We start from the raw sequence: 288,358 nt of genomic DNA on the forward strand, positions 1-288,358 counted from the left end.
GCTAAAAGTTTGGGCCTTAAGATTAACAGTCAGGTGTACATTTTATCTCTCAATAGATATATGCTTTTTAAATTTAGAGAGTGGTTAAGGCCCTATACTTGTTAGGAGTGTAACGATAAGGCAGTATAAGTATTTTCCTCTAGCTCATGATGATGGTCTGACTTTTGATACTCCCTTTCCCTTTGGGTTGAGACTTTTGCTTGGTCTTAATGCTTGCCTGACAGGGACCATAATTGTTTTAAAATAGGATGAAATTTTCAGGAATAGTGTAGCTGCTCTAGTAACTGTTAATCTCATAATCCAGGTCCAGTTTCCATGCAAGCCATAGTATGCTTCTTTAGGGATACTAAATTTGGCAGTTTCAAGGAGACCTGGGGATAAAGAGGATATATTGATTGGTTTAAATGTTGTTATTAGGAAATCAGTTTATTTTCATGTTTATATTTTTGACGATATCGTCCCTCACATATCTTTTATAATCTAGGTATTTCCTTAAGAATAGTATTAATAATATCTAACATTTGAGTTTTTGTTGTATGTCACTCCGTGTGTATGGTGCTGCATTATTTTATTTAGTTATCATGACAACCTTATGAGGTAGAGTTTATAAATAAGGAATCTGGAACTTAGAAGGTAACGAAGAGACTACTAAAGCAGTCTGAGTAAAAAATTTTGAAACATTGAACTAAAGCTGTGTTGTATGGGATGAAGATGAGAGAAGATGGATAAATTCTGAGACAATACAGTGGAAGATTTGGTGCGAGTTGATAACTGACCAGAGAAGAATCATGGCAAAGGATCTAGGGTAATTGGGAATTTTGATTTGGGTAATTGAGTAGATGTATTGACTGAGAAAGGAATACTGGAGAATTATGTTGGGAGGATTGGATAGGAAGGATGAACTCAATTTTGGTAAAGATTTTAAGGTAGTTGAATATTTTCCAAGTGGCGATAACCTATCTAATAAAGAGGGAATATTGACCCTCATGCCATTCCAAAGATAGCGGTGCCCATAGCCAATAAGGAGGGAATATACAAATTGACTGCCACGCCCTCAAAGATGGCAGCGCCCACAGCCAATAAGGAGGGAATATGCTAATTGACTGCCATGCTCTCAAAGATGGCGGTACCCACAGCCACAAGATGGCCGGCAGGGGAGGGCAGTTGTGGGTGATCAGGCCAGCAGGGGAGGGCAGTTAGGGGTGACCAGGCCAGCAGGGGAGGGCAGTTAGGGGCAACCAGGCCGGCAGGGGAGGGCAGTTTGGGGGGGACTAAGCTGGCAGGGGAGGGCAGTTTGGGGGGACCGGGCCGACAGGGGAGAGCAGTTGGGGGGGGGGACTAGGCCGGCAGGGGAGAGCAGTTTGGGGCGACTGGGCCAGCAGGGGAGGGCAGTTGGGCACGACCGGGCTGGCAGGGGAGGGCAGTTAGGGGCAATTGGGCTGGCAGGGGAGCAGTTAGGTGTCAATCAGGCTGGCAGGGGAGTGGTTAGGGGGTGATCAGGCTGGCAGGCAGAAGTGGTTAGGGGCAGTTAGGCAGGCAGGCAGGCGAGCAGTTGGGAGCCAGCAGTCCCGGACTGTGAGAGGGATGTTTGACTGCTGGCAGTTGGACATCCCCCGAGGGGTCCCAGATTGGAGAGCGTGCGGGCTGGGCTGAGGGACACTCCCCCCCCCCCCCCCCCCACTGCACAAATTTCGTGCACTGGGCCTCTAGTTTGGTATATAATTGGATATGTTGATCTAGAGTTTAGGAGATTAAGGGAATTTATGAATATAGTTATTTGAAGATTTAGAAGAGCTCATCACCCTGAGATTTATAAAATGAAAGGGTAGGAGAAAGTTGTGAGGAACATTATTACTTGAGATGGCATGCCCAAGAAGAGTAATTGAAACTAAGGGAAGAGTCTCAAGAATAAAAAGAAGAGTCAACACTGTCACATCACAGTTGAAGGCTGAAGAGTGACCTTAGAAAAAGAAGAGGGATCTACAGAGTGGTGGAGGCAGTATTGGACACAGTAAGTATGTACTAGCAGTCACAGTTAAACTTCAAAGGAGGTTGATTCTACAATTGCTGCTTATAAAGGGGCTTTTAAATTTTGTCTGCTGCCATTGAATAGTTGTTTCATTATAAAAATGACTAGTATATAGACATTATAGGAACCACAGGTATAGACAGGAACTATTTGATTTTATTTGTGGTATGCTCTGGTCTGCATGGCCATGCAATGATTTTGTTTGAATTATAAATGTCACTATTTTGCCAGTTCATAATAGAAAATAGTGAACTTGGTGTATCTACTAAAGGCATGACTTTCCTTTTTCTTTCTTATATAACTTGTTCCATCTTTTGTCACAGTCACTGAAGTAAATACTAAGGAAAATACAGTGTGAATGGCTTTGTCCTTAGCCTCACCTTCCTGGAATCACCTTTAGTGAGGGTTTTTCAATGAAGCCAGGGTTTCAGTGTTATAGCAATATTATCTTAGACCTAGAGGAAATTTAAGGGCCAGTTACAGTGACTAAAGAGACTTCCAAGAAATGTTTGTCCCTGGATGTTGTCCTAGGTCTAGGTAGCCGAATAGGAAGGTACGACAGTTTCACAGCTTTTAGTCTTTCCAAGGCAACTGTTTTGGAATATGTAGTGGAACACTGGCAGTTTCTATTTGCTCTTGAATTTGTCATCATACTTGTATTTATTGCCCCTCCCAAGGTAATGGGAGCCTTTGGCCTAGGAGACTGTTTTCATGGTTCTATATAAAAGTCTATTATTTTAACAGTTTATAGAACTAACTGAAAGGCATTATTCTGGAATAGCAGTTACTCTCCTAATTTGGTAAAATTAGTTCGAGTTTAGAAATAAATTGGGAGATTAACATCTTACGTCATATTACACAGTTCTTACAAACCATTCTGCCTCAACGAAGGACAGCAAAGCGAGTACAGTTGTCACCTATAAATAAAAGATTGGGAATATGTGTACAATGACTATTTCTAACATCTCTTGAAATAATCATTTATAGATCTGTCTTCCATAATTATGTGGAACTCTGCAAATGGACATCGTTGTGGATAGTTATTTGACACTTTGATGGACTGTTATGCCAGGATAGTAGAGTCATCCAACCTGTGATATATGGACTTCCAGCCTTTCTTGGACACTGTCAGAGTCAGGGAGCTCATTCCATTTATGAATATATCAGAAAGTTAAAGAAGACAAACTTTTTTATTTTGGGTGTGAGAGAATTTTAATACCAAATTAAATGGAAGGACAAGAACATACTGTAGACACAAGACAATTTAAAATCATAAACAAAATGTGAGGTAGACTAGTGAAATTCACCAAATTTTGGTTAAGAAAATTTTACAGTAATAAAGTTAACACAGGTGCCTCCTTTTATAAAAAAAAAAAAAAAGCATTTGCATAAATTACAGCCAAAAAAAACCTGAATACAACAATTCTAATTTTACTTTACATTCAGTATTAACCTGTGTGAACTGTCATAGTTCAACAGGTCCATAGGTTAATTATTATGGAGGCCTAGAGAACACATTCATACCACAATGTTTCTAAGGAATGGCAAGGCTTGAAGCTGAACACACCAAGGTATGTATTAACAAATCATGGTGTCCTGTGCTTGTGCAATTTTATCCTTAAAGGAGAAGGACCTAACATTCTCTGAAGAATTATACTGTTAAGGTGATTTTAAAAGATTTAAACCTTAGTAAGAAAGACATTGAAAAGAATAGGCAGATCAATTTGAACTGTCTATCATTGGGGTGATGGTCTTTTGACTTTATTCTGGTATTTCCTTCCACAGGGTTAAATAGTATTTAAGAGATTATAATCACTTGATTTTTCAGAATGCAGCCTTAACTAATACGGAGTACCTGCATTTAAGTAACTACTTTAAAAATGTTCTTCAGACTATAAAGCCATAAAGCCAGAAGAAAACCTGAGAAGCCATCTGCCCCAGCCAGGTACAACTATTTTAGAATTATTTCAAGTATTTTATTTGCCCTATATAGTAATATAATTGGAATATTGCACAAACAGTGGGTTTCTTGATATCATTTGCATTAGGCCCTTTCAACCAAACAGGAACATTTGAAATACATTCATATCTAAATCAACCTACTTCAAAACGTACCTTTGCCAAAAATTCTGTTATACTAAAATTAGGGAGTATTTTTAAAGCATACATAAGGCAGATCAGATCCTCTTTTAAGGACAATTAAAAATGGGGTTTAAAAGAATTGTTCATTCAAAATATATTTAAAGCATCATAAGTAACTATATTAAAACCAAGAGATCTGCAAACCATTTTCAGGTTAGTATATTCCATCTTACTAGCTGTAAACTCCTTGTTATCACAAGCTAATAAAACTGGTCAATTAACACTATTTGTTCTAAGTAAATGCAGGCTTAGTAGACCCCCTTTCAGTAGTTTCAGGCCATAAATAAGATAATTCAAGTAATAATGGCCATGTTAAGTGGGGATAAAGTGGTACATACGGGCTAATGAGAAAAATGTCAAGAGGTTGTGTGATGAGAATTGGAGTAATTTAAGAGTAAACTTCCAAAAGATTTATTTCTAGAACATTTTCTAAAAATCTGTTTTTAATTTTAAAATAATGGTGAGAAATTTATAGAAACTTATGCCTCCTACTATTGATACTGAACAAACACTTCGCTTGCTGATTTTAATGAGTCAAAGACTTTTTAATGGAATCTTCCTTACTCCTTACAAAAGAATCTACTGAAAGACAGTTCTGTCTCTTTCTATGAGCTCATTTCCCTTTTCATCAATTTCTGTGTAGTTGTCAGTATAGGCAGATAAAATGTTCATTAAGTGTATCATTTATTTATTTTTATTATTATTAAGGTATTACATATGTGTCCTTATCCCTAAGTGTATCTTTTAAAGGAAGCTTTGCTTGGGTCTCTGAAAAGAAACAAACTAGTTCCACTCCATACAGAGCCATTGCCTGACATGTAACTTTGCTGGTGTCAACTGCTTAATTACAACCAAGCAGGGTGGGCGTATGATGACTGCCAAAAGTTCCTTAATTGGCTCAACTACTGAATCAGGTTTCTTATTATACAAGATTAATCACTGTTCCATATTCTCATAGACATGGTGTGCTTAGAGACTGGAAACATTTTTAAAGAATGGAAAAAGCAAAGTAATTTAAGCAAGGAGAAGCTGCTATATACACAGTGCCTGCTCTGCATTTACTGATTTGTTTGTTCAGTTTAAATAGTAAACTTTAAACTCCTGTGGAAATTTTGCCAAAAGTTTCAATACATATAAGATTATAAATCTTAAACTAACACTGCACAGAGAAAGACAAAGCTACTTCTTTTTTTAAATACAAATATCTTCTACATTCTATCATTTCAGACCCCTGAGTAATACTGTACCAAAGTACAGATCTGAAGAGAAACTGAGGGTTCAGGCCTCAAACGTTAATCTTCAATTAATTCCACACCAATGGTGTCTCATGTAACACATTCAGGCTAGCTAATGCTGAGTCAGCTTTACCCCTAACAAGGTGTAGTAGAAAACACAATGCAAACTCCATGTTCGTTCTCCAAAGTATATCCTCCTCAGGCTCCGCGGGCAGACCATGTCTTCAGTAATTGCATAACTGCCTAAGGTGGAGTTAACCTGAATGTAAGGTCCTGAAATGGGACTGAAAGAGAGTAATGCCCCCAAAGATTTGGGGCATTCTTTGGAGAACAGACAAATATGTTGCACTTTGCTCCACAGTGATTGTACTTTAAAGGAAAAAAAACCCAAATAATTGTTTCTGCCCCACTCCCCCTAGGCATCCCTTTGCTATTTTTGGTCTCTTCAAAAGTTCATACATGACGTCCAGTAAGAAAATACAGGGGCTTGTCTTCACTGCTGTTAGCAGTTTGAAATTCATCCCGGAGGCGGAACTGCCACTCATCCTCTAGTTCTAAGCGGACAATTGTCTGGCGTAAGGAGCTTCTGTCTTGGCAAATGAGACACAGGGTAGCACCTTTGGAAAAAAAAAGCAGAAGTGCATTTTAGGCTCAGGAATTGATAAGGTACTTTACCACCTCTCTACAATGTATCCCCTAAGTCAGTGGTTCTCAACCTTCTGGCCCTTAAAAAACAGTTCCTCATGTTGTGACCCAACCATAAAATTATTTTTGTTGCTACTTCATAACTGTAATGTTGCTACTGTTATGAATCGTAATGTAAATATCTGATGTGCAGGATGGTCTTAAGAGACCCCTGTGAAAGGGTCGTTCGACCGCCAAAGGGGTCATGACCCACAGGTTGAGAACTGCTGCCCTAAGTGAACACATCTGAGAACCAACATATTAGGAAAGTAACCCATCATTTAAATTTATTGTTTATTTTGAATAAGTAGTATTACAGATTCAAAAGTCTGAAGGAGTGTAAAGTGAAAAACCTCCCAATTACACCCTCCCTTCCCCCTGTGGTAACCAGTGTTAAAACCAATGCTATAATGTTTCTCCTGTGTTACTCTCAAGTAGGATTTCTCAAACTCAGCTCTATAGGACTGGATTATTCTTGGTTGTGGGGCTGCTCGGTTCTTTTGTTTATTTTTTGAAACAGAACATGATTATATTTAATACACAAGTTTGATACAACCAAAGAGTAAAACACCAGAGTAAAATAGTAATAAAAAACATGGTATTTCATTTGCAGTGCATGAGAAATGGTTAACATCTTTAGTCATAAACAAGCTCTTAAAAACCAATATCAGAGACAATATAATGCAAGGAAACTGGAAAAAATAAAATGAAGTAATACAAGTGATGATTAAGCATATACAATGATTTTGCTGAGCAGCGATGAAGAATAATTTCTCTGCAGTATCACAGTGAGCAGAGTAAAGACACTGGCACCTAATATTCTTCAGTTTTGAACAGTGTTGTACAGTTTGAACTCTCAAAAACACTGGGAGGCAGATTAATGAGAAGGATCTATAATTAGGAGAAAAGCTAGTTTTTAATCTACATATAAATTGAGTATTTTTAACAAGAGCAGTTCCAATTAATTGGAATTATTTCAACAAGTTAGTTGAATAAATTCAATAGGAATGATATAAAAGCATGTTTAATGCAGAGAAAATGTGTGGCCAGTTTAAGCGCCTAAAACACTATTTGCCTATCAATGTATCAGCACAACCCAGAAGGGTACACACAAACTCTATTAGCAGATGATAGCGTAGGGAGTACAGTCAGTCGTACTGTGATCTGTATATATGGGGTCTGGTGGGTACCAGAAATACTGAGGGGACATTTCACCTTGCAGTATTCCTGAAACTAATACAAAATAATATTGAATGTAATCTAATTGAAAAGTAAAAATTATATAAAATGGGGGAGGGTAAAATGAAAAGGAAAACAAAGGTACATAAAGTAATAACTACATACTTAACAAATTTCTATGTCGCCTAGAATCTAAAAAAGATTATTTTAAAAATATATTTTGATTTTTTACAGAGAGGAAGGGAGAGGGATAGAGAGTTAGAAACATCAATGAGACAGAAACATTGATCAGCTGCCTCCTGCACACCACCTACTGGGGATGTGCCCGCAACCAAAGTACATGCCCTTGACTAGAATCAAACCTGGGACCCTTCAGTCTGCAGGCCGACGTTCTATCCACTGAGCCAAACTAGTTAGGGCTAAAAAAGATTATTTTTAATGAATACATTTTAAATCTACTCTATGATAATAAGTAAAATCAGAAATATATGGGAGCCCTGGAGGAGGCCTTGCAATGGCACGTCCTGGGTTTCGGTATTAACGTCTCCAGCTTTCCATCTCCTGGATTCAGTCCAACAGCAACAAGGACAACAGTCAACATGCCTGCTTACAGTTCTCTCCATGCCACCCTTTAGGTCACCTTGGATATGAGCTTTCTCACTCTTGTGTTGCTTGACAGGGAGTGTCCATGGGCATGCTCAAGAGGCATTTCTGAGCCTTTCTGAAGACTGGGTGTTTCAGATGGTGGCAGAAGCAATGGCACGCGTCCTGTTCGTCATCACATGCATATCACCAGGGGGGCTGCTCTGTTCTTATAGGATGTCTAGGAACATCCCTGGCTCCTACCTACTATATTGCCAGCAGCAGCAGTGTGACAACCTAAATATCTCCAGATGTTGTCAAATGTCCCCTGCAAGGCAGTCACCCCCCACTACTGCTCCAGATGTGTGGTTTTTTTTTTGGTGTGTGTATAATTACCTAATTTCACCTATACTCAAAAAGTGGTAATATGCTATAGTGTACACAGTATTCTGAACCTTACTTTTTTCACTGACCTCAGAGGTCATCTTGTCAGGATTATTCGTGATGCCTGATTTACAGTTTGTTCTTAGGTAAATCTAACTCTTTGTATAGTGCATACTTGTCATAACTCAGTAACCTGATTTTTATTAAAATTAGGTTATATGAGAAGCATTACTTCTCTCCTTGCATCGATTCCTTCCTAAACTTAATAGTGGTGAAACATTTAATGTCACAAATCTGGCTATTCATCTAGTATTCATCTTAGTATATCAAGACTTGATTCCTCAGTTGAAACCAAGATACTCAATTTACTGGCAAAAAATGACTGTTAAAGTGCTTTTTTTTAAAAAATATATTTTATTGATTTTTTTACAGAGAGGAAGGGAGAGGGATAGTTAGAAACATCGATGAGAGAGAAACATCGATCAGCTGCCTCCTGCACACTCCCTACTGGGGATGTGCCCGCAACCAAGGTACATGCCCTTGACTGGAATCGAACCTGGGACCCTTGAGTCCGCAGGCCGATGCTCTATCCACTGAGCCAAACCAGTTAGGGCTGTTAAAGTGCTTTTTAAAATATATTTTTCACCTTTGTATTTTGTCCAATGGGAACCAATAGCATTCACAAGCAAAATACTAAATTTGATTTACCTTTTAGAAATTTAAATTTCTTAAGAAGATCAGCACCTACAAAAGAGTCACAGAGGTACAAGAGGAGTCCACTGAAAAACACCCCTTCACAGTTGACATTGCTGGAGTGGGGTCTGGAGCTGATGTAGCATATGGCCACCTGGAATGATCAAGCAGAAGGAGCATGGGCATTTCAGAAGCAAAATGTCTGCACTTTACCTGAATGTGTCAGTATCTTCCTCTTTAGCTGTCTGTTTCAGGATAAGGGAAAAGGGTTTTTTTGTTTGTTTGTTTTATTGAAACTTAAATAAGTTGGTTATTTAAGCTTTGCACCTCTTCTATTTAGTGTACCAAGATTTAACATATTTAAAGCTTCTAGTTTATTTCTCATAATCAGAGATGGTTATGAAAGAATTAGTAGTAAGAAACAAAATAAACCCCTCCATCTAAGAGTGTTTATAAAATAAAAAAGCCATCTTCCACAGAAAGGCATACTGAGGAAAGATAAAATGTTTAGATCACCTTATTAGTGAGAGTAAACATTTTTAATCAGCTTTTCATGTAGATAGACTTAAATTTTCAATTGGTTAGAAGCTTCAAACTGCATGAATTAAATTTTTAGGTGTGTATGGCTTCCATGTAACCACAGAAATTACAGGTAAGTGAATGAGATAGTTGGAGGACCTTGAGAAGGATGGAATGACTAAAAATGTGGGCCAGACTGCTTGGGTTCGAGTACTGGTTCCTTGAGTAGTTGTGTGACTCTGAGCAGTCTCCTTCATTTCACCATATTTCATCTTCCTGCTCTGTAGAGATGATAGTAGTACCTGATTCATAGGACTATTTTGTGAATTAATATAAACAGTAAGTATTCAGTGAGTGTTAGCTGCTGTTAGTAGTAGTGGTATTGGGATTTTGTTGTCTGACATCTAAAGCCCTGGATCTTGGGATGGAAGAGTTGGGAAACCTGGGCTGGACACGTAACTTACGTTGATACCATGAAAGTGTGGTATCTGATGTAAGGCTCCTTCGACTTATAAAATTCAACAATTCATGTCCAACCCACAGTGTAGACTTGTGAGAATGTAAAGTATTTACAGTTAAATTTTAAAAATCAGTTTTAAAAAAAAACTGTATTTATTTCAGAGAGGAAGAGAGAGGGAGAGATAGAAACATCAATGATGAGAGAGAATCACTGATTGGCTGCTTCCTGCACACCCCCTACTGAGGGGATTGAGCCTGCAACCCAGGCATATGCCCTTGACCGGAATCAAACCTGCGCCCTTTCAGTCCGCAGGCTGATGCTCTATCCACTGAGCCAAGCCGGCTAGGGCTAAAAATCAGTTTTCAAAATTAAATATAATTGGTTTCAGTCTTTAGAGATTGTCAACACATGCAAAGAAAAAAAGGCAAGAAGAAATGTAGTATACCAAAATGTTATTGTTCCTGTTACAACTGATTTCATTTTCTAATTTATACCTTTTATTTTTTAAATTCTTTACAAGGAAGATATGTTCTTGAATAGAATAAAATAGAATATTTAAAAACAGTACTGATAATACCAACAGAAAGCTTAGTGGTAGAAGCTGTTTAAGTCTTGAAGGCTATTGGCTATCAGTGGTCAGAAGCCTAAAGGTACAACTTGCAAATTTTTTTATAAAGTAAAACTGATGGAGAACTTGAGACAGAGAAGAGAAAGAATGACAGATAAGGAAATCATGGAAAAGAATGAAGTGCAGGAGTGGAAATGACAATGATAAAAGTCTCCATGATACCTTAAATTGCTCAGCAATCATTGAGCTCCTCTTATGTGCCTACAATAGTGGGTAAGACATAGTGGTCCTCTGGCATGGGGAGAAATACCATCACATGATTAAAACATCTGATGAGTGGATTAAAAAACTAGTATATCTACACAATGGAATACTACACTGTTGTAAAAAAGAAAGAATTCTTACCATTTGCAACAGTATGGGTGGACCTGGAGAATATTATGCTGAGTGAAATAAGCCAGTCGGAGAAAGGTAAATATCACATGATGTCACTCATTTGTGGAAAATAATGAACAAAAAACTGATGGACAAAAATAGATCCAGAGAAGCATCGAACAGACCACCCAACCTCAGAGGGAAGGCGGGGGGGCGGGGGTAAGAGATCAACCAAAGGGCTTGTATGCATGCTTATAAGCATAACCAATGGACACAGGCAGTAGGGGGGTGAGGGCATGTGCTGGGGGTGTGAGTGGCTGGGGAGAAGTTAATGGGGAACAAAGGAGACATGTAATATTTTAAACCAGCGGTCGCCAACCAGTGGTCCATGAGGTCTGGAAGGTTGGCAACTGCTGTTTAAGGAAACCTTTGGAGCAGCGGTTGCCAACTGGTGGTCTGTGAGGTCCGAAAGGTTGGCGACTGCTGCTATAAACAATAAAGAATTTTAAAATAAAATATCATCTGATACATGTGATTGGGGGGGAGCAAACAACTGTTTCTGCCCAGCTAAGGTAGTAGGCTTCTCAGCAGAGCTGACCTCAGAGCTAAGCTTTGAGTGTTCATTGGCTTATTGTGGAGAGGTGAAATGTGTATGGGGAGGGACGACTACCATTGCACCTTGTGTAAGCTTTTGCATAAATGAGTCTGTTCCAAGTTCCTTTTTGTCTTTTTCAAATGGGAACTAAAATGGAAAATAAATGGATGGAAGTGGGTAAAGCACAGTACTAGCCCACTCCCCCTTTACCTCTGGTCCAATGTTAAGATAGCAATCAACAGCTAACACAGGACTCTTGAAGTTCCGGATGGCTTTGGGGAAGAGTTTGTATGAGGCGTGCTGAAGGAACTTCTCCAGAAGGAACTGCGCAGGGGCTGCCAGTAATGTGTGTTCACTGTCGGGAGCACAGACATACTGAAGGGGCAGGATGGGTGCTAAGCTCTCTGACACCTGAAACGAGAGCCGAGATTATCATGGAAAATGTGTTTGTCAGTGGATGAAATAGGCAAGGAAACTGCATTGCATCCTAGCAGTCCCCAAATAATAGTACAACAGTGACAAGTGCTAGGCTCAAATGTAATTCTGTCCTTGGGTTCTGAAAATGTTTTTCACTTACTACAGAACAGTACTGTCGTATCTAACAATTTACCCACAGCAAGAACAGGAGACAATGGAAAAGCAGGCTTCTTTGAAAGTTAATGCATTTAGCAAGTACATTGTGAGGACCAATAGGAAGCCTATTATAGTGCTCTGGATGTGGATGGGATTTATCAAAACTGAGAGGAAAAAAAAGCAAAGGTTTCTAAGCTTACTGGGGATCCATGTTATAAATGATCAGATACCAGTATCTCTTAAACAGAAAAGGATAGCCCATGGAATTTGCAACCTTAACAGGTTTTGATCTGTTACTTTCATTTTTTTGTTTTTAATCATTTTTATTTTTCAATTACAGTTGAAATAGATTAGTTTCAGGTATCCACCCCAGTGATTAGACATTATATAACTTATTAAGTGATCATCCCAATACATCTTGTTGCCCATATGACACCATACAGTTATTAGGATATTATTGACTATATTTCCTATGCTGTGCTTTACACTCCCATGACTATTCTGTAACAACCAATTTGTACTTAGTCTGTTCACCTTTTTCACCCAACCCCCAACTCCCTCCCATCTGATGACCATCAAAATATACTCTGCATCTAAATCTGTTTCTGTTCTGCTTCTTGAGTATATTGCTTGTGGATTTCATGGGGTACAGGTGCGCTGGATCTGTGGACTCCTGGGAGGTGCAGGCCAAGGTCAGCTGCCTTTTGTGTTCTGGCTGGTGCCATCCGGTATGAGCTACAAAGCAATCTGCAGATGGCTGCTACTTTTCCTGGGTTTGGAGGTACCCAGGTGGGGCTAAGCTGTGAACCAAGGCCAACTGCTATTGCCAGGCCTGGGGCCACTTCGTGAGAGGTATGGGCCAGACACTGCTTGTTTGAGAGATTTTAGGCAAGTCTGAAGCATGAGCCAAGACAGGCCATTTGTTTGAAAAAGCCACTGGAAATAGCTTGGGTGGGGTGGGGTCTCCAGGAATCACCAGGGCAGGCAGGAAAACACTGAGCCAAGTTGATGGAGACTCAGATATGGCACCTGCCTGTCATCTCTGTGTGTGGGAGGTGGGGGAGGGAGGGGAGGTGTCTCAGAAAAGGAACAATGGCCTCTGCCAGCACTTTTGTCTGGCAGAAAGCTGTAGCCCCACGCCCCGCCGCCCCCCCCCCCCCCCCCCCCCCGCCAGCTCTTACCCTAATGCCAAACAATTTAGTTCCTCCCTGTATATCCCTGTACCATTTTAGCTGCTGTCCCAGCACTGGTGCTCAGAGGAAGTGTGTGCAAGTAAGTCTATGTGTGGGCCCTTTGAGAGGAACTCCAGCAGCTCTTTGTCTTAGCCACAATTCCCACTGGTTTTTACAGCCAGAAGTTATAGGCACTTCTCTTCCTGGCATTGGAACCCTGGGCTGGGGGTCCTGGTGTGGGGCCAGGATCCTTTGCTCCTCACAGGGGACCTCCCCAGCCGAGAGATCCTTTCTGATTTTTGACCAGCCCATTCTGTGTCTGCTCTTACCAGTCTTCATGTGGCTTCTTCCTTAAATCCCTAGTTGTAGGACTTCTATTCAGCTAGATTTCTGGTGGATCTGAATGATGGTTGTTCTATAGTTTAGTTGTAATTTTGATGTGGTTGTGGGAGAAGGTGAGTACCGCATTTTACCTATGCCACCATCTTGACTGGAAGTCTCTGGTCTTTTGTTTTCTTGACAAGCATCTTGATTTACATTTCTCATGTATTACATAAAAAATACAGAATGTTAAGTTTGAAACTGAATCCTTCACAAATCCTTGAAGGAGTTGTGAAGCCTTAAATCTAAAGAGAAGTAATTTTGTTGTATTTTCAAATGTTATGTCTGGCTGTAGATGAGTCCTCAGCAAGGGAAATGAGGACTGCAAGTGCAAATTTGGCATTAAGGACTCCTCACTTTCTAAGCACAAGTGGCAAGTGCTTAATGCCAGTACCTAATAACAAAGATAACAATTAAGAAATTGTTGTCTTAATTCCAATAGTAGAATCAAGCTTGCATACTTACCATGATCTTTGGTTTAATGATAAAGTCCCTTTGCCCTCCAACCTGAATGTGTTTCTTCATGAGACTGAAGTTATTAAAACGACAGATGAGCAGGCCACTGCTGTTTGTTCTCAGGTTAAAGTCAACGTCTTCACAGAAATACCTAAATCATAATCACAATAGGTTTCTTTGGCTACCTGACCCATCTCAACCGTGATCTTTACACACAAAGAAATAAATGTGTGGCAGATGTTAAGAGACAGCCTCAAACAGAATCAACTTTGCTTTCTTGTAGAGCTGGCCCTCTTAACACTTGCCTGTGTGAAGCCCCTGATTTGGGAATTACAGCCGTTAAATGAAGGAGGAGTGAGGAGAGTTTGGTCCCAGACATTTTTTTGGGACTGTAGGCTCCTTGAACCGAACTAGACTGCACATTCTATATACGCTTGCAAGACGCGAGTGCATAGGTGCTCCAAGTTTTTAAATTCTGGCTGCAAATAGGATGAAGCATCTGTCAAATTTAAAACAAAATAGCTACAGAATATTCTAGTAGCTACAGGATTGGGGGTTGACATAAGAGGGACTTTATAGTCCCTGGCTTTTCTTTGTTTGGCCAGATCAGATTTTCCAGGATATGGACATAATTTATTCAGGAGGCAAGGCCAAGGTTAGCCTGCTCATTCTCACTTACTGGCTTTTCTACAGGATCCAGACCTCTGGTCTTACATTTGGAGAAAGTGATTACCTTCTGAGGTCAGAGGAAGAAGGAAGAATTAACCTTCAGTGGGCTTATGGGTCCACACACTGACTGGTGTTGATTCAACAGTTTGTCCCTATTTCAGTTTTTGTTGAATAATGAGATCGCTGAAACATTTTCCAAGCATTTTATATTGTAACACCTGTTAAGGATTTGGGTCAGTTTGAAGGATGGTGAAGGGACACTTTGAGACTTGATTCTCCCCCTTTCTTCTTGTCCATGTAAAGAGATTCTCAGTTTTCAATTAAAGACAGAAACAGGAATAAAAAACAGGCTAGAGCTGGGTAGAGACAATGACTAGGGTTACTTGCACCCAAGAGCCTGACTACCTGTTGAAGTCGTACTGCACATTCTGAGTCAGGTCTATGTTGAGGAGAATGAAATCGTGCACGTGGCACCTGGAGAACGGGACCCTCAGACTCTGGGAAGCCAGCTTGCTGCTCCATTTCTGTATACCCAGGATTGCATAGTGGATGATTTTTGGTGTTGCTTCAATGTGCTGTAAGACACTCTTCAAGGACACATTCTTACTGGAAACTCCTGCTTCCATGGGCTGGCTATGAAATGTAAATGTAGTTTATATAAGTTATCAATAAATATTATTGAAAACAGGGTCATTTATGAAGGGCCAACACTACTCTACAGTATTAATATCTGTAATATAATTAGCTCATTTACTTTCTCTTAGCCTGGAATGGAGGAAGGTGTCAAGCCCAGTTTTCATACTGCCAGACTGCTAATTTTAGGAAACTGCCTCTAGGGGGTGGGGTGCATCACTTTAAGACTGAGAAACAAAGCCAGCCCCTGCCTCAAAGTGAATAATGAGCAGTAAGTTACTAGAGTGAGGTAGCCCGAGGTCAGAAGTATACTTCCTAGTTCTGGTAATTATTGTATAATGGAATATTTGAGAACGTCACTGACTTCAAATCCACAAGGACACAAAATCACAACGTTTGAATTGGAAGGGCCTAGAAATTTGGCTGTGTTTCAACGAGGGTGTTATTGACATCTGGGGCCATTTCTTGTGTTGGACTTTCCCATTTTTATTATCCTTCTGGTTCTCATGGACCCCTCACCACTGCCCCAAGAGGAAAACCTCTGAGACTGCCCCAACCATAATTTTACAGGTGATGAAATTGAGAAAGGTGAAATAATTTTCCCTTTCATCCAGATAACATGGCAAAGCTGGGGCTAAAAAGCAGGTTCCCTGATTTAGAAGCCAATGACTTTTTTTTTTTTTTAATCTTCACTCCAGGATATTTGTCTATTGATTTTTAGAGAGAGGGAAAGACAGAGAGAAATATTAATGAGAGAGAAACACATCGATTGGTTGCCTCCTGCACACGCCCTGACTAGGGCCCAGGCCAAGGAGAAGCCTGCAACCAAGGTACAGGCCCTTGACCAGAATCAAACCCAGGACCCTTTAGTCCTTAGGCCAACACTCTCTCCACTGAGCCAAACCAGCAAGGGCTGGGCTTTCTAAACAAAACATACTCTCAATAGATTTATAGCTAACCAAAGCCATGATGCAGAAATGGTCCGGGAATTTAATGGCATACTGAATGTCTAAATTTTTTTAAAAATGTACTTGTGAGGGTGGTCTTGTGGATGCACGTTCTGCTCTGGAAAGCTATACCTCTTCTATTTACTTCCATGCATAACTGCAGCCAAGGAGAGGATCTTCTCAATAGGACTGCTCGGGAAGTACCACTACCTGGTCTGCTCCTGAACACTGTGAATGTTCCACAGGACACATGAGTCATCCATCACAACGATGAAAGGCCAGACACACTGGCGTTTAATTCCCAGCTCTTCCAGGCGGTTCCTCTCCAGTTCCAGGTTGTGGTATGACAGCTCCTTAATGAGAAACCTGGCAGCACCTGGAAGGCAACACAAGTACAGCTGCACGTCCTTCACTCAGGAAGCCCCACAGATAGCTCACACTCTCCACAGGCATGCCTGTTCACATGGTGACCACTGTGAGCAGGGTCAACTAGATTTTCAGAGCAAACTTTAGTGTAGGTAAAAATCACAGAGGAAGTCTTTAAAATGCAGACTCCTGGAGCCTAACACCAAAGATTCACTTGAGTAGGTCTGATAAGGGGACAGAAACCAGAGATGTCTGATGATACAGATGATTCATGAACTACACTTTGAGGAATATAGCAAGAATCCAGTTTCCCTGATAGGACAAAGGATGCCACATGGAGGAAACTCATTACTAGTCAGTTTCTGAAAGTCATGATAAGAGGCTCTGTCTCAGAAGCAGTCTCTCACATGTTCTGCACTAGGGAGTAGCCAGAGCCTGCGGTTAGTGGGTATGCCACTTACACTAATGTGTTCCCTGCTTTAGATAACTTTAGGAAATTGGTAGCATCTTCTCTGAAGATGATTCTGGAAACTGGCATTTTTTTCCTAGATATTTCTTTTTTTTTTTTTTTGCAAGAGGCTGTGTGGTATAGTGAGTAGTAGAAAAGACTGGAGCCAAGCTGCCTAGGTTTGAATCCTGATTCCACCACTTTCTAACTTTGACAATGAACAAATGAACTCCCCTGTGCCTTGGCTTCTCCACCTGTAAGAAGGCAATGATAGCATCTACTTCGTGAATTGTACAGTGCTTGGGATAGTGCCTAGCATGTACTAAGTACTCAATGAATGTTAGCAATTAAGATGATTGTCAAGCCAGTCAGAGAAAGACAAATATCACATGATCTTACTTATATGTGGAATCTAATGAACAAAATAAGCTGATGAACAAAATAGGTCCAGAGGCATGGATGTATGTAACAAACTGACACATCTCAGAGGGGTGAGGGGGATGAGAAGAGATTAGCCAAAAAACTTACATACATATATGCATAGCCCATGGACACAGACAATAGTGTGGTGAAGTCCTGGGGTGGGCAGGGGCTAGTGGAGGAGTGCAAAGGGGGGGGGGAGTAGGGGATATCTGCAATACTGTCAGCAATAAAAAATATATATTAAAGATGATTATCACCAGGCATTAGCCAAATTTTATGAGTGGCCCACCCTAAAATGAAAACAAAATGTAGATAATGAAATGAAGGGTAGTAAAGCTAGCAAGTCTAACCAGGAAAACTATTTGAATAGATGAAGAGAAATAGGATTTAGGAAAATATACTGTCTAAGAGCATGAATGTAATAGTTTACATTCTCAGCATAATAAGGATCATATATGAAAAACCCACAGTAACATACTCAGTGGTGAAAGACTGAAAGCTTTTTCTCTAAGATCAGGAATAAGACAAGGATGTCCACATTAAGATGATCCTGGAAATCATAGCCAGAGCAATTTGGCAAAAAAGAAGTAAAAGGCATCCAAATTGTAAAGGAAGAAGTAAAAGTATCTCTCTTTGTAGGCAACATTATCTTGTATGTAGAAAACCCTAAAGATTTCACACACAAAAAAAGCTGTTAGAATAAAGTGAGTCAGTGAATACAAAACCACTCAAAAGTCAGTTGGGTTTATATAACAATAATCTAAAAGGGAAATTAAGAAAACAATGTAATAGTACCAAAAGAATATGATTATTAGGAATAAATGTTTAATCAAGGAGGCACAAGACTTGTACACAGAAAAGCACAAAACATTGCAGAAGAAGTTAAGTAAGACTCAAATGGAAAGGCATCACATGTTCATGGGTCAGAAGATGTAATATTGTTAAGATGTCAATATTACCCAAGGCAGTCTACAGATTTAATAGAATCTCAATCAAAATCTCAATTTTTTTTTCAGAAGTAGAAAGTCCATCTTTAAATTCATATGGAATCTCAAGGGATGCTGAGGAGCCAAAACAATCTTGAAGAAGAACAAAGTTGGAGGTCTCTTAGCTGATTTCAAATTTACTACAAAACTACGATAATCAAAGCAATGTAGTAGTGGCATAAAGATAGATATATAGACAAATGGAATAAAAATACTGAGCCCAGCACTATACTCTTGCATATATGCTCAAATGATATGACAAAGGCACCAAGACCATTCATTAGGGAAAGAATAGTCTCTTTAACAAATGGTGTTGGGAATGAAGTTGGACCATTATACTATGTAAAAAAATTAAAATGGATCAAATAACTAATGCAAGAACCAAAACTATAAAACTTTTTGTTGTTGTTAATCTTCATCTGAGGATATTTTTCCATTGATTTTTAGAGAGAGTGAAAGGGAGGAGGGGAGACAGAAGCATTGATGTGAGAGAGACACATCGATTGGTTGCCTCCCACACCCACTTGGACCAGGGCCGGGGATTGAGCCTGCAACCGAGGTACAGCCCTTGACTGGAATTGAACCCGGGACCCTTCAGTCCATGAGTCAATGCTCCATACACTGAGCCAAATCAGCAAAACTATAAAACTCAGAAATGGGGAAAGCTTGATGATGTTGGATTTGGCAATGATTTTTTGGATCTGACACCAAAGCACAGGCAACAAAATAAAAAATATAAGGCCAGACTATGTAAACATCTGAAACTTCTGTGCAAAGGACACAACTGTGAAAAGGCAACCTACAGATTGGGAGAAAATATTTACAAACCATATATCTGATGAGGGGTTAAATATCCAGAATATATAAAGAACAACAAGTCAACAATAACAAAATCAACCTGATTAAAAAATAGGCAAAGCACATGAATAGATTCTCCAAAGAAAATATACAAATGACTAAAACGCACATGAAAAGACACATGACATCACTAATTAGGGAAATGCAAATCTAGTCACAATAAGATCCACCTCACAGCCATTAGGATATGAGGATATGGAAAGACAAACGATTCTGCACTGTTGGTAGGAATGTAAAATTGTACAGTCATTATGGAAAACAGTATGCTACTTCCTCAAAAACTTAAAAGCAGAATTTTATGATTTAGCAATTCCACTTCTGGTTATATCCAAAAGAACTGAAAACAGGTCTTGAAGAGATATGTGTACACCCATGTTCATAACACCATTATTCACAGTAGCCAAAAGGTGGGGAGCAACCAAGTGTCCACTGATTGGTGAATGGGTGGAGAAAGTGTGTAGACATACAGTGGAATATTGTTCAGCCTTAAAAAGGAATTAATGGTACTGAGATTCAGTTTTGCCAGAGGAAGAGTTCTGGAGATTGGTTGCACAACAATGAGGATATACTGAACACTGCTGATCTGTACACTTAAAAATGGCTGAGATGGTAAGTTTTATGTAATGTGTTTCTTATCACAAATAAAATTGAAAAAAGATATTTGCATTAATTTCATTTGCATATATATTGGCTTTTCTCCCCCCAAATTTGCAAAAATGGCAAAGCTAGCACTAAGGAAATTCAGGCAGATCTGGGATGAGGAAACTTTTTTTACCTAAAGGTCAATAAAGCGGGGGAAGGGGTAATTTGAGGATCAGATTCATATAGAAAAATATTTTAGTTTGGGGATATGTGGTTTTGGGGAGGATAAAGGATCAGAAATATGTAAAAATCTTAATTGCTATAAAGTGATAAACATGGAAAATAAAATTGCATCAAAATAATAAACCAGTTTTTAAAAATACTTTAATCCTGTATTAAGGCTAAGGTTTTTTTGTTTTGTTTTTTTTATTTTATATTTTATTGATTTTTTACAGAGAGGAAGGGAGAGAGATAAAGAGTTAGAAACATTGATCAGCTGCCTCCTGCACATCCCCCACTGGGGATGTGCCAGCAGCCCAGGTACATGCCCTTGACCGGAATTGAACCCGGGACCCTTCAGTCCGCAGGCTGACGCTCTATCCACTGAGCCAAACCGGTTTCGGCAAGGCTAAGGTTTAAGAACATGAAAAGGAGTGGAAAGGAGAACAAGAAATGAAGAGACCTAATAAGGAGAGGAGAGAGATGAACAGACAGAGGGAGAGGCAGCAGTGAAGTGGGACAATAAGGGCAAGAGAGACCCTGGAAAGGAGGACCATGAAGATTTAGGGAAACTTCTCGGGTCTCATTTGCTGTTCACTCCAGGTCTGAGCTGGATGTTCTTACTTCCCTCAAAAGTGTCAATTAGCGGCTCTTGATCCTCCGCCCTTCTGAGACTCTGCACTAAGTCAGACACCCACAGAAGCGGGTCAGAAAAATGATTAAGAACTACGATGCGAGAAGTGACCAGACAGTACTGCTCTAAACTACTGATCCAGTTTGAGGTAAATGGAGGCATTCTAGATTTCTCCAGTGCCTCCCTCAACAACCCTGTCACACTCAGCAACCAAGTGCCCTCCCCTTGGAGGAAATCAGCCCATTGCTCTTAAACCCTGTGGGGAAAGGCAGGAAAGACGTCTTCCAGGCACTGTTAAGATGACTGCCACAGTTCCTGGTTGTATAGAACTCCCTAGAACTTGCCACGCACCTTAAAAATGATTAGGGACCCCTTGGGCACCCCTTCAGATGCCTCCAGACTACCCTCTCACTGTCACATTCCTGCTGCTGGTGTGCCCCGCCCAGGAACCTCTACTACTTCAAGCCCTCCCCAGGGTGCTCAATACACCAGTGACTTCTTTAGTTACTATAGTACTCAGAAGTGAAAAGTTCTGCAAAACTGCAGATACAGGAAAAATAATCATTTAAAGAGGAGTAGAAGTCCTTTGGTCAGGAGGGCAGGACACTTTCCAGAGGCAGGGGAACCTTTGAAAGTTTCACGCCCAGGGAATGGAGCTTATCGTTCAGCCCTGCTCCCTATCCCAGGGGGCCCTTACCCACGCCTGCGTTATTGAACGTGCCAGGAAGCACAAGCATGATGTGGTTGGGCCAGTACTTGCGGTACAGCGGCATCTCATATTCTTTGACCACTAGAAGATGCAGGTGGCTGATGCCCTCCATGGCGTGAAAAAGGTTTAGGAGTCCATCCTCATGGCGACCACTGGAAGGAGTGAAAATAGGGCTCTTGACCGCATTCAAATTCTGTTGAAAGAAAAAAACAAAAACAAAAACCAGAGGCCAAAAAGGGAAATTAAAACCCTTAGATTTAAGAAGCTTCGAGAACCTGATATAGTACCTGATAGTCCTTGTGTCCAGATACTATCACCCACCTTGTCTGAAACCAGGGGCAGTCGCATGCTCTCCAGGTGTTTGCCCTGATTGCTGAAGACAAAATGACTCTCTTTGGATTTGGGAATGATGAAATAGAGCTGCACCTCTTCTCCCAGCATGGAGGAAGAGAACGTGAACGCGTGAAGGGTGGAGTCAGACATCTACATTTGCAAAGAAGGAAAGGAATGTAAGCTCACAGTTGACAGACTTCAAGGCCACGTGCTAAGATTGTTATTGAGAATGTACACCTGCCACAGGACCTGGCCATGGACAGGGTTGGAAAGGCAAATACTTCATCTTCGGTAGCTGCCGCTGGTATGAGTGTCAAGCATCTTGCCCCTGCACAGCCTGTCCGTGGGTGGCTTGGCACTGTCTTTGCAACCCCAAATAGGCCCTGGATACTACTCTCACTTGCTACTTTTCCCATCATTTGTACTTAAAGATGCTCTGGCAGAAAACAGATACTATGGGGTACCGGCTCACCTGTGTTCCTCCCTTTCAGTTCTTTCTAAATAAAAGAGTAAACACGGACTCCTCTGTATGCCTAGTGGTCAAAACCATCCCATGCTAGAAATAAGGATATGATTAGGTAGGTGCAAATCAACAAACTTGTTTACTGCTTCAAGGGCCGGCCATATAGATTTGTTAGATAATAGCACCATTTTCATCAACAACCCAAAGGGGGTTTCACTAAATATGTCATAATATCCAGTTTCTTCAGGATCAGTTTTTTCAGTGTCTCAGCTATTTTCTGACACATGTGACCGTTTTGATGAAGTGACTTAAGACACTAAAATTTAGTTTATTTCCCTCTCTTACCAACCCCAGCCACATTCCTAAAAAGCCCCAAGTAATTTTAATCAACTGCTTCATGCACCGTGCTCACAAAGAGTGGCTCCATTTCATAAATGAGCATCCTTAGAGGAGGGCTGAAAAGGGGAACCTTAGTTTTCACCCTTTAAACATGAAGTCACGCTAGGTAGCAGGCAACGGGGAAGGGCTGCACCTGGGAGGCGGAGGTGAAGTCCATGTACTGGTGGCACTGCTCGCAGTGGTGGAAGGTGTTGTAGGCGGCGTACTTGGTCAGCATCATAGACATAGTTTCTCGTTTTCTGGGCTCTTCAGCTCTGGATTCCTTTATTGCTTCTGTGTACATAGGGGCAGAAAACCTTCCCATGATATGCATGAAGCCCCTATGCCTGGGAGAAAGTCCCCGGCTCCCTGAAAGGGTTTTTCCAAGGATTCTAGAATTTACACTCTGAGAAGCAGGTATGAAAAGTAAAAGGTGATGTGTGTGTGTGTGTGTGTGTGTGTGTGTGTGTGTGTGTGTAAGGGCAGAGAAATGCAGAGAGGAGACTTACATAAGCTGCTCTCAAAGATTAAACTGCCTCGGGCCTCCTGCCCGACTTAGGTTCCCCTTGACCTTCAGAGGAGATAAGCCTGGCTCTGCTTGCACTGACCTTGTTCGACCCCTGCTAGCTTCTCCGTGTATACCAGGCTCATCAGCCTGAACTTGGGATCATGCACGCTGATGTCAAAGGGCATTTTACTGAAGCTCTCGATGTCGGGCCAGGGCTCTCCCTCGGACTGGCTCACTCCGCTGCTTTCGCTGTGATCTAGGACAAGAGAAAGAAAGTGTGCACAGCAGGCAGATGGCCCAGCCTCCCTCCCAAGTGTCAGGGACAAAGTTTCATGAAATATAAACTCCAATGAGTAGACAAAGGCATTTCTGGAAAATGAGCTCCCATTCCAAGGTGCAGGGAACCAGAACTGTCCCTTCATACCCATGCTGGGAGGGACGCCTGCCCTGACTGGCCCCCAACATTAGACTCTGCACATTTGGTCCATATCTATGAGATCAACTAGTCTCCCACGTGAGCTCATTAAATTGCTTTAAAAGCTTATTTAATTTTGGATGATCTAAGTTCTTAGAGTGTTAGTTGTGGGGTTTTCAGAGACCGACAGCCTGCGTATGAGACTTCAGGGATGTGCTGAGCAAGGTTCTCAATGTCTGCTTCGTGTCAGAATCGTGGGGAAGCTGTTTGGGCTACACCCCCTCCCATCTCCTTTATCACCAGGCACCTGTGGGGGCTTAAAGCTCTACTCAGGTCCCATATGCAGTCAAGGTTGAATAGCCCAGGGTTTGAGTTCAGCTGCTGCTGCCCCTTACTACTCACACCTGCAGGCGCCAACCTTAACACTCACAGTTCCCTGATTGTTGTAAGAGTTCCAGATGGTGTGTTTAAAGTGTCAGACACTGGTAGGCACGTGGTGGGTATGCAACAGATATTTATTGTTATTAATAAAATTTGTAAGATCAAAGCTTGACAACTTTCAAAAGGAGAAAGGAAGAAACTTTAAAAAAAGTCTGGAGGGGTGGGGGGGAAATGGGGGGATAAGGACGCATATGTAATACCTTAATCAATAAAGAAAAAATTAATTTAAAAAAGTCTAGAGATGAGAAGTACAGCTCTTATCTTTTTAACATGATGCTGCTTATTTTTCTATCCTCGGGCTGAAGTTTGCATTTTATTTAAAAGCTAAAGCTCATTCTAGTTTTTAAAAAAGGGGTCACTGTGCCTCTCTGAGCACTGTCACATCCATCACACTGAAACGAGGGAGAAGGAATAAAGCCAAACCAACAGCACTTCTTGCTACAAAGGCCAGGCTCGAGGGTCATGGGCTGTGCAGACTGTCTCACAGTTCATTGCACAGATTTGGGATCTGAGGAGAAAATTAAGGGTATCGCTGTCTGTGGTGCCAAGGGCCTTGTGGGAAAGTTGGCAGATGGAGGGTTCCTCCAGGTTGGTTTGGTCCCAGTGTTCTGAGGCCAACCGGGAGCTCTGGGTCCCTTCTAAGGTGGGCCTGGTGCAGCTCAGCTGGAGACACAAGGAGATGTGGCTGTGACCATGGACTGTGTGGGTCTGGAATCATGCATATGAGCTGGTAATGATATAGGGCCGAAGTGATTTTAAAATGATTAAATATGGCTGATTTTACCTAGTCTTGCTCTGGACTAAACTAGTCCCTTGGGCTTGTCACAGAACAGGTCGACTATTTAGGAAAAGCAAGTGAGGTGAGATCTCCAAGGCTAATCTGATGGAAGATGCCAGGGCCTTTCCCTCCTTCTCACTTGAGAACTTCTACCTCATTACCTCTACTTGCCTCCAGTGTCTCTCCTCTCTTATCCCCCATCTCTCCCCCCCATTTCCCTCCAGCACGGTCAGTCATTCTGAGATGTGAAGCCAGATTCAAGTCCACCCTATCCTTAGCCACAAGCTAATGCTGGCTGAGCCCTGCTCACACCAGTTTGGGGATGGGCTACAGAGCGGGACTGTCCTACAGGTACCAGCCGGGGGAGCGCTGGGAAGGGGGCACAGCTGAGATGATCTTTCTGAAAACCAGCCCCCACAGCCCTGATAGGCATGAGCCCCTGTGTGTCACTGCAAACGTGAAGGGGTTTGTTCATGGCTCAGGCTTCTGTTGCACATGGAAGTTTTCATTTCATGAGAGTAATTAACCCATATACCTTCCCTCAGAGCCTGCGGTTAACACAGAAGATACACTGACTCACCAGCAAAGCCCTAGGATCCAGAATATAAAACATGCCCAGACCATTAAGCTCAGCACCACAACTGAATTTTAAACCTAAATGATTTCACCACCTGAGCAATTAATCAACCAAACAGAGCTTCATAAAATGCCTTTTTGCCCAGCGTTTGGCTGCATCCTGAGACGGAGAGGCTCAAGGAAGGGGAAGACTCCACTGCTGACCACAAGGGGCTAGAGCACAGCCACCGTTTACTCACACCCACTTGCCGGCCCGTTGCCTTGGCTCTCACAGGATCCCTGCCCGTGGGTCCCAGGAGAAATCCCAGGAGGTAAAGAAAGCTCCTAACGTCCCATCTCTCGCCCCTGCCCGCCCAGGTTCAGAACTCACCTGTGTTGATCTCGCCCTCATCATACACATCCACCTCCAGGAGCCTGATGAGCATGCGGAAGAGGATCCTAAGGAACTGCAAATAGGAGCCTGTCTTCCCCACCTGTGGAAATAGTTTTAAATGGGGAGAGAGGGAAGGAAAAGAGGTTTCACACCTGGGCTCTTCGTGTCTCCTGCTCCGAGAGCCCTGAATGAGGTCCTCATTGTTCTGGATCACACCCCTCTCCTTCTGCCCCCGAGTTTCCCTGGCTTCTTTCCTTCTTGGGGACCCCAACTTAGGACAGGGTCTGGCCCCGGCCCTACCTGGGGGGGCCCGGTCAGCAGCAGTCGTCGGGGGTGGCAGGCCCGGGCGCCGGAGTTGGGGTCGGGCTGGTTGCTGTAGTCGGCGTGGTGCTGCCGAGCCGAGGTCCACTGCCTGTAGTAGAGGGACTGCTCCTCGCTGCCCAGGTCCTTGTGCAGGAGCGGCCGCAGGGAGCTCACCCAGGCCACGTCCGCGTGGGGCAGCAGGGATGCAGAGGACGGCAGCTTGCCTCCCCTCTGGGAGCCCAGGAGGCTGTAGGCCGCTTTGGACAGAATCACTATTGGGGGCAGGGTGGCATGCAAGCCCCTACAACCGTGGACAGGCCCAGTGGGCCACGGGAGAGCCCGGGGACCCGAAGAGGAGGAGGATGACGACGAAGGCTTGGAGGTGGTGCTGCTCGCCATCTGGGGGCCCAGGGAATCACACTCCTGCTTCAGGGTCTCCCCAGCTCCCGCTGTGCCTGCAGAGACCCCTTCCTCCAGCCCTGTGCTGTTGGCTGGGCTCTGGAAGCTGGGGGTCAGGGGCTGCTTCTGGGACTTGTCCGCGGTGCTGGAAGAGCTCACCCCATTCTCCATGATGGAGCCTGAAAGCAGATGGACAGAGCCCACCCTGTGACTGACGCCAGGGTTCCTGGCACCTCCGGGAAGAAGGGCAAGGCCAGGAAACCAGGCTCTGGGCACCAGCTCCAGAAACTATGCTAGAAATCTTCCCCTTGCCCTCCCTCCGCATGCTTCCTCCGCTCCCCTGCCCTGGCTCAGGGTGGGATGGGCCAATGGGAGACACTGGCTGGAAACTGGTTGTTTATTCCCTGGCTCGCCCCAGCAGGGTCTCCAGGGTGGGCAGCCTTTCTCCATGAGGGCTGCGGCCCTGTCATGCTGGCTCCTCTGGCTTCTTCAGGCCCAGCAGGGGTCAGGGCACCCTGGGGTTACCTGTATCACATCTTTGTAAATAGTCCATTATTGAACGTTCCTCAATTACCTCATTTGGATGTGCTATCTGATTCACTCCAGAACACTGACCACTGCAGGCGCCACATTCCAGTTCTGCTCAAGTGGCACCGCCACCTCCTGGGGTCTGAGGACCTCACCCTCCTGGCTGTGGACAACCTCCCCAGCTGTGACCATTTCCATGGACACCCAAACCAGCGTGGGGACGCCTCCATGGGAAGGAAGATGGAAGCATAATCTACTCGTAATGAGGTGCTGCTCTCACCCAGAGGCCCCTGCACATTTGGCCAATTCACTACAAATGTGTTTTCCCTCTAACAGGGCAGTCACTCTTTGGATTGAGGACACACCTAAAGCTCATTACATTTAGGACTGAGGCCCTCTCTGGGCTCAGATCAGTGCTTCCCAGGCATGTAGGTCAAATCCCAACCTTGGGAGATTCTAGATCAGCGGTCCTCAACCTGTGGGTCGTGACCCCTTTGGCGGTCGAACGACCCTTTCACAGGAGGTCGCCTAAGACCATCCTGCATATCAGATATTTACATTACGATTCATAACAGTAGCAACATTACAGTTATGAAGTAGCAACGAAAATAATTTTATGGTTGGGACACAACATGAGGAACTGTATCTAAAGGGCCAGAAGGTTGAGAACCACTGTTCTAGATGAACACCAGGAACTGGAGGTTATTGCAACCAAGTCACTCCACTTGCTCATCTGACTTGTCTTTCCATGTTGTTTGAGAGCATGCCTTTCTGTCATGGCCCTGACCTTCAGAGTCCACATGTCTGCGCACTTTGAGCAGTGAGCCTTCCCGAGGACTCTTGGAGTCCGCCCAGGGCTGAGGGATGTGTGCTCAGTGGTGTGAGCACAGCCTGCATGTCAGGTTGTCCTCAAAGGGAAGGAAATTCTAAATAGCAGAAGGCAAACCATTACCTTTGTGTGAGTTCATCAGAGCAAGGGCAAGACTATGTGAGCCTTGTGGGACGGTTCTGGCAGTCGGGGCAAGGAGGGGATCTGATTAAAGAGCCACAGGAAGGAAGGCAAAGTCTCCTCCACTGATGCTGGCATCCCAAAGCTTCTAGATGGGACAGCCGTCCTCCCTCTGTTACCCTTTCCTCTCCTTGCCCTTATTCTGAACTAGTCTCAGAGAGAAACCTGGGGAGCCTTTAGTGGAGGGGCAGGAGGTACAGCCCTGGTCCCTGGGGAGCAGCTGAGCCCACCCAGTAGAACAGTCCCCCAGCTCTTCAGGCTGATGGTCACCATTGAAAGAGAAAACCCCACCAATAGCAGCCTTTTCAGTTCCCACAGCTACAGGATGAACAGAAAGACCAGCGCTGGTTTCGGACACGCAGTGGTGTGTGTGTTTGCGTGCCTGTCATAGTGACGGATGGAGGAAAGGGAGTGGGGACAGAGGAACAGGACTGGTTACCTCTGGCAGGGGCTTTTCATTTCTCCTCTCTCCTCTCTGTTTTGTTACATGCTCCAAGTTTTCCATGTTAAGTTTTATTACTTTCATAGTCAGAAACAAATGGAAATACTGTCGTATTTGCTATAATACAATTTATCAGAAGAAAACGCACGTGGAGCACTGCCATATAGGCCATATGCTAATGCTGCAAGAGAGGGGCTGGCAGGCTGCATGGTGGACCATCAGTCAGCCAGTGGCCTCAGAGTAGCTTTCAGGATACAAAGAGTTGCCATTAAGTACTTAGAAAAGTCATCCATTCATCCATCCATCCATCCATCCATCCATCCATTCATTCATTTGAACGCTTCGTGCCAGGTACTAAGCCAACTAACGCAAACTTACAGCTTCAGGGTCTGGAAGGAAGAGAGGGCCTCTATGCAAATACCTGATCCATAGTATCCATGAGATCATTAGGGTAGGAGAGACCAGGGGAAATGTGCAGACTAAGGTTGATAAAATTTACTCACTCTATTTAGCCTATTACCAAGTTCGTCATTAAATGTTTACCCATAGAAGTATTTCGTGGCTGTTCAAGAGTCATGCTTTCTAAGTTTCTCTCCCAGGAAACAGGTCGGGAAACTCGGAAAACCTTGAGGGGTGTCAGTAGATGCCTCTGTCTTCCACACAACTTTCCCTTCTCACTCCCCTTCCTGATCCTTCGAAAGAGAAAAGAGAGTACTGACCCGAGGTTCCAGTGATGGCACTGCTGTTGCTCTGGGGCCTCTCCAGATCGATCAGCAGCTCATCCGAGTCATTCTCGCTCACGGTGGCTCTCTCCTGCTCCTTCCCGCTCAGGTCCAGGGCAACAGTGGACCCCCGGATGACCTCTTTTGAGACATAGCAGCATGCCAGACCCACCTCCTGCTCCAGGGCTGTGCGAGTTAAATAGCTTGAATCAATTAAGCGGAGGTCACAGTACTTCAAAGACCTGCACAAAAGTAATGATGTTTTTGGTGAGACCATCTGCATTGTGTGCAGCGTTGGTGTATGTCTGGATAGCTGGATGTCTCCCAGAAGCTAAAGGCATGGGTTTCAGTGCCAGGTAAACCTTGATCTAAACCTCAGCTCTGCCACCTCCTAGCTGTTATGACATCACCCTAGTCACTTCATTTTATCCAACTGTAAAACGGATTAACAGCGCCTGGCTAATATGATTTTTGTAAAGAATGAATGGCAGGACACATATAAGGCATTTAAGGCCATACATTACACAGTAAGCATTCTGTTACTGCAATTATTACTGTTCTTGCCACCAATATGAAGGCCTTATGTCCTTGAAGGGGTTGGGGACAGCAGATTAAGAGACTTCATCCACAAAGAAATCCTGATTTCGGGTAGGTGCCTTTCCTCTCTGCCTCTCTGGCTGCCCCGCTTTCTCACTATGGCTACCTTCCATTCCCAAAATTGCTAGGTGATCTCTGGGAATTCAAAAGAAGGAATCAAAGCTTTATTTCTTATGTCTCTGAAAAAAAATCTATTTTCACTTGCCAAATGAATGAGATGGTTAAGCACCAGCCAAGTTTTAACCTTCAGCTCAGCTGGGCAACTCATAAAAAATGTACCTGGGAAAGGTTTCTCCAAGAGGATCTTTGCCAGTTAATATCACAATACAAGGCAGACCTTCTAAGTCTTGGTATGTCCGAGGGATCCATTCTTCAGGTTCATTTCCTCTCCAGGTCTGTAGAAAGGGGCCCACACGATAAAATTAAAACCCCTTACTTAAATTTCCACCTTTTAAAAAATTCCTAGGTCCAGATTTTTTAATTCACATCTGTGCTTCCAAATGACCTCCAAGTATGTGTACGCTAAAATTTTAATTGCTACTAAAAAGCACACACAGAACACGCTAGAAGAATGTGGCCTTTAGTTTTATCTCAATTTGATGAAACAGGAGATCCAGGTATACAACATGCATTAGCCACACAGGCTAAAGAAATGATGTGAGCCAAAACCGGTTTGGCTCAGTGGATAGAGTGTCGGCCTGCGGACTGAAAGGTCCCAGGTTCGATTCCGGTCAAGGGCATGTACCTGGGTTGCGGGCACATCCCTAATGGGAGATGTGCAGGAGGCAGCTGGTCGATGTTTCTCTCTCATCGATGTTTCTAACTCTCTCTCTCTCTCTATCTCTCTCTCTCCCTTCCTCTCTGTAAAAAATCAATAAAAAAAAAAAAAAAAAGAAATGATGTGAAATATCCCACAAACCTTACAGAAAAAACCTGGTTAAAATACCTGACTCAAGGCTCTTAAACATACATTCTTTATAGAATAAACAGACTCTGGGGCTTATTGAAAAAGAGAGTTTCAGCCCAGCTGGCATGGCTCAGTGGTTGAGCGTCAACCTATGAAAAAGGAGGTCACGGTTTGATTCCTGGTCAGGGGCACATGCCCGGGTTGTGGGCTTGATCCCCAGTGTGGGGCAGGCAGGAGGCAGCCAATCAATGATTCTCTCTCATCATTGATGTTTCTATCTCTCTCTCACTCTCCCTTCCTCTCTGGAACCAATAAAAAGATATTAAAAAGAAAAGAACAGTTTCAGTTGTGAATGACTAAGAAATTAATCTCAACAAAACCCCATGAAACAGAAGTTTTCACCAAGAAAAATCATGCAGTGAGCCACCTCTGATAGTCATTTTCCCTTTCTTCCTTTATCGACTTTGAAAATAACTGACAAGTAATACTTGGCTTTCAGCTCCAAAAAGTCTTTCTCAAGAAGGCTAAAAATAGAACCAAACCCAGGCCAACAAAAAGCCTGTCCCTTCCTTGGAAGAGTAATGCAATTAGCTCATGACCTTACATAGAGTCTATTAAGCATCAGCTTCTCATATACATCAACACATTTGTACATGTACACACATATGTTTATCTATAATAAATGGAATGTAAATCTTGAAAACATGAATATATCAATGAATGAAAAAAATCTCACTAACTTGAAAGATGTTCAAAAGTGAAAAGATCTTACATTTTTAATATTTCCTACAACTTTTGTGATATTATACTATGTTAGCACAGTTTGGGTAATATTACATTTAAAAACTTTTTTTTCTTGAAATACTGTTTATTGTATGTAAATGGCTAATTATTTTGTACCTACAACCTGGTAATAGATTTATTTTGTATATTGGGGGAAAAATATCTTACAGATTCTTCTAATTTAAAGCAGAAAAAATAGAGCATCGTTTACGAAGACAAGGTGGTTTCTACCTTTTATAAAGTATGTAGCATTTAACTATGCTTTATATCAGCTTCCTAGCCCGAGTTATTTTAAGAAATAAACTGACACTTCTGATAATGGTTGGGAACAAGGACTAAGAAGTGAGGTGTTAAGTAATGCATGAAATGTTATTTTAAAATAGATGGGTACTTCCTTTGCTAAACACAACATGGGATAAAAAGAAACCTAAAAAGCAAGAAATAATCTGATAAAAAATTTGTTGATGTCTAGAAATACCAGTCTTTAGAAATAAATGTACTAACAATTATTCAAATGAAATGTATATGCTTTGTAAAACTGGAAGAACTGTAACCTCATTGCCAAATCTTTTATCATATATTTGCATACTAAGGGGAAATCAGTGGATCTACATAACTTCACAAGTTTGAGAAACTTTTCATGTCCTAGAAAAATCAATCTATCAGATTTTTTTTCAAGTATTAGAAGAAAGGTCTCTACAAAAACCCAGTTTTCCATACATTTTCATGTGAAAGGGAACCATGACTTTACCTGATTTATAGCAAATAATTCTTCAGATGGGAAACATTTTATGTACAGCCATCCCACTGGACTCATGATTTCCCTGACACTGGGGTTCTCCCTGAATATATTTTATCTCCCAGAAACCATCAATAGACCATGGTTCCACCAAGAATAATGAGATCAGGTTACAATGATGGGATAACAGATGTTATGTTTTACTACAAAAGATTTTCAAAAGATTAAACAAATCTTGCTTTTACCCTTGACTAGTCAGAGCTAGCCAAACCACTTTAAAATGCCTTTCTGTCACCTTGCTATTCCTGATGAATGGTGGCTGCAGGTCTTAGATACTAGTAGACTGACCCCGCCCAGGCTGATGTCACTGCAGAGGCATTTAAGACAACACAGAAGACTGGGTAAGCACTGAGTTCAAGGAAAATATGGGGTTCAAGGCCAAGGAAACCTAATGAACGCTTCACAGGCAGAATGCTTCTGCAGCAACTGATTGAGATCTAAACCCCGTACCCTTCCAAAGTGCTTGTAATCACTTCTAAGTTAACCACAATCCATGAAGGAAAATTGGAAGGAAGCACAAAAACAAGACCATCTAATGAAAGAGGAGGCGCTGGATTTTACCCGAGGCCAGAGATAAAAAGCACAGCCATGGCATCGCCACAACAGCAAAGGAGATTGGTAACGTAGAAATCAAAGGGTGAAGCAGAGACCACCTGGCAAACGACAGTCTTGCTTAGGATGTGACCATTTCAACAGGATTTCATATTTTCACTTCCACACAAATAGTTTTAACAGGACGAATTAACATGATCCAGTGGTTTTGAAAATATGAAAATCTCTTTTGTGTGGTTGGTGCCTGGCAGCTACTCATACAAATTGAGAGAGAACGGCTTTGAGAACCCCTCCCCCCCCCCCCCGCCCCCTTTTGTGCATGGCGGCTCTCAGAACAGCACCTGCACAGAGCAATCACCCGCTAAAAGCCCTGCCGGTGATTCTGATATACTGTTAGCCAGGGTCAGAGCCTCAGTTCTTGATTGTGGCTTTCAAACTGTGGCCCGGAGGGGCAAATTTCTAGGACCTGCTGATTTACACTGACTTAGTAATTGGCACTTTTGAAGGGTCTGAACAAATGACATAAAACTCTAATAATACCTACACTTGGTCAGTGCCAAATGGAAACCCAGCAAAGACCTTGCAGCCTCACATCCTTTAAAGTCATCTCCTGGCAACAGGTGTGGGGGGCCTCACAGAGCAGTGCTGATGATTTGCCTTTCCAAGATTTTCATCAGCAGCACTATTCACATTGTCTCAGACCTATGTCTCAATGAGTTTCAGGACTCTTCTTTGTTAGTCACCCTAGGAATTCTGCTGGAATGTGGTCCACAACTATAATTTAAATTGGTGAGCATTATATTTGTATATAAACAGAAATGTTGCAATTTCCACTAAATATAGGAGTTCCTATTTTTAGATTTGTTCCTGTCGTTTATCAAGCTAATACAAGATATTGTGTTTGCATTTTGGTTTATTCAATTAGGTTGGCTGATAGAATATAATAAAAAAGTTTATATTTGCAGAATGCTTCGTGAATACTAAATAATGATCCGAAGATTAGAGTCCTTAGAGATCCCACAGTCCAACTCTCATTTGCAGACAGGAAACTGCAGTCCAGGGTGACCATGCAAATCCCCCAAGACGACGTGATTCTTTTCATAAGAGATGTTCCAAAGCAGATTTGTGTAAACTCAGTTTAGTTCCATAGTTAGTGCAGGGTGCAGACACCATGTCAGTGTAAGTCAGACATACAACACCTAGCTCTGTGCCATACCAATACGTATGCAGGTATTTTATTAAATGCTTTTACATGGCTAGGACACTCCAGATTATGAAAAACGTGAGCAGGGCACAAGGTAGGGAGTTAGTTGATTTAGGAATTCTCCCACACTCCCCATGCCTAACAGCAGGTGCTTAGGAAAAGCAGGCATCCCCTGGCCGTGCAGAGGGAGTGGGCTTGCTCATGCACCAAGTCCCTGTGCAGGATGCTCGGAGAGTCTCCCTCCAACCCAAGCCTTGGGGCTGAGCGTCAAAACAAGTTCGAAGAAACGACAAACTGTTGAAGAATCCACATGCAAGAGGGCAGGGAACAGTTCTACATGAGTATTGAAGATAAAACAATACTTTACCGACTCTAGACATGAGCTGACAGGCTAGACAGACAGAAAAGAATTAGTGAATCCATGATACTTATTTAAAGGTGTACCCCACAGAGGCCGGAGAGAACAACTTACCTTTTTATTTCTGAGAAAACAGATGGCCGTGGGCTAGATGCATCTCAGACAAGGTCAATAAACATGGGGTCAAATTGGGTCATCTCATTTTTGCACCTGCAGTTGGAGAGCATGGAAGACCAACTGCATGCACATGCTAAAAAGTGGGGGAGCTTAACAGAAACTTAATAAACTGGTTCCAGTTAGGAAAGTGAACATGTCCTTTAGTTTAGCCTTAACAGTGTCAGGAAGATCAGATTGACACGTGTGCAAAAACCCTGTGAAACTCAGGCTACCTATGTGGAATTTCTAGAAAACAGAAACAAACGGAATTTCGAAGGAGAAATGTCTGCCCAGTGCTCACCTTTAATCGTGCCACAAAGTGAGTTGCAATGCTGACTTCAGAGGCAGGGTTCCCAAGGATGATCTCAAAGCGGTACTGCAGGCCCAGCTTGTCGCGCACTTCCTGCAGCCGCTCCTTGGCCAACATCGCCAGCTGCACAGAGGGCACCCGGATAATGAGCATGTGTCCCCTCCCACTCTTTGTTTTTCCTGGGGAGCTGATGAGGTCATCCATAATGCTGAGTGTCTCTGGTGTGCTGTGGTCTCGGAGGGACGCCATGGTGGTGAGAGCCATCAGAGCTTCTGAGTACTGCTGAATGAGAAGGTAGCAGCGGACGACCATGCTGTGCAGTCTGGGGTACCTTCAACAGAACACAGGGAGCTAGTACTTGGCCCAGGACTTACTGGGACAGTAAGGTCCATGTGGTTGGAATCCAGACCAACCGTGGTGGGAAGGGGTTAGTGATCAGTGGCAGCACTGAGAATGTTGTCAGCTTATTTTCGAACCTTATGATTATATTAAAGGAAACTGAGATATGAAATATCATGTCTGTAGCATATCAGACATAAAAAGAGTAATTATTATCACTAATTCGAGGCTAGCCCCACGGATAGCAGTATATTCATAAAATGTGCCTTGGTGCTGGAGAACACTTGGAGCTGACTGGAGAAACAGCACCCCCTAGTGGCGCAGCCTCCTATCACTTAAGCCGGCTCAGTCAAGGGAACCTGGGAAGGAGCAGGGAACCTGGGAAGGAGCAGTTTCCTGGCTTCACTCAATTGCCCTTTAATTACATCATCACCTCACCCCACCTCCTGCCTAGACTGCCTGGTAAAAAGATCACTTTACTAAAATTGGCAGTTTTTACAAGTTCAGAGCAGGCAGAAAATAAATCTCTCATTTATGTGCTAGACCTCAGAAAGCCAGGTCTGCTGATAAAATGAGTATAAATGGGCAAAGAGGACCCACTTGTAGGCATGAAGAGATGCTGGTCAAGAAAGTAGGCGCTGGCAAAATGAGGGTGAGCCTGTGAACTTTCTTTTTGGGTGCCCGCTGGTGGCACATGTAGCTGGCTAGCAGCTGGGAGGCCAATGAAGGACTTCACCTTTGTCCCACTTTATAATTCTATTTAAAGTAAAACAAGTGGTTCACTGGCCTTCCACAGACAAGTCCAGGGTCAAATACCAACTAGGATGATCAAATGAATTGTGTGTTTTGAAGTACTTTAGAGTTGGAAAGGATCATAGATGCCCTGGGCTGTGACCATTCCACCTTCTCACAGAAGGAGGAGTTAAGGGGCCAAGAGAAATTCAGCTACTTGCCCAAGATCATCCAACTGGACAGAGACACAGCTGGGACTAGATTCCACTCAGGTCTCTGAAAATATCTTCTTATATTGCAAGGATTTAGTAGTTTGGGGAAAAGAGAGGAAATCCTTCAGTTTAATCAATCCTGGGCCAATCCCTTCAAGTAGTCAATACAGTATAGCAATTTTTAGCTTGGGGCAACTGGGTGGAAGAAGTAAGCACAGATGATCCATGTTTGAAGCATCATGTTTTCTGCTGGGCCATGTAGGAAAGCCAAAGTTAGAACAAATGGTAACTTTGACGTGCAAGCATTTCACATTCTGAAAGAAGCATGAACATAGAAGTGAATAGTTTTTTCAATCTGTTAATGTTTGCATTAAACTGCAATTGTAGTTTTGTATTACCAATATTGTAATACTAGAGGCCCGGTGCACGAAATTCATGCACGGGGCGGGAGTAAGGGGTGTGTGTCCCTCAGCCCAGCCTGCACCCGCTCCAATCTGGGACCCCTCTCACAATCCAGGACTACTGGCTCCCAACTGCTCATCTGCCTGCCTGCCTGACTGCCCCTAACTGCTTCTGCCTGCCAGCCTGATTACCCTCTAACCACTACCCTGCCAGCCTGATCGATGCCTAACTGCTCTCCTGCCAGCCCGATTGCCCCTAACTGCCCTCCCCTGCCGGCCTGGTTGCTCACAACTGCCCTCCCCTGCTGGCCATCTTGTGGCAGCCATCTTTGATCACATGGGGGCGGCCATCTTGTGTGTTGGAGTGGTGGTCAATTTGCATATTACCCTTTTATTATATAAGATACATTGATGGGATCATCTACTAAAATACCAGTTATAAAACTCTGAATGATGTTACCAGAAGGAAAGATATATTTCAAGCTGGCAGATGTACTGGGTGGGTGAGCAACACTTGCAGGGGAAGCTTATGGGCTGATTTTGGAAGTCTCAGATCACATTTGCTGTGAAAGGATTAATGTCACAGTGTCAGATAAGTCTTCTCAAACCCAACAGCTGCAAACATATAAAATCCTACTCCAGGCCTGCTCCTTTTCCTGACACGGCATTTTAACTTGCTGGATAGGATGCATCCACCTGTCCTCATTTTCATTTCTCTTTCTTTTTTTCCTAGCACCATTATGAGGCAGGTTGTTACACAGATGGCTTGTGACCAAACTGAAGCAAATGTTAAGAACTAGAGCTACTGAAATTTACAGTGTGCTCGTCAGACAGAGCCACCTACCCCTGTCATTGGATGATCAGGGAGAGTATTGTGGAGGGCAGGGAGGGACCTGTATTAGGTTAGGCAAATTCTAATGCCTCTACCTACTCTTTGAGCCCATGAATCAAGATCATAGAGGCAAAAAAATAGGAAAGCCCTTTACTCTTACAGAGTTTGATCTGGAATTGGGGAATAAAAAGACAGCAGAAGAGTCAGAAGAGTCATGTCCTTAATTCCCAAGGTTGGGGGCTGGAGAAGATGCAGAAGGAACTGAGCTCACTTAAATGATCTGATTGCTCCTTAATTTTCTCCAGTCTACACTCCAAATGTCTTGTAGTAAAGTTTAGTTTTTACCAGGTCATCTAAGGGTACTTCCTATGGTGGACAGAGGAGAAAAAGGGGGAATTGTGGGGGGTATTGTGGGAGAGGCCAGACCTCAGAGGAATGGTCTTTAGTAAGTAGATCCCTCTCTGCCAGAGCAATGAAGCATGCTTGGGAGACGATTCAGGGCATGGAAAGTGGTTCTAAGTCCGACTTCGAGTTGCTAGTTTCCTTTGTGGGTCTCGGATGATCATAGAAAACCCACATGAGTAGAAGGTCATCTAAGGAAAGGCTATTTTTATTCTGCTGCCACTTGTCAACCACACAGCCTGGGCTCCACCAAACTCTCGGTGACATTGACACAGGGCTTCTGGCTATTTTAGACATGCAAGTTCAGCTGAAGAAAAGGTTGAAGACTTTTATTTACCTCTCCAGGAGAGTGTTCACCATTTTTTCAAAAGTCTCATCACATCTCAGAAGTGGGCTTGTGATCCCCCACTGTAGAGACTTACTGTACTCATTCAGGCCAAAATACAGCTTTTCCTCGCAGCTCATGTCCTCCTGGTTCAAAATACAGAGCAAAACCCAGTGAGGACAGGGCACAATGGGTCTTGTGTTTTAGCGGGGGAAACTGTGTAATAGGTTATTTCCTGGAAGGTTAAAAAATGTGAATAAACAAGTGGGACTACACCAAACTAAAAAGCTTTGCACAGCAAAGGAAACCAGCAACAAAATGAAAAGGCAACCTATGAAATGAAAGAAAATATTTGCAAATCATACATCCGGTGTGTGGGTTCTTTACATTCAAAAAATATAAAGAACCCACACAACTCAATACTGACAAAAATACCAATCCAATTAAAAAATGAATAGAATAGACATTTCTTCTAAAGAAAATCTACAGATGACTCTCAAATATAATCATCATGTGATACATTAGATTCTCAGACCTTATTCATCTGATATAGCTAAAAGTTTGTGTCCTTTTACCAACCTCTCCCTGTTCCCCGCTCCCAGCCCCTGACAAGCACTATTTGACTTTTACAGGTTTGACCTTTTAAAAATTTATTTTAGATTCCACATATAGGTGATACAACACACTATTTGTCTTTCTCTAACTTATTTCACTTAGCGCAATGCCCTCAAAGTCCATCCATGTTGTTGCAAATGGCAGTATGTCTCTCTTTTTCATGGCTGAATAATAATCCTATATATACAGATATGTGTATATGTACATACATACATCTGCACAGGGTGGGGGTTGTGGTGATGGATGTTAACTAGACTTACTATGGCGATCATTTCACAAAACAGTATATACAAATATCGAATCATTATGTTGTGCACCTGAAACTAATATAATGTCATATGTTAATTATATCTCTGAAAAATGCTGATGTTTTCTCCTCTGTGGCCCTGCCCAAGCTGTCTGGTCTATCCTTTCTCGGTTTCAAGGCCTATCCCCAGTGCTCTCTCCTCCATGTCTCCTTTCCTGGGGTTCCCCAATGGATGGGATTTCTACCTCCTTTCAACTCCTAAATAATTTGGTTTTTTGAAATTATCTTATTCTACTTTGTTTTAGTTTTATGACAAATAAAAATTATACAAAAAAAGGAGATATATTGGACATAGAACATTATATTAGTTTCAGGTTAACAGCCATCACCACACATAATTACATTTTTTTTTCTTGTGCTAAAAACCTTTAAGATCTATTTTCTTAGCAACTTTCAAATATGCCATACAGTATTGTTAACTACAGTCACCATGCTGTACATTACATCTTGGGACTTGTTTATGTTATAACTGGAGGTGTGTACTTTTTGACTCGTTTCACTCATTCTGCCTACCCCACAACCCCTGCCTCTGGCAACTGCCAATCTGTTTTCTCTATCTATGTGTTATTCTCCTTTGGACAATAGTGACTTTGATATATATATTTTGCCTTCTATAAATCATGAACTCGGTGTATTCTTGGAAAGATCTACCAAGCCCATATTGTGCTCAATAATATTTTTGAGTTGAATTTCTTTGCTTTTCTCTGACATTCCTTCTTTAGGACATTGGCTTTAGGAGAACTAAAGAAGGTTAATTTTTAGGAGCTTCTTCCCTAAATGTATAAAGTTGTAGCTATAAATTAGATTCAATATTTCTACCTTTTCTCCATGTTGATCTCAATTTCATAGGAATGATTTTTTTAAACTTTAGAGTATAATAACTCCCATTCCTCAATTATTTTGAATATAATCTTGGGTATATTATATCTTTAATCAATAAATATTTAACTAGGTATCTCTAAGATAAGACCCTTTTAAAATACAACCACAATACCATTATTAATCCTAAAAATTAACCATAACCCATAGGAGTGACTTTTAAGAAAAATTAATTTGAGCCTGTTTCTCTTATTACTTCATTCAGAAGATACTAGTAAAAGGCTGAGTCTTTCTTCCTATCACGGGTGCGATCTCTCTGGAAGAGGCTGAACCAACAAGGTAAATTAGAATAGTTCTCTCCCCTGCCCAACAATATATTGAAATGTAACACTTAATAGGAGAACTATCTGTTGGATTAAAAAACTGTTTTTCCTTTCATCAGTTCTATTGGCAATCCATTCGGTGTCAGGGCAACTTCTTAGGTGGCCAATAGGCGTGCCCTACATTTTAGAGGCAAAGGAACTGTGGTTGCCTCTTGCCCATAACTTGCCTACCTATTCAATGGACAGAGGTTGGGTGGAGAAGAGACCAATAAAGCAAAAACACAAAGCAACTGTATGTGATAGTGAACACATTGGGACAGTTCTCAGAAGGGAGCGGCTGTTGATGCCAATGTGATTCCGTGGCCTGAGCTTGCTTGGCTGTAATATCCAATATGTCAATATTTCAATACAAAGGATCCATTGATTATGGCTAATCTTTATTTTTAAAAATAAAACTCTTATTTATTTTCATTGATAGTATATTGAGCATACAGCTTATAGGTCTTTGGGATTGACGCCATAAAATATCAAGACCTGGGTAGGTACAATGTTGAGATGGTTCTTCTTAAAACATTAACCTCAATGCATCATCCTCAGTTTCAACCAGAAATCTGTGAGAACTGATGAAAAGGAAAAATCCAATCGATGGGGGAGCATGAGGGTAACTAAACAGTGATACAGATGAGCAAGACAGAAACATGGCAGAGATGCCACCCAACAGGACAATAAAATTTCCAGGTCTCAGTTAAAGGCACAAAGACAACCCATAATATTGATGACAGTGTCAGATTACATATTTTTTGGGGGGACAAACTATATAGGATGGATAATTTTGTATCTGATGATAACCTAAAAAAACCCACCTAATCAAATTTATGTAGGACACTATACTCTATTTTAATGTTATGATAATTATAATTATTAGAAGATAAAGCATTATGTTAGTCAGCTTCTTGAATTCTTGTGCTGTATTTTACAAACCCATGACCATATTTTGTTACAAGATTCGGCCCTGGGGAACTAAGAACATGGCCATGTATTGGCGGAGACTCACCGTGCTGTCCAGCTGTATCCAGTGAACCTCATTGCTGGAGCTGATTCGTGACTGTTGGGTCTGTAGCGTGTATGGGAAGGAGCTAACCTGGAGCACCAAGAGGTTAAAAGCTTCTAGAACTTCTCTGCAATTAATGACTCTATCAGCCAGTCCATGGCTAGGTTCACCATGTGACAAAGAACCCGAAATGACACTGTAAAGATATTGAAAGTCATATTAAAACATCCTAATCAGACTGATTAGATGCAGAAGCTGACATCAAAATGGAGGTAACTTTTTAGCTCCTTTTTTTTCTTCATTTTAATTGGGAGTAGGAGTAGAAGCAACAAACAATTGATTTGGAAGAGTGAAAAGTGTACTCCTTCTTACCCCTTTCACAAAGGTTTCAGGGATTTTTTTTTTTTCCTTTTTTCAGTTTGCTCCTGGTCTATATACCTCAATGTGTAAACTCAGTTATCCAAGTCAAGGCTATCTAAATCCACAGTGGAGATGGATCACTTTAGTTTGAAAGCGCACCTGAATGAGGGAGTTTTTCCACCAAAACATGATGCTTATCACTGTCCAATGGTCTGTATTCCCTATAGTCGCCTCAAAGCTGCAGGGGTCCCCAGGGTGTTAATACCACTCTCCTTCCTCTCTCGGAGTTGCTAGACCAGCGATTTTCAACCAGTGTGCCACAAGAATTTTAAAAACATGCAATACCTGACTATTTAGTCAGGGGCACTGACTTCTTTTCCTTTAGATTGTCAAGTAAAAAAAATGACGACAGCCTACACAACAATAGTCATTCAGTGTGAATGAATCAAAATTATACCTATTCTTTCTGTCAGATCAGCAAAAAAATATTTTTGAGGTGCTGCAGAGTTTTAGTAATCAGTTCATGTGTGCCATGAGATGAAAAAGGTTGAAAATCGGTTTGCTGGACTGTAGAAAGGGCTCCTCTTACCACTCTGCCCCATGGCCAACATTTTTGTATCTCTGAATCATTTCAGTTGTGTACAATTTGGATTACCAGGTTGCCCTGGAAATCTAGGGAATTAAATGCAGAGAGACCCAATAATTCTCAGAACTATTACCCCAGTTTCAAAGACTAGGTATATAAATAAGGTCAACGAGCTATTCCTGCTTATAGAACACTAGAGGTAACAAAATAGGATGTGGGCAAAATTCCTTTCCTTTTTCCTTCCTTCTTCATTCCCTCCCTCCTGCACACTCCCCCGCCCTCTCTCTCCTAGAACTAATAAGATATATAAGATTACTTATACCTATATATGGCTCTAAATTTTATATTGTGGAGTGCCAAATACATTCTGGCTTCTGAAAAAGCACTTTTGCAATTCTGGCATTTTTAGCACAGACCAAAACACTTCCAGATTCTTAATCTCATTGTGTCCTGAAGAACAGAAAATCTATAAACATTTAATGGTATTTAGTGCTTGAGGTCTATTTAACCCCTTTAAATTATTTGCCTTATTAATCCATAGGAGCAAAGATACCCTGTACCAGATCATTACTGAAAGTTGGCCCCACCTTTTACTGTCACATTTACTGTTCTTCCATTAATAAGTCCACCAAAAGAGAGGCTATTTTCTTGTTTAAACTGATAAATTGTGGAAGATCTCAAATCTGCTCTTAGATCATTAAAGTGGCATCTCTACTGCTGTTAGTGGTAAGGGGGAAAAGAGAAAGGCAAAGAAAAAGAGAAATAGTAGGAGAGGAAGGAACAGAAGAGAAGGCAAAAAGAAAACAGGAAAAGAACTGGGAGGAGGAATGGTGGTGAGAAGGAAAGCACATGGCCCTTCTGGGAGCTCATTAACCTCAACCTCCTCGTTGTCACGTTTTCTCTGAAGCAGCCAAGTTCCACAATGCTCTTAAGATGGTATTTTTTAATAGAAATTTGTAAATTCGCCCACAGTACATTTAAAATAAAGTGATAAGAAAAGTTGAAAGAGCAAGGAAAGGGTAGGAATAAGTTGTACATAAGAAGATGCCAAATACTAGGGTCCCTGGGTTTTCAAATCATCACCTTTTAAATAATTTATTACATAACTACTGCTGCTGTAGAAGGAATATTGCATTTGCTCACTCTGAAGCAATCACCTCGTTAGTTCCACATGACAGTTGTCATGAACTAGCACAAACAGTGTGTACGGGTTCTGTCTCACTCTTCTCATGAAAACTTCAAACTTGGCTTGAATCTCATTGTCTAGACGAACAACATACTTCTCTGCTCTCTGATAAGCCGTCCCATTTTCCTCCAGACCCAAGTCTACAAGGACACCTGCCAAGAAGAAAAGAGTTATATATAAATGAGATAAACTTAAGTTCAGTGTCAACTTATATATTGGGTACTAATCACATAGAGAGGTTTGCAGAACAGGTATTTTTTCTTTTTTTTTTCATATTCCCCTCCACAATTTTGAGATGGACATATCAGATCTTCTTTTCTTGAGAATACCACACCCCACACACCAACTCCCACTCCTCCCACAAATGACAGCAGGAAACGATCTAATACATTAAGTAGAAGCAGTTCAATGTAGGAGCCCTCTGTCTAATTAAATTCTATTTAAATATGAGGTGCTGCTGCTAACAGCTACTACAGGTCACTCAAAAAAGTAAAACTTTGGGTTACAGCTCGCGGCCAAATTAATATAATAAGTCTTCCTTACCCCAAATTTAGCAACAAAACATATGTAAGAAAAAAAAAAAAAGAAAATTACATGTGAGGTCTAAAGATATCACAAGTAGATTATGAGCTTTTTAATTTAGTATTTTACTCATTTTTATACAGTGACATTCTGCACAGTATCTAGAGTGTGGGAATCCCACAATAAATGCAAAATTATGTACCAAATTAATAAAATGAACTAAATTACCCACTATTAATATATTCTCAAAATGTTAGAACTTAATGAAACTTCAGTACGGTATCACTATTTCTGTCTACAATAAAATTACTTCTACATGTAAACATCTAAAATAGTTTTAGGCACACGAAACTGTTCTTGATATAATTAATTAAAACACCAAATCCTCCTTTAAAATGAAGAGACAAAGTGGTAACTATATGAGAAGAAGGATGTGTTAACTAATCTTAGTGTGATAAATATATATTAAAAAAATGTATAAAATCATCACAATGTACACCTTAAATTTACACAACGTTATTTGTCAATTATAGCTCAATAAAGCCAGGGGAAAAACACAAACAAAATAAGGGCACACAACCCTCCACCCCCCAGACACTTAGCTGCATGGAGGGCAAGTGAAGCCCTCTGAGATGAGAGCCTGGCGACTCAAGCCCAGGGCCCTACGAGCAGGAGAAGGAATCAGAAGGTTGATTTGGGGGTAGATATGCCACATCTGGGGGTTAGATGTGGTCCTTGAGGACTAGCCCTCATTTCAGGGGCTGAAGGATATCTATTTAGAATCTAGTATCAGTCTCACCTTCTAGCCTCAACTGTGTGAAAAAAATTAAGAATATAATTTAAAAAATAAAACAAAGAGACTTGAATTAATTGTTGACTTAGTCTTATTTAGCTAGCTTTTCTTTTAATATAAAGCCAGCTTAATTAACAACCATGTGCAATTAACATCTAGATGCTATAATATAAATAGTTCTAACTGGTATTTTTTAGAATAAGGACAAATGTGTTACCACATGAAAAATTTGTTCCATAAGAAAAGGTGAACAGAGGTAATTTTGCTTTCAAACATTTTTCATTAGAAGACTTTCCTCAGAGATTGTTTTCAGTTTCCACCCAAGTGTAGTCAAATATTGTATTTCCAAAAGCAAGCAAACATTTAATTTTGCAGGCATTCTGATTTTTTAAAAAGTGAATTGCTTTTAAAACTTATCCAGCATTCAATAGTGACTTAGCATCTAGTCTGTATCAGGTATTGTGCTAGGCCTAGGAATATAGAGGACAGCAGGTCAAAGATCTTAATCTAATGAAGCTTATGGCGGAGAAGATGGATAATCCTGACAGGTGTGAAGTAGTCTTTCATTGTGATTTTGATTTCCATTTCTCCCATTGGCTAATAATACTGAGCATCTTTTCATGTGTTTATTTGCTATCTGTATGTCATTTTTGGATAAATAACTTCAGATTCTTTACCCATTATCTTAATTAGGCTGTATGACTTTTTATTATTGAATTATAATGGGACTTTAGATATTGTACATATAAGTCCCTTATCAGAGATATGATTCAGAAATAATTTCTCCCATTTTGTATATTCTCTTTTCACTTTCTCGATAGTATCCTTTCAAATATTTTTAATTTCAATGGTGTCCAGTTTTTTATTGTTTGTGCTTTGGAGTTATACATAAGAAACCATGGCTTAATCTAAAATCACAAAGATTTATACCAAATTTTCTTCTAAGAATTTTATAGTTTTAGCTCTTACATTAGGTCTTTGACCTATTTTTAGTTACTTTTTGTTTGTGAGGTATGGAGTCAACTTCATTCCTTTGCATATGGCTATCCAGTTGTCCCAGCACTATTTTTTGAAAAGGTTATTCTTTCCCAATTGAATGGTCTTGGCACCATGGTTGAAATTCAGTTGATCATAAGTAGGAGGGTTTATTTCTGGACTTTCTCAGTTTTATCCCATTGATCTATATGTCTATTCTTATGCTGGTACCACACTATTGTGATTACCATAATTTTGTATTAAGTTTTGAAATGGGGAAATGAAAGTCTTACAACTTTGCTCTTCTTTTTCAATACTGTTTTGGGTATTCAGGGTCCCATCAATTTCCATATGAATTTTAGAACCAGCTTGTCAATTTCTGCAAAGTAGCCAGTTGGGCTTTTGATAGAAAATGCATAGAATCTATAGACCAATTTGGGGACTACTGCTATCATAAAATATTAATTAGTCTTCAATTCATGAACATAGGGTATCTTTCCATTTATTTAGATCTTCTTTAGTTTTTTTTCAACAATGTTTTCTGGTTTTCAAAGTGTAGTTAACAGTTCTTTTGTCAGATATATCCTTAAGTATTTTATTCTTGTTCATACTATTATAAATGGAAATGGTTTCTTAATTACATTTTTGTATCTCTTGTATCATTTTTGTGACTTTTCTGTAGATCTAAAATAAACATTTTAAAAGAAGCATGATCATATCAAATATTTGCAACTAAAACGCATACATTGCCGATGGAAGTGTTAATATAACCACCTTAGAAAAAATTTAGAATTATTTAGTAAAATTGAAAATGTACATAATCTCTGCTCCAACAATTCTACTTCCAGAGACACTCTTGTATATGTGTACTAGCACTGGCTGAAATAGTGAAAAACTATAAACAACCCAAATGTTCGTCAGTAGTATAACATCAATATAATATTCTCTAATACACAGTTTACGTTTGAATTTCACTAATTGTCCCACAGCTGTGTTTTATTTTTATTTTTATTTTTTTAGGTCTAGGATCTAATCAATAATTAAGCACTGCACTTGGTTGTCATGTTTCTTTCCCTTTTTTTTTTTTTCTTTACTTGTGGACATTTTAATGAACTTCCCTCCATGTAGCTTCAAGCTATCGGGACACAGGCCCCATCAACACCCCTAATCTTCTCCTCAGCTCTTCTGCTGAAGAACTTGGCCTTCACAATGACAGGCTGCTTTGGGAGCTTTCCTTTCCCCAGAACTTTGTAGTAGCCCGATCGCACCACATCAATGATAGGAGCAGCACCAGTCTTGCTCTTGGCAGCATTTACCCGTGTCTGACCAGGGTCCACAGTTTGTCAGTTGGGCAGAAGCTCTGGTTCCTCTTTAAGTGGTAATGCCTCGTACCAACTTTCCCAAAGACACCTGGGTGATATTTGTCGAAGTTGATCCTGTGATGATGCAAGCCACCAGGATTACCTTAGCCTCCCGGGTGCTTCCTGTGCTTGCTAATGCAGCTGTGGCCCGTGCTCTTGTGCCCTGAAGTTTTTGAATCTTCCTCAGCCTGGATGGCATGTCGGTGGCCGAGAAGCAAGAGCGGTTGTCATATTTCTTTATTCTCCATAATTAAAACAGCCCCCTACTTTTTTTTCTTTTTGGTTTTTCATTGATATTTAAAAAAATGCAGGCTGCTTTTTGTAGAATGCTACAGAATCTGAATTTTTCTGGGCGTGTCCTTGAGATTAGATCGAGGTTAAACATTTTTGGCAATTATACCTCATAAATAACTTTGTGTACTTCCCCATTGCTCATAATGTCAACCTGACCCATAACTGGAGATGGCAAAGTTTGATTATCAGTTATGGTAGTGTCTACTGCCAGATCTCTTCACTGTAAAGATACTGTTTCCTTTTTGTAATTTTTAATATGTGGATGATACTTTAAAACTGTGTGTGAATATTTGTTCCCAAATGACTTTCCCCCCAATGGTTTTAGTATCCATTAATAATACTTGTCAGAATCAATAATTACATTGGTATTGCAAAATAGGAATTCTCTAATTCTATAATTTTCCTACATTTATTAGGTAGTACTATTTTATAAAGAAAGGCTTGCTCTTCCACCCCTCACATCTCCTGCCACTTTTTTTTTAATTACTATAGACTCATGGTTAAAAAAATCCAATAGGTTATAATCTATTGCCATCATTTCTTTTGATATTCAAAATTATCTAATTTGGCCAGTAAAATCCCCTTCAAGCAGGCTCTTATGTCCTTTTGAAATGTCCCTATCAATCTTTGAGTACTTCCTTGCTTTTTGGAACAAGATATTCCAGACTGTTCCTATCTCAGAGCTAGGACAGTTGGGAATGGGATTTATAAGCCAAGACCTAGATGTTAAATGTTCACATTGATACTGAGATGTCACCGTTTTCAAGACCTTTCGGTGGACAGAGCTAGGAAACATTTAATTTTTTCCAAGTTATGAGTTCATACTTACATCTCCAATATAAATCTAAAAGGAATATTCCTTACTCTTTCCCATTCCATATTTGAGGTTCCCTTCTTTCATGTGAAAACCCTAATATTCAACAAGATTAAAATATTTATGCATTTGCTATATCCTATGAAATACACAAAATAGTTTTAAAATTATTAATACCACTCCCAACAACATAATGATTAAAATTCAAGATTTATTTGCAATTCTTTTTGCCCTTAGGATATATCACATTGAGATTGTACAATAAGAAAACTGTATTCAAAAATACTTGAATTAATTCTTTTCAGTGTGTGGTTATCAATTTTATATGGAGTTAGGTTCATTTATTTCTGTTTGCATTGAATATTAAGTTTTTCTCTATCATTTTAATGAAATATTTTTGAATATGTAACTCATTTATAAAGATCAAAAGTCAAACTATATGAAAAGTTATAGTCATCCATCCCTAACTCTTCCACCCCATATAAACTTTTTCATTAGTTTCTGGTTTAGTCTTTATGTTTTGTTTTGTTTTTCAAAGTAGGCACAAAGGTGTGGAATCTGAAAATGGTCAGAAATGCTGAGAGAAATGGCTTATCTGAGAAAGGTCACTTTCTGTCTTCTTGATAATTTGTTTATCAGGATTCTATAGGATTAAATAAAAATTTATATTCTAATAAATTATGAGCAAATCTGTCACATTTTTACAACTTAGTAAGAACTGGAGATCAGCAGTTTCCACCTGGTAGCACCAACAGATACTAAATCTTACTTTTGACATGAATGGAAACTTAGAAGGAACAGCACTCTTCTTTTATGACATTTTGCAACTCACTGAGTTTTAGAGCCCACAGCAATTGGGGATCACTGTGTTCCTGAAGGTGATTATTTTGTACCGGTGGAGCTGACATAAGGTGGTGCCCCAGTCATGAGCATCTTCCTCAGAAATAACCAACTCGAAAGGTCCCTGGAGAGAAACTTGCTTGGACAGCCAAGGACTCCAAGCAGCTTGAGTATAGCCACTTGTGCCCCTTTTTCTTTACTGAGGGCTATAGAAGCCAGATGGACTTCAGGAACACTTGAGCCCTAGCCCTTTCTGGGATTAGAGAAAAACAACATCATGTCCTCTGAGGCCCTTTCTCTCAAAACTTGAAAAGAGGAACGGCAAGGTTTCAACCATCTAGGGGCCTTGAAGGGAATGAAAACAAGAACACACACACCAAGTCCACAATACCTTGTGAGCACCAGTATCAAAGACCTTTTCATAAGGGTCAAAAGTCCGAATGAGTGGCCAGAACCCATCACTAGAAGGAGCTAATAGGTCTCAGAGAAATTCAAAATGTTCAGGTGTTCCAGTACTCACCTCAGTGCTCCAGTACTCATGGAGCACCTTAGTGCTCCATGACCCTGCCTATTTATTTGGAAAGAACAATGCATTCTAACTTGTACATTCCTATCCCTTGACATTTTTTTAAATAAAGAATTTTATTTCTAATTTAATTTCTTGTTTTTCTCATCAAGAAGATATCCTAAAGAAAAAATAAAACTGCTCTCAGTTTTAGCTGTTCATCTTCTCTGTGGATTGAACTAATTTCTCCAAAGGTATGGTATGTAAAAATATCCTAATGTTTAAAAGGATATCAAAATCAAGAAAATATCAAATTTTAGAGCATGCTAACTTTTTAAGTATTATGATAACAATGGCTATTCCTTCACCCTGGCAGTCCCTCTTTAGCAAATAAATACCTGGAAATTGAAATAGCTGGTTAAAATTCCTGCTAATCACTTTTTGTGCCCATTGCCCTTGCGGTCCCTTTGTCTTCTGGTGGCTCAGCTGGCTCCTTCTGTCTTTCCAGTGGGGGAGGGTTCTTCCCCCCCGCCCAGGGGGAGGGTTCTTAGTCTGGTTTGCTGAGACCTGTCTGTGTGGATGTGTACCTGTGCTGTTTGTTTGGGTCAAGGAGGGAAGCAGCTAGACCTGCAGAGAACCGCATTCTGAACACACAGATATCACTTCAGAAGCCTGTGTGACTGGCAGATACACCTGATACATACATATCTAAGGTGGGCAAAGTAGATTTCTAGAACATGGTTTAGACTTAATTTGTTTCTGCCAGAGGACTACCAAATCTTAAATAGTACTTCTACGTTTTCCCTTTAAAATAGATTTTAAATTAAATTAAACAAAACGTTATATAAAATTTAGTTCAATAAATATTAAGTGTCTGCTGTGTCATAAACAAGACAGAGATGTTTCCTGAGTCTTTTACTTCCTAGTTTAAGAGAAAGAGTATCTTAGAAGCTGAAGATACTGCAGGGAAGGAGTGGAGGTCACCTGTGCTGTCAAGAGTTCAGAAAAGGCCCGGCCAGCGTGGCTCAGTGGCTGAGCGTAGACCTATGAACCAGGAGGTCATGTTCGATTCCTGGTCAGGACACATGCCCAGGTTGTGGGCTCGATCCCTAGTGGGGAGTGTGCAGGATTCTCTTTCAATCAATGATTCTCTTTCATCATTCTCTCTCTCTCTCTTTCCCTCTCTGAAATCAATAAAAAAAATATATTTTTAAAAAAGGAGTCCAGAAAAGGATGAAAAGGTCATTGGTAACATTGGTGAGAGTCCTATAAGGGTAGGGGTGGGAAGTGGCGGCCCATTTCTAGGGTGTTGAGGAGCGACTGGGAGGTGAGGAAATGGAGATAACTAACAACAGGCGAGTTAATAAGGTTGGCAGTTAACTAGTGAAGGATGAGCGGGAGAGTTAGGTAGGATTAACAGAAGCTTGTTTTGTCTTCCAGAGAGTGAGGCAGGTTTAAATGGATGGGATGAGCCCCAGGGGAGAAAGAAGGTGGAGGTGGTAATGAGAAGAGAAATAATAGTGTGAGTGCCACGAGGAGAAGTGGCATTTACAAGGTGGGAGAATCAGGCTGAAACCGAGGAAGACGGCTCTTTCACTGGTCAAGAGGGAAGGGGCAAAGATGGATGTATATACAGTTACCTGAAGTTTTCTTCTATTGGGGGTGGGGGAGAAGAGAAGTTGGTGGCTTGATCATTTGCTAAAGGAGAAAGTTTAAGTTGGAAGTTTTGAGTGACAGAGTCTGCAATAGCCACTGTGGAGAATGGGAGAGAGAGCCAACCAAAGAACCAAAAAAGAGTCTATGATGGCACCAATCGGAAAGGTTGATTTTTTCCCCTCCACGGTGTATGCAGAAAAGGAGTCTGTGGTCTGACATTGGGGATATTAGAATTAAGGATTCCAGAATCCAGCAGGGTCTGAATATGACTAGAGAGCAGGTAACTGAGGAGGAGTGCAGGTAAAGGTGTTTGAGGATGAGGAATGTACGGTGCTGAGAAACTAGGATATTGACTAGTTGTCCACCTGGATAGAAAGTACCTCCGGATCTTGGGAAGACTTGAGAGGAAAAGCATGCGGGGTGTTTTGTAGACTGGTTGTGGGTAGCTAAAGAGCAGAATCAGATTCTGGAAATGTGGGGAGAAGGAAAGTTCAGGGTAGGAAAGAAGAAGGGAAAGAGAGAATGAAGGGCACCAATACAGAAACGAGAGCTGAGAAAGCATCCAAGATAAGCTTTGTCATCTTGAAATATTTTGCCTGGAGTTGACCATGAATATTACAGTATTTACATGGTTTCTCAGCAAAATATGCAAGGATACAAACTCTTTTTTTCCAATTGAGAAATTAAAAGACATATAGGAGGATAACCTGCAGAGCTCATTTAAGCTTGCATTTTGTCTACACTCAACAAAAGCAAAATAAATCTATTATCTGAACTAAAAAAAAAAAAAAAAAAAAAAAAAAGAAAGTACCTCCGGCCGAAACCGGTTTGGCTCGGTGGAGAGAGCGTCGGCCTGCAGACTGAAAGGTTCCGGGTTCAATTCCGGTCAAGGGGCATGTACCTTGGTTGCGGGCATATCCCCAGTGGGAGATGTGCAGGAGGCAGCTGGTCGATGTTTCTCTCTCATCGATGTTTCTAACTCTCTATCTCTCTCCCTTCCTCTCTGTAAAAAATCAATAAAATATATTAAAAAAAAAAAAAAAAGAAAGTACCTCCGGATGAAGGCAGGTTGGGAGGCAGAGAAGACTGTGAGCCAGATGCCATCTTCTATACACCAGGCGTGGGCACTGGGCTAACTACTTATTTGGAAACTGACTTTAAGAATGCTAACTTAGGTACCTGTTCAGCAATATTTGTACAAAGGAATCTCAGGTGTTTCCCGATTCCACCTCTGTACAGAGTGATTTCCTAGTACCTTCTCCCTCCCTCTCGCCTCTGTCCCTTCCCAATAAATATTGCCTTTCTTCTGCTTAAACTTTAGGTGACTGACAAGGAGGTATAAGGTTAATGAGACCAGGAAAATGTACTTTAGAATGTGAAAATGCCTTCATCTATTTTTTCACTTCCCCTTCTAACCTCTACTACCACCTTGAAATTTCTTTATATCCATTTGGATAGAATAATGTATCTACCTCTCAGCAGATAAAAATGTCTCTCTGGTTCTTTTATAGTCAGGCATGTGATGAGGTGTCAAATTGGCATCATTCCCCTGAACTGATAAAGCTTCCATGTCTGCATACTGCCCTCGACTCCCATTCACTGGGGCTCCCACCTACACCATTTTAAAAGCAGGATGGAGGAAAGTGTGAACAGTCACTAATACTCCCTGTTTTCATCCCACCCACCTTGAATCGAAAGTGCCTGCATTTTTAATGCATGGATACTTAATTTATAGAATGCAGGGTCTCCTGAATTAGAAGAATTATGTCACAACATCCAATTTTATAAAATGGAACTGCTACTTCTGTACTGATCACTCCAGCAGTTATAAGTCCATTTTGGGCAAACTTACAAATTTTTTTTTTAACACATTTCATTTCTTCTTTAATTCCTTAAATTCTTTCCATAACATTTTCTTTTCCTCCCTGCCTCCCTTCCTGAATTAGAATGTAGTTGAGGTATCAAGTGCTTTGCCTTAGTGCTGGGTCTGCAGCAACGTGATGGTTTCTATTTTCACCTTTTTCTTCCAGCCACACAAGGGCTGCCAAGGACGTGGCCTTTCTGCGTGCCCTGGCTGCCTCTCCCTGCCTTGTGCTTTTCCTGGCAGGTTGGCTGCTGAAATGCTTCCTTTAGGGAAAGGCAAATGGAACCAGAAAGCGGAGCACTTGAACATTGCTTCTCCCCCTGCCTGTCCCTCCTCTTCCTCACTCTCATCTCCATTCAAGCATTAGTTGAGCACTTACTGCTGCCAGGCCCCAGAGAGGCACCACGTTAGCCACTACCCTCTGTGAACTTAGGCAACTGAAGCTCTCCTTGAGTCACATGGCAACACTTGAGGAAACTGAGTCAGGTGATTTCTTGAGAATCCTTTCTATGTTTGTATCTGTGATTTTTTAAAGAGTTGTTTTAGTGAATAAACTCTTGCTAACTATTTACTCTGCTCTAGATAATTTCTCTTTACATCTTAACATCCTTATGGTCCTTCCTGTTCCTCTTATCAATTGTTGTGTATTCCAAGAATATGAAGGTAATAAAATATCAAAGCAAATAAATTTTGGTGTATTATGTATGGTGTGATGTGGAATATTATACATTCATTAAGAATGATACTTACAGCCCGGCCAGTGTGGCATCGACCTATGAACCAGGAGGTCACGGTTCAATTCCTGATCAGGGCACATGCCCGGGTTGTGGGCTCAATCCCCAGTGTGAGGCATAAGCGAGGCAGCCGATCAATGATTCTCTCTCATCATTGATGTTTCTATCTCTCTCTTCCTCTCTGAAATTAATAAAAATATATTTTAAAAAAAGAATGATGCTTACAAAAGCTTTTAATGACATGGGGAAATGTGTGAACTATTATGTCAGCTAAAAAACAGACACATGCAGAGAAGAAAGCCTGGAACACCAGCGACTGAGTCATTTGTGAACACCTAAATTTTAACAAGTGGTTATTCTTGAAAGGTGGGGTTATAAACGTGTAAATGTTCCTACTTGCTTTTTATTTTTCAAAATAAAGAATACTACTACTGCCCTAGCCAGTTTGGCTCAGTGGATAGAGCTTTAAAAAAAGAATACTATTACTACTATGTTTCTCTATAATAAAAATGAATACAGTCATTTAAAAACATATAGAAGTGATTGTTTTGGCAGCAAAAATTTCAGTATGTATGCTAACGTCAAACTTGAATACTTTTTAAAATATGTTTTGCCTTGAATTTTTCAAATCTGTGCATAACATTGATTTTTCTGAATTCCAAGCTTAGGTAACTGTCAAATTCCAGTGCCTTTCTGAGAAAGATAATCTTAAAATACTCACTTTGGAAAAATCTGAAGGCATTGAAAAGGGAAAAGGAAGGACCTATATAATTTCTTCATCTGTCAAAACTGCACAGTTTTATTTAGAGTCTTGCATTTATCAGAGAGGTGAAAGCACAGGTCATCAAGAGGTCATTTCAGGAAAAGGCTCACAGAGAGCACAACTGCTGACCAGGGATGAGCTCACCACTTGAAACAGGTGCGATGAGTTTGCTCAAGCACGATTTGGGATATCAGATCACAGACTCAGGAAGGCCACAGATGCCAATTGGTGCAAGTACAATACCTACAAGAGAAGGCACTCCCTCCATGTTATGGAAGTGGAAAATCCATAAGAAGTAAAGCATCTGGTCAATGCTTATGTAGTGTGACTGAAGTCCATGCATTTCCCTCAATGGAGGGGGGCAGAAAGAAAATGCAGAAATGGCCAGTAGCTGAGGGAGCCTAGAACTCACTCTGGTTTCTGGGAGAGCTATAAGAGAAGGTGTTTGATCTTCTCTGGCTAATCACCTATAAGTCAATCCAACAGGTTTTGTAACAGGGCAGCAGGTCATTTTGTAACTTGACATTCAGAATTTTAGAGGCCTCCAGAAGGCATGGACTTTACATGTGTCAGTTATAGAGGGAAAAATCGACTGTCAGCTCATTTGGCCCATGGAACTAACAAAAGATTTCCTACAGAGCTGTGCTACTCAAAGTGTGGTCCTCAGACCAGCAGCACTGGCATTTCCTGGGAGCTTGTTAAAAAGCGGAATCTGGAGTCCACCCAGACCCACTGAGGGGGAATCTGCATTTTAACAAGATGCCCAGGTGATCTGTAGCTACACTAACGTCTAAGGAGCAACTGTGTGATAGGCCACAAAACATACAACCTACACTTTAAGCTCCTCTAAATTCTTCTGCCTCCTACCTGTTTTCAATATGTTGGGAAAAAAAATATTTTTTACTGTGGCAAAGATGTACCCTCCAGCTAAAATCGGGTGTGTGTGTGTGTGTGTTGCCCCCAGCTAAGGTACTCAGAAGCAACTTGACATTTATAATTTCCTGTTCACACTGAGTTTACAAAGGCAAGAATTTTCTAAATTCTTTACTGCTTCTTATCATTTTAAGCAAATTTTATGGTTAAAAGAGATATTACCACAGATTTCTAGATTTTTGCTCTCTGCCTTTTCATATTATCTGGGAAAATAATTTTCCTCTGTACTTACTCCCTTAAAGTCATTAGGAAAAATTCCAACTATTTTTTCATTGAGGCTTCTCATTATTGACATGGAGGATGGTGTTTTGCTCTCTGGGTTGAAACTGTGCTGGTAGTGTGCTAAATTGCTAAGAATCCACTGAGGGGTATACGGCCTATCCAAGCCATAGAAGGAGTTCAGGAGGCATGGACCCCATCATCCCATGCAAGGCTATCCTTGCCTTGAGAACACTTCTCTTCACAAATGAGTGACCAGTATCTAGTCCATTGATGCCACCATGGACTTCACAGTATCAGGAAAACATGTACTTCAATTTACCCTTGACCAAGGAGGGAAAAGGCCAGAATACTTTGAGGGAAAATTTACAGATAAATTTAAGTAAGAATTACTGTAAAAAAGGATGGAATTGTCCTATAAACATCTGGATTAAGTAAAGAGATAGAGGAAATGTACGGCTGAATCTAGGTAGGGTCCTCTTTGAAAGTTCAGTCTTACCTGATTGTCGAATCCGTTGAAGAGTTTGCTGCACCAGAACCTCTGATCGTGGGACAATGATGATGAAGTCCACTTTGCTGAAGTGGCCGAGGTCCAGGCTCTGGCTGCCACTGTCTGCTATAGCACACACCTGGGATAAGAGCTTTCTGGCAACTGTAAGCTGTGGTTGATAAATTTGGAAGGTTTCATTATCTATATCTAAAATAAAAAAAAGTTATAGGAAGAAGATTAATTCACTTCTGTGATGGCCACTGTGAATCCATAATGGGGACATAGAACACACACACACACACACACACACAGTAAAATAATGCTCTATCACCAAGAGCTCTCACTTTCTACTTTTACTCTCTATTGCATTTAATAGATTTGTCTATTTTCCCTGAAAACTTGGTTGAAAGGATATGTTCAAGAGTGGATGTGGCAATTTTACAAATGTATTATTTTAAAATCAATTGTCTCATAAATCACTAACTCAGCACTCTTCCCCCACCCAGAAATGGGGAGGAAGGGGGGTACAGACCACATTCTCTCAGCTGGAGCCAGGACTTATCTCTGGAAAGGGGAGGAAAGAGTTTCCAGTTTTCTTTAGGAATACCAGCTCAGGTCAGGTGCCTTCGTTCAGCGAAGGAGGCAATGTCCTAACCACAATAATGCCGAGTTCCTCTGAGCTTTTCTGGGTGGCACCGCAGTAAACATTTCTTCTCCAGCAAGCCCATTGCAACATGATTTAAAATACTCTTCCCAGTGACTGCCTAACATAGGTCACGAAGACACCACCTTCACCTTTTTCACACTTAACTTTGCCAGTGCTTGTGACCTGGCAGATCTAGGTGATTGTGGTCAACTCCAGTGCTGACACCTGTACTATCTGAAGAGACTCATGACACAGCCAGCTGGCCACTCAATTGGTGACACATTAGAAAAACATTGCCCAGATACTCTAAGTATGTCAGTAGCTTTTTATTACAAGTTATAACCAAGCAATCAATCTCTCTTACATGTGCATGCATGCATGGACACAATGAGACAGGCTTAGTCAGCTAAATGCCTGAGCAGGCAACATCCAATATTTCTTGAAAAGGCTGCTTTTTATCAGAAACACATGTGGAAGTCTCACTGGCACACACAATGGCCCAATTAACCGGTGCTAATTAATACTCTCTAAAATCAAACTGCAACACGGCCAACATAAAGATGGTAGTCCTTCCTGATACCTCAGCCACCACAGAATCCTGACAGTGAGTGCAGGTTTATACAGGTGGGCGGGTCTCCTACTGGCTGAGAGAACCCACTAAAAAAGCTCATAGCTGCCACTTTTAATAGTAGCCCCAAAAGTTTCTGACCCACAGAGATTACCAATCAAAGTAAGTCTGTCTTCTGATCACTAGGTCATTCCCCCCCCCCCTTCATTTCACAGATTAAATGGGTGGGGACTTCCCTAGGTAATGGGATAACTTTGTAAAATTTAACTTAGCAAATTTGAAGTTTGAAGAAACCTACCAATATCTTTAAGCAATGTTTCTTAAACAGAGAATCAAGGATATGTATGTGGGAATTTGTAAGTTCTCTGAGAATTTATAAATTCTAACTTTGTTAGTAATTCAAAACAGTATAAATACATTTTAGATCATCTCAATGATCACCTGATTATCAAATAATGTCTAGAAGTAAAAAAAAAATTGTATTGCCTGTATTTGCATTGTTCTTATGGCTGAACTGATGCTAAGCCATGCTACTTTCACTGCTGTGGCGATCCTAATATCTACACGATGCAGACCTATCAAGTGGAGGTCAAAAGGCTGTCAGCAGCAGCTTATGTGGATCTGTTTTATATCTATGTTTTCTCCCGTTATTTCCCCCCCCCCCATCCTTTCCTATGATGTCCCTACCACACGGCCAATTGTGGGAAAGAATCTGAACCGGAAGGAATCCAATCTAATGAACTCCTCACCCCCGGTCCCACCATTCCCCTTTGTGTCCAGGGAGTTTGTGATAAGGCAGGTGATGTTTTGCTATCGCTGCTGCATCTGCCGGGAAGGCCTCGTGATCCCTGATTATGTGTCTTACATGTCAGAGAGTAAACGAAGGTGGTGGAGAGCCAGCCCTGCACAGACTGCGGTCTAGACGCTTTCAAGCAGTTCTTTGAAGGCCTCTGCACACCGACAGCTCTCTGGGCACAGCTGGTGGAGCTAAGGAAAGTACACCAAGGACCCAGGCATCTTTCCAGGAAAAAGGAGATAATGCTTAAAATAAAGTGTTTGGCTCTGATTTAAATTCTAGGACATATTTACTAAGAACAAGGTGTTTGATCCAGACCACTCGGAAAGGCATTTTTAACCCAAGCCAGATTTATCATGTAGTTAATGATGAAAAGCCTGGTACAGTCTGTGATGTGAAGACGAGACCTCAAAACCCTCAGGACTTAGTCTCTATAACGTCGGGCCTGAGGGCTGATTCCTGCTTTTGGTCCAAGGTGACATTACCCAGGTTTTGCGCGGGAATCATAGCAGCAGCCTCCTGAGGTGACACATATTCATGGAGGTCACCATTGAAAGGGGTAACAACACTGTCTCCTCTTCTTTGTTGCATTTTTTCTAGCAGCTTGTCGAGGTCATCGCCTATTACAAAATAAAGCGGAGATAAGAAGATTGCAAGGAATGATGTGTTTTCACCAGGTTCCAAGTAAGGCAGTTAAGCTGGGTTCTCATCGAGGTGGTCAGGCAGCCAGCTTTTTACATCCGAGGTTACACTTGGCCAACCCTGCAGCAGCGTCTCCTTAGCCAGAGCCACCCTCCTTTATATCATGCTTATAGTTTGTACGCTTTCACATGCTCTATCTCTCTGGACCTCCATAATACTAAAAGCAGGCAGGATGGGATCATGCTATCTCCACTTGACATTAAAAACCCGAGATCTGGAGAGAGAAATTGTCGCTCAAGGTCAGACAGCAAAGCGGTGGCTGAGCTGAGGCCTCCCATTCTGGTACCCCCGAACCCCCGCCAGGCACAGAATACTGAGGAAAAACCATTCCAAATGGAGGTCGGATGAAGGGAGCTCAGCCGGCAAGCTTAAGTCCTACACTTATCTCCTCGACAGGCTAAGATTTAAATTCAGAAAATCACACAGCCAGGGTTGGTGATGTTGCTGAATCCTACGACCACTCACCTAATGATGTGGTTTTGAAATGCGATGCCAGGAAACTGACCTTTCCTGTGATGAGCTCATAACTTATTTCTTTTAGAAACTCACTTGTGGTGAGCATGCTCTCTGCCAGAGCTCTGGACTGATGCTGACCTGCAGAACAGAGAGAGCGAAGATGATGTGCCAGTGAACAAATGTTCCCTGGGACATGATTTATAATAGCGAAAACTGGCAACAACTAAAGCATATGATGATAGGGACTTGGTTAAAGAAATTTCGGCACATCAAAAGATGGAAAATTACACAGCGTTTGAAATGACAATTCTAAACATAAAATGTTTATAATATGATGTTAGGTGATAAAGAGAAAAAAAATGACATTTCTTATGTTTCTAACTGTGAAAACATACCAGACCTGTGTTTAAAGACTAGGGAGGAAAAACCTTTAAAAATTGTGTTTACATGGTTCTGATGAACATCTGTCTTAAAATATAAACTTATGTTGCTAAGTTGATTTTAAAAATAAAAACAAAAAATCTTAATGTATTACACTTTCTGAAAGAGACATATATCATGGAGAGATGGGGAGGCAGGTTTTGTCAAAGTGAGGGGGCTTGGTCTCTTTGGCAGAAAGAGCTGAGAGCCACTCACTAGAGAAGAAAAGCAAAATTTAGTCCAAATGGCCACTCAGGATGGTACCTGATAGAAAAGCAGCATAAGAAACAAAAACACATTTTGTAATGTACCAACTTTCTGAACCATTTACCGAGAGTCAACATTACAATATTAAATATCCTCTTCAGTGAGGAGGTGAATACATGAGCTAAGTTCCTGGCAAATCTGATTCACTGACTTAGGCCACCTGTGGCATGGCATTATCACATGCTAGAGTGATAACATTTCCAAAACTTTTTAAGAAGAGAAGTTACATGAGACAAGGCTATCTGTTACGCGGGTATGCTTTGAAATAATGCCCCCACAACCAGCTGACAGGGACACCAGCCAAACTAAGGCCTACAAAAATCTGATCTGAGTAAAGGAGAGTTAAAATTAGGAGGAAGAACCCCAGTGGGAGCACTTAATCAGAGATTAATTGCATGAATGCCTGAAATGTCCAATAGCTATTTTTCAAATGGACAGATGATTGAATGAGTGGGTTAAAATAAAAAAATCACAACAAAAAAATTACTCACCTAATACTACCACACAAAATTCATTTCCTCTGATTTTCGATGCACAAATTGCCACCACATAATCTGGTAGCCTTTGGTAGTGTCTCATTTCACTGAGAGTCCTCAATGTCTCTGAAATGCCCTCTGCCAAAGAGTTCGGGGTCACAATCACATGAACCAAGTCTTGAGATACGCTGGCAATTAATCTAGCCAGCCAGGGGAGTTGGCCTGGCGACACAGGTGTACACTGAGCACCCATCTGCAGGGCTCGCTCTCTCAGAGTAAATTCCTGCATAGCTTTCAGCATAATTTGTTCAAATTCTTCCCTGAGAGGTATCTGATCAGGACCTAAATTGAAGAGAATTAGCATTTTTTTTAAAAAAAAAATCACAGCTAGAAAAGACAGACAGACATGAACGTGCAATCCTTTAAGCCCACCATACCCACTCCAACTGTCAAATAAGCTTTTTCCTGTAGTGGCCATAAGAATAGAACCCCTGCCAACCATTTTCCATTGTGAAATTACCATCTCTCTTCTCTGCCTGCCTCAATATTTTTTATACGTTTTATTGATTTCAGGGAGAGAAAGGGTGAGGGAGAGAGAGATAGAAACATCAATGATGAGAGAGAATCATCGACAGGCTGCCTCCTGCACGCCCCCTACTGGGGATCGGAGCCCTCAACCCAGGCAGGTGCCCTGACAAGGAATCGACCCATGACTTCCTGGTTCATGGATGGATGCTCAACCACATTGGATGGGCTACCTCAATATTTTTTTTTAATGCAGGGTTTTGTTCTCCTTTATTCTAATCTTGATATCTTTAAAAGAGGTTGTACTCAGACATAGTATTAATTCTATTGTACACCTTAGGAGATAGTCACTGAAAGTGGTATATTGCCTAACCTATGAAAGTTGGCATTATGTAAATGGTTAATGACTAATGAAGTAAGAAGCTAACCTATTGATATACTATAATCAACCTTAGGTTTCACTACTTTCTCATTGTATTCATAGGTATTATGTAAAAAAACACTTTCATGTATTGCCTCTATACCAAATTTTGAGAATACTGTCCACAGGAAAATAAAGTTTGATTCTTTTCACTCCCAATTTACATTTAGGCGGCCTCACCCTTTCCTCAGATAGAGAATGCTCTCATCACCTAGTTATTCCTCAGTATTCTGGGTTGCTAACTATGGCATGTAGCCTTTTCCACCACCATGGTTGTGGCTAAGCTTCTACGGGTGACCTGTGGCCTCAGGAATTAGGGGGATTCTGTTTCTCTTATTCTCTTTAGAAACTCAACCAGACTTTAGGACAAAATAAACAAGTCAATGTTTGGCATCCAAATGACACAAATGAATTCCTACATTTAGTTTAAATTAAAACCAATGAGACCACGCTCACTTCTGCTATTCAGTCTTTTTTTTTTTCTTTCTTCTTTTTTCTGTGTAGAGGTTTGAAACTCAGGCTCTAGTAAACAGATACAGATTCCTTAGAGCAGTGATGGCGAACCTATGACACGCGTACTCATTTTTTTTGGTTGATTTTTCTTTGTTAAATGGCATTTAAATATATAAAATAAATATCAAAAATATAAGTCTTTGTTTTACTATGGTTGTAAATATCAAAAAATTTCTATATGTGACACGGCACCAGAGTTAAGTTAGGGTTTTTCAGAATGCTGACACGCCGAGCTCAAAAGAGTCTGCCTTAAGAGTCTGTGAGATCAGGCAATGGTCTCAGAACTCAGGGCTAACAGTCCTTGTGAAAAAATACAGGGATAAGGGACTGGATTTCTGTAGGGGAAGGAGGCAATGTGAGTGAGTCAAGGGTTGAAGTGGCCTACCTGTACCTTTCCATCTTCTCTGGGAAAGTAAGAAAATGAAGGTTTAGTAATACGTTTAGGGTAGAAAAATTAAATAAAATATTACACATTTTAAAAATAAACAATTTTAATTGGAGAAAAAAGTTTCTCTAGGATTGGCTGGAGGCCAGAGGAAGGTAGAAGGATGAAATCCTGACAGACAGATTTCTCTCTTCTATACATGGAAAGAGGGCCACAAAACTGCAACGCTGACATTGTGCTTATGTTTCCTTTGTCCTCCACAATCAGTTTCTAGGGGGACGTGGATGCCTTCTTATCACCTAATCTTTATTTACTTTATCAAATTAGCATCATGGTTAGTGGTCACTAGGTACACACTTGGTAGTGAGCTCAAAGTGGAGAGGTTTGCATTGACTGTGAAAGGAGTGAAACCTGGGGAATAACTAGATGATGACAGCATACTCTAGCTGGAGAAAGTGAGAATCTGTCTAAATATAAATTGAGAGTGAAAAGAATTAAACTTTATTTTCCTGTGGACAGTATCCTCAAAATTAGGTATGGAGGCAATACATGAAAGTGTTTTTACATAATACCTATGAATATAATGAAAAAAGAGTGCAGTGTAAAGTTGATTATAGTATACCAGAGAAATGACGGCTTAAACTGTCTCCAATTTCCCTACTGCCGCTCATAGACACCCTGAAGGCTCAGAGGCCTGGTTAATAGGTGTGTCCATAAGACTCACTCCAAACTGTGATTAACATGTTCAATTAGGCAGCATAATTAAATCCAAATATTAAGGCATTCTGGGAAAATAAAATCATTAAACATGTTCATAGCATTCTCCATGGCCTTAAAACTCATTTTTATAGAGTTTTGACTGGATTACTACTAGGAATTGAGAAATGGAAAAATGTATCAAAGTTTCATGAGGTAAGAGACTTCTTAAATTAAAATGCCTTGCTTCCAATCACCTGCTATTATTTCATCCTCAGCCTTTATAGCTAAATTGCAGGAGCCTTTCCTCTACTTTTCACAAATTTAATAATAGAATTTGTTCCTTCAAGTGCTGATCTCCAGTAACTCAGCTTAGCTCAGGCATCAGTTCTGATGGCTTTTCAGATAGAACTACTTTAATAGGAAAAGACAAGGTTCCAACAGACTCAGCCATCCAGAATCTCTGGATTTGCTGATTTCACTATCTACTTCAAACGATTTTCAGATTGTGAAATAACAGAGATTTTTTAAAAAAGTGACTGTAGCGGAAAGGCCTGCTCCTTCGGAAGAATCTTGCTTTTCTTCTTATTACCTCCAAGTAACTGAACCATCAAATTTTTAGATTTGCTTTTAGAAATTTGGATTTACTTTTCAAAATGTCTATCTATAATCTACAGCATATGTGAAAATATTATTGCTCCCTTTTTCAAAACTTCGGAAAGCAAAAATATTTTTCAGTGACTCCAGATGAGTTAGTTGTTGAGAAGAAGCAATGTCCCAACATACACAATTTAGATTAAAAAAAAAAAGAAGAAATTGTTATTCATCTTGCACATTAAAAGATATAGTTAATTGGCTGTAAGTAAAAGCTAGAGAGAACTGATCCTGCAGGGTGAAGAAGAGTTTTATGTAATTGAATGAAAATTTTCCTATTTTTTAAAGGTAGGAGCTTTTAGTTATTTAAGGGAAGACATTTTGGTTTTGACCATTTAGTTCATTTGGTTAACTTCAATTTTTTAACTATTATTAAGACCGAAAAAAAAATGCTATCCTGAATGCCTTGCTTTGTTAAAATAGCATTATTCTATTTGTCCTTGTTTTACTGATTCTGGATATATCTAAAGCTCATTTTAATCTTGGAATACAGTCAAAAGTCTGTACATACAAATTAAAATTATGACATCAAATGGGCTGCAGACATAGGTGGTTTTTATAATTTTATTACCCACTAATAAGCATGATTTACAAATCCTAGGTTTATCATGAAAGTGGCTCATGAGATATCTGAAGCCTTGCAAGTTTCAAAAGCCTGTGTCAAAGCAGATCCCAGGTCAAAGCAGGTCTTTGAGATCTCCGGGCACCAAGAGTTGCAGTCAGGAATGCTAGCTGATACCCCAAAGACCAAATCTGGCCTGCTGAAGCTTTCTTTTTCTTTTAACACCGTTGAGCCCAGTGTTTATTATTCAACACAAAAATATTTTAAAATATGAAATAATTCACAAAAGTGCAGATAAAAATTTTTAGATGTAATTTTACACCTTGAACACCTTCCTAAGTAAATCAGTGCCTTGAAGTCCTAGTGTGAGTATATAATTAGGCTGCATGTTAGATGGCCTACTGCAGTTTGCAAAATAAAGGACATTGCAATGTAAATGATGCTGAATCACTATAGTATTGTCAAAGCACCTGCATACACCCACTGTGGGGCTCAGAGGAATTATCAAATAGAGGAAGTGAAGGGTTCATGACCTATGTATCCCCCTTACCCGAAAGCCTAGAGAGCCTTCTAAGGAGGTCTAGTTACTACCTCAAAGAAGGAAAAAAGCATTATGGGACTACATCAAAGAGGTATAGCTAAAGAATAAAAAAAATGGGTGTAGGAATAGTGGATAAACAAGATAAAAAGACTAAATGGAAAACTGAAAAATAATTTTCAATGGCTACATTTGCATTCCAGATGTTAGCTGCACTTTCAGAAAGGTCATTTGGCCAAGGAGGGGTGGCTCATGCCTCAGCCCTTTGGGGTTCTGTCATTAAATACTTTGGAGACTTCAGATTCATCATGAGACTGAACACTAGGTGGAGCAATTTACCTCTCCTAGGACTCAAGCAAAGCGAAGACCAGGGGATGCTACATCTGAGAGAAATGGGGAAGAAAGAAAAAGGAAATAGGCAAGTGGTGGAAAGGGGGTAAAATGAATAGAAAAGGAATGGAGGAGAGGAAAGGGAAAGTCACAGAGAACTGAAGAAAAAGATTGTTAGAAGTGAAAGAGGGAAATAAGAGATAGGCAGAATGCGAGAAAGTGGAGAATGTCACAAAAAAGAATAAAAATTTTCAACATCAAGTGATTCTTGAAAATAACTTACCCAGCCGCACAAGATACTGTATTGTCAGAAGAATCATGTTTTCCACACTCAGGAGTTGGCTGCCAGTCAACCCTAATTGTTCCATATCTTTGTTTTCCAACTGTGGAATCTTGTAGCAATTCACCAGCAGAGGGCTCACAACAATGTCACCAACATTTCCATAGAAATAGGGTAAAGTGCCATAGCCTGCCCCAACAGAAGCAGGTCAATCAAGTTCAATCACTCTGAGATCCAATCAGATACACTGGCTCAACTAGGATCAAAAATGCTTAACAAAGTCCCGTACTCTCTGAAATGACTACCACACAAATCACTCAAGTATATCAATCCTAGGGAATTCACTCAGATGCTCCTAATCCTATCCTTACATTAAACCAGATGAATAGGAAGCAAAATACTAAAAAAATTATACTATCCCTGTTTCCCACAGAAAGGAGATGTTAATATCTGCCATAAAGGATTGATGAGAATTTGCAAAATATCTCTGTATCTTTTGTAAAATAGCAAGGATAAAATACTTTCCCATAAAATTCCTGATCAAGTTTCTTTTCAGATAAGTCAGAAAAGAAACAAACTATGATAACCTGTGTCACTTATGGAGGCTTTCCTTGAAAAAATTTTAATTCACTGATCAACAACAATATTCCACCATTCGCTGGTCATTGGAGGGTCCTCTCCTTTTGCTATCCTAGCTACTTTTATGTTCTCCTTCTAATGTCAATAAACAGTCTCAAATTATCTTAGAAGTAGATAGGACAAAAACATGTTAAAATATATATCCTGTTTTGGTGGTGTAGTTGGAAGGACAGTCCCTCTGTGACTTTTTCTAAAAGGCAGACACCAAAGGGTCCCCAAGGCTTAATAACACTATGCATGCAACTCAAAAGCTCAGTAAGAACTTACTGATATATGGAATTTAAATAACTGGGATTTCCCCCAGTGGCTAAGGGTCTAGGATCAGTGGATAGGGAAGTGTGATAAAGTACAGGACTTGAAATAAAACCATTCACGCCAGTAGGCTCAAGCCAGCTGGCAAGGAACGGATAGCACTTCACGTAGACATACCCTAAATGCGTGATGGGGATTAACTACCCTATCTGTTAAGTCCCAAAGGTAAAGTAGGCAGTCTCCTTCTGGTCTAGGCTAGCCCCCAAACGAGAAGACTCTTGAGTGGGTGTGAAAGGCACTAAGTTGGTCTTAGAATCTAGGGACCCCTAAATGTCTATGCCTCCACTTATAGACAGCTTGGAAAGACTCAGACTCCTTAAAGATACTGATTCACAGATGCTTTCCCATGATCCAAATCTACAACTCTGGGAGCTCTTGGTTGTCCTGCATGGGATCTATTAGCTGGTTCAGCTTGTTTCTTTTCTCTGTGGTTTGTCTCCCTTTAACTGAAAAGTCCCCTTCCCAGTCTTGTTCATTCTTGCCTACCCTTCAGGACCTAGCTGAAACATTACGTCCGAGAAGTCTTCTCAGACCCTTTCCAGACAGAGTTAAGCTCCCTCTCCTCTGAGCTCTTGCAGTTCTTGGTTGAGAACCTCTACCAGTTCAAGTATCATAGAGTGTTGTAATTGTCATTTACATGACAGACTCCCTCACTACACAGTGTTCCTTGTGGGCCAAAAGACTGCCTTATTCCCAACTTCTAGTCACACGTTTAGTATAGCATGGAGCTGACCAACAAAAGCTGAAAGAATCAATAACTGGATAAATAAATATATTCATGAACACACGGATAAATGCACAAACAACGCAATGGAGAAGCACTTCTAAATTCCAGCTGACACAGACAATTTGAAATTCCTTTGCCTTACCTATCAGAATTACTGGTCTAACGCCGGAGTTACTGAGCAGGTTTTCAGGAACAATTACAGTTTCCCCTGCAGGAATGGGTCGAGGCTGTAAAATTCCAGTTAATGGGGTCTGTGGAACTGGGGCAGATAGAAGGGACTCTGGAAAAAAATAGTTTGACAAGAAGGATTAGACATGAAAGCTAAAGGCAATACAATTAAAATAAATGTGGTATTAATACTTTTAATATGGAAGTTTTAGAAGTCTAAAAGTTTATTGTTGTTTTTTTTTCATTAAAGTAATTCATGCTTATTGTATAAAATCAGAAGTGAGGTCTACGGCCATACCACCCTGAACGCGTCCGATCTCGTCTGATCTCGGAAGCTAAGCAGGTTCGGGCCTGGTTAGTACTTGGATGGGAGAAATGAGAAAAACAAAAGGAAAAAATTTAATAATTATCACATTATCTGGAGATAACTACTATTTAGCATTTTTGGTAGTTTTTCCTTCTAGGTAGTCTTTGGATTCTGTTTTGTATTTTATCTTTGCCCAGCAGAATATCAAGGAATATCTTCTCATTATAAAAAAATTTTAAAAGTATAGAAAAGTGTGAAGATCAACTCATCATTAATCAGTACTTCCTATAGGTAACTGCAGTAACATATTGGCATGATTCCTTGTGTATATAGCTGTATCACTTTGTATTCTTGAAACTTATTTACTTCAACAAACTTAAATTTTAAAAGAACTACATCTATGTCTTAGAATTGTTATATTTACATGTGTCTATGTTTAGTATGGCAAGGTAGATGAGCATTTGAACATCTAACTATAGGCACTGTATGGCCACAGCTTAGGTTAAAGAAGAACCAGTTGGTTTTTCAGGATCCTAGTCACAGACTGAACCATCCCGGCCAGAAATAAGTATGGGTCACATAAGGAACCAGACCACCAAAGGACACATCTAACACCACTGCTGGCAAAGCAAGTTCACTTGTGCTTTAGCATGGTGGGTTGGTAGCATCATGCCCTATGTAGAAAAGAATGGCCTATCAATACAATGGCTAAAACAAAACCAGATGGTCAATTAAGATCTGTTTTTGAAAACACATGTGCTTCTAGTGAAGGCAGATGTGATGGGGACACATATTAGGTACTATCAATGGTTAAGGAAATTTATCTTCAAGGGTGCAGGGAAAGAACAAGAGTAGGAGATACTCTGCTAATTCAATAAAACCTAAAACCCATCATCTGTTGAAATCTTACCAGTTCTTGAAAGAGGGCGAACTGTAGGAACAGGTACAACTGAACCAGGTTGGGGGACAGGTGACCCAGGGTACCATCCCCGGTGTCGTTTCTTGGGTGGCCCAGAAGTGAACATGGTAGCTGAAGGCAAAAAAAAGAAAGATGAGCCCTACCCTTAGCAGTGGAAGAAAGGAAAGAAGCTAGAGAAACATAGAACCTTTAATCTGATTATACTCAGAAAGCATAAGTCACTCTTCTAGAGGTAAAGATAAAATTAGGAAAAGTCACACTAACAATACCACTTAACATGTGTATGCTATTTTACAATGTACAGTTTTCCCCAGATTATTTCATTTCATTCTGTCAACATCCCTGTGAGGTTGTAGGACACATATATTGTTATACTCATTTTGTAGATGGTGAAGGCTCAGATTTGCCCAGGGTCACAATAGAGAGGAATGTCCATGGTTTTTCAAGACACTTCCTTATACATAGGTTTCAGCATTATTTCCTAGGTAAGTGCTTATTCTGTACAATCACCAAGACATTTAATCATTTCTGCTTACACCAATCGTAATATTTTAAAACAGTGTATGAGAAGCTAAGAAAAATTTGAAAGTACACTGTCAGATAATTCATCATTCAAAACTCTGTAGCACTGAATTATTCTTCCATAATTAAGTTGCATTATTTCAAAACTCTATTATACCTTGGTCTCCTGATGCATAGCTAGGTCTTGGTGACAAAGGGTAATTCTCTGGGCGGGCTTGAGTGGAGCTAGATGTACTGCTCTTCCCTCCTTGGCTACTGTTTCCATTGGCAGCATCTGTAGTACACAGGAGTAAACGCTCAGAGTAGAGGCTGGGCAGGAAGGACACTGCTTTCTGTGATGCTGAAGCCACGTGATAAACCTCACACTCTAGGATTGTAAGGAATCCCACTGACAGGATAGCCCAGTTAGATACAGCCAACTACAACCATCAGAGTAATAAATTCAGCAAAGTGAAATATCACCTAAAAATCATCTTCTAGGACCCCAAGAGATCTTTTAGAATCACTTTCAGTGAAATCTTTGGAGATGGTAGATAGGCGAAAACTTTTTTTTTAAACTTTGTATTATGGAAAATTTAAAACATATATGAAAGTAGAGAGAATAGTATAATAAGCTGTGTACCTACACCCAGCTTCAACACTCATCAACACTTTCTATCTCATCCCCTCACTCCACATACACACATACATGCTCTGGATTATTTTGAAGCAAACTCCCTTATATCATTTCATCCATAAATACTTCTACATGTGCTTCTAAAAGAAAAGAACTCTTAGCAAACCACAGTAATATTGTTATTATATTTAAAATGAACAATGATTAATAATTCCTTAATATCAAATATTCCACCAATATACAAATTTCCCCAATTATCTCACAAATGGTTTTTTTACAGTTGGTTTGTTCAAACTGGGATTCAAAAAAGATCCACACATTGAATGTAGTTGTTCTGTCCCTTAAACTTTTAATATATCGGATTCCACTTTTTTCTTTTTTACAATTAATTGCTGAAAATCTTGCAGAATTTCTCATTTTTTGGATTTTGCTTATTGGATATCCATAGTGTCACTTAACATCTTCTCTATTTCTTATAAACAAATCATTAGATATAGAGGCTTGCTCAGATTCGGGTTTGATTTTCTTTTAAGAGAGTCCTATCTCATAAGTACTGCTGTATACTTCCATCAAGGGGCAAAGAATGGCTGGTTTTCTCTTATGATGTTAAGATTGATCAGGAGGTTCAAGAGTTGTTAGGCTAATTCTTGAATTATAAAGTTGTTCATCAGCCTTTCTTCTGATAGTTTTAGCAACCATGAGATTACTGCCAAGATCCATAAGTTTTTAATACTGCAAAAATTTGGATTCAGTTTATTCAGATCTATAATCTAGCCTGGATAAATTGTGATGCCTAACTTGGAAAGTTTTCTTCTCATTCTTCTTCTACCTTGCTAATTGTTTCTTTTCCTGATACACTGGAATTCTTTTAGGATTCTATTCTTAGTTCATAGCTTGCCTTACCCTACATTACTCCTCAGCTGATACTATTTACTCTGGTGATTTTAATTACATATTGGTGGCTCAACTTGATACTATACTATCAGTTCTGATTGACCCCGTGATAAATTAAATGACTGTTGAACAGCTCTTCACTTGAATGCCTCATGGGTATCTCAAACTCAACATATCTAAAATCAAACTTACAATCTCCTCCTGGGGAACCTGCCCCTTTTTCTGTATTCATTGTCTCAAGCAATGGCACCAGCATTAGCCCAGAAAGATGGACGTAAACCAAAACCCCTTTTGCTTCATCCTCACTTCAATCAGTCAAGTCTTGATGATTTTTCTTCCTGAGTAGTTGTCCAATCTGTCTCCTCCTCTCCAACCTATTATTACCCTGGTTAAGGACCTCATCATTTCTCACTTAGATTACTGAAACGACCCCCAACTAATTTTCCTACCTCTTGTTTTCTTGGCTGTCAAAATGCTCTAGCTCAGGTTCAAATATAACCATGTCACTACTCTGTTCCTTAAGTTACAGAGTAAAATCCATGCTTCTTAGTCTGGTCTCCCGTGACCTTTCCCCTACCTACCACTTATTCACCTCCTGCCACTCCCTGAGTTTTACATTTTATGGTTCTAACAAGTCCAAACTGCTGTAAGTTCCTGCACACATTATGCTGCCTCTTCCCTTTCCTTTTCAAGCTTTGCTCTTGTGTTTCTCTGAATTTTAAATGTCTTTCCAGAACTTATTTGTATAGTGACTATCTCCTCGTAGTTCAAAGACCAAGCTCCTCCAATAACCCATTCTTGATTAGTCCCCAAAATGTTGGGTTAAAACCCCATTCTCTGTGCTCCCCTAGCATATTGTTATATTTACTGCAGTACACTGACTATAACTTCTTATGGGTCTATCTTCCTTGCTAGGTTACAAGTACATTAGAGTTCAGGGATTGAGCCTAATTTATCTTTGTATCCCCAGTTCCTCATCATAACAGGTTGAATGAAATCAACCTTCTCTGTCTCCCCTGTGTGCCAAATGCCATTCTTTGACTCTTCTTGTTGGAACGTAGAGAACACAAAGCTTTGTATAATAATACATTATTATAGACAGCCCCACTTCTGTCTTAAATTGGCAAAGAAGCAGCTTTCTGTTTTCTTCTACCAAGTTGTCAATTAAATTTCACACACGTCTTTTATAGACTATATATTTACCAAAGAAATATAAGTGAGGAAAACATCACCTGCAGCAAAAGTCTTCCCTACAACCTGCAAAGATAAAGCCAGTGGCTTCACAACATTCTTATTCCGGGTCAGGTCCTGAGCTCCACTTAAATTGATTGCAGAATTAGCTGGACTGAGAATTGGTGAATCTTTAAAATGAAAGAGGTTGTTCAAATTAGCAGCCATTTGAATATGCAGGAAGGAAGTTAATTAAATAAAAGTGAGGTGAGAGAAAGCAGATTATACAATTTCAATTTTTTCCTTGACCCATTATAGGAAAGTCAATGTTTCTTTTTTCAGGCTTTCTTTTCTTTTCTATGTATTTAACAAACACTCACTAGAAGTTACTATGTGCTGGGAACTAGTATAAGCACTTTAAATATATCAATTCACTTAATTCCTATTAAAACTCAATTAGGGCCCTAGCCAGTTTGGCTCAGTGGATAGAGTGAAGACCTGCAGACTGTAGGGTCCCAGGTTCGATTCTGGCCAAGGGCACATGCCCAGGCTGCGGGCTCGATCCCCAGTGGCGGGTGTGTAGGAGTCAGCTGATCAATGATTCTCTCTCATCATTGATATTTCTATCTCTCCCTACCTCTTCCTTCCTCTCTGAAATCAATAAAGAAATATATTTAAAAAAAATAAAACTCAATTAGGAAGGTACTATTACCTTAAATAGTGATAGTCGTTTAACTTGATCAAAGGCATATGAGTACAAACCCCAAATCCCTGACTCTATTCTAGCACAACAGCTTAATCAAAACACACAAGAAAGTATCAAAGGGGGCTGTTAAAACTCTGAGAGTTTTGGGGAAAAGCACTCTAAAAACCAGGATACTGATGGTGCTACACTAGAAATTATCTTAAAAATTAGTATTCATACCACAAAATGATTCCTCAGACATCTAATCAGTGTTTCTCATAAGAATTCAAAAGATTTAAATGGTCCTTGACTGACTCAGAAGAGTTAATGTGCCTCTCTAAGGGCACGATTCACCACCAGGGAATGGTTTTACAGTCTATTATCCTATATAATAAAAACCTAATATGCTAATTGTCTAGTCGTCCGTTCATCCGTTCAACCAATCAAAGCATAATATGCTAAGGCCACTCAACCACTTGCTATGACGTGCACTGACCACCAGGGGGCAGATGCTCTGACCGGTAGGTTAGCTTGCTGCTGGGGTCTGGCAGATCGGGACTGAGTGAGATGGGCCAGATACGCCCCGGAACCCTCCTGCTGTCCCCCCCTAGCTGGCCAACCTCTCGCATTCCTCCTGAGCTCCGATCATGCACTGGTGGGGTCCCTCGGCCTGGCCTGCACCTTCTCACAATCCGGGACTCCTCAGGGGATGTTGGAGAGCCAGTTCCAGCCCAATCCCACAGGCCAGGCCGAGGGACCCCACTGATGCACGAATTCATGCACCGGGCCTCTAGTATAACATAAAAGAAAATTCAGGAATAGAAACAAACGTGCTAAAATCTCACTTCTCCCACAAACCATTGTCTTTCTTTTAGTATATCGCCTTGCACATTTTATCCACATTATATTTCTTGCATCATATAACAAAAATACACAGAATTAATATTTTTTTACTTAACAGAATTATCTCCTATGTGACTGCATAGTGTCATAATTATCTCTTTTGACATCTTTGTTATGTGAATATGCTATGATTTATTCAATTATTTCTATATTAATATTGCTTCTCTTTTTTAGTTACTATAAAGAATAACTGGAATGAATATCTTGACTTTCCTTTTAGGTTATTTTCTTAGCTAAGCCCCTGAAGTTAGATTACTAGAGTAAAGGATATAAATATTTTTAATATTCTTGTTCTGTATTGCCAAATTGCTTTCCTTTTTTTGAAAATGTATTTTTATTGATTTCAGAGAGGTAGGGAGAGGGAGAGAGAGAAACATCAATGATGAGAGAGAATCATTGATTGGCTGCCACCTGCATGCCCCCTACTGGGGATTGAGCCTGCAACCAGGCATGTGCCCTTGACCGGAATCAAACCCAGGACCCTTCAGTCCGCAGGCTGGCACTCTATCCACTGAGCCAAACCAGCTAGGGCTGCCAAATTGCTTTCTTTTTTAAAATATATTTTAATTGATTTTGAGAAAGAGAAAGAGAGAGAAACATCAATCAGTTGCTTCTTACATGCCCCTACTGGGGATCAAGCCTGCAACCCGGATATGTGCCCTGACCAGGAATCAAACCAGCAACCCCTTGGTGCATGGGACAACACCCAAACAGAGCGACACTGGCCAGGGCACAAAGTGCTTTCTTAAAAGGTTGTACCACTGCTCACCTCCACCAGCCTGGTTGAGAATGTCAGTCTTACCATATCCTTGCCAGCACTGTATATTATCATTTAAAGTGGTAGCTAATGTAATTAGTAAAAATGATTTTTCATTGTTATTACTTACATTTCTTCATTTCCACAAAGTGGATCATTCTTCCTTATACTTGCTAAATAGTGGTGTTTTCTCTTTTGTGGGGTAAGAGAAATCTCACAAGCATATTCGTGGCCCTATCTCACAGGGCTGCAGTCACTGGTTTTCTTCCTCTCCCACCCATGCATGCAAATGTTTATTGAGCCTTTTCAGCAGGCCAGGTACCATGCGAGGCTTTGGGGATAGAACAGGGAGAGAAGGCAGATACAACTACTGCCCAAGGAGTTAACAGTATAAAGGAAGAGGCTACATGTTCTCAATGTCTGGTTGGGAGTGGACAAATCTGCCAGCCAAAGGATTCCCACTGCATTTGGAAAAAGGAGACTGTTTTGCTAAAGGTTTAATTTGAATATTCATGAGGAACTGTGTTTTTTAAAACCTGTAAAAGGAACTTTTGTTATCCTGACATCAAGAAACATTGGCAGCTAAGGAAGACAAATACAAAGAGGAAAGGGACACATATAGTTAAATGATACATATGAATGGAAACTGCTTTCTAAATGGCTGTCACCAGGGACAGAGGAATTCTACTGGGGCAGGGGAAATAAAGATAAAATAAGAAGACTATGAGAGCAAGGCAGGCCTGGGTTGGTCATGGCACATCATGAAGGACAGACAGAGGGAAACATAAGAGGCAAAGAGAAGCCAAGAGGTTGCAGGGAATGAAAAATATTGAGCACTTAGAAATTTCTATTAGGGTTAGCTCTGCCTTCTCCCTTCTTGGAGAACAAAGTCAGCCATAAGGCTCCCCACTGCAGCTGGGCTACTGCAGGAACAACCCCACAATAGAATCACCACAGAAGAAAATATAAAAACTCGAAAGGATCAAAACATTATTATTATACCAATAGAGGCCCGATGCATGAAATTCATGCACAGTTAGGGTACCTAGGCCTGGATGGCAATCAGGGCTGATTGGGGTCTTCCAGCTGTTGGCCGGGGCCTCCCTTTCCTGGCTGCTGGCTGGGGCCTTCCTTCATTTTGTGCCACCTCCTGGTGTTTAGTGCTTGTCATAGCGAGCGATAGAACTCCCAGTCTCCTGGTCAAACTCCCGTAGGGACACTTTGCATATTAGCATTTTATATATATAGATAGCATCCCTGGCCTATGATACAACTTGCTCTCAAAGTGTGAGGACTGCATACAATAAATGTGTATAGTTTCAATGAATTTATTCAGCCTTTTCTCCTTATGAGATCAGAATATGGAAGCATATACAAAACATTTATGCATGGTTTCAAGAATTATTATAAAACAAATACCTATGGAACTAATCACCATCCAAGTCAATAAAACAAAACACTGGCACCAGGCTTCTTCATGCTCTTTCCTCTCTCTTTCTCTACCTCTCCCCAGAAGTAACCACTGGACTATGTATGTATTCCTAAAATAATTTAGTGTTGCCTGCTTTTGAACATAACAGAAATGAAATAATAATGGATGGACTCTTTTGTGAATGGATTTTCTACTCAACATTATGTTTGTAAGATTCCTCCATTGTGCTATATGTGGGTATTGTTTGTTCATTTTCAATGCCAAATGGTATTTTATTATATAAATACTAGAGGCCCGGTGCACAAAATTTGTGCACTCGGTGAGGGGTGTTCCTCAGCCTGGCCTGCGCCCTCTCGCAGTCCGGGAGCCCTTGGGGGATGTCCTTAGGCCCGCTTTCCATGAGGAGCGGGCCTTAGCTGGCAGTTGGACATTCTTAGCGCTGCTGCGAAGGTGGGAGAGGCTCCCACCATTGCTGCTGCGCTCGCCAGCTGTGAGCCCAGCTTCTGGCTGAGTAGTGCTCCCCCTGTGGAAGCACACTGACCACTAGGGGGCAGCTCCTGTGTTTAGCATATGCCCCCTGGTGGTCAGTGTGCATCATAGTGACCGGTCATTCCGCCGTTCAGTCGATTTGCATATTAGCCTTTTATTATGTAGGCTATCAGAACTTATTTAACCATTCCATTGTTAATGAACATTGATTTATACCCAGTCTGAGTTAATTGTGAAGAACAGTGCTATGAACTGTATTGTACATATCGCTTGGTGCACATGTGCAAGGGGGTGGAATAGCTGGATCATAGGATATGCACTGCACATTTTCCACTTTACAATGTACTGAAAATTACTTGCAAAGTGGTGGCATCAACTAAAGATCCTACCAACAGTATATGATAGCTCCTGTTGCTTGAAATTCTTGCCAACATTTACTACTGTTATAGTTAAAATTATTTACCAGTTTGGTATGTGTATAGTGGCATCTCATGGTATTTTTAAAGTAATTTTCCTAATTGCCAAAGTGGTTAATCATCTTTCCATGTATTTATTTATTTATTTTATTTATTTTTTTTTTTAAATATATTTTATTGATTTTTACAGAGAGGAAGGGAGAGAGATAGAGAGTTAGAAACATCGATGATAGAGAAACATCGATCAGCTGCCTCCTGCACATCCCCCACTGGGGATGTGCCCACAACCCAGGTACATGCCCTTGACCGGAATCGAACCCGGGACCTTTCAGTCCGCAGGCTGACGCTCTATCCACTGAGCCAAACCGGTTCCGGCTTTCCATGTATTTATTAGTCAATTGTATTTCCTCATTCATAAGTGCTTGTGCAAGTCTCATTTTTTCTATTAATGTCTTTTTCTTATTGCTTCATAAACAATCTTTATATGTTCTTTGTACTAGTCTTTTTTTTATTTTATGTATTACACATCTAGTTTACGGCTTGATTTTTTTTACTGTCTTTCTGATGCCATCTAATAATTTGAAGGGGGAATTTTAATGTAGTGAAATATTAGTCTTTTTCTTTATGATCAGCACTTTTTTCTCTACTTTTAAGGTGCCCACAGTATCTAGGATATTCTAAAATATCTTCTTAAAAGCTTAACAGTTTTGCCTTTTACATTTAGATCTTTCAGATACCTGGGATTGATCTTTGTGTATAGTGTGAAATAGAGGTCCAGTTCATTCCACCCCTCCCCCCATAGAATATCCAATTTCTGAGCAGCATTCATTGAAGTGAAAGGTCCCACTGATCTGCAAGTTGCCTCTGTTAATTATGAAATACCCATATATTATGTGAATCTGTTTTTGGACTTTCTACTCAGTGCCTTTTCCTTTGCCAACTCCACCCCGTCTTTATTAGGAAAGCTTCATGAGTTTGATATATGATAGAACAAGTCCTTTCATTTGTTACTGTTCTTACTTCTTTAATACATACATAAACATAAACTAAGGGGCTTATGTTACTTTGAGCCTACTGTGGCCCACAGAGAGGAAAATCCCATTTCATGGACAATACTTCTGTCACCACTAACAGGGCCAACTTCCCCATTATGCACAGAAAGCACAGTACCTTGGGTCCATAATACTTTTAGGGGCTCATGAAAATGTTTTAATTAATTTTAAAATAAGAAGAAAACAATGAACTTTTGGTAAAAAAAAGTATTTTAAAATATAATATTAAACATTAATTTTTATACCAACACAGTCATAAAAATATTATTTATACTTTCCTAGGGAGAAAGGGCCCAAAAAGTCATAAAGTGGCCCTGCCTGATAGAATCTTCGTAAAAATTAGCCTATTGGTCTCAGGGGCAGAGCTTAGGTGGCTCACTCCCATCCTGCCCTACAGGCTAGAGCATAAAAACCTGTTTCCTCCTAATGGTAGGTGAACATATCATCTTTATTTGGAAAAACAGTACATAGCAGTAAATTAATAATTCCCCAAATGCTAACTTCAAATTTAAATTAAAAATGGAATTAAAATAAAATTTATTTCCAGGCATTTATCAGGTACTCAGGGATACAAGGATAAATAACATGAACACAGAGCTTCTAGCATAGAGAATATAGATGGTTAGCAATTGTAATTGGCAAGAATGTCACACAAATTTTTGTCCAATCTCTTTCCACACCCCTCACACCTCCTTTTCCTCCCACCCCCCGAGAATTGTCAGTCCACTCCCTTTCTATGCCCCTGCTTCTATTATATTCACCAGTTTATTCTGTTCATCAGATTTTTTTATTCATTTGATTTTTAGATTCACTTGTTGATAGATATATATTTGTTGTCACTTTGTTGTTCATAATTTTTATCTTCACCTTTTTATTCTTCTTCCTCTTCTTAAAGAACACCCTTCAGCGTTTCATATAATCCTGGTTTGGTGGTGATGAACTCCTTCAGCTTTTTCTTATCTGTGAAGCTCTTTATCTGACCTTCAGTTCTAAATAATAGCCCCTTATGGGGCAGGACTTGCTTTAGTGGGGCTTTGGTACTCACTGAGTCTGCCTCTTGAGTGTGTCACTTATGGATGTGAGGAGTTGAAATCTGGTATCTGACCACTGTGTACACTGGCTCCTGGATCTCCAAGGAGGTGCAAAGTCAGCCAATTGAATAAAACAGCGCACCCAGTTGCCAGCCCGTTTCGCGCACCTCTGTACCTCTGCTCTTGGCGCCTCCGCACTTCCTACCCAGTCTCAGTGTGCTTTTGTCTTTCCTTGCAGTTGTAGAACTTCCACTCAGCCAGCTTTCCCGTGGTTCTGGATGATAGCCGTTTTGTCTTTTAGTTGTAGTTTTGGTGTGGTTGTGGGGGGCAGCACGTACAAGTGTATACCTTATGCCGCCATCTTGGTTCTCCTTGGGTAGATATTTAGAAGAGGAATTGCTAGGTTGTGTAGTAGTTAGTTTAACTTTTTGAGAATCTGCCAAACTGTATTTTAATGTGGCTGCCACATTTTACATTCTTACCAGCAATGTACGAGAGTTCCAATTTCTGCACATTTACTAGTACAGACTTTTGGTTATTGTCTGCCTTTTGATTGCGGTCACTTTAGTGGGTGTGCAGTGGTATGTCATTATGGTTTTGATTTGCATTTCCCTAATGACTAATCATGTTGAATACCTTTTCATACCTTTGTACCTATACATTCCTTGAAGAAAATGTCTATTCCAAATCCTTTGCTCATGTTTGATTGAATTGTCACCGTATTACTGAGTTGTAAGAGTTTTTTGTTTTTGTTTTTGTAAATTCTGGATACAAATCCTTTATTAAGCATGTTTTTTGCAAATGCTTTTTCTAAGTCTGTTGCTTGTATTTTTGTTTTCTTTTTTTAAAAAATATTTTTATTGATTTCAGAGAGGAAGGAGAGGGAGAGGGAGAGGGAGAGAAAGAGAAACATCAATGACGAGAGAGAATCATGGACCAGCTGTCTCCTGAATGCCCCCCATTGGGGACCGAGCCAGCAACCTGGGCATGTGCCCTGACCAGAAATCGAACCCTGACCTCCTGGTCAGCCACTGAGCCACGCTGCCGGGCAGGGCGAACATATTGAAATTAACTCCACCTCTTGTCTTTTGAGGGCAGTTACCAGAGAATTTAGTCACCATGTGGCTCAAAGGCTTGTTGGGAAGATTAACCAGATGGCTCCCAGCGGTCAGCAACCTGGGTGAGCTGGCCTGGCCAGCCGAGGAGGAGGATCAGAGTGGCCTGAGGTGGTGGGCTGTGGGCAGCCGGACATGGGCAGGCTGGGGTCTGAGCCTGGTGGGGTGAGGGGTGGAGGGTCAGGGTCAGGGCCAGGAGGCCCAACACAGTCCTTTCTCTGTCTCTAGCCCTCTGAGACCCTCCTGTGCTCTCACCTCGAGGGGTCTTTCTGTTTTCTTAATGCAATCTTTTGAAGTGTAAAAGTCTTGAATTTTGATGAGGTCCCTTTTATCAATTTTCCAGAAATAAATAGACTTACAGTCAATTGATTTTTGACAAATGCAATTCACTGACAAGAAGATAGTCTGGGGGTTAGAGGGCAATGGGGAGATAAGGACACATATGTAATATCTTAATCAATAAAATAAAATAAAAACAAGATAGTCTGTTCAAAGATGCTACTGAGATAATTGCATATCCATATGCAAAAAGATGAACTTAGATGCTCACCTTAGACCATACACAAAAATTAACTCAAAATGGCTCACAGACATTAATGCAAGAGATAAAATAATAAAACTTTTAGAAGAAAACATGGAAAAGAATATTTCAAGATCTTGGGTTAGATTTTTTTTTCTCTATTCTTGAATTCTTGTTCAGATTAAACACAATACATCTGTGTGTGTGTGTGTGTGTGTGTGTGTGTGTGTGTATGCGTGCTATGTGTGTATAATGTAGGCAAATAAATATATAGTCACTTTCAGTCAAAAGGAAAAAATTGTACCAGGCTTGTTGACTAAAGTTTGAATTATCAATGACATAAATATGTTGAAAGAAAGTATGCAAGGATAAGCCACAAGCCAACCAGAACAGAACATCCAGAGCTTGGCAGGTGGAATTTAAGACAAAGCTGTGTAAATAGTAGGTAATCCCCTCTTTAAATAACTATTCAATGGGTGTGTGCTTACATTTCATGCTAAGAAACGTTGACTATAGGCAGCCACTGATTGCAGATTGAGAAAGCAATCTCCTGTAGAAGGATGACTATCAGCTAAGAAGATGCTGCATCCTCTAATGTCTGTAATGATTTCAAAAGGTTAACATGAAATTCTTACAGCCTATTATTTCCAACATATGTAAGAAGAAATTACTGTTGAAAATTGTATAAACATAATTCATTAATGAAGAAAGTTTTAGATGAAAGCCTCCTTTTTAAAGACACTTTCTTCTATTAAATTCTCTAGATTGCACCTAAAATTATTAAAAGCTAATTTCATGGTCAAATTGCCACTTTCCCCACCACAAGGGAACACACGAATATTGGCATAGATCTTGACAGCTTGTGTTCACTCTGAGTCAGTCAGTGACTTGCCTGTGTCTCTCTATGGCTAATTGACAGAACCTTTGCCAAAGCCTGAGTCTTGGGTTCCTCTATTTCGGAGCAACATTTGTTTTCAAAACATATTTCTTGATATAGAGTCATGTGTTGCTTAATGACAGGATGTTCTGAGACATGTGTTATTAGGAGATTTCGTCATTGTGTAAATATCATAGGGTGCACTTACACAACCTAGATGGCATAGCCTGTACCTAAGTCTATGTTGTAGAGCCTATTGCTACTAGGCTACAAACCTGAACAGTATGTTACTGTATTGAACACTCTAGGCAATTATAGCACAATAGTATTTAAACATAACTAAACATAGAAAAGGTACAGTAAAAATATGATATGAAAGATAAAAATGTGTGTATGGGTGCATTGTGGAGGAGGGTGTAGAAGGAGGACTGTGGAGGGAGGTTTTGCTGGCGAGAGATTGGTCATCAGGAGGAGTGAGGGAGGAAGGGAGAGAAGGAAGAGAAGGGGAGATTAAGGAAGAGCAGAGATCAAAAGAGACCCAGAGAAATAATAATAACGAGAGGGAGACGGGGGAGAGAGGGAAGGGACGAGAGTAGTGGGGAAGGGGCAAGTGTATGAGTGTGTGCCTATGAGCACATGTAGGAAGGCAGAAGGCAGGTTGGTAAATAGCATGCTGAGCTTCCGCCTCTATTTAAACCAGTGGTTCTCAACCTTCCTAATGCCGCGACCCTTTAATACAGTTCCTCATGTTGTGGTGACCCCCAATTTCATTGTTACAAATTGGACATAATTAAAGCATAGTGATTAATCACAAACACAATATGTAATTATATATGTGTTTTCCAATGGTCTTAGGCGACCCCTGTAAAAGGGTCGTTCGACCCCCAAAGGGGTCGCGACCCACAGGTTGAGAACCGCTGATTTAAACCATCCAGAGCTACCAGTAAATTCAACATTATACTCAGGGCCAGCTTTTTCTTCTAACATTTCAAACAAACGTTTTGCTTGTAATCCACAACCTTATGGAACCACCATTATACACAGAATCTGTGATTGACTGAAATGTCATGAGGTGTATGATTGCAATGAGAATGCATTATTGCTTTGTTTTGCATTACTATTTATTAAAATTTTAATATATTTTCAGGTACAAATGGTTATTTATATATCCACTCAGCCTGACCTACCTCCTCTCACAATCCGGGACCCCTCGGGGGATGTTGGACTGCCGGTTTCAGCCTGATCCCTGCAGACCAGGTTGAGGGACCCCACCTGTGCATGTATCCATGCACCGGGCCGGTTTCAGGCCAGGCCAAGGGACCCCACTGGTGCACTAGACCTCTAGTATACATATAAAATCTTTGGTTAATCTCTTCTTGCCCTCCCCCTCCCCTCTTCCCTTTGAGATTCATCAGTCTGTTTCATGTTTCCATGCTTGTGCATTGAGCATTTCCCCCCTGGTGGTCAGTGCGCATCATAGAACCAGTTGAACGGTTGCTTAGGCTTTTATATATATAGATTTCTTTCTCTTATGAAATGTAACATGTCTTATTGTTCTTTTATTCTTTATATGAGTGGTTTTTAAAAAAAATATATTATATTGATTTTTTACAGAGAGGAAGGGAGAGAGACAAAGAGTTAGAAACATCGATGAGAGAGAAACATCGATCAGCCGCCTCCTGCACATCTCCCACTGGGGATGCGCCCGCAACCCAGGCACATGTCCTTGACCGGAATTGAACCTGGGACCCTTCAGTCCGCAGGCCAACGCTCTATCCACTGAGCCTAACCGGTTTCGGCTATATGAGTGGTTTTTAAGTCATCAGAGCTATACCCTGCCTTACAGCATTTGACAAGGATCTTAGAACATAATAAACACTTGATAAAATTTTGTAGGAATGAAGTAAATATTCATTTTTAATATTGCAGTTTTAAAATTGCATTTCTCTGGTCTCAAGGTCTAATGGCATAAACTATACCACAAAATCAATAAAATTACTAAAATAATATTATAGGAGAGACATGAAAGTTTATTGTAATGAAGCCAATCTTTCAATGCCAAGAGCTAAACACCAACTTTTTTCTTTCTTGAATACCTAGTGACATGATGTTCTCTTATTTATTCTAAAGAGGAATACTCTCTTTTCTTAGATCACAGCCTCTATCTAAATCTCTTGGACTAATGTAAGTTAGACTTTTTTTCTTTTAAATATTTTCCTGTTGATGCTAAGTTTTTTTTTTTTGTATAAATGTATTTTTATTGATTTTAGAGAGGAAGGGAGAGGGAGAGAGAGATAGAAACATCAACAATGAGAGAGAATCATTGATTGACTGCCTCCTGCATGCCCCCTACTGGGGATCAAGCCTGAAACCTAGGCATGTGCCCTTGACTGGAATCGAACCCGAGACCCTTCAGTCTGCAGGTTGACTCTCTATCCACAGAGCCAAACCAGCTAGGGCGAAAGTTACACTTTTAAAATCCAGAATGAAGTAGACTTAGCTGAATGTAGACACACAGCAAGAAGTGTCCCATATAAATTCAGCCTTATTATCATTGTTAACGTATTTTAATAATCACTTTCATCTTGAAACAAATAGAAATAATTTATCAGCTCATCAGAATTTCACATAGATTTAAAAGAGGAATGCTAAGCAGTGAAATAAATACAGCCTTCTTTTCAACTTGAATGGTTGACTAGACACTGGCAAAACACATATGCTATGAAGTCTGCATATCAGATGAGTAAAATGGTACTTTACAAAATACAAGTGCACTGAAAAAAATTCACAAATCCTTTCAAAACACTTTCCTTCCTAAGATATAACCTAGACTGCTCCTGAATAATTTTTTTCAAATACTATCTGCCCTGATCTTTTTGGTTATAGCCCTCCAGCCCTTGTGTCACCTAGAAATATTAATTCTCACCGAGAGCCTTGTTCTGACCTCAGGGCCTGGGCTAGTGCTGTCCTCTCTATACTGAAAGAATCTTCAGAAGCCTTAGACTAGAACTAATCTGCTCAGTATCAGATTGTCCACTCTGCTGATCCTGCTCTGATACTGTAACATCGTTTCAGGCACTACAATTTTATCTGGTTATTCATATCCAAGCTCCTATCTTGAACCACTAGAAACTAGAACCTGGATTCTTGTTATGATCCTCAGTCCTATCCTGGGACCTTACTTTTTATCCCAGTTGGGACAATACTCCCTATAATGTTTTGTGGGCTGAGAGACATACCCTGGAACTTCAGTCCCCAATACATGCCACCTGACAGCTATGAGGTAGACTTTCTTCATGTCTGGATTTCCACTTATTGCCTCTAGAAATAGGCCCTATGTTTGAGTTAAATTTCCTGTCAACTACCAGTTCCTTTCTCCATCCTGTCCTAGCACTGGCTGGATTTGGGATTCTGTTCACCCAGAGAATGGCCTATCTCAATGCTGATTCTAATTCTAACAGTAACTCAAGTAATTTACCTATATTTTAAAATACGTCTGATCAAACCAGCCGAGAGTAAATTTTAAATGCCTCATTAAATATACATCTACTGTTTGAAATTTTAAAAGAAAATGCCCCATTACCTGTCTGAATGAATCCTGACTTGTATCCATTAGTTGTGCCATTTTCTGGGGTCACAGTTGATGACACTGAAGAGTTTGGTTTAATAGAGTGGCAAGTAGCAGAGGATTGTCGGCTTCTACATTCTGGAAAAGAGTGAGAGTCACATTATGTGTGGAGGCCCAATATTATGTTAAAACAGGTGATGGGGACACAATCCATAAAATCTCTAAAATAAATTGCTGCTTCTTAAATGGCAACCACTTTCCTTATTTGAGGTCCCCCTGCTTTAGTCCTGACTCCAATAGAATGTTCTACATGGTGAACACAATTTGTCTTCCTAGGGCAGTGATGACGAACCTTTTGAGCTCGGCGTGTCAGCATTTTGAAAAACCCTAACTTAACTCTGGTGCCGTGTCACATATAGAAATTTTTTGATATTTGCAACCATAGTAAAACAAAGATTTATATTTTGATATTTATTTTATATATTTAAATGCCATTTAACAAAGAAAAATCAACCAAAAAAATGAGTTCGCGTGCTATAGGTTCGCCATCACTGTCCTAGGGCCAGATGTCATGTTTAGAAAACCAAGAAATGGTCACAAAGAATGATCAGAATTTTTAACCTACAGACTAGTTCCCAGGGGAAAAATTACTATAAAGTTATACTATATATTTTATCATATTACTTAAGGTAGCATGTGAAGAAGCTATTTAGTTTGTCATAGTCCCATTCATTTAATTTTGCCTTTATTTCCCTTGACTTTGGGGTCAAATTAATGAAATGTTCTCTATGACCAAGGCCCATAAGTTTAGTTACCTATGTTTTCATCTATAAAATCTATTGTTTCAGGTCTTATATTTAAGTATTTGAATCATTTTGAATTAATTTTGGTACATGGGGACAAAGTGTAGTTTAGTGCCATTCTTTTGCATATGGTTTTCCAATTTTCCCAGCACCAATTTTGGCTCCTTAGTAAAAAATTATTTGCCCATAAACATGTGGTTTTATTTCTGGGCTCTCGATTCTGTTCCATTGGTCTGTGTGTCTGTTTTTCTGCCAGTACCATGCTGTTTTGATTATATTAGCTCTGTACTATAATTTGAAGTCAGGTAGTATGATATCTCTGGCTTTGTTCTTTTTTCTCAGGATTGTTTTGGCTATTTGGGGGTCTTTTGTGGTTTCATACAAATTTGATGTGTGTTTTTTTCTAATTCTTTAAAAACTGACATTGGGATTTTGATGGGGACTGTATTAAATCTGTATATTGCTTTGGGTAATATGGCTATTTTATGTTGATTCTTCCAAGCCATAAACATGGAATATTTTTACATTTCGTTGTTTTGTTTTTTCAATCTCCTTTAATAATGCTTTGTAGTTTGATCGTTGACCTCCTTTATTAAGTTTATTCCTATGTATTTTATTCTTTTGGTTGCTATTGCAAAAGGAATTGTTTTTTTCATTTTTTTCCCCCTGAAGTTTCGTTAGCATATAGGAAAGCAGTGGAATTTTGTACATTGATGTTTGGATCCTTTAACTTTACTATATTTATTGTTTCTATAGTTTTTTGGTGAAGTCTTTAGGGTTTTTTAGATACAGAATCATGTCATCTGAAAAGAATTATACTTTTACTTTTTCATTACCAATTTGGATGCCTTTTATTTCTTTCTCTGGCCTGATTGCTTTGACTCAGATTTCCAGAACTATCCTATATAATACAAGCATAATATGCAAATCAACCAAGTGGTGGAACGACCGGTCGCTATGACATGCACTGACCACCAGGGGGCAGATGCTCAACGCAGGAGCTTCCCCCTGGTGGTCAGTGCGCTACCAAAGGGGGAGCGCTGCTCAGCCAGAAGCCGGACTCACAGCTGGTGAGCATAGCGGTGGTGGTGGGAACCTCTCCCGCCTCCACTGCAGGCGGGCGGTAAGGAGCAAGGGGTCCCAGACAGCGAGAGCCCTGGACTGTGAGAGGGATGTCTGACTGCTGGCTTAGGCCCGATCGGACATCCCCCAAGAGGTCTCAGACTGAGAGAGGGCACAGGCCCAAATGAGGGCCCCCTCCCCAGTGCATGAATATTGTGCACCAGGCCTCTATAATAAAAGCCTAATATGCAAATTGACTGAATGGTGCAACAACCGGATGTGCACTGACCACCAGGGGGCAGATGCTCAATGCAGGAGATGCCCCCAGCCTGCAGGCCCAGGCCAGCCAAGGCGGGTGGCAGCAGGGGGGGGCCCCCAATCACCCCACCGATTGCCCCACCAGTTCCCCCACAGATAGGCCCTGATTGCCAGTCAGGCCTAGGGACCCTACCCATTCACAAATTTTGTGCATCGGGCCTTTAGTGATGAATAAGAGTGGCGAGAGTGGGCATCTTTGTCTTATTCCTGATGTTTTTAGGAAAAGCTTTCAGTTTTTCCCATTAAGTATGATATTGGCTGAAGGTTTGTCACATATGGTCTTTATTATGTTGAGTACTTTCCTTCTATAGCATCTTCTTGAATGTTTCAATCATAAATGGATGTTGTATCTTATCAAATGTTTTTTCTGCATCTATTGACAAGATCATGTGATTTTTATCTTTTGTTTTGTTTACGTGATGTATTCTGTTGATTGATTTGTGTATGTTGAACCATCCTTGTGCCCCCGGAATGAACCCCACTTGATTGTGATGTATTATTTCTTAAATGTATTATTGTATTCTATTTGCTAGTATTTTGTTTAGGATTTTTGCATTTGTATTCAACAGCAATATATTTTTTTGTTTTTTAAAAAAAATAAATCTTTATTGTTCAGATTACAGTTGTTCCTCTTTTTTCCCCCCATAGCTCCTCTCCACTCGGTTCCCACCCCACCTCATGCCCTTACCCCCCCACTGTCCTCATCCATAGGTGTACGATTTTTGTCCAATCTCTTCCCGCACCCCCACACCCCCATCCCTGAGAATTGTCAGTCCACACCCTTTCTATGCCCCTGATTCTATTCTATTCACCAGTTTATTCTGTTTGTCAGATTTTCTATTCACTTGATTTTTAGATTCACTAGTTGATAGATATGTATTTGTTGTCGCTTTGTTGTTCATAATTTTTATCTTTACCTTTTTCTTCTTCTTCCACTTCTTTTTTTTAATATATTTTATTGATTTTTTTACAGAGAGGAAGGGAGAGGGATAGAGAGTTAGAAACATCGATGAGAGAGAAAGATCGATCAGCTGCCTTCTGCACACCCCCTACTGAGGATGTGCCTGCAACCAAGGTACATGCCCTTGATTGGAATCGAACCTGGGACCCTTCAGTCTTCAGGCTGATGCTCTATCCACTGAGCCGAACCAGTCATGGCTTCTTCCCCGTCTTAAAGAATCCCCTTCAGGATTTCATACAATACTGGTTTGGCGGTGATGTACTCCTTTAGCTTTTTCTTATCTGTGAAACTCTTTATCTGACCTTCAATTCTAAATGATAGCTTTGCTGGGTAGAGTAATCTTGGTTGTAGGTTCTTGCTATTCATCACTTTGAATATTTCTTGCCACTCCCTTCTGGCCTGCATAGTTTCTGTTGAGAAATCAGCTGACAGTTGTATGGGTACTCCTTTGTAGGTAACTGTTTTTCGCTTGCTGCTTTTAATATTCTCTTTGTCTTTTGTCCTTGGAATTTTAATTACAATGTGTCTTGGTGTGGTCCTCTTTGGATTCCTTAAGTTTGGGGTTCTCTGCGCTTCCTGGACTTGTAAGTCTATTTCTTTCACCAGGTAGGGGAAGTTTCCTGTCATTATTTCTTCAAATAGGTTTTCAATATCTTGCTCTCTCTCTTCTTCTGGCACCCCTATAATTTGGATGTTGGTACGCTTGAAGTTGTCCCAGACGCACCTTGCACTATCTTCATATTTTTGTATTCTTTTTTCCTTTTGCTTTTCCAGTTGGGTGTTTTTGCTTCTTTGTATTTCAAATCTTTGACTTGATTCTTGGGATCCTCTAGTCTGCTATTGGATCTCTGTATATTATTCTTTATTTCAGTCAGTGTATGCTTAATTTCTAATTGGTCCTTTTTCATATCCTTGAGGGTCTCACTATATTTCTCGGAGGTTTCTAGAAGATTCTTGAGTAACCTTATAACCATGGTTTTGAACTCTATATTCAGTAGTTTGCTTTCCTCCATTTCTTTCGTTTGTGACCTGTTTCTTTTGTCTCTGCATTTTTTATGCTTCCCTGTGTTGATAGAGTGGCTTTCTGTGCTAGGTGTCCTATAGGACCCAGTGGCTCAGCCTCCCCAATCACCTGAGGTGGACACTCTTGGTGCACCCCTTTGTGGGCTGTGTGCACAGTCTTGTTGTAGTTAAGCCTTGATTGCTGTTGGTATCACTGGGAGGAATTGACCTCCAGGCCAATTGGCTGTGACGACCAGCTGTGTCTTTAATGGGAGAACTGCAGTGCTGGAGACACCCTTATGGGGCAGGACTTGCTTCAGTGGGGCTTTGGTGCTCACTGAGTCTGCCCCCTGAGTGTGTCTCTTATGGATGTGAAGAGTTGTAATCTGGATGGTCTCACTCTAACCACTGGGTACACTAGCTTTGGATCTCCAAGGAGGTGCAAAGTCAGCCACTGCCTGAGGCCACCCAGCAGGAGCTACAGAGAGAGCTGCAGATTCCTCCTCTTTGTTTCGGGTTTGGAGATGCCCAGATGAGGTGCAGCTGTGAAGCAATGCAGGCTGCTGACGAGCCTTAGGCCTTCTTTTGGAAACTCTGGAGTTCTCTGACCTAGCTACAGTTTGACAGGTTTTTAGGCGGAGAAAGGCCAGACCGTTCGTATGTAAAAGCCTCTGCGCACAGCTTGGGTGGGGTTGTAAATTGGGTGGGGCAGGGTCTTAGGAAATCACCAGGGTGGAGCAAACCGCAATGGTTGCCAGTCTGCTCTGCCTTAGAGAAGTCCTGGGGTCTGTGTCCCGTGGCCCTGTGCAGGAACAATGAATGCTGCAAGTACCTCTGCGAGAAAGCCGCCCTCACGTTCCTGTCCCGATGCCAGACAGTCCAGTTTCTCTCCTTATGAGTCTGGGTCCCCAAATTCTTGCCCAGAACTGGAGTTCAGAACAGTCGGGAGCTTGTATCTCCCTCCGGATTGAAAAAGACAACAGCGTACCCAGCTGCCAGCCTCTTTCGCGCGCACCTCTGTACCTCCACACTTCCACACCTCTGCACCTCCTACCATACTCAATGCACTTTTCTCTTTCCTTCTAGTTGTAGAATTTCCACTCAGCCAGCCTTCCTGAGGTTCTGGATGATATTCGTTTTGTCTTTTAGTTGTAGTTTTAATGTGGTTGTGCGCGACAGCAAGTTCAGGTGTTTACCTATGCCTCCATCTTCACAACTTTCCATCAGAGATATTGGTCTGTAGTTTTCTTTTTTTGTGTTATCCTTGCCAGGTTTTGGTATCAGGGTTATATTGGCCTCAAAAAATATGTTAGAAAGTATGCCTCTTTTTAAATTTTTTTGGAAGAGTTTGAGAAAGATAGGTATCAAATCTTTTTTGAATTGTTGCTGGAATTCACTAGTGAAACCACCTGGTCTTGGACTTTTATTTTTTGGGAGATTTTTTATGGTTGCTTCAACATCCTCACTGTTGATTGGTCTATTTAGAATTTCCAATTCTTCATGTTTCAGTCTAGGAAAGTTATATATTTCTAGGGACTTCTCCATTTCTTCCAGGTTATTGAATTTGGTGGCATATAGTCTCACAGTATGCTAGTATGATCCTTTGTATATCTGTGGTAACTTCTCCTCTTTCCTTTCTGATTTATATGAGTCTTTTCTTTTTTTCCTTAGTGAGTCTAGCCAGGGGTTCACTAATTTTATTAATCTTTTCAAAGAACCAGCTCTTTGTTTTATTAATCTTTTGTATAGTCATTTCATTCAATTCTGCTCTAATTTTTATCAATCCTTTCTCCTGCTGATTTTGGGCTGTTTTTGTTCTTTTTCTCTGCTCCTCCTGGCTAAAGGGAGCACCAGCCATATCCAATTTCCTCCGTTCTCCAGGCTGAGCCCCACAGTGAGCTCCTGGCTGCACAGCTACCTGGCACATCTCAGCCTTTCTGCCTTCTTGCCTCCCCTGTTTGTTTCCATTTGCTCACCTTTAGATGCTTCGATATCATTTCCCATTCAACCAACAATATGGGAAATGCTATTTGCAAACAATAGCTCCGACAAGGGGTTAATACCCAAAATATATAAAGAATTCATACAACTCTCCCAAGAAACCAGAATCACCAATCAGAAAGGATATATGCACCCCTATGTTCATAGCAGCACAATTCACCATAGCTAAGATCTGGAAACAGCCTAAATGCCCATCAGTAGATGAATGGATTAGAAAACTGTGGTACATCTACACGATGGAATACTATGCTGCTGTAAAAAAGAAGGAACTCCTACCATTTGCAACAGCATGGATGGAACTGGAGAGCATTATGCTAAGTGAAACAAGCCAGTCAATGAAGGAAAAATACCACATGATCTCACTCATTCATGGATAATAAAGACCATTACAAACTTTTGAACAATAATAGATACAGAGGCAGAGCTGCCTCAAACTGATTGTCAAACTGCAGTGGGAAGGCCAGGGAGGGTTGGGGGGGAGGAGGGTGGGGAATAAGAGATCAACCGAAGGACTTGTATGCATCCATATAAGCATAACTAATGGACATAAGACACTGGGGGGTAAGGGAGGGCAGGGGTTTGTCAAGGGCGGGGGGGAAAAAAGGACACTTATGTAATACCCTTTGTAATACTTTTAGCGAAAAATAATAATAATAAAAAAAAAGAATTCATACAACTCAACACCAAACAAACAATCCAATTAAAAAATGAGCAAATAATCAATTAAATTAAAAAATGGACAGACACCTCTCCCAAGAAGACATACAAATGGCCAATACATATATGAAAAGATGTTCAACTTCACTAGCTATTAGGGAAATGCAAATCAAAACTACAATGAGATACCATCTCACACCTGTTAGAATCGCTATTATTAATAAGGCAGGTAATAACAAGTGTTGGAGAGATAGTGGAGAAAATGGAACCCTCATTTACTGCTGGTGGGAATGTAAACTGGTACAGCCACTATGGAAAACAGTATGGTGGTTTCTCAAAAAATTACGAATAGAGTTCCTATATGACCCAGCAATTCTTCTGGGTATCTACCTGAAAAAACCCAAAAGCATTTATTTGGCAAAGATATATGCACCTGTATGTTCATTGTAGCATTATTCACAGTGGCCAAGACATGGAGACAACCAAAGTATCCTTAGATAGAGGATTGTATAAAGAAGATGTGGTCCATGTATACAATGGAATACTACTAAGTCATAAGAAAAGATGAAATACTGTTATTTGCAATTACATGGATAGACTTCAAGAATATATGCTAAGCAAAATAAATCAGTCAGTTAGAAAAAGCTAAGGACCACATGATTTCACTCAGATGTGGGATATAAAACTGGACCTCATAGACACAGACAACAGTATGGTAGTTACCAGAGGGAAGGGGGGTAGGTGAGTAAAGGGGGCCAAATATATGGTGATGGAAGATGGTTTGACTTTGGCTGGTGTATACACAATGCAATATACAGATCTGTACCATAGAAATGTATACTTGAAACCTATATGATACTATTAACCAATGTCACCCCAATAAATTTAATTAAAAAATAATAAATGGTTGTAAATGACAAAGCTAATTATAGAGGTTCCTTTAGAGCAGCGGTTTTCAACCTGTGGGTCGTGACCCCTTTGGCGGTCGAATGACCCTTTAACAAGGGTCGCCTAAGACCATCCTGCATATCAGATATTTACATTATGATTCATAACAGTAGCAACATTACAGTTATGAAGTAGCAACGAAAATAATTTTATGGTTGGGTCACAACACGAGGAACTGTATTTAAAGGGCCAGAAGGTTGAGAACCACTGCTTTAGAGCGTTTCCAAGTTTATCAGATACAAGCAAGGGTTGGAGGCAGTTTTGTATCACCTTCTATGCCAGTGATGGCGAACCTATGACACGTGTGTCAGAGGTGACACGCGAACTCATTTTTTTGGTTGATTTTTCTTTGTTAAGTGGCATTTAAATATATAAAATAAATATCAAAAATATAAATCTTTGTTTTACTATGGTTGCAAATATCAAAAAATTTCTATATGTGACACGGCACCAGAGTTAAGTTAGGGTTTTTCAAAATGCTGACATGCCGAGCTCAAAAGGTTCGCCATCACTGTTCTATGCTATGATCTTCCTTAAAGAGCTAGTATACTAGTATTTCCCCTAAGAGGATATTTCCACATTATGTGCATATATGCATATTTGTAAACTGATACTATATGTTAGTATATGTGTATATAGACATATAAAATTCCAATTCCAGAAACTGCTATAAATGTGAGACTTCAGAAATCACCCATTTGTATCACAAACTATTTCACAGACATTCTTTCCCAGAAAGATGAGGTGTCACTGACCACTAAATAAGAAGTTAAAAATATTTTATGCAACCAAAAACAAAAGCGTTAAAAGGCAGCTAAAAGGTCAGGAGGCGCCCTGGTCAGTGTGGCTCAGTTGTTGGGAGCATCATCCTGTACACTGAAGATTGCGGGTTTGATTCCTGGTCAGTGGACATACCTAGGTTGCAGATTCTATCCCCATGCAGGGTACAGGAAGGCAACCAATTGGTGTTTCTCTCAAGGCAACCAATTGATGTTTCTCTCTCACAACGATGTTTCTCTCTCTCTCTTCATTTCCCTCTCTCTAAAATCAATAAGCATGTCCTCAGATGAGGACAAAAAAAAAGGGGGGGAGACAATACCTATCCTATTTTTGCTCTTTTATTAGAGTTCATGATATTTAAAACAATTTTTCTACAGGAAAATTATTTAAACTTTATTAGAATAAAGAGTTATTTATAATACACTACACTTATGATTTAGTAGTCACAAGTTAAGCTCACATATGGTTTGGAACATACAGCCATTCCCAAAGGAGTTACGCAATGTCATTTCAAATGCAACCACGAGCAAATATGGTGAAAGACTCAGAGGCAAATCTGCAGTTGTAATTTGGATTTATTATGTTATTTTTCATGGTCAGGTCAAAATATTGCACAGACAACAAATAAAAACATTATAAACAATTATCATATTGTCTATAAAATAGTAATATGAATAACAGAAAAAAATCTCAGCATAAACTGATCAAAAGAATAAGGGTTAGACATCCCATTGCATTAGAATAATTATTAGAACTTGTGTTAAATTCCATCAAACACATGAAGATGTGAAGTTTCAACTGGATTCATTTCTATAAATAAGTTAGTTAAGTTCTTTCTAACTAAAAAGAAATAAAACTTTGTCAACTGAACAGTGCATTTTCCCAGGTATTATGAAGAGAGCGTTATTTATTCTAAAGTATGCATAGTTCTCATTAAAACAGAAAAATATAGGTGCTTGAAAATTACCAAAGAATCTATTAAGTAAAGTAAAAAGAGCGTGTAATCAGGAAACTGACACTTTGAGGTCCTCTTCAAATGACAGAAGAGCTAGAAAGAGTCCATAACCACGCCCCTCCCCCAAGAGCTATACTCCACCCTTCCAAGAGACACATACATAAAGACATGCACGTTCCTAAACTTGAATAGGCTCTACAAAAAATCAAAAGCAAATCTAATAACCTGCCAGAGGGCTTTGGGGTTTTGGATAGCATTCTGAACTTGGGATGTTTATCTATAACACACCTGAATTCTGAATGGGCCACTTGTCATTATGGTAACGTCCTCATTCCCTTCCCTTCCCTTTCCCTCCCAGAAGTTGATGCTACCTTTCCAGCAGATAAGAGGTCCCTTCGACAGAACACCCTGGGAGCTTCTGACTAGGTAGTACTTTAAGTGCTTCTGCTTCTTTGGCTGGGTGGTGAGCTTCAAGTTAATGTGGTTGGAAAATTCCGTGAAATACCGAAATCCTCTTTCTCCACAGCCGATACAGTTTCCAGAAAACCCTGGAAGGAGGGAAACCCAAGTTACTGGTGGCCTTGTATGTTGTTACAATACCTTTATATATAAGAAGCACACCCTTATTAAGCATTTTTAACTCAATAATTTCCCAATTAAAAAAAAATAATTCAAAGGAAAAACCAGGTACAGTATTTTAGCAGTTATTTCATATCAGTGAAAGACTGAAAATAATTTTTCAAATGTTTAATGCTCTAAAAAGACAATGGTTAGGAAAACAGAGTGGACAATAACATGTGATAGACTATATAATTGACATAAAAAAAAGGAAAAGGTCCTAGAGATGTCTATTATTTCTTGGCCACATACTCCCTTTTTAGACAACCTGCTGGTCTGGTTCTCTGCCCTGACCACTGTGTGGAATTGACTAATTAGACTGTGGGCCAATATCTGACTCAATCTTGAGTCAGTATATCTCACCTGAAATTTTGAAATAATTACAAAGAGTCAATCAGATAGTTGTGGACCCTGAATTTATGAGGTTTTGTAAAATTGGAACCCAAGCTGGGACTATGTCAACCACATGTCAGCTAAGGTGTGGGAGAGAACAAACAGAAATGTGAAGAGGAAGCTGGTCTGTAGATAGAAGAGCATGGGCACTGATGTGTAAACTCAGGTCATTGTCAACTTTCCAGTTTCTTTGAGATCTAGCTGTACTTCCTGGCAAGAGTTCCTTGAGATTCCCATTTCCTCTTTACTCAAACTAGCTTATGATTCTTTTAGCTATAACATCCAAACAATTCTCAGTCAGATCAATCAAACAAAATAAAACTTTCAGTGACCTGCTTAGAGCAGGGGACATAGGAAGAAGAAGAAATGGAGAAGGCTCGGAGGATGAGAGGCCAAGATTTGCTTAGTTGGAAATGATTTTTCAGTTCCCCTTAATACACAGAGGAAAAGGTGGACAGGAAGAGAGTGAGCACCTCTGGTTGTGACTGATGAGGAGATAACACATGTACTATAATATAGTGAACAAGGATAAAAATACAAATAAGAAAGGGCATTCCAAACTTCATAAATACAACATCTCTACATACAAATAAGTAATTGGAAATAAATTCACTGATGAAGTGAGACATTTTTTAAAGCCCCCAAAACAATCTACTACATAATTAACAAATATAGATAAGGAGAGAAGAGAAAGGCCATGAGGATTAAAGACAGACTATCTTGCTGTAACCGGTTTGGCTCAGTGCATAGAGCGTCGGCCTGCGGACTGAAAGGTCCCAGGTTCGATTCTGGTCAAGGGCATGTACCTTGGTTGCGGGCACATCCCTAGTGGGAGGTATGCAGGAGGCAGCTGATCAATGTGTCTCTCTCATCGATGTTTCTAACTCTCTATCTCTCTCCCTTCTTCTCTGTAAAAAATCAATAAAATGTAAAAAAAAAAAAATAGCTTCATTAAAAAAAAAGACTATCTTTTAAAAAAAGTCTATATATATATATATATAATATATTTCAGAGACGAAGGGCGAGGGAGAGAGAGATACTAGTAGAAATATTAATGATGAAAGAGAATCATTGATTGGCTATCTCCTGCACACCCACACCGCAACCTGGTTGAGCCCGCAACCTGGGCATGTGCCCTGACCGGGAATCAAACCTTGACCTCCTGGTTCATAGGTCTATGCTCAGCCACTAGGCTAGTAGGAGGGGCAGGGATGTAAAACAGACCGGCCCCACTACATGTGTGTGGTGGTTGAAATCTGGAGGGATATTTCAACTGCAGAGGCCCCCCCACCCCCTGAAGAGCAAGGGGTCTAAGTTCCATGCCTAGCTCCCCAGCCTGAAACACTAGTGTGGAAAGAAGAGCCCACATAACATCTGACTGTGAAAATCAGTGGAGATTTTGTCTGTCCAGCGAGATGGAAGGCTGCTGGAAAGCCAGGTATCCCCCAAAGAGCCTGTAAACAAACTCTTGTTCACAGGCACTTACCCTGGGTTTCAGCAGAGGGACAGTGGCTGAGGGGGAAGGGCTCCAGAAATATATAGGGAGAAACTGAGGTGTGTGGCTTCAGGGTGAGGGCTAGAAAGATGGCTGCCTTTGTTCCTGTGTTGGGCCCTCCTAATGCATGGCCAAATCTGCATCTGCATTAGGCTGGTGAACTCCACTACTCCACCCTGACAGATGCTAAGATGCACCAACTCACTCACTGCCAGAGGCTCATACAGTAGCAGCCAGCCTAGACTTGTGTTGCAGTCTTTCCTTAAAAACACTCAAGGAACTCCAGTCAAACCAGGAGAGAAACTGAGTTGTGTGGCATCAGAGTGAGGGCTAATGGAATGAGTACTATCTTTCCTATGTTGAGCCTTCCCCCTATACAGCCAGATCTGAATCTGCATTAGCCTGGTGAACCTGACCAGCTCTACCCTGACGACTCTCTGAGACCCCACCCCACCACAAAGATCCACAGCCCCAGGCAGATGGCAGATGGCCTTGGTATACCCTGTGGGACTACATCAAACAAAAAAAGTTTTTGCACGGCAAAGAAAATCATCAACAAACTAAAAGGAACGTGATGAATGGGAGAGTGTATTCGCCAATGATACATCTGATAAGGAGTCAATATCCAAAATTTATAAAGAACTCACATCACTCAACACCCAAATAACAAACAATTCTCTTAAAAAATGGACTGAGGATCTGACTAGAATTTCTCCAAAGAAAGCATACAGATGGCCAATAGACATATGAAAAGATGCTCAACATCAATAATTATCCAAGAAATGCAAATTAAAACCACAATGGGGTATCACCTCACACCTGGCAGAAAAGCTACCATCAATGAATCAACAAACAAAGGGAACACTGCAAATTTGTGCAGCCATTATGGAAAACCATATGGAGGATCCTTAAAAAGTTAAAAATGGAACTTCCACAACTAGAGAAAGAACTGGGGAAGCTCAGAGTAAGGAAATAATAAAGATCAGAGCAAAAATAAATGACAGAAACTAAAAACAAAAAAACAATTCCAAATGAAACCAAGAGCTGATTCTTTGAAAACATAAAACAAGATTGATGACACTTGCCCTAGCTGGTTTGGCTCAGTGGATAGAACATTGACTGAAGGGTCCCAGGTTCAATTCTAGTCAAGGGCACATGCCCGGGTTGCAGGCTTGGTCCCCAGTGTGGGGCGTGCAGGAGACAGCCGATCAATGATTCTCTCTTATCATTGATGTTTCTATCTCTCTCTCCCTCTCCCTTCCTCTCTAAAATCAATTAAAAAAATATTTTAAAAAAAGATTGATGAAACTTTAACCAGACTTACCAAGAAACAAAGAGAGAGAACCCAAATAAGTAAAATAAAAAATGAAAGAGAAGAGTAACAACTGACATCACAGAAATATAAAAGTTGTAAGAAAATAGTATGGCCCTAGCCAGTTTGGCTCAGTGGATAGTGGAGTGAAGAGTCCTGGGTTAGATTCCAGTCAAGGGCACATGCCTGGGTTGTGGGCTCAACCCCTGAACCACATCCAGCACAGCCAGTGGTGAACCTGAGGAGGGGTGGTGAAGGATTAAAGAAAACAGACAAGAGAATACAGTTGGGGCCAGGTGGGACACTGTTCTCAGATGGAGAGACAGTGCCACAGCCTGCAAGCTGAGTCTTTATTTTAAAGTCAGATCCCACAAGGCAAAGCAAGGGCGTGGTCAAGATGTTTACAATGTTCTGGAGAGTTTTGAATCTACTTGATTACATGCACCTGAGAACTCTATCAAGCTCTGTTTTGGCAGCACTTGCTGCACCTCCCGCAGCCCACATCACTCAGCCACCTGGGACCACAGGTTCGGACCATAAGGTCAACCTTACAACCATAGCCTTTGGCTATAATTGTGCTGGGAGGGCTTTGCCCTCCAAGCTGGGTCCTGCACGTGGCTTTGCCACGAGAGAACTGTGCCCTCTCATTAGTCCAAAGCTTGAACCTGTCCAAACACTGTAGCCGCTCTCCACAGACCCCCAGTAGGGGGCATGTAGGAGGCAGCGGATCAATGATTCTCTCTCATCATTGATGTTTCTATCTCTCTCACCCTCTCCCTTCTTCTCTGAAATCAATAAAAGAAAGGAAGGAAGGAAGGAAGGAAGGAAGGAAGGAAGGAAGGAAGGAAGGAAGGAAGGAAGGAATAACTTAGTATGAATAACTATATGTCAACAAATAGGACAACCTGGATGAAATAGACAAATTCCTAGAAACATACAGTCTTCTAAAACTCAATCAGGAAGAATCACAAAACCTAAATAGACCAATTAACAACTAATGAAATTGAAGCAGTAATAATAATAATTTAAAAAAACTCACAGCAAACAAAAGTCCTGGACCGGATGACTTCACAGGCAAATTTTACCAAACATTCAAAGAAGAACTAAAACCTATCTTCCTTAAACTATTCCAAAAAAATTCAAGAGGAGGGAATACTCCCAAGCTCATTTTACAAAGCCAAACTTATCCTAATTCCAAAACTAGACAAAGACACTACTAAGAAAGAAAATTATAGGCCAATATCCCTGATGCTGAAATTCTCAAGAAAATATTAACTAATCAGATCCAGCAATACATTAAACAAAATACACACCATGATCAAGTGGAATTTATTACGGGGATGCAAGGCTGGTACAATATTTGCAAATCAATAAATGTGATACATCACATAAACAAAATGAAAGATAAAAATCTCATGATCATATCAATTGATGCAGGAAAAAACATTCAATAAAATCCAAACTAATTTATGATAAAAACTCTCACCAAAGTGGGAATAAATGGACCATATCTCAACATAATAAAAGCCATATGTGAAAAACCTACAGTCAACATCATACTTAATAGGCAAAAACTAAAAGTGTCTCCCTTAAGATCAGGAATAAGAGAGGGATGTCTGCTTTCACCACTCTTACTCAACATAGTATTGGAAGTTCTAGCCACAGTGATCAGAAAAGAAGAAATAAGAGGGATCCAAATTGGAAAGGAGGAAGTAAAACTGTCATTATTCACAGATCACATAATATTATATATAAAAAAACCCTAAAGATTCCACCCTAAAACTACTAGATCTAATAAATGAATTTGGGAAAGTAGCAGAATATATACTCAATATCCAGAAACCTATACACCAATAATGAACTTTCAGAAAGAGAAACTAAGAAAGCAATCCCATTTAATATTTCAATAACATCAACAAAAAAAGGTACCTGCCGGAAGCCAGTCCATCCTTGCTGCTTGACACAGTCGCTGCAGGAAAGAAACATCTGCACAGCATATGTTTCAATGGACCTGGCATATATAGCATACTGTTCTTAATATGTTTGCTCCCTTTAGCGCCATGTGTTTTAACCAAGGTCACCTCTCTGAGAAAGGTTGTTTCCCCAGGTGGGGATCTTTCCCTGAGGTTAGGGAGGGGATACAACCCCTTAATTAAGTGCCAGGCGGGTAGTTAAGCTACATAATCTTTACTCCCTGGAATGGAGATAAGAAACGCCCTAACCTTTGTAATAGAAATTGACAGGATTAAAATCGGCTGGTATAAATACAGATGTAACAAGACAATAAACATCAGATCATCATCAGATCCTCATCAGCTCCTCATCAGCTCCTCATCAGATCCTCGTCAGATCCTAACCAGAACCTAGCCAGAGAACATGGCAAAAGATCCTGGACAGAACCTGGCTACTGAACTTCACTGGAGAACCTAGACAGAACATGGCAAAAGAACCTGGATAGAACCTGGCTAAAGAACCTGGTGACTGAACCTAGCTGGAGAACCTAGCGAGAGAACATGGCACCAGAACTTGGTTGGAGATCCTGACCAGAACTTGGTTGGAGTTCCTAACCAGAACTTCGCTGGAGATCCTGACCAGAACCTCGCTGGAGATCCTGGAGGGAGAACCTCGCTATGCTGATGAACTGAAACCAGTTTCCATGTCATTCATTCTTCGCCGACTCCGTCCACACCTTTGGGGACCCCTGGACCCGCTGGGATTGGACCCCAGCAGGTACCAAGGAATAAATTTAGCCAAGGAGGTAAAAGACCTGTACTCGAAAACCTATAGGACATTGAAGAAAGAAATTGAAGAAGACACAAATAAGTGGAAGCAAATACCATGCTCATAGACTGGAAGAATGATTAATATCATTATAATACCCATACTAAAGCAATCTATAGATTCAGTACAATCCCTATTAAAATACTAATGGCATATTTCACAGATCTAAAAAAAGTATTTAAAAAATTTATATGGAACCAAAAAAGACCTAAATAGCCTCAGCAATCTTGAGATAGAACACAGTTGGATACCAGATATCAAACTATACTACAAGGCCACTGTAATCAAAATAGCCTGGTACTGGCAAAGAATAGGCATATAGATCAATGGAACAGAACAGAGATCTCAGAAATCAATCCATGCCTCTATGGTCAATTAATATTTGACAAAGGAGGCAAGAGTATACAATGAAGTAAATACAGTCTCGTCAATAAATGGTGCTGGGAAAATTGGACAGGTACATGCAAAAAATGAAACTAGATCACCAACTTACACCAGACACAAAATAAAGTCAAAATGTTTAAATGACTTAAATGTAAGTCATGAAACCATAAAAATCCTAGAAGAAGATATAGGCAATAAAATCTCAAAAATCTCAGACATCTCTCATAGCAATATTTTTGCTGATATATCTCCTAGGGCAAGGGAAACAAAGAAAAAAATAAACAAATGAAACCACATCAAACTAAAAAGCTTCTACACAACAAAAGAAACCATCATCAAAATGAAAAGAGAACCCACTGTATGGGAGGACATATTCGCCAATGGTACATCCGATAAGGGTTTAATTTCCAAAATATATAAAGAACATATACAACTCAACACCAGGAAGACAAACAATCCAATTAAAAAATGAACAAAGGACCTTTCAAAGAGGACATACAGATAGCCAATAGAAAAAATGCTCAACATCACTAATCATCAAAGCGATGCTAATTAAAACTACAATGACCTATCACCTCACATCTGCTAGAATGGCTACCATCGGTAAATCAAAAAAACAAGTGCTGGAGAGGATGTAGAGAAAAAGGAACCCTAGTGCACTGTTGGTGGGAATGTATACTGGTGTGCAGCCACTCTGGAAAACAGTATGGAGTTTCCTCAAAAAATTTAAAATAAAACTGCCTTTTGACCCAGTGGTCCCACTTCTGGGAATATATCCTAAGAATATATATCAGAAAAAATATATGCACCCCTATGTTCATAGCAGAGCTATTTACAATAGACAAAATCTGGAAACAGCCCAAGTGCCCATCGATAGATGAGTGGATAAAAAGCTGTGGTACGTTTACACAATGGAATACTATGTGGCTATAAAAAGGGACTCTTGGGTTTTGCTGCAGCATGGATGGACCTGGAGATTATAATGCTAAACGAAATAAGCCAGTCAGAGAAAGATAAATACCATATGATCTCACTTACATGTGTAATCTAATGAACAAAATAGAACCAGAGTTATGGATACATGGTACAGTCTGACAAATGTGTAAGGGAAGGAGGGTGGGTAGACAGGATGAAAGGTGAAGAAAATAGTCAAAGAACATATATCCATAGCCCATGAACACAGACAAAAATGTGGTTAGGGCCAGAGGGAGGAAAGGGCAGGGTCTAGGTGTAGGGAGCAAAGGGGGACTGGGGGACATCTGTAATAACGTCAACAATCAAAGTAAAAAAATAACAAAAAATAAACTACACAATAAAATGGAATTTCCGTATGACCCAGCGATTCCACTTCTGGGTAAATATCTGAAGAAACCCAAAACACTAATTTAAAAAGGTATCTGCACTTCTATGTTTACTGCAGCATCATTTACAATAGCCAAGATATGGAAGCAACCCATCAATAGATGATTGGATAAAAAAGATGTGGTATATATGTCCAATGGAGTATCACTAGGCCATAAAAAAAGACTGGAATCTTACCATTTGTGAAACATGGATGGACCTAGAGCAGTGATGGCGAACCTATGACACGCGTGTCAGAGGTGACACACGAACTCATTTTTTTGGTTGATTTTTCTTTGTTAAATGGCATTTAAATATATAAAATAAATAGCAAAAATATAAGTCTTTGTTTTACTATGGTTGCAAATATCAAAAAATTTCTATATGTGACACAGCACCAGAGTTAAGTTAGGGTTTTTCAAAATGCTGACACACTGAGCTCAAAAGGGTCACCATCACTGACCTAGAGGGTACTGTGCTAAGTGAAATAAGTCAGACAGAGAAAGACAAATACCATATGATTTCACTTATATGTGGAATCTAAAGAACAAAATGAACAAATAAATAAAGCAGAAACAGACTGATAAATACAGAGAACAAACTAACGGTTTGCCAGATTGGGGAGGGAGGGCAGAGGGGTGGTGGTTGTAGGGCTGAGTAAAAGAGGTGAAGGGATTAAGAAGTACAATTTGGTAGTTACTAAATAGTCACATGGATGTAAAGCACAGCATACCAGAAAGCAAAACAATTTTGAGGTAAAGGTATGCATTATTTTATATATATACTAGAGGCCCGGTGCACAAAATCCATACACTGGGAGGGGGGGGGGGGTCCCTCAGCCTGGCCTGTGCCCTCTCGCAGTCCGGGATCCCTCGGGGGATGTCCACCGGTAGTCAGACATCGCTCTTGCAGTCTGGAACCCCTCGCTCCTTAATGCCCTCCTGCAGGGGAGGCGGGAGAGGCTCCTGCCACCGCCACTGTGCTTGCCAGCCGTGAGCCCAGCTTCTGGCTGAACAGCGCTCCTGCGTTGAGCGTCTGCCCCTGGTGGTCAGTGCGCGTCATAGCGACCAGTCGTTCCACCAGTCATTCCACCATTTGGTCGATTTGCATATTAGGGTTTTATTATATAGGATATATTTTTTTCCTAGTTATGTTGGGTGAACTAATGCTAAATATAAAATGAGAATCACATCAACCAAGGGTAGTTATAAATAATGGATGGCATGGAAAAACTACAAGTAAGTTATAAAGTAGATAATCCACAGCTGAATAATTGAGAGGACCTGACATCAGGTATTTTGAGAATGAATAAACAATAACAAATAACTTTTAAGTAGTAGGAAAAATATTTCATACTTGCACTAAACTATATAGGGTGGGGTAAAAGTAAGTTTACATTTGTTCATATGGAAAATAATACAATAAATAATAATACAAGAATAAATTGTTTTGCATACTCACAACTATAAACCTACTTTTGCCAAACTCCATATTCCTCAACTAATTCTGCAATTTTAAAAAAATTCAGTGATAATTTAAAATAAACTTGTATTTTTAACTCCATCTTGGAAGGAATTTTATAGGTGTGAAATACTCACCTAAAAGTGCATTTTTCCCATGATCATCCGGTAGAAATCGTTTGTCTACAGCACACACTAGGATGTGTTCAGGAAGATTGGGAGACTTTGCCCCCACCAGAAGGAACCCTGCTGGGATGTCGATTTGTTCCATACACAGAGATACCAAACGCAAATCCTTTCCTGCTTGACAAAAACCTAAAAATCAGAAAAAAGACAGATATGTTTAGGGACGTTAAAATGCTTTGTAACCCATTTGGAGAGTAAAGTTTACCTTTGGGAATCACTAATAAGAACGTAAAGTCTGTGTACTCCAATGAGAAGACAAATCTATTATATGTGCCCCTCTGAATAGAGGTGAAAAGACACTAGGAGATATTCTGACTGGTGCAGCCAACACTGACAACTTGCATATTTTTTTTCCATAAGTAAAAATATGATAAAGATACAGCAAACTTTGAAAAAATGTAGGTAATTTTTATGTGCACACAATATAATATTTTAACTCTCAATGCAAATTCACTTTTACAAAGGAACAATCAAAGAACAGAGATGCTCTCTGTTTCACGTACAGGAGACTGAAGCTTCGAGTTTGGTGACTCAGAAACGAATAGGCAGGGACTAGAAGTCAGAACTGTTAGGTTATTTTCACGAGTTATGACATGAAATTACAAGATATGACAAGATAACACATTACAGTAATTCATTAGTCCATGATTTATTAAAAATCATTTGCAACTGATGCTGTACTAGGCCTGGGGATACAGATATCTTCCTCTAAGAACTCATGTTATATCCCTAGCCGGTTTGGCTCAGTGGATAAAGCGTTGACCTGCAGACTGAAGGATCCAGGGTTAGATTCCAGTCAAGGGCCCTTATCTCGGTTGCAGGCTCCTCCCCAGCCTGGGACCTAGTTAGGGCATGTGCAGGAGGCAACCAATTGATGTGTTTACCTCACATCAATACTTCTGTCTTTTCCTCTCTCTTCCACTCTCTCTAAAAATTAATGGAAAAATATTTTCACGTGAGGATTAAAAAAAAAAGAACTCATATTACAGCTAATTGGAAGACTGTATAAGGAACTGATAATCACAAAGCAGTATTACAGAGGACCGCTATTTTCGGTCACAGATCACTGATGTGCAAGTCTTCAGGGACATGATCCTCCCTGCACTCTAATCATGTGATTCCCCTGGAGAGTTGTGACATTCTAGATTGATCTGGAGCTGGCACCTGACCCAAGCTGGGCCACTGAAACATCCCACGTTTCTGGCCATACTTGATCAGTGCAGGGATGGGCACTTGACATACACCAGGCCAATCAAAGCATTTTCCTTAAGAATTCTGAACATGAAACCAGAGAGAGCATGGCTTGGTTAGCTATGTGCAACTCTGTTCCTTGCTCTGTGAGAGAAGTCTGTCAGCAAAGATAGGAGGGATGTGGTCGGGGGGGATGTTCTGGCAGAGTTTGGATCCCTGAAGCTCAGCTGTATCTGCCTTTCCCATGGTTTGGTCATGACACCTTTTGCTTTGGAATTCTTCCAATAACCTCTTCATTCTACCTAAGCTAGTCTGAGTTGGGTTGCTGTCACTTGCAACCAAATTAGGCTGAATGAAAGTATGATAAGTGTTATTTGAGAGAGTTATAGGAGGGGGAGAATGGACTCTTTACACACAAACCTGAGGCGACCTCTATCATCACTGCCCAATATAAAGTGGAGAAGAACCATGCTAAATTCTTCTAGCATCAATTAATATTATGATTTAATAAAATGCCAACAAATAATTGGATGCCATCAGTTAGTATATGAGAAATGAAAAGATAACAACATCCAAATTTTATATGAAGCTGTGATGCATAAAGCTACTATATGGTCTGGATCATCAAACCACAAAAGCAGACATAATAAAATTTTAAAAAGTCAACAGAAGAAAGACTAAACTGATAAGGACAATGGGGTTCAACTATCTCAAGTGTGTAGATCCCTTTTAAACATTAAAAAATTTCAAATTTAACTTTTAATGATTGGAAATTGAGAAAAATAATATCAAAGTGTTTTTGTGTGCCCTAGCTGGTTTGGCTCAGTGGATACAGCATCGGCCTGCGGACTGAAGGGTCTCAGGTTCAATTCCGGTCAAGGGCACATGCCTGGGTTTCAGGCTTGATCCCTAGTAAGGGGCGTGCAGGAGGCAGCCAATCAGTGATCTCTCTCATCATTGATGTTTCAATCTTTCTCTCCCTCTCCCTTCTTCTCTGAAATCAATACAAATATATTTTTAAAAGTTTTTGTGAATTCTTTAACAATTTTAAATGAATCTGTCTTTTATCATTCACAATATCATCTATATTTGTTTGAAAAATAGTCATTTTTATATTCTCAGTCATATTAGTTATTCAGTTTACAAACATTTTTGGAGGCTAAGAATACATAAACCCCTTGAAAAAAATTCTGCTGCCCCCACTCCCAATAAGGGACAGGACTCACAGTTTATTTTAAACTCTGGAAATTGGAAATTGATAATAATGACGGTGATATTATCATGATATTGATGGCAGCTAAAATTTATGGAGCACTTAACCTAAGTCAGGTACAGTGCTAATCACTATTTAAATTATGTTATTTAACCCTCTCAACAACTGTAGGTAGGTACCACTATCTCCTTTTCATAGATGAAGAAATTGAAGCTCAAAAAGGTTAGGGAACTTGCCCAAGGTTACATAATGAGTCCAGTAAAGTTTAGTGATATAAGACATGGGACGTTTACTATGTGGAAACAGATAAAAAGCGTACTATTCAACTTAGCTAAAGAAAAACTAAGAACAGTTATAATCCAGAGCTAAAACTATGAGGGGTGAACATAGTCTTTTCCACCAAATTCTAAAATACTAAATCTGGAGGCATTTTAAAGTCCTAAAAGGAACACTAAATTTTTAATCAAAGGCTTTATTAATTTACATATAGACAATAAACCTAGAAACACATTTTCCCTAAGAAGTATCACCTTTATTGTGATTTGCTCCAAAAAGTAATATCTCCCCAAATTCAGTGATGAGAGGATCACAATTGCCTATTTTTTAAAATAAATTTTTATTGATTTCAGAGAGGGGGAGATAGAAACATCAATGATGAGAGTGAGCCATTGATCGGCTGCCTCTTGTATGGACCACACTGAGGATCAAGCCCGAAACCCAGGCATATGCTCTCACCGGGTATTGAACCTTGATCTCCTGGTTCATAGATTGACGCTTAACTACTGATCCACGCTAGCCTGGCATGATTGCCTATTGATGGCAAACAGAATGCTTGGGGAGCTGTTTCTGTCACCCAGGAGTAATACAGCCATCTACAGCCTTGATTCACTCTATATTAGGAAGAGTGGACTAGATAGAACCATAAGCCTGTACCAATTTGTACCAATCTGCAAATTATTACAAGCCTTTTTAGACCATCAGAGCTATATGGAACCTCAAGAGTATCAGTTAGAGCATTCCCCAACAAATGATTTTCAAACCCCCAGGGATTCAAATATCTGGTGTAACAGGTGGTTCTATTTCCCCACTGTTAGAGATGTATTAGATTATTGACCTAATAAAGATCAATATTAAAGCTCAATTAAAATCTCAAACAAAATAAAAGAAACCTTACTACTCCCTATAGGATAATTTTGAATTATCTCTGAACTAATCCCGAAAGAAAGATCTAATGTTTCTTTTAGAGGCTCCTGGAGAAAGCATGGGCAAGAAAGATAAGCTATCATTGAGGTGGGCATACAAATTACAATTTATTTGACAAATGTGCCACTAAATAGTTTCATTTTCTGAGAATAAAAGTAAAATATTGTCTAAAACCAAGACTCTTGCAGCAAATTACTTTAATTTAAAAAAATAGTAAGAGGGCTCCTCTTTATAAACTTCATCTGCATTTCCTTAAGAAAATAGCCAAGGTTTTCACTTCACAGAACCCAATTTGCATTCTCCAATTATCTCCAATTTGAAGGTTACAGAGTAATCTAAATGGGGGGAGGGAAAAGTTTACTGAAACAGCTGTAAATACAAACTAAAGTAATCAAGGCAGTATTTGGAGGCCTAAAATTTGGTTGCTCTTTACCCTTTTAGACACGCAACTGCCTCCCAGCAGGGTAGGAAACTACTCTATTCCAATAATTTACATAAGAAATTAGCAACCAGAATTTACATCTGAATGGTAACCCCCCAGAAGCCCATCAGGTGTGAAGTATCTGCTTATCTAAATTGCCTCTAAAAATAGCTTCAGCTTCCTTAAGCCTTAGGTAAATACAGGATTTCCCATGACAGGAAGGTGGTCCACTGAAGCAAGTCCACCATTACATTGCCCTATTTTACTTACATTTTTATAAGGAACATTTCAGGGCTCCGAGTGAGAAGACTCTTAGAACTACCTTAGATGAGTCAAATTGAAAGAGCCATGGATGAGCTATGAATTATCAAATTATAAACGATACTTTTTGTGTTTAATGACCACGTCACCTCAGGTGAATTAAAGGAGGAAAACAAATAAAGGACGTTAATTAATTATAAGAAACCAAAGTAGCTGATGGAATCTAAGTGTAGCTAGTATTTTGGGGTTGTCTGAGAATATGAATCTTGTGCTTAGGTGAAATAGTTCCTTTTTTGTTAGGAAAAAATGCGCCTCTAAGATAACTATCCTCTTTAAAATAACTATTCTCTTTAAAATAACTATTACTCTTCCCTTATGCTTCACAGAATCACTTGCTATCTGCTAGATCACTGAGTTTATATCTTGGTGAGTCATAAACAGCTTTCCATACCTGGTTATATATAATATCAATGGAGCCAGATACCTCAAAGGCAGTCTAAAAACACACCTAGGGCACAGGAAAAAAAAAAGGGGGGGGGAACCCTTCCCCCCATTTTGGTATAAAATTTGATATTTCACAATGATCCCCTAAAGCTTTTACTCTGGTTCTCTTTAACTCTTACATAGAACAAGGTTCTTGATGTCAATCCAACAATATTTTAAGCACTATTTCCACTTCTAGCTATTACTTGATAAATATGAGTTGACTCATCAATTAAATAAAAGGCATGAAAATGTATATAAAACAGGTAAGTGTTTTATAATGCCAGTCACCTCCCACACCTCTACAGGTTTAAAGGCCTGTAATACATCAATGAATAAATTGATATGTATGCTAATATATTAAGAATCGGCAAAAGAAATCAATCATGTGGAAGCCAATAAATACAGAAGGAATGATGTGCCAGAAGCAGGCCCAACTCCAAGAGCAGTAGTATTCATTTGCTAGAGACCACCTGTGGGGAAGCAGGCTAGATAAGCTACAAGGAAGATTATTCAGGTTTCCAAATCCCCGTAGGTAGTTTATCAGATAAGAGAGAAGGATGGAGGGAGGAGGAAGAAAGGGAGGGGGAGAGGAAGAGATAGAGATAGAGAGAAATCAAGGAGAAAATAAAATTTCCAAACAGTGCAGACTCATTCATCTGGCTTGTCATATTTGAATCTAGTTTATCCAAATTATTTGTACTTCAAGCTTTGTGGAGGGACTGTCCTCAAATTTTACCCCCTCCTTATCTTCTCCTCCCTTCCACCCCCAAGATTTTCATAATTTAGAATCACCCCTGGTCTAAATCAGTATGGATATAAAAGTTATACTTTGGCTAATATGGATAAAGTAGAACCCACATACTAATTAGGCCAGGAAGATCAGAAAACAGCACTGTATATCACAAAATGGAGAAAATAGGGTATAAATTAAATTGTGACATCACCAAAACCATGAAGTCCTGAAAATGTTTTATAGTAGGACTAGGATTTTCTTTTTTAAAGTGTGGTCAAAGAGGTGGTTGACAAAATACATTTTTCTTTTCTATAGATAACAATATACTGGATGAGTGGGAAAGGTAAATATAAATCATCTGTTATCTCTGTTATTGTTTTGTGGGTAGAAAGAAAGAAGTAGGAAAAGAAAACACTAAAAAACTTCCTAAAGTAGTACCATTCTTGCAGGAAGTACCTGGAGTATTAGCAAAACATGACCTGAGTCTACCATTGTCACATACCATCTCAAAAAGTCATCAATTGCTGTGAATCTTAGTCTCTTCATCGATAAGATGGGGTGATAATACTTGCCTTTCTTATAACACCTGCTATGAAGTCACAGGAGATAATGTAAGAGCATAATTATTCTTCATTCCTTTCTGTAATTATTGGTTTCTAGCCTTGAGCACAACATCTAATGATTGGAAACTAGTCAGGCAATATTAGAGGGATTAAAGAAAAAAGAAATTGAAACCTACCATCTGTAGTGCAAGACCCTTCTGGGGCAGGTTTTTGTGAATAGGGAATTGGTGGGCTATTTGAATCAGACATTTCTTCATCATCTTCGTCATCTTCCATTTCATTGACTGTTAGATTGTTAGAAAAATCCAGGCTTCCATTTTGAGTGTAGCGGTGTACCAAGTCTTTATCCAGATCCTCCACGTTGGGTTTTACATCTGGCAAGCAAATAAATCATAGCTAATTAATAAAAAGATGTTGAGGAAAGATAATCAAAAGAAAAATTCATAGTTCTTGAAAGATGTCTGAAGACAGGTAGACAAGCATTTTCTAACAATTAACCAGTTTATTTCAGAGGCCCCCAATTTGGAAGGCCCACTTCTTTTAAAAGGAGTCTAGGAATGTATGTGATTGAGAAACTTACCTGCAGGTGAGAATGGATGTTGGTCAGAGTCCAAGTAGAGCTGGGAAAAAATTGGCCGTGGTACCACACTACTACATCTCAGAGAGGCTTCTATGGAATTGTGGAGAGCTTCCTCAAATCGAGCAGATTTCAGTTGCCCAGCATATGAATTCCCCATGGTCTACACCACCATCCCCCCCCCCCAAAAAAAAGAGGAAAAAAGGAGAAAATTTATATAGTTAGAGGACCATATGTCTGCAGAGTACACATATAGCTGATATAAACTAATTCATATATCTTAACATATGAACTATACGAACTATACATATATTTCTTGTTACGACAATTTGTTTAAAGTATCTGTTAGCAGGTCACATTGCCTTTTGTTTTTACAGTCCAAACACATTTCAAAAGCCACTTTAAAGGATCTTGTATCTGAGAATCAAGCAGTAATAATGCCTTACGTCAAGTTCTCCAACCAGTAAATCAAGATTGACCTGTCAATTGTGAAGCCCAACCTGGTGACAAAGGGCCACACCTCCAACCTTAACACTGGTGGCTACCATAACCCTACACCAACTCTATCAATGGTTCAGAGTAAATCTCTACTTCTTTTTCTACTAAGATCTTATTACCCTAGGGGGAAAGATTCTTCTCTGGGGAAAAAAATGAAAGCTTTAGGATGATATATTTAATTGACAAATTTCTGAAAGCAAGATTTGAGCCTTTTAAACTCAGAGGACTCATCTATGCATTACCAGCATTTATTTGAAAAACACTGTTGTGTCTTTTGCTCCATCTGAATCACAATCTTATTTGAGACTCTTCAGGAGTTTATAATAAGAAGTTCTGAAATAATGGTCTTTAATTCTCATCACTAATACTTGTATAGAACTTGCTAGTTACAAAATTTTCCATGTATATCAATAATAACTACAATTTTTCATGTGCTATTGGTTGCAATTCTCAAAGTAAGGTCTAAGGTCCCTGAGACCCTTTTTGAGGTTCATGAGGTCAAAACTCTTTTCAAACTATTACTAAGAGATTATTTGCCTTTTTCCACTCTCATTCTCTTATATGTGTAAATTTTTAGAGGCTGTATGATGTATGACATTGCAACAAATTGAATGCAGATAGACTACTCTTCTTACTAACTTAAAAAAAAAGAAATAGTTATTTTTCATAAAATTTGTTATTTATGTTGATACATCCTGGGTTTACTATTTTTTAATTAAAATATTTTATAATTTCTTAGTTTTAATTTCTAATAAATATCTACATAAATAAAACTCAGTTTAGAGTATATAAAGGTTCTGAGATGAAAAGTCTGAGAACTGTTGGGCTAGGCAGTGTACTAAGTACTTTATAAAGATTATTTAATTCTCAGTGTTCTGAAGTATGTATGACCTCTTCCCACTTCATAGATTAAAAAACTGAAGCTTGGAGAAGCCAACTGACTTGCCCACTATCACCCAACTGGTAAGGGTGATATCTAGCCACGTGATGATAAATCCTGTACTCCTATAGTACTACATAGGCTCAACTTGGGTAAATCTCATTTCAAGAAAGGCAATTTTGAGACTATCTTAGCCCTGCTTTTCCCAGAAAAGTGAGCGAGAGATATATTAAATTTTATCTGGAATTCCAACTTGGATTGACTTCCTAGAGGAAGTCCCTGGAGGACTGGTTGAGAAGGAAAGTGAGTGTGCATCTGGGCTCAGCAGGAAGAGAGAGCCAAGTTCCAGTGTTGAGGACTCATAGAAGACATACATAATTCCTCAAGAGCATCAGCAATACTCAGATGAAGACAAAGAGAAGTAACCATGAACAGACTTGGTAGAGTGAAAGAAACTGACCGACTTTATTCCAAATGAAAGCATAACTGGGCTTTGTTAAAAATGGTAATAATGTGAAGAATTATAGAACTGACCATAGACTTCTTTAGTGCTTAGTATGAAGTTCTGATTCTTCTCATTGATAATTCAATGCTATTGTTGAACATGTAGTTGTTTTTGTTTTTGCTGTTCTTTATTTTATTATTTTTTATTGAATTTGTTGAGGTAACATTGATTAATAAAATTATATAGGTTTCAGGCGTACAATTCGATAATACGTCAATTGTATATTGTACTGTATGTTTACCACCTCAAGTCAAGCCTCCTTCCATCACCATTTGTCTCCCTATACTCTTCTCTACCCTCCCCCATCGCCCTTTCCCTCTGGTAATCACCATGCTGTTGTTTGTGTGTATGAGTTTTGTTTTCTTCTTAATCCCTTCACCTTTTTCACCCAGTTCCACAAACCCCCTCACCTCTGAAAGCTGTCAGTCTGTTCTCTATGAGTCTGTTTCTATTTTGCTTGTTCTTTTATTTTGTAGTTTTGAAAAGTAGACTCCTTATTTAAAAAGACGGTAAGAACAAGTGAATTTGCAAAGTGAACATGCCCTCCACCCCTTTCTGGTTCTTCAGGATTCCAGGGAAAATAAAATTCATTCCAGTGCTTGGAATGAGAACCTCTCATTAAGAGTTGGAATTTCTACTACAGCCTTCTAGCATAATATTCCAAACCATTTCCCCCAGTTATGGTACACTTGTACTGACTCAACTGTACCCCCTCAACAAGTTTCTCTTTTGACCAAATATAAATATTTTCAAGGTACTGCACTTGGGCTATTAGTAAAGGTTAACTTTTTTTTAAAAAAAAATATGTTTTATTGATTTTCTACAGAGAGGAAGGGAGAGGGATAGAAAGTTAGAAACATCGATGAGAGAGAAACACCGATCAGCTGCCTCCTGCACACTCCCCACTGGGGATGTGCCTGCAACCAAGGTACATGCCCTTAACCGGAATCGAACCCAAGACCCTTGAGTCCGCAGGCCGACATTCTATCCACTGAGCCAAACCGGTTCTGGCGTAAAGGTTAACTTTTAATAACAACTACCTGGAGGAGATAAACAACATTTTTAAGTACTGTTAAAAGGATCATCATAGTTAGTGATAAGAAAGAACAAGAAAAACACTAATTAAAAAATTCATGGTCCCTGGCCGGGTAGCACAGTTTGTTAGAGCATTGTCCTGATACGCCAAGATTGTAGGTTCAATCTGAGGTCAGAGCACATACAAGAATCAACCAATGTATGTGTAAATAAGTGGAACAACAAATCAATGTTCCTTTCTCTCTCTCTCTTTTTCTCTTACTCTCTCTCCCTTTCTCTCAATCAATAAAAAAATCATGTACATGCTACAAGAAAAAGAACTGCATCTAGGATACTACTTTAGGGTTGCCTGGTTTAACAGCTAGTTAGGCTATGAAGCAGGTAGATGGGGATGGATATATTAAGTAATAATTTACTCTTTAAAAGGTTTCAAATTTTTATTCCCAAGCATTGTCTACTGAAAAGTCCAAGAAACAATGGCAATTCAATAACAATAAGCACTTCCTAATATCATTCTCATTGAAAAGAATCAAAGTTCCTGGAAGATATGGCCATTTCCAGATTTGGGGCAGGAAAGACAAAAGATGAACCATGAACATCTTGTTCCTGAAAGCAAAGAAGCTGTCAAGGACTAATGGGTCATATCAGAAGACACAGGAGTCAACATGAAGTGTTCCCATAGGCCCAACATTAGAGAAACTCAACATAAAAGAAAATAAATGCAATGGACTGAAGCATATTTAAAATGTAAAATCTCACAAATTAATGTTAATATTCAAGAGAAAAGGAGAGCACTCCTTTTGGAAAACAAAACAAATAAGAACAAAGCACCTATTTGAACCCTACTACAAGACAAAGGAAAGAGTGAAGCATTCATTCTGCTCTTCCTGTACTTAAAGTAACCAAAGAATCCTGATTATTGAGAAAGAGGGTTTTTTAAAAATGAGGAATTCTTACTATAATAAACATGGAAAGAATGACAGAATTATAAAATTACCAATTTGCAACCCTTAATGCAAAATTCATTTTGACAATGATATCAAGTGATACCATTAGATAAAAAGCTGATGGAGAACTTTATAATGGAGGGATCAGGCTGACACTTCCTGAATCCACTGATCAAACTTAGCACCACTGAAAGTGAGGCAATGAGAGGCTGTGTGCCTCTCCATGGGAGAGAATATGAAACACACACACCATCTAGGAAGTATTCTTGCCGATGGGTGTAATGATTACAGTCCAACCTCTAGAGCTAACTTTCATTTATAGGACCGAGGAACAAGTAAATGAAACCACAAGGATACAAGCAGATTCAGAATGAGGGACAGGTGGACAGAGCAAATGATCTAGTTCAGCCGTGGGCAAACTATGGCCCTCGGGCCGGATCCAGCTTCTTTGAAATGAATAAAACTAAAAAAAAAAAAAAGACCATACCCTTTTATGTAATGATGTTTACTTTGAATTTATATTAGTTCACACAAACACTCCATCCATGCTTTTGTTCCGGCCCTCTGGTTCAGTTTAAGTCAAAAAGTTTGCCCACCCCTGATCTAGTTTCTGCAACAAGCTAAGGTTATCTAGTTTGTAAATGATGAAAATAGGGTTCAAATTTAGACTAAAATACCCATGTTCTCCGCCCCCCGCCCCCTCAAAACATTATTTGAAAGTGAAGATGGTAAAGTCTATGTGTGGTGTGTGTGTGCAGTGGTTTTGGTTTGAAGTGGGTTTTTTAAGGCACAATTTATTGCCTATGTGCCAGACATAATACTAAAAAGATAACTTTGTATAAGTTGTCAGTTTTCTGTTACCTTTTTCTCTACGGATATTGTCGCCCACTTTCCAAACTTTAACAATCACCCACCAAGCCATACAGCATTTATATAAATCCTACTATTGAAGTGGTTAAGCACACAGACTCTGGAGTCAGATGACAATTCAAATTCTGCACCCACCAGCCTGTACCATATTGGGCAATTTGTTTAGTCTCTCATCTGTAAAATGGAGTAATACAACCAATGTCATCGGTTTTTGTGAGACTACATGAGATTTTATACACATAGAAAGTTTTCTGAATGATGCCTTGCACAAAATAAATGTGCAGAAAATGTTAGAAGAGTAAGTTGTTTTTTTTTAAGCATTGTGCTACATTGAGCATAATAAGAAAAGTAAGATACATTCCTTCTCTTGCATGTGTTGGACACTACAGTAGATTCTGGGGCATTGTTCTAGGAACAAATGACCATCAAGAGTTCCAAAAGCTGCTATTTGGTATTATTACACATAATTTATTAGGAAATTTTACAATCATATATACAAAACATTACTGTCCTCTATTGCCAGTAGATTCTTAAGACTGTGTAAGAAAATTATGTGCTATAAGCATCACTGCTTACATGCCCTTTCTCTTAAAAATATTCACTGATGATGCCCTGGCTGGTATACTCAATGGTTTGAGCACTGTCTGTGCACTAAAGGATTGTGGGTTTGATCCCTGGTCAAGGTGCGTGTGTGAGACAACCAAATGATATTTCTCTTCCACATTGACATTTGTCTTTTCCCCTCTTCCTTCATCTCCACAATCAATGAAAAATATATCCTTGGGTGAGGATTTACACACACACACACACATATACATATACACACACATATATATATATATATATATTCACAAATGAGAATGATAATGTGTGACTAGTAGACAAAGAAATCAAACACGGTTCTTAGGAGTTCTTGTAGAATCCATAATCCAAAATTAAACCAACATATATTCACAGTTCTCTTTAGTTCTCTCTTGTACTCTTTTCTCATTTCATTTATTCTTTAAATTGATATTTGTCACTCTTAATAGTTGGATCTAGTATTTGTCTGACTCCCCTACTGGACTATGGGTCCTTGAGGGAAAATATTATGTTAAAAATAGGAACCAAATTTTAAAATTTTTTTGTGTTTTATCCAATTATACATTAGGTGGATTTGAAGAGATATTATCCCTTCCTAAGCATATTCCAAAAATCACAAAGCTAACCAAACATTCAAAACAAAAGTTTTATTTTATTTTTATTCATCCTCCTTGCTAAAAATCTTTAGAAAATGCAAACAGATTAAAATATAAAATTTCCAGTCTCTTTTAATGGTTCTGTACATTTAAATGTGGATGAATCTCTTGACAATTTCTGGAGGCCAAAGTATTCTTGGTATTGAAATAAAAACCCTGACCTAATAACTTAATTATATAATAACCATTTTTACCAATAATAATTTATAGATATGCAATATATCTTAAATTGTTATAGAAATAATTATTGTAATATTCCAACTCATTTAATAATTATTATCAAAAACTGTCATAATTAAAAGATAAAGTACAATGCTATGTTTCCTTTGTAACAGAGTTACATGTTACTATTGGAAATCTTTACTTTCTTCCTCCTTGAAATACCAGAAATTCTTCTGTAAAATAAACACATCTCGTCAAGACTCTGTGGAACTAGTATAATTACCAGAGGCAATCCCTGTGTAAGATCAAAGAAGCAAAACAATAATAGGCAACGTGTGACCTCTACCATGTCACCAGAGACCAATTTTTCAACAGGGAGAAGAGTCAATAATCCAGAACAGAAAACATTAAATAAGGAGAAATGCTTCCAAAGTGTGGTTTACCACATCCATCAAGGCTGTCACATTCAGAGAGTTCCCAGTCTCTATGGTTTCAGACAACAAACTTCTGGGGATTTATCACAACAATCATTAAAATCTGCATAACACACCAGAGGCAAAAGCCAATTTCCCAAATGAAGAGAAGAATTTTAAAAGATACTATAATAATTTTCCACATCTCACTGGGTGCTTTAAAGGTAACATGGAAAGGGCACAGATAACTAAATATTTTTCATATAATATTTATCTAATTTCTCTTATTTACCTATCCCAATTTAATTTTCCTAATAAGTTGTTTGGAAAGTGAGCTATGAACATTAACCAGATAAATATAATTAGCAATAATATACTAAAGACTTCTGCAGGTTTTGTTTTGGTAATACGGGGTCACTAAATCTAGAAACAAGGCTTTGGTCTCCTTTGTGATGAAATTGAATGACTAGTAAGAATTATAAGGGTATGAAGAGAGATAAAGGAATTCCCACTCATAGTAATTATAGTAAAATAGAAATACCTTTAAAATCGACTTTTAAAAGCACCACAACTAAAACTGTGCCTTAGAATCAGCAAAATCTGATTGTTTTCTTTTTTTAAATAGTACTGCCAAACACCTGTCCATCATCTTTCAAAATCAGATGTGAGTTAGGGACTGAACAAGTGTATCTGAATTAGTTAACTTGCTAAAAACAAGACAAAAACACCCATTCTGGTAGTTCAGGGAGTAGTAAAAGAGGGACTTTGCTTAAAAGAAAAAGCATTGGAAATTCAAAGCAAACTGAACATTCTGCTCTTACATGGATTTTGCTACTCCCTCTGCCTTCATCTTTCCACACTGTCATCTGCCCGTCTTTCCATCTTCTTATTAACATTGCTAATTGTATTTGTCAGTTTTGCCGCTATTTCAATGCTACTTAAACAGCTGTGGATTTTCTCTAGGCAATTATCAGTCACTACACTTAGGTTTCTAAATTAGTTGTTGAAAGGCACTTTAACCTTGAGAAAGTAGACATTGAACACACTGCATACTAAGCCTTACATTTAAGTACAGGTTGCTTTAAAATGAGTAATTATCAAAAAGAATAGAAAAAAATCACACATACAAGTAATTCACATATTTTAAATTTATAAATCAGTAAGAAAAGGCTATACAAAGCCTACTGTATACTTCTCATCATTTTCTCTTTTTCTCTTACTAATACATATTGTAATATATGCTCTCTCTATGTATATGTACATGTATATAGTGTATAAAATTGGAACAGTTACCAAATTCCTCTAACAGTCTCCTTACTACCTATCAGTGGACACCCTTCAAAGATATCCACAATCATATAAAGTGGTATATTGAGGTCATGTGCTGTGGAAAGAACGCTCTTACAACATGAAGAATCCCCGCCCCGCCCCCCTTCTTCATTTCCCTTCAAAGAGAAAATTCTTTATTATATTTGCTTTTTAAATTATTCTTAATTCTAGCATTTTCTTCTTAAACTACACAATGAGCAAGAAACACATTCAGGGAGAAACACAAGGTTTAAGGTTATTCACTAACTGATACCCACTTCTATGAAATACACCTAAATTTAAAAGAATCTTCTATAATTCAGAAGCATTAAAATTCAAAGATAACGTTTTAGAATTAACAAGTGTTGGTGTTTTTTTTAAAGGTTTGTAATATCCTGTTTGTGGGCCAGTCAAAAGCTTGTTAGAATGATTTTTAAATTAATGTAGGCTCATTCTTTATCCCTATCTCTCCCCCACTTTCTGCTCCAAGGAAATAAAAGGATGATATTTCAACAGTGTAAAATTCTTCACTGAGAGAAACACATGAAAATGAAAAACATTTTGGAAAGCAAAGTACACTTCAAACCCTAACTATTCTCTCAGACCTATATTGACTCTTATAGAAGTTGCCAACATTTGGTAAGGATTATCCTTCCATTAGACAAAAGCAAGCATTCCTTAGATAAATCAGGAGTTTTGCCGTGAGACTCATAAAACCTTTTCACAACACAGATTTTCAAGAGAATCCTTTAAGGTTTTAGGAGGCTGCTCCTTTTACTAAGTAACAAAATACACCCCATGGTGTCTCACTGACCCCACTCAGCTGTCCTTTGACCTCTTCAATTGTTGAAGCCTAACTCCAGGGCCCACAGAATTTGCCTCCCATATCAAAAAGGCCAATGTTGCTTCCTCCTAGCACCTGGTGTAACAAAACACAACAGTTCTCTCCCTTCTGTCTCCTCAGCTCCATCTCTGACCACTTTCCAGATGTTCCAGGCCCAAATGTTAAGCCAATACTAGGTTTCAATCTGCGTGGTCACCATGAGCGAACAACAGGGACCAGGCCGAAGTGGCAATGACCCTCTTGTTCTTGCTGGCCTCAAAAGGATACGACGGGTCATAAAAGAGGGAAAGATCTTTGGCCTCTCTTGGAAATGCCAGGCTATTGAAGCACATTGTAACTTCCAAAAGGAGAGAGACAGTCTTGGGTTATGCCCTGTCAGATGAGGGTTAGCTAAAACAGTACCCCTAAATGCTCAATTCTAAGTTAACTTTTGATTTTCTTTGACACAGGGAGAAAAAGGGCAATATCGCCTCTTTTTCTTTTCTAAATTACAAGCCTTCTAAAAATAGAAAAAAAAAACCACTTTTATAAAATTTTAAAAACATACATCTCAGGATAGTTTGGTTCCAATTTTAATATGGTTGGGGTTTTTTTTTCTGCAGAGGATAGTAATCTAGATCATTAATAATAATCTCTTATTAGACAATTTGAAAGAACCAGAATCAACAAAGGGGAATAAAAAACTGAATTCTATTATCTTAATTTAGATACTTAGGAAGTATAACACAGAGGCTGTTGTAGGGGAAAAAACTTATTGCTGAATACTTTTTTACTTTTCTTTTTTAGTGGAGAGGATGGGGGAGGAGAGAGGAAAGCAGAGAGGGGAGGAAATGGAAGGAGAGTTCATAGAAATATCTGGTTAATCAGTTTAAGTACCAAATATTGTAGCTTTGTTTAAATTATAACTATAACTTCATAAAATAAATTTGGTCTTGAAAAATTTGGGGGTGTATTATAATTGTACAATACCTTGGTTTATTTATTAACATTTTTGAGTCACGTTCATGATTAAGTTGGGATGTCAACACTTCAGGGAGCCTGTTGCCTAGATTTTACTTGTTTAAAGCTTTTTTGCACCTGCAAAAACATAAAAAACAAAAATATATACATAAAGATGAATTATTTAACAAATACATTATATTCCAGAACATAATAGTGTAAATATTTACAATTCCACAGAAATGACAATGAGAAATGAATTATCAAAAGATTACACAACTCATAACTGGAAAATACAGATATTTCTCCTTCTTAAGACAATACTCCCAAAATAATCATTCATAATTATATATATTCAAAAATAATTTCTGTTGTTCTTAAGATTTCCCCTCACTAACTGTAAAATGAATAAACCTGTCAAGTCTGCATTTTGACAGGTGTTACCATAATGCTAAAAGCCCAAAAACTTTTATTCTATTTTTAGGAATAAAACTAGTGGAAGATAATTTTCTTATTCTAAGTTAAAGTTTCTCTGCTGCTTTTCAAAATTTACCTCCTCAAAGAACTATAAAAAATATAAACATAGCTAATATTGATTAAAATTATTCTCTACTTTTAAAAACAAATGCTTTAATAATTTCCAAGAAAAAAAGGCTGCCAGAAGAAAAAGAGCTACTGTTTTCCTACTCTTCTGAGTGGTGTACTCTTAGAAGAAATTAGACTACTTATCATTTTATAGCTGAGTAAAAATTACAGTGTACATATTATTCTGTTTTCTAGATAGATTATGGTCAATTTAAACTACTGCATGGTCATAGTCATAAAGCATAAAGTGAAATAAAAACTATTTGTCATTGATTTTTATACATAACTTAGAAGTGCTTCTATTTCTTTGTTAGTGTCTAAAGAGAAAACAAAAGATCGTCCTAAGAATGTACTAATTTCAATATGCATATTTATAGCACTAAAATATTGAAAGTGATATTAACTTATGTTTAAAAAACGTTTTCATTTTACTCTCCTTTTATGTCAAATTGAAAGAGAGAAAAGAGAAAACACCACTTTAGATTTTGAAATAAAAATCTTTATCTTACCTCTCTTACTGTCAGAAGAATGTCTTCAGGCAAAAGAACAAATAAAAATGCAAGACCTAGATTTTCAAACTCATGTATTTCCTATCTACCCACACACAAATAGACATCCTTTTGTAAGTCAGGAGTTTTGCTACCTACATCCAAACCCAAGATTACCCCATATGGTCAACAAGGTCAAACTGCATTACTGCCAATGAAACTATATGACTCCACAAGGACCTTAATGATTTTTAAAAAAGGTCAGTAATCCAATTCCAATAGCTTCAGAGTCTAAAATTGCTAATTTTTGGCCACGTGCTGCACACTTCACCTGCTAGTAATGACATTTTAGTATTTTCTTCTAATTACACTCAAAGCTAAGACCTTTGGCCCTGGGCCACAGACCCCTATTCAGGCTGCACACATTCTCTTAAACGACCTGATCCTTTGTTGTCACTCTTACTCTTTCATCTATTATTTACACCCATAGAGAAGGAAGATACTCTACCATTTGTATAGCTTAAAGCTTCTAATCATCTTAATTTCTTTGCCTTCCAACCTATGCTCTTTTTTATAGACGAGTGCCAAAAAGTTTGACAAAATCATTTTTTTTTTCAACCACATTACACCCCTCCCCCCCCCCCCCCCTCCTCCGCAAGCCCTTCTTCCCTTTTTCTACTCTCTGACCAAGCTCCTTCCTGTTCCTTTGCTCACACAGGCAGGATTTACAAACTGGACTTTTGCCAACAAAATTAATTTCTAAATATAGAAAATCTCCACCTTGTTCTGACAGATTAATAACAATTTTTTTTTCTTTCATCAAAGAGCCCATAAAATGAAAGAGAAGGTTGCTTAAAATAACTTAAAATCTGCCTCCAGCCTCCGTAAGGCCTGGGCATAGAATTTTCAGAATCCCTCTGCAAAAAACTGTCAAAGAAGTTTCAGTATAAACAGTAAGGATGCTAGAAAGTGGCTAAAACTTTTCAAACATCTTAATACCTACAGTTGTTCACAAGAAAGAAATAGAGGAAGAAAAGAAAAAATAGAGATATGAAATATAAAGAAAAACTTAATAAATGTTTAAATTTTTACATTTTAAAAGACTACTAATTCTCCCAAACATCAACACCCTCACATAAAACATTCCGTATCCTTGTAATTTCCCAACACTCTTCCCAGACGGTTTTGGTAATGTCCAGACACATTTTGCAAATCCAAAGCACAGAATTGTTTACCATGATGCAGATGTCCCCCTCAGATCACGATAGCCACCAAAAGACTCTGATTTCCAAGTTGCTTATAAAATGGCATATACTCCATCTTTGCTCTCTCTTCCTCTATTGCTCAGCTTACTCTTGATTTCTAACAAACAGTATTTCCTTGTTGTCTGTCCTCTCTGCAGACCCCGAAGCCCCTTGTCTTTTCTTATTTTCACCATTTGCTTCAACCAGCAGTTCACTGGAGACCCATCCATCTTGTAATGCCTAAAGTGACAGATGCTCTCAGGAACCACCACACTGCTGAGTGAACAAAAGATAACATCACCTCTAGGAACTCCAGAGAGAAATACAACTGCAACCTCAAGACAGGGGCTGACTTGACAGACATTGGACCATAAACCTCTTCTAAGCGAAAAAGAAAACAATTGCCACACACCAAAAAAATCTGACACAATCAAAGGCAGAAAAGAGTGATTATTTGCGGATTGCCTTTTCACTCTGCGGCTCACTTTTCCCCCCAATGCTTTTATATTGGGGCAATTCACTTGCTAAGAGGCAAGAGAAGTTCTTTGGGGGAAAAAAGCCTTTCTCAAGTATCTTCTTTTCTTCAACAATATTCAAAGAGAAATTCACATGTGTGTTTCAGTTAATCTAAGGCTTATGATACAGCATTCTTAAGCCTGGCTTGGCTTGTTTGCGTAAAGCAATATTGGCACTCAGAAATGCTGACTCAATTCTATTGCTCTGAAAGGCAAATTCTACTGCTCTGAAAGGCATATGCATGCTTTGCAAATTAAAAATACATTAGAAATTAAAAAGCAACGTGGGACACAATGTCAACAATATGTGTAGCTCATAAAAAAAGCTCACCATTCATTCATTAGACAGCCTCCAACTTGAGTTAAAAAGACAGTTAACAAGAGGATTCTGGGAAGGACTACAGATCTCTTTTCTAACAAAGGAAAGGTCATTTTAACATCTCCCAGCAACAAACTAATGACAGGGACGCTGTAGATGCAGAGGACTCTGCTTGATGCTATCTAGTGTTCTTTTGTTTTTTAAGTATCTTATTTAAAGTCTTTATTCAACATTAGGAAAATGTAAACTCTAACATTTAATTTTAAGTGTAACATTTAGATAAATACATAAATACGGTGAAGGAAAATTTGTGAAGAACAGAAAAGCAAAAACTGATTTGGAAGGCAATTAAGAATATTGTGTGATCAATGTCAATTATGGAGATTAACAACCCGTTTTTCCAAAGGATATCAAGCACCATAGAGGAAAATCTCTTATGCAGCTAAATGTTATCATTTTCAAACAGGGTAAGTAATACAAATATCTGTTAAGTATAAAATAAAGAGCCAAATGCTCAAAAAAAGTTCTGTTAATTATATTTCTAACAAAATAGAAGGATTTACAATGACATTTCTTTAAGACAAATACTTAATACTCTTGCACAAAAAGCCTTTAAGTTATAATTCTTTTGGAGTCACTAATGACTCCCCCGCATCCCAATTTTACTAAAAATTGTTTGAAAAGATATCTTATCTGTTGTGTTTGAATTACTTGTGAAGTAAAAGAAAAATTTTCAACTTGATAAGTCAACATATCTCTTTCTTAACATTTTTTAAATGGCTTCCTTATTTCCCTAAACACTTTAGTGTATCTGAATAAATAAGATGGTACAAATATTTCACAATCTAAAAATTTTTTTGTTTTTATTTTATGCTGGCAAGACAGAAAGCATACAAAATAATTAAATAAGTATGTACAACTATGTAACTCAATGGGGAAAAGATTAAATAATTACAGACTGTTTATCAATATATGAAGGTCTTGTTCTAATATGGACTTGATCTTTAGACAACTTTAACACACTGACCCTAAGTAACCCCACAAAACTCCTATCCAAAAGTACCACATCCTTCAACACTCTCAAACTTTGGCATTAATAGCAAGAAAGAGTGGTGTCTTTGGAATGACAGTTACATTACAGAAGGCTCAAGAAAGACCCAATTAAATGACCTACTTTTAAACACAATAGGATCAATATGCATGCAGGAAAAGTACACCCCAGTGGAGAGTTCTTATTGCCTGATTGATCAAAAACAAAACAAAACTTTTCCTTTTTAAGGGTTCCTTCCAGATCACAGTCAGTGCCAGAAATCCACACAGGAAAAAAATCCATCAAAATGAAACCCTAAAAGGGTTTACCCTTCACCATCCTATTTGCACTTCAAAAACCTCTAAGTCCTTCAGTTAAACCCCAGGGCTGAACCATTTCAATAATAAGAGAGGTGGCCAGCGGTGATTTATCTCCCATTTGGCCTCTGGACAGAGCTGTAATGTCTACGAAGCTTCCCTTCACTGACTCAAACCCTCCCCCAAGTCTCAACCTTCATTTGTGCAGCTTTAGATCTGCAATACCTTATAAACAACTCATATGCCCCTTCCAATCAGATGCAAGAACAATCTGTAACTCAAGATTTGGGTACATTTTCTTGGCAATGCTTTCACTGCTGAGTAATCAGAGCGTTGAAAATACCAGGTTAAATTTCAGGTTCTCTTTAATGCAAGTTGAAGAAGAAAAGAAACTTCCTTAACTTTAGATTCTTTCTTCTCACATGTTAATTGTCAGAACTTCTTCAATGTTTTCCAATTTATACCTGATATCCTTTACATTTTGGGCCACATCAGGCAACTTCCCGCAGTGGTGTTCATCTAAGTTTAAATCCTTGCATTGTAAAATATCTTAACAAATCCAAAAAATGAAGATTTCACAGGTCACAGACTCCTGGGTCAAAAAGACCTTAAAAACAGATATCAGACCACTGTGACTCAACTGATTTATTATACCCTTGTTATCAAATGTGTACTATAACTGTCATCACACACTCACACAATTTTCCCCTAGTAAAATAAACACCAAACAATGTCAGGTTATTTAAATTGAAATATAGCTCCCAGAAATTATCAAATGTGGAACATGGCGAACGTAATTATTCCTTAAAAAACGAAAGGATATTTTGTCACCAGGCATGAATTTCAAAAGTATGTTCATATACTTCCTACTGTAAAAAGATAATGAAAAATATAAGCATCCTTTCCCCTACCTGTTCATTGTTTTCTGACTTCATTTAAATGAGGAGTTTGTTTTTCTAATTGATTCTTGATAAATTCCATCCGAATGCCACATTAGCAACTTGCACTAAATGATTCCACTATAATGATTACAGTTCACAAGTTGATATTTTTCAAGATATTTCACTAATTTCATAAATTAGAGATTCCACAGGCCAATAAATAGAAATGCACTTTATTTAAACCTAATATCAGTTAAGAAAAATTTAAAAGAATAAAATATATGGCTGATAGTTAAAAATACAAGAAATATAAATTTTTGCCAATTACAAAAATTATATTTTTGGAGATATTTACCAATAAAATTATATTCCTCCCATTAAAAAATGCACCACTAAGATTCTTATACCTCATTAGCGAATATTTTCCATTTTCAGAGTTCCAAATAATACAAAATTCTAAAAAACCTCAACCCTCACAGCAAATGACTTTATTGCATGCTACCAGGTCAAGGAATAATAGAATTGTATTTGAGATAACATAAAAATTCAAACTCTTTACATAAATGAAGAAAAATAGCTGAAAAAACCTAAAGGACATGAAGTTTTATATCACTGAAACAAACTGTGGCACTAATTACAATATTCAGGAAAACAAATTTCTTAACCTACTACATTATATTTTAAAAGAAAGCTTTCCTCAGAGAATCAACAAGAATAATTGATTCACCACAGAGGAAATATTCAATCTTCATTAAATATTTACTCAGTGCAATAGGCTGTTAGGTCTATTTAGACCTCAAAGAAGAAATAGTTCCTGTCTAGTAGAAATCAGGTCTTGAGAAAATTGAATGAAGATGACAAGCAGTTCCTCAAGTCATAACACTGTATTTCAAAATGACAATGTTAAAAACTGAAGATGTGCTATAAAATGTGTATTACTCCTTTGAAATCTGATACGAAGAAAGTGATACTTAAGACAGTATTCATTTTAACAAAGTTTGACAGGGTAAGCACCTTGATTTTCTATTAAGATAACACAATAAAATTTGGATGTTCAAGATCTGCAGTTACCAACTCATCTGCTCTGTAACCATGCTCGTCACCTATCTTCTCTGGACCTGTTCCGTTACCCATAACATGGGAGGTAAAAAGTAATAGGTTTCTAGATTGAAAACACTATGGTGGTAATGGGGGGTGGGGAAGAGATTCCATTCACAATAGCAACAACAAAAATAAGACCCAGAAATCATCTTAATAACATATATGTGATAACATCATTTTCTAAATTGCCCAACTTTAGGTGATTTAAGTGAAAATGTACACGTGCAAAGAAATATGCTAGATTTCTTAAAGAGAAACCTAATCATTGTAAAAATATATTTCTCAAACAAAATTATATATATATATATATATATATATATATATATATATATATATAATGCATATCTGAGTAAAGACAAATTAAACACGTTCACTCTATTGGACATTACTTACTTAAGGTAAAAATATTTTGGAGAGCTCTCTATATAAGCAAATAAAAATCTTCCTCGTTCTTTTTTGTGGCTTCACAAAATTCCCTGGCACGTATATACCATGATTATCTTAAACTAGTCCCTTAATGTTGTTGCACAATTAGTTTCTGATGTTTGTGATTACTCAAAATATTATAATAATTAACCCTGCATTAATTAATACACAATAATTTAGCACTAGTTGGTTAATACATAAAATGAAATTTATGGGTCAAAGGATATACAATATGTAGTTTCAATATTGTTAGATACTGTCAAACTGCCTTGTTTTTGTTTTGTTTTGTTTTAGCACACCCAAAGCAGTTTTCATTTTATCCACACATTAGAAACATTTTTAATTACAGTTTCCTAAGGTCTACATCAAGCGGTAAAATGCCAAGAGCACATAAAATTGGTTTGGAGGGAATTCTGGTTATGAGGCACTAAGTGAGGGATGAACTAAGGGCTGAACCAATGTACACTCCCATGATCAATTTATGTATCTTATACCTTCAATAATATAGAATAGCATCTACTTTTGGATCTTTGTCAATCTGACAGATGAGAAATGATACCTCATTATAGTTTTAATCTGTATTTTTCTTATTAGGAATGAAACTAAATATCTTTTCAATTCATTTTAATTTATATTTCATTCTCTGAAATGTCCAGTCTTATCATTTTTCTGTTTGGTTGTTGGTTTTATACTTGATTTATAGGAGCTCTTTATATATTATGGAATGTTGTCCTTCGGGCATGATATGAATTGTAACATTTTCCCTTAGTTTGCCATTTTGCCTTTTGACTTTGCTTATGGATTTATTTTTCCATGCAGTTTCAATTTTCATAAAATTAAATTTATCAAAATTTTAAATGTCAAGCAGTTGCATGGAAACATGTAACTCACTTCACCTGTTTAAATAATCTACATAAGCCAAAACCGGTTTGGCTCAGTGGATAGAGCGTCGGCCTGCGGACTGAAAGGTCCCAGGTTCGATTCCGGTCAAGGGCATGTACCTGGGTTGCGGGCATATCCCCAATAGGAGATGTGCAGGAGGCAGCTGATCGATGTTTCTCTCTCATCGATGTTTCTAGCTCTCTATCTCTCTCCCTTCCTCTCTGTAAAAAATCAATAAAAATATATTAAAATAAATAAAAAATAAATAAATAAATAAATAAATAATCTACATAAGCCAGTGTTATATTTCCTAGAAGCACTAAGAAAGCAAAGGAGTGTAATAGAGGGGGAGAGAGGTAAGGAAAAACATCTATCTAAATAAACAAATCCTCAAGATGTTTTTTTTTTTCTAATTTAAGAAAGATTCTAAAGCTTTTTCAGCTTATTTATAATTTTGTGAGGGTAACAAAATAGATATTTCCACTCTATCCTACCCACTTTAGCTTTTGCAAAGGGCATAAACACCACTACCACCACCACCACCATACCACACCACAAAAACAGAAGATTTTAGAGGAGGAGAATGGACAAGGTATGTCTGAAGTAGCCAACAGAAGCCTAGGATGAAGTTTTTGATTAAGTAGTTTCTAATCCTAGAAGAAATAGAAAGAAGGAACATCTTTTCAGGCATTCTTTTTCTGGATTTTGGACTTTCAGTTAGTGGAAGAGCTGCATACTTCTGGTAGAGGGGAGAGGACCCCAGTAAAAATATCAAATACAGTTTTTTTTCCAACATGGATGTTAATGGATTTTCTTCCACCATCCAAGAATTCCCACTACCAGCTCTTCTCCTACTTTCTATAGCTATTCTACCTTTCTTTAATCATTACCTGAAAAACATGGGATCCAATCAGTTGCTAATTATTGTCTTTGCTGATGTCTCCTACATCTATATATTTGGCTATAAAGTCTTTTCTGAGTTGCTGCTGTCCCCTCTACCTCAATATGTCTAAAACAAAACTCATTATTCTTAGAGTAAAAGTTATCCTTATTTCCTGGTTTCATGAAATACTGTGAACTGTGCTAGGAAGGATGATAAAGGCAGTCCCTATCTCAAAGAGATCCCAATCTAGAGGTAAATGCATTTTTAAAAGTGTAAATATTCACTATAAGTAGGAACAAAGTACTATAAAAGCACAGAGAAAGTAGTAATCCTGTCTGGACAAATAAAGAAAATATAAGAGAAGAGATGACATTTGGGTGGCCTTAAAGGATACATCAAACAGAATTGGGAAGACCTCACACCTATAATACAATGTTAAAGGCATGGTGTATCTTAAAAATACTGGGAGTTGAGTTGCAAGAGAATAAAAAAGTAGGCTATGGCCAGTCTATAAGGGACCTTATATGCCAAATTAAACATCTGAATTTATACCTAAAAGTGGGAGAAAGCCAATGGAAGATTTAAAAAAATGAATTAACATAATCAGATTTTTTAAAAATAGAAGATAACTCTGGGAGTATTATGAAAACTGAATTAGAAGCCAGATCAAAGATTTCTGCAGGAGTGTAGGAAGAGGTGATGGGAATGCACATCATCGGGGTTGAAAGGAACGGAGACGAGAAGCCCTTTTGGTAGGCAGTTAGAAATCCAGGACTCCAGCTCAGGAGTGGGGTCTGGACAAACAGAGCCTGGGGACAGATGGCTGCCACACAGATAGTTGATATCAGTAGTGGTGAGGTTACCCAGGAATTGCTGCTGTAGACAAAGGATTTGGAGTAAGAGGGTCAAGCAGGGAAGCCTGAGAAACACCGAGACTGGAGAGTCAAGCAAAGGAGGCGGAAAACCCAGCAAACCAGATGGAGAAGTAGGAGCAATAGGAAGGAAACCGGAAACCAACAGGCTTGTGAAAGTCAGGAGACAAGAGAGTTTGGAGAAATGGCAGGTGGTCAACAGTTTCAATAGGTAAGAGAGGTCAAATAGGACCAAGGATGAAAATGTGCCATGGCATATAGCAATTCCTCTTTCAAAAGTGTGGTGAACTAGGGTGGAAATAAGTTGGTAGCTATAGGAAAAAGAGTAATTACAAGGAGGGATGCTTACAGGATAAGATTCTTCCCTCAAGGAAAAGGGATGGTACAGAAGAGAGGGGATGATTAATAGAATAAGGTCCTAGAGGGGGTAAAGGAGGGCGAGGGGGAAAGGATGGAAGCTGCACATTGATGACAGAGCTACAAGGCAGGAGCCTGGATCCCTGATGAGAGCAGAGATGCTATATCAGCCTTAGCAATTAGCCTCCAAACTTTGTTTTTGTGGGAAAGAAATAAATGTCCAACTTGCTGTTTGGTGTTTGCTGTCATTTGCAGACAAATGTAATCCTAACTGATACAGGAGAGAAGGGTGTTGAAAAAAACAAGCAAGCACCTCTCTGAAATAGCACAGGATGTTCAGAAAACAAGAGCAATCTGGCCTTCTTAGACCACCACTAGCGAGGGAGGGAGTGGATTAAGGAAGATGAAAATGTAGGCAAAAGTGTGAGGAGTTGAGACTGGAACCTATAGATAAAAAAGAGCCACACAGAAAGGTTTTGACCAAAGGAACGACATGTTCCCATTTCAGCTTTGAATAGATTCCTCTGGTGGCAAACTGGAAGGGGATCATTAGAAATTGGTGACTAAATGACATGGGCAAAGGATTCACAATGAAGCCCAGGTCTCTACTTTGCATTGCTTTTCTCACCCCCCTTCTCCCTCCCCTCGCTCCCCGGCCCGTGCTGGAAGCTTCACATGTGATACGTATCTCATTCAAGCTTCAGGACACCTTATGACAATTTTATTATTATTGCCCCGGTTTTTCAGGTGAGGTAACCCATTCTTAGAAAGTTTAATAATTTGCTCAAGGTCACATGGCTGGCTAGCTGATAAATGGTGGTGCCAGGAATCAGACACAGAATCATCTTACTTCAAAGCATGTTTTTGATTACTTGGCTATGTTATCTCTCATGCAACTTGGTGTGATGTGTTAAGTACTATGACAAAGAGTACAGTGGCTTAGATTACTGCAGCCTCCTAACTGGATATTCTTTCTGCATTTGGCATGTTCCAGCCAGGCGGTTTTTCTAAAATGCATATTGGGGAGCATGGTGGCACCTCCTCAAATTAAGGGCACTCTGAGGAGGAAGATGAGCTTTTGAATGGACGGTAATGCATGCAGGTCTTAGCTGATGCTGATTTTGAGACACTGTGACATATCCAGATGGACATATCCAGCAGTAATTTCATAGATGAATGTGAAGTTGAGGAGGAAGCAGGTTTGGAGATAAAGCACTTGGCATCACTAGTTCTTGTAGGTCAGCTGAATTCAAGGCAATTACTGGGAATCTTTAGGAGCTTCTAGAAGTGAGAGGAGCACCCCGCTGAGAAAAGGGCAGTGGGTACAGGCTTGCAGAGAACAGAGTTATATTTGGAATAATTGATCAGAGATAAAGGAGAGGGACTCAGCCAAAGCAGTCAAAGATACAACTGGGTTGTATTTAGGGTTAGAGCCAATGAATTTATAATGATATCAATCTGCATGCCTGAGAGATTTTCTCCAGTAACAATCACTAACTCGAGAATAGGAAACCTCGCCAAAATTTTATTATTTCACCAGTTCTTTTCTCCCATTCTGACTTAAGGCCTTGCCTGTGAGTTCCCAAAGCACTCTGCATTTACCTTTGACCTGCTAATGAACACTTGAACTCTCAGGTTCTATTTAACTCAATTTCCCTATGGACTTGGAAATCCTCAAAAAGTCCTTTGAGATTTTAAAAACCTGTGTTTTTAAAATCATTTTTATTCCCAGCAACATGCACAGCACTATTTGTACACTTGTCTTGTCTTCAGTGAATCTGTAAGTCTCTGAGGGGCAGAAACTGTGACTCTGCACAGTCCTACAGGAGCATCATGTCAGTTCAATGTCTTGCGCACACCATGCCCTTGTCAAACATGTGTGGGATTGGATCGACTTTAATCTGGAAGCTAAAATGTAGAAATTAACTATCTAATACTATCAAGCAGTGATTTTTAAGTTTTCTGATTTGGAATAAACAGTCCCTCCTTTAACCTTTCATCCTGTTTTTCATTAAGAGGTAGGTAGAACAGCACCGCCCCTGTACATGCCATTTTGTCTTGGGAGTTTAGGCCTTCCTGGCAGCTCTGTTACCATGCATGAGCTACTAAGCATTTCTGGGCCTTCTGAGTCCATGTTAGTAAAACTCAAGTGATTGGACACAACAATTGCTGATGTCTCTTCTCATTCTAAATCCCAAAGAATCCATGACCTCTGGCAGACCTTTAAACCACATCTGAGAATGACTGCCTTATAAGGAGCAATTAAAACATGGGCTCCATATTTCATTATTAGGAAATGGGTAAATAAATCCTTTTTCTATAAAACTGAGTTAAAATTTACAAAGCAGAGGACTTCAAAACTGACGATGCAGACACTTTATATTTAATTATTGCTCTGACTGCTGGTTAAAGCATTTTATCAGATGCAAGTATGTTTTTCCATGGTAGGTGTACCCAAAAATCAAATGAAAGGGCACCACAGTTCACTTTGGTAGTAAAAAGAGCAGAAAGCTGGAAGAATATGAAACATCATCTTGGATCCCATATGTATCTTGGTAACACTTTTTTTTTTTTTTTTCAGATGAGCAATCAAAGAGTGTAAGTGACTTACTCAAGATTTTAGAAGTATGAAGTATCAGGGCTGGTACTAGAGTCCAGGGCTCCCAGTCATGGACTTCCTTTTTTTAAAATAACCAAATTGGTCAAAATCTCCTGAAAGACAAAAACAGATGAAGGTGAAATTGGTTGAGTTTAAACAGAGATTACTTTGTTCTTTCCAGGTTCAATAACAAACAATTCTAGTGATTGGCAGGAAGGGCCGCAGATGAAACATTCTGACCCCTAAACAAAAATATTTGTATTTTTGCACCACAGTTAGTAAGTCAATTGTAAAAATTAAGTAAACGGAAAACAAGGAGAATTAGCAAAGCCAGCAAACAATTTCCCTTCACTCTTTTGGAAAACAGATTGGAAAAAAATCCCTGTGGCTGCCTTCATTAGCAGCCAGGGTGTTGAGTCCCATTGTAAATCCCATTTATAAAGGTCCATGGCTACCTGCAGAGCCCAGGAGTACCAATCACATTAGTAAAGACACCAGATGACCAAAGGAAGCCATGAGGGTCTGGGAAAGCTGGTAAACAAAAGGCAGCATTCCAAGTGAATGCCATTGCTGGAGTCTGCATTGTAAAATGCCTGGATTTCAGAACCCTAAAGCAGATTAGCTGAAGGCAACAAAGGATTCAAATAAGATACAAAGAACTCATTTTGACACATTAAGAAACTGTCTTCATTAGATCATCAGGTATTTATGTATAATTATTAAAAAAAAAAATTCCACCTAAATTGTGTCTGAAGCCGTGAGGCCTAGAAGAGCTGGGACCTAAAAATGGTTCTTGAATACTATGTGTTCATGATCAAAATTCATGACCAGCCTTTTCCCTTTTAATCTTTCTGACATTTTAAAGGCCTGTAACAACTTTAAAATTTGTTATGCCCATCATTTCAATTTTACCACTTTGCGCACAAGTGCTACTTTAAATACCAACTAGAAAAACTCAGATCTCTCCAACTGTAAGTGATTTTTCTTCCTCATTTTTGCATCACTTACAAAGAAAATAAGTAACACTTTTGGATATGAATTGCCAAAATGAAAAGAAGCAAAACATTAGGCTCTGGTATAATTTCCATCACTTCACATGCTTGTTTTGCTTTGCTTGCAAAGTTTAAACTCAAATACAATTCAGATGCTTAAATTTGAAAATGTGGAAGAAAAGCCTTTATTTCCATGTGGACAAAGCTGAGATTTGTTGTTTTTAATTTTGTTTCCTTTTTTTGGGAGGGGGTTTAGGGAATTATGTTAAATAACTTTAATAACTTTCAACATTATTTGCCAGTTTTATTCAATAAGGTATCCATATTGCTAAGTCTAATAACTGGTGCAAAATTTAAATAATTACTTACTGAAAGTCCTGTAAGAAGACATGGGCACTGCTCTGGCCAGGAGGCTCAGTTGGTTGGAGCGCCATCCCGTTTACCAAAAGATTGCGGGTAAGATTCCCAGTCAGGGCATATACCCAGGTTGGGGCGTGTATGGGAGGCAGCCAATCGATTTTCTCTCTCTCTCTCTCTCTCTCTCTCTCCTTTCTCTCTAAAATCAATAAAAACATATCTTCAGGTGAGGAGAAAAAAAAAAAAAAGACGACATGGGGATTACATGTGTAATATTTGATCAAATGTCCTTTCACTTAACATTTTCAGGTCTACAGACCATCAATCATCCTGAAATCTTAAAAATGTATTTAGAGACCCAGCAGATAAGCAGATACATAAAAATGGTTCTGATAATTTAAATAGTCCTGAAAGCCTAAAGCCAAAACTGAGGTACAATAATGAAAACCTTTCCCAATAATTTCTACTGTTTGGAAATTAATTTCTCTTCATACCTCTTCAGTTCTGTTTGATTATAATAATCACCCTTCACTAAGAACAAAAGTAATTTAGCTCCCACTTTCCCTTTGAGAGATACTCCCATTGTTTTGTCAAATCCTAGCAGGGCCATAAGCAAGGCAACACTAACACAGAGGGAAAGAATTTACATCTAATGGTCTGATGTCAGTTGGGGCCTTCAGGCCAGTTGATAACTTTGACTTCATTTGTGTTCAAGTGGAAGAACACTGGAAAAGTTCAATGAGTCTGAGCTTTTTGGCTTCACCACTCCTCTAGGTTTAAAATGATATAATAATAAAATTTAATTATTATTAAATATTTATTCTAAAAATACAAGTCAGTCTTCCTTGTTTGACAGAGGGGAAAGAAAGTAAAGGGACATGTGGCTGAGCCACATTTCAAGTTGGTTGCAGAAGAGCAAACCCTCCCCCTACCATCACCCAACAGACTCTCCACTGAAGAAACCCTTCTCAGTGCTGTGGCCTCTCTGGCCATTTCAGTTCTGTCACACGGACAGTGGCAGAAATATGCCCTACCAAGTAGGTAGCAGTGCATTTTCTCAGATAGCTCCTTATTTGCTGACTATCTACATGGAGAGGCTCCTCTCATTGTCTCATCTAGTCCTTCCCTCTCTCCTTGAGAGCCAAGAGGCAGGACCAAGAATGGCCTGAGCTTTGCTGCTCCAATAAAAACAGGCAGTGTGGTGAATAACAAATCTGATTAAAATATACTCTACTACTTTACCGTCATTTGGCTTAAGGCTAGTTACCTGTAAAATGGGAATAATATCTCCTACCTCACAGAGTTATAGAGTAGATAGTGTATGTGAAGCTCTGGGCATATATTAGGCATACAATAAATGTTATACTCTTCCTTATAGAAATGCTTAGCCACATGGAAAATAATGCTTTTATACTTTATAGAGCTCTTTCATGCAAATTATCTCAGTTAATCTTTCTAAGATTATCCCCCACATAAGTACACATAAGCCAACTACTCAAATGCATTTCTATGACTCCAGAACCAATGTTTTTTTCTATCGTGCTGCTATATGAGGGGTTGTAGTGGTGGGGACCACATTATATTCCTCTATCATAAACTCCTGCGGGTGAGAGTGGGGAGCATGAGCTGAATCGGCAGGGATCTTCGGAGCATTCAAAGGAAGCAAAAAATAGATACACAATCAAATAAACCCATACCACTTAGTGAGGCAAAAGCCAAAGGGATAAGCTACCCTTGGGTTCATCAATAAAGTACCCTTTATTGATTAAAAAAAAGCAATGAGAATAAAAATGAAATGATTATAATGTCTGAGGGTCTAGTTCTATATAGGAATGTGATAGTTTTAGGTCAGTCAAAGAAAAAATTATAAAAATAACAGATCTACAAAATATTATCTTCATCTAAGGTTGAGAAAGGTTTCCTGTAATTAGATGCAACCAACATTTAAATTAAGCCTAATTGCCCTTGCTGATTTAGCTGAGTGGATAGAGCGTCGGCCTGTGGACCCAAGGGTCCCAGGTTCGATTCCAGTCAAGGGCATGTACCTTGGTTGCAGGCTCCTGCCCGACTTGGGCCTTTTGGGGACCCATGCAGGAAGCAACCAATCGATGTGTCTCTCTCACATCAATGTTTCTTTCTGTCTTTCCCTCTCTCTTCCACTCTCCCTAAAAAGATCAATGGAAAAATATCCTCAGGTAAGGATTAACAACAAAAACCAATTAATTAATTAATTAATTAGTTAACCCAAATTTTCACCTCAGAACTACACTGGGAGTTTTGATACACTTTACTTCATTTAATCCTCAAAATAACATTCCAAGATACATAATGTATTCATTACACATGAGAATACAGACTCCAGAAATTTGACTGATTTGTTTGACAAAGCTGGCAGTGCTGAGATTCCAACCTACATCCATTAAGCCCTATATGTTGTGTTTTTCAAGCTAAGTTACACTATGTTCTCTACAGTAACAGAAAAGAATATGGGAAGTGGTCCAAACTATAATCATAATTTTATTTATAACTCACGAGAGAACTAATAACTATCAAGTTGGTTAAACATGAGTTTACTTACTCAAATTGTGAAAATCCCTAAATAGAAATTACTAGGTCAGAACGACATCCAAAAATTTTGGTTTAGATTTGAAAACAATTATGAAGTTATTTTTGGTCGATTACATAAATCAACCTAAAGAAACTGGGATTCCTAGCTCACTCTTACATGATTCTATATATCTAAATAAATTTTGACTTTACTATTGGCATTTTTTAAACATTAAATTTTCTAATAAGATAGATTTAAGACTTAACTCAGAATAACAAAATTTCATCCAGAAATAAGATCTTCACTCTCTGTTATAACCTTTCATTCTACTACCTAACCTGGGAAAATATTTGTTGAGAAGCAAAAGTTAAGGAACTTCCTAATGAAATTGAGGTCTGTGGACCAGTGGTGTAAGTTGGAAGACAAAATGCTCTTAATTTTCGGATAAAAAGTGAAGAAACCAAGGAGAATCCCAGGAAGAAACAACATGGAGAAACAAATAATCACAGCTATGGATGGAGACAATCTATAGTCAAGTGAGGCAGAGTGGGTCAGTCCTGCTGACTCGGGTGCCCAGAGAAGCTCTGGAAATCACTGAAGGTCAGATGGTGATGACGGGAGGCGGGTGGGGGGAAGAGGGGTGGTAGAAGTTGCTGAATGATAAGTCAGGAGTCATGGTGTGGAAGAATAGAATGGATGTTCCCATTTGTATCAACAACTGCTACAGCACTTGCTATATTTGATCTGAATGTAACAAAATAGAAAATCTGGTTGCAATTATTTCTGATTTTTCTTGATGAAACCACTGTGGATACTGAGACACCCTTTGAACTTGGAATCATTTAGATGAGTGTTTCTCACAAAGTCTAGTTCAAAGGCTGGGTCAGAGTCACCTGAAGAACACGTTTACTGTGCAGGCTCCTCATCCTCTCTTTCAGAGGTCTATGAGTCACTGGTTCTAGGGAAGGACTCAGGAATCTATCTGCATTTTGAATACCACAAAAAGGGTTGCCAGATTTAGCAACCCTAACCCCCAATGATTCTATGACATTAGAGTTTGAAAACCACTTGTTTGGATTAAAAAAAGAGAAGATATTAAAATTGTGTATAATTGCTAAACAGGATGCTTTTTTGTAACAATCAGCCAAACACATTAAAAAGAAAAAAAACAAAAAAACAACCACACATGTTGCAGTTTCATTCTAGGACTAGATACTTGTCTGCTCTGCCATCAATCTCCTCCTTTGGAAAATGAAAACAAACCAATAATGGTACCCATGAAGCCCCCTGCCATTCTGTAATTATGCTCCAAGGAGGTACCGAAGAGCACAGGAGTCAGGAAAGGACATTTTGCTATGACAACAGCAACTTGCTTCTGGGATGAGTATCTCGTCCGCCTCCCACCACTTCTTGGGTGCCTGTGGCATCCTGCTCTTGGGTGCCTGCTTGACCTTCACCTGCTCCTTTCAGGCTGGCCCTATCGAGAAACTAGAGCATTAAAAAAAATTGAATATTGTTTATCAGCTAGGTTTTAATTGTGAAACCTAAAAAAAAAAAATCGTTTAGAGCACTAAAAACAAGCAAATTGAATTCCAACAACTTCCTGAGAAGTATTGTTCTCATAAAGACACTGGGATGACATTATGCTTAAGGATGCAAAGAAAAAAACCCCAACTCCTGTAGGTTTTGTATTCTACTTTTCCCCTCCAAAATGGTTTCTAATCAAGTTTTAAGTAATGATTATTGGAACCTATGATACATGCAGGGTCTGTTTCTTCACATTCATATTGTGGAATGTTCAACTATGTACTAAGCGGTGTCTAGTCTGTGAAATTCTGAGGTAAAGGTGGCTGCAAATGGTACTCCTATTTCACGGAAAAGCGAGACAGAGATCACAATACTAGTAAACACCCATTATTAAAGCATTTCCCTAGAGAACAGATGCCGGAAGAAAGGGGAGTTCTGAGAAGTCTGGAAAGATACATGTTGATGACTAGCATTTTCCTGCTGGTTAGTAAATGGCAGTGTGCCTCAGCAATCATGGCACTGCTGCCCGAACCATCCTGCTCTGGTTTGCCACCGTCAGCGTATGCCATAAAGGGAAACAACTTTAAAAATCAGTCGCATTAAGCAGAGCTCGGGCACACAAATAAATATATGAGTTGATGTAAGGAGGACAATAGAATTGGCTTAAGTTTTTTGGCTGCATCACTGTCCTTCGGTCCTGTTGCTTTCCCACTAACGGACATGTAGAAGGCTGGGTGGAACTTCACCTGATGTCACTGCCAATTCCAGGGCTTAGTAATGATGTTCTTGGACTGTTAAAGCAGTCAGGGTTTTTCCTTATTGCACTTATTCCTAAGTGACTTTACAGAAGGAAGGAAGACACCTGATTCACACGACCAGGCATAGCAAAGGGAGCATGTGAACTTTCAACAGAAGAGGAAGCTTTGTACCAGATGTGAAGAAGTAAAGTTTATTTTTCCATTTAGCTTGTTTATTTAAGCAAGAAGGAAGGAGACTGCGGCTGCTTCCCTTTCCAAAGTGCTCAGGGAATGACCTTCTCCCGCCCTGCCCCCCCCCACTCCCCTTTCTTTATAAATGAAAAAGTTGGCTATTGCTGTTTCCAGAGGGATCTGGAAAGGAACCAAGTCACTAATGATTACATTTCATCCATAGCTACTTTAACCTTTGAAACCTGCCAATCAACAGAGAAGACCAAGAGGGAAGGTCAGTGCAGCCTTGCCCGTGTAGCATTCTCTCACTGTTTAGATGGAAAACAATTTATTAAGGAAATTATTTTAAAACTGCAAAGCAATTATGAAGACTGTAATCAAGGTCTTCCTAACATTCGTTTAACAACTGAGAAATTCCCGCGTCTTCAGTTACTTTATTTTCCCTTTTAATCTTTGTGTATAAGAAGCAGAGTGATAAAGCTTTTAAATGTAAAATAACATAACCAAAAAGCATCTTTTGTCCTTGGTTCAACTATCTTCTCACATTATTTTGGTCTGACACACCATTTGTTTCTAGACTAAAGATCTTCTTGGTATCTATCCAAAGGCACACTATCTTTTTCACAAACTGTTGAAACATTCTTCCTAATGCCTGAAGCTATGATATGCTCCTAGTAAATAATATAAAATACACCACAAAGCACTTGCTGGTATTTTGATTACATGTTCATTATCAAAAAGGCCAGGCTACAAAATATTAAATGACCTTCCCCTGTTATTCATTTACACATCCATTTTAATAAACACATACCTTCCCTTCTTCCATCACAATATACCCTCATCCTGCTTCTTGCAGGAAAGGAGAGAACATGGTCACTATGATTAATGGAGCATTGGTAATGCATTTTAGGTACAAATGACCCACTTTTATGTAGTGCCAGAACAACTCAGCAAGGGTTTAAGGTAGAAACCCTGAAGTTCTATTCTACTGAATTCATGCAGCTGGTGGTGATAAATCGATTGTTCACCTTTAATGGCAGGGCCAGAAAGACAACGAGAGAAGCGTTTTCTATCACTGGCTATATTTTTTATTAATTAGTAAACAGTTTTTTCTTCAAATTGTTATATGTCATTGAGATGAATCACCTCTAGCTTTAATTAAAGCCCTCTCAAAATTTAACTCATTCTGCTGAGAGTGCAGGAGTAGCACAGCGAGATGACTTTTCCTTCAGGAAGGCAAAATGCAAAATGTTCCCTCCTTAAAAAGGAAGGAGAAAAGGGATTGCATCGACTCCCAGACTTTCATTCCCTGGAATTGTTTTTTAAACACTTGTGTGTTTCACGAAAGTTATTCCTTTATCATCTTCAAAACTAAAACTGCAAATAGAATTGGTAATATATAAAAATTTAGATCCTGCTTAAAACCCAAGAATCCTAAATTTTGAACTTAAATCAATTCACCTAAGTATCATGATCAAGTGTGAATTAAAATAAGACTCACTCATTTGGCCTTGGCTCTGACTCTCACACAAATCTGAATCCTGCTCTACAATTACTACACTTACTGTAAAACTTACAATTACTAACATTGGCTAAAACTTACAATGTTCAATTTAAAGATTTTTTCCCCATGCAATCTAGTAGTTGATTCTTACTTAGTGTAGCTTCCATTTCACAGCACTAGTGTTGGGGGCCCAAGAAAAATAGGGAAGGAGTGTCTACAGTGGGATGGTCACTGCAAATCTGTTCCTAAGGCTCGAATGTAAAAGTGTGCCACTGGTCACACATACTCACAGAGCCACAAAAATAATACATTATACATCGTATCAACATTTGATACATTAATAAATAAATGAACACCTATGTGTGTGTGCATGACACTCCCCAGTGTCCGTGTCCTATTGTTGTTTTATTCAATGTATTTTGTCTCTAAATTTCAAAGAGCTTTCTAAATACTGTTTTGTTATGTACACAGTCATGCACCTTTTCAGACATCAGACTCTGAGAAACCTCAACTACCTAGCCTAGAACCAGTAAAGTACCTGTAAATCAGAAAAAAAAATTACATTTTTACAGTGAATGAATGAAAGAAATGTGATTGGTTTGTATTTCAGGTACAGGTTCACCTTCAGGTATAAAGCAAAATAGCAGTTTACCAGCAACAGGACACAAACTCTGGGGAGAAGTGATAACTCATCTGAAGGTAATAGTCTGCATATCTACAAAAAGTAGGCAGTAAAAATAAAAGTAGGGCTGCTCAGTGTATGTAGCACAGGAGCAAACAGCCTACACTCAATTCTTCAACCGTCACTGAGGACATCACTGTATTTCAGTGTAGCACAATAGCAGATCTTCATCATTAGAACCCTGGGTCCGTTAATGTGCATTACTTAAGAGACAGTATTAAGTAATATATTCAAGAAAGAATGTTCACTGAAAAAAATATATTGTTTAAGTTGTAGGGCTTCAGTTATTTGGAAAATAAAATTATTTGAAACAATTACTGTTATGGGTTTTTTATTGTTTAAAGTATTACATAGGTCTCCTTTCCCCCCAATTGACCCCCCTCACTCTCTCCCCCCAGGACAAGCCCCCACCCCCCAGTGTCCGTGTCCTATTGTTATGTTTTATGCAATGTATTTTGTCTCTAAATTTCAAAGACCTTTCTAAATACTGCTTTGTTATGTTTAGAGAGGTTATCTGGAATGTTATTTTAAGTATTATCACTATTTACACCTAATACTATTATCATGTTATTTTAAAATCTGATGTTCTAACTGCTCTAACTCAGATATTAAAGCCCTAAAGAGATTTGCATAAGGAACAGAAGGAGGAGTTGCTTGAAACGAAATTTCCCAATTCATTAATTACTCGTTGAATGTCACAATGTCATGGATGTAATCCACCGGTCTGGGAGAATGCTGAGGAGACAACAGAATAAGAAGATTTCAGAGTAGCTGAAATCTTTAACTCTCTTTCTTTGAAAATCTTCTGTCACAAGTCAGAAGGATAATGTCTCTTTTCACCCAATGAGAAAGCTGTTCTCACACGAGCATAATTAATCTTCTGACACCATGACAAAGAAATTCCTTAAAAGGATTTCTCTGATTTCCTCTCAAGACAGAAGATTGTCTTTATCCATCATCTGTTCTTCCTGATCCCTTCTTTTTGAATATCCACATCAGCAGAATTGTCCATCAGAAGAGACAGCAGGAGGGAAATCTCTGCATGATTGATAGGGCCCCAATGCTCGGCAGGCCTATTTAAGTGCAAGCATCTATTGTTGCAAACTTACTTTACAGCAGTTAAACAAATATAATAGTCACCAATTCAACCATTGTGCAGCTTAGACTTGACTAAAACTAGTAAGTGAAGTTTGCTAATGACAAGGCACTGATTTTGAAACCAGATAAAAACTCTACAGATAAATTAGCCTGATGTCTACTTTGAAAGAAGAAAATTCTCAAAGCTATGCAACAGTGATATGTACTGTTGAAAGTATTATTTACTATACTGTATATTGATGGACATTCCCATTAAAAACATGAAAAAAAGTCTGATACTTTTCATCTTAACAGTCATTCAATACTTCTTACCTACATCATGGCTATTGGTGTGGGGATTGGGAGAGGAAACACCCAAAATTGTATGTTACTATCTAAAAAAAAAAAAAAAAATCAGGTGTTTCAAAGAAGAAAGTGCTCCCAACACTCCCTTAAATTTTTATTTTTCAGACTCATCACAGTAAAGCTTTCTCAAAGAGAGATTTAGGTATGTCTATATGTTGTTAACCCCATCTGTGAAAACAAAACAAACAAAGCCCACTTGAGACTCCTTGTGAGCACCCGCCTCTTCCTGGGTGGAATGAATGAACCAGAGCACTATAGGTCAGCTTCAGGTGGGGGAGCAAAGCACACTGGGCAAAGGCCCAGCCCACAGAAAATGCAAGCCTGGCTCCACTTTCAAAGCAATCTATACAAAACGGGAACAGATCTAGAAATCTCACTGAACTTGGTCAGAGCACACCCAATATCAACAGTAGAGGTTACAGCATGCTCTGTGTTCTTTATAGATGCTGCCAAAAAAAAAAAAAAAGGCCACTAGAGCCCAGACACCAGGACACATTGACACTATGAGTTCTGTCTGCACCACAGTGACCTTGACTACTCAGCTCTGGATGCACCCTGTGAAAATATTTGTTTATCTTCCCAATTCCCAAACAATGGGGCTAGCCCTCACTCTGGTGGCTCCAACCCATTGGTGCTCGCCTTGGATTGGTTATTAGGACAGACTGCCCAGCCTGACCCACCGCAGGGCTTCTCCAGCTGACCTGCCTCCTCCAGCTAAGAAGAGCAACTGACGGCTGGCCCATAGCCAAGACCCACATATTCTGCAATGAGAGGCTTAGCTTTGGTTTTTCCTAAATGACAAAGCTCTATATTCAGGATTGATTACCCCTTTGAAGACCTAGGGAAAAAAACCCAGTTATACAGGATACAGACCTGGGAAAATCTTTGTGGCTAAAGAGGAACGCTAAGCATTTTGAATGTAGAATATAACAACAGAGTTTGCATATAGAGAAGCTGGAAACCAACAGAGAATGAGCTGGTAGTGAGAGTCACACAGAAGAGAGGGCCAGATGGGGAATGCAGGCAGACATCCCAGAGTGGACTCTGAAGTGTTCCCTCTTTAACCCAGGACCCAGAATCTCTCAAGGCTCACATCACCAACAGCTCCACACCATTGTTCACAGCGCTTTTGTGAATGACTAGTCTTCCCAACAGGATTGTGTTTGGTGGGGAGGGGGACAAGAACCAATCCTTGTCATTTCTGTATGCCTGTTATACATTGTACACAGCACCTTGTCAAGGTCAATGAACACTTACTAACTGGTTAGAATGGAACTTGGGTACTAGTAAGAGACTGTTAGTGCTGCCCTAGGCCAGTTGTGTAAGATCCAGGAAGGATCAGACAAATCTTCCTCTTCCCCCAGGCTACTGTTTGTAGGTTGGGCTACTAGGGGAAAAAGCAATGAGGTCTGTGAAATTCAAGTCTAAGTTCCATAGGAATATCCTCTTGCCTATAATAATCCTTAATGAGAAAAACCCACCAGTGTGTATGGGAAATCTCTGTACCTTCTTTTTAATATTGCTATAAATCTAAAACTGCTCTAAAAAAATTAAGTCTAACAAAAAAGCCAAAAGCAAAACAAAATAAAACCTTGTGCTCACAAAGACTCAGGAAAATACCCCAAAACTTCAGTCTTTTGCCCTTCAGAAATATCTTTATAAGAAAAGGCTCAGTTGTAATGTGGTCCATTACAAATATTTATAATTGTGTTCATAGAATTGACTTTGGATTAAGACATGCATTGACTGAATTCCAGCTCCACCACTTCTAAGGGTGCACGTAATTCAGTCTCCCTTTGCCTCAGTTGCCTCATCTGCAAAGTAGAGATAATAATCATGCCTACACCTTGCAGGGTGTTGTAAGGATTAAATGTAAATCCTGGCATTTGGCAAAAACTCGGCACATACAGCTAATTATTATTTGTTACTATTGCCCACCCCCTGCCCCATTCAACTCTCTAATTGGGCATATCCAGCTCTATTTCTGGGAGTTTATCTTGAGACACATATGTACACGCACAAATGTACATGCAATATGGGAGTTTTCAGTGCTAAGGAGCAGGCCCAATAGATTCAGCTAAATGGACACTTCTGAGCGATTGGGGTGGGGGTGAGGGTGGGGCGGAAAAGAATGAGGAAATTAGGCAGAACAAGTAAAGAAGAACAGGGCAGGCCAGGGTGACACAAGGCAATTTCTCAGGCCTCTATTTGAACCACTGCAGGCGTGTGTGGGCCTCATTCCGCCTCCTCTGGCTCAGCTTTACCACCTGGTTTCCTGGCTCTCTTGGCACTGTTTGCAGGTTGGGATCTTCCTGGGATACACAAGGCACATTCTGTACTTGTTTTTATTCCCACTGATTTCAACGAATGTTTATTTTGCTCCTGTAAGTGCCAAGCATTGAGAGATGCCGAGGAGACATTCAGGAATAAGACCATACCATCCTGAAGTTCACAGCTCAGAGGGGCTGACGTGAAAACTACATACCGTGTAATAGAGAACACATTTAATGTACTCGAGAACACTGAAGCCTGGGCGTGAGGTGGGGGTGGGCCTTAGGATTTCAAAGATGAGCAGAAGTTTGTATGGCAGAGAAAGGGCGGGGAACTATGAGGAAAAAGAAGTGAGTGTCGCTTTGCATGTCTGAGCCCTGGAGTGCATGAAGGCAAAATGGCAGGATTAGACTAGAGAGTGAAGCTAAGTTAGGAACAGCAATGAGGCTTAAAAAAATGTTTTTTTAACAGATAAAGGGGTGGGCGGGGGGAACCTTAAAGATTATAGACAAAAGAGTGACATGATCAAATTTGTTTTTCAAAAAGGTAATTCACTGGATCAAAAGGAAAACATTGGAAAGGGAACAGTAACAGGAACAGTCAGAAATTAGAGTTTGGGAAGGAGATGATTTAGAGTCTGGTAAAATACAATGAAGGACTATTTGTTTAAGACTTACGTAGGGCCCTAACCGGTTTGGCTCAGAGGATAGAGTGTCAGCCTGCGGACTCAAGGGTCCCAGGTTCGATTCCGGTCAAGGGCATATACCTTGGTTGTGGGCACATCCCCAGTAGGGAGTGTGCAGGAGGCAGCTGATCGATGTTTCTCTCTCATCGATGTTTCTAACTCTGTCCCTCTCCTTTCCTCTCTGTAAAAAATCAATAAAATATATATATATATTAAAAAAAAAAGACTTATGTAGGATGTTGAACTGATGGAATTTAGTGACCCACAAGAAGATGTAAGGAAGGGAGGAGAAATCTAGGGTAACTGAGAAGTTTCTAGTTTGAGCACTTGAGTAAATGTCATGCTATTTATTTGGATATGCTAATTAAGGAAGTGTTGCCCTGTTTCTGTGTGTGTAATTTTGTAGAATCACAGGCCAAAGTTCTTTTTTTACCCTATGTCACTAGCCCCTGGGCCCCACAGAAGGGAATTTAAGAATAGATTGAAACCTTAGGAAAATAAGATTTCAAATATGGAATTCTTTTACTTCTACTTCCTTTCGAAAGGAATCCCATGACTCCTACTATAAATTTTAATTTTTAACAGTTGCCCCAGAAATGCAAAGTTTCATGGTTTATTTCATAAACTGAAAGGCTCACTGGAGTCTGTGGCTAGACCGGTCTGTAAGTATGAGACGACGAGGTGAAAAAAGAAAAAAGAGCAGACATCTGCCAAAAGGCTACATGTGCCAAATGGGAAATGAAAGCACGTTTAGAGAAAGAGTCAGGAAGAACAACAGGGTAGTTAATGCCATTCTTTTACTGCTAGGGAAGTTTCTAAGTGGGAAGAACTTGTTTAATGATCACTTTCATACATTAGAGGGTCAGGTCAAAGAGAACACAAATCCTTTTCAGAAGGTGGCAGCAGTCTGATTATCATATTATTGTTTTGTGGGTATCTAATATATCATATTAAAAGGTGATTTGTATTAACAGTGAACTAAAGTGTTACAAGCAGAAATAAAATCAATATGACATTATAATGAAAAGCAACATGGTTAATTCACTAAACTACATGATTACCCAGCACATTCACTTTTATAAGAAGACTCTTAAGCCTTGGCTGGCGTGGCTTAGTTGGTTAGAGTGTCGTCCCATATACCAAAAGGTAGTGGGTTTGATTCCTGGGCAGGGCACATGCTTAGATTAAGGGTTCAATCCCCAGTTGGGGGCCTGTACGGGAGGCAAACTATCAATCATCGGTTTTTCTCTCCCACAATGATATTTCTCTCTCTCTCTGCCTTTTATTCTCTCTATAATCAGTGAAAAACACATCCTCAGGTGAGGATAAACAATAAAAAAATAAAGAATATAAAACTACCACTGAGTATGGGGAAGGACTGTGGACAAGATCGTTGGAGCTATCAGTCTTGGACCACGAGGTGTATTTATGAACGGTAGCCATGCATTTTGGAGCAAAAGACTGTAACCATCTCAGGCCTAGTTTGTCTCCGCTGGGATTTTTTAAAGGTGAGAGAAAAATAAGATCTATTTTATTTAAACCACTATTTCTTACCTATCTCTTACTCATTGCCAAGCCTAATTCTAACAAAAACAATTTCTTTTTTCATTATTATCTTAGTTTTTGTTTAGTTTTTGTATGTGAGTAATTTTTCTCACACAGAAATTATATTCACTGCTGTTTTTTATTTATCAATTTATATTTTCTTATGCTAGAAAATAATCTGTGATAATCTTTGAAGACTTAAAATTTTTACCATATAAATGTATCATATATAATAATAAAAGCATAATATGCTAATTAGACTGGACAGCCGAATGACCTTCCGGACGTCCTTCCAAATGACCTTTGCACAAAGCTGGGGCTACGAGGGCCAAGCCCCTTGCGTGAATTTCATGCATAAGGCCTCTAGTAATTTTTTTAAAAAATATATTTTATTGATTTTTTACAGAGAGGAAAGGAGAGGGATAGAGAACCAGAAACATCGATGAGAGAGAAATATCGATCAGCTGCCTCCTGCACACTCCCCACTGGGGATGTGCCCACAACCAAGGTACATGCCCTTGACCGGAATCGAACCTGGGACCTTTCAGTCCGCAGGCCGACGCTCTATCCACTGAGCCAAACCGGTTACAGCAAGGCCTCTAGTAATTTAATAATCAAGATTGATGTACCATTAGCAACACTCATCAAGAAAAAAAAAGAGGACCCAAATAACTAAAATCAGAAACGAAAGTAGAGAAGAAACCACTGCCACCACAGAAATGCAAAGGATTGTAAGAAAATACTATGAACAATTATATGCCAACAAGCTGGACAATGTGGATGAAATGGAAAAATTCCTAGAAAAATACAATCTCCCAAAACGGAATAAGGAAGAATCAGAAAACCTGAATAGGCCAATAATAACTGATAAAATAGAAGCAGTAATAAAAAAAAACTCCCAGCAAACAAAAGCCCAGGTTTGGATGGCTAAATGTACCATAATTTATAAACAGCTCCCTGTTTGGGGACATTTAGTAAGTAGCTTTACCTATCAATGGACTCTCCTAGTCCGATATACTAAATCCTAATGTGCAAATTGTCCCCTCAACTGGGAGTTTGACTGCTCGCTATGATGTGTGCTGACCACCAGGGGGTGGCGCGGAACATGGCGGGCATCAGCGACACGGCACTGGCAGTGGGCAGCAGTGGAGGCACTACCGGCCCTGATGGGCCCTGATGAGAGCAGGACCATGGCAGGATGGTGGAGCAGGTGAGCAGGCTGCACCAGGCCAAGGTGGGTGCAAGCAGGGCCCGATCGCCCCACCAATTGCCCTGCAGATGGCGACCAGTGGCGGTGGCGGTGGGCAGGGCTGCCACCCAGCTTCCAGGCGCTGAGGGAGCCGAGTGGGGGCTCAATGACTCAGGCAGAGGGGGGTGCGCAGGGGCCCAGGGGCCCAGGGGCTGCCCAGGGCCCAGAGGTCAGCTGGGACCTGCCCTTCCATGCCAGATGCTCGCACTTTGATTGCCGGCCAGGTCTAGGGACCGCACCGGTGCACAAATTTTGTGTACCGGGCCTGTGGTTTATTATAATTAACTAGCAAATATTAGACTAAAAATTATACATATACCTTCACAACAAGCCAAGATGACAAATATTCTCTGCCATATAGTGTTGAGCAGTGTGGCCATTATTTCACTAAATTCAATTTCTAGGTTGCATCTAAGCATAGAAGGAAGGTTTAAGGAGGAATCTAGCAGGTATTTGGTTATTTGTCCACCAAAGATGAATAGCAGGTAATGCTGCCATTTGTGTAAACTTATTATAACTAACATTTCCCCCCCAGTAAACCCATTGTCTATATTTCACTTGTTTCTGATGTCACCAGTGTATGATACAGAGTTGGATGACCAAGGTTCAAATTCTAGCTATGGTAGTCACTATGTAAACTTGGAAAATTCTTTAATCTCTCTAGCACTCCACTTTCATCTTACAGAAGAAAATGTTAAATTTATCTTGCAAGGTCATTATGTACTAACATTTTACCAAAAAGCTTCAGACCAGAAAGAAGGTTCACCCCATGAAAACACTATCTATGGCAACTTGTCTAGCCTAATTGGAAATAGATTAAGACAGGTAGAATTCCTCTACTAAAGAGACTTTGGTGACATTTGGAACCTCAAAAGTTATAAAATTATATTTAAACTTGATATAAAATAAAGATCAATAAAATAAACTCTTACCAATAATTTAAAATCATTCTCAAATTCCAGTGAGCATCCTAAGAGTGATGAAAAGCCATCTTGTGTATCAAGTAATCAGAAACTATAACTATACCATGATGTAGTGAGAAATGCTATTGAGAACTGTAACCCTGAGACCCAGGAGGAGTCCTCATATGCAGTAATTAGCTCATCCCAGATATGGTCTCATTCTAGAGCAGAAGAGTGGAGTAATTCCCTTAGGCACATTTGCAATAATAAAGACTAAAACAAAACAAATTTTTCTGGTTGATTTTTAAAGACACAAAAATTGCCAGTTAACCTAGAATTTCCAGCTACCTGTTATCTTAACATGTGAATAATGCCTTCCATATTTAATCAAGATTTAACTTTCCCTTATGAGCCAAATGACTCCGTAAAAATAGGGGTACGTTTGCACTCAACTGCTCACAAACTAAGCTCTCTAATGCAGTTTTTGCTCTTATCCAGAATGATAGGATAATATAGTGCTTCTTCAGTCAGGTTCAATAAGCATGAATTAAACATCTATGTGCTAAGTGTATATCATTTCATGAAATAGTATAGAATTTTCCCAGCAATTCAAATACAGTTACAACTTCTCTCGGGGTCATTGACCCAGAAGTCTCAACTACTGGAGACATAGTCCATTATCTAAAAGTAAGCAAATAACTATATGGACACAGCAGACACCACAAAAGTCATTCTAAAAGTATTTGCACTTTACTCAGAGAAGACACTCAGGAACTCACCCAAACTTGTTTCCTCTCATTTTAGACTCAGTTCGAAGAAATCTGCTTATACAATTCCCAGCTTTTGACAGTCCCTCTGGGTTGAAAGGTTTTCCTTATTATATCCTAAATTCCAGTATTATTTCAGACTCTCATGATGACTTCAATGTTATATTTGTCAGAGCTTCATATTTAATATTTGACAAAGATTGTCCTTCACACTGCTACTGTTCTTATTCAGAAATTTTCTTAAATTTGTTGTTTAATTTTATATAAGAACTTTTGAATCAGCTTTTCTGGTTCAAATTCTTTTTATTGATATCTCATTACATTTATATATCAATAGGGAAATTTATATATTTTGCCATTTGTAAAGCTTCTTATTCAAGAACATGGATTAGCTTTCCCTTATAGTTCTAAGTAGCACTTGAAAGTTGTCTTCACCTAAATGAGTTCTTCTCAACCTCAGGACTATTGACATTGGACAATCAAAAAATGTCTCTAGAGCCCTGGCCAGTGTGGCTCAGTTAGCTGAGCGCCGTCCCATGCATGTAGAGGTCAGAGGTTCAGTTCCTGGTCAGGGTACTTGTCCAGGCTTTGGGCTCAATTCTTGTTGGAGGGCGTGCAAGAGGCAACTGATTGATGCTTCGCTCTCTCCCTTCCTCTCTGTAACATAAATCACTAAAAAACATATTTTAAGGAAATGTCTTTAGATATTGCCAGGTGTCCCTTGGGGGCAAAATCAGCCCCAACTGAGAACCACCAATTTAGATCAAGCATATTTCTCTTTAATACCAAGCTGTTTTCTTGCTAATCTAAATGGTATCTTTATAAACACTACTTACTTTCACATTTAAATGATATATCTGGCTACTTTATGAATTCTCTTAATGTTTAACAGCTTCTCAGTTGATTCTCATGAGTTTATGAGCAAGATAATCACATCATCTGCAAAATGGTAATCTCACCTCCTCTTTTTCTATTTAAAAAATTTTAAACTCTTTCTCTTTTCTAACTTCATTGTCTAATAGCCCACAATGGTAATAAATTAAGTTGGTAATAATGAACATCCTTATTTTGAATGCTCTTAATATATCCCCATTAAGCATGATGCTGGTGTGGGATTGGATACATACTAGTAGTGTATCAAGCAAAGAAAATAGCCATCTCTTGCTTTTTTTTCATCATTTTCTATTTTTTAGGAGTTTTTAACCAAGGGCAAATGTTGAATTTACAAAGTAACTTTTCAACTTCTATGAAGATAAAATTATGTTTTTTCATTCATGCAGAAGATTATTCAAACAATTTTAGGATTCCCAGAATAAGTCCCACTTGGTAATAGTATATCACTGTTTTAGTATGCTTTTGAATTATCTGTGGTTGTCTGTTGTACGTTATCTTTGTTGGGTTTAGATACCACTATCATGATAGCATCATAAAAAAGAATTTTAAAGATTTCCTTCTTTCCAATAATTTAAATAGAGCTGAAGTTTTTATTTCTTAGAAGTTTAATAGAATTGCCTCAAGAAAACATCTAAGATTGTCACTGCAGTTAGAACAAGGACAGACTGACACATGTGACAAAGTGGATCACTTGTTCTTGCTCTCCTCTTCCACCAGATGCTGGCTGTGGCTTCCCAGAGGCAGCTACACGGAGACAACAGTTTCCCAGAGACCTTTCCATGAGGTGAGGTCCCACTTTGAGAGCAGACCATGCTCAGCACCCACAGGAGTGTTTCAGAATGCCTGGTTAGTGATTCCATGAGCCTCTGACTACCCTTTTCAGAACTGCATTTTCCCAGATCCCCCCACATTTGTGAAATTTATAATTCCTAAAATAAATTCCCATCCTATCTAATAATAGAGAAACATGGTAATTAACCATAACTTTGCTACCCTTCCCATTGGCTATTCAGCGTGATATGCAAATCAACCACCAACAAAGATGGCGGCTAATTTGCATACGTAGGCTCCAAGTGGCGGAGCGAAGCCTGGTGACGACGCAGGCGTTCTGCCCCAACCCGCTGGTGGAGGGCCTCTGGGCCTGCTTGGTCAGCGCTGCCAGGGGGGATGGAGGAGCACAGACACAGTCTGCAGGGGGGCCGGCACCCAGCAGCCCCAAACCCCGCCTCTGCGGTGGGGTTGGAGGAGCAGAGACACAGCCCACAGGGGGGCGGGCACCCAGCAGCCCCAAGCCCTGCCTCGGTGCTGGGGTTGGGGGAGCAGAGACACAGCCCGCAGGGGGGGCGGGCACCCAGCAGCCCCAAGCCCCACCTCAGTGCTGGGGTTGGAGGAGCAGAGACACAGATGCAGGGGTCCTGGCAGCCAGTTGCCCCAAGCCCCGCCTTGGCGCTGGGGTCAGAGGAGCAGAGACACAGCCCGCAGCGGGCGGGCACCCAGCAGCCCCAAGCCCCGCCTCGGCGGTGGGGTTGGCGGAGCAGAGACACATCCTGCAATGGGGGCAGCACCCAGCAGCCCCAAGCCCCGTGGCCGAGGAGGCTCTGGGGCCGCTGGGGCTGCTGGGGCTGCTGGGGCCGCTGGGGCCAGAGGAGCAGAGACACAAGCCTACAGCGGGGCCCGGCACCCAGCAGCCCCTAACCCAGGGGTGGGCAAACTTTTTGACTCGAGGGCCACAATGGGTTCTTAAACTGGACCGGAGGGCCGGAACAAAAGCATGGATGGAGTGTTTGTGTGAACTAATATAAATTCAAAGTAAACATCATTACATAAAAGGGTACAGTCTTTTTTTTTTTTAGTTTTATTCATTTCAAACGGGCCAAATCCGGCCCGCGGGCCGTAGTTTGCCCACGGCTGTCCTAACCCCAAGGCCGCAGAGGTGCTGGGGCCACTGGGGCTGCAGCAGAGACACAAGCCGGCAGGAAACCTGTGGAAAGGGAGATAAACTATCATAACTTTATCTCCCTTTCCACAAGACGAGAAAACTGACCCTGATTTATTTAGTGATATGGCCCACACCTCTCTACAAGCACAGGGTATGTTATGATCACTCCCAGGAAGTGATCAGAATACTGGTCAGAATACTGTCTCCAGGGAATAACACTACTGTGGCAAATCATCTAAGAGAGGAAACAAGCTTTTGTTGGGTTTATTCTGAAGGTCAGAGAACAGACCACCCCAACATATGCCGTGTTGTTATATTGACGATCTTGACCTGCAGATGCTTGAAAAACAGCAAATGCAAGGAGAGGTTTTCACTGAAGTCTCCTTCTCTGCCTAAAATCGGACCCCCCAAAAGGTTCCCTTGATGGGAAAAGTGCCATCAGCCAGTGAAGACTGACTCCTGTCACAGGACAGGAGACTAGAAGTTGACATCACATCCAAACTTTGTTACAAACTATCTCCCCCACCCCCATTCATCTTTCCTAAAAATCATGTACTCTCCTCTAAGAGGCCTACATATCCCGTCCCCTTTCCCTAGAAAGAAGGTATTTAAGTCTGGATTCTAAGCCACGCTGGGGAGTTATTCATTTTTCCCTGGGATCTCCCACATATACACGAGGTACACATGTTAACGAACTTTAGTTTTTCTCTTGGTAATCTGTCTTTCATTACAAGGGCCTCTGCTAAGAACTCAGAAGGGTAGAGGAAAACTATTTTTCCTCCTCCATAATTCTATCTCGGGAAATCAAGTCCTGGGCTGAACAGTGAGTTTGGCTCAAGTGCCAAGCAGTCCCGGCTGAGGGGAGGGAAGCTTCTAGGGGGAAATCAATGATACTGGCATCAAAGTAGGACAGAGGGCACATGCATGGTTGCTGGTGGGAGTTTAAAGTGGTTCAACATTTTTGGAGGATGATTTGGCAAAATTGATAGAAATGTTCAAGGTACATCTAGGAATCTCATCTGCTGAGATAAAGCACGAGTGCAAAAGCCCTGGTCAGAACCCAGGATGCTACTGCGGGCTCTCCTTCCATGATAGGAAAACCTGTTAACAACCTGCATCTTTAGGCAAGGTGGCATTTATACTAATAAAAAGGTAATATGCTAATTAGACTGAACATCTTCCAGACGACCTTCCGGACAAAGCCATGGTGCAGGGCTGAGTCAGAGGCGGTTAGAGGTGATCAGGCAGGCAGGGGAGAGCAGTTAAGAGGATCAGGATGACAGGGGAGAGCAGTTAAGGGTATCAGACCATCAGGGGAGAGCAGTTAGAGGGATCAGGCCAGCAGGCAGGTGAGCAGTTAGGTGCCAGCAGCCCTGAGGGGTCCCGGATTGGAGAGGGTGCAGGCCAGGCTGAGGAACTCCCTGCTCCCGTGCACGAATTTCGTGCACCGGGCCTCTAGTAATATTTATAGTGACTGTTTCCCTGACTGAACACTGACTGATTAAAGTGGGGACTCACACATTCACACAGAGATCCACGTATACATTTAATTTGAAACATATAAATGTGAATTCATTTGCTAATCTTTGAATGAAGGACGAGAACTTTTGCTTTGGGTATGAGGCAACTGCTTGGAGGTTCCTTTGATGAACCACATTCATAATGCGTTATCTATAATTTCCAGTATCCATTTGTTTAGAATAAAATAAGAATTTAAATACACTTATGAAAGAATATGAGTTCAGAATACTTGTATATTTTGATGATTCTTCCTATCAATATCTTTTACAGTACTTAAACCACACCTATTACATTAAGAGTTATTTTTTGGTGATCCTAGCCCAGTAGCTCAGTTGGTTAGGGCATCATCCCGATATGCCAAGTTTGTGGGTTCAATCCCTGGTCAGGGCACATATAAGAAGCAACCAATGAATGCATAAATAAGTGGAACATCAAATCGATGTTTCTCTCTCTCTGAAATCAATAAATACAATTTTAAAAAATGAATTACTTTTGGCAAATCAAGTCTTTTCCAAATTGTTTAACCTAAGTTCTCACAGAAAAAAGAACTATATTTTTTTTCAAATTTACATTTCATTGGTTATTTAATGTCTAATTAAATTGTGCAATTACAACTGGCAAATACATGATTGGGAACAAACATAAGTAACTCCTGGGAGGGGAAATGCCTGGGCCAAGATCATTTAACCATCAGTGTTCTGTCCAGGGGTATCTGGTGAGCACTGTTTTACAGTTGGAATGAAGAGCTGAGATTATTCTTATGAGGGTGAAGGATTTATCACTATAATCTGAATCTGACACATCCTACATATTGTATTTGGAATAAATCTGTGACACTGACATGTTTACTTATCACTCACTCTTCATGAAGGTAAAGAACAGAATATACAAGAAGTATCTGAATTTCATACTAATTAGAATTATGACTTGGTTTCCACTCATAGATATGGGCCTTGTCAAGGTCACACTAGTTCTTTGGAAGAATCTAGACCAGTGGTCGGCAAACTGCGGCCCCTGGAGTGTGGCTCTTCCACAACATACCACGTGCGGGCGCGCACGTACAGTGCGATTGAAACTTCGTGGCCACACTCAAGGGGCCAAAGAGCCGCATGTGGCTCGCGGGCCGCAGTTTGCCGACCACTGATCTAGACCATGTTTTAAGAGGCATATAATCAAAAGAATCTAGAAAGGATAAGGTAGAGCCTTTAAGGCCAGTATGCTGTCTATATCTAGGGAAAAACAAGAGCAAAACCCTCAATAAGACACCCTAGGGACCATGGGGACTTCATTTGAATTTAGGGACTAATTCCCTATTTTTTAATATATATATTTATTGATTTCAGAGAGGAAGAGAGAGGGAGAGAGAGATAGAAACATCAATGATGAGAGAGAATCATTGATTGGGTGCCTCTTGCACACCCCTCATTAGCGATTGAGCCCACAACCCTGACATGTGCCCTAACCAAGAATCGAACTGTGACCGCCTGGTTCATAGGTCGACACTCAACTATTGAGCCATGCTGGCTGGGCAGGAGATCATACTTCTTAGTTGAAGGAAAAACAACTGATAAACTGATATTTGTTTTATAATTACAAAATTACTATATAATGAGTTTACAATTATTTTAAAATATTATATAACTTTGGGTAGGGGAATTTTTTAAATGTATCAGCAAAAATGTTGCTAAGAAACATGATGAATTTTTTTTTAAATCATAGTAATAAGTAATAATAATGGCAATATAACTTTGTATTTCTATAGATGCTCTCTTTTCAACAATTTAAAACAACTTCTGGAAACATTAGCTACTATTTTTTATAAAAGCCCAGTAGCAAGAGGAGACAGCAAGCTCAGAAAGTCCCAAGAACACAACAGCATGCGGTGTTCTGTCCAATAACACTGACTTCATCTCTTCAGCCACCATCAAAATGAGTCAATGTCATCTGGCAGCAACAAAGAGATCTGGGAGAGAAATTTCATCAGTAATCTTAAGAGTATTCTAAACATAATGTTTCACTTTTTCTGGTTTTCTGTAATTTGAGCCAGATTGCTCTCTTCCAGCACTTAGACAAAGACTAGCACAAAAGGAAATTGCTCATGCCCTAGTTTTGCTGATGCCTTCAATAACACCAGAGCTAAATGTGGCAGATTTGTTTTTTGCTTGTCACAAACATGTTTCCCTGGTTATTGTAATAAGCAGACTATAGCTAGGAACCCAGTCTATAGTAAAATTAATAGCTTATATCCTCCACCCAGCCTCTAAGTGAATTTTGAAAATATTTGTCCATTGTGTGCACCTTTCTATCCATGTAATAAATGTTTCCAAGATCATAAAAACTCTGGTTATAGCCTCTGGGGAGTTCTGGTTTGAGTTTTTAAATGTTTTGGTTTCAGTTATTTTAATGTACATGTTTAAACATCATGTATTTGGGTGAAACACTCACCAGACTAAAAATAAATGAATAGCCAATGCTCCCCAAACCACAAATACATCCACCTTAGTTTCACTCTTTGTATTTAGTTTGAATACTGTTCTCTGCTCATCATTATCTACTATATGTGTTTTCTATTAATGTACAAACAACCCAAGAGACAGAACACTTTTATCTCTGTTCTACTCCTGGCTCACAAGTCACATAATGGGGGGAGAGATCTAGTAGAGAGAAAAGTAAACCAATGGCCTACTCCACACCAAGTCCTCTTCGTAGGCTGTTACCATGATTCCCCTCAAGCTTCTTATGAGGTAGCTATTTTATCCCCATTTAAAAACAAAAGAAAACTGCCCTAGCCGGTTTGGCTCAGTGGATAGAGCGCTGGCCTGCGGACTGAAGAGTCCCCGGTTAGATTCTGGTCAAGGGCACATGCCTGGGTTGCGGTCCTCCATCCCCAGTGTGGGGCATGCAGGAGGCAGCAGATCAATGATTCTCTCTCATCATTGATGTTTCTCTCTCTCTCTCTCTTCCTCTCTGAAATCAATAAAAATATATTAAAAATAGACACTATCATTAAAAAAACAAAACAAAAAATACTTGAAGTTCAGAGAAGTTAAAAGATTTCCTTAATGCAACACATAGTAAAGAGTCAGAATGAGATCCAAACCAAGATCTGCCCTCACTGTCCCACACTGACTTCCTCTACCAATTTTTAGCATGTCCTTCATTGTGAAGGCTTTCATCATAAGAAAGGCAATAAATTCTATTTCAAAGATCAAAAGGAGAGTAAAAAATAATTTTTTCCAGCCTCCTGAGAACTATGATAAAGAAAACCAATTATTGTAGTATTATCTGCATTTATTAACACTTTTGGTAAAAAATGTAGGTGTTTTATATTATCTTTCTCCTGATTATTAATGTAACACATGCTCCCTGTGGGACATACGATGAGTAGAGAAAACGTTCAAGTATTTTTTTCTGTACTGAATTTATTGGGTGATATTGCTTAATAAAATTATATAAATTTCAGGTGTACAATTCTATAACACATCATTTCTGTATTATTTTGTGTGTTCACCACTTCAAGTCAAGTCTCCCTCCATCACCATTTCCCCCCTTTCCCTCTGCTAATCACCATACTGTTGTCTGTACCTATGAGGGGTTTTGTGTATGTGAGCGTGTGTTTGCTTAATCCCTTCACTTTCTTCACTCAGCCTTCCCAACACCTCCTCCCCTGACAGCTGTCAATTTGTTCTCTGTATCTATGCGTCTGCTTCTATTTTGTTTGTTAGTTTGTTTTGTTCATTAGATTCCACATATAAGTGCTTTTCTCTGACTTATTTCACTTAGCATAATACTGTCCAGGTCCATCCATGCTGTCACAAAGGTAAAACGTCCTTTTTTATGGCTCCATTGTGTAAATGTAACACAGATTTTTTATCTACTTATCTAGTGATGGACACTTGGGCTGCTTCCAAATCTTGGCTATTGTAAATAATGATGCAATGAACATAGGGGTGCATATATTCTTCTGAATTAGTGTTTAAGTTTCTTCAAATCATTCCCAGAAATTAAATTGTTGGGTCATAAGGCAGTTCCATTTTTAGGAGGTAACTCCATACTGCTTTCCACAGTGGCTGTACCAATCTGCATTCTCACCAACAGTACACAAGGGATCGATCCCTTTTCTCCTCATCCTCGCCAACACTTGTTTGTTGATTTGTTCATGATAACCATTCTGACAGGTGTAAGGTGACATCTCATTGCAGTTTTATTTTGCATTTCTCTGATGGTTAGTGACGTTGAGCATCTTTTCATATGTCTATTGGCCATCTCTATGTCCTCAAACTTTGTTCTTCTTTCTCAAGATTGCTGTGGCTATTCAGGGTCTCTTGTGGTTCCATATGATTTTTTGAATATTTGTTTTAGTTCTGTGAAATCCGCCATTGGTATCTTGATAGGAACTGCGTTGAATCTATAGATTGCTTTGGATAGTATGGACATTTTTTTATGTTGTTTTGTTTTGCTATTTCTCACCCAAGGATATTTTCCATTAATCTTTTATTTTTTTATTTTTTTTAAATATATTTTATTGATTTTTTACCGAGAGGAAGGGAGAGAGATAGAGAGTTAGAAACATCGATGAGAGAGAAACATCCATCAGCTGCCTCCGGCACATCTCCTACTGGGGATGTGCCCGCAACCAAGGTACATGCCCTTGACCGGAATCGAACCTGGGACCTTTCAGTCCGCAGGCCGACGCTCTATCCACTGAGCCAAACCGATTTCGGCTCCATTGATCTTTTAGAGAGAGTGGAAGAGACAAGGGAAGACTGAAACATCAATGTGAGAGAAACACATTGAATAGTTGCCTCCTGCATGCACCCTGACCAGGGCCCAGGCCTGGGAAAAGCCTGCAACCAAGGTACGTGCCCTTGACCGGAATCAAACCCGGGACCCTTTGGTCCGCAGGTCAATGCTCTATCCACTGAGCCAAACTGGCTTGGGCAGTATGGATATTTTAATGATGTTAATTCTTCCTATCCATGAACACAGTATATGCTTCCACTTATTTGTATCTTCTTTTTAAAAAAAATATATTTTTAGTGATTTCAGAGAAGAAGAGAGAGGGAAAGAGAGATAGAAACATTAATAATGAGAGAGAATCATTTATTGGCTGCCTCCTGAATGTCCCCTACTGGGATTGAGCCCGCAACTCAGGCATGTGCCCTGACCAGGAATCGACCCATGACTTCCTGGTTCATAGGTCGATGTTCTACCACTGAGCCACAACTGGGCTGTATCTTAATTTCTTTTTTTGGTGTTTTAAATTTTCTGAGTACAGGTCTTTGACATCCTTGGTTAAGTTTATTCCTAGGTGTTTTATTTTCTTGATGCAATTGTAAATGGGATTGTTTTCTTAGTTTCTTTTTCTGATAGTTCATTATTGATGTATTAAAATGCAACTGATTTCTGGATATTTATTGTGTATCCTGCTACTTTACTGAATTCATTTATCAGTTCTAGTAGTTTTTTGGTGGAATTTTTAGGGTTCTCTATGTACAGTATCATGTCATCTGTGAGTAATGACAGTTTTACTTCTTCCTTTCATTTCTTATTCTTGTCGGACTGCTGTGACCAGGACTTCCAGTACTCTGTTGAATAAGAGTGGTAAAAGTGGACATCTTGTTCCCAATCTTAAAGGAAATGCCTATAGTTCTTCCCCACTGAGTATGATGTTGGCTGTTTGTTTGTCATATATGACCTTTATTATGTTGAGGTATGTTCCCTCTCCACTTTGCTGAGAGTTTTTTATCATAAATGGGTGCTGGATTTTATCAAAAGCTTTTTCTGCATCTATTATATAATCATGTGGTTTTTATCATTTATTTTGTTTATGTGGTGTATCATATTTATTGATTTGTGGACATTGTACGAGCCTGGCATCCCAGAATAAATTCCACTTTTTAATGTATTGCTGGATCTGGTTTGCTAATATTTTGTTGAGGATTTTAGTATCTATGCTCATCAGGGATACTGGCCTATAACTTTCTTCCTTTGTAGTGTTTTTATCTGATTTTGGAATTAGAATAATGTTGACATTGGAAAATGAGCTTGGAAGTCTTCCTTCCTCTTGAATATTTGAAATGGTTTGAGAAGAATAGGTGTGTGTTCTTTGAATGTTTGGTAAAATTTACCTGTGAAGGCACCCAATTTAGGACTTTTATTTGTTGGGAGTTTTATTTTATTTTATTACTGCTTCAATTTTACTAGTTGCAATCTGTCTATTCAGATTTTCTCATTCTTCCTGATTCAGTTTTGGAAGAGTGTATGTTCCTAGGAACTTATCTATTTCTTCCAGATTGTCTAATTTGTTGGCATATAGTTGTCCCTAATATTTCCTGACCATCCTTTGTATTTCTTTGCTGTCAGTTGTTACTTCTCCTCTTTCATGTTTGATTTTATTTATTTGGGTCCTCTCTCTTTTTTCTTGATGAGTCTGGTTGAAGTTTTGTCCATCTTGTTTACCTTTTCAAAGAACCAGCTTTTGCTTTCATTGATCTTTTGTATTGTTTTTTTAAGATGCTTATTTCATTTATTTTTTACTCTGATCTTTATTATTTTCTTTCTTCTACTCACTTTGGGCTTTGCTTGTTGTAAAAGTTCACTTGTGTGTGTGTTTGTTTTTTTTTAATCACTCTAATCTCAGTACTCAGCAACAATACCTAAATGTTAAATCATTTAGGTATGTTTCTTCTAGTTCTGCTTTTTCTTGCCTCATAATTGAGGTCAGTCTACACATTTACTATTAAATTTCTTTCACCTAAAATCATATTAAAACATTTCTCATGTTTTTGAAAACTGTTATAAGACATTGTAACCAGGCACAGGCATCCTGCCAAGGACCCAGTATTTTATAGCAGTTTTGCTCTGGTCGACCACTTGCTACACCCCTCTCCACAAGAGAGGGGTCCACAGGGAAAGGAGGATATATCCACACAGAGCCTGTGTTATCCTTCTAGACCATTCTTGAGGTATGTGGAATCCTGAAATCCCATTACCAAGAGGCCCTGCTCAGACTTTTCTACAGGCTCATCCCTAAGGGCCAACTGTGCAGCACTATATACACTAGGCCCAAGGATGGCCAAGTGGTCAGAGAGTGTTGATGGATTTTGGATGTAAGGGTTGGGTGTCCTCACAAGTGTGTGTAAGGCTACTCTTGGTGTGGGACTAAAACAGAGCTAGGGGGTGTAGGGGACTGGCTCTCCCCATTCCACCACATTCCAGCATGGAATTCCAGAGTCCAAAAATTCTAAACTTAAACCTGACCTCCCAGGTCATTTGGAAAGTATATTTGTCAAAGTAAGAGGATGAAACATACCTGTCTGTTTGGTAGTTTCATTTACAACTTTTAAATGTGCTAGGATTAAAAAATGTGGTAGTGAGAGGCTGGCAACAGATATATTTTTTTATGTTATACTATGCTATACCTATCCATTCTTCTAATGGTGAACATTTTAATGGTTCCTAATTTTTTTAAAGGTTATTTTTCATTTTTATAAAATATATCTTTATTAATTTCAGAGAGGAAATGAGAAGGAGATAGAGAGATAGGAACATCAATGATGAGAGAGAATCATTGATTGGCTGCCTCCTGCACCACTCCCACTGGGGGTCAAGCCCGCAACCAGGCATGTGCCCTTGACCAGAATTGACCCGGAACCCCTCAGTCTGCAGGCTGACACTCTATTCACTGAGCCAGACCAGCCAGGGTGGTTCCTACATTTTCATTTAAAATGATGTAAGTTGCCCTGGCCGGTTTGGCTCAGTGGATAGAGCGTCGGCCTGAGGACTGGGGGGTCCCGGGTTCAATTCCAGTCAAGGGCATGTACCTTGGTTGCGGGCACATCCCCAGTGGGAGGTGTGCAGGAGGCAGCTGATCGATGCTTCTCTCTCATCGATGTTTCTAACTCTCTATCCCTCTCCCTTCCTCTCTGTAAGAAAATCAATAAAATATATTTTAAAATAAATAAATAAAATGATGTAAGTTAGCCCAGCAGGCATGGCTCAGTGGTTAAGCATCAACTTATATACCAGGAGGTCACAGAGCACATGCCTGTGTTACGGGCTTGATCCCCAAAGTGGAGCATGCAGGAGGCAGCTGACCAAAGATTCTCTCACACCATTGATATTTCTATTTCTTTCTCTCTCTCTCTCTCTCCTTCTCCCTTCCTCTCTGAAATCCATAAAAATATATTTTATAAAAATAAAATAAAATTATGTAACTTAAATATCCATACATAAATATTTGCCTATGGCAGTAGTCGGCAAACTCATTAGTCAACATAGCCAAATATCAACAGTACAATGATTGAAATTTCTTTTGAGAGCCAAATTTTTTAAACTTAAACTATATAGGTAGGTACATTGTTATTAACTTAATTAGGGTACTCCTAAGGCTTAGGAAGAGCCATACTCAAGGGGCCAAAGAGCCACATGTGGCTCGCGAGCCACAGTTTGCCAACCACGGGCCTAGGGTATAAACCCTTAATAACCAATACCTTAAACCAATGGTTAGATTAATGGGAGATCTCACTGAATGCAACCCCTACCTCTCTACCCTCTACCTAAACGCCAAATCCACTGACCTACATTAATGGTTACAGAGGCCATCTCTATTTTTAAAAGACTTTTATATATGGTCATTTGTTTTCAGATAAAAAGCTGATTCACAGAAGAATATCTTTCTTTTAATTAAGGTATAATTGACATAAAACATTATATTAGTTTCAGGTGTACAACATAATGATTCAACATTTATACACAATAAGTCCAGTTAACATCCACAAAATATATTTTGATATGCTTTAGAAATCCATTAAGTTGCAATTCCTAGCCTGCCCAATGGGCGTGGTTCAGTGGTTGAGCATCGATCTCTGAACCAGAAAGTCACAGTTCAATTCCTGGTCAGGGCACATGCTGGGGTTACAGGCTCGATCGCCAGTCGGGGGTGTGCAGGAGGCAGCCAATCAATGATTCTCTCTCATCATTGATGTTTCTATCTTTCTCTCCCTCTCCCTTCCTCTCTGAAATCAATAAAAATATATATTTTTAAATTTTTTTAATCCCTAAAGTCAGAAATGGGCATCTATGGTCCTTGAGCCAAATCCAGCCTGCAGCCTGTTTTTATAAAGAAAGTTTCATTGGAAGACAGCCATACGCACTCATTTCTATACTATGTATATCCGCTTTCACAATACAGTGACAGAGGTGAGTAATTGCCAGAGACCATATATGGCTGGCCTGCAACGCCTAAAATATTTACTATCTGGCCCTTTAGAGAAAAAAATTGATCCTGATATATTTTCAACCCCAATCTAAAATTATCACACAATACAATCTATGAAACAGCAAATTAGAGAATACTGAGTAGTCATAAATCTATAATAGGTTCTTCCCCATTTCACAGATCGGATGCCTCCTCAGCAGGCATGGCATTTTTGTTTTGGTGTTCCTGCGAACATCTTGATCAAGCTGCTAATACCTTCTTGATTTAACAAACACGTATCAAGTGCCTACTATATGTCAAGCAGATTTTGTACTAGGTGCCGAGGGCTCAAAACTGATCATTTTTGGCTTCAAGGAGTTGATAAATGTGCCTACTATGTTTCAAACAGTACTTGTGCCACATTCACACAAGAATAATTCATCACTTTTGGATTCAAGATGTTTACTTGTTTTCCAGTAAAAGCACATGCTTTCACAAAGCCAAAGGGATCATTCCAGTATTCCTAGAGCATTTCCTGTTATCTCTGAGATTCTAAGAATGGGTGGTATAAAGAACACGTGTTACTATCCTATTGCCCGGGTCCTCGGGCTATGCATATAAGTATATAAGTTCTTTGGTTTATCTCTTCTCGGCCTGCTATAGGGTAGTGAAGACCTAGTGGGTAGGTAGAGATTAGGAGGAGGGGGGCAAAGGGGGATAATGGGAAAATATGGAATACTATCAACAATAAAAAATACATTAAAAAAAAGAACACGTGTCATATAGAACGTGTGGCAGAGAGTAGAAGCACCTTTCCTATAGCAACTTGGAATTTGAACCACAATAATTAGGCCATTCTGGTAAAAAATCACTGACAACAGACACAGGAAGAGCTGGCAAACAGGCAAAACAAACAATTCACGCAATTCCTAGGTACCAAGTAATCCCTCCCACAGAAATTCCCTTAATGTTTCTGCTTTAGCCAGTCAGGGAAAAGAATTGCCCACTTTTTGTTTACTTAAAAAAATAAAATTTATATTTATAAGAAAAAGCCTATATGTGTACAGTGCGGAAAGAGAGAAATCAAAGAAGTCACCACTATTCTTTCACTCTCCATAAAGATGGGGCAATAGCAGTGTAATTTGGCTTTGGGAGAGGACATAAACCTGAGCCAAGTATTTCAGAGTATTCTAAGAAATGTGATTTGAATCCAAATTTGAGGGATTTAAAAAAAAATTTTAGTTTTAGTGGAAAGATAAAAGGGAGGAGAAATTATTTACAACCCCGTTACTTTCTCACTTTTTTGTTGGCACAATTAATCTGTTATAAAATTACATTGGGAGACTACAAACCAAAAGCAAATGTCTTGAATGCTCTATTTTCTTGGCTCATCCCTGGTGCGGTTAGCCTATATCACTGAGTAAAAGGTCCTGTATCTGTGGGTTTAAGCTCCTCCTCTTATTAGCTGGACAGCCTTAAATAAGTTTCCTCACTTCTCAGAGCCTCCTCCTCTGCAACATGTGGTTAATACCCCTGACCTTGCTTTGTTCTCTTACAGACTAACACCAGTCAGCTCATAACACAGCTACTGGCATTTAGTTGGTACTAAATAAAATATATTTTTGTTGTTGTCATCATAATATACAATATATGTTAAAGTCCCTAAATCAGCTCTGAAGCTGGTGTGGTAGACACTTGCCTCCATGGTTTGGCTTGGCAATTACTTGCCTTGCTCCTATGTTTGTTTTACAGTCACTAAAACTCTGCAAAAGTCTTCCTCAGGCTGCTGAAATGTTGCCCACTGAGAGTTGAGAGTGGTCAACAAAAATGCATATGCCTCTGAACACTTGACACCTTAACATGTTACCAGAAGAGCCCTGTTTGAGGATTAGGAGGTATTTAGTGAGCATATATATGTCTTTAGAATAAAGTTCTTGTGTTGAGCAGTACATTTGTCTGGAGGAAGGAAAGAAATACATAGCAGGCAGGTGGGTGGGTGCCACTTTGCTCATTTGTGAAAATACACTCATTTGTAAAGAGAAGTATCTACCTATCTGCAAAAAGTGAGGCGAGTCCTGCCTATTCATGCCAATTCAAAACCATTAGAACGACTTGTTCTGACCTCCTTAGAATAAACAAAGCTCTGTACAACTATTTGCATTATCCGACTGTTACGGAAAAGAAAAAAACACCAGTTTTCAAAAAATCTCCAAAGTATCTGCCAAGGACTTTGTTTTGTTTATTTTGTTATTGTGAGAGAAGTCAATGATAACTCATGCTTGAGGGTAACTGGCTTCTTTAAATTCATTTTCAAGGGTTTCAAATGCAGAAGTACCTAGTCTTTGCCTGGCCAAGAAAATCAATTATTGTCCTGTCCCTCACCATGTGTTGGAGCAGTTTGTCTCTACTTCCTCACCCTCCATCACTCCCTTCACTCCTTATAAATGTTACATTTCACCACTTTATGGATATAGCTTTCTCAAAGTTTGACATCACAGGCCCTCTGCTCACCAAATTCGTCTTGTGTCCATCTTCATCCTCTACAACAATGGGTCTCTAACAAGATGTGTGCTATGTAAGACAGTACTTGAGGTGTGGGAAGAAAATTTTTTTAAACTTTATTAATGTCTTTAATTTTAACTTAAAAATTTTTATTTTGTGTATTTTTTACAAGGCATACAACATATCTATACAGTAGGGAGTAATTACTCAAACTCTTATTCATAGTATATGTAATCAACATTTTGGGGTTCATTCATTTTAGCAGTAGTTATCAAAGAATGGCACAGGAACTGCTAGGGGTATCTGAAATCCTTTCAGGGTGTCTGTAAGGTCAAAACTGCTTTCACAATAATACAAGGTGGAATTTATCTTTTTTACTCATGCTCTCATGATTGTACAGTTGAGTTTTCCAGAGACTGCATGACATGTGATATTGCAAAAGATTAAATGCAGATGCAGATATAAGAACCCAGTTGTTTTCTATTAAGCCAGACATTAAAAGGACTTGTAAAAAACTGTAAAACAATGATGTTCTTGTCACTAAATTACTTCTTGTATTAGGAAAGTTGGTTTTCATAAGAATATGTTGTTTATATTAACATGTAATGAATCAATTATTGCTGTTTTAAAATGAAAACATATTTTAAAATCTTAGTTTTAAATATTGTGATGGCAAAATCAACACACATACATTGATGTGTTGGGTCTGGCCCCTACCAGTTTGCAAGGGAGTTTTTCATAGCTTGAAATAGTCCATGGTGGGAGTGTATGCCACAGAAATCAACACCAACCAAAGCTTGTTTTTGGAAAACTGCTTTACCAGAATACCACTGGATATAACTCTCTTAAAAATTCTTTGGGATCCTCAATAATTTTTAAGAATGTAAAGAGTTCATAAGACAAACAGAAAAAAAAGGAGGGGGGGACTTCTGCTTTACAGTATTTAACAATGTTAACCGCTACATTCTTGATACTCCTGCCACATGCCCACTTACCTCTTTACCCCCTCTGTCTATTCTTAGTTTGGCTAACATGGCACAACACAGAATTCCCTTCCACTTATCTCATCCTTATTCTATATTACCCCCATTTTCCTTCTAACCTGATAAGAGTACCACTCTTCTAATTTAGTCTCTGAAATTTCTCTCTGCTAAAATAATGTGCTTCTCAAAGTGCATCAGAATCACTCAGGGTACTTATTAAAAGTGAATATTCATAGGACAATTGTATTACCCCAAACCTGCATAATCACATGCCTCTGGAGAGGGGAGTCACCTTTTAATATTCAGGGTGGATTTTTATGATGATCTTAAGTTTGAACAGCCTCTAATCCTCTCTCCTTTGGGGAACCTCACCCACTTCCATATCCAAAACACCTCTTCTTTGTTTCTCTAGCTTCAGCTTTGTTTCTTGAGCTCAAGACATACATCTTTAAATGTTCCTATGGCATCTCCATAGATTATCTTGCCACCCTTCAAGCTCAACATGCCCTAGACCAGTGGTTGGCAAACTACGGCCCCTTGAGTGTGGCTCTTCCACAAAATACCACTTGCGTGTGCGCACGTACAGTGCGATTGAAACTTCGTGGCCACACTCAAGGGGCCAAAGAGCCGCATGTGGCTCGAGAGCCGCAGTTTGCTGACTACTACCCTAGACATAACTCCTCAACTTTCCAAGCAAATCTGCTATTCATTCTGTTGTCTTTCCTTAGTTAATAACGTCACAGTTATCTCAATTACTCAGATTTGGACTACTGAAATGATCTTTACTTTTCACTTCTTCTCCATTACTCCCATGTCTAACTAGGTGCCCAGGCCTACACATTCCATTTCTGAAACATCACTTGTAACTCCCCTGTCCATTTCTCAAATAGTTTTGGCCTTCTTACTTCTGCCCTAGGTGATTAAATCTCTTTGTCAAGAAGTTCAAGTTCTCAGTGATTCAAAAACCACCACCTTTCAACGCTCCTATGACTTCTGATGTCTCCTGCCCGCAGGTAAGTATTACATAACACTCTTGGAAAGGTCTTTTGGAGATTGTTGTGTGGTCATGTATCATTCGTCATTCATCATGGGTATGCGTGTAGGGTCCAGCACAGAAGAAGAAGGCTTTGGGATGTGAGAGAGCCCAAGTCTGCTGCTAGGCAGGCAGGGCAGAGATACTGAGAAATCATCCCAATGAGTTATAACACCCATACTACACAGACACTGGCAGGAGTTAAAATTCTTAGCTGGAACAGGTTGGGGGAGACAAGGGAAGGCTCAGTAACAATGGGACAAAAGCTTTGCATGTAGGGCCCGTGAGAAGGGAAAAAGGTTGAAGGGGAAAAGACAGTATGCAAGGTATGTTGGATATCTCCTCTTTGTCCCTTTGATCCAATCTCTACCCATCTGCACTGCTCTGTGCTGGGAGTCTGACCTGAATGCACCACATCCACCAAAGTTACCTGTGCTCTGGCTTCTCCTTGGGGTTGGCCTCAGGGAGTCCTGGAGGGAGGGAGATTGGAAGGAGGAAATGGGACAGTGAAGTCAGAGTATTTTCCTACCAGCTAGATTTCCTATGGATGCCTGAATCCTCCAGTGAAGGTTACAGCTCCTGTCAGGTAGCCATCCTCAGTTCTCCATGGTGCTGGGTCCTAGTAGTGGCCCCACCCTAGCACCTTGGGCCTACGGCTATTAAGAACACCCCACTGTTACCAGTCCTGAGGTCCTGCACCATCCCTGTGCCGCACTACCTCCTGCCTACACCTTTGTAAATAGTAACTTTTTGAACTACTCAAACCATTCTAATTCGAGTATGTCATGTATTTCCTGTTGGGACCCTGATTGATACACATGGGTACACAAAAAAAAATTCAGTGAAACTAAATAAAGGAAAAGAGGAAAAAAGGAGGATGAGGAGGAGAATGAGGAAGAGGAGAAGGAGGAGGGGAGATAGTAACTAATTTTCCTCCATGAAACATGCCCTTCTCCTATTTTGGCCACATTCTTCCTCCAGCCCCCCTTCCATCTTAAGTTATCTTCTTCTCCTTCCACATTTCTTTATCTACTTTCCCCATCACTTTATGCACCATCATCTCTTCCCTCCACATCCATTCCTTATAATTTATTAACTTGAGCTTCTTCTTCCTCCAACTCTTTGTTCATTCTGAAATAAACATGGGTTTCATCTTCAACCCAATCACATGGCTTTCTGGGCCCTGCCTCATATAAACTTCCTGATGATGGGGCCTCTGCGAAAGTCCTGTCTTCCATAGGAGACCAACACTGCCTTCATTCTCATGGCTGTTCTGAATACACTCCTACTGCAGCATCCTCTAAATTCCCTCCCTCCCCCTACCCACAGGCACACACCATTTCTGCTTATTATTTGTCATAGAGGACCTATGGTCTAGATTTGTATTGTCTAGTCTGGTAGCCCCTAACTATAGTGTACCTATTTAACTACAGTGTACCTATTTAACTTAAAATAAAATAAAAAATTCAGTTCCAGTTACATTAGCTACATTTCAAATGCTCAATGGCCACATATAGTAATGAGCACTGTATAGAACATTGCCACCATTACAGACAGTTCTATTGAACAGATTAGGGTCTATATTAGGGTTTTTAAACCTTGGAACTATTGACATTTTGAGTCAGATACATTTTCATTTGGGGGGAAGGGGAGCTATCCTGTGCACTGTAGGATGTTTAGCACTATCTCTGTCCTCTACCCACTGATGTCAGTAGCACTCTCAAAGTTGTGACAACCAAAAATGTCTCCAGGCATTCCAGGACTGTTTTAAATGAAACCATTCAGCAATAGAATATGTTTTGCTCACCCACAGAGAAGGGGCAAGATCAGTCAAGGGGAAAAAAGGTTGAGATGCACTTGAAGCAAGAGTTGACATACAGCTGGAGTAGGAGATAGGATAAGAAAAGAAGGCCAGAGAGTAAAAGGACACTAACAACAAAAGCTTTGTGCAGTTTTTTACAGTTTTTAAATAACAAGTCCTAGTCTTTCAGTGAGGTGAAGTGAATGTTCTTCTGGCTGCTCCCATGGCCCTTGATGTCCCCCACCCCACTCCCTGAAAATATCACAGAATTTTGGCTGTTATATAGATTGATGATCCCTCCCATTAGGAGCATGAGGTGCAGGGCTGCCAAAACATTATCACATAACGATGTTAAAGATAACCAAGAGGCCTTCCTAACTGGACAGGGTCACTCACACCCAATCCTCCTCCTAGCACAGGATAGGAAATGTCACATCTTTCTTGACCTAATTCTGTGGCCTCTGACTTTAACAGCTCTTTAGGGTTAGTAGGAATTGAAAGCACCGTAGGGAAAAATTACTACAGCTTGAGGCTCCAGTGGGTATAACTTAACTATGTAAACAAGATTTCTCCCAAATGTAGCCACCAATCCTAAGAAATGTCCTGCAGTAAAGAAAAAATTTAAAGACAATGGCCCAAATCTATTTAACCACAGGCCCTTCTCCTGAAGTACACACCCACTGAATATGTTTTATCCAATGCTAACATAAAGAAAAGAAGACTTGTGCTCAACTGGAATATTCCATCTGCCCAGAAGGATTTCATTGACACTCTACAAGATTCCCACACAGAAAGTTGAAAGTACAAAAGAGGTCCTGTTATGGGCTCAGGAAACAGTCACGCTTGAAAATTACAGAGGTCACTGTACAGAACTAGGAGCTGGGAACTAAGAATGGAACAAGCCAGGACCAGGCATCAGGCACAACCCAACAGGCTGGTGATTTTCTGCTTTCTTAGCAAGCTCTCGAAACAGAAGACTACTTAGGACTTATGAGCACCATGGTCTGTAAGGACACAAAAATCAGGCTGATACCTCCCTACTCAGTCCAGGGCCACAAAGGATGACAACAGGGATTCTAAGCATTAGCGAGGTTTACAAAACTAGTGGTATGACTGAACAAAACAAATCACAGGGTGAAAGTCTCCTGCAGGCTCAAGCAAGGCACTGTGTGGTGCTAAAACTCTAGACATGAGTAAGGCAAAGCCCATGCCCTTCGTGAGCCCATGATCAACTCCGTATGGACCAATGATGATGATGGTGGTGGTGGTGGTGGTAGTGGTATTACTCCACTGTTCAACACTGGCAAATGTGTGAGGCTGGGATGGAGGGACTCCTGGTCCAGGATTGCAAATTATAATTATCTGAACACGAAGAATGTTCTGTAAATACACAATTGGATATAGCTATATAATGGCAGAAACCAAACAGTACCCCCCTTTGTATTCACCTAAGACCCATACAACCTGTTTTGGTTTCCAATAAATGATGACTGAATACTGAGTAAGATGAATAGATCTGGGAGATCTATTTCACACAGTAGATCCCCCAGAAGGCAGTAACTTTTTCTTTTATTTTGTGCCCACTCCACCGCCTATCCAGGTAATATCTATGCTTTGTCAAAAATAGTTGATAGTATCCCAAATCCAAGAAATGATAACATCTGCATCAGACAGGATCTCAGCAAGAAACAGATGGTTCATTCAAATTAGAATAATCTGTGGAGACTTATTTGAAAGGGACTGTTTGTAAAGATATGGACAAAGCGTAGGGGAACTATAAGGATTCTGCTATAATTTGAGAGTGGTGGCAGCAGCACTCTTACACTCCTAGGGGAAAGAGATGAGAGGAAGAATAGATTACAGAAACCCAAAAGGAGAAAGCCTTGTAGTGATGCACAATGACCTTAGGTCGAGGGGCACAGGCAGCCCAAGGCAACCCCACAAGGAGGGAGCCAGGGGAATAATTAGCCTGACCTTACTCTCATCCCTCCCTTGGATCTCCTGCTGGGACTCTACCATTGGTGGAAGTCAGAGGGCATGGAGCTCTTGTGTAGTCCTCACAGGCAGCCTCCAGTGGAGATAGAGGGAGGGTGGAGAGGGGTGGAGAATAGATAAGAAGGGGCAAAAGGAAGATAATCCTTAACAATAATCTCTATCCCTGAACTAGTGGTGTATGGAAATCTTTAAGATGCCAGTTTATCCATGAGAAATAATTTTTATACTCTTATTCTCTATTGATTGAAAACTGAGTGTGAGGTCTACCATGCTAATTTTAAAAGAGAATTTCATCCAGACCAAAAATAAAATCCCAATTAAAAGGAAGTTAAGTTCAAACAACAGAGAAATTGTGAACCTTAATTCTGCCAGACCTGAAGGAAAACCACAAATACCAATTCTGAACTCCTAGCTACAGGTGAAGATGGTGATCAATTTCTATCAGGAGAATTGATCAGAGGATAATGTGCCAATGCATATAACTAATGCTTCTATTGCTAGAGACTATTGCCAAGTTCAGTATTTGGGGGTTTATTAGTGGAATAACTGGAAGAAAAGGTGCCCAAACTGCTAAGGAAAAACAAAACATCTTTATATCTTTTCATTTTGATAACTCTATGGCATATGGTCTACTGACATTTATTACTACACCACAGTAAGGGAAAGAAAAAAATCTTTTGATTTTCTCTCTTAATAATAGGCATACATTCAACTCATTATACTTGATTTGCATAGATTTACAGTCACAAAATAACTATGTAAGTATTCATTATATGTTTACCAATTCCTTGCAAAATCATCACATATACAAAATCTTTACAGCTAAATTAATTGCTGTTTACCACACTCAGTCTGGAATTGATGTTTTCTTTCCTGAGAGACGTATGCATGGCTAGCTATTTCCTGTTCAGAGCAAAATGTTCTCATCATAATGAGTACCCACCACAATTTCAGACTCTTATCTGCAAGGAGTACACTTTGTACTGTTGTTCAAGCATATAACACTCGCAACAATTTGAAAATAAAAGATATGCACAACTGATAAATGATGACCAGTTTATATGCAATGGACATTGCAAAAACTAACTCACTACAATCCCAAATTTCTTTTGCCAGGTCACAAATTAATGGAATAACCAGAAAAGAAAGATCCATTTCTTTGCCTTTGGATCACTTATTGTCATGAAAATTTGGCCGAAATATTCTCATTAAAATATAATCCATACTGATTCAGTACTTTATATTCTCCATGCGCCTAAATATTCTTATTCACTAATTCAACCATAAACATTTAATGAGCATTTCCTGCACATACAGACAATGTTACAGGTCCTGAGGATACATCAGTGAACAAGACAGACAAGGTCTCTGCCCTCATGGAGCTTACATTCTAGGGAAGATGGTGAATTTAAAGACATGGATAAATAAATAATAACTTTGTAAAGATAGTGATCTTTGCTAAGAATAAAATAAAATAGACAATTGAATGAAGAATAACAGTGGAGGGAGGGACATAATTCAGACGAGATACTTAGGGAAGGCCTCTTTGAGGCACTGACATTTTAGGAAAGACTTAAACAACAGAAGTCAGCCACGTGAAGATCTGACGGAAGAGCATTTCAAGACTGAGAGGAGTTAAGGTAAAAAAGCCCTAAGGTGGGAACAAGCTTGGGATGCTTGAGGAAAGTCAGATGGTCAGTAACTGAGAGGAAAATGATTGGAGATAAGACAGCAGAGCTAGTCAGATACCAGCCCATGCAGGGCCTTGCAGAGCAAGGAATTTGGATTTTGTCTCAAGAGTGATGGGAAGTTGCCGTGGGGTTTTGAGATGGAGAGGATCTGATCTCTACTTTAAAGGATCACTCTGGTTTTGAATGAAGAAGGAGGCCATTGCAGACACTGCAGAGAAGATGGTGGCTGGCATTACAGTGGGGAAAAAAGGAGTGGACAGATTTTGGGACCTCTTCTGGAGACAGGCCTGCTTACAGATTGAATGTGTAGGGGGGATATGTTCAGGGAAAGAAAAAAATAACTCCTAGGTTTTCTATCTAAGCAAGTAACTATGATCATTAACTGAAAGGGGAAAGCAATGTAGAAAAGCAGGCATGAGGTAGGTGGAGTGGTTCTGTGAAGGAATGAAGAGTTACATTATGTACACAGGATATTTGAGATTCCAAATGGAGACATAAAGTATACAGTAGTATGGAGTTCTGGGGCGAGGTCAGATACATGATTTTTAAAATCCCAAATGAAAAATATTATTAGAAAAATATGCTCAAGAAAGGAAGGACCGAGTCTTTAAATCTACTCTTTAGACTCTTGTGCCTCACATACTGAAGTGCTGAAAAAAACACAGGACAACGAGAAGTAGTTACCATAAAACCAAACACTGAAATATCCTCTTTGATTTGTTTCTTGGTGCTCCTACCAAGTTAGTTCAAGTATTCCTCCACCAAAAACCATTTGACTGACAATTACTTGTAGCAGAGAGTGACCACAATCAGGAAAGTCATAATCAGGAAAACAATAATGCCGGCTTAGCTAATGAAGATGTGAATTACTCCACTAATTCTGAACCACTTGATGCACTGATTCAAGCCTGAACACGATAGCACAGATGATGTCTCTGAGGGCACCACAACTGCAGGAAAGGTCTGTCAGTACTGCTACATCAAAAGAGCAAACTCTATGAGGGGCAACTGACTAAAAGGTGTTAATTCCTTTTTGGGGGGGGGGGGGGGAATGTAAGTCAACAGAATTTCATAGAAATGAAAACACCTTCTGACGGGTTGTTCCCCGATAGTCTCAGCTTCTGGTTGGCTGGCTCTCTCACTCAACTACGTGATTCATCATCAATTTGTGAAAGGGGAGGCAAAAGGCATTTCAGTTCTCATAAGAGGAGCTCTGATGTCCCAGTAAGCATTATCTTATAATTATACAATTAAGCAGGTTTAAATGAAAAGCAAATGTGAATTTAATAGACATGCATATATCAAGAATTTTTACTTAGGCTAATTTCTTTACAGTAAGGTCTATACCCCTTTGTAAGGACAATAGGACAGGAAGTAGCAAAGTCATAATCAGTGATCTTAGATCTTTTTGAAGTGCAAAGAAGCAAAGTAACAGCCTACAGGGTAAAACTAACATCACACCTCTGAATCAGTAAGTGAAGAGAAAATCATTAACAGCTAACCTATTCTTTAGTGAGAGTTTTCAAAACCAATTTGAAAGTCCATGAAAAATGTTATATTTATGCTTAATAGTTAGTCCTTCTAAAAATTTATTTCCAATAAATTTCAGAATAAAACACTCCCAAATAACAACACTTTTCTATTTGGGAACTTCCTTTTTCTATTTTTACTTTAATACTAAGGGATTATTTAGTGGTTTGTGTGCGAGTCTAATGGATGACAGTAACTGCAACCAAGGGGTGAGAATGCAGTATATGAGCACTTCAAGGTGAACTTTAAAGGTATCCATGTGAAGACCTAGACCTCAAGAACAGGGGTCCTCAAACTTTTTAAACAGGGGGCCAGTTCACTGAACCTCAGACCGTTGGAGGGCCGGACTATAGTTTAAAAAAAAAACTAGTTGGCTGCTAAGCAACAGGCAGCGGCGGCAAAAACACCCGGCGGGCCGGATAAATGTTTTTAGCGGGTCGCATGTGGCCCGCGGGCCTAGTTTGAGGACCCCTGCTCAAGAACATGTTGCATTCAAAAGGTTTGGCAACCAGACTGAAAGTGATAATTATAACTCTATGAATACAGAACCTCCACCTCCTTCAAAGGTATAATATTACAACTCACTGCTACTACATTCTTTGGGTGGTGAAGTATTTCTTCCAATCTTCTACCTCCCCCTCCCCAAAAAAACTTGTGAATCTTAGGTGTTAGTCTGCTCTTACATGGAGGAGAGGGGGTTAAAAATAAAAATAAAAAAGGGAAGGAAGAAAGTAAAAGGCCATCAATGTTCACTTTAATATGCCAGAGTCAAGAAGTAAGTGCTGTCAAAAATTTGTCTACCAGGACATCCATCCTCTCAGTCTCTCTCCTTTCAGTTTCCTCCTCCTATCTCCTGTCTTCTGTTCTCCTTCCTTTAGCAACCTCCTCCCAGCTACAGCCTCTATGCCACCAATGGCCACACCATGCAAAAACAGGCCAAAAAAAATATGGATATGTATCAATGGTTTTAATATATGAGTGTAGCATATTAGAATTGGTCATTTTAAAGATGCAGTAATTGGCTTAAGTCAAGCCACGTAAATATCCAATATTAGTGATTCCTCATTCAATGAATTAAAAAAATAAATTTGTTCTTTCCAATCAGATATCACAACCAGCTATAAAAAAAAAAAGATAGGGCCTAACCGGTTTGGCTCAGTGGATAGAGCGTCAGCCTGCAGACTGAAGGGTCCCAGGTTCGATTCTGGTCAAGGGCATGTATCTTGGTTTCAGGCACATCCCCAGTAGGAGGTGTGCAGGAGGCAGCTGATCGATGTTTCTAACTCTCTATTCCTCTCCCTTCCTCTCTGTAAAAAAATCTGTATAAATATATTTTTATAAAATATATTTATTAAAAAAAACACAGATAGGACTTGTTTGACAAGTAATCAAACTATGTCCCAAGAGCTATTTTGGAAGACCTAATTAATATTTCAGTTCTACTACTTCTAGGCTTTTTCCCAAAATTTCACCAATGTCTAGGGTTTGAGAGCATGAAAAGAATTCAGACAACTCAAATGCTTTCAATTCTTTTTTTAAAAATATATTTTTTTTATTGATTTCAGAGATGAAGGGAGAGGGAGAGAGAGAAACATCAATGATGAGAGAGAATCATTGATCGGCTGCTTCCTGCATGCCCCACACTGGGGATCGAGCCTGAAACTCGGGCGGTGCCCTGATGGGGAATTGAACTGTGACCTCCTGGTTCATAGGTCGATGCTCAATCACTGAGCCACACAGGCCGGGCAAATGCTTTCAATTCTTTGTGAGCAAGGTGTACATGGGTACCACTTGCTAAAAGGGGTAGATGGGCTCTCAGGGGAAATAACTAGGAACTAAAACCTGTATCAAAGGAAAGTGTCTGGGAGGGAGTTTCACAGGCTTCCCTTCCATGATATTAGCACCTTGAGTAAAGCAAAAGATATGATTCTTCCTATTAAGTTCTACAAAGCAAACAAAACAACCAGTTGTCACCCTCACTCCAACAATGCACATAAAGGTCAAAATTCCTTTAAGCCCAGTGAAATAAATGGCAAATTACGTCAGTTACACTAAATGATTCTAAGAACACTTATATTTCTTTTCTGAATAGCCAATGCGAGCAACATGGAGAGCATTCTGTGTACTGTGTACCGAATTAAACGCAGGCCCTACATTCCAAATGGGGAGACAACCCAGGAAAGACTCAAACTTCCTTTAGGCATTCATTAGGCATGACTTGGGTAACTCTTACTTACAGCGCCAGCAAGGCCTTCCTGAAAATAAGCTGGAGGATAATTTTCTGAGAGCAGGAACCTAATTGTAGGATAATGTGACTTTATTCAGATAGGCAGCCTTCCTTCTCCCTGCTTAGGAGTGGTGTGCGTTCTGGGGATAAGGGGAGCTAGGTGGTAGTATTTCAAGAAAAGATGACGAGGAAAGAGAAAGAGAGGACAATAGCAAGAACACAGCAGTAAAAGAAGTTTTCCATATTGGTTTTGTACAATGTCTGGCATGTAGGTAGACATACCAGTTGAAAATATTCCATTCTTTCTGTTTATTTTGGGCTGATTATATAAAACAAAACAATGTAATTACATCAAAGTATCTGTAAAGATAAAATCTAAAAAGTTTTCAAAACAGGAGAATGTTTGGAGAGGGGACAAGGAAGAGGCAACACAAGTTAGAGCAGGGTAAAATAGAGTTACAAGACTGGCTTCTGAACAAAAGAAAATGGGAACATAAAACATTTATGACTGTTTTCACTCATACAACTTCTTCCTAAATCAATTAAAACATTGGCTTATGATGGATTTACACCATAGTGAAACTCCTGACAACTTCAAAATCAACTTCATGTTTGGGTTCCATTCTTCCAGGTGATGAATAGTAGGACATCACTGAAGGAATGCCACTTGAAGTCAGTCATTTATCATGAACCAAAATGGCTAAGTGCCCCATAAACTGCAATGATCCATTTCCTATTAGCATCACACAACAGAAGGCAGCTCATCTGCATTAACAAGTTTTATGACCTCTGCAGGCACAGAGGCTAATGTTAGGAAAAAGGTTATTTTTGTTTTGTTATAAATGTTCACTATGATACCATAAAAAATTCTTTAAGAACACAAACTACTGATTGATTCATTAAGGAATTCTTTTAAAAGGTTGTCCATCTTAGGCTTTATTATTATTTTTAAAATTTAATCCTGGTAAAGAAGTTTCACTCGTATTGGCCAAGATCTAGCTCATTTTCTATATGTAATACAAACTTTTTTTTTTTTTTTGCCATAATGTCAACTATCATGGCAAACTACAACTTAAATATTTCCTCACTTTCCCCAAATTTAGATGACACTGACCATTTTCAGCATCCCAAGTTTCAAAATATAAATATGTCTTTTGATTTGAGGCTAACTCTAGGTTTCCTAATTCCAAGAAAAGGCATTAAAAATAGCAAGTCATGATTTGAAACTAAGGAAAATTGTTAATGTATTTAAGTTCAATAAATTTACCATAAAATACAATCTAACGGTTTAAAATGTGTCAGTGGGTCACATCCAGATGACTAGTGACACTCTTGACTACAAACATGGCCAGTAGTTACCTTCCTAAACAAATGGTATCACTTCCAAACAGAGAGAAAAAAGAAAGGAAACCCAAATGGCAAGATGAGAAAAGCAACTAAGGAAAATGGATACCATATAAAAAGAGTAGGGAAACAGAAATTCTTCTTCTATATATTTCTTTTTAAACCTCCTCTTTTGAAATGAATTACTGAATACACAAAACTTCCAATTTTTATCTGGCAGTATTGTTTTGGCTTAATTTTTACAGAGTGTAGTTTCAAATGCACACTGTATTTTTGAAGACTCTTCAGTCTTCCCTCAGCCCCTCACTATTTTTTTTTTTTTTTGGTAAAAAAAAATCAATGAACTTGGAAAACAAAAATGTATATGGAAAATTATATTATTTAATTGTTTTCATTCAATTATGAGCATCCCTGAAAATAACTATATCATAAAGTCACAAATTCCCACGGGAGACAAAGAATTAGTTGTGGTCCATGTCCTCAAGAAGCTTATATTCTATTTAAAAAGACAGGATACATTCATTAATAAGAAAAATGAATGAAGTGAGTTGTCAGAAAATAAGTATATGCCACTTTTCAAATATCAGGACTAAAAAAACTACTTGTTGACTTAAAGGGAACTTTAGAATACAGAAAAAGAAAAAGAGAACAAACTATGAAGTGAAGAAGGACAACTTAAGCGTGGCCTTGAAGAATAAGCAATTTAGCACACTGATAATTTCAACTTTTTTTTTTTCAAAACAAAATAATCTTCTGGAATATACAGGTTCCCCTTAAGTGTTGTCCCAACTAGAATGTATGGTTTTGAGTCCCCCACAACAGCAAGCCTTTCATACTTGGACTTTTAACCTCTCCGTTTCCTGAAATTCTCCCTCGATGCCTATTCACCAAAGGATGACCATCATTGTTTTCCTTTCTCCTTTGAAATCACTAATAACCCTCAAGTCAGATGATCCCACCCACCAAGAACTAGGGGATCCTGCAGAGTGAGGGCTGAATGTTTATGACCTTATTTATGCCAAGTAGATTTTAATCATCAGAAACTTTCCTGACCTTTTGAGAGAATGCCACACAAGATAAACTAAAACAAAACAAAAGTTACAAGGTGTCCCCAAAAAGGTACAAAGGAATCTTTTTAAATTCCTTCCAAGCTTTGACCTGAAGATTTGGGGATGAGTATTTAGATCCTGAAGTATGACCATATTCTTTACTCTTAGAGTCTGCTCATCTTGTGTGTGTGAATAACTGCAACTGTCTTCTAACATGTTTCACAGACCCTAGAACACCCCAACCCAGTCCCTTCTATATGACTTTTCCAGGACAATCTTCCTAGACCACAACATGGTACACATAACATCCTCCGATGAAAAATCTTCTGGGGATCTCCACTACTGACAGCATGCAGCCCAACTCTAGCTGGTGCTCTCCTCATGGCACCCAGAGAAAATGCAAGAATATCTGTGGAGCACATACAGATAACCAGAGGAGACTTCTTGCTGACAAATACAGAAAAAGGCTAGAAGGGATAGCAATACCACTGCCCACCTGTAATTCATTCCTAGCCCAGCATACGAGCTGGAAATGGGTAATCTGCCCTCTGCAATCATATTTCTTTTTCTCTCTCTCAAACTTTACTATACATTTGGGCCACCTAGGATCTTATGAAAAGGCAAATTCTGATTTTTGAGATCCAGCATTTCTAACAAGCTTCCAGGTGGGACTGGCTCTGCTGGTCCGAGGACCACACTATGTATGGGCCAAGAGATTCCAATTCAATGGTCCTCAACCATGGCTGCACATTAAAAATCACCTGTGAAGCTTAAAAAGTCTGGATGCCCTGGCTACACCTCAGTTCAATCAGAATCTTCAGGAGGATTTTTAAAGCTCCCCAGTTGACCTTAATGTGCAGCCCAGTTGTATTTTTTACTTCAGCCAAACCATTTTCTCACTATTCCCTCTACCCAGTACTTTCCACACATACACTGCCTCTTCTCTGCCCCATTAAGTCCTATCCTCCTTTTAGACTTGATGCCAGTCCTCCCTCTGTGAAGACGTCTCCAGCACTGAATACTGGCAACATCCTCTCAGACCCTATAGTACCGCCTGTCCCCTTCCTGATTCTCTGTCCTGCATTAGCAGTGGAGTGTGTATCCCTTGAAGCAGGTGATGTTTATTATACTTTTTCATTCTCAAGGCAAGTACGTACAAGTGTTACAAGTACCTTGTTATGACTTTGAGATGGACATTTAAGAAAATTCAGCAAATAACAGCAAGTAAATGATTTTGAGTCCGAAAAGAAACAGAACAAAACAAAAATGTCCTTTCCTTTCTTGGCCAGGAAGGGACGTTTCAGGACCTGACCATGCCTGTGAAACAGGTGCAGAGATCTAGTTCCTCTTGGTTAAGAAAAGCAAAGCCTCTATCTAGTCACTAAGATTTGCTCTTAGGAAAGGGCAAAAAGGAAGAAAGAAGTCAGAGTCTGGGGTCATGACGTTTAGGGTAAGCTGTGGAGAGGCTTAAAAACAAGCCATTCCTCACCACATGGAAAGAAGAATTCTCTGGGCCATGATGGCCACAGGAGCCCATTCAAATCTGGGAATGAATGGACTGGGTACTCCAATTTATTTATTTTTTAAAAAAAATATATATTTTATTGATTTTTTACAGAGAGGAAGGGAGAGAGATAGTTAGAAACATCGATGAGAGAGAAACATCGATCAGCTGCCTCCTGCACACCCTCCACTGGGGATGTGCCCGCAACCCAGGTACATGCCCTTGACCGGAATCGAACCCGGGACCCTTCAGTCCGCAGGCCGACGCTCTATCCACTGAGCCAAACCGGTTTCGGCAGGGTACTCCAATTTAACTGTTAACAGACAGGGTCTGGGTCCACGGCAGGTCTGCCTAGGGCCAGTCGGTAGTGTGGGGGTTCTTGACTCACAATATGAGTCCAGGTGATTTTGAGAGTATGTTTATTAAAGCTGGGGACAGTGAAACAAAGGAAGGGCTTAAGGTAAGAAAAGCTTAAGGTAGGAGAGAGAAAGTCAGTGAAAAGGGGGCCTTGGAGACAGGTTCAGGGGGTTAGCCTGCCGAGCTGCTGTTGCCCACTGCTCCCCTGGTTGCAAGTCTCATGGGGTCCCTTAGAGTTTAGGAGGAAAACAGCAAAGATACAAGGTGTGGGCATGTTCTTTCCAGAGCAAGCTCTGGCTCTTTGTCTTGAGGCTTTTTATATCTCTTTGGCCAGAATCCTAGGGGAGGAGGTCTCAGGGAAGGGTAGTAACAGGATATTCATTAGCTTTTCAGGTGTGTCCTTTAATATGTTGATTCATCAAAATGTGCGTATAGAGGGGTCAGAGGTTATTTTCTGGTTAGTTTCATGTTTAAAGAATGTCATAAAGAACATCACTGAAGAGGGACCTGGACCAAGGCCGTTCTGTCCCGGGAAGATCTGGAATATGTAAGTCATTTGCTCCTTAGTGTCCTTGGTTAGGGAAGATAAAACCGTGTGATTCATTAGTTGGCTATAAATTGCTCAGATTGTTTCGCCTTGCTTAATTATATTGTCTCGGTTTCCCTTATTCCACTTGTTAAGGAATCTCCCTAGCTTCTTATTCTCCTGTTTCATAACTAATTCCTCAACCATTCCATTTTAGGACATAACACACTCCTAGTGCCATAAAAATACAGAAAAAAGGGAAATTGTCAATATAGCTATTTTCATGAATTCATGAAATGCTTAGTTATTAGAATAGACTACCTTATAACATCAGTATCTTAGCCAGAAACCATTTTTCAATATGAAATCAGAAGGTTAAAAAGGGGAAAAAAAACTAATAGAAGACTTCTGATGATCAGAACAAATCATGGAACACACATCTAGGAAAATCCATCACAATTCCAAACTAAGAAAAATTTATGTTGGGAGATGCAGAATCAGTGATGAAGAATTCATCTCCGAAGTCATTCTGAGCTCTCTCCATTCACTGTGTCCTTAAGCAAATTCCTTCATCTTTCTGAGCCTCCATTTTTTTCTGTGAAATGGGGATCATAATGACAATTCATTCATCTATTTTAAATGATAAATGTGGTAGCTCTTCAAACAGTGCATACCACACAGTTGATACTAAATTCGTTTTTAACCTAACAAGAGCCATGCTTTGACCCTACCAAGCCACACATCTTTTCCTGAACTTGCATACTAGTACATGTATTTAGTGCCTCAATGCTTCTGCATACTATGCCTACAGCCTGTAATGAACCCTTTCAACTTCCTCCCCTCCTCTTATTTTGTTTTTAAATCTCACTTCCATGCTACCTCCTCTCCTCTGGGTTTTTTTCTCCATCACCCCTGCCACCAGAGTCTGTCTCCTGAGCTTCTAAGAGCACTTTATAGGGACCTGAATTGTGAGCACCTACCTGTGTTTCTTTCTCTCATTTGTGAACTTCTAGAGACGAGCTGTCCAACATGATAGCCATTAGCCTTATGTGCCACTATTAATATTTAAATTAATTAAAAGTATATAAAAATTAAAATGCAGTTCCTCAGTACATGTGCCATAATTCAAGTGCTCAAGAGACACATGTGGCTATGGCTATCGTGTTGCACCACACAAAATATTGCTATCATCACAGAGTATTCTCTTGAACAGCACAGTCCAATCTCTTGGTCAGGGACACCATCTTTTACTTTTTAATTAATTAATTAATTAATTATTTAAAATATATTTTATTTTAAATATATTGAGGTAGGGAGAGGGATAGACAGTTAGAAACATCGATGAGAGAGAAACATCGATCAGCTGCCTCCTGCACATTCCCTACTGGGGATGTGCCCACAACCAAGGTAAATGCCCTTGACCGGAATCGAACCTGTGACCCTTGTGTCTGCAGCATGACGCTCTATCCACTGAGCCAAACCGGTTAGGGCTACTTTTTAATTTTTTAAATCCTTGCCAAGATTATGTTTATTGATTTTAGAGAGAAGAAGAGGAAGAGAAAGAGAGAGAGAGAGAGAGGAAATTATCAATGTGAGAGAGAAACATCGATTGGTTGCCTCTCATCCGTGTCCCAACCAGGGACCTAACTCCCAACCAAGGTATGTGCCCTGACTAGGAATCGAACCCACAACCTTTTGGTGTACAGGATGATGCTCCAACCACCTGAGCCACACTGGCCAGGGATGAACCACATCTTTTTCATTCCTAGAACCTAGAACTCACGTTAGTAAGTTTGTAAATGAATGATAATATCCACAAATTCAGGCATGTTTACACGTACTCTTTTGGCTGAATGAGAAAGGATTAATTATTCATTAATGTTTAAACCTACAAGAAAGGAAAACTAAAAATAAGCGTAAGAATATGTTGCATGAAAAGATCAAGTTTATTTTCCAAACTCGGGCAAAACTCATTTGAGTATTCAATGGAATATGAAATATATATTTTAATAATTAAACTTGTATAAACAACAGTTATACACACACACAAAAACCCTACAAGAGAAAAAAGAAAATATATGTAAACCACCTAGCATGAGGGCCATCACAAGGCAGGCAATGAATAAAGGGTGCTTAATCACGTGTGAGTTGAGAAGTCCAACTCCTTGCCTTCTTATAATTCATACAGTTATTCTATCAGAAGATTACTAAGATTTTATGTTAAGGGATATCACTACACTGGTTGAATAGTCAATCCTATTTGGTAGTTTGGATGTGTCTTACTTGCCTAGTTTTGCCAAGTGTACTTGGTCCTTAATCTCAGAACCAGAAGGTATTCCTCTCATGTGAGAGCCTGAAAATCAGCTCTGCAAGTCTCTAACAGACTCAGACAAGGCCTGCGGCATGACAAGGCCAACAGAAAACATTTCCCCCAAGGCCAAACCAGAGTTGCAAAACCACTCCTCTTGTGAATCCTGCTTTCATCCCAATGACTTACCCAGCCATCTCTGTGCCTCTCCTATCCTAAACAAAGATTGCTGAGATACCCAATCACTAAACCACCACCCAGTCCAATGTCTTCCCCAGTCCCTCCTTAGAATCATTCAGCACAAGTCCAAACACTACAAAAAGACCTTCATCTTGCTGGATGTCCTGCGGTGCCCTGCTGTGGTCTCTCCTTTGCTACATCAAGTTAATAAGCCTAACGATGATTACAGTAGTGTTCTCACAGTCTTTCCCTAGGACCAAACTTCAGGACCTATCCTGCAGTGGTATTCATTTCACTCTGTAAAATTTTTCATACCAGAAAATGACAGAATGTTTCTCAATTCAGCTATAAAAAAGAATGAGGTTCTGATACACGTTCCAATATGGATGAACCTTGAAAACATGATGCTCAGTGAATGAAGCCAGACACAAAAGCCTACATGTTGTATAATTCCATTTATATGAAGTGTCTAGAATATGCAAATCTATATAGAGAGAAGATTCTAGTGGTTGTCAGGGGCTGATAGGAAGCAGGAATGGAGAGTGACTGCTAACCAGTATGGGGCTTCTTTTGGGGATGATGAAAAAGTTCTGGGATTACGGTATATTGTGGTGATGGTAGCATAACCTTGTTAATGTATGGAAGATCACTGAACTGTACACTTTAAAAAAGTAAATTTTATGGTAAGTAAATTATATCTCAATTTTTTAAAAATACTATGTTTAGTTTTGCTGTTTTCTTTTTTAAAATATATATCTTTATTGATTTCAGAGAGGAGAGAGAGATAGAAACATCAATGATGAGAGAACCACTGATCAGCTGCCTCCTTCACACCCCCCACCGGGGATCGAGCCTGCAACCCAGGCATGTGTCCTTGACCGGAATCGAACCAGGGACCCTTCAGTCCACAGGCCGACGTTCTATCCAATAAGCCAAGCCGGCTAGGGCTATATCTCAATTTAAAAAAGAATTAAGTTTCTGATTTTGACTGGTAGTACAGTTTTCTGTGCAAGTTACAGAGTTGTGGAAGGTAAACAGTATCTTAAAGGAAACTTATTAAAGTACTTTGGATAGAGTAACTTAATTGATCCCAGTAGCACCTAATAAGATTTCTCAAGTAAATCATTGTCTTTATTCATATTAATCCCTAGTTTGTTTCCTTCTCCTGTTGCTTTCACCTTTTTTCTCTAAAGTCCATCAGTTCTCTTTTGAATTTTTATCATAAAATTGCCTTGCCAAATAATTTAACTTTTCAAATGCTGGTCTATAGTTAAAACCAATGTACAAATATAGCTTCACTTGTCCATTTGTCTCTACCTTACAAAAAATACATATTTCAAGATGGTGTTGAGCATAGAAGAGTTAAACACGGATGCTCAGGAGCTGCTGGTACTGGAGCAGGTCTAATGGTGCCAAACAGGACAGATTAAGATTCTATGCAGTGGGGGATCCAACTTGATTATAAATAAGCAATGGCACTGCCCTCAGAAATGGCTTAAAACACCCCTCCTATTGCCACAGTGCACAAAGCACATTCATCCCACAGAGAACAAAGGCATTTAACCAAGAGACGACTGAAAAGAAAGAGGCACAGAATGGCAGCTCCATTAAGTAATAACATACACAACTAGCACTGGGCAAAGCATTTCATAGGAAGGTAGCCTTCTCCAGAAATCTAGTGTGAAGGAAGGGTATTTGAGACTGTTCTGAGCAAGTGACTCAGTAAGAAACAAGAACTTTTTTTTTTTTTAACCATTTACAACTTGTAATTAAGACGCTCAAGCAAGAGGCAGACATCCCCGCATAGAAGACTTGTGAGTTGGCAACCTGGAAGCAAAGAGAGTTCAACCCAGATCATGACAGGGAATGTTCCCTGGCTACTTAGTAAAGGCTATTACCAGCTTCTCAGAGAAGAAGAAATTGAAAGAAACATGAAAACCATCCTGTATACTTTGTAGTTCATATTATAGAAATATACAGAGTAAACTACGTAGACCAGTCATTCTTACTGCACAGTATGGGTTCTGTTATTCTTAACAAAACTATTAGCCTTTTGGTGTCATTACATAGAGATACCCGCACCCATGGGGTGTGGTAGTGGTTTCAGGGCCCCCAGCAATTTCACAATCCACCCTTCAGCCCTCAAAGCAGTCCATACTTAAAGTGTTCTCTTTCTTTAAGGTTTTAGTCCCCAGTGAAATGCATGAATTTAGCCTTATAAGGGAATCCTAGGAGACTAGACACTTCACCTACTTCATTTTGTCCAAGTGTGGCTGATTCACAATTTCAGCATGGTGTTTAATACAGCGGTTCTCAACCTGTGGGTCGTGACCCCTTTGGCGGTCGAACGACCCTTTCACAGGGGTCGCCTAAGACCATCCTGCATATCAGATATTTACATTACGATTCATAACAGTAGCAACATTACAGTTATGAAGTAGCAACGAAAATAATTTTATGGTTGGGGTCACAACATGAAGAACTGTATTTAAAGGGCCAGAAGGTTGAGAACCACTGGTTTAATACAACACCATCATGTTCACAATATCTTCAAGTAACATGGGTTCCTCCCTTCCTCCCTTCTTTAGTAGTAAAAAGAAATTTTAAAAAATGATATCGGCTGTCTCTCACCCTGTATTCATTCACCTAAAATACACTGAGTACCAGATACTGTACCAGGTGTTGAGAACACAAATGAGAAAAAGCACTTACTCGGTAGTGGGGAAACAGACATGTGCCCAACAGGGAAATGTCCCAGATGTCCCTAACATGGGGGGGACAGTGAGTCAGAGAAGGCTTCAACACTGAAGGTAGCACTGGAGCTGAACTGAGCCAGGATAGCCTCAGGCAAACAGGTCGGTGAGACCAGGGGCAGGGAGCACAGTCCAGGTCAGCAGAGCGAATAGTGTATGTGAAGTCACTCAGATATGACAAGGCTTGGGATTCAGGAACAATGGGGCAAGTCCTCAGGGTAGCTAGGGCACAGCCTGGGGTGGGGGGGGGGGGGGGAGGAAGAGGAGATGAAACAGGGCTGTGATCACCTGGATGAAGAATAGTGGCCTAGAAATCGCTTGTAGTTGTTGACATCAGTGGAATGATAAAAAACAAAACAAAAAAGTACTTGTTTAGAGAATAAATTGTTTGGATGGAAAAAAATCCTACAGCAGAACAAACATTGCTTGTTATAAAGCACTTTCAAAAGGAAAAATCTCTTTATATAATGAGAGCTAATAATGTCACTTGTACAGGTCTGCTAAGAATTACATGCCTTAAGCCTACAGTAAAGCTTCACCTAAATTTGAAATGTTCAACTTTAAATAAACTTTTTTTGGAAAAATCCAAATCATGACTTAGAAAAGTGAAACAGAGCCATCTTTCCAGTAGTTAGGAATTAGATAAGCACTTACATAAACTATAATTTTTAAGTATAACATTTATGTTAGATAGTCTTGTGATATCAAAATGAAACAGAGTGAATTAAATACCAAAAGATGGCTCACTCATTTAATACAAAATATAAGCAACCTGTATGAAAAATAAAGGCCAAAACACTTACTTTATCCTTGAAAGGAACATCCTTGAAAGGTACTACAGTTAGTTAGCACTGACTGAAGCTGCTTCACTCTTGTTTTTTGGCTGGAAAGTAATTAAAATGATCCATTTGGTAGTTAAATGAAGTAGGATGGGAAACCAAGTGTTCATGCTGTTATATTTTCCACAGAAACACTCCAGGGCCAAAGCCCACTTCACCATTTCCACTTCCCAGAAGCCAGGTAGCAGCCTAGCATTTGTCAGCAATCACAAAGACAGGGCAGTAAGTCAGGAGTAAGCTCTTACAACCCATCTGTTTCAGTCACTGTAGCCAGTGAGTTGCTGGTTCTGATAGAGCCACTTTTGCATTTTCTACAAATATTATGCAGTGTCAACAGGAAAACCTCCATGCTTTCCTAATTTTGGAGACAACTAATAGCAACCACGAATGTATCCTGTTGCTATGGTAATGAAATGCCACTATCAACTATCACCCATTTCACTTGATCAATAACTACCCAAATGAAAAAATAGTAATTTTGACTCGCATGCTTGGTATAGAAATATATCAAGGGCAGTGTTTCTCTGGCTAAAGGTAGGAGTGACTCAAAAGCTATTTGGCTGAACAAAAATACTGGGGCTCTGGCACTTGTAAGTGTTGTTCAGTGGTTAGAGCATTGGCCCACATACCAAAGGGTCACAGGTTCGATTCCCTGTCAAAAGCATGTACCTGGGTTGTAGGTTCCTGGCCATAGTCAGGGTGAGTGCAAGAGGCAACCAATCAATGTGTCTCTGTCACATCAATGTTTCTATCTCTCTCTCTTTCTCTTTCTCTGTCTCTCTCTTTCTCACTCTCTCTCTTCACCCTTTCCTCCTACCCTCCTTTTCTCCCTTCCACTCTCTCTCTAAGAATCAATGGGAAAAAAATATATCATTGGGTGAGAATTAACAACAACAAATATTGGATCTATGTTTTAAATTAAAATTCACTTTTGTAACATGTAAGAAAACTCAATAATTTCAATGAAGAACAGAAGACAAGTCTAAATATCAATATATGATAATAGACAATTACAAATATTTGAGTCATTTACTAGGGAATATGTATTTCAAATGGCAATGAACATTATACTCCATTTTAACAAAAGACTTCCCTGAGGAGTTACTACTTAACACTTACAAGTGCCCACAGTGCAATGGAGTGTGCAGTTCTTCAGAACTAATGTGTTTAAGTTGTGTTCTAAATTCTGGTATGGGAAAAAATAGCATGAATGACTATTTACATGTTTTATTCTACTTCTTTTCTAGTTCTTAAATAAAAAACTCACACCAAAAAATGTTTCATATAATTAATCTTTGTAGAGATCAATTCATTTGGAAAACCATGGCACCAACAGGGCTTAAAGCAACCTATATAAAAATACTTTATCATATGCAATGGAGACATTACAGAACTACATGATTAGAATCTATACTAATAAAAGGGTAATATGCTAATTAGACCAGATAGACTGGATGTCTTCCGGACGTCCTTCTGGACAAAGCCACGGTGGTGGGGGCCAAGGCAGAGGCGATTAGGGGTGATCAGGCCAGCAGGGGAGAGCAGTTAGGGGCATCAGGCAGGCAGGCAGAGTGGTTAAGGGTGATCAGGCAGGCAGGCAGGTGAGCAGTTAGGAGCCAGCGGTCCCGGATTGGAGAGGGTGCAGGCTGCGCTGAGGGACCCCCACCCCCATGCATGAATTTTGTGCACCAGGCCTCTAGTTGGATTTATAAAATGCTACTTAAAAATTGGAATTGAGGGCCTGGTGGTCAAATCCCTCTAGTGTTAACTACAACAATTAAGGCTTGGCTAGAACAAGACTGCGCACAGAGACCACAAGGGGGTGCACCAAGAAAGCATAAAAGATGCGGAGACAAAAAAACATGACAGAAATGGAGGATATGGAGCTAAGAATCGCAATTTTGAGGGCTTGCCATAAATTTGTGCAGAGCCTCACGAAAACTAATGAGACCCTCGATGCTACGATAAAGAAATTAGAAAGTAAGCATACACGGACTGAAATAAAGAATATTATACCCAATAGCAGACCAGAGGAGCACAAGAATCAAACCAAAGATTCGACAAAAAATACCCAATTGGAAAAGCAAAATGAAAAAAGAATCCGAAAGTGTGAAGATAGTGTAAGGAGCCTCTGGGACAGCTTTAAGCGGACTAATATCAGAGTCATTGGAGTGCCAGAAGATGAGAGACAGCAAGATATTGAAAACCTATTTCAAGAAATAATGGCAGAAAACTTCCCCCACCTGGAGAAAGAAATGGACTTACAGGTCCAAGAAGCGCAGAGAACCCCAAACAAAAGGAATCCAAAGAGGACCACACCAAGACACATCATCATTAAAATGCCAAGAGCAAAAGACAAAGAGAAAATCTTAAAAGCAGCAAGAGAAAGAGGCTCAATTACCTACAAGGGAATACCCATACGACTGTCAGCTGATTTCTCAACAGAAACTTTGCAGGCCAGAAGAGAATGGCAAGAAATATTCAAAGTGCTGAATACCAAGAACCTACAACCAAGATTACTTTATCCAGCAAAGCTATCATTCAGAATTGAAGGTCAGATAAAGAGCTTCACTGAAATGCTGAAAGGTATCCTTTAAGAAGAGGAAGAAGAAGAAAAAGGTAAAGATACAAATTATGAACAACAAATATGCATCTATCAACAAATGAATCTAAGAATCAAGTGAATAAATAACCTGATGTACAGCATGAACTGGTGACTATAATGAATCAGGGACATAGAAAGGGAATGGACTGACTATTCTTGGGGGAAAAGGGGTGTGGGAGATGCGGGAAGTGACTGGACAAAAATCATGCACCTATGGATGAACTCAGTGGGTGTGGAGTGAGGGTGGAGGGTGGGGTGGGAGCTGGAAGGAGGGGAGTTATGGGGGGAAAAAAGAGGAACAAATGTAATAATCTGAACAATAAAGATTAAAAAAAAAAAAAATTGGAATTGAGAATCTCTGGCCTAGTGTTAGCATCCACCCTAGGTTTAATCCACTTCATATGGTTATGTTATTCCAGCCATGCCTACAACCCTCAGAACTGTCTCCTGTTAAACCATTTCATCTCTTTTATTCAAGGCCAAATCTCTAAAAAATTTAGACAAACAGCAGTAAGGAGGGCTGAGAAGCATGGTTAAGAGGCTATTTGGTACCCAAACACAGTGATAATTCTCAAGTCCATGGCCGAAAATACAAAGCAAGATTTATCAAAACTGCTGTGTTTAGACACTCATTTAGAAGCTAAAAAAAAAATCTAGGTTCTGGGTTACACACTCCACACATCTGAAAATCATGTGACCTTGGGGCAAGTTATTCAACTTCTTGGAGCCTGTTTCCTCATTTGAGAAAATGAGGTTAATAATACCACCACACAAGATTGTTATAAACATTAAGTGACATAGCATAGGTAAAGTGCTTAGTACTATATTTAATACATAATAGGGGTTCAGTAAATATTTCTGCTGATGTTCCATTTTCAATTCCACAGCCTCAGATTTGACCAGGTATATTTACTCTCCATCTTTTGCCTGAACTCACATCTTACTTCTTGAAAAGTTTCACTGTTGTTTTTTTACCCCTACAATCAACCTCAAACATTAAAACTATTTTCAAAAGGTACTGTTTCAACTACATGATAGCCTTCTCCTTTCTTCTCAAATGTGAAATTTTTACCCTATAAAATGAAGAATAAGATAAATTTTTAGTCTGGTCTCACTTCAAGATACAAGCATCTTCTCCCACTACCCTTGAAAATTCATTCTAGTTAAACAAATATCCTAGTCAACTCTCGGTGATCCAAGCCCCTGTGTGAGCATATCAGGATAGCCCATCCTCCAAACCAGTGCTACTCAAACTGTGTTCTGTGGACTGGAGATGGCCCTTGATCAGAGAAGTACAGAATAACAATTTGACAAAGTAAATGTTAGTCCGTTGAACCTAACATTTAAAAATTGGGGGTTATATTCCATGTGTCTTTTAAAATTTCATTTTTCTAGTTACTTATGCTTACTGTGTTTAAAAAAATTATTCGTTTACCTAAATTGGAAAAAACAATGAACTGGTGCTTACTGTGGACAGTTCGAGACGCACTGGTCTAACACACTGTCCTGCTCTAGTAAGTGCTACCTTCCTAGGCTCCTAGAGCACAGCTAGTCTCCCCTTCCCCAAAAAGAGGGCCGACCTGACCACTGAAGGCGATACTAAGCTGTAAAGAACTCACTCTACCTCAGGCACAAATGTAGTCATTTATTATATACACTTGTTAGTTGTAATTTTTCCCACTCGACTCTTGCTAGATAATACCTTACTATGGCATGGAATTTAAGAGTTAATCCATTTGGGGTCCCTTCTGGGCATTCTCTGCTTTTACTCACTCTTTTAATAAAGTGCTTTAGTTAGACGTTAACTTCAGCCAGCTGTGCTAAAACTATGAAAAGAAAGTATTTAAATAAGTGCTCCTATTGCATGAACACCGAGGACAATATTGAGGAAGTTCTAGTTGATTTGGTCTTGTAACAGTAGTGCAGATTCATTATCTCCTTATCTATATGAAGACTCTTACCAGTGCCTTCTACATAAGTTATAAACCCCAGCCCCGGAACAGAGTCAGGTATAGTAAGCTTCTGTTGGGGATTCTTGATAAGCTACTCCAGTCAAGTGCACAAAAATGGCTGCCTATCACAGTGTTTGGCTGGCCAAGGTCCTTCTATCTTGATCCAGAAATTTAATTTAACAAAAATATTTAAATACCTACTATGTTCAAAGAATTATATGAGGATGTGAAGGTGTACCAAGATTAATAACACATGATGCCTAGACTCCAGAAGCTTACAACCTAGATGGAGAATCATATAAGTACACCAATAGCGATTATACAATGTGACATCTAGTAGGTGTGAGATTTCTAAACCTCTGTTCATACAGAAGTTCAAGCAGATAATCTCATATCTAGCTGGGAGGGTATAGGCAGGTTTTATGGAAGCTGGCATATTTGAGGGAGACTTAAAAGGATGGATATGCCGAAACCGGTTTGGCTCAGTGGATAGAGCGTCGGCCTGAGGACTGAGGGGTCCCGGGTTCGATTCCGGTCAAGGGCATGTACCTGAGTTGCGGGCACATCCCCAGTAGGAGATGTGCAGGAGGTGGCTGATTGATGTTTCTCTCTCATCAATGTTTCTGACTCTCTATCTCTCTCCCTTCCTCTCTGTAAAAAATCAATAAAAATATATTAAAAAAAAAAAAAAGGATGGATATGATATCAAAAGCGAATAGGATGAGGTGAAGAATGAAGAAATGCACCTGAGATTACTAATGCACACACACAAATTCATTAGTTTATTGCTCACAACCTACTCCTCAAAGTTTGTGGCAGCTGTATAAAAAACTATTATCTATATATATAAAAGCCCAGCGACCAAACAGCGGAACGGACAGAATGACCAGTTGACCAGTTGCTATGATGTGCACTGACCACCAGGAGGCAGATGCTCAATGCAGGAGATGCCCCCTGGTGGTCAGTGCACTCCTACAGTGGGAGCATCACTTAGCTGACTGGGATGAGTGGTGCTCCCACAGCAGGCTGATCTCCACAGGCCACGTCCCCCACTAGCGCACGAATCCGTGCACTGGGCCTCTAGTATCATTTATAAAAGTTGTAAACTGTCAAGGAAATTCATTCTCTAGTTATTGGATCATATTGTATTTTGTGGTTGTTAATTCAAAAAATGAATATAAGAAATCAGACTTCCAACGTTAGTAAAAGGACAGTCTATTCAAAGAAATGTTCAGCTTACATTTATATTAACAGGGTTTTTTAGTTATAAAATATTGACATCAACTTCTTAAGGTTGATCAGAGGAGCAGAACCCCAGAGGTATATTCCAGAGTGAGAGGTAACAAGCAAGAAGGGAACAGGTAAGTGTCACGTAGGAACTCTTGGACACTTGGAGAGGGGCCTGGACTAGGCACACACTTAGCTGGGCATTAAAAGGAGGGGACTGCCCTAACCAGTTTGGCTTAGTGGGTAGAGCGTCAGCCTGCGAACTGAAAGGTCCCAGGTTCGATTCCGGTCAAGGGCATGTACCTGGGTTGCGGGCACATCCCCAGTAGGAGGTGTGCAGGAGGCAGCTGATCGATGTTTCTAACTCTATATCCCTCTCCCTTCCTCTCTGTAAAAAAAACAATAAAATATATATTAAAAAAAAAATGAGGGGACTCTTCCTGCAAGTTGAAGATCATGTGGACATTCAGGTCACAATAAAATAAACCTACACACGTAATTTCTATCTGACATTTCATCTCAGTAGACCTCCCAGGTTTTCCTGTATCTGTAAGCTGCTGTCTGGCTGCAAGTCATGAGCATCCCAGTCTACCAAGACTTGGAAAACGAATTTTTGAAGGATAAAAACAAATTCCTACAGCTGTTTCTTCACCCTCCACTCTCATGGAACCTAGAAATGATATGTTTTCCATTAAAGTTTTATTAATGGAAAATGTCCTTTTGCCACATATTATAAATATCCCTCTTATTTCCTATGTTTTTAACCTATCAAAGATCTATAAATGTAGTTGAAAGAAAATACGTTTTTCAGAAATAGAGAGATGCAGGTTTTCCCAGAGTGCAGATCATACCCGAGATAGTGAGGGATGAGGCCAAGGCATAAAGGACGTGTCACAACACCTTTATGATACGAATACACTTACAACCCCATTTTACAAAAAGGAAACTGAGGCAGAGAAAAATACAATTACTAACATTTATATGAATAGGTTCTTCCTATTCTCTCAGGATCAAGGGCAATGGTAACTGTGTTGTTTGGGAGAAGAATAAGAAAAACAGATGTCATTTCAGTGCCCAAAGCAACCACATAAAACAAGACCTTGAGATCTACAAATTCAATGCAATCCTTACCAAATCCCAGCTGGCTTTTTAGCAGAAATTGACACACTGATCCTAACATTCATATAGAAATTCAAGGAACCAAAGTAGCCAAAACAATCTTGAAAAAGAAGAACAAAGTTGAAAGACTCACACTTCAAATTTCAAAACTTAATGCAAAGCTACAATAATCAGGACTGTGTGCTACTGGCATAAAAACAGGCATATAAGATCAGTGGCATACAATTTAGGGTCCTAGAAAAAAAAAACCTTACCTTTATGGTCAAATTAAAAAAAATTTTTTTTAAATGATTTTAGAGAGGAAGGGAGAGGGAGAGAGAGATAGAAACATCAATGATGAGAGAGAGTCATTGACTGGCTGTCTCCTGCACATCCCTTACTAGGGATCGAGCCCACAACCCAGGCATGTGCCCTTGACCGGAATCAAACCCGGGACCCTCAGTCCACAGGCCAATGCTCTATCCACTGAACCAAACCGGTTAAGGCTATGGTCAATTACTTTTTGATAGGAGTGCCTAGATTATTCAATTTGGAAAGAAGAATCTTTTCAACAAATGGTGCTAAAACAACTTGATATTGACATTTAAAGGAATGAAGTTGGACCTCTACTTATATTATACATTAAAATTAACTCAAAATGGATCACAGACCTAAATTTAAGAGCTGAAACTGTAAAACTCTTATAGGAAAATATAAGTCTTTGGGGTTAGGCAATGGTTTCTTAGTCATGACAGTGAAAGCGCATGTGACAAAATAAAAAACATAAACTAGACATCATCAAAATTAAAAACTTTTATGCCTTGAAACAGAGTGTGGAATCTCAGAGGGAAGGCGGTGGGGGGAGGGTGGGTGGGTGGGAGGTAGTCAACCAAAGACCTTGTATGCATATATGCATAACCCATGAATGCAGACAGTGAGGTGGTAAAGGCCTGAGGCAGGGGCAGGGGAGCTGGTGGGCTGGATGGGATCGATGTGGGGGAAAGGGGGGACATATATAATAGTTTCAACAATAAAGATTAAAAAAAACTTTTATGCTGGAAAGGACACCATCAAGAAAATGAAAAGACAACGCACAAAATGGTAGAAAACGTTTTTAAATCACATGTGTGATAAATACCGTCTATCTAGACTATGTAATGAATTTTTACAACTCAATAATAAAGTCAAATAACCCAATCAAAAAGTGGGCAAAGGATTTGAGTAGCTATTTCTCCCAAGAAGACATACAAGTAGTCAATAAACACATGAAAAAGTGCTCAACATCATTAGCTATAAGGGAAATGCAAATCAAAACCACAATGAGATACTACATCATATCTTTTATTCATTTGAAAACTATTTTGATTTTAAAAGTGAAATTGATGAATTCCCATCAAGATGGTGAAATAGGTACACTGTGCTCATCTCCTCCCATGGCCACATACAAATTACAACTAAATCATAGAAGAATCAATTTGGAGAACAAGACTAATTGAACAGAGGTCCTATAACTAAGGATATAAAGAAGCCATGTCAAGGCTGGGAGGGGAGGTAGAGATGTGAAATGAGCTGGCCTCCACCCACGTGTAGTGGTTGAGAATTGGGTGGGAAATCTCAGCTGAAGAGTTCCCTCCTAAAAAGTGAGAGGTCCCAGCACCACAGCAGGCTCCGCAGCCCAGAGCACCAATGCCAGGAAGAGGACACCCCACAACATCTGGCTGCAGAAATCAGCAATTTTGTCCCTCCACATAGAACAGAAGGCCGTTGGAAACCCAGGTGTCCTCTTAAAGGGCCCGTGTAGACTCACTTGCGCCCAGGCACTAACCCTGAGCTCCAATGGAGGCACAGCAGATCAGGGAGCACCAGAGATATATAGAGAGAAACTGGGTTGTGTGGCTTCAAGGTGAGGGCTGGAGAGACAGCAGCTGTTTGTTGTCCCTGTGTTGAACCCGCTCTCACACAGCCAGTAGACAGATGCCATCTTTCATGTGTGGGCCCTTCCCCAACAGAGCCAAACCTGAATCTGCATTAAAATGGTGAACATAACTTTCTCCACCCAGGTGACTCCCAGAGACCCCACTTTATCCAACAGTGCCACCTCAAAAACTTCCTTAAATCTCTAATGTAAATGATGCATTTCCTGTTACTCTTTGCCTTTCTAGCCTTCATTCCAATATAAAGTCACACAGTTATATAATTACAGACTAGTGTGTTTATTACTATCTTCAGTTTGAGTAGGAACTTATTGAATGTTGGTTGTATTCATGAATAGAAAATTAAAATGGTAAGTATTACGACTATTACTAGTGAAATAAAAATCTCACTAACTTATTCCCCACAGATGTGAAATTTAAGGCCACTCATATTGAACTGTATGTTTAATCTACTTATGAAAAAAATTTAAGATCTTTGCCTCACAAGTGCTTTATACATTAGGATGCTATTCCTACATATGTTAATTATTTGTGAGCAGCTAGTCAAATGTTTTCTCTCCTATGCTGTAGAGAAAACATACTTTTATGAAAATTCGATAAACTAAAATAGTGAATTCAAAACTAGCTTTCTCTCGAATTGAAGTTTTACTAATGCCAATACATTCATTCATGCATTTATCTATTCAGTCATTCATTTAATTACATGTTTATTGATTGCCTTCTAGGCATTATGTCCTGGTGATTGAAAGATGAATTCTACCTGGTCTGTTGCCTCTGAGAGTTTACAACCAAGTGAGGTACTTGGCAACCAGTTATTACAGCCAAGGAGCAGCACGCACAGCAGTCAGCATAGCAGGCTGCCTCTCATCCGGAGAGGTCAGGGAAAGCTTTTTGGAAATAATATGCTTGAGACTTTACTATCCATACTTTAACTCTCTATTAAGAGGAATCGTAGATGAGATACCTTTTAGAAATTACAAAAGATGACTTTGTAATTTATTTACAACTTCTAATGAAACTCATGTTTCACATTAGCAAAGAACATGTCTACCTGTTTTGTCAACCCTACTCAACGACAACTAGACTTCACTCAGCTGTAGCATGGCAGCGGCTGACTAGATGCTCACCAAACCCACCTCCTCTCCTGTGAGACATGGCCAAACAACATCTCCTGGTTCTCAGAATGGAATGTGCCTGATGTAACGGCCAAGACAGCTAAGTGTTGTGTGCCTTCCCTATACTCTCTTCTCCTTCCAGAGGCCGGAATTCGAAGATGACAGCAGAACAAGATGAAAGGAGCTTGGATCCCTGGGCCACTGCAAGGAGAAACGCCTCACCATGACACAGACTGCAATGTGAGGAATTAAGTTGCTGAAATTTTGAGAATGTTTCTTAGAGCAGTTAGTTTATCCTAATGAATCATTCCATTGTGAAGGTAGTGTGTAGTCAATCAGAATTTTAAAGAACATGGTGATGACAGATATTTTCAGTCCCTTTTCTAATACCCATCCCCCCCCTTCTTCTTTGTTAATAGCACCCTGATTTAGCTTGAGGTGCTAATGCACACAGCTCCCGGAGGATTTTGATTGGTCTAAATTCATCATGAAAATTCTGTGCCCCACCTTCCTAACCTTTCCTGGAGTGAAGGATGGCCAAGTAGCCCCATTGTAAAGAGACCTAAAGGCCGTGTACTGCAGAGATTCCTGGGGTAAAGGGGGACCTGCGTGGATGGCATCATCCCTTCTTTCCTCTCCTTGACTCAAACCTACATGACTGGGGCTGCATTCTAAATTAATGTAACATATCTCCAGTGCCATAAATCTGTGGGCTGATATTAGATATGCATGAAAAGAAAAGTGCATGCCCCAACTAAAGGCATTCAAAGATAATTTTAATTTAAACATTGACATGACAAAATAAAGGCCCCAATGGGCCCATAGCCACTTGTAAAATTTGAAAATGTTAATTTCATTTTCTGTCATCATCTATTATTTATCTCTCACACTTTCTTAATGTGCTTCTTCAACCTAGTCAAATGTACTGGCTAAGAGCTCAGGCTTTGAAGTCAGAATGCCTGGACTTTCAGATCCCAGCTCTGGCCCTTACTCTGAGTATAAATGATAAACTTCTGGGTTTTTTTTTTATTACTAAAATAAAGTTAATAATAGCAAATGCTAGGGGTGGTGATAATGATTAAATGATACAATTAATATAAAATACTTAGTAGAGTGTCTGGCACATAATGCTTAATAAATATAATATACAAAATGTAATAAGTATTAAATTTGTTTTTATTACCTCCAAATTTCAGCCATACAGCTTCAAGTAATGAAGTAATTCATTGGGTGTGTGTGGGAGGGGGGAGTGTCTTTGCTTCATATGGGTATACGTGCGCTTTACATTTGTGGCCTCCTGGTGAGTAAACTAAAGAATAATTAAGGCTGGCCGACAGCCTTTGGACTCCTTAGGTTTTAAACAGGGTTAAAATAACATCACAGCTAAGTTGTTTTAAGTAAAGGATTAGAGTCAATGACTAAGAGTCAAGGGCAGGATGAGAGAGGACACTAGAAGAGTGAGCTGTGTGCCTTCTCCTGTCCCTGTGAAATCTAGTGCTGTGGACTCTGGAGCCTCGCCCCAGACAAGATGATAAAGAACAAGAACAAGTAAAGCCACAGATGATAATCCCAACAGCCTCCCTTCCCACTACTCCATTCACCATCCCCTGCTTCTCCAAAATGGCTTATTCAACTTTACAAGGGCATAGTCCACCTTCTTCTGCCTCCACATCTCTGCTCATCTGATTACTTTCCCTAAAAAACCCACCAGCCTTTCAAAACCCTCCTCATTTCTCAGTCTAGCATAAAAACCTCCTCTTTCAAGATAGTACCTCTAGTTTACCCTCTCAAATAGTCTGCCTGACTTTTCTGAACCTTTGTTGAGCTTCATTCATTCAAAAAAACATTTCCAAGTACCTCTATGACCTTGGAATTATCCCATGTACTGAGAGAGTTCATAGTCTTGACTCTTTGGGAATAGTTTAACGGTTACAATAAATTGAATTTATTTGTACCTTCTCTCTTCCCCAACAGGATGTACACTGGCTCACAATAAGAGATATACACTGTGTAATCTTAAAATAAAGTTCAAGGCTAGAAGAGAGAAGAAATCAAATATACTAACCAGTAAATATATAGTTCAGCATGAAATAGCTCCTGGGGAACAGGGTAATAAAAAGAGGAACACAATGATCTTTTATCAGTACATTCTCTTATCAACAGAGAAGACACATACCAGTTCCTCAGGGCAAATAAAACCCAAAGTATCACATATTTTCTTCCTTAGCAGGTTACAGAGGTCTCAAATAATTACACTTCAATCTCAAAACTACTAAAAGAGAGGCATGGGATACAAACTAGTTCACTAAATTTCAAACTCCTTAAACGTTAGTACATTTATTAAGAACAATAAAGACAATAACACTATATTGGAGGGAAACTCACCCTAGATCTCTCTTTCACAATTAAACAAGCCGAAATAGCATGCAAGGATTTAAATGAATGTCATTCACAGTACAACAAAGCACACATCGCATAGAGATGAAGGGTAATGTTTGAGTCAAATAATAAAAGTATATTCATTTTTACATCTCCCTATAGTGGACATCACATTGTCACTAGGAAAACTGAGTCTGATATGAGTTTGGGTAAAGGAAAAGAGCTTGCCTTCTCTGGTCAGAAGATGATGCACTCAGGGCAATCTGGGCCTAAAGGAACAGTGTTGTGGATATTGCCATCCACAGTTTAACTTCTTTTGAGAGCTTTGTGTAGTCCCACTATTTTTGTTGTTGTTAATCCTGAAGACACTTTCCCATTGATTTTTAGAGAGAGTGGACGGGAGGGGGAGAAGCAGAGAGAGAGAAACATGCATATGCTCCCCGACCATGGCAGGGGATCGAGTCTGCAATTGGGGTTTGTGCCCTTGATGGGAATCAAACCCGGGACCCTTCAGACTGTGGGCCAATGCCTTATCCACTGAGCCAAACTGGCTAGGGCTACAATTACACTTTCACCTAAATGTATCCCATCATGTCAACCTTAACCTAAAATCAAATTCATCAACTCTCTCCCCAAAACACCAATTTTTATTTACCCTGTTTCTGTTAAAGGTACCATTTTACTCTGGAGCAATTTGTCTTGAAACCACGGAGTCATCAGTCTTTCATTCATTTCTCTTGATTCCAAAATTCAATCAGTAATCATATATATCTTTTCATTTTATTTTTTGAGTCTCTTTTTTATTACCAATACTCATATTTAGGTCCAAATGTATACAATAGAAACATTCTATTTCTAAAATGAAACACTGTCACAATCTGTACAGAAACTTTCAGTAGGCCCTGTTACTCATTAAATGTAGGCTGTACTTCAGAGTCTATAATTCACCTACTCCATAACATGGTCTCTATCCAACAGCTTTACTTCCTATCAACTTCTTACGTCCATCACTTTAATATTGTTCTACCACTACCCCTATATTCACGCTCCCTGTTCCTCAATGCCAAACTGATCTCCTTACCTCTGCCCTATGAATCCAAATTCAATTCTTCAAGGATTAGGTACAATCTCACCTTCTAAACAGAGTTTCCTTAGACTTCTCCACCCTTCATTTGACTCATTACTACTGTCATCTACCTGGCTCACTCAACAACTATCTATGTATATAAAACCCTAATATGCAAATAGACTGAACAGCAGAAAAACTGAACAACCAGTTGCTATGACGTGTGCTGACCACCAGGGGGCATCGCAGAACATGGTGGGCATTGGCAGCAGGCAGCAGAGTGTGGAACATGGCGGGCGTTGGCCGCAGCAGGGTGGTGCAGGTGAGCAGGGGCGCTAGACCAAGGCAGGGCGCCAGTCACTGTCATTGGGGTGAGCCTCTGGTGGTTACTGAAAATTCTTTGCTCCCGTGTGCCACGGTCCCGCTCGGTGCTTGCACCCACTGCCAGCGCTGGCCCCGCTTGCACCCGCTGCCAGCGCCCAGCACTGGTCCCGATCACTCAGCCTCATCAACGGGTGTGAGCAGGGCCGGTTCTGTCAGCGCGTGGGAACAGGTGGGAGTGGGGCTGCTGGCAGACAGGGAACGGGGGCTGTGGTGGGAGGGGCCAGGTGGGGGTGCGGAGGATGGGCCAAGACCCACCTCTGTGCCCACCGCAGCTTCACGGCTCACAAGTCCTTTCAAGGTGCATGAATTCGTGCACTGGATCCCTAGTTTGTATATAACTCTTTGATATCATTAATTTTGTCTTATAGAGCTTTATCTTATCTTCCCAACTAAAATGTAAGTTCCTTATATTTCTTCTTTGCCCAACAATACTTAGCACCTAGTAGGCATTTAAATATGTCATAGATTTTGAGAAGGGAAGCCTTATAGGTCATCTATTGCCAACTCCTGCCCAGGATGGGAATCCATTTGATACTCCTTAGAGCCAATCCTCAAGCCTTTCTTGAACACTTGAGTTCATAGCTACATCACAAGACAGAATGTTCCACTGCTGAAGAGCACTAGTCAACAGAGAGGCTTTCATCAATCTCAAAAATACAGCTAAGTGAGTGAAATGCAAAGTACAAACAGTATGTGCGTGTGACTCCCTACATAGGCATGCACATGTCCAGAATATATCAGGAAGGCTATCCCAGAAGCTGGGGTTATCTCTGGGTGGGAATGGGAGCTGGGTGACCAGGAGACAAAGGTGGAAAAGACCTAATTTTCATTAGACTCTGGTTTACTTAATAATTAAACAAGTAAAATATGTTTTAAGTTCTTTTTTATTTTATACTTAAGTCTTCCTCTGTGAAACTTTTATTCCAATCCTATTTATGATCTCTGAAGCTGCCCAACGTAACGCAGCTATGTTGAATGACTGGAATTTTGATGAACGGTTGCTAAGAATCACGTCAATGTGCACATTCAACTGAAGTTTATTAAATCCCTTAAAAGTAACATTCTCTTAAGTTAAAAGTGGCTCCAATATGTTTTAATATGATTAAACAATACTTATTTTTATGTACACTTTCCAAGTCAGTTGTCTTAATTGTCTTAAATGTTTTACATAGGCCCTCGATTGTATTTCATCCATATCATCATAAGACACTTGTTGTCTAAGGCATTTTGATGTTATCTTGTATATTACATGAGCAGCTTTGTGATGATCTCGACATCTGCAGTGCCTTCTTATTATCTAAAGACCTAAGACATGGTCATCAGCTTTAAGAATATATTAATACTTTCCATAATTATGCACAATCCCCAAATTTCTAAACAGTCTTGAGAAGAAAAGCCATTCCTAAATATTTTTTAAATTTTGCACAATGGATGAAGTTGTTTTCTCACCATTCTGAATAAGCACATATCTTAGAAATCAAATAGTCCTGGCTATGTAAGTATCTCTGAGCCCCCCATTTCTTCTCCATCAGGAACACAGGCATAGGTATTAGACTTGTTTTGAGAGCCCTTCCTCATCTAGCTTGCTGCCTGCTTATGATGTCTTCACTCCAGCAGGTGCTCAGGTATTATAGCACACATAGCTAGGATTTATAACTACTTACCTTATGAGAGCATTCCTCTTCCTGGGACCATGGCAAGAATTCCTTTATGCTGGAATCATCACTGGCTCCAGGCATTCCCCTTGTCATTTATCAACAACAAACAACTTGGACAGAGATCTTTCATAAGCCTGTTTGTGTTTCATGTGAGACCAATCGGCCCATTTGAACTATGAGATATTGACATCTTGAAACTTGTCAGCCTTAAACTTTCCTGAATTTGTAGAGATATAGTGGAGACCTCAAGCAATGATGACTACTGTCAACAGCTACAGTGTGTACTATAATTGGTCATTGGCTCTATAAGTCTCATTAATAAAATCCAGCTCAATTAAGGAAGTACTCCTTGAGTGTCTACTAGACATAAGGCAATGTGGGGGAAATGCTTTGCTCTTTTCTACCCAATACAAAGAGAAGACATATAAAAGGCCTCCTCTGAGTGAAAGGCTGCTTGAGATTACATTGTGCTCATCAAGCATCTATCTGCCCCTATCAATTCTATCGCGATTACTGGATTCCAATCTTGCATCTGGAAATTTTTCCTGTAGTGTATATCCTGTAGCTCCAGTTCTCAATAACATCAGAATCAACTGAATCCTGAGGCAAACTATCCCCCCACACCCCAAAGTCCAGGCTGGTGATGTGATCCTGTTATCATGCATTTTCCTATCAGCACTTGGGATACCTGGAAACCTCACTTTGCCTTTCTGTTGTGTCAGAAAAAAATAATAAAGACTTATCTTAAATCTCCTTTGTCATTTCTACTACTCCTGGAGGGCAGAAAGCAATAGTGCGAAAAAAATTCCTACAAATACCTTCCCTTATCAGCCTTCATAATTGGAAGAGGTCATAATGCAATTAAACATGTGCTTCTTGAAATATCTATGCTGGGATCCAAAGAATCCAAAAGCAGTGAAGACATTATTCCTGCTCTCGTGAGCCTCGTGATTGAATGAGGAGGTGGGCTTACCCCAAACCCAACTGAGCACAGCTAAGTGGCAAATCACCTGACACTAACAATAAAATAAGAAATCAACCATAAAACCTTAGAACTATGGGAAACTTGGAAAGTGGAGGATTTTTGCTCTCCCCATAAGCAAAAATCTTCCAACAACCCTGTCAGGATCATTGAGTTTCTGATTTAATGTGGAACTCACATTTCACAAAGCAGTCCATTTAATTTTTCCAAGTTTCTTATTGCTAAAACATTTTATCCTATGCTGAACCAAAACTCTCACCTATCTATTAATCTATGATTTTCAAACTTTATTTTTTTAGGAAGTGCAATGTATCCTTAAAAGAAATCTTAGGCCCAAACCAATATATAAAGCAGTTAACAGTGGAATTCCTCTGTTGGGAGCTGCAGAGGGCCCTCAGCATATCCACTGGCACCCCTCTTCTACCTCCTAGCAGCACAAAGCACACCACAGAAAGCCTGCAGCTCTGCAGAGCAAAATAGGAAAACCACTGCTTTAAGGATATATTAACAGTGTTAAACGCTTTAAGGTAATTAGGTAAATCTGATTCCACATCTCAGCCCTTAAAGACAGCCAGCCATCTTGTCTCTACATGTTCTTAGATTAAATTTGCCGTTTCAAATTGCCTATTCCCTTATAGTCAATAAATATTGTAATTACTATGTATGGTGTCAGATGGGTACTAGACTTACCTGGGTGATCACCTCATAAGTTATATAAATGTCTAATCACTATGTTGTATACCTGAAACTAATATAATATTGTGTGTCAGCTGAAATTAAAAAAATTTTAAATTTCTTTTAAATACTGTAATCACCTTAGGATACTGTGTGTCTCTTATTCTCTGGACAGCACTAGAAATTGAAGAGGGCTTAGTGAATGAAGAAGGACCTGAGGTGGACCTTGAGAAATGTAGTGTTTAGATAGATAGATGATAAAATTCCAAGCTGGGAAGCCTGCATGAACAAAGATACAGAAATTAAAATAAGGGCCACATGACACACTTTAAACACTTCTCTTCCAGACCCTTATTGGTTCTTTTTCACTTAGCCAGCTGCCTACTCTATTTCTCAGAAGAAAATTAAGCCAGATCTTATCTTCATGAATGTAGACTTCTATTGTCTTGATACCGAACGAGGGACATGATTTGATCAGTTCTGAAACCAGATCATTTCAATATACAGTTATTGCCACATGGGGTAAGAGTACTTGATGAAGATGTTTGATAAGTCTGTGGGGGAAAAAACACTGTTATCTTACGAGTCAACGTCTTGACAAGAAGATTCATAAAGGTTATAACACTATTGAGGAGTATTCCTGGGGATTCTCACATCTAAAGCATATCCAAAGAACCCTGGCCAGTGTGGTTCAATTGGTTGATCACTGGCTTGGTTGATCATCGTCCTGTGCACTGAAGGGTCACTGGTTCAATTCCTGGTCAGGCCAAGTTGTGGGTCCAATCCCCAGTGGGAGCATACACGGGAGTCAACCAATCGATGCTTCTCTCTCACATCAGTCTCTCTCTCTCTCTCTCTCTCTCTCTCTCTCTCTCTCACCCTTCCTCTCTCTCTAAATTCAATAATAAAAATATACTTTTAAAAAAAGGATCTGTGCATTTCATTTAAAAAATAAGTAAGTAAATCATACCCAAAGAACACCTTGCCTCTAAAAAATTATCTTTTGTTTATCACTTAACAAGCCACTTGTAATATGTGCCCCAATGGTCTCCTGTAAAAACAGCAGCATTTTCAGATATACTAGTATGAGTGCTAATCCACTAAGGTAAAACATCCTGTGAAAATAAATATAAAAATACTGCTTTGCGGGGTGTGTGTGTGTGTGTGTGTGTTAGTATGTTCATCCAAGTCCAACTTCTCGTGTTAATTTTCCCATTTACAGAAAGGAATTCAAGCACAATGGATGTTTTATATAATTTGGTTTATTATTAAAGACAGGGTATTTCATTATATATCCTTTTCCCATATAATGTATTTACTAGTGATTATATGAATACTTACTATTTTACATTACAAGAAAATGGGATTTTCACATACATACAGCACTCAAAATCCTGGGGAAATTAATATTGTTCTAAATTTTAATGTGTTGTGAATCCATAGAATTTTAGGGTATTGAGGGAAAAAAAACTGATCTTACTAGCATTCAGGGTAAATGATTCAAACATTTTATTTCCATTATTTTCTTTTTTCCTTCATCTCAAAAGGGGATAATCTGAATTGCTCTAATCTGAAAAACAAGTGTAGCAAATACTTGACAATGAAGATGGAAAGCTTCTAAAAATCTGTTACCTTAGTAACGGCAAGAATGTGGAAGAATAAGAATACACTGTCAGGACATCATTTCAGATTCCACAGATTTGAGGCCTAAATACAGTCAGCTTTCATTAGGTTTTTGTTTTTCCCAGCAGGTCCTTGGACTTTGAAACAAAACCTGAATGACAGCTATGAGCAATTCCAGCCTGGCTCCTGATTAGCTATGCCAAACAAAACAACTCTCTGCAGTGTAAACTTTCCAGGCATCTGCAACCAAACCTCTGTAGAGACTATAATTCCTCAGTGAGATTTGAAGGAGAGTCAGAGGTTGGCGGGGTGGGGGATGGGGTGGGTGAGTAAGGGTAAACAGAAGGGGGGAGGATAGAAAAGAATGAGACGTTCCCTGAACTAGTCTCTGACTAAAGCTGGGAGGAAAGGAAAGTAGAACTTGTCTTGGTGGTGGTGGTGGTGTTGTCACTGTAGTTTTTACCTCTGTCTATTCTACAATTTTGACTAACCAGTTCTGTAAATCTAAATACCTGATTCCAATTAACACATGTAACATCCTCATATTCCAAACCACCCACGCATTTAAACCAAACAGTTAATTCTGAGGCCCTATTACCATCAAATAGAGCAAGCAGTCCATTAAAGAGATCTGAACGAGAAAGGGAGCAACATATATGAATAGGCCATGCCCCAAATGGATGCAAACGAAGATTTTGTGCCATTTGTTGCATTCACTTTCACGGCATACATACCTAAAAGTAATTACATCCAATGACTGAACTGTGCTGTGTGGTCCCATCTGCTACATACTCACTGGTAGGTCCTGGTGGAACTATTAAGAAGCTTTTTTCTTATGATCAGTCCCCTTGATTCTACCTAAAGAACATTCCTTTATCTACAAAAAGGAATTACAACAGTAGATCTCAAAGCAGTCTATTGTGATCAGATGCTTGCTTTCAAAGTTGTAAGTGGTTTCAGAAAAAGTTGTCTGGAGAAAATTCTGTATTGGAGTGTGAGATGGCAATTCAGATGTAAAGAGATGGGTTAAACTAAAAAGTTAACTTAAACAGCCAACAATCCTCCTAAAACTTCAGCAGTGAAAATAATTATTTTTACGTTTCTTTGCCACACAGTAAGATGGCAGCATTGAAACTTCCTCTTTTCTTCCGGAAAAGTGACATTTAACCACACTCTGATCTCTTCTGCTTCTGAGATAACCTACAAAACCTGATGGTTGGCTTACTTAGAATGGTGGGCAACAAAGATCCCTGCTTCTGCTCAATAATTATTTTTCCAACAGTCTCATGATGAAGATATAGCATTTAAAGTAAGGAAAATAGCTCTAACACCTTAAGATGTAATTTTCAGACATATGGCAGCAGATGTCACAGAAATCTTAATGTTACATAACCACATTATAAAAACCTAGCCTACATTTAGGACAACACTCAATTTAAATCATCAAAGATTTGAGTGGAAAATTCAAGTTCAGACATAGAGGAGTCTATAACAAATTTCATCAAAAATCACAATCAGGGAGATATTAATTTTGGAAACTAAGGACAAGGAAATTTTCAAAGTTTGAGATAGGTAATATAAAACTTGAAAGCTACATTCCCAATTATTTTATTTGACTTGTCTGCAATCCCACCATACTATTAAACTATAGAAGAGAACCTTAAGGATATTTTCAGGGGTTCTCAACCTGTGGGTCGCGAACAATGAAACTATATCCTGCATGTCAGATATTTACATTACCATTCATAACAGTAGCAAAATTACAGTTATGAAGTAGCAACGAAAATAATTTTATGGTTGGGGGTCACCACAACATGAGGAACTGTATTAAAGGGCCGCGGCATTAGGAAGGTTGAGAACCACTAGATGAAGATAAGGATAGTGATATTAGGACAGCAGAAAACCCTTCATTATGAGTCTATGCTTGAAATCCCAAACCAAACCTGCTGGTTCAGCACAAAGTCACCAACAGAGTTCTTATCTGTAAAGGGACAACCCATTGTCTGGCTGAAACAAAGGACAGTGCAAAGGAAATCAGCCAAATCTGGGCCAGATGGCCACAGATTCAAGTTTCATTCTCCCCACCACCCACCCTCCCTGGCACTACAAAAATGAATTCAGGCAGCAGTTTTGATTACCAGGTATTAACCTTGAGTGTAAGGTATAAACTTTTTACAGTTACTTACGCCACCCGCCACCTCAGCACCATCTAATCTACTGAGAAAATTGCTATGCAGCAGCTATTAAAAGAAAAATACCTCTAAAAACGCAATGTCTGCTTCTTAGGCATGACTTGGAGTTTTACCAGGTGGAATGATTTAAAATATTTATATTAATTTGTTCTCATCTATTGTTTTACCTTACACCATGACATAAAATGGAAATGAACCCAGAGATAACTGATTTATTACACTCATTTTCTACGTGTTAACTACTGGGCCATCACCTTACAAAGAGCCTTGTGGTTTTTAATCCAGAAACACTTTTCATCAATGATGAGCTACCAGCAAAAGAAATCACTGATTTTGCTTATAAACCAATGAGTCTGCCCCTCATATCACAGAACCTGTAAATCAGGATACTGCTTTAAATACATACTGCACATCCCTACTGGGTACTATAAAACTCAGGATTTAAAACTTACAACTTAAAATCTGTAAGCACTCTATGGAAACATACATAGTAAAGAATGTCGTAAATAAAAATTCAGGATCTCTCAATAAATGTATTCAGAAAGCACTCCTTTACTTTTCCTAGCTGTATACAAGAAAGATATTTAGATTAAACAAAGGTCTTTTCTTTGAAGAGAACCCTTGACTTTATAGCTGTTGCTTGGGAAATATTTACATTATGTGACCAAAGTAAATTTTATCAAACAACAAATAGCAATTCCTTTAGTAAATTTTATAATCCCTTTAATAATTACTTTGTAAATGTCAATGCAGGAGTACATTTTATTGGCATGCTGCAGTGCCACTTTTCCAAAATTTACATATAGAAAGGTTAGGGTAGATCAAAGAGATTTTTGTCTATTTGTTTGTTTATTTTACACGAGATAATCACAGGCTGGTAATTCAATGGCTAAAGACAAAAATGACTTCAAAATATGCAATCAACTCGCACAAATGGTCTGTTTTATTGTAGGGAAGTAGAAAAAGCTGCTAAAGTCAACACAAGGTAACATCCCTTAAGAGAACATTCATGGTAGCTTATATAATGCCAACAAGAGAATATAAAATGAAGCCAAATTACAGAGCTTTGAATCTTGACCTTCTGTCTTAAAGGGAATAGTGATAAGTGGATACTTTTTCAAAAACTTGTCCTCAGAAATTATTTCTGGAAGTTGATTTATATTCGTAGTACCAGACTAAGTTTTAAGCACTGGTTTAAAATATGGTCTAAATATATACTGGGTAGGTGGGTGTGGGTGAGATACATATGTCAGTGTGCTTCTGCTAACTTTAACATTTTTTAACATCTCAAATGTAATTATTTGAAGTGTATTTCTACAACCTCATTTCTACTACTGATTTCCTTTACCTAGCATGACAAATAATACTCAGCATCATACTGGAAATTGGTGAACTGTTGTTATAGCATACAGATTTTCTTTTAATATAATTAAATCTTAGAAAAAGTGCTAATGTGAAAAAAATTAATAATCCATTAAGAATTTTTAGAATAAGGCAGGTCAATACTGGCTGTTTAACATTTTTTTCCCCCTTTAGTGTAAAACAGGATTTTATTTCAATGTTCATGAAAAAGAAGAAAATGACTATTCAAATTAAAATTCTCTGCCTTCTGAGCTCATCTTTAGAGTCTCTAAGATAAATTTACATTTGAATGAAACACACACAAAGGCAGCTGGACTATCATAACCATCCCACACACATTAGTGTTTTCAGAGATTTAAATCTCTAATTATTAGGAGAGAGAAAATTGTGACTACACAATTATTTCTAATCAGTCAGTTTTATTTATACATTATTGCAATAGGATTTATATGCTAATGGTTTAACCAAATATAAGAGTTAAGGGAAACATGTCTCTAAATAGGTCGAAACAGAATTTTATTAACAAAAGTCAACTCAGAAGAGACTTCTCATGCACGTAATTTAAAGAACAGCTTTTAAATAAGATACAAACAAAAACTATATCAACAATAAATGACATAAATGTAATGAGTTAGAATTTAGCAGACTAAATTATGATCTTGGTTCTTTATTAAGCCCTAGGATAAAGAAGTAACAGACTTTAAAGCTAAAATATTATTGTAGAAGTACTGAGTTGTAGTTATCTTTCAGACCTTTATTCTTTTTCTTTTTCTTTCCTTCACTTGTTATTTTCCTTTCTCTGATGGTTCACAATTCAGGTAGAAAATTTAATTCCATTCAATTAAAGAAAAAAAAACTATAAAAAGACAACATATTTATGACAGATATGTCACTAATTAGTCTTATTTTTATTATTGTACATAATGAGAAACATATCAAGGGCCAAATTAGAGTGTACATAGCTTTCACTGAGGAAAAATTGATGAGAATCCAAATGTCTAAAGAGTGAATTACATTTATAAGAAAATGCTTTATGATCTATGCTTCAAATGTTTATTATTTCCTAATATAATCAATATACATTAGTAAGAGAGTAATGTATTAAATTAAGTACTCTAATATAACTGTAAATGTGCTTTAAACACACCAGGTCAAAATAAGTTTTCATTAATTTTCTGTCTAAATGATATTTTCTTATACCCTTAATTTACCACATAAAGAATGTCTCAAAAGGAGCTTATTTACTATAATTAATCTCTGCTCTAAGACACAAAAAAGGGATCTGAGTTGAATGTGATGAAATCCATACTCCCCTCTCAAAATACACTTGCCATAATTTTTTTGGTTTTATTTATAGATATCTTACTGTACATGAAGTGTTACTAAAAACCTAAGGCTCGTACCATAATTTCCTTAACATCGCCAGCACTGTCTCACATTTGACATTCAGTGCCTCATGAACAAAGTTAAAAGTATCTTCTAGATTAAAAAATGAAATGGACATTAAGTCTCCATTAGATATCAGTTCCACTGAATTCTTTTATAGTTTTGGTATATGGTAAGAGAACAAATGACATCCTTACATATTATGTTATATGAATCTTTTACTACATTAGTAATGATTTGAGGAACATGGTTTAAATAAAATTAGATCCAAATCTACAAAACCACCAGCACATAACTGTGTTTTAACCAAATTATAGGCTTCCCCAATGTCAGGGACAGTTCTTTATTTTCCTTTCTCTTTCTCCACAGCACCATTCCAATTATAGGTACTTGATAAAGACTTAAGTTGACTTTTATTGTTAATTTTCTGCCCAATGGAGAATTCTATTAACTCCCCTGGATATAAACTTTTTGCTCAGTAGGAAAACTATGGAAAGAAAAATGATTTCTAAAAAAGTGACAAATGTATTTGATGCAATAATTATTTTTACCCAAATGAAAACTGAAAAGCAGTTTGATATTATAATTGCAGTTGCCAATTACCACTTCAAAGACCTTTAAAAAATCAGTGCAGGTTAAACACAAACTTTACTCTAGGATAGAATTATGGTGTCTGTTTGCAATACGTGAACTTTAGCTTCCCAAGGGTAAACACCATACAGAGTCTGGTAATTTCTCATGTAACAGTATCTAAACTAAGCCCACACTGTTTTGATTTTGAAAGTCTTATCAATTTAAAATCTAATGAACAAAATGAATTGTAGCATTTACACAGTACAAGAAATTCGTTACATTTATCAACACATTTTTTTCAGACTATCAATTCCATGGTTCTACCCCACTATTCAGTATTATCCTAGAAATATATAGCATTTCAATAATTTTTATTAACTAAGATATATTTATTGGTAAATTTAAAGTCCACATTACCTAAATTATACAAATAAATTTGTAAGTAAGTAACTTTGATGATGACCTGAAAATGCATGAAGGATTACAAAAACATCCAATTGCAAAACTCAAAAAGAAGGAAAAAAATGCATCTTCTTTCATCTCTGCCACAGAATTGTTTGGGATTTATTTTCCCTGTTAACATCCTTTATTCAAAAGATAATGTTATTGACCTAGCTTCCGAAGGACCTGGGCCTCCTCTTGGTATCTCCAGTAGAGGTGATAAGCTTATGTAGTTCCATCTACCCTCCCTTTTCCCAGCACCCTTGGAGTCAGTGGCTTAGGTCTGAAAGAAGTTTGGCCCAGGTTAAGGATGGATTCCACAGGCACGGTAGAAAGCTAACAGGCCCCTACAGGTCCAGAGGTCATTCATTCATTCGTTGAAAAATACTTATTGAAGGGCAACTATGTACTTGTTCTAGGTGTGGAGATAGTGAGCAAAAAAAGAAAGTACCTATCTATAACACCTTCAGCAAAAGCAGCAACATCTGTCACAAGTTATCTTGCTGGATAATATAAAGAATAAGATACAATTCTTGACATTCAGATCTTACAATCCAATTGAGTGACAAGACATGTATCCAAGAGTATGACACAAAGGAAAGAACAAAGACTTTGGAATCATCCAGCCCTTAGGTTTAAATTCTGACTTTTCCACTTATTACTTGTGGGCTCTTGTGAAATTTAAACTTTTCAGAGGCGTACTTTTCTTAGCTATAAAAAGAGAATCACAACGCCTACTTTACAATGATGTTGTGAGCATCAGAAATAACGTGTGAACAATGCCTAAAATAGTGTATATTAATTTTTATTAAGTTATTGGATTAAATTATTAATTCCAGCTATAAATTAAAGTATTAAATAGCAGGAAAGGACCAGGCAAAGAAGCACATATGAGTCATAAAGACCTTTATAGTTGATGTTTACTAACGGCTATGTTTTGTACGTACACAATTTTCTGACAAATATACACACTCTCTCTGAAATTCCAGATATGCAACTATGCCAGGTTACTATTATACGGTTCCATCACAGCTTCTGCTCTGGAGGCAGAAGTTGAGATAACGCATACCAGTGACTCAGGAGTCTTTATGATGGCAGGAAACCTCAAGCATTTAGAATACCTGAAATGCCACAACCCAACCCACTCCCAGCCTTCAATAGAGCTTCGAATACATGTGAAGATGGTCCATTTAATACGAACCAACATCGACCAATTCCTTATACATCTTTTGACCAAGAATACTATGAAACGATCTAATACTAGCATTAGATTGTTCCATTAATATGAACAAGGGGGTGAAATGTGATTTTTACATGGTCCAACTTTCCTTAAGAAAGGAGAACTTGGTATTATTAGTTGGGAGGTAAAAATTTAATACTAATTGCTACTCTCTGGTGAAGTCTGAAAACTGTTATTCAGAAAGTCTGATGAGGAGAAAGATCTAACATTTCCTGAGGGTCTATTTTATACTTGGCATGTGCTTGGTGCACTGATCTTTATCTCAAAAATGTGACTGTTCTGAAATCAAATTATGAATCAACTGTCTTAGAGTAAAAATACATGTCAAGAGCCTCAGAGGATGATAGTTATTTCTTCAATAGAGATTTTATTTCTTAAATAATGAATTAGATTGATTTTGTATTATAAGGTAACTAGCGGCCCACAGCATGAAATTCGTGCACAGGGGTGGGGATGGGGGGGTCCCTCAGCCTGGTCTGCATCCTCTCGCAATCAGGGACCCCTCGGGGGGACATAGGGCCTAAACGGGCAGTCGGACATCCCTCTCACAATCCAACACGCTGCATGTACCAGTGACCATACTTTTCATACAGGTGAAAGGCATCTTGCTGTTGTATGGGCAGCTACATTTGTTTGCCCTGATTATAAAATGTAGTACATAACATGATCCTTCTGAGGCAGTAGTACTATTTTCCCCATCTTATGGGTGGGAAAACTGAAGCAGAGAGAAGTTAAGTAATTGGCTTTGTCACACAGTTTTAAGTGTCAGAATCAGGGCTGACCACAAAATGTGCAAGCCAGAGTCCATGCATGTCATCGCTGCATCATCCTGTTTTTTCAGTGTTAGAATGGCCTTGCCAGGTTTTAATTTTTAAATCTAAGAGACTGTTCCCAATATATAGAGTAGGATCCCTAGGCCTGGCCAGCGATCAGGGCTGATCTGTGGGGCGACTGGCGGGTGGGGCAATCAAGGGGCCCCCACTGGCACCCACCTTGACTGGTGGCCTGGTGCCACCCATTGGCCGGCCCTGCCCCCAAATCTCCGCTGCAGTTCGCTTCCCTCTTGGGGTTGAGCGTCTGCCTCCTGGTGGTCAGTGCTCATCAGAGCGATTGGTCATTCTACTGGTCATTCCACTGTTTGGTCAATTTGCATTTTAGGGTTTTATTATATAGGATAAGACTGCCAAAGAAAATAGTTGTTGGTTTTTACATCAATCCATCAAATGATACAATTTGTGAAATTATGTGAAAGAGAATGTTAGAGAAACATTCCTTACATTAGTCCAAAGTGAGATGCTGATGCTCATATTACCATTACTACTAATATTACTATTACCAAGACCTTAATCTCCTGCTCGGGTAATTCTCAAGTGATTATTAAATCATCAAAGTAGGTAGACAGCTACCTGGAGATAAACCCTTATTCATGTGGGGAGTTAGGTTGCAACAGGAACCTACTGAAATGGAAAGTTTCTCTATCAGCTAAGGCTCCAGAGAATTGATTAGTTTATGTTCTACAAGAGAATCAAGAGGTCAGATCACTTTTAAAATAGCCATATAACCTAATACCCAGACCAGATAAAGACACTACAGAAAAAGAAAATTATAGGCCAGTATCTCTGATGAACACAGATACTAAAATCCTCAACAAAATATTAGCAAACCAGATCCAGCAATGCATTAAAAAGATGATGCACCATGATCAAGTGTAATTTATTCTGGGTATGTCCAAAAATCAATAAACATTATATACCACATAAACAAAATGAAAAAATAAAACTATATGATCATATCAATAGGTGCAGAAAAATATTTTTATAAAGTCCAGCATCCATTTTTTTTTTTCGCTTAAAGTATTACAAAGGGTATTACATAAGTGTCCTTTTTTCCCCCCCGCCCTTGACAAGCCCCTGCCCTCCCTTACCCCCCAGTGTCTTATGTCCATTAGTTATGCTTATATGCATGCATACAAGTCCTTCGGTTGATCTCTTACTCCCCTCCCTCCTGTCCCCCAACCCTCCCTGGCCTTCCCACTGCAGTCCGACAATCAGTTTGAGGCAGCTCTGCCACTGTATTTATTATTGTTCAAAAGTTTGTAATGGTCTTAATTATCCATGAATGAGTGAGATCATGTGGTATTTTTCCTTCATTGACTGGCTTGTTTCACTTAGCATAATGCTCTCCAGTTCCATCCATGCTGTTGCAAATGGTAGGAGTTCCTTCTTTTTAACAGCAGCATAGTATTCCATCGTGTAGATGTACCACAGTTTTCTAATCCATTCATCTACTGATGGGCACTTAGGCTGTTTCCAGATCTTAAAGCATCCATTTTTTTTATACAAAGTCTCAGCAAAGTGAGAATAGAGGGAGCATACCTCAACATAACAAAGGGCATATATGACAACTCACAGCTAATATCATACTCGGTGGGCAAAAACTACAAGCATTTCCCTTAAGATCAGGAACAAGACAGGGATGTCCACTTTCACCACTCTTATTCAACATAGTACTAGAAGTCCTAGACCCAACAATCAGACAAGAATCCTATATAATAAAAGCCCAGTGACTGAATGGCGGAATAACCAGAACAACCAGTCGCTATGATGTGCACTGACCACCAGGGGGCAGACGCTCAACGCAGGAGCTGCCCCCTGGTGGTCAGTGTGCTCCCACAGAGGGAGCACCACTCGGCTGACCGGGATGAGCAGCGCTCCCACAGCAGACGGATACCTGCAGGCCACGCCCCCCCCACCAGTGCACAAATCTTGTGCACCGGGCCTCAAGTAAGAAATAAAAGGCATACAAATTGGAAAGGAAGAAGTAAAACTGGCACTATTTGCAGATGACATGATACTATATATAGAGGCCCTAAAGATTCTACCAAAAATTCACTAGAACTAGTAAATGAATTCAATAATGTAGCAGGATACAAAATAAATATCCAGAAATTAGTTTCATTTTTATATACCAATAATGAACTATCAGAAAGGGAAACTAAAAAATCAATTGTATAAAAAATAATACCTATGAATAAATTTAACCACGGAAGTAAATGACCTGTACTCAAAAAAAATTATACTGAAGGAAGAAACTGAAGAAGATACAAATAATTCAAAGCATATACTATATTCATGGATAGGAAGAATTAATATCATTAAAATGTCCATACTACCCAAAGCAATCTATAGATTCAGTGCAATTCCTATCTAGATACCAATGGCAGAATTAGAAAAAATATTCCAAAACCTTATATGGAACCACAACAATCTTGAGAAAGAAAAACAAAGTTGGAGGAATCAAACTAGGCCACAGTAATCAAAACAGCATAGCTCTGGCATAAAAACAGACATATAGATCAATGGAACAGAACAGAGTCCAGCAATAAACCCACACCTTTATGTCAATTAATATCTGACATAGGTGGCAAACAATACAACGGGGTAAAGATAGTCTATTGAATAAATGGTGTTGGGAAAACTGGACAAATATACAAAAAAAAGAAACGACATCCTTCTTAAATCATATACAAAAATGGACTAAAGACTTAAGTATTAGACTCAAAACCATAAAACTCCTAGAAGAAAACATAGGCAGTAGACTCCTGGACACTTCTCACAGCAACATTTTTTCTGATATATTGCCTTGGGTGAGGGAAACAAAAGAAAAAATAAACAAACGGTACTACATCAAACTAAAATTTGGGTTTTTTTAGTTGTTTTTTTTTTTTTTTTATGAGGCTTATTCTCTTTTTTAGTAATTTTTTTGAAATTTTTTTTTTTTTTATTGATTTCAGAGAGGAAGGGAGAGGGAGAGAGATAGAAACATCAGTGATAAGAGAGAATCATTGAACGGCTGCCTCCTGCATGCCCCGTACTGGGGATCAAGCCCAAAACCTGGGTATGTGCCCTTGACCAGAATCAAACCCGGGACCCTTCAGACCGCAGGTCAATGCTCTATCCACTGAGCCAAACTGGCTAGGGCAAACTAAGAAGTTTTTGCACAGCAAAGAAAATCATTAACAAAATAAAAAGACAACATACTGAATGGGAGAACATATTCACCAATGATACAGCTGACAAGGGGTTAATATCCAAAATTTATAAATAACTTATAAAACAACACCCAAAAAAACAAACAATCCCATTAAAAAATGGGCAAACGACCTAAATAGACTTTTCTGAAGAGGACATACAGATGGCCAATAGACATATGAGAAGATGCTCAAGGTTTCTAAGCATCAGAAAAATGCAAATTAAAACCACAATGAGATATCACATCTCACCTGTTAGATGGCTATCATCAATAAATCAGCAAACAAGTGTTGGTGAGGATATGAAGAAAAGGAATCCTTGTTGGTGGGAATGCAGTGGAAAGCAGTATGGAGCTACCTCAAAAAATTAAAAATGGAACTCCCTTATGACCCAGCAATTCCACTTCTGAGAATATATTCATAGAAACCCAAAACACTAACTCGAAAGAAAATATGTACCCCTTTGTTCATTGCAACATTATTTACAATAGCCAATATTTGGAAGCAGGCCAAGTACCTGAAACATATATAATTTTATTAACCAATCTCACCCCAATAAATTCAATAAAAAATGAAATGAAATAGCCATTTTTTAAAATGCTACAAATCTAAACATTATAGGGAATGTTTTAATGTAACATTTGTTAGCAATCTAACCAGAATTTTCGGGTTTATTTCCAGCAAATAAAATTGAGGAAAAATATTGTGGAAATACCCTTACCATCATCCATCTCCAATTTTGTACCCAGTATTATGATTTTTCAAAGAACTGCCAAGTAAATATAGACTGTCAATTCTGTCAAATGTAATTTGTATTTACTATGTACTCAACATTCTATTAGACATTTTAGAAAGTACAGACTATAAAACGCTATAGTACTTCCTCTCAAGGGCTTTATACTCTAATATTCAGAAAAAAATGCTTTCTGAAATAATTAGAAAATACAGATTTCTAAAATAAAATTCTAAAAGTGATATAAACTATAAGTGCTATAGAAGTTTAGAGGAGGAAAAATTAATGAAAACTCCAGTATTTAGTATATTTCCATAAAGGAAATAAACTAGACCTCAAAGCAGTGGTTCTTCAACTTTTGGGGGCATGAAGGTGGTCTGAGGCCTACTTCTAGGGCTCAAAATCTGAATTTAAATAGCATTTTCAATTGATACGAAGTGGCCCATAGTTTGTCAAAAACTGGGTTAAATAATAGTATAATTTGCAAGAGTCTCTAGTGCAATGCTGCTCAACAGAACTTCCTGCAATGGTAGAAATATTCTATACCTATGCAGTCTATATAGTCTTAATGATCGGCCACATGTGGCCATTAAGCTCTTGAAATGCAATCAGTTTATCTGAGGAACTGAATTTTTAATTTATTTAACTTTAACAATTTAAATAGCCACAGCCAGCTTTAGAGACTATGAAGATATTTCTAAGAGAAACACGAGCCAAGCCATAGATAGAAATGCACATGAGCAGGATATAGACAGGCAGGAGAGACAACTGATTGGCTTATTAAGAATAGAGGTTCTGTATTAGATTATCATAAGGTCAGATTATGAAGAGTCTTGGAGGAAACTGGATTTCATGACACACACTGCTGGCTGCCTAATGCAGCCATTTCCTTTTTTTCTTCAATAGCAATAACTCCAGAGCTTTTGCGTGTTTACCTAAGAGAGTGGGCCTTGATTATTCTACATCACTCATGGTATATCCATTTTTCTTGTCAGTGACCGCTTATGCCAGTGTATTAAATTCTGGCCAGAGAATTGGGACATCTGAAAACCTGTTTAGCCTGGCAGTGCCCTCAGTGGTCCTGGATCTGTCTCTTGCTTCAACAGTGTTTGGACGGAACAGACTCAGGGACGCCCCTTCTTCCAGCCTCCGGCATCTCTCCTACATCTTATCCAGTCACCACCTTCAGAACCACCTCCTGGACCAGCCAACACACCGCGTTTTTTCTCTACCTTAACTCCTTCCTTATTGCTGAACAACCATGAGCTCCCAAATTTGTCAGAATTATTCCACTGAGTTGGAGGCTGTGGTCAACCGCCTTGGCCAACCTGCATCTGCAGGCCTTCTACTAGTACACCTACCTGTCTCTGGGCTTCTATTTCCACGGTGAAGATGTGGCTCTCGAGGACGTGGGCTACTTCTTCCTCGAGATGGCAGAGGAGAAGTGTGAGGGCGCTGGCTGAGTATCTCTTAAAGTTGTAAAACAAGCGAGGTGGCTGCCTTCTCTTCCAGGACGTGCTGAAGCCTTCCCAGGACGAGTGGGCAAAACTCAGGATGCCATGGCAGCCGCCCTGGCTTTAGAGAGGAACCTGAACCAGACCCTTTGGAGCTCTTCAGGCCCTGGTTTCTACCCATCCAGCCCCTCATCCTGTGGCTTCCTGGAGAACCACTTCCTGGGTGAGGAGGTGAAACTCATCAAGACGATGGGCGACCACCTGACTAACATCCGCAGGCTGGCGGCCCCAGGCTGGGCTAGGCGAGTATCTCTTTGACAGGCTCACCCTCAGGTACAACTAGGAGCCTTTGGAGCCCAGAGGCCTTTGAGAGGCCCCTCTGCATTCTCCCGGTGTCTGGCTTTTACCTGAGCCTCTTCCCAAAACTAGACATTCTTTTAACCACCCTGAAGCCTTCTCCCATGCATTGGACTAAATGAAACAATAAAGCTTTTTGCAGCAAAAAAATAAAACAAAAATAAACACCAAAAAACACACACACACACACAAAACTATTTAGCCTAAATAAAAATAACCTTTTTCTGACTCTAGTCAAAACTTTGTGAAGCTTGGGAGTGCTGACATGTTGGGATGAAAGACAAACACCAACAAGCTGAGGATGACAGAGAAGGACTAAAAGAGCTTGGGTCCTTGGTGACACCTGAATTAACTCAAGAATTGTGCTCTCCCATTCCCCCTCAGACACTTTGGGGATATAATTAATTCATTACTGTTTAACATTTCTAATTTTTTTTCTATTCCCTACAGCTGACAGCATTATACCAGGATACTAATGTTTAGGGTAACACTCCCTGGGATATGCTGATGTAGGCAAATAGTACCTATTGAAGGCATTTCATTAAGGTTGGAAACTCAGATGAAGCAATGTTTAAGGCTTAACAATGGCATTCATTTTTAAAAAGTCAGAAGAGAGAAAAGGGAGAGTGGAGCAGAACAGCATTATTAAAAGGCCTAGAAGCCAAAGTTACTAAAGATTTTGGGAAAATTAGAGAAGCATTACTATTACGTAAAATCATTAAAGCATATAGATAACTACTCGAAGCAAAACTGGGGAAACAGCTCCTTTTGTAAGGATAATAGGATTGATTATCAGTGATGTTTCTTCTCTGATTTTATATATTGTTTTCATATGTTATTTCTACTTAAAATCTAAACAAAATACAGAACATATAGTTTCTCTAAATGTTTTATATTTAATACTTCTTTTGAAAATGAAAAATTATTGAAATATTATTTCTCTGTATTAGCTGCAATTGCAGATATTAGACTGACGAACTACATGGTAAACCAGGAAGCATGCAGGGCTAGCTGGGCGACCTTGAGAAGTCAAGCAAACCCTGCGGCGCACCGTTTTCCTCTCAAGGTGGACTGATCTACAGCTCTAAAATGCAACAATCTCTGGTTTCAAATGGAGAGAAATGCTTTTGAATTAAAAAATGGCATGCAATTGATATCAAAATTTAATTTTCTAAGTTCGGTTCTCACCCTTTGTCATGTGAGCTGAGTCTGAGAGGGAGTAAAAGTCAATCTCCCTCAACTTCTCTGAGCAAACCAGAAACCTTGGGAAATAATTACGTTTTGTAGCTTTATTTATTTATTTATTTTAAAACAATTAGTTATTTTATTTTTTTAAAATTTTTTTTATTGATTTTTTACAGAGAGGAAGGGAGAGAGATAGAGAGTTAGAAACATCGATGAGAGAGAAACATCGATCAGCTGCCTCCCGCACATCCCCCACTGGGGATGTGCCCGCAACCCAGGTACATGCCCTTGACCAGAATTGAACCCGGGACCCTTCAGTCCGCAGGCCGACACTCTATCCACTGAGCCAAACTGGTTTCGGCACGTTTTGTAGCTTTAATATAACTTAAATAAACAAACTAGTTTTGAAAAATTTAATATGCATTAAAGTTCTATATTAACATCAAGTGGGTGTCAAGTGATAGCATATTATTTTTAATTTGCATTTCCAAACAACTAATAAGACTAAGCATTTTTTATGTTTATTGACCATTTGGAATTGTGCTTCAGTGAATGACCTAGCCATATCACTTGCAAAATATTTTTAAATTATGGGGTTTGGGTGTTTTGTTGTTGGTTGTTTTTTTTTTACTCTTTTTTTTTTATTGTCTAAAGTTTTACACATGTCTCCTTTTTCCCTGGATGACCCCCCTCCCCACATTGCTGTTTTTTTAAATCCTCACCCAAGGATATATTTGTTGATTTTAGACAGAGAGAAAGGGAGAGAAAGAGAGAGAGAGAAGCATTGATGTGAGAGAAACATCGATAGGTTGCCTCCTGTACATGCCCCAGCCAGGGATCAAACTCACAACCTAGGTATATGCCCTGACTGGGAATCAAACTCACAACTTTTTGGATGATGCTCCAACCATCTGAGCTACCCAGCAGGATTAAAATTGTTTTATAAAATATTCTATATTACTTTATTAGGAGTTCCTTATATGCCAGAAATGATCATCTTTTTTCTGCATATGTAGAGTTTTTTCCCACTCTATCATTTGTCTATTGTATTTGTTTATGGCTCTTTTTTGCTTTACAAAAATGTTTTTAAATTACATTATTAGATATGTCCATTTTTTAATATATATATATATAGCTCTATTTTCTTGGTTAAAATAAATGCCCTTCGTTAAAGTAATAGTGATTTAACAGTGGAATATGTATACTACAGAATATTATGTAGTCATTAAAAAGGATAAATAAGAGCTATACCAAAAAAAAAAAGCTATACCAATTTACTTAGAGGTATACCCCTTGTGTTTTATTAAGTATTAAGTGAAAAAATAAATATGACTTTATATATATACATACATGTGAAAGATAGTGTATATAAGATCCTAAAATTACATAATATATACAAGTTTCATGATCATGGAAAAAGTTATAGCAAAATAAATAGCAGATGTGCCACATTGTTGGCGTGACAACGGAGGGTAAAGAGGAAATTTAGGCTCCCTACATTTTTTAAAAGATGTGATTACAGTTTTATAAAAATTGTAATAGGATCCCATTATGTAAAATTGTGTTGATGACTATATATAAATCTGCATAGAAACGCATAAAAGAATGGCCACCAAAAAGTTAATGGTGTTTAATTTAGAATGGTTAGATTTGAAGATGAAGGGAAGAGGAAGAAGAAAAAAAAGGGAGAGATGAGAAGAAGCTCTGACAGGTTTGGCTCAGTGGATAAAGCATCGGCCTGCAGACTGAAGGGTCCCAGGTTCGGTTCCAGTCAAGGGCATGTACCTTGGTTTCGGGCACATCCCCAGTGGGGGGTGTGCAGGAGGCAGCTGATCAATGTTTCTCTCATCGATGTTTCTAACTCTCTATCCCTCTCCCTTCCTCTCTGTAAAAAATCAATAAAATATATATATGTATATATATAGAGAGAGAGAGAGGGAGAGAGAGAGAGAGAAGAAGAAGAAGAAGAAGAAGAAGAAGAAGAAGAAGAAGAAGAAGAAGAAGAAGAAGAAGAAGAAGAAGGAGGAGGAGGAGGAAAGAAAACATGATAAAATATCAAATAAATTTAAAGTTGTTCTTTCCAAAAAACAGAACAGACTAGGTGAGGGAGAGAAAGAATCCTCAAGTGAAAAGATTCCTCAATCCTCTGACGTGGCTAAGAATTATGGTAATAGTCTTAGAGTTCCCTGAATACGCTAATAGAGGTATATACAAAAACTTTACTATAGGTAGTGTCAATTTAATCAATTTAAGATGCAAGAAAGAAATGAGATATTACACCAATTATAGTAGTATCTTCTCTTCACATTGTGACTTCTACAGGCAATTTTAGGCACACCTGCTCTATAAAAACTAAGCTTACAGAATGATAAACCTAAGCAGTATTTCTATGACTTCTGTGTCCATAAAATCACCTGGGAAGATTGTTAAAATGCACAATCCAGGGTCCCACCCCAAAATCTCTTATTCAGCAGCTCAAGAGACCAATAATCCGCATTTAACAAGCACCCCAAGCAAATAAGGCAGGTGTTGAAAGATCACACTGAAAAACAGTGAATTTAAAGATGTCTGATCTATTTACAAACTGATTAACCAAAGAATTTGAAGAGTGTGGTATACTAGAGAGGACAAAGAATTTTGAAGTCATAAAATCTAGATTACCTCTCTGAGCTAATCCCCCACTCACTCTGTCACTTGCCTCTGCTCTTCAACTGCGGCATTGGCCTCCTAGCTACACCCCTCACAACAGCCAAGAATGCTCTTCCTCTAAACTTCCAATGGTTCAGGTCCCTTGCAGCCCTCAGGTCTTCACTCAGGTGTCACTCGTCAGTGACACCTTGTAGAAAACCTCAACTACCATCTCACTTTTGACATCCCCTTTTAGGACTTTCACGTGCCTCTGCTCACTGGTGAAAATCAACTTTTTATTCTATATGAGAACAGCTGAAGGCTAAAAAGGGAAAGCTTTGTTACACTTATATGTATCTGTCAGAGAGAAAAATTGTTCTCCTGTTCTCTAATACCTAAGCTATCTACTCAAATAAATAAAATGACTCTACAGTAAGGATATTTTTACTTAACAATATATCATGGATATTTACTAAAACCTAATTTTAAAAAAACACATGATATTTGGCTTGCGATTCTTTTATTCTTATAAACAACTAGAGGCCCAATGCATGAAATTCGTTTAAGGGGCTTGGCCCTCGTTGCCACAGCAGCTGCCTCAGCCCCCACTGCCACAGCGGCCACCTCGGCCTCGGCCCCCACCCACTACAGCGACCTCCTCTGCCTGGGCCCTGCAGCTTGGTCTGGAAGGTCTACCAGAAGGACATCCGGAAGGACGTCTGGTCTAATTAGCATATTACACCTTTATTATTATAGATGTTCCAGGTGATGTTTTCATTATATGCCCTTGTGCTTTGTCTAATTATTTCTTCCTAACCAATTCTTAGAAGGAAAATTTCTGTGTCAAAGAGTTTAGACCACTGCTGTCCAATAGGACTTTCTCCAATAATGGAAATGTTCTGTGTCTTCACAGTCCAATATGGTAGCCACCAGCCACACGCAGCTATTGAGCATGTGAAATATGACTAGTGCAACTGAGAAACTGAATCTTTAGTTGTATATAATGTTAAATCAAATAGCACATGTAGCAAGGGACTACCAAATTGAACAGGGCAGGTATAGATATTTAAAGTTTTGATAACTGATGCCAAATTGATCTCCAGAAAAGCTGTAATTACTTGCCTTCATTCTACAGTGTATAACAATAACCATTTCTTTACCCCGTTGCCAACACTAGATATTATCAGTCTACTAGAGGCCCGGTGAACAAAATTCATGCACGGGTGCAGTCCCTAGGTCTAGCCGGTGATCAAAGTGTGAGTGTCTGGCATGGAAGGGAAGGTCCCAGCTAACCTCTGGGCTCTGGGCAGTACCTGGGCCCCCGTGCAACACCCTCTGCCTGAGTCATTGGGCCCCCGCCTGGCTCCCTCAGCACCTGGGAGCTGGGCAGCGGCCCCGCCCCCTGCCACTGCTGGTTGCCATCTGTGGGTCGATCAGCGGAGCGATCAGGCCCCACTCGCACCCGCCTTGGCCTGGTGCTGCCCGCTCACTTGCTCCACCATCCCGCCACGGTCCCACTCTCATCAGGGCCCATCGGGGCCAGCAGCACCTCCACTGCTGCCCACTGCCGACGCCCGCCATGTTCCGCGCCACCCTCTGGTGGTCAGCACATGTCATAGCAAGCGGTCGAACTCCTGGTCGAACTACTGGTCAAGGGGACAATTTGCATATTAGGCTTTTATTATATAGGATTGAATCTTTATAACCTGAAAGTTGAAAAACGCATTTCTTTATTAATATGTATTTCTTTATTAATAATGTTGAACAACGTTGCTTTGTTTGTCATACTCATTCAAATGCAAATATTCTCACCCATGTTAATTAATTGAAAGGCAGATTTGCTTTATTGGGCCCATATGTTTTCTTTAAAATTTATTGTCAACATTTAAATTCATATAAAAATTTTGCAAATTTCCAGTTGCAAAATCAAGTAATCTGGCAACAGTGACCCACACTACCATTGGGCATAAATCAGTGGAGCCTTAGAAGTCTGCCACCTTCAGACTTTCTTGTCCACCAGAACTTATCATCCCTTCTTATTTTACAAGGTTCCTGCTTCAGTCACTCAGAATACCTGCTTGGCCTCTATAAGCAACCCAGTTTATAATTCCTACTCTGAATTAAATTTTGAGAGATTAAAAGACAAACAGCAGCCTGGCCAGCGTAGCTCAGGGATTGAGCGTCGACGTATGAACCAAGAGGGTTCGATTCCCGCTCAGGAAACATGCCTGGGTTGTGGGCTCAATCCCCAGTAAGGGGCTTCAGAAGGCAGCCAATCAATGATTTTCTCTCATCATTGATGTTTTTATCTCTCCCTCTCCCTCTCTGAAATAAATAAATACACACACACACACACACACACACAGCAGCAGCTAATAAGAATAGTTAACTTTCATTTCATACTTAGCATTCAAAAGTGATGCTGTGATATGTCTGGATTATTTTATAACTAATATTCAACTAGCAGAAGAATACTTTTCTAGTGGTTGTTATTTCCTACCCTCTCAAGCAGTGGTTCAGCATTAGAAGGGCTGTTAAAATGCAGGCCTATAGGCCCCAACCCCAAAGTTTCTGATTGAATAGGTTGGATTGGGCCTCAATAATTTTTATCTAATCCCAAACTCCAAGTACTCCATAATGAGATGAGATTTTCTCAAGAATATGGACACTCCTGGAAGTGGAGTGATAATGTATAATTTTGACAACATAATATAAATTTTCCAAAACATGTCCACATTTATTATTTCACAACAATCCTGTGCTGAAGGTTAATAAATAGGGCAGCCGAAACCGGTTTGGCTCAGTGGATAGAGCGTCGGCCTGCGGACTGAAGGGTCCCGGGTTCGATTCCGGTCAAGGGCATGTACCTGGGTTGCAGGCACATCCCCAGTAGGAGATGTGCAGGAGGCAGCTGATCGATGTTTCTCTCTCATCGATGTTTCTAACTCTCTATCTCTCTCCCTTCCTCTCTCTGTAAAAAATCAATAAAATATATTTTTTAAAAAAAAAATAAATAAAAAATAAATAAATAAATAGGGCAGTAATTGTTAATCCCATTTTACAGAAGAAAAGTAAGGTATAGGAGTCAAGAATCTCCCCTAAACATGCAAGAAGCTAAAAGAGCCAGAACACACAGGTTTCCTAACTCCTAACCTTGTAATATAGGCAATGCAATACACAACTGGGGCTTGCTTCTCCAGACTGGTTCCGTAACAGTAGAACCATGCCCAGTAACACAGAAGACCACATCATATATGGTTCACAGCAACAAACATTTATCAAACGCCGATTACATGTTAATCTATGCTAATCATGCCTACAGTCTCTATGATAGGGACATTCATCCGACATAGCAAAAGATTAGGAATAAAATCCGAAACTACAACCTTGAAAAGATAGTGGAATCTCTATAACATAAGTCAAAAGCAAATATGCTCAAGGGGTGGAGAGTGGGGGTAAATACAGAGTTGGGTAGAAGAGAGGAGTCTCTGTGGGAGCTTCACATCTGGACGTGGAGGAGTTGCTATCACCAGTCAGTCAAGAATGGGAGGGAAGGAAGAGTACACAATAGGGAGCCCTCCTGGGGCTCAGCAGCACAAAGGGCTGCTGTTATCCATGTTGGGTGTGTGTTTGCCAGAAATATCAGGGCTGCTGGAACTCCCGAAGTTACAAGGGCATGCTTTTGTGTCGTCTAAATTACCTTGACTATATATGAACGCAAGGCAGAGGGCATAACTTCATTATTCATTTGTAGCCAAAAGATAACATGATTAGGAATCATGCAGGTTTTTCTCTGATTTTCCCCCAAGTTTTGAGAAGCATTCCTAGGAAAAATCCACAAGATTGTGATCACAATCATGCTAATTATAAATCAGCCCTTCAATAGAAAAAAGAGAGGGTTTCATCTCCACTTAAATAGAATTGTTATATATTCTTTATTTAATTTTAACAGCTACTTTTCTAAGATTAAAAATAATAATAAAAATTACTATAGACTGAGAACACAAAACTATAATTAACTTGAAAGAATCTTTTAGAAAATTTGATTCTGTAACTGTCCTGTCTGCCCATCTTATAGATTAGTTCAAAATGACTGAGGTGATGAAGCATCTACCAATCCATGCAGAAAACTGTAGCAATACTGCTGAAAAAAGTTCCTCTCACTTCTCACAAGACCAAAGAAACACACATCAAAACAAAGGGACACAATTTTACACTGGCTACATAAATTAATAACAATAATATAAATGTTTTAAAGTAACAAGCACACACACAGATTGTTAATGAGGTATAAATTTAAATAATCCTTTTGGAAAGTAAGTTGGTGATTATCAGAAATCAGAAAAATTCCTAATAAAAATAAGAGCTAACATTTACTAGTATATGTGTTGTCGTGTATTGCAGCTTTTTATTTTAACAACTTTATAGAGTTATTACTATACCCATTTTACAGGTTAGAGAGCTCTGAGAACATAAATTACTTGCCTAGTATTGCCAATAAGTAATGGAGCTAGGTTTCTGGACCCTGAACCTTTATTTTAAAGCCCACCCAATTACAACTACACTATACTGACTCCCCAGGGGAACAATCCTAAGGAAGTTTTTAAAAAGAATAAAAAGAATGCTACATTCATGAGGATGGGCATTATATATTTTTTAAATACTGGGAGGGGGAATCTCAAAATAGAGGAAGGGCTAATAAATTATGGCATGACAAACTAATTACAAATAATAGGAAGTGAATTATAGCAAAATGTTTATGAAAAATCAGTGTAAAGTGTATCTGCAATATGCTAAGACATCTGTAAAAATGTATGTTCATATGGCAAGACTAGGAAGAAAACTGAAAAAATAAAAACTATTCCATTTTAGAAGGATTTCACTATTAGTGCTTAATTTTATTTTGTTTTTGTGAATTTTGTCAATCAAGATTACTCTAAGTACCCCTACAAATCTATTCCAGTTCTAAACAATTTCTAGTTCTAATAACAATTTCTAAAACTTCACTATAATTTATTTATATTACAGACTTATTCAAAACAATTACATACTTAATAATTACATAAGATTTAAAGTATGAGGTCTTCTTAACAGCAATGGTATTTGCAATCACCACTTACAGCATTCTTTTGAAATCCCTTAATTGAGATCATACACAATGACTAAAATAAGCTAATTTTTTTTACTGTCATAACCTTGCAATGACTCCTCAGCTCCCTGTGTCCATCCAGGAATCATTAGCCCAAAGGTTGCAGGTATTTTAGAGATGAGAAAAGTTTTCTACTAATAACATTAGCTCTAAGTGAGTAAGTATAAAAGTAACTAAAATATCTTAGCTATAAGGGATATTCATTTTCTAAATACCTTTGAGAATTACTAATTAAGTCACATCAAGTCCCTTTGAAGTAGACACATGAACTTTACTACCACTTTAACAAAAAAAAGAAAAGTAAGATGCTGGAAAGTGTAATTTCCCCCAAAATGATACCGTGAGCTGTGAAGAAAATTCACTCTCCTTGGCCATACAAGGTGATGCACCGAGGCCCATTCAGCTCAAGGTTTGACCTCTTTCAGTAAAAAACAGACATTGTGTGGGAAAGTAAAGCAGCTGTTCTCCAATAATATCAATATCATAAGAGCAGGAATGTAATTTAAACATCTATAACTTCCTCTTTATGAATCTACCATTCAAGAATTTATTTTGTCACTCCGCAGGTCCACCTGGGTTATCCTCAGGCAGTCTTAGGACACCTGCAGAAACTTTTTAATCAGAGAAGTTCAGAGTTAGAAGGACCCTTATAGGCCCCATAGTTCAATTCCTTTAATTGAGGGGGAAACAAAAGCATTTCTAAGAAAGTGACTTCATTTAGCTAGAGCAAACCCAGACTTGCAACTAGAAGATGTGAACAAACGTCTTAAACTTGGCCTTCATATTTCTCTTACCATTAAAATTTTTATAGTAAGTCATGTTAACAAAAGTATGCATATGTCCTTCCAATGTCTTCAGATATATATGGCACTAGACAAAATAAACTTATTGTTCTCATTCTCTACTTGATAAAGAGTTCCAAAATGGAGAAAAAAGGTCAATGAAGGCTGTAAAAACCACCGGTGATGGGGGTGCAGGTGGGATAATGGCTGAATAGTTCTGCTTTCTGATGGATACTTGCTCTAAGAATGTTAGTGCTCCAACTGGTCTTCAGCTGTAATAAGTCTTCCCTAGGCCAAATAAAAGGCTCTAATGTCATCATGAGTGAATATCAAACTAATAGCTATCACCATTGATACATAATTCATTCTTTAATTACACTCAGTTCCTTTCTTCTTTCATTTCCATAATGTAATTCCATTTTAATAGGAAGCTCATGGAAGGATATACAAGAAATTGACAACAGTGGTCTGGGGGGGGGGGGGAGGGGGGAGTAGGGCGTTGGGAGTATGGGGTGGGAGAGAGCTTACTTTACACAGTTAGAAATTGTTACTCTATGCATTTTGCTTTTTAATGTACATTAATTAAAAATTTCCCTTTAAACACATGCGTACAATTCTATTACTAAATATTTTCAATAAAACAATTATTTTTAAATTTTCTCTTTTAAATAAGTTTCCAGTATTGCCGTTTGTAAAACCCCATAGATATATTCAACAAGAAAAAAAAGGAACCAACACAGTCACAAAATTCAAAGCAGAATTCCAGGATTTAAAGTACTATAAGAAAATGTGTCGAGGGGCCATTTAATTCAGAAACCTTTTGCGGAAAACCTCTTCCCCCTACGTAAACGGTTGGGTTTGAAAAAGAGATGTATGTCGGATTTCCCATCTTTGGGGGAAGGGGGAGGGCGATTCTAAAGGTGTGAAAAATAGAAATTAAAATTTGGTTTCTATCTTGTCCACAGGGGACAGGGGGCCGGGTGGGGTGCGCACAGACCTTGAGGCAGTCCCGTCCATAGAGGAGAGGAACGTGACTGAGTTCCTCCGGGGTCCGTCCGCCTCAGCAGCAGTTCCCGTGCAGATGCACCGGTCCTGGCGCTCACGTGGGCTCCGTGTCACCGAGACAGCCCACGAGCGGAACCCGTACAGCATCTCTTTTCATGGGGCTCCGGAGAGCGACGGAGGGAACGGACTGACTTCAGCAAACCGCCTCATCGTGACACCCTCGCCCGGCCAGGGCACACACCTCACTGGGCTGCCTTCTGTGTCAGGGTCAGCTGTCAACACGGCCCTTTGTGTCTCGCTCAGAAGAGGAGTGAGCGAGTGGTCCTTCCCCACTCACCGCGGAACGGACGCGACGGCCGGAGACGCGCGCGCGCTCGTGAGCAAGTGACATTTAGTGAGGAGCCCAGAGACCCAGGGACGCGAGCAGACGCCCGGCCACCGCTGGACGCTCTCCGCTTGCCCCAGCGGAGCGCTCTGCAGCCTCTTCCAGCCGCCTCCGCGCCGCCCGCCCTGCCGCCCACTAGCCCCCGAGAGCCCCTGGCGACCCCGGAGCTCTGGGGGCCGGCGGGGCGCGCCCCTCGCCACCTCCGCTCCGCGCTGCCCGCCCGCCGCGCTGCCGCCTCCCTATCCCACGCTCGGGCTTCTCGCTCCCGCCACAAAGGCGCGAGGAGGGCTGGGGTGACAGGCCTCCGGCCTCAGGGCGCGCACCGCCCGGGCTGGGTCCTCCCCGGAGCGGACGCCAGGCGCCGGGGAGAACGGGTTCGGGTCCGGACGGCACCGGCGCCTGCCCTCGCCAGACACACACACGCTCGCGCGCCCAGCCCCGAGCCGCCCTCCCAGCCCTCCTCTCCACAAGAAGTCCGCCGCCGCGCTCGCTGCCCCGCGCGGGCTGTGTCCGCCGCCCGCCACCGGGCAGCCCCGGCCCCGCAGAGGCGTGCGCTCGCGCCCGGCTGGCGACCTCTCACCTCCCGCCGCCCGGCCCGCGCCCAGCGTCCCCGCAGCCGCTCACCTGGCCGTGGAGTGGCGCGAGGGCAGAGGACCAGGGGGTGGCCCTCGCCTCGGCCGGGGATCGTCTCCCCACCCCCAGTCCGGGTCCCAGCGCGGCGCCTCCGCTCGCCGAGGCCGCCCTCCGCCGAGGTGCTAGCGCCGCCGGTGGCTGGCGTCTCGCGGGCAGGCGCGCAGGTCGCGCGCTCAGTTCCCCGGGGCGGAGCGAGGCGGCGGCCACCGCGGCCGGAGGCGGATTCCTCAGGTGCGGCCCCTCCCGCTGCCCCAGAACCGCCGCCGCCCGGACCCCCGCACCTCCGCCCCCGCCCCGCCTGTCGGTCTCCTGCCGCCTGCGCGCCCCGCGCGTGGCCTCTAGGGCCACCCTGCCCTCGAGTGTCCTGGGCGCACGTTGCCTTACCCACCCCCTCCATTTTCACGCCTCCGTTTCCTAACTCCCGGGCACCGACGATGGGTGTGGCCTCGGCGAGCGTGGAGGGGTCTTCTGGAAGGAAGGTTGCCCCCCGGTGCGGCCGGCGCGCGCAGCCAAGAACAACATTTTTTTCTCTCTGATTCCGCGTTTATTCGGTGCTCACGCCTCACTGCGCGATTGCTTTCTCCGTCTAGAGGACGGCGGCTAAAGGGCCCCAAGCGTGAACTCCGCCTGGGCAGTGGTGGGTCAAAAACCCTTGGCCTTTTGCAGGAAGGGAGAGGGCAGGGGCAGTAAGCGGACAAAACCGAACAGCCCCGGGAGCTCCGGCCAGAGCCGACTTTTGCACCTACAGGATGAGCTCGCCCGCCCGGCTCGTCCCGAACTTTAGAACCAAAAGGAATCCTCCGCCCCAGGCAGCCACTTCCAGGGGACCCTGGGCCCTGACGGGTGCGGCAGGGACAAATGTTCCCGAGAGGAGAGGTGCCGCGGCCCGAGAGTGACAGGTTTAGCTCCCCTTTTCGCAGCTGGCGGTTTTTCTTACTAGAAATGTAGCTCCACTTTTTCAAACTGTCATTGTTGCCAGACAGGCGACTGGACTCCTTTCTTCCCTGGATTGCCCACACCCTAGAAGCAGCAGCTCCATGCTGGGTGTGGTGGGAGAGTCTAGTAAAGTTTATCTGGTTTTAGTGCCTTTGAGGCAAATAGAGGCCCGGGAAGCTCAGCAGGTAGAGCCCCGGGAAGCTCAGCAGGTAGAGCCCCGGGAAGCTCAGTAAGTAGAGCCCCGGGAAGCTCAGCAGGTAGAGCCTCGGGTAGCTCAGCAGGTAGAGCCCCGGGAAGCTCAGCATGCTCTTGAAAGTGGGGAAGCTGCCTTGGCGCCCAGGCCCCCCGCGGGTTGGTTAAGCATGCTATTGTTACCGTAGTGTTGGCAATTACAGTTTTAAAACTGCTTTTTTAATTAAAATCGATGTCATATGATCTCTAACTCACTACGTTTTGTTTGCCTGTCTTGCCTGATGTGTTTTTTGAAACAAAATGCACCCCCCCTCTCTTTTGTAGATACAGAGGGAATTGACTGGAAGTCTGGAATCTCCAGAAAATAACTGAAGCCATAGTTAAGTTGTGACCAGCAAAAGTAAGGTATTTGTGGTTCTCTCCAGTTTCCATTGGGAAGACATACTCAAGTGCCATTTTTTTAAATTGCTTTGTTCCTTGTGGGGATAAGGAGCAGAAATGTTTTTTTGCTTTGTTTTTACCATTGCATTCCTATTGCTCAGTCTTTAAAACACATAGAACATTTTTATGGGCCAGAGAGGGCCAGAAATGTGGCTTTCTCAGTCGCCCCTATACTCCCACAATTCTGGCTCTTGCTCACATACAGGTTTAGTAAATGAAATCGATATGGTTTTTCAATAACTACAGCAGAGAAAGGTGCAGATGATTAGCAGTATAGCTAAGTGTGTGGGAAAGGAATCCAATGTCAGCAAACTCACCAGGGGAACTGGCCGTATATGTGGAAAAGACAGTGAATAGAAACCTGAGATTTCAAGTTCACCTGGTGAATATAACCTAAGCTCACAAGAGGTTAAAGCAGGTAAGAATCTTTTGAAAAACCCAATCCTTCACAAGGTCTGTATAGTTAGGGAGGGGGACACCTTCCATTTTAAAGATAAGAAAACTGAGAACAATGAGCAGCCTTAAAGTAAAACCATAGTGTGGTTTTCTCTCACTTTAGTTCAAGGACCATTTGTTGAGTGCTAAATGCACTAAACTCTGGAGGTGTGAGGGCAAAGTTGGCACACTTGGTCAAGGACCTTAGACTAATATTACAAAACTCTGGCATTCATTCTTCATTCACTCAACAAATATTAATTGAGCATCTACTGTGAGCCAGGTGGTGTAATGGGAACTGATAAATAAAAAAAGTCCCTAACAAAGTTAAAAGTTAGTGATAGTAATCTACTGTATTCTGGTAGATTGAAACATTTCTATGCCTTCTTTATTAGATAACACACTCCCTTTCCCTGAGGTTATTTGTGTGTATACCTTGTGTCACCTTCAGGGTTTATATATCTTTCATCATGCCCAACAGATTCCTGTGATTATCAAATTTGATAGAATTAAGAGTGACCACTTTGGAGTTAGGTCCCACCTTTTTAAATTCTGGTTCCAAGACTTATTTATTATGTAACCTTGACAAAGTTACTTGACCCCATCTTAGTGTCCCCACCTGCTGGGGTCCAATCCCAGCGGGTCCAGGGGTCCCCAAAGGTGTGGACGGAGTCGGCGAAGAAGGAATGACACGAAGACAGCCTTCAGTTGATCAGCAGCCTAGTCAGGACCTCTAGCCAGGATCTCCAGCCAAAGTTCTGGTCGGAGTTCTGGTTAGGAACTGATGAGGATCTGATCTTTATTGTCTTGTTACATCCGTATTTATACCAACCGATTTTAATCCTGTCAATTTCTATTACAAAGGTTAGGGCGTTTCTTATCTCCATTCCAGGGAGTAAAGATTATGTAGCTTAACTACCCGCCTGGCACTTAATTAAGGGGTTGTATCCCCTCCCTAACCTCAGGGAAAAATCCCCACCTGGGGAAACAACCTTTCTCAGAGAGGTGACCTTGGTTAAAACACATGGCACTAAGGAGAGCAAACATATTAAGAACAATATGCTATATGTGCCAGGGCCCTTGAAACATATGCTGTGCAGATGTTTCTTTCCTGCAGCGACTGTGTCAAGCAGCAAGGATGGACCCAGCTTCCGGCAGATACTTTTAGTAGAAAGATCATGAAATCTGTGATTTCTTTGAGACTATGCAGAACTAGCTGTTGGAATGTTTTATCTGTTTCTTTGATAGGTTTTCTGAAAAGTTGGTTTTTTTTCTCCACCTTTTTGCTTATGTTTCTTTCCTCCTTTTTATTTATTACTTTCCAGTTTTTCCAGTTTTTTTTTTTAACACACACATGTTCCACCGTGATATTTTCTTGTTATCATTACTTACCTTTGTTTGCTGAAGAATAGTGTGAGGTGGAGGGATAAGAAAAGGTAGAGAGAGAGAGAGAAAAGATGAATTTGGCAGTCCCAAGGGTGATTTGGGCTTCTTTTTTTTTTTTTTTTATCATTAATGCACTCTCACCCAGTTTGATATATCCTTTCCCCATGGGCATGTCTCCTTTTAGTTATTGACATTCGAAAAGATAATGTTACGCTCAGCAAAGCTTCTATGTCACAGGCTCTTTTCCCTGTGATGTAGCAATCACTTCTCTGCTTCTTCCAACTTACTTCAGACAGAGGTTAGGTTATTAGGCTCATATATTAAAGGAGAGGCAATTTGATGATCTACCTTTAGGAATAAACAAATCAAGAGGGAGGTTGTGATGGGTTGAATTACTAGTATGTCCTCCCAAAATTCATGTGTTGAAGTCCTTAACCCCCAGATCCTCAGAATGTGTGTGACCTTATTTGGAAACGAGATTGTTGCAGATGTAATTAGTTAAGTTGGGACGAGGTCAGACTGGACTAGAGTGGGCCAGTATGTTCAATATGACTGAAGTTTTCATAAAAAGGGAAATTTGGACACAGACAAGCACACAGGTAGAGCACCATGTGAAGATAAAGTCAGATATTGGGGACTACATCTACAAGCCAAAGAACACCAAAAATTTCTAACAAACCACCAGAAGCTAGGAGAGAGGCATAGAACAGATTTCCCCCAATATCCCTCAGAAAGAACCAACTCTGCTGACACCTTGATTTTGGACTTACCGCCTCCAGAACTGTGAGATAATAAATTCCTGTTGTGTGAGCCACCTAGTTTATGGTGCTTTGTTATGGCAACCTGTGCAAGCTAATACAGAGGCTTCTCGAGATGCTTTATATCTATGACCACCTCAGGCATGCAATCATAGTTAAAACTTTAAAAAAACTTTCAGGAATTTTTTTTTATCTGTACACTTTTTTTAATGAGGTATAATTGACATACATTATAATAGTTTCAGGTGTACAACATAATAATGATTCTATATTTGTATATGTTGCGAAGTGATCACCACAGTAAGTCTAGTCAACCATCTCCATACATAGTTACAGAATTTTTTTCTTGTGATGAGAACTTTGAATATCTACTCTTTTAGCAACTTTCAAATATGCAATACAATATCATCCACCATAGCTCCCATGCTGTACACTATATCCCCATGACTTAGTTATCTTCTAACTGAGGCATGGAAACATGAAACAGTGTGACGAATCTCAGAGGGAAATTTGTACCTTTTTACTCCCTTCACCCCTTTTATCCATCCCTCCCCACCCTGCCTTTAGCAACTATCAGTCTACTCTCTGTATATATGAGCTTGGTGTTTTCTTTTAAGATTTCACATATAAATGAATCATACACTATTTGATTTTCTCTATTTGACTTATTTCACTTAGTGTAATGCCATTAAGGTGCATTCATGCTGTCACAAATGGCAAGATTACATTCCTTTTGATGGCTGGATAATATTCATACACATACACACACACACACACACACACACACACACACACACCACATTTTCTTTATCCATTCATCCATCAATGGACACTTAGTTTATATTCATATCTTGGCTATTATAAATAATGCTGCAGTGAACATGGGAGTGTATATCTTTTTGAGGTAGTGCTTTTATTTTCTTTGTATAAATACCCAGAAGTGCAATTGCTATATCATAAGGTAGTCCTATTTTTAATTTTCTGAGTAGCTTTCATATTGTTTTCCATAGTGGCTGCACCATTTTACATTCCCACCGATAGTGCACAAAGATTCCTTTTTCTCCACATGTTCATCAGCATTTGTGGTCTCTTATCTTTTTTATAATAACCATCCTAACAGATGGAGGTGATATCTTATCTGGTTTTGATTTGCATTTCCCTGATGATTAGAGATGTTAAGCAGCTTTGTCATATACCTGTTGGCTATCTATAGATGTCCTCTTTGAGAAAATGTCTATTGAGAACTACTGCCCATTTTCTAATTGGATTATTTGGGGTTTTTTTTGCTATTAAGTTGTATGAGTTCTCTATATTTTGGATATTAGGAACTTCATAACTGTAGTCTTTCTATGTTTATTAGAGTCTTTAGTGAATAATGGTAAACACCATAAGACATACGGGCCAGGTTGTTTTCTTTTGGGCATTTGAAGAAGAAGGAATTTACAAAAACCATGCTTCTCTTTACCGACAGTCTTGGGGTGGCGGCGGGGGATGGAAATGACAGAAGGATGAAAAGATAATGTCAACATAAAAAAGAAAGACAAGAAGGCTGCCCTTAGGGCCTGTCAAAATAAATAAGTAAATAAGTAAGTAAATAAATAAATAAATGGAGAGGATGGGGAGCGTCTCTGGTTTCCCAATACCTTGAACTTCTCTTCTCCAAAGAATCACAGAAATCTCTTAGTGGGCCTCTTCTATGTTCTTTGTTCCTGTCATTTTTCAGCCTAAATGTTCATAGCCGATACTAGGGGTGAGACAAACAAGACCCCTAGGATGCAAAATGTAAGGAAGCATTTATTCTGCAGTGCCAACCCTGAGATTCCACCACCCTGAGAGTGAGGCCCTCCCTAAGTTTTGCATCCTAGGTGCCCATTAAGTGCAACAAGGCTATTCAACCTTCAGTGCTCATCTATTTCTCTCGATAACTTCAGTCAAAAGTAATTGCTTGTCCAATGTGCTACCATAACACGTTGCTTATTTTTCTATTAACTAAAGCACTCATATCACTCCATGTCAAAATCTGAATTCATCCTTGATTCAACTTATTCTTTCACTCCCCACACTGAATCCATCAAGAAATCTTGACTCTGCCTTAATAATAAGTCTGACCACTTCTAATTCCTGCACTGTTACCACTTTATTCTGAGACTCTAGAGTTTAGAGTCTAGACAATAGCAATAGCATCCCAGTTTCCACTCATCAGCTTCCCCGCCCCCCCAAACTCCACCCCACCCCACCCCACCCCCACCTGCGCCTCAGTCTATACTCCACAAAGTAGTCAAAGCTACCATCACCTTTTAAAATCTGAGACATCACATCACTCCCCTATCAAAAACCCCAGTTGGCTCTCCTGTGTTACTCAGAATAAAAGCCAATCTCCTTGGTAGGACCAAGGCCTACATGGTCCTACCTGAGTCCAGCCTATCTCTCCTACCTGACTTCCTACCATATTCTTTCTTTCTACCTTAGCTCCAATCACACTCTCCAAGTACACTCATTCCCTCCCTAGAGTTCCTTCCAGCCCATTCCTGCCTCAGGATCTTTGCCATTCCAGTTGACTCTACCCAGAAAGCTGTTCACTCAGAAAGTAACACACTTTACTTCTTAATCCCCTTCAATTCTCAGTTTAAACAGCACTTTCTTAGAGAGGCTATCTAAAATAATACCCTGGGGGGAGGGGGCCTTTTCTACAGAGCACTTTTCCCCACCCACTTCCCCCAGGCACCTTTTCCTTATCTCTCTCTTTCCTAAACTCCAAGGGCCCTTCTTTTGCCTCTTTAACTTTTTTCCTGAGCGCATTTCTTCTATAGTTCATTTCTTGAACTTCTGTGACTTTCTTTTTTTTAAAAAAAATATATTTTTATTGATTTCAGAGAGGAAGGGGGGAGAGAGAGAGAGGAAAGAGAGAAACATCAATGATGAGAAAGAATCATTGATTGGCTGCCTCCTTCACGCCCCCCATTGGGGACTGAGCCTGAAACCTGGGCATGTGCCCTTGACCAGAATCGAACCTGGGACCCTTCAGTCCCCAGGCCGATGCTCTATCCACTGAGCCAAACCAGCTAGGCCTTTTTTTTTTTTTAACTTGAGTGTCCTTGGTCAGGGAAGTTAAGGTCTTGCCGCGAGCTGGCGGCAAGCTGCCCAAACTGTTTGGCCTCGTGTCATTTTCTTGTCTCAGTTTCTCTGTTCTACTTGCCCAGGAATTTTCCTAGCTTTTGGCTATGCTGTGACACTCATAAGGATCGAGGCATCAAACCCGGGAGTACCCCATCGCAGGGACCGAGGATACCTATGTTCGCCGATAGGATCCTGGGCTCGAGAACATTGTCTCTCATGGGAGTGGGGGACATGGGGTTAGGTGCAGGGGTGGTCCTCTGTACTTAAGGCTGAGTATTTCTTTTAAAATATATTTTTATTGATTTCAGAGGAGAAGGGAGAGGGTGAGAGAGATAGAAACATCAATGATGAGAGAGAATCATTGATTGGCTGCCTCCAGTACACCCCCAACTGGGGATTGAGCCCGCAACCCAGGCATGTGCCCTTGACTGGAATCGAACCTGGGACCTTTCAGTCTGCAGTCCGACACTCTAGCCACTGAGCCAAATCAGCTAGGGCCTGAGTATTTATTTTCTCTCATGAATCTCTCTCATGTCGATTCAGTCATCAGGCCAACAGAAAGAACCTAGAAGGGTAGGAGAAAAATGTCTTCCTCCCTCTGTGGTTATGAACAAAGGAACAAAAAGGACAGCAAGAAATTTGCAGTGATAGATAATAGTCTAGGACTCCTCCATAATCTCCCCCGCCCCCCCCTCCCCCCCATCCCGCTCGTCACGACTCAGCTAGGGATGCATTTCAAATTTTAACGCCCAGGCCCCAGGCCACAGAGGAGCATGGGGGAATGATGGAAACCAAGAGAAAACTTTTGATTTTCAGGAGCCTGAGGTTAGAGCAGTGATGGCGAACCTATGACACGCGTGTCAGAGGTGACACGCGAACTCATTTTTTTGGTTGATTTTTCTTTGTTCAATGGCATTTAAATATATAAAATAAATATCGAAAATATAAGTCTTTGTTTTACTATGGTTGCAAATATCAAAAAATTTCTATATGTGACACGGCACCAGAGTTAAGTTAGGGTTTTTCAAAATGCTGACACACTGAGCTCAAAAGGTTCGCTATCATTGGGTTAAAGTGGGGGGGGGCGGGGGGGTGGGGAGCAAAGAGGAGCAAGCCACCTCTGACTTTCTAAATAAACTTTCTTTCTCTTTTTGTTTTTTTAAAAAATATATTTTTATTGATTTCAGAGAGGAAGGGAGAGGGAGAGAGAGATAGAAACATCAATGATGAGAGGGAATCATTGATTGGCTGCCTCCTGCACGCCCTCTACTGGGGGTCAAGCCCGAAACCCAGACATGTGCCCTTGACCAGAATGGAACCTGGGACCCTTCAGTCCACAGGCCAACACTCTGTCCATTGAGCCAAACCAGCTATGGTGAAATAAACTTTCTCTTATAAAAATAAAAAATAACACCCTCATCATTGGTTCACACTGCTTAATTTTTTATAATGCTTTATTTTTCTTCAAGGTATTTATTACTATCTATATATTATTATTTACTTATTTGTATACCAGAGGTCTGGGACACCTCGCTCCTACTGCCCCCCTGCTCACTGCTCCTTACAGCTTGTTCTGCTCAGTGCTCCTTAACGCTGCCTCGGAGGTGGGAGAGGCTCCCGCCACCGCCACTGCGCTTGCCCAGCTTCTGGCTGAGCTGTGCTCCCCCTGTGGGAGCACAATGACCACAAGGGGGCAGCTCCTGCATTGAGTGTCTGCCCCCTGGTGGTCAGTGCACATCATAGTGACTGGTCATTCCTCTGGTCATTCTGCAGTTTGGTCAATTTGCATATTAGGGTTTTATTATATAAGATTATCTATTTTCTCCACTAGAACATGGGCTACATATGGGCAAGTCTTTTGTCTTTCTGGGCTTTATCTTCAGCGCTTAGAACTGTGACTGGCATAGAAGAGCAAAAGGAATATTCAGTGGATGGATGGATGGATAGATGAGTTTTACTCAGTTTTATAGCTCTTTTACCTTGTATTGTTTTACCCATTACAAGTCATTTTGGTAACTGCCAAGATTTCACTGCTCTATATTCCCAAGGCATCTAGCATAGTGCTTTGCTGTTCATTTATACTCAGTTAATGTCTGTTAAATTGAATCAAATCTACCTCTCTCTTTTTTTTTCCCTCCCTTACTCTTATCCACCACACATATTTCTACAAGATTAAGCCAGTTAAAATCTAGACCTGATCATGTTTCTCCCCTAATGAAAATCCTCCAAGGGATATATTTTTTTTTTTACTGAATTTTATATGTAACTATTGTCTTGGGAAATCTTCTATTTATGAACTACAGATAGATTGCATACATGCTATTTAATTCTTATGGTTACCCTAAATATGATAAGTAATACTCTCTTTTCTTGATAGATGAGGAAACAGCCTTAGAGAGGTTTAATATTTTTTCTAGGGTCAGTTACCTAATTATTATCTGATCTATCTGATTCTAAGAATGCAGCTGAGCTCTAGTCAGTTTGGCTCAGTGGATAGAGCATCCGCCCTCAGACTGAAGGGTCTCAGGTTCGATTTTGGTCAAGGGCATGTATCTCAGTTGTAGACTCAATCCCCAGCCCTGGTAGGGGCATGTGCGGGAGGCAACCAATCGATGTTTCTCTCTCTATATCTCTCCCTCACCCTTCCACTCTCTCCAAAAAAAATCAATGGAAAAGTATTCTCAGGTGAGGATTAACAACAACAAAAAGAATGCAGATGTTTACATTATACTTTGCAACTCTTCTTATGCTTCAAACTTTTATAATAAAATCTTAGGAAAAATTATTTAATATAGGGAAATTCTTATAATAAAGTAATGTATTTTAAAACCATGAGAAAATTTTATATGAAAATTAGTTCAAATATATAAAGAGAGACTGTCCTCCCCCCAAAAAATGAAAGAATATTTATTAAATTGTTAATAGCTGTATTTGTATACCATTACATGGGTACATTTTTCCCTTTTTGTACCCTTAGCATTTTACAAATGTTTAAATAGCATGTTATTCAATTCAAATAAAAATTAAAGATTTTTAAAAGTAAAAATGCATAGTAAATTGTACTTTACAATCCTATAGTAAAATTAGTAGGATTCATGAGAGAAAATGGGAATTAACAGATAGAAGCAAGCAGATAAAATGGAGAATTGGCCCTAAGACTGCCTCCTTGCTTTGATAAATATTACCTGAATTCTTACAGGAAACCCCCCACCCACTTTTACCAAAAGATCTCTGCTATTAAAATATACCTACTTTCATTTTCCCCTTGATGATAAAAAGGGCCATTTCTAACAAAACTCTTCATACTCCTCTAGGTCCCACTGCTTAGAGCTGACCTAAATCTACGGAGCCTTTGACAGCAACCATTCACTGTTACCCACTTTGTGTGTTAGTGGAGGCCTCCCAGTCATGTGGAGTTTCAGATTTGTTAAATACATCTTGGGGCTTTTTTGCAAGAATATTCCTGGAATTCTGGCTCCCTGCTGTTAAAATAAATAAATTCTCTGCACCATCATGCCAGAATGGAATTGGGCTTTGGAGCTAAGGTCAAGGGTAGGGTCAATCAGCAGGGGTCTTACAAAATCTTGGAGGCTCTGACATCTTACTGCAGGCTAAGTTTTTTTCTAATGTAAAAGTGAGTGTTTGCAGATTCTCGAAACAAACAAACAAATGTGACTTGGCTTCTTTTTCATTTGGCCTCCTAAAAAAAAAAATCTCTCCAGTAGTTATCAGGTGGCAAAATCATAATTAAATAAAGTTCCAGGCCTTATTTAATAAAAAGTAACTTTTCTTAGGCTTAACTATTATTTTAATCAGATAATTTCCCACAGTGCCTATTTAATGGACAAATGCAAGCACAAAAAGTTGTCTTTAAGGCAGTATCTTTGGAGAAAACACTAAAGAATCAAGAAACTAAAATTAAAACCAAAAGAAAAATTATTGAGTTTAAATGATGTACTTGGCACCATTTCAGTGCATTAATGTAAAACAGATTTAGTTATGACTGCAATTTCATTTGGGTTACTTGAGGGGGGAGAAATGAACTTGTTCTTTAAGTTTGTAGTATATAAAAGTCATATGGTTTGTATAAATTCTGATATTAGCACTAGCAAAATAATTAGATCTACAAATATTCATTTAATGCACAAATGCAGAATTATAGCGTTGTTTTTTTAAGGCAGAAAAGGCATTCTTATTTCCCATATTTAGTTTTCAGAATACAGTCCTACATGATGTTTCATTAAAAAAAAGTATTCAATAGTCAAATAAGGTTTGGAAATTATATATGTTCTACTCTCATATTGAAAACTCATAATTCAAGTAATCATATGAAAGGCTGTGAGAATTCTGTGATAAGAACCCTGTATAACTTTGTCTAACCCAATGTTTCTGAAACTTACATGATCATGGGGCCCTTTTTTGCATAATATTTATTAACATTTTGCATAACTTCTTTGGGAAACACTGCTCTAAACCAATACTCTAATTTGTATAGAAAGTGAGGGCCCAAAGGTAAACTAATTTGCTTAGGAAACAGTCCTTTATGTTCTTAGAGAGACTCATAGGTAAGTAAGCCACATAGTATTTTAATTTAAAAATCAATTTCAATTATTTCTTCTTATTGAAACTTTGCTTTGAACTATTAGTGATTATGGTCAGAAACAATCTAGACTTATCTTGGTTTTTGCAGCTAGACTCTTGGTGAAAAATTCGACATACTCCACTCTTCCCCGAATCTTAAATTGGTTTATGTAAATCAAGTAACTAAGCATTTGACAAAAATTAAATTATTGGGGTGGGGGGAGGATAACTCACCTGTTGATGACCTACCTATAAAAATATCACTGTAAACAGGGTTTTCAAACTTTAGTAGGGTTTCCACTACCCTAGAAAGTCTTCCCTGAAAACTCACATTTACAGTGATTTTTGTCCTTCTCTGATCTATATGTAATCAAATTCTGTCTTCTATTGTTACTTACCTGCTCCTACTATGCTAGAACTAATTTTTGCTTTTCTTTTGAGTCACCTTAGACACATAATAGATTCTCAATAAATACTTTTGAATGATTCACAAATGACCAGTGCAGTGGCATTCTTGACATTTGGTTAAATTGTCTTTCTTTCTTTTTTTTTTTTTAAATTTTTATTGATTTTTTACAGAGAGGAAGGGAGAGGGATAGAAAGTTAGAAACATCGATGAGAGAGAAACATCAATCAGCTGCCTCCTGCATACCCCCTACTGGGGATGTGCCCGCAACCAAGGTACATGCCCTTGACCAGAATCGAACCTGGGACCCTTCAGTCTGCAGGCCGATGCTCTATCCACTGAGCCAAACTGGTTGGGGCTAAATTGTCTTTCTTAAAAAAAAGCTGATCTCAGAGTAAAAGTAGTTCTGTGTTTTAGCCCGTCTTATGGCAAGACCTATCCCTCCCTGCCACTGATGATTCAGAGCAACTTTGTTAGAGGACAAGCGCTGTACTAAAAAGGTTTAAACAAACCCAGTATCCATAAAGTGGAATCTTCCACTGTTCCCAGGAATTGCAACTTTTGTTATATATACATCTTGGATTGATATGCACCAGTACGGTCAGATTAATTCATTGTTTTTGCCCACAAACAAATCAATGTGTGCTCATTGTGTAGGTGCCATGTTCTCAGCACTGCTATAGGCACTGTGGGGTTATAGAAGATGTGTAATGGTGAGTAAGGTTCCTCCCTTCAAGGGATTTACAATCCAAAATGGTGGGGTAAGCCCTAGCTGGTTTGGCTCAGTAGATAGAGCGTCGGCCTGCAGACTGAGGGGTCCCAGGTTTGATTCCAGTCAAGGGCACATGCCCAGGTTGCAGGTTCGATCCCCAGTAGGGGGCATGCAAGAGGATGATTCTCTCTCATCAGTGATGTTTCTATCTCTCTCTCCCTCTCCCTTCCTCTCTGAATTCAATTAAAAAAAAATTTTTTTTTTTAAAGGTGGGATAAGACTAACATTGAAAACAACTGTGAACAATACAAGGTGGCATATATGATCCAGTCTGACTTGGAGGCCTTGAACTTTAACTGCAACAGAAATTTGTTGAAGAAGGAAGGTACTGGGGATTTCAGTCATAAAAGGAGACTTCTCGAAGACAATGGGACAGGAGGTGAACATTAACAAAGGCACAAGATTTGAGGCAAAGGAAGTAGGCTGTCCATTCCAGTTTCAGATAACAAAGTTTTTTACTTCTTTAAGATGCCCCAATTCTTGATTATTCTAAGGCATAACATATATAAGGCATAACACACTTTAAATTACTGGACTATTATGTTTTTTAAAAATTACCTTTAATATCATTTTAGTGGCCTATTTTTTTAGACCACTAAATTTGCTCAATATTCCATTTCCCAGTTGTCAGAGACAGACCAATAATTTGGCTTATTAGCTTTAAAGTTATTTGTTATATGCGTATAGTTTATGAACAAATAAAAACAAAGTGGTCACTAAGTGCTGGGTATTTTATTGGATGTTAAGGATAAAATGGTGCATAAGTAATCAAGAAGCCTGTCAAGTTTATTTATTAATATATTTGTATTGATTTCAGAGAGGAAGGGAGAGGGAGAGAGAGATAGAAACATCAGTGAACTGAGCTTACAAAGTCCTGCTCCCTCTGAGCTCCAGCACCAGGGTGAGGTTCTGGGGAACACAGACACATACAAGGAGGAACTGGATTGTCTGGCGTCAGAGCAGGAACTCGGGGGCAGCTTTCTCCCAGACAGAGGTGCTCACAGGGATCACACATAGAGAAACACATAGATTGGTTGCCTTCTGCATGAGCCTCGACCAAGACCCAGGCTGGGGGGAAGCCTGCAACCGAGATCGAACCCAGGACCTTTTGGTCCATAGGCCGATGCTCTATCCACTGAGCCAAACCGGCTAGGGCTGAAATCCTTTTTGTTCATAATGGAGTTGTATTCATAATGTCTAAAATTGAAGAATCATAAAATAGCAGTATAAGTGTATTACTTAGATAAATGGAGATAAGTAGCAAAATTTTTAGCTAAGAGGGCAAGTAATGGGGTGTAACTATTTTTTTCTAATAAGCCTATGGAACTCTCTGGCTCTTTAAACTACATACATCTAAATATTGACAAGAGTAAAAGCAAAGTTTATACTGGTGGTATGGGGGATAAAAAATAAATAAGATCTGGTTCCTTAAATTGTTTATTGTCAAGTTGGGGGAAGAGAGAGACTCAGTTATCATGTATGAGACTGAAAGTGACATGCTCTAAAAGCTTAAAACAGAAAACTCTGGGAACCCTGAGGAGAAAGAAGGCTTTAGAGATACACAATCTTTCATAAAGGTTTTATTTTAGGTCTCGAAGGAAATGAGGAGTTTTAGCATTTAGAGACTAATCTACCTGGTGGTGAGCCTCCCGGGTAAAGGGATTGTGTACGGCAGATAAAGCAGAAAAGCTGTGATCTTGTCCAGGGAGGAAAGCATGATCTGATTTGATGGAGTGTGCAGTGCAAGCAGGATGGACTGAGAAATAAGGCTGTGGAGGGAAGTTGAGGACAGACCTTTGGATGACCTTGAATAATACCCATGAAAGCTTTTGGATGGCAATGGGAAATGAAGTTTTTTGAGCAGGGAATTGATATGATCTGAACTATAATTTAGGAAGATAATCTGGCAGCAATACTGGAAAAAAGACAAGGTAAAAAAGACAAGGCAGTAGTAAGGCACTCAATTCAGTAACCCAGGGCAGTGGTATGAGGGTCTAAACTTAAACAGGATTGGTGGAAATTGAAAGGCAGCAATGGATGGGAGATGTTTCGGAGAAACCAATTAAGCCAGCTTTTTAAGAAAAGTTATTAATTTGCTTTTGCTTTTTTTCTCTTGGAAATTCTTTATGGGGACTTTGGCTTTAACGGGCTGATGTAGGCAGATTGGGTGCCAAGTAAATCATGTTGATTTGTAGCTTATATATAAAAAAGCCAACTAGTTAATAAGCTTTAGAACATTGTGATCTTGGTACAAACATTTGATGTGCTCATGTTCTCGAACATTATATTTCATTTCAGTTGTTTTTTTAATGTGTAGTTGCTATACCATTGACTAAGGACTTCAAAAATAACTTAATTATGCTTTACCTTTCATTATCTAATCATTCTTGTGAGCCAAAATTATTTTAAAACGAGTTAAGAAATAATAAATTGGCAAATCTATTATCTTTAGTGACATTACCGATCTACCCGTCACTCACAACATTGTCAGATAAAGGTTCTTGTTTAATATTCAATCACCCATTCAAATGTGTATAGTGATTACCTAATGCCTGTGCCCAAAATTGCAAATTTTCTGCTAGACATTCAAGCAGAAAAGGCCAGGTCCCATTTACCTCTTCATCTTTACTTCCAGTGACCCCTAACATTACACCTCCTCTCCAGTCTAACTGATCTCTTTGTTATCCCCTACTCTCAACATGCACGTCTGCGCCTCAGTGTTTTGCTTTCAGGCTTTTTCTACCTGGAATTCCCTCCCTTGACCTTTTCCTTATTTGAATTCTTACCTGCCCTTTAAGACTGACTTAGGTTCTACCTTCTTCATTACCTCCTCTCCCAGGTACTTCAGAGGAAGCTGATCTCTGCATTTGCTAAAGTGTATAGCATTTGGTGTCTGCACCGCATAATTTGGCATTTAATTATCTGCTTTATTTTTTATATGTGCTGGCTGTGTCTCCTTTCCTTGAGAACAGGTTAACTCTATTATGTACTTCTCCTGATTCTCTCCACCTTCACTCTCAGCGTTAGTTAGAACTACTTTGGTTGCATGTGACAAAACCTCAATTCAAATTAGCTTTGAAAAGGGAATTATTTTACCTATTGTAAAGAGTCCATGGATAGAGCAGGGTTTAGAAGCATATTTGAATGTAGGTGCTTAAATATCGTCACCAATCTCTCTCCATATCTTGGCTCTGGTTTTCTCTTAAAGAATGAGTTCAGGCAAGGTATGAGTATTAGCAAATGGGGCCAGTAGCAACGTGTGCATTTACATCTAAATTACTGAGTAAATTCATCAGGAAGGATGCATATTTTTCTGCATTGTTCTAGAAAAAGACCTGAGGCCAACCCTCATGGCCTAGCGAGGATCATATACCAGTACTATCCCCTGAAGCAATCACGGAAACTTTTTTTCCCCATTTATTTTATTTTATTTTTGTAATTTTATTTTAAAATACATTTTTTATTGATTTCAGAGAGGAAGGGAGAGGGAGAGAAAGATAGAAACATTGATGATGAGAGAGAATCATTGATCAGCTGTCTCCTGCACACCCCGCACTGGGGATGGAGCCTACAACCCAGGCATGTGCCGTGACCAGAAATTGATCTGGTGACCTCTTGGTTCTTGGGTCAGTGCTCAACCACTGAGCCACGCTGGCCGGGCTTCAATTACAGTTTACATTAAATATTATTTTGTATTAGTTTCAGGTGTACAGCATAGTGCAGCCGTGGGCAAACTACGGCCCGAGGGCCGGATCCTGCCCGTTTGAAATGAATAAAAATTAAAAAAAAAGACCATACCCTTTTATATAATGATGTTTACTTTGAATTTATATTAGTTCACACAAACACTCCATCCATGCTTTTGTTCCGGCCCTCCGGTCCAGTTTAAGAACCCACTGTGGCCCTCGAGTCAAAAAGTTTGCCCACCCCTGGCATAGTGGCTAGATAATCATGTACTTTACATTAGGGAATCACTATACAAATTTGAGTGGGTTATTGAATGTTAAATAGGAACTTTTATCTGACAATGTTGTGAATGATGGCACCAGAGTTAAGTCTGGGTTTTTCAAAATGCTGACACGCCGAGCTCAAAAGGTTTGCCATCACTGTAACTATACCATTGACTAAAGACCTCAAAATGTTTATATTACCCTAAGTAATCTGTAGAGTCAATGCAATTCCCATAAAAATACCAATGGCATTTTTCATAGAACTAGAACAAATAACCTCAAAAATAACTTAATTATCATCTAATCTTCTTGTGAGCCAAAATTATTTTAAAACAAATTAAGAAATAATAAATTGGCAAATCTATTATCTTTAACAACATTCCCAATCTACCCATCAATTTCATGTTAACAAAGAAAAATCAAACAAAAAATGAGTTCACATGTCACCTCTGACACGCGTGTCATAGGTTCTCCATCACTGGTACAGCAACTACACATTAAAAAAACAACTGAAATGAAATATGATGTTGGAGAACATGAGCACATCAATATTTCAAGTACTCACCTGGCACCATACATAGTTATTACAATGTTATTGACTATATTCCCTATGCTGTACTTTACATCCTCATTACAATTTTGTGACTACTAATTTGTAGTTCTTAATCCTGATTTCACCTTTTTCACCAATCCTCCAACCCCCTCATGTCTGGCAACCATCAGTTTGATCTCTGTATCTATGAATCTGTTTCTGGTGTGGTTTTTTTTTTCTTGTTTATTTTGTTCTTTAGATTTAACATATAAGTAAAATCATAACACCTCAATGAATATAGTGGTGCATATATTCTTTCAAATTAGAGTTTTGGATTTCCGTAAATATGTACCCAAAAGTGGAATTGCAGAGTCATAAGAAGGTTCCATTTTTAATTTTTTGAGGAATCTTCATATGTTTTCCATAGTGGCTGCACCAATCTGCATTGCCACCAACAGTGCATGAGGGTTCCCTTTTCTCCACATCCTGACAACATTTGTTATTTACTGATTTATTGATGTAGCCATTCTGACAGGTGCGTGGTGGTATCTCCTTGTGGTTTTAATTTGTATTTCTCTGATGATTAGTAATGTTGAGCATCTTTTCATATGCCTATTTGCCATCTTTATGTCCTTTCTGGAGAAATATCTATTCAAGTCCTCTGTCCATTTTTTTTAATTGGATTGCTTATGTTTTGTTTCGTTTCGTTTTGTTTGGTGTTGAGTTGTATGAGTTCTTTATAAATTTTTTATGTTAACCCCCTATCAGATATATCATTGGCAAATATCTTCTTCCATTAAGTAGACTGTCTTTCCATTTTGTTATAGTTTCCTTTGCTGTGCAAAAACTTTTAGTTTGATGTAGTCCCATTTGTTGTTGTTTTGTGCCCTTATCAGAAAACATACTGCTACAAGAAATGTCTAAAAGTTTATTGCCTATGGTTTTTTTTCTAGGAGTTTTATGATCTCAAGCCTTCCATTTAAGTCTGTAATCCATTTTGAGTTTATTTTTGTATATGGTGTAAGGAGTTTCTTCTTCTCCTTCTCCTCCTTCTTCTTTCTTCTTCTTTTTCCTTCTTTTTCTTCATGTATCTGTCCAATTTTCCCAACACCACTTATCAAATAGACTGACTTTACCCCATTGTATGTGTTTGCCTCCTATGTCAAATATTAATTGACCACAAAGGGGTGGGTTTATTTCTGGGCTCTCTGTTCTGTTCCATTGATGTATGTGTCTGTTTTTATGCTAGTACCATGCTGTTTTTGATTGATGTAGCTGTAGTATAGTTTAATATCAGGTACCTCTGACTTTATTCTTCTTTCTCAAGATTACTGTGGCCTTTTTTTTGTGGTTCCATATAAATTTTGGATTATTTGTTCTAGTTCTATGAAAAATGCCATTGGTATTTTTATGGGAATTGCATTGACTCTACAGATTACTTAGGGTAGTATAAACATTTTAATGATATTAATTCTTCCTATCCATGAACACAGTATATGCTGCCACTTATTTGAATGTTCTTCAGTTTTTTTTCTTCAGTGTCTTCTAATTTTTGAAGTACAGGTCTTTTACCTCTTTGGTTAAATTTATTCCTAGGTATTTTATTTTATTTTATTAATGCAATTGTAGATGGGATTGTTTTCTTAGCTTCCCTCTCTGATAGTTCATTATTGGTATTTAAAAATGCAACCAATTTCTGAATATTTATTTTGTATCTGCTACTTTACTGAATTCATTTATCAGTAGTACTTTTTTGGTGGAATCTTTAGGGTTCTCTATGTACAGTATCATGTCATCTGCAAATAATGATAGTTTTACTTCTTCCTTTCCAATTTGGCTAATTTTTATTACTTCTTGTCTGATTGCTGAAGCTAGGACTTCCAGTACTATGTTGAATAAGAGTTGTAAAAGTGGACATCCCTGACTTGTTCCTGATCTTAAGGAAAGCGCTTGTAGTTTTTGCCATTGAGTATGATGTTAGCTTTGGGTTTGTCATGTATGGCCTTTATTATGTAGAGGTATATTTTTCTATTTCCACTTTGTTAAGAGGTGTTTGTTTTTTTTTATCATAAATGGGCGCTAGATTTTGTTAAATTCTTTTTCTGCACCTGTTGATATGATTATGTGATTTTTAAATTCTTCATTTTCTTTATATAGTATATAATGTTAATTGATTTGTGGATATTGTACCAACTTTGCATCCCAAGAATAAATCCCATTTGAACATAGCGTGTGATCTTTTTAATGTATTGCTGGACTTGGTGTGCTAATATTTTGTTAAGAATTTTTGCATCTATGCTCATCAGGGATGTTGGCCTATAATTTTCTTTCTTTGTGTCTTTGGTTTTGGAATTAGGATGACGTTGGCCTTGTAAAATGAGCTTGGGAGTCTTCCCTCCTCTTGAATTTTTTGGAATCGTTTGAAGAGGACAGGTGTTAGCTCTTTTTTGAATGTTTGATAAAATACATCTGTAAAGCTACACGGTCCAGGACTTCTGTTTGCTGAGAGTTTTTGTATTACTACTTTGATTTCATTAGTTCTAATCAGTCTATTCAGATTTTTTGTTTCTTCTTGATTCAGTCTTGGGAAAGTGTATGTTTCTGGAAATTTACTTATTTATTCCAAATTGTTCAATTTATTGACATATGGTTGTTCATAATATTTTTTTATAATCCTTTGTATTTCTGTGGTGTCAGTTATCAGTTTTCTTGCATTTCTAATTTTATTTATTTGGGCCCTCTCTCTTTTTTTCTTAATGAATCTGGTTAAAGGTTCATCAATCTTGTTTATATTTTCAAAGCAGCAACTCTTGGTTTCATTGATCTTTTACATATATATTTTTTTTACTCTCTATTTTGTTTATTTCTGCTCTGATCTTTATTATTTCCCTCTTTCTACTAACTTTGGGATTTGTTTATTGTTCTTTTTCTAGTTCATTTAGGTGTATGGTTAGATTGTTTATTTGAAGTTTTTCTTGTTTAAATTTTTTAAAAATTGATTTCAGAGAGAGAAAGGGAGAGGAAGAAAGAGATAGAAACATCAATGATGAGAGAGAATCATTGATCCGCTGCCTCCTGCACACCTCCTACTGGGGATTGATTACACAACCCAGGAATGTGCCCTGACCAGGAATTGAACCACAACTTCCTGGTTCATGGGTTGATGCTCAACCATTGTGCCACAGCGGCCAGGCAGATTTTTCTTGTTACTTGAGGTAGGCTTAATGCTATGAATTTCCTTCTTAGAACTGCTTTCATAGTGTCCTATAGATTTGGGGTTGTTCTGTTTTCATTTTGTCTCAACGTATCTTTTTATTTCTTCCTTGATCTCATTGTTAGCCCACTTATTATTGAGTGAAATGTTATTTAATCTCTATGTCTTTGTGTGTTTTTCAGGTTTCCTTCTTATAATGGATTTCTAGTTTCATACAATTGAGGCTGAGGAAGGTGCTTGATCTGATTGCATTGTTTTTAAATTTATTGAGACTTTGAGGGGGAGGGGGAATCTGGGAAGTTTTTTGTTTCTCCTTCAATCTTAAATGATAGCCTTACTGGAAGTCTTGATTGTATGTCATTGCTTTCCATCACTTTGAATATTTTGTGCCAATCTCTTTCTGACCTTAAATGTTTCTGTTGAGAAATCAGCTGATAGTCTACAGGAGCTCCTTTGTAGGTAATTGTCTTTCTCTTGCTGCTTTTAAAATTCTCTGTCTTTGTCCTTTGCAATATTAATTATGATGTGTGTTGGTGTAGGCCATCTTGTTTGGTACTCCCTGTGCTTTCTGGATTTGTGTGTCTTTTTCCTTTACCACGTTAGGGAAGTTTGCAGTCATTATTTCTTTAAATAGGTTCACAATTTCTTGCTCTTTCTCTTCTCCTTCTGGTACCCCTGTGATGCAGATGTTGTTATACTTGATGTTGTCCCAGAGTTCCCTTAAACTATTCTAATCTAAAACAATTTTTTTTCCTTTTTGCTATTCTAAATGGGTGTTTTCTGCAGCCTTTTCTTCCAAATCACTGATTTGATCTTTTGCTTTATCTAGTCTTCTGTTGATTCCTTCTAATCTATTCTTCATTTCAGATATTGTATTCTTCATTCTGACTGGTTCTTTTTTAGGATTTCTGTGTTCTTTTCTTAAAAAATACATATTATCTCTTTGTTGAATTTCTCACTGAGTTTATCCATTCTTCCCCTAAGTTTTCTGAGCATCCTTATAACCATTGTTTTGAATTCTGTATCTAGTAGTTTGCTTGCCTCCATTTCATTGAGTTCTTTTTCTAGGGATTTCTCCTGTTCTTTCACATTTCTTTGTCTCCTCATTTTGCTGCTTCTCTGTATTTGTTTCTGTGTGTTAGGTAGATTTTCTATGTCTAGCAGTCTTTGTAGGGTGGCCTTATATAACAAGTGTCCCGGGGGCTCAGTGGTGTAATCTCCCTCATCTCCTGAGCTAGGTGCTCCAGGAATGTCCCTTGTTTGGGTTATGTGAACCCTTCTATTGTGTGGGGAAGCATGGGACTTAGTTGGAAGGTCTGTAAGGAGGAATCTCTGAAAGGTCGGAGGCCTCTGGGGGACCTTGCCAAAGGCAGCAGCCCCTGCCTTGACTTTTTCCAAGCAAGTCTGACCCCCTGGGTGTTTTACTAAAATCTTTATGTTTAGACAAAAGTCCTTGTTTGAAAGACACTACAGATGCAGGTGCTTTCTCAAGGATGCTTACCCTGCTGATTGTATCTAGAGGTTAATTTTAGTTCAAGCTGTTGTGACAATAAAAGCCTAAGAAGGTAGGCAATCGAGGCTATTTCCTCCTAAAGCAAAACAGCCCCTTTGACCCTGACCGGTTTGGCTCAGTGGATAGAGCGTCGGCCTGCAGACCGAAGGGTCCCAGGTTCGATTCCGGTCAAGGGCATGTACCTTGGTTGCAGGCACATCCCCAATGGAGGGTGTGCAGGAGGCAGCTGAATTGATGTTTCTCTCTCATCAATGTTTCGAATTCTCTATCCCTCTCCTTCTCCCTTCCTCTCTGTAAAAAAAATCAAAACAAACAAACAAACAAAAAAAAACAGCCCCTTTGCCTTCTCTTTCACAAAAACATGTGTTATAGTAATCATTCATCCGTCATTCAGGTCTGCCAGTCAGCCCTGGAACTATTGTAGTTGAGTCTTTTAAAAAATATACATTTTATTTATTGTTTAGAGAGAGAGAGAGAGGAAGAGAGAATGATAGAGAAAGAAAAACATTGATGTGAGATCAAAATACCTATCAGCTGCCTCTCATGTGCCTTGATTGGGAATTGAACCAGCAACCTTTCAGTGCATGGGACAATACCCAGCCAACTGAGCCACACCAGCCAGGGCTGTAGTTGAATCTTTTTTTTTTTAAATATATTTTTATTCATTTCAGAGAGGAAGGGAGAGAGATAGAAACACCAATGATGAGAGAGAATCATTGATTGCCTTCCTCCTGCACGCCCCCTACTGGGGATCGAGCACGCAACCCGAGCATGTGCCCTTGACTGGAATCAAACCCGGGACCTTTCAGTCTGCGGGCGGATGCTCTATCCACCGAGCAAAACCAGTCAGGGCTGAATCTCTTTTTAAATTGAATTAAAACTGTTTACTGTTGTAAACATTTAACAAAAGCTTTATGAAATCTAAATACAGTCTTTGACAGTTTGAACAAATAAGTGGTATATCTAAAAAACAAAGCTGATGAGCTATAATAGAGCCATTCTATATATCTTCTTTCAACCATTCCAGCAAGAGAATAGCACAGTGTTTTTAAAAAGGAATACAGCAAAGATTATCCCTATTACAATGGCAAACTCTGGAAACTGTAACAAATAAAAGTAATTGAACGGTGAAATCGTCGCATTCCTAATCAGGAAGAAGTTAGGGTAAGAACAGTCTGCAGTCCAGTTATACTCAATTGTCGACAGAGAATGCTTTTTCTTGTCAGTTGATTTCATGTAGTTGAGTCTTGATTACTGTTGGCCCATTTGTGGGTGAGGTAGATCCTCAGGCTGACTGTGAGGATCAACTCCAACCACAGTGTACAAGCTGCTTTTGGGAATGACCCCACAGAGGAAAATTTACCCCAGCAGGGTATTGTGTCTGTCATGATCTCCTTTTGGGTGTGCTACTTGTGGAGCTAATCAGATACTGCTCTGACGTATTCAGCAGCCAGCCACCAGGTGTGTTGGTTCTGGGGCCTGACAAGCCTGAGGCAAGTCAGCAGAAGGCCCAAAGTACCCTGTGAGCTGGTTCTTCTGCTGGCTGCCTGTTAGGGTCAGCCACTGAAAGAGCCTCTGGCAGTATGTGAATTGCGTGAGGGAGGTTCTGAGACACCAAGTAGGGGCAAGTGGTGTTAACCAAGTTGATACAGGTTCAAACTCGGCACCACTGCTGGGTTTGTGGCCACTCAGAAAATGTCTCATGCTACCCAAAGCCCAGCCACCACTCTCCCGGGGTGTGTAGATCTTTGCAGCGGTGTGGGGTCTCAGGGAGTTTTCAGGGTGAAGCCAGTGGATTTCATCAGGTTAAAACAGGTTAAGATTTGTTCATGTGTCAAGGTTCAGCACAGGAACAGTAGTGCCTGTCATGGTGTCCTCGGAAAAATGACTATCATCCCAGAGTCATATAACCCAGTCTCTATGTGTGTGTGTCTGACACTCCCTGAGTCTGCCCAGACCTCCTTGAGAACCTTCTAGGGAAGACTTCAGTGGGCCCAGTCTGCCTGCAGTTACCTGATTCCTTGGTAGGGCAGGATCTTTGCAGGGTGGGGCCACAGCGAGTCAGGAGGGTGGAGCTAACGCAATTCTCCAGGCTGACACTGCATAGAGGGGAATACTCCATGCAGGAAAGAAGGCATTTATGGGAGGTGTTCGAGAGGAACTCGGCACAGGGACAATGGTAGTTGTCCCTCTAGCCCTCTCCCCAATCTCTTCCTGCATGACTCCAGTTTGCTCTGAGCCACCATCCCTCTGCCAGAGCCCAGGGTGAGTGCCTGAAAATGATATTTTGTGTGCTAGCCCTTTAGAGGGTGCCTGAGTTTCTAGAAGTTCCCATCTCTCCCTAATGGATGAAATGCCTGCTGATTTTCACAGCCAGATGTTATGTGTGCTCCTCCCAGCTCTAGTGCTCTGGATTGAAGAGCCTGGCATGGGGTTGAAAACTCTCACTCCTGAGGTGGGACCTGTGTAGCTGAGATATCCCTCCAGATTCTCAACTACTATATGTGGGTCATTGCTGGGGTCCAATCCCAGCGGGTCCAGGGGTCCCCAAAGGTGTGGACGGAGTCGGCGAAGAAGGAATGACAGGAAGACAGCCTTCAGTTGATCAGCAGCCTAGTCAGGACCTCTAGCCAGGATCTCCAGCCAAAGTTCTGGTCGGAACTCTGGTTAGGAACTGATGAGGTTCTGATGTTTATTGTCTTGTTACATCCATATTTATACCAGCTGATTTTAATCCTGTCAATTTCTATTACAAAGGTTAGGGCGTTTCTTATCTCCATTCCAGGGAGTAAAGATTATGTAGCTTAACTACCCGCCTGGCACTTAATTAAGGGGTTGTATCCCCTCCCTAACCTCAGGGAAAGATCCCCACCTGGGGAAACAACCTTTCTCGGAGAGGTGACCTTGGTTAAAACACATGGCGCTAAAGAGAGCAAACATATTAAGAACAATATGCTATATATGCCAGGTCCCTTGAAACATATGCTGTGCAGATGTTTCTTTCCTGCAGCGACTGTGTCAAGCAGCAAGGATGGACCGGCTCCCGGCAAATTCCCCCTTTTTTATTTTTTAAATGATAGCGCATGCAAATCAGTGGCCACCTCTCAGATTGGGCTGTTTAAGACTTGGAAGAAGACTGGCAAGCAATGACAATAAGCATAGCTATAAACAGTGGATGAAGCGCACAAGGAGCCCCGTTCCTTAGGAGGTTGCCGGCCTCTTCAGTCAAGAGATTTCAGCTGTCCTCAAGTTGTTGGTTTGATTGTCTTTGTTGGTCTGGCTAGCGGGTGGCATCACTGGCGACGGGCTTCCTGACGTGTCGGCGAGTTGAAGGGCTGCATCAAAGGGTCCATCAGGGCCGTGCTTGATGGTGGCGTCAGCGTCCAAGGAGGAGCAAGCTGTGTTCTCTGGGTCAGCTGTTATGGAGGATGGAGGGTAGTAGAGAGAAAAAGAAAAGAAAGCAAAAGAACTACAAGGCATGGAAGCGTTCAGAAAAAAGAGGAAGAAGAAAGGGAAGAAGGCAGCATCCTGCTCCAGCCCTTTCTTTCAGCTGCCCCTTTCCCTGTGGTCCAAGGTAGAAATGGGAGACAAGTCCTGTTGCAGTGAGAGGGAAGCTGCTGTCAGCCAGGTCTCTTATCTAGGTACTGATCTCAGCTGGACCAAGTCTCTTTCTGTTCCCGATCTGAGCTGGGCCGAGTCTCTATTCATTATCTGGGTCCCTATCTGGGCTGGACATGGGAAGCGAGAAGCAGCCATGGGGGAAGGAGACCTTCCTCAGAAGGGGCGAGTGTTCAAGCCCCTGCACCATTGGGGGGGTGAGGATCTGTGCCCCACCTCTGTTGAACCCCAAGTTCTCTCCTACTGGCCCCTCTGTGACTGTGCCTGTCTTAGGTTGTTCCTCCCTGAGGAATCTTACCCGTCTTTGACTAACCAGCCAAGCTCCGGGGCCAAGCAGGGTAATGTGAGGTTCAGTTCTGTCTCCTTGGTAGTCTATGTCCCTCTGGCCTCCATGCCCAGCAACTGCCTTTGGATCCCCTCGCCTGCTTGCGGGGTCCCGGCATTGATCACATATCTTGGGGAACCCAGGTTTCTTCTCCAGAGAGAACCCAGCTCACTCCATTGGGCGAGAGACATATCCATGGTACCAGTCACCGTGACCTCAGCATTAACAGAGAACTCAGGCAATAGCTGTGGGCAATTGGATTGTGAGAAGAGGGTCCCTCTTGACACAAGGGTCAGAGAGGCCAATACAGGAAAAAGGAGAGTCCCGGGACAGGGCTTTCTCAGCCCAGGATGTCAGGCTCTTGGCACAAGACAACTCCATGTATGGGACATATACCAAACATCCATAGTCACGGCATAAAAGGGAGGTGCCCTTCCTGGAACAGTAGGGTAGGGAGATTCTAGAAAAGGCTGTGTTCAGGAGAGAAGGAGAAAGGCCAAAGAACCAGCAAACAAGTAGTTAGATTTTTTAAAAAAAGGAAAAAGGAAAGAAGATGTGGGGCAAAGCTGGGACATATGGAGGCACATGTGATCCTCCCAATGGACAGATTGTTCCAGCTCAGAGCTGCACATCTGCTGCAGATGGGCACTGGTCAGGTGTGCTAGGGTGAGGTGGAAACAGAGGGCGGTGAGACATAAGGTCGGACTAGACGGTCTGGAATCCACACAGGTGAGCCTGCGTCCTGTGGAAATATACAAGCATATCCTCTCCCCCGGGTTAAAAGTACATCAGGTCCCTTCCAGGCTCCTGTAAGCAAGTCTCTCCATTTGACGAGGACTTTAGGTTTAGTTAGATCAGGGTTCCAATGCCTGTACATCGGGGAATTTCCCTCAGAATCTACATTTAATATATTAATTACAAATAAAGTATGTTGTAGAACATGATGAGGAGAGGCATATTTAAACTCATTTTCTTGTAATTTTTTAATTTGTGTTTTTAAAGTTTGGTGAGCCCTTTCTACTATTGCTTGGCCTTGAGGATTGTAAGGTATTCCTGTAGTATGTGCGATGCCAAATGTAGAGCATAAGTTTTTAAAAGCTCTAGAGGTATAGGCAGGCCCATTGTCTGTTTTAAGTGCCCTTGGTATTCCTAGGTAGGAAAAACATTGGAATAAATGTTGACTTACATCTTTAAAGGCTTCTCCTGTACGTGCAGAAGCAAGGATAACATGAGAAAAGGTATCAATACAAACATGCACATAGCAAAGTTTGCCAAAAGATGGGACATGAGTAATATCCATCTGCCATAAATCACAGGGTCTAAGTCCTCTTGGATTAACTCCAGTAGCAGGGCTAGGAAAATGAGTAGGACAATGGCCGCAGTCACGCACAATACTTCGAGCAGCTTCTCTAGATATGCGATAATATAGACGGAGAGCAGAAGCATTTTGATGATGAATGGCATGAGACCGCCGGGCTTCTTCTAGAGCTGTACAAACTATTGGGCGAGTTAGTAGATCCGCCTGATGATTTCCTTCGCTTAAGGGTCCTGGTAGACAGGAATGAGCTCTAATATGTCCAATATAGAAAGCCTTTTCTCGTTTATGAATGTAAGTTTGTAGCTGAGTTAACAAAGAGAAAATGGCTGTTCTTCCTTGTGGGAGAGAGGCGGTCTCAATATGAGGAAATAATTTAACTATATATTGAGAGTCAGTGTACAAGTTAAAGGGAACCTGTTGCAATTGTTCAAAGGCATAAATGACTGCCAAAAGCTCTGTTCTCTGGGCTGACGTCTCTAGGGTTTGTTGAACATGGGTTATTGAGTCAATGATTGTTACTGCCTTACCATTAGAGGAGCCATCTGTGAATACTAAGGAGGCAGGAGGTGATAATGGCTCTTTTGAACATTTAATAGGAAATATAAATGGATGTAGGGAGAGAAATTGCAATATAGGTGATCTTGGCAAATGATGTAAAATTTGTCCTGGGAAGTTACCTATAGCTATTTGCCACTCTTCTTCAAATTGTAATAGTGTGTCTAATTGTTCTCTTTTATAAGGTATTATTATCTCAGTAACTTCTCTTCCAAAGAGTTCGATACTGCGTCGTCTACCTTTGATAATGAGAGTGGCCACTAGGGAAGGATAGGATGGTACAATCTTCCTAGGAGTGACAGGTAAATGTATCCATTCTAATGGTCCTTCCTGCCATAAACATCCTGTAGGAGTATATTTAGTGGCTAGAATAATTAAGGTCCAAGATTTGGAATAATCTAGATACTGTAGTTGCTGTTTATTGATGGCCTGTTCTATTTTTGCTATAGCCTTTTCTCCTTCTACAGTTAATTGTCGGGGAGACTTAGGGTTAGAATCTCCCTTTAAAATGTCAAATAGAGGTTTTAAGTCAAGAGTGGTTATTTTTAGATATGGCCTGACCTAGTTGATATCACCTAATAGTTTCTGATAATCATTTAATGTGTTTAAATGATCTTTTCTTAATTGTAAAGGCTGATGGGTGATAGTAGAGGTATGTAATATTCTGCCTAAGTAGGAAAAAGAAGGTTCAGTCTGAATCTTTTCTGGGGCTATTTTTAGACCATAATTTTCTAAAGCAAGGACGGTCTGAGTAAGAATTTCCTGTAAAGTAGCCCGATCTTTATGAGCTAGTAAAATATCATCCATATAATGAATAAGATATAGATCTGAAAATTTCTTTCTAATAACTTGCAATGCCTGATCTACAAACTTTTGACATAATGTAGGACTATTTTTCATCCCTTGTGGGAGAACCTTCCATTGATATCTCTGATAAGGCTGTTTAAAGTTTTCTGATGGTATGCTGAATGCAAATCTTTGACAATCAGCCGGGTGAAGAGGTATAGTGAAAAAACAATCCTGTAAGTCAATAACAACAACACAATACTCCTGTGGAATTGCCACAGGGGAGGGCAATCCAGGTTGTAAGGAGCCCATATCTTCCATAGTGTCATTTATGGCTCTTAGATCTTGCAAAAGTCTCCACTTGCCTGATTTCTTTCTTATTACAAATATGGGTGTGTTCCAGGGACTATTTGATGGCTCTATATGTCCCTCTGCTAATTGCTGATCAATTAATTGTCGGGCTGCTGTTATTTTCTCAGATGTTAAGGGCCATTGCTCGACCCATACTGGTTGTGATGATTTCCAGACTATGGGATCAGCAGTCCTATGGGCAATGGCCCCAATTATAAATCCTGTCGAGGAGTGTGAGGTATTACTCTCTTTTCCTAATCCCTTTTCTGGATTAAATCCCATGTGCAGCATCTGTGATGTTACTCTATCACTGGGGCTATATAATAGAACTCCCATTTGAGACAAGATATCTCTTCCCCATAATGTAAAGGGGATAGTCGTAATTACATAGGGACAGAATGTTCCTGAATGTTGATCTTCATCAGCCCAAGTTAAAATCTGAGAACTCTTTTTTACATTAGATGCCTTGCCTAGTCCTACTAGGGAAGTGGAGGTGGTGTGTGTGGGCCATGAAGAGGGCCAATCCTTCCCTGCTATGCAGGAAACATCTGCTCCTGTATCCAATATACCTTCAATTGGTTTTCCCTGAATTTGTAAAATTTTTGTAGGTCTAGTAGCATGGATTTCTTGTATCCAAAATGCTGCATCACTAGATCCAAAGCCTCCGGCCCCTCTGGCTTCCTGGGTAACAGCTGTCCCTATTTTATGTATTGGTAACAGGAGTAATTGGGCAATTCTCTGGTTGGGCTGAATCTGTATAGTTGTGGTGGGTGGGGAAAGTAAAATCTGTATTTCTCCTGTGTAGTCTGCATCAACAACTCCTGGGATGACTAAGATCCCCTGTAACGAGGTGGAGCTCCGCCCTAATATTAATCCTACAGTTCCCTTAGGCAGCGGCCCAGACACTCCTGTAGGAATGGCTGCTACTGGCGAGTCTGGGGTTAGTATTGCATGGGTGGTTGAATGGAGGTCCAATCCTGCACTGCCTGGGGTTGCTCTGAAGAGGTCACTGACGGATTGAAATTTGCAGCAGAGGGGTTGAGGGTCGATGCCCCTATTATTGCAGGGGCCTGGGGCCGGCCCCTTCTCAAGTTTCCCAATTGAGGTGATGGGATATAACCTCCTTGGGAGCGGTTTGTAGAATTTAAAGGCCGACCATTTTTATGGTATTTCGATCTACATTCCTTTGCCCAATGGAATCCTTTCTGACATCGGGGACAAACGGTTTTTGGAGGATTAATATTATTCCCTGATGTATTTCCAGGCTGTCGAGGAGCTTGCCATCTGGCTTGAGTATTATTATTTCTATTTGGGCATTCTCTGCTAAAATGCCCAGATAAGCCACAAGAGTAGCAGTTCATATTTCTTTTATTACCTATATTATTGCTGGCTTGTCCTATGCCCTGTACATATTGAGGGTATGTCTCCCCTTTGAGAGCTGCAGCTATAGCTACACCCTGTATAAATGCTGGACTTACATCAGCACACTGTTTTATAAAATCATTTATAGTTCCCGTTCTGCGAATCGGCCTTAATAAAGCCTGACAGGTATTATTAGCATTTTCAAAAGCCAGTTGTTTGATTAGGATATCGGCAGCCTCTTCATTATTGATTACTCTCTTGACTGCCTGTATGAGGCGAGAAAGGAAATCCTGATATGGTTCCTCGAACTTCTGTTTAATCTCTGTAAGGGAGGTTGTTTTTCCTGCTGTATAAGGTAGGGATTTCCAGGCATTTACTGCACAACTGTTTACTTTAATAAGTGCCTCTTTGGGCATATACATTTGCTCCTGAGCCGTGTTAAAATCACCTTCTCCTAATATCATGTCTAGGGTTATTCCTCCTCTGGATTTTTTGCTAGTGGCTACAGCTTTCTTAGCAAGATCGTCATATTCAGTTTTCCATAATAAGTAATTGCCTCCTGAGAGACAGGATTTACAAACCTATGACCAATCATAAGGAGTCATCCATTTATTGGCTAGGGTTTCTACCAAGGTTAGTGTGTAAGGAGCTAGAGGTCCATATTCAGAGCAGGCCAATTTTAATTCTTTAAGTATTTTGTAAGGTATAGCCTCCCAGTTGGGGCTTTCGTCCTCATCAAACTCATTCTCATATGCAACTGGGAAGCAGAGAGAGAACTCAAGATCTCCATTAGCTTCAGCTTCTCTTATCGCCCTTTGAAATTTAGACATGGAGCTCCTAGGAGCCGCAGGACCTGGTTTAGGCTTCCTTTCTAATTTAGGGAGCCTGTTTTGAATGGGGGGGCCTCTCTCCTCTCTACTGACTGGAAAGGAACAATGATCATGTTTATGATATTTATTCTCCTTCTGATCAGTAGGCATAGCTAAATTGCTCTTAGATTGAGCTGGAGACAATAATGATGTGTCTTCTCTAGGTGGATCCGAGGGACTATTTAAAGTTTGAGAACATTCAATAGTTTCTGCCTCTGGTGCCAAGGTGCCACGAATTGAATTCCAGAGGGAAAAGCTTTTTGCTGGGACCTTCTCAGATCCATGGTAGCTGTAATAGTTCATTAATTGCTTTCCTACTTTAGTCCAAGTTTCTAAATTAACAGTTCCATCCTCAGGAAGCCATTGACATACATCTTCTATAAAACTTTCTGTCTGACTGGGAGTAACCTCAACTCCTCTGCTAGCAAGCATATGCGTTAAAACATTAATACAGACTCTTTTTTCTTTAGACTCAGTATGACCCATCTTGTCAATCTAAGTTCTGTACTAACTACCCGCTTACCCTACTTATCCTCTATAGGAGGGGTCTGCAGCACCCTACGGTGCAGTCCTATCCGTCCCAAGTACTTCCCAAGTACGGGGGGGGGGGGGGGGACTTACCTAGATGCCCCACGTTGGGCGCCAGTTGCTGGGGTCCAATCCCAGCGGGTCCAGGGGTCCCCAAAGGTGTGGACGGAGTCGGCGAAGAAGGAATGACAGGAAGACAGCCTTCAGTTGATCAGCAGCCTAGTCAGGACCTCTAGCCAGGATCTCCAGCCAAAGTTCTGGTCGGAACTCTGGTTAGGAACTGATGAGGTTCTGATGTTTATTGTCTTGTTACATCCATATTTATACCAGCTGATTTTAATCCTGTCAATTTCTATTACAAAGGTTAGGGCGTTTCTTATCTCCATTCCAGGGAGTAAAGATTATGTAGCTTAACTACCCGCCTGGCACTTAATTAAGGGGTTGTATCCCCTCCCTAACCTCAGGGAAAGATCCCCACCTGGGGAAACAACCTTTCTCGGAGAGGTGACCTTGGTTAAAACACATGGCGCTAAAGAGAGCAAACATATTAAGAACAATATGCTATATATGCCAGGTCCCTTGAAACATATGCTGTGCAGATGTTTCTTTCCTGCAGCGACTGTGTCAAGCAGCAAGGATGGACCGGCTCCCGGCAGGTCATGTTTCTGTGTCTTTCTATTTTGGCCGCCTCTCTGCATTTGTTTCTGTATACGGTATTAGGCCAGCCCTTTTTGCCACCTTACCCTTCCAATCAGTCTTAATGTGGCTTCTTCTGTATGTCCTTAGCTATAAGACTTTTGTTCATCTAGTTTTCAGTTGGTTATTCACATTGATTGCTCTATAGTTTAGTTGTAATTTTGAATTGATTCTGAGAAGAGGTGAATGTAACTTCTACCTACTTCGCTGCCATCTTGGATCTTCTTTAAATCGCTTGTTCAAGCCTCTGCTTCATCTAGTCTGCTGTTGGTTCCTTCTAGAGCAGGGGTGGGCAAACTTTTTGACTCGAGGGCCACAATGGGTTCTTAAACTGGACGGGAGGGCCGGAACAAAAGCATGGATGGAGTGTTTGTGTGAACTAATATAAATTCAAAGTAAACATCATTACATAAAAGGGTACGGTCTTTTTTTTTTTTTAGTTTTATTCATTTCAAAGGGGCCGGATCTGGCCTGCGGGCCGTAGTTTGCCCACGGCTGTTCTAGTGTATTCTTCATTTCAGATAGTGGATTCTTTATTTCTGACTGGCTCTTTTTTTATGGTTTTATAGCCTTTTTAATGCTTGCTATCTCTTTGTTAAAGGTCTCACTAAGTTTCTTGAGCATCCTTAAAACCATTGTTTTGAGCTCCATCTGGTAGATTGCTTGCCTCCATTTCATTCAGTTTTTTTCTGGGGATTTCTTCTGTTCTTTCATTTGGGTCATGTTTTTGTGTCCTCTACTTTGGCTGCCTCTCTGCATTTTTGTCTGTATATTAAGTAGATCTGCTATGTCTCCCAATCTTCATAGAGTGGCCTTATGTAATAGTTGTCCTGGGAGCTCCATGGTACAGTCTCCCTAGTCTCTTGAGCTAGGTACTCCAGGAATGTCCTTTGTTTGGGCTATGTGGGCCTTTATATCATCTTGACTGCTGTAGGCCCATCGGTGGATGGGGTTGACCCTTAAGCAGACTGACTGTAAGGATTGACCCACAGTGTATGAGCTGCTGTGTAGGGTCTGACCCCCATGAAGTAGAATTTGGCCAGTAGGGTCTGGTGCCTGCTTCAATTTCCTTTTGGGTGTGCCACTTGTAGAGGTAATCAGCTTATACTCTGATGTAGTCTGCAGCCAGCCACCAGGTATGCTCGTTCTGGGGCATCTTGGAAGGACTCCATTGCAGGTCAATGTCAGCTGTTGTCTGTGACCAGCTCTAGGCTACTGTTAGGAACTACAAAGAAATCCACAATTAGTAGCTGCCTCTGCTGGACCTAGGCATGTGTGGGAGGGGCCAAGCTACCTACTGACCCTAGCTTACGCCAGTACTGAGCCTGGGGCAGGTCAGCAAAGGCCCAAGGCACCCTGTGATCTGGCTCTGCTGCCAGCTGCTTATTAGACTCAGCCACTGAAAGAGCCTCTGATGGTATGTGAGTTGCATGAGGCATGTTCTGAGTCACCGGGTATGGGTGAGTGGTGTTCACGAGGTTAAAACAGATTCAAACTTGGCACCAGTGCTGGTTCTGTGGCCACTCAGCAAAAGTCTCCTGCTACCCCAAGGTGACACAAAACATAGCACATTAACTGAGAAGATAAACAATTGAAGGTGTTTATTAAAACCAATCAGCAACTTTGGTCAATTTGGCAGGGGATAGGGCTAGAAATAAAAGAGATATCCCTTAGAAGTTTATTTCTTTACTTTATTGATTTTTAAAAAGATTTTTAATTGATTTTTTTAGAGCGACAAGAAGAGAGAGAGAGAGAGAGAAACATTGATGTGAGAGTAAAACATTGATCAGCTGCCCCCTACGTGTCCCCTACCAGGGATCGAGCTCACACCCTAGGCATGTGCCCTGACTGGGAGTTGAACCTACCACCTTTTGGTGTATGGGACGACACTCAACCAACTGAGCCACAATGGCCAGGACAGGAGTTTATTTTTTAAATCCTAAATTAAATAGCTGTTTCATGATTCACCTGATGGGAAAAAGCCTGTGTCCATCTTTAATTAGAGCAGAGAGTGGGAAATGGAGAAAAATTGGAACTTTGAAGCCAGATCAAATTCAATCTTCTGCCACTTACTAAACATAAACTTTGCAAAGTTTTGCATTCTCTCCAAGCCTGTTTCTCTTTTTGTAAAATATGGAATAACAACAACAGTATATACCTTATATGGATTATTTTAAGGATGAAGTGAAAAATGCATGTGAGATATTTTGCACAGTAACTGGAATATATAGTGAATGCTAATTGATTATTAACTACTATTATATTGCATTATTATTATTATTAATGCTTAAGGTGAGTTTTTTGAAGGAAAGGATGAACCATTAAAATGACTGATTTGTGGAAGCAGGACTAGAAGCAACCTGAGTGGGTTCAAAGTGTTCAAAATCTTGACAGTACATTTGCAAACACAACTCAAGATAGTTCTAGCTGGATTCTCTTGCAGAAAAATGATCAGAGTCCCTGTGGATGTCAAGCAGGTGAGAGTGAGAATGAAGCCTTTTGTAAAATCAGAGATTGTAGTGTCTTGTTCATATCTCTATTATGTATGCCTGTGTCTCGGGACACTCTAATACAAAGAATGGAAGAATGAATCTAGGACACACTATTTTGGACATAAGTCCACTCAGAATTCATAAAGTGATTCTTTAAGTACCAAAACTTTATAAACAATCTGTAGTTTCCAGGAAAAGAGAGATCATGATCACAATACCCAGGTCTATAAGGGGTCATTGTGCCTGAAGGAAACATCCTAGCAGCCCAAGGAACCAAAAATTGTCAGGTAATATTTTAGCCTCAGTTTTTATGTTGCTGTCACTTCTAGAATACCAGAACTCTACTCTATACAATGATGAGGCAGAATGGACTATGAGGCAGGGGTCAAATTCAAAGTATGATGCATTTTCAAATTCAAATCAGCTGAGTGCATACTCAGTCTTCACAAATCCAAGTCCCTTCAGGTAGCTTTAGGTACTTAGGTTTGTTTCTTTCATTGCTTTTATTTTTAAGTGTTATTGTGGTGTATATTCTCCTATTGGCTGCCATTTGTGGAAATTATTTATATTTCATTGAAACTATTTTCAAATAAAACGGTGACAAAAACAAATTTTAATCAATGAACCTCAAAATTAAAAAAATTGTATACATCAGGAAAGCAAAGTCTTTATATAAAAAAAGTAAAATAGCTTTTAGCAAATAGTCAAATGCTGTCCAAATAAGGTTTAAAAGCAGTTAGTGACTGGGACTGAGCTATAATGTTCAATAGGTTCCAATGACATAACTATTACAAAAGTAATATGCATGAGAAATGACTTATTCTCTTTTCAATGCAATGTGTATTCTGTAACTACTAAACAAAAAAGTTAAATGTTGGCTAAAACTGGGAAACAAGAGTAAAAGAGAACACGGGTAAAGGAGACTAATACAATAAAGAATAAAATAGATTACAAATAAAGAGATAAGGAATTGAAAGAAATAAGGTTGATTAAAGGAGATGATAAGTGAAAAGTCTAATGGGCTTTTGATGAACCTAAATTGTGGAAGAGGAATAGTGAGATGAAGGGTTTGAGGAAAGGGGAGAGGTTTCTCAAGACCTCCATATCAAAGAGAAACCAAGATTTAAGCCCAGAGCCTGAAATTCTCTTGGGACTAGGTACAGACCAGCATCTGCCACAGTAATTGCTAAAGGTGTCACCTGACTGACCTCATGCTGCAATGTTAGGCTAGTCGTGTGAAACAAAGCAAAATTTTACTTTCTTAACATCCTTTAAATATGTGTTACTTCCTTTAATAGCACTGTTGTACTTGGTCAGGGGAGGAAGGGAAAGTTAAATCCTCATTCAATAGCTTTAAAAATGTTCTATTATTTTTAAGCCTATTTTTTCCTCTTAAATCTTCTAACTTCTTAAAGGCCTATACTTTTACATGTTCTTTTTTTTCCTTCTTACTTACATGATTTTGAAGTATTTTTAATTTGCTCTCATTAGAAACACAAAGTAGTTATTACAAGTTCTTTAGATCTTGCCTTTAGAATGAATAATTTAAAATTCTAAATTTGAGTTATAATCAGTACAAAATTAATTTCCCTTTCATTTGTGTGGTGGCACCTAGTTTTCAAGTGTTTTGTTTGTGGGGTTTTTTGGGGAGGGGTTATGACTGAATATCACAGCTAATATAGTGAAGATATTTTTGGTGCTCAAACCTAAATATAATTTTAACACTTTCCATGAGGATAAAATAAAGGATGAAAAATTAAGTTGTATGTGTCTATAACTCTGGTCACAGTTTAAATGGGCAATATTTAATTCTTCAGTGAAACTTTAATCTAATAGTCAACATTTCTTAAATAAATAAAGCATACCTCCTAGAAAATAATAGAAATTAAGAGTAAAGTCCTACAAGCAAAATAATGAATTACCTGTTGCTAGTACATTTATGTTTATATTCTTTTTTTTTTTAAGATAGTAGCTATAGTCATAAATTGACCTGATCATCAATCAGTGTAACACCTCTTTGGGCCTTAACACATGGTCCACTTACTTCCTTGGTGGTCATTCATCTTGTAGCATTTAGTCTATGTTGGGGTTTGAGGTGCTGTCCCTACAGTGTATCCACCAGTATAAACTTTCAGAGTTTTCTCTGGTAGTCTGAGTAGAGGACTTGTTGGGCTCTTAGACATCTACAGAATTCTTTTCTACCTCACAATGAAAATTGAATGCTTTACCAGATTTTGGCTATTATATCAGTTATGATGGGCACAGAATGTAGATAATGAGTAAGGACTTTTTAAGTACTAAAAAAGGTACCTAATTTATCAGGTTACTTTTGATAAATATTGTATATGTCTTCTCTGGCTTCTTATTTTAAAAGACAATCTAGGAAGTGTTTTCTAAAATTGTCCACTTGACTCGGATGAATCCTCCATATGCCTGCAATTCAAAATCTCCCAAACATTTGAAGCTTGGAAGTTATTTGTTTGATTATCTACTTAAGAATATTTTGGGTAAAAGGCATAAAAGGAAGTATAGGGTGGTTAAAAACAAGCAAACGTACTTTGGGTCCATTACTTAATACCACTGACCTCAGCTTTTTCAGCTATAAAACAGAATAGTAATACCTACCTCATAGGATGATGTGAAGACTAAAATAAGTTAAATAAGAAAACATAGAAAGTGCACAATGCAGCAACTGACACATAGAATATGTTTAATAAATAGTAACCAATATTATTAAAAACATTACGATAGGGAAGAAATATCTAAGGTTGGGTCTCCTATTGATAATGTAGGCTACTGTAATCTGAACAATTGTTCCTTATTTCCTTAATCTAATCTTAGAAAAATATATTTGGAATAATGATAAAAGCTTTTAAAAATGTTTTTATTTTTCAATTGCCGTTGACATACAATATTACATTAGTGTCAGGTGTACAACCCAGTGATTAGACATTATATAACTTACAAAGTAATCACCCTGCTAAATCTATTACCCATCTGACACCATAGATAGTTATTACGATATTATTTACTATATTCCCTGTGCCATAATTAACATCTTCATGACTATTTTTATAACTGGCAATTTGCACATCTTAATCCCTTCCCCTTTTTCACCCAGCCCCCAAGCCCCCTCCCATCTGGCAACCATCAAAATGTTCTTAGCAACTTCCCATCAAGATGGTGGTGAAGGTAAACGCAGTGGTTGAATCCTCCCACAATCACATCAAAATTACAACTAACCTACAGAACAACCATCATTTAGAACTACCTGAAACCTAGCTGAATGGAAGTCCTACAATTTGGGATTTAAAGAAAAAGCCACATGGTGACTGGAAGGTGGGGCAGAGATGCAGAACAGGCTGGTCCCACCCCACATATGGCAATTTAAAATTGGGAGGGAGATCTGGGCTGTGGAGGTCCCCACTGAGGAGCAGGCATTCCAGCCCCACATCAGACCTCCCAGCCCAGAGTTTGAGGGCCAGAAAGGGAAGTCCCCATAACTTCTGGCTGTAAAAACCAGTGAGATTGAGGCTGAGTGAGATAGAGGGCTGTTGGAGACATAGGCAGTTCTTCTTAAAAGGCCTGCATATTAACTTACTCAGACTCACTTACTCTGAACTTTGGCATTGGGGCAGCAGCTTGAAAGGAACCAGGCACATATGGGGAGGAACTGAATTGTCTGGCATCAGGATGAGAACAGGAAGGGCAGCTTTCTGTCAGAAAAAAAAGTGCTGGCAGAGGCCATTGTTCCTATTCTGAGAGAGCCCCCAGCAGGTGGGCACCATATCTGATTCTTCATCAACCTGGCTAACACTGTTACCCCATCCTCTAGTGATTCCCTGAGACCCCACCTCATACAACTTGCCAGCCGCCCCCCCCCCCCCCAAACTGTTTCCAGTGGTTTTTCCATGCAAATGGCCTCTCTTGTCTCATGCTTTGGACTTTCCTAAAATCTCTCAAGCAACCAGCATCTGGCCTCTTTTGTACCCCATTTCTCTTGTTAAGTGGCCCCAGTCCTGGCACTAGTGGCACTCTTGGTTCACAGGTTGGCCTTTCCTGGGCACCTTCAAGCCAAGCACAAGTAGTAGCCATCTCTAGATCACTCTGTAGCTTGTGCCAAGTGGCCCCAGCCAGGGCACAAGCAGTGGCTGACCTTGTACCTCCTGGGAGCCCCCTGAGCCAGGGTACCCAGTGAACAGCTTCAGACCATGCCAGATAACAGCCTTACCATCTCCACAAGTGACACACTCAAGGGTCAGACTCAAAGAGCACCAAAGCCCCACTGAAGCATGTCGTGCTCTGTAGGTTTGACTTCTGCACAGAGTTCCTCTGCTATAGTTGCAGCCAGTCATCACAGGTGATTTCTCTGGAAGTCAGTTCCTCCCAGTGACACCAACAGCAACCAAGTCTCAACTACAACAGGACAGGGCACACAACCCACATAGGGGAGCACCTGGAGCACCCAGCTCAGGTGACTGGGCAGGCTGCACCACTGGGTCCTACAGGACACCTACTACACAAGGCCACTCTACCACGTCTGGGAAACATGGCAGCTCTACCTAATACATAGAAACAAAGATAGGAAAGCAGCCCAAATACAGAGACAAAGAAACAGGTCCCAAGTGAAAGAACAGGAGAAACCTCCAGAAAAAGAACTAAATGAAATAGTGGCAAGCAAACTACCAGATATAGAGTTCAAAACAATGGTTATAAGGATGCTCAAGGAACTTAGTGAGAACCTCAACAGCATGAAAAATGACATAGAAACCATAAAAAAGAACCAATCAGAAATAAAGAATACACTAACTCAAATGAAGAATAATTGACAGGAAATCAACAATAGAGTAGATGAAGCCAAAAATCAAAACAGCTATTTGGAATATAAGGAAGCAAAAGACACCTAATCAGAAAAACAGCAAAAAGAAAAAAAGAATTTTAAAAAATGAAGATAATGTAAGAAGCTACTGGGACAATTTCAAGCATACCAACATTCACATCATGGGATGCTGGAAGGAGAAGAGAGAGAGAGCAAGAAATTGAAAACCTATTTGAAAAAATGACAGAAAACTTCCCTACCCTGAGGAAGGAAAGAGACATACAATTCCAGGAAGCACAAAGAAAACATGATGAACCCAAGGAGACGTGCACCAACACACATCATAATTAAAATGCAAAAGGTTAGAAACAAAGAGAGAATCTTAACAGCAGCAAGAGAAAAGCAGTTAGTTACCTACAAGGGAGCTCCAATCAGACTGTCAGCTGATTTCTCACTGAAACTTTGTAGGCCAGAGGCGAGTGGCAAGAAATATTCAAAGTGATAAAAAGCAAGGACCTATAACCAAGATTACTCTACCCAGAAAAGCTATCATTTAGAATCAAAGGACAGCCCTAGCTGGTTTGGCTCAGTGGATAGAGCTTAGGTCTACAGACTGAAGAAGGGTCCCGGGTTTGATTCTAGTCAAGGGCATGTACCTCAGTTGCAGGTTCCTCCCCAGCCCGGGCCCTAGAAACTAGAATCAAACTAGAATCAAAGGACATATAAAAAGGTTCCCAAACAAGAGAAAGCTAAAGGAGTTCATTACCACCAAACCAACATTACGTGAAATGTTAAAGGTCTTTTTGAAGAAGAAGAAGAAAAAAAAAAGATAAAAAATATGAACAGTAAACTGGCAATAAATACAAATCTAACAACAATCGAATCTAGCCCAGCTAATGTGGCTCAGTGGTTGAGCATCAACTTATGAACCCAGGAGGTCAGAGTTTAATTCCCAGTCAGGACACATGCCCAGGTTGCAAGCTCAATTCCCAGTAGGGGGGCATGCAGGCAGCAACTGATCAGTAATTCTCTCTTATCATTGACTAGAGGCCCGGTGCACAAAAATTTGTGCACTGGCGGGGAGGGGCGGGAGAGTGTCCCTCAGCCCCACTTGAGGCCTCTCACAGTCTGGGACCCCTCAGGAGATAATGACCTGCTGGGTTAGGCCCGCTCCCAGGTGGCAGAGGGCAGGCCCAATCCCTAGGTGCAGCCCCTGGTCGGGCTCAGAGCAGGGCCGATTGGAGAGTTGGGGCACCACCCCCTGTCATGCACAGAGCAGGGAGGACCGGGAGGTTGCGATGCCACCCTCAGTCACGCTCATGGTAGGGCCGATTGGGGGGTTGGGGCACCGCCCCCTGTCACACTCAAGGCAGGGTCAATGGGGAGGATGCAGCACCACCCCCTGTCACACACAGAGCAGGGCCGATCAGGAGGTTGGGGCGCTGCCCGCTGTCACGCACAGAGCAGGGCCCATCAGGGGGGTTGGGGCTCCATACCCTGTCATGCACAGAGCAGGGCCGATCAGGGGGTTGGGGAGCTACCCCCTGTCACGCAGAGTAGGGCTGATAGGGGAGTTTGGGCACCACCCCTTGTCACACACAGAGCAGGGCAGATCAGGGGGTTGGGGAGCTCCCTCTATCAGGCACAGAGCAGGGCCGATCAGGGGGTTGGGGCACCTTCCCCTATCACACTCAGGGCAGGGCTGATGGGGAGGTTGCGGCTCTACCCCATCACACACAGAGCAGGGCCCATGGGGGGGTTGGGACGCCGCACCCTGTCACACACAGAGCAGGGCCGATCAGGGGGTTGGGGAGCTCCCCCCATCAGGCACAGAGCAGGGCCGATCAGGGGGTTGGGGCGCTGCCCCCTGTCAAGCTGCTCCAGGGGCCAGGAGTCCTCGCGGCTCCGCTGATCCCAATGCTGGGAGGCCTCGCTGCTCTGCTTGACACCAGGGCAGTGAGGCCTCGCGGCTTTGCTGATCCCGGGGTGTGAGGCCTCGCAGTTCCGCTGATCCCGGTGCTGGGAGGCATATTACCCTTTTACTATATAGGATAGAGGCCTGGTGCACGGGTGGGGGCCAGCTGGTTTGCCGTGATGGGTGTCCCGGATCAGGGTGGGGGTCCCACTTGGGTGCCTGGCCAGCCTGGATGAGGGGATGATGGCTGTTTGCAGCTGGTCACACCCCCTTCAGGGTGGGGGTCCCCACTGGGGTGCCTGGCCAGTCTGGGTGAGGGGCTGAGGGCTGCTTTCAGGCTGGTGGGCGACTGAAGCTCCCAACCTCTCCTTTTTTTTCTTTTTTTCTTTTTATTCTGGGATTTATTTACCTTCTATGGCTGTCACTGGAACTGAGAGCCGGCTTTAGCTCTGAGGCTTGGCTCCATCTCTGAGACCTCGGCTGCTGATCTGGGTTTGTTTGTGTTCTATAATTGAAACACTGTTTCAGCTCCAGCTCTGAGGCCCGGCTGGCTGAAGCAGGTTTCTGGGGATTCTTTAGCTTCTATAATTGCAACATAGTTGCTTAGAGTGCAGATCAGAGCCCAGCAACGGCAGGCGGGGAACCTTGGCTTCCTCCATCACTGGAGCAAGCAAGCCTCCTGTTCGCTTCAGCTGCCTGGCTGCCGGCCGCCATCTTGGTTGGCAGTTAATGAGAAGGGTACCGAAGTTACGGTTAATTACCATGTTTCTCTATTATTAGATAGGACTAGATGCCCGGTGCACAAAAATTTTTGCACTGGCAGTGGGGGCATGTCCCTCAGCCCCACTGTGCCCTCTCACTTAGGTTGCTTCTGTGTAAATAATGATGTAATGAACAAATAGAAGCATGTGTCTTGTCAAATTAGTGTTTTGGGCCTGGCTGGCGTGACTCAGTAGTTGAGTGTTGACCTATGAACCAGGTGGTCATGGTTTGATTCCCAGTCAGGGCACATGCCTGAGTTGTGGGTTCAATCCCCAGTTTGGGACATGCAGGAGGCAGCTGATCAATGATTCTCATCATTGATATTTCTCTCTCTCTCTCTCTCTGAAATCAATAAAAATATCTTTTAAAAAATTAGTGTTTTGGGTTTCTTCGGCCATATACCCAGAAGTGGAATTGTTAGGTTCTTCTTTGTCTGCTGTTATAGCCTTTGTTTTAAAGTGTATTTTGTCTGATATAGGTATTGCTATCCCAGCTTTTTAAAAAATTTGCATTGGCATAAAATATCTTTTCCCACCCTTTTATTAGGATAAAAGGTTTTTTTAAAAATATTTTTACACAAATATTAGAAAGAAAGTTAATTTTAATTTGGAAACAAAATATTCTATGCATTAAAAGTGGTGCTTAAATATTATTTTCAGATAGTTACAGGTTGGGCAAAAGTAGGTTTACAGTTGTGAGTATGTGAAACACTTTATTCTTGTATTATTATTTATTTATTAGTAATAAATATAACCTGTATGTCTTTTTCCATCTGAATAGCTCTAAACCTACTTTTACCCATCCCTGTATATGTATTTAATGTTCCTTCTCTGTGATAAACCGAGAATGAAAAAAGATACTGAATCGAAGAATATGGTAAATAAATAAATAAATAAATAAGTAGGATCAGAAGACCTGAGAGACAAAGGGAAATTAAAGATGATAGGAACACTTCATTCCAGTTCCTTCAAATATTATCCTTGTTCTATCTGTCAGATTAGCAACAACATATAAATGTTGTTCAGTTTTAGGCTGTAGGTTGATCTACTAAATGAAGCTATAAATAAATTTCCAGGAAAATGTAATAGATTGGCCTACTCTACATTGTACCCTGTAAATTTTATGGAAGAAATTATCCCTCCTTAAGGAAAAGAATAAAATGTTGTTCTGTTTCTAACTTAGTCACTCTAAATCACCTTGGAAGCAGAGGTTTGTCAAATAGATGTTCCCCAACAAAATGAATTGCAAAGAGGCTGAACTGTTTGATTGAAATAAGAAGATGAAATTTTCAATTATTTGCTAAAGCTGCATTCACGGCATAACAAAAAGCATTATTGCCACAAAAGGAATACTTTCAAGACTCAGTGTTCTTTCACTAATATAAATAACTCCATTTTGGCAGTTCAGGTCATTTGGAATCCAACAAAGAACAGAACATTGTCAGTAACATCGGGCTGTAATAGAAAGACAGCAAGGTCAAATTTTCTTCTTTGAAGCACTGACTTGGATGCTTATGTGATGTTCCTAGGATTAGTCACCTGGAGTGTTTCAGTTCTTTTCAGCATGTAAACTTTCTTAGATTAGTTCAAATTTGCAAGGAGTTTCTATCAGGGGTTCTTTCTTGGGGTTTTATGCAGAGTAGATTTTAAATGGAATTAGTCTTTTTCCCCCCTAAGAGTTGAGGAATCCAGAACTTGGGCAGGTTGAGTAGGGAGACCAGGAAGAAGGCTGTTGTGCCCAGCCAGTGTGGCTCAGTGGTTGAACATCAACCTATGAACCAGGAAGTCACAGTTCCATTCCCAGTTAGGGCACATGCCTGGGTTGTGGACTCAATCCCCAGTAGGGGGTGTGCAGGAGGCAGCTGATCAATGATTCGCTCTCATCAACATCGATGTTTCTCTCTTTCTGTCCCTCTCCCTTCCTCTCTGAAATCAATGAAAAGAAAGAAAAGAAAGAAGGTTGTGATCACGCAGTAGGTTGGGCCAGGGTAGTAGCAGAGGAGGTAAAGAGTAATAGATGATTAAACATATACTTTGGACCAATAGACTTTGTTAAAAAGAAAAGTCAAGGATGTCGACCATATTTTGGATTAGAATAATTAGGAGTGGAGCCATTTACAAAGCTGGTAAACTGAGAGATCTGAAAAGAAAAATAGAAGTTAATATTATGTGTCTCTTCCTGTGCATAAGAAATTTTAAAATACCCTCAAGTCTTTGCTTTTGAAAGCATGTTCTCATTTTTTCCCTTGGTACAGTATGATTTTGGTGTATTCTTCATACCTCTTAAATTATTTAATGCTTTGAAAGTTCTACCGATAATAATAATAAATGATAAAATATTCACTACTAACTCATTTCAAATGAGTTTATCTTTTGTGAAGATTAGAAAAAAATTTTTAGACAATCTTTTCAGCCTTTCCCCAAGTTCCATGATTTTTCAAATAAATACAATGCTTTTAAAAATCATTTTTTTAGATAGTCACTATTAGTTGGTCTGGCAATGCTAAGCTAACTCATATAACATTATTTAAAGGAGGTCGAGGGGAGGGAGAAAGACTACTTTGTTTTTTTTTCCCTTTATCGATTAAGGTATTACATATGTGTCCTTATCCCCCATTGCTCCCCCACCCCCACCCCCACTCATGCCCTCACCCCCCTGGTGTCTGTGTCCATTGGTTAGGCTTATATGCATGCATACACGTCCTTTGGTTGTTCTCTCCCCCTTACTCCCACCCTCCCCTACCTTCCCTCTGAGGTTTGACGGTCTAATGGATGCTTCTCTGTCTCTGGATCTGTTTTTGTTCATCAGTTTATGTTATTTATTATATTCCACAAATGAGTGAGATCATGTGACATTTATCTGAGAAAGACTACTTTAAAATTTTTAGATGTTCATTCATTCAAACAAAAGATAATAGTGACCTCTAGTGTTCATTGAGAGTATCTGAAATTTACCGGACCTACAGATATTGAATGTAGCATAGAAATGAATGAGAGGGAGACAAGTGAAAGAGGTCATTGTAGCAACTATCGTAATGATTAAAATGGGTGCATAATTTCTGAGAGCTCAGAGCCCCTAATCTGGTTTCAGAAATTAAGGAGTAAAATCCTGAAGTAACTACCTCCTGAACTGATACAAAAAGGGGGAAAAAATCACAGGTGTCAGTGTGGGAAGAGCATTGCTGTCAAAAAACAAACAAAAGAAAACAGCAGCATGAGTCAAGGTAGAAAACCAAGTAATGAATTATATTGTGGGACAGTTTCAACTGCACCAGCATAAAACGAGGGGCAGTGAGTGTCAGGAAGGGAAACAGGAGAGGGAGGCAAAGCTAAGATCAAGCAGAGTTTGTACTTTCTACATAACAGGAAGCCAGCCTTATGATTCATGTAGAGATCTGGCAGCCCTTGGGGGGAAGGGGAATAAGTAGCGACTAAAGTTGGATGTTATTGTAGTAGATCATGTAAAAGTAAGAAGAGAAGATGGATTTAATAAATAATTGGAAGACAAAATCAATAATTGGGCTTGATGGCTTGATTGTGTATAAAACCTAACGGCAAGGAGAGAGTCAAGGATGTCACCTTTTTTTAAAGGTCAGATAGATTGTATGTTCATCAATTAATGCTTTTAAATTATAAGAAAAACATATGGTTAGTAGGAAAGATGACATGTTAACTTTGAGGTGCATGGGAAATAGTAATGTGTAAATGCCAACAGGTAATTGGATTTCCTGTTTTTGATTCTTTAAGAGATATGAATTAAGAGATATGAATTTACTTTTATCCGCATAGAGATGGTTGCTGAAACAATAAAAGTGGATAAGATTTCCCAGGAAGGGGTATCTATATAATAAAATCCCAGCAACCATCATGGTGGAACGACCAGAACAACCAGTTCCTATGACGCGCAGTGACCACCAGGGGACAGATGCTCAATGCAGGAGCTGCCCCTGGTGGTCAGTGCGCTCCCACAGGGGGAGCACCGCTTAGCCAGAAGCTGGGCTCATGCCTGGTGAGCACAGTGGCGGTGGTGGGAGCCTCTCCGGCCTCCGCTGCAGCGCTAAGGAGCTGCGAGCCAAGCAGTAAGGAGCTAGGGGTCCCAGATTGCAAGAGAGATGTCCAACTTCTGGGTTAGGCCCAATCAGCCCTAAACTGACAGTTGGACATCCCCTGAGGGGTCCTGGATTGCGAAAGGGTGCAGGCTGGGCTAAGCCCCCGCCCCCCCCCCCCCCCCCCCCGCCACACACACAAATTTCATGCATCGGGCCTCTAGTATAGTATACAACAAAAAAGAACAATTTTTCAGGGTTGGATTTGTTTAGAATATATTAGAAAGAAAGGGTCATTCTCACTTCTGCAGCACATATACTAAAATTGGAATGATACAAAGAAGATTAGCATGGTCCCTGTGCAAGGATGACACGCAAATTCATGAAGCATTCCATAGTTTGCGCTGTGCTTGGATGGGGCTGGGAAGGAATATGAGTCAAAGCACAATCAATGAGTGGCACTCAGCAGAATTGTGACCTTTGCATTATAAAGATATACATGTAAGGCCAAAAAAGAAAGGAAGGAAGGAAGGAAGGAAGGAAGGAAGGAAGGAAGGAAGGAAGGACCCAATTTATTCAATATCAAAGTATAATTCAATGAAAGAATCAATATTTCCAGAGTTGCCTTTTGAGGTCTATCTATACAAATACTATTGTAGTATCAAATGAATATATATTATATTTATTTACTATATTAATCAGGACTCCTTCAGCAAATAAATAAATAAATAAATAAATAAATAAATAACTCTACATAAACTAGCATGAGTAAAAGACTTCCTTACCATGCAAACTGAAGTCTCAGGGAATTGACTACTCCAGGCACAGCTGAATCCAAATGCCATGTCTTTAGTGGGCTCTCTCCACGTCTAGAAGGTACTTGAGTATGTGTTGACTTGATTTTCACACAGAGGCAAAAAAAAAAGATTGTGGGATGAATTTGCATGTAACACTAATGACAACTGAGGAAAAAAACAACTCTCTTTCCCTGCAGTGTCTCATACCCACCTCCCTAAAAGAACTCTGACTGGTTTGATGTTGATCAACCAATCACTGTGCCCAGAAAGATGATATATTCTGATTGATCACTCTGGGTTATGGCACACGGTGATAACAGTAAAGCCATATATGTATTAGGCAACCCTCTGAGAATTACATGGAAAGGTTGTTTCCTCCAGGGACTCATACTTTAGTAATTAAAATAAGTAGTTGAGTATGAGAAGAACATAGATGCTACAATATAAGCAAAGACTATGAAAGGAATATCTTCTCATGGGAGAAAGCTTCTTGAAAGTCATTTTATTTCAGGGTGTCCTGCCTAAAGAAGTTGGTGTCCTTCATCCTTAAACCACATACACATCTATCCAGGAGTGAGAAAGCTAAGGAAGTGGAGTGTTGTAGGCCTGGATCATGCCAGTGAGGTAAGCCAGCAGATAGACACCATTTGTAAGCTACAGAATACCTCCCTCAGACTGCTTTAATAGCTTAACAATGACTTAATAGCTATTTGGAGAGCAGAAGAAAGGGTCAGTGTATGTGCTCAATATATAAGATTGTGCTCTGGAGTCTATTGCTGCATTTACATCAACGGTCCCAAATCACATTACTCTCTGATAGATTTTCCCAGTTCACCACCAATAAAATATTCAGCAGTGTAGCTTCTGCCTTTTGCCATGGACTATCTTTGTTTCATCGGCCAACACAATAGCATCCTAATTGCCTACAGGTGGTGGGCAAGCCAGTCTCAAGTCTGTATCTCACTGCCTGTTTTCTTAGACCACTTCTGATTTTACCTGTGTTATTCCAGGTGCCCCCTCAAAGCAAACACTAAGACTGGATTGAATATAAAGGCTTTTATTGAGGAAAATGTTTCATACAGCCATCATATCACACTGCAAGTCTGACCTACAGTGAAAGAGAGAAGGAAGGAAAGTTAGGTGTCATTTAGTCTAGGAAAGTGCGGAAAGGCCAACAAGGAGTCATCAACACAAAGTGAGTCACCAGAGGATTCTTTAGAACCTGCCACTCTCAGAGTAGCACTGGCAGCAGCCTGTGGGGAGTGTGGCCTTAGCACAAACATGGTGATGATTTCACAGTATGGCAGCTCACAGCCTCAGTCAGTTATGCTTCCAGTAGCTTGTGGCCTGAGAGGCAATTCTCATGACCACCCTGATCAGTGAACTCGTAGAAAGACCATTACATTCTGCAAAGTGAAGGGAAATAAAATTTCAAATAAAGAACAGTCGCTCAGAGATCTTTGGAACATTTTACGTGATCTAACACACATATAATTTGAATACCAGAATGAGAAGAGAAAGAAATTGGGACAAAAAAAGAACTAGGAAAAAAATAGTTGAAATTTTCACAAATTTGTGGAAATAACTCACTTACCTATCCAAGAAGCTCAACAAATTCAAAGCAAGATAAACACAAGAATATCACTAGCCCAACTACCAAAAATTAAACTAAATAAATTACATTGAAGGCAGTCAGAGAAAAACATTACATATAGAGGAACAATGATATATAATGCATTGAGTTATTGAAATGACATTTTATGAGAAGCAATGGATGCCAGAAAACAATAGAAAACCATCTTTAAAGTGCATCTGGAGCATTCATCAACATCGTCACATGCTAATCCATAAAACAAGTCTCATGAAATATCAAAAATATTGAAATTTTAGAGTATGTTTCCTGACCACAATGGAATTAAAGAATAGAAACAATTAAATTGTCTTTATTTCCAGATGATGTGATTGTTTATACAGAAACATCAAAATGCAGAAAAATAAACCTAGTAGCCACAAAAATTTATTGCTGTTTACTGGCAAATAATTGGAAAATGAAAATTTTAAATATCATTTACAATAGCATTAAAAATATAAACTATTTAAGAGTAAATTTTCAAAAATTGTACAAAACTTCAACAGTGATAAATACAAAATATTAATAAGAGATATTAAAGAAAATTTAGGCCCTGGCCAGGTGGCTCATTTGGTTGGAGCATCATCCATGCACCAAGGGTTGTGGTCTATTCTTGGTCAGGGCATAAACTTAGATTGCAGTTCAATCCCTAGTTGAGGTATGCACAGGAGGCAATCGATGTTTCTCTCTCACATCAATCTTTCTCTCTTTCCCTTCCTTTCTCTCTAAAATCAATACAAAAACATGTCCTTGGGTGAGGATTTTTTTTTAATCTAAATAAGTGGGAACTTATATCACGATCATCAGTTGGGAGACACAATCTTATTAAGATTAGTAGTCTTCCAAAAATGATCCGTAAATTCAACACAATTCCAACCAAAATCCTAACAGACTTTTTCTAGAAATTGACAAGTTGACTCTAAAGTTTTTCTGGAAATGCAAAAGACGTAGAGTAACAATCTTGGAAAAGAAAAACAAAGCTGCCCTGGCTGGTGTGGCTTAGTTGGTTGGGCATTGTCCTGTGCACTAAAAGGTTGCCAGTTCGATTCCTGGTTGCAGGCTCGATCCCTGGTAGGGAGCGTGCAGGAGGCAGCTGATTCATATTCTGCTCTCACATTCATGTTTCTCTCTCTCTCTCTCTCTCTCTCTCTCTCTCTCTCAAAAACAAAAACGATATAAAAAAAAGAACAAAGCTGGAAGCCATATACTACCTTATCACAAGACTGTTTAAAGTGGTAGTAATTAAGACTGTGGAAATGACATATTGATTGATAAATAAAGGGAACTAAAATGAAAGTTGAGAAATAGATCCACACATATAGTCAATTGATTTGTGACATAGTAGCCAAGGTAATTTAATATGGAAGGCAAAGTCTTCTCAAAAAATTGTGCTCCACAAATTCTAGATCTTCTTCAGAGATTCAGTATTATTTCTTGTTTGGCCTCACCAAACGCTCATCTCTGTCTGTTCCATTCAAGAAGACTTCTGGGGTCTGTTTGGGTTCCTGATGCCTGCACGAAGCCTGGAACCTCGGGTAAGCTGGAACAAATACAGGGTTCACCTTATTGTTTCCTTTCTCAGAGATAATAGTCCTGTGCTGCCAACTGTCTAATGTCAGAAAGCAGTTGTTAAATATATGTTGTCCAGTCATGGGAGAAAGTAAATCTAGATGCTGTTACTTCATTATGGCTCAGACAGAAGCTAGTGTTCACTCTTTAAAGAGCTTAGTGAAGAATAGGTTATCATGGAGCAAAAATGGAAGAAATGGAAACAGAGTCTATTCAGGAGGTATTGCAGCAGTCTAACTGAGAAAAGATGTGCTAAGATCAGTGTAGTAGTAGTCAAAAAGGGGGACCAGCCCTAGCCAGTTTGGCTCAGTGTATAGAGCATCTGCCTGCTGATCAAAGGGTCCTGGGTTTGATTCCCTTCAAGGCCATGTACCTCATACCTCGGTTGCAGGCTCCTCCCAGGCCCAGGCCCTGGTCAGGGTGTGTGGAGGAGGCAACCAATTGTGTTTCTCTCAAATAGGTATTTCTCTCTGTCTTTCCCTCTCTCTTCTACTCTTTCTAAAAAATAATGGAAAAATATCCTCCGGTGAGGATTTAAAAAAAGGGACGGGGGACCAGTTGGCTGCTGGATGCATTTTGGAGTCAGAACTGACAGTACCTGCTGATAGGTTGGATTTAGGGCAGAGAGAAGGGGACAGACATGGACATTAAGAGAAATTGCACAAGTTTTTGGCCTAAAAAACTGCCTAAATGCCATTTACTGAGAAGAGAAGACAAGGCTATGAGAAGATTTATGGCTCTTTTTGGCGAGGGGGGGGGGTAAGGGTTGGCAGGGTATGGGGAGTGAGGGGCAAAAATTTGAAACCTCAATTCTTTTAATGGAAGTATAAAAGAGAAAGTTCATATTCTCCCTACCAGAATGGATTTTTAAAATACTTTTCTTATGTTTTTATTGTATACTAGAGGCCCAGTGTGTGAAATTCGTGCAAGGGGTGGGGGTGTCCCTCAGCCCAGCCTGCACCCTCTCCAATCTGGGACATCCCTCTCACAATCCAGGACTGCTGGCTCCCAACCACTCACCTGCCTGCCTGCCTGCCTGCCTGATTGCCCCTAACCACTCCCCTGCCAGCCTGATCGACACCTAACTACTCCCTTGCCAGCCCGATTGCTCCTAACTGCCCTCCCCTCTGGCCTGGTCACCCCTAACTGCCCTCCCCTGCAGGCCCAGTCACCCCCAACTGCCCTCCCCTTCTGGCCTGGTTGCCCCTAACTGCTCTCCCCTGCAGGCCTGGTTGCCCCCAACTGCCCTCCCCTGCAGGCCTGGTCCCCCCCAACTACCCTCCCTTTCAGGCCTGGTTGCCCCCAACTGCTCTCCTTTGCCGAACCTGTCACCCTAACTGCCCTCCCCTGCAGGCCTGGTTTCCCCCAACTGCCCTCCCTTTCAGGCCTGGTCCCTCCCAACTGCCCTCCCCTGCTGGCCTGATCGCCCACAACTGCCCTCCCCTGCAAACCTGGTTGCCTGTAACTGCTCTCCCTGCTGGCCCAGTCGCCCCTAACTGCTCTCCCCTGCAGGCCTGGTCGCCCCCAACTGCCCTCCCCTGCTGGCCATCTTGTGGCGAGCATCTTGTGTCCACATGGGGGTGGCCATCTTTGTGTGTTGGAATGATGGTCAATTTGCATATTACTCTTTTATTAGATAGGATTGTATGTCTCTTTTCTCCAGAGCTCTTTGAAGAGAGGGTATTTTCTTATTAGTTTCATGTCACATACAATGCACATAGTAGTCCTTTAATATATGTATGTGTCTCTGTGTGGAGAAACTGGGGAATCTGTACTACTTGGTGTCAGAGGTGAAGAGCTGAGTGTTCTCAGTTAGAACAGAAATAATACTGAATCTCTGAAGAAGATCTAGAAAATGCTCTGCTATGCTTTCTTGGAAAGCAATTTAGCCCAGTAAGGATAAAAATGTGTATTAAATACAAATACTGTGTGTTTTTATAACCGTAGATGGAAATAATCAGAGAAGATGCCTTGTGACTTTGATATCATTTGTTTCCTTGAAATATAAAAGTTCTTCTTTGAATTTAAAAATACAGGGGGGAATGGAGAATGGGCTCAAGTATGTGTCTAGTAACATGTCAACATCTCTAAAAACATTGCTTAAAAACTAGTCTTTCTTGGCTGAGTGCTGTAATTTATAACATAGCTCCCACAGAGCTTTTCATGGTCATCGATGACTTTATTTTTATAATCTTTAGCTACAATCTTAAAAATGCCAAATGGAGGTCGTTTTCTGTTGGGGTGGATGGGAAGAGAAAGGTAACCCTAATGGCACTACCTAAAATTTTTGTTGTATTTGAGAATTTCACTATTAGACTTATGATTTAGGTTAAAGTATTGTCTTAAAAGTAGCCATTAAATTATTTACATCTTATTGCATGAGTTAGCACAGTAAATATTTCCTAGTATAGGTAGACTGTATGCAAAGGTTAAAAGATGTCATACTCCAGACCTTCCTTGATTTATCAGCCAAGTGATCTTGAACAAAAGAGGCTTAATCTCTCTAGCTTCAATTTACTAATCTATGAAATGGGACTAATAATATCTATCACACACGGATGTTGTAAGAATTAAATCAATAACAAATGTGAAGTTCCTCTAAAACGGTTCTGGGTATCTTTTGTTAGCTAAAAAAGAGCAGAGCATAGTATAAGACCCTGGACAGGTTAAGTTTTCATGGAATGGAAGGGACTGGGAAAGGCCTAAGTGCAGGGAGCTAACATGGAAAGAAAGAAAAGGATTTGGCTGCGAATGTGAGTGAATAGAAGCCATCATGGGGATTCTGAAAGGCACTGGGGACACTCCAGAAGGAGGGTTAGGACATCATCCCAATAGAAGATTGGGAGCTAGTGCCAAAAAAAAACCAAAACAAACAAAAAAAACTATGGCTACTTGGCAGTTTTACTTAGGACAGATCTAAGTAAATATTTACCTAATCTTGACAGAGGAAAAAGACTTCTCAAGTTTGGAAACAATGTAAGAAATCATACACATAAAATTAATGTTTGACTACCAAAAAAATCCACTTGGCATCTGTACTTTTAAAAACATTTAAAGAATTTTTAAATGAATAGAAACTTTGTAAACAGACATTACTTTTAAAGGTCCCACAGAAGACCTTTAAGGTAATGGTAGTGGTTTACACACAGGCATCTACTTTTGCTCCTTCTCACCACCCCACTAAAACAACAGTGAAGTGATTGTCATAAAGGCCTAAACCCACACGGGTGGAGAGAAAGGGGAAAGGAGGCAACAGAAGCAAGATTTGGAAGCTAGAAAACAGATGGGTGATCAATGGCTTAGCAAAGCACCCAAAAATAGAACCTTAAGTCAGCAGCGGGGAAAGCTGGCACCCATTCCAATCTACCGTACACCACAGTCTCCAGTGGGCTCAGGTAGTGGCAGCATGTGGAAGTACGGAGGTGGAGGGGCAGAGACTGAAAACAGGACGATCGGCTGAGAGTCTGTTAAAGTAATGGACCCCAGGTCTCTTCCCCGCTCTGCAGCTGGGCTACTGGTGAGAACCTGCTGAGACCATGGAGGTGTACTCTCAGGAGAGATTAAAAAAGGGAACACCAGGCATGACTAAAAGTGGGGCGTATAGAACTGAAAACAGAGATTAAGGAAATATCTACAGCTGCATCCTGAGACATCTTGGCCTCTTCCCCAATCAGCAGCCAGAAACCCTGTCCTTAACAAAGGAGATCAGAAGAGTTTTCTTTGAGGAATTTGACCAGCCCAATAAAACAGACCTAAATGTACTGACAGCTCACCCCATTATGAAGGCCACATTCAACACATGCTCCCTTCCTCCTCCCGCCCCGCCCCCCGCCCCTCTTAGAGCCTGCCAGTAGCTTTTTAGTCCCTATTCTTGAGGATATGAAAACAACCAAGAAGTACCATACATCTGAGGGAAGTATCCAATATGAAAGATAGAAACCAAAGAAATAAACAGAAAAAAGCCACTTGGAGAAACAAACCTTGCAAGAGAAAAGAATACTGTACCCCCCCCCCCCCCAAAAAAAAGAAAAGACTGCCATTAATATCCTGAGAGAGATAAGGAGACATATGGCCACATGAAATAAGAACAGAATGCTATTTTTAAAAGGAGGAGAGGTCTCACAAAGGAAAAGAAATATCCAGAAACTTAAAAATATGGTAGTAAAAATTAAAACTCAAAGGGTTGAAAGAAAGTTTAAGGAAGTCATCTAGAAAACAAGGTAAAAGAAGCAGATAAACAAGGAAAAAGCAGGCAAACATTAGAAGTCCAGTGGAAAGGTCTAAAATCCTATTAACAGGAACTCCAGAAATATAGAATAAGGAAAACGAGTAAGAGAGTGTTCAAAGAAAAGATTCAATAACATTTCTTATGTCTGAAGCAAATTGACTTGAGTCTGCAAATTAAGAGTCTTGAAAACACAGCACAATGGATAAAAACAGGCCCACACCAAGGCACATCTGATGGTTAATTTTATGTCAACTTGGCTAGATTGAAGAATGTCTAAACAAGATACTTGTCAAACACTTCTGGGTGTTTTTGTGAGGGTATTTTGGATTAGATTAACACTTAAGTTGATGACTTTAAGTAAAGCAGGTTGCCTTTCATAATGTGGGTGGGCCCCATCTAACCAGTTGAAGTCCTGAGTAGATTGACCCACAGTTTAGCCCACCATCCAGACTTCAACACGTAGGAGGATTCCCCCGGAGGCTTTTTACCATCTTCATGATCTGGCTCCTGTGATATTTCTCTCCGCACCCCTGCGTCCATCAGACATATCCCATTGTGAAGAGAGTTCAACTCTTTCCACAGGACTCTTGAGACATTCAAATGTAGAAATATGCCTGGGGCCAATGTTTGACAGTCCCCAAACATCCCACTGAGAGTAAACATAAGGTCCTTGAGAGAAGTATTTCCTGACATCTTAGACTAGCTTGTCTCAATCTCAAATCCCTTTAGCTAAGATAATTTAATTATACAATACAGTTTATTATTACGTAAAGTCTTATTTATACTCCTGGTTTCCTAATCTTAGCAACCATTTTATTTTATTTTTACATAATTATGTTCTGAGATAAATGGTTTTTTACCAACTAAGACGTTAGTATTTGCATAGAGGGAACATGTTATGTTCTTTAAGAGAGTTGCCAAGTTGAAATGTAAGTCTGAAAGCAAAAAAAATTATTATCGTGC

At 39.8% G+C, this 288,358-nt stretch overlaps 1 protein-coding gene, 1 non-coding gene and 1 pseudogene across 2 annotated transcripts; 1 reads left to right on the top strand and 2 right to left on the bottom strand.

The window, feature by feature from the left end:
* Positions 1–3,233: 3,233 nt before the first annotated feature.
* GREB1L (GREB1 like retinoic acid receptor coactivator) lies at positions 3,234–132,801 on the bottom strand. Its single transcript, XM_070420533.1, has 35 exons — positions 132,698–132,801; positions 120,217–120,324; positions 110,551–110,710; positions 110,147–110,344; positions 103,852–104,028; positions 94,301–94,477; positions 84,458–84,580; positions 71,660–71,788; positions 69,075–69,191; positions 68,387–68,506; positions 67,144–67,281; positions 65,327–65,512; positions 60,435–60,761; positions 59,266–59,394; positions 58,584–58,718; positions 56,098–56,295; positions 43,297–43,477; positions 41,197–41,389; positions 38,091–38,224; positions 34,827–35,166; positions 34,379–34,402; positions 30,046–30,161; positions 29,167–29,411; positions 26,067–26,647; positions 25,764–25,866; positions 23,284–23,439; positions 22,830–22,969; positions 21,823–21,984; positions 21,490–21,694; positions 16,487–16,652; positions 15,102–15,329; positions 14,037–14,178; positions 11,656–11,856; positions 8,944–9,082; positions 3,234–6,023 (listed from the first exon to the last, which is right to left on the bottom strand). The coding sequence occupies exons 3-35, from the start codon at positions 110,705–110,707 to the stop codon at positions 5,860–5,862; spliced, it is 5,931 nt and encodes a 1,976-aa protein (XP_070276634.1). The 5' UTR covers positions 110,708–110,710; positions 120,217–120,324; positions 132,698–132,801; the 3' UTR covers positions 3,234–5,859.
* On the bottom strand, positions 46,279–47,329 carry LOC139014604 (large ribosomal subunit protein uL15-like; annotated as a pseudogene).
* Positions 132,802–279,466: 146,665 nt separating the features above from the next.
* Positions 279,467–279,573, top strand: LOC139014711 (U6 spliceosomal RNA). Its single transcript, XR_011472276.1, has one exon. It is a non-coding gene; the product is annotated as a U6 spliceosomal RNA (small nuclear RNA).
* The last annotated feature ends 8,785 nt before the right edge of the window (positions 279,574–288,358 follow it).

The sequence above is a fragment of the Myotis yumanensis genome, unplaced genomic scaffold (genome assembly GCF_028538775.1).
Source record: "Myotis yumanensis isolate MYYU_CA2020_CCGP unplaced genomic scaffold, mMyoYum1.0.hap1 SCAF_7, whole genome shotgun sequence".
In the NCBI taxonomy this organism is placed as follows: Eukaryota; Metazoa; Chordata; class Mammalia; order Chiroptera; family Vespertilionidae; genus Myotis; species Myotis yumanensis.

Coding starts and splice junctions, on each gene's coding strand:
- GREB1L (XM_070420533.1), bottom strand. CDS start 110,707: ATGGGGAATTCATATGCTGGGCAACTGAAATCTGCTCGATTTGAGGAA. Junction 56,296..58,583: donor GATTCCCGCGCAAAACCTGG/GTAATGTCACCT, acceptor TTTTTATTTTAG/ATATAGATAATGAAACCTTC. Junction 29,412..30,045: donor CTTGGAGAAACCTTTCCCAG/GTACATTTTTTA, acceptor ACTTTTGTGCAG/GTCTTTGAAGTACTGTGACC.